The 239,376-nt window shown below is 42.3% G+C and overlaps 1 protein-coding gene and 2 long non-coding RNA genes across 12 annotated transcripts; 1 reads left to right on the top strand and 2 right to left on the bottom strand.

Moving 5' to 3' along the window:
- Positions 1 to 22,691: 22,691 nt before the first annotated feature.
- On the bottom strand, positions 22,692 to 79,289 carry LOC143924099 (uncharacterized). The gene is made up of 2 exons (XR_013261818.1): positions 79,174 to 79,289; positions 22,692 to 23,279 (listed from the first exon to the last, which is right to left on the bottom strand). It is a non-coding gene; the product is annotated as an uncharacterized LOC143924099 (long non-coding RNA).
- A 36,254-nt stretch (positions 79,290 to 115,543) lies between these two features.
- PCBP3 (poly(rC) binding protein 3) lies at positions 115,544 to 239,051 on the bottom strand. 10 transcript variants are annotated; one of them, XM_077448151.1, is made up of 15 exons: positions 238,951 to 239,051; positions 236,605 to 236,682; positions 203,498 to 203,601; positions 199,716 to 199,739; positions 177,838 to 177,870; positions 171,740 to 171,856; positions 167,924 to 168,055; positions 162,676 to 162,804; positions 157,163 to 157,306; positions 148,398 to 148,439; positions 145,699 to 145,777; positions 145,297 to 145,356; positions 135,375 to 135,427; positions 132,074 to 132,236; positions 115,544 to 115,761 (listed from the first exon to the last, which is right to left on the bottom strand). In XM_077448151.1, exons 3-14 carry the CDS (start codon positions 203,564 to 203,566, stop codon positions 132,081 to 132,083), a joined length of 1,038 nt encoding a protein of 345 aa, XP_077304277.1. In that variant the 5' UTR covers positions 203,567 to 203,601; positions 236,605 to 236,682; positions 238,951 to 239,051; the 3' UTR covers positions 115,544 to 115,761; positions 132,074 to 132,080. The 10 variants fall into 10 exon arrangements, with proteins under 10 accessions (XP_077304277.1, XP_077304274.1, XP_077304276.1 ...); XM_077448148.1 differs by having other exon boundaries at positions 132,074 to 132,243; positions 238,951 to 239,048; XM_077448150.1 differs by having other exon boundaries at positions 132,074 to 132,243; positions 145,699 to 145,774; positions 238,951 to 239,048.
- On the top strand, positions 188,027 to 199,803 carry LOC143924097 (uncharacterized). Its single transcript, XR_013261817.1, has 3 exons — positions 188,027 to 188,286; positions 198,784 to 199,265; positions 199,668 to 199,803. It is a non-coding gene; the product is annotated as an uncharacterized LOC143924097 (long non-coding RNA).
- Positions 239,052 to 239,376: the final 325 nt, after the last annotated feature.

Here is a 239,376-nt window from a genome sequence, read left to right as displayed (position 1 = left end):
CAATACAAATCAATACAGGAAGGATCAGATGTACATTCTTTACCCCCAAAGGTAAAACAACTGTTGCTGTAACTGCTTAACCACTTCAGCCCCGGAAGATTTTACCCCCTTCCTGACCAGAGCACTTTTTGCAACACGGCACCGTGACGATTTAACTGACAGTTGCACCAAAACAAAATTGACGTCCTTTTTTTTTTACAACAAATAGAGCTTTCTTTTGATGGTATTTGATTACCTCTACGATTATTATTTTTTGCGCTATAAACAAAAAAAGCGGCAATTTTGAAAAAAAATCATTTACTTTTTCTATAATAAATATCCTTCAAAAATATATATAACATTTTTTTTTCCTCAGTTTCGGCCGATACATATTCTTCTACATATTTTTGGTAAAAAAAAATTGCAATACGCATATATTGATTGGTTTGCGCAAAAGTTATAGCGTTTACAAAATAGGGGATAGTTTTATGCCATTTTCGTTATTTATTTTATTAGTAATGGCGGCGATCTGTGATTTTTATCGTGACTACAACATTATGGCAGACACATTGGATACTTTTCACACTATTTTAGGAACATTGTCATTTATACAGTGATCAGTGCTATAAAAATGCACTGATTACTGTGTAAATGGCACTGGCAGGGAAGGGGTTAAACACTAGGGGGCGATAAAGGGGTTAAGTGTGCCCTAGGGAGTGATTCTTAATGTGTGGGAGGGATCGGGCTACAACTCACATGACAGTGATCACTATTCCCGATGACAGGGAGCAGTGATCTCTGTCATGTCACAAGGCAGAACGGGGAAATGCCTTGTTTACATAGGCACGTCCCCGTTCTGAAGCTTTGTGACACGATTGCCAGGAGACATGGAGTTCACGCGTGCCAGATAACCCAACAATTAAAGGGGACATACAGGTATGCCCATATGCCCACCGCTGCCATTGTGCCGACGTATATCGGCGTGCAGCGGTCGGCAAGTGGTAAAAAGTGTTAATCGGAGTTTGGCTTTAATTTATTAGTCAAGTCCATCTAAATCTGCTAGTGTACCTAACACTGCCCTCTCCAGACACTGAGGCCGCGTACACACGCGGGGACTGTTCGGCCAACTTTGTCCGCTGAACAGTGTTTCGGCGGACAGTCCGCCCGTGTGTGGGCGTTCAGCGGACAGTTTCAGCGAACAGTCCGCTGAACAAGGTTTTTCGGAATTTCCGAAAAACTGTCCGCTGAAACCTTGTTTCAGCGAACAGTTCCCTCGTGTGTAGGCTTGTTCGACAAACTAAGTTCCGCGCATGCTCAGAAAGGATTTACACGCCGAAAGTTATAATGCAGTGTATAGGACGTCGTATTTTTCGTCCCGTCGTACGTGCCGTTCACGTCATCGCGCACGGTTTCAGCAAACTGTTCGTACGTCGTGTGTGGCCATGTCCGTCCATGCTAATTTTGAGCGGACTGTTTGCCGAAACTGTTTGACGGACAAAGTTGGCCGAACAGTCCCCGCGTGTGTACGCGGCCTGACAGCGCTGCTCTCCAAAGGTGTCTCATTGCTCCCCCATCCAGAGTGGAGACACCCTAAAACAGGAAATATGCTACTGGCAGGATCAACCAGGCGAAAATAAAGGAAAATAGCCTAAAAAGGGAAAACAAATGCAGCCACCACATTTAAGGATTGGCAAGCTGCAATATAATACATCTTTGTTTTTCGGGTTTGATACACCCTTTTATGTTTTGAAAACGAAAGGTAGAAGCTGATTGGTTGCCATGCACAAGTGCTCCAGACTCAAATTTGATAAACTTCCCTTTGAATGATTATCTGCTAATGTCTGAATTGAGCCTACCACAATTATTATAGCAACATTAAAATTAGATTGTAATACCCAGAACGAAACATAAGTGCTTATGCAGAGCTTGGGAGCAACAAGAAAAATATATATAATGTTCAAGATGAAAAAGTTAAAGAGAGAAAACCCTATTATAACAAATGTATTATGTATTATTTATTATATATATAATATTAATAATGTATTATTAATATTATCACAATGTAAAGGATTGTCAGCACTATACTGCAGTCTTTCCCTTAAGGGGCATTCCTGCGCTGGAGGAACGCCAGCTACACAAAGAAAATAATTGTTTTTTTTAATCTGTCCTATTCACACTGCGACGCACCCCAGAGCTGCGCTGTAGTGATCTGCGATGAAATGGCGTTCTGCATTTTATTGCAGCACACTGGACAAGATCGCACATCGCTGTACAACAGCGCAATGCATCACGTTGCTATACAGTGACATGAATGAAGTGTCACTTTTGTGCATGTCAAATAAAGTTAGCACAAAAAAAAGAAGCTATGTGATGTGCTAAAACACACATCATGCCAACCCCTACCACGGGCTCACTGCAGCCTGAACGAACAGCTGCCACACGCTAAACTGCTGTGGAGTTTGGTAGATATTTGTTTAAAAAGCACAAATTAAAAAGAATTTAAATATTTTTTAACTGAATATGTCTTTATACCAGCCACAGTAAATGAATTAGTAGCACAGTACTGCTCTCAGCCAATCAGGGCTTTGCTTCATTGCACAGCTTAAAGCGGAGTTCCACCCATTTAAACATCAGCAGCTACAAAAAGCGATACGGGCAAACGAAGTCCCACTCCTCTGCCCCTCCTCTCCGTGGTTCTAACTGTGGGCGCTCGGCTGTGGCTTCACAGCCGCACTGCTCGCTGTGAATGGCCGGGCAATCTTCTGGGACCTGTGACGTGTCCCAGAGGATTGCAGGGGGGGAGGGGGAGAGACAATCTTCCTTCAGGCGCCAGGAGAGGAAGTGGGAGCTGGGTACCCGCTCCCGCCCCCCAAAAAAGAGATGTCAAATGTGGCATGTCAGGGGGCCACCAGCACTTAAAGAGGAAGTTCCATTTATGGGTGGAACTCCACTTTAACATTGAACCGCTTACAGTGGAAGAGAACACAAGGGTGGCTTCATTAAAGCTAAATTTCAGGTAATTCATTTTTTTGCAAGCGGAAGTTCCATTTTTGGGTGGAACTCCGCTTTAACTGCACAGTACATTTTTTTTTTGTTTTAGCATACATTATAGGATTGTAACAAACCTGGGATACCTTTGGGCACTCCAAAGACAACACTAATGCCATGCACATAGCGTCTCCTCACCCTCCCATCAGGCTCTGTTCCAAGCCACATTCCTAGCTGAATAATGTGTCCGGGTTTCAGGTGGATTGAAACCAGAACACATGATTCAAAACCCGGACTGTCTGGGTGAATCCCGGAAGGGTGGCAACCCTATCTAAGACACACATATTTGAGATACAGACACTGTATTTTTTATTGATGCCTAGAGTGACACTTTAATGTTTGTGTGTAACTGATTTAAAAAATGTCAGATCTCTTCTATAAATGATTTAAATTACAGATCTAGACACAACCTCTGCACTTTTCTACAGATTTGTTATCACGTGTGGCAGCTGATATGAGCATCCGGGTTTACCAGCAATAAAAAACAGGTGAGTGACAAAATACATTCTTGCATTAATAAAATACCCAGCAGAAACGTGTTCTGCTACTCCTAAGTTGGCAGGTGAAGATTTTGAACATCATGATGGCAAATCAGATATGACTGATTTTTGTTCCACAGCTACTAGAAACCAAATGTGGCCAAAGATTAGCAGATCACTCCCCAAACTCCAAAGGTGGTAATAAATCTACATATGCTCCGCTAAATCACAGAAACATCAAGACCAGCCACAACTGACAACATGGCGCACCTGTAGCAGAAGGATATCCACATATTGCATAGTTACATAGTAGGTGAGGTTGAAAAAAGACACAAGTCCATCAAGTCCAACCTCTGTATGTGATTATATGTCAGTATTACATTGTGTATCCCTATATGTTGTGGTCGTTCAGGTGCTTATCTAATAGTTTCTTGAAACTATCAATGCTCCCCACTGAGACCACCATCTGTGGAAGGGAATTCCACATCCTTGCCTCTCTTACAGTACAGAACCCTCTACGTAGTTTAAGTTTCTTTTCTTCTTTTTTTAATGAGTGGCCACATGCCTTGTTAAATTCTCTTCCGCAAAAAAGTTTTATCCCTATTGTGGGGTCACCAGTACTGTATTTGTATATTGAAACCCTCTCCCCTTTCAAGCGTCTCTTCTCCAGAGAGAATACGTTCAGTGCTCACAACCTTTCCTCATAACTAATATCCTCCAGACCCTTTATTAGCTTTGTTGCCCTTCTTTGTACTCGCTCCATTTCCAGTACATCCTTCCTGAGGAATGGTGCCCAGAATTGGACAGCATACTCCAAGTGCGGCCGGACCAGAGTCTTGTAGAGCGGGAAAATATAATTTTATCTCTGGAGTTGATCCCCTTTTTACTGCATGCCAATATTCTGTTTGCTTTATTAGCAGCAGCTTACAGAATATTCTATGGAGAAAAGAGAATGTTTGCTGATCTGATATCGATAAAGTCCAAAAAAGGTGCTGCACTCTGTTAAAGTGTTACTAAATCCACAACAATAAAATCAGTCAGTCTGTATATGCAGTAAAGAATGCTTGTTATACACGCCGTGGAACCTAAGGGGTTAATCCTCCACATTGTATAAAAAGGCATTGTGTCTTCTCTGATCCTCCCCTTCTTACACTCTCCCCAAACCATCTTCTGATAAGACAGCACCTTTTGAGTCACTCTGCACATGCTCAGTTTGATGTGTATTGCTAGAGAAGTTTTTTTTTTTTCTTGGGTGGGTGCATGTAATTGGCACAGAGCGAATCAGCACTGTCCAGACAGAGGGTCAGAGGTCCTGAGGCCTCATAGGACAGACAGAGTAGAATGAAAACTCCTCCTACAAGCTTTCACCAGACACTGATAGCCGTCATAAGACTGCTATATACTGCTGAAAAGAAAAAAGTATTTAGCAGTTTATATTTACTAAAACCTTTGCATTTCCATGCTGTGTGTAGTGTGGGAGACCAGATATAGTGACTGCAGGGTCCTGGATTCAGTAACACTTTAAATGATGAATAGAAGTTTATTTCCAAAGGCAACGGTACATAAGTTTGTACAGTAACAATGGTTTTGAGTCTCCATGCCCTTCCTCAAGTTCAAGGTGAAAAAGAATGGGGATGCCCAAAACCATTGTTCCTGCACATGCTCATGTACCATTGCCTTTGGGAATAATCTTCTATTCAGCATTTAATGTAGTGCAGTACTTTCTTTGACTTTGTAAGATTAATGGAACCTCCTAGTGGATTGCACCCCATTGTCTACAACGTTAAAATCCCAACCACAAGCATTCAAATACACTGATCATATTGTAAATGTGGTACATGCCATATGGCGTATGTTAACATGTTGTACATAGTAAAGCACCTCATAACAACTGGATGTCAGCTTTCAGTTTGTAGGTCACAATGATGAAATAGAGGTTTTTATTGGTTGGTATGGACTGCTGAACCTTTCTCTAATTCTGCGTACAAACGATTGGAATTTCGGCCAGCAAAAGACCGATGAGAGCTTTTCATCGGAAAATGTGACCGTGTGTATGCTCCATTGGAATTTAGCTGGCTGAATTCCCGCAAGCAAAAATTTGAGAGCATGTTCTCAATTTTTCAGACAGAAAAGTTTCGGAAATTCCGATCGTGTGTATGCAATTCCAATGCGCAAAAACTCACGCATACTCAGATTCAACTACAAGATGGAAGCCATTGGCTACTGGGTATTGAACTTCCTTTTTTCAGTCCTGTCGCACGTGTTGTACATCACCACATTCGTGACGGTCGGAAATTGTGTGTGACCATGTGTATGCAAGACAGCTTGAGCGAAATCCCGTCGCAATTCCTTCGGGAAAATCATCAGAGCTTTTTCAGACCAAAATTCCAATCGTGTGTACACAGCATAAGGGTTTGACACATTATTTTATTAAATGCTCATCTTCACACTGTCTCAATTAAAATGTATCAACTAACAACACAACTATTTTCTTCCAGGGTAATACTCTTCATGCTCTGCCATCCTATGAAAATATAAGGGAATCTACAGTAGTGTCATATATGTGTTTTGATGTTAAAGTAACATTAAAGGTTCATTAAAAAAAATAGAAAAAAATAACAAACATGGCATACTTACCTGCTTTGTGCAATGGTTTCTCCTCTTCAGCCAGTGCCCCCAATAGCAAGCCGCTTGCTGTGGGGGGCATTGGCGCATGCTCACTTGCGAGCCTCACTCTATGCGTCAATAAGACATACAGAGCTGCTACTCAACTCCACCCCCCGCTCTCTCCTCATTGGCCCACTGGCTGCGATTGACAGTAGCTGGAGCCAATGGCTCCTGCTGCTGTATCAGCCAATGAGGAATTAGAGACTCAGGAGAAGCTCAACTCTCGTGCACATTAGTAGATAGAGAAGGAGGTCAGGTGAGTATTAGGGGAGAGCTGGGGGGCCCTCTGCACACAGAAGGTTTTTTTACCTTTATGCATAGAATGCATGTAGATAAAAAACCTTGAGCCTTAAAAACCACGTAAAGTGGCTCAAATAATTAATACCACTTAAAGCTATATATTGCTTCTCATTGGCTTTTCCCTCCAGAAAGATGGCACCATCCTTGTTCAGGTATTATCTAAGGTCAGCATCTACTTCCTGCATTAAAATGCTGTCTCAGAAATGACCCAATCATATTAAAGTGAAATTAAACCCTACTAATTTTTTTTTAAACAAATAGGCCCCAGGAGCTTTTTGCCATATTGTGCAAGTGTGCACCACATGATAGCACATCATGGCAGACTTACCTCTCAAGAAAAAATGGGAGTTATTTACGAACGGCAAATCCACTTTGCACTGCAAGTGCAAATATTTTTTGCTGTGTGCCACTAAAGTGTAGGGGTTTGGCTTGAAGAAAAAGTGGCAACCCTAAGTACACAGGACCTGCACAAGTGTAAACCTAGACTAATTCTGGTGCTTATGTAGTTCTTGACTGTGTTCACAAACATCTGACACAGATTAGCCCTAGCTACAGCCCCCTCCTTGTGACTTGGTATAAAGTTACAAAGTTGCAATCTGATCAATGGGGTAACGAAGACTGAGAAAAAGCTTCATTTTGCTTGCAGCAGACTCATGATATCATCCTGGGCTACAGAAACCAAGTGATTAAAGCTCAAGGAAGACTATAATGATAAGATAAAATATTTTTTAAAGCATGCATAATTATTCTGTATATTGGTATGCTTTATTTATAATATTGCATAACTACTGCTTTCTGCACTGGACACATGTATTCAGATATATTTGTATGGTCATCACAATACATCTATAACATGTTCTATGTATATAAATAATGAATCTATCATATTGGATTTCAGTTATATGTGTTCCAAGGTAATGTTTATGATGTGGTTCCTAGGGTCACTGATATGTGTGGTTGAGCAGTTTCCTGCATTTATATAGGAGATTAAGTTTTATTAAGATATTTCATGTAAAAATAACCAAGTTAATGGATTCTGGGTGTCACTTGATTCTTTATCTGTAAATATCCAATAACACACAACACATAAATGCCCAAAGATGCTGAAAACTGGTACAACATCTCAGATTGTAGCATAGTGGCTGGAAAAGTGTTTTTCATGCAAATAAATTGATTTACTAAAGGCAAATAAGCAGTTTCCTTCAGCAGAGCTTCATGTCATTCATTGATCTAAGGGAAAATTCCCTTGCAAAGAGAACAGCCTATTTGCCTTTAGTAAATCAACCACATTGCCTGTCTTGGCACACATTAAGCTTCTATTTCCTTAACTCCTCTTTGCTATTGTATCTTCATAGTTAAAGTGGTTGTAAACCACTTACAACCACTTTAACCTACAGGTAAGCCTAGATTAAGGCTTACCTGTAGGTGCAAGAAATATCTCCCACACCTAAAAGGTTTAGGAGATATTTGCAAGAGTAGCTTCACTGATGTCCACGGCACATGCGCCGTAGACATCGGGCACAGGCACACGAAGCGTGCCATTTCTAACGGCGATCCTGCCGTTAGTGGCGGCACCAGCGTGCATGTGCAGGAGTGACATCATCACGGCTCCCGCCAGTCACAGCGCCGGAGCCGCGATACCCGGAAGTCACTCCGGGTATCATGGCGGCGACGGAGGTAATGACCGAGGACCTCTGCTGGGGCTTCGATCTTAGGTAAGTCATTCATAATGAGCTAGTATGCTATGCATACTAGCTCGTTATGCCTTTGCCTTGCAGGGTGTCTTTTTTTTTTCTTAAAAGGCTTTACTTCCTTTATAAGCATTTTAATCTAATATTGTTTTTACATCTTCTGCTGCGAAACACTTTCCATAAATTAAATAAATGACTGGCTTATGTTGGTATGTTTTGAAAGCCATGCATGATCTATCCTTTTATCCCCAGAAATGTTGTTCTTACACATTTTTTCTTTCTCTCATTTCCAGTGATTATTTGTAGACAAACAGAACAATCTGTCCTGGAAAGTACAGTGGCGTTAAAATGTTTTCTCACATTATATTAATATTGTAGCTTTACAGCTATATATACTGTAAAGTATATGATTAATTTACCTGTTCAGTGACTAAGCCACTGGTGCTGTCCAATCATGAGTGACAAATATCCATGCATCTCTGCAAACTATAAACCGTGGAGGAAGAATTCACTAAGGTGCTGGTAGGCCCTATGCAAAGAGCCAATATTACTTATCAATAATACCAATCCAAGGGATATTGCTATCCACAGGGGTGTAAGTATTGCCAGAAAAGACTATGCAACCAATATAAGGTGTAAAGCGTACAGAAGAAGAATACACAGGGATTTTATGCATTTCGCAATAGTGATTGTCAAACATTTGTGAAAGCAATGGGGTTGATTTAGTAAAGGGGTAAAGCATATTCACTTTGCAAAGGAATTTTCACTTAGCTTAGTGAATGTGGTACAGAACTTAAAAAAAAAATGGTTTCATGCTTACACATGATTGGATATAACTAAGGAAAATTCCCTTGCAAAGTAAAAATTCACTTTGCCAAGTGAGCAGCCCATGAGTCTTCTGGCTTCATTCACACCAGTCTGCAGCATTTTCTTTTACAATTTTATGTACCAGCAGTGAGTGGTGGTGTTTCGCAGTTTTAGCATATCACACTGTTTGCATTCCTTATTTTTTAGTTCACCTTTATTGAAGTGTCACAGAATGACACTTCATTAAAGTTTATGTGCTGCAGCAGAGCTGTGGTGTGTTAACAAGCTGTAAGACACAATGGTGCCAGGTGGGGATCACTGCATTGGGACGGGAGGACAATTACAAAATGATGCACTGTGGCTGTGTATCCTTCGTCCAGCAGCTGAAAGCCGTTTTCTCCCCCTCTACCTCCCACCGGTATTCAGCTGCTGGAGGGAGAGACACAGACACAGTACATCATTCTATATTTGTTCTCTCATCCCACTGCACCAATCACCCTACTGTCCGGGCCTCCCCGGTGTGCTCGGGCTCCCTACAGGAGGCCCTGTGGTATCCCCCTTTCAGCGGTCCTGTCCATAGCGCATAGTTATTGCCCTGGATATTCATAGGTTGATCACCTGAACAGCAGCCTAATCAACAAAACCTACCATCAAAATTAAATTAACAGGGTGTCTGTCAGCATTTTGGCAGAAGAACAATACATGAACTATCATAGGCAAATCTTGCCACGGGTGTCTCTAAGAAGTGAAAGAAACTGGAAGAAGATGTCAGCTAACTGTGGAGGAGTTAGCCTTTAAATTTCCTACATTTGCATTACAATGCATTATTTATCTGGCTAGGGACAACCATTAAAGTTAATTAATCTATAAGAATGAATCAGAACTGATCTTTTATTGTTCTAATTGCGCTTAGGCTGCCTCTAACTGGTTATCATTGAGTTACTGCACATCACTGCTATTTTTTTTTTTACAAATCTCTGCCATGGTTTGTAAAAGTCATTAAACTAAGTACAAACTGTATATATTCAGTGCAGTGAATACTTCTACACTTAGAATGCTAATGACATAACCATTGCTCACACCTTTATGATTAGGGTGACCACATCATCCCTTTAATACAGGACACATATGAATTACATGGGTTCTGAGGCTGATTTAATGCAGATAAGGCACCAAGTGGGTTAAATTACCACCTTAATCAGCCACAGAACCTGTGTAATTTATATGTGTCCTGGATTAAAGGGATGATGTGGCAACCCTATTTATGATACGTGGCCATGCCCCTAATCTACTCCTTCTGCAGATGGTCATAAAACTAAGAGGGCATGCACGCTCTCTACACAGGATGTGTTTTTCTTTTGCTTGTGCCTCTGATCAGGAGTTTGCACACACATGCAGATACCTAGCCTACATTCATCAAATGACATATTGTCCCAGGGGAGACCTTGTCCTTGGTACAGATGGAATACATGAACAGCAATCTTCTGCACCTCACATTTTTACTTTGAAGAATCAACTGCTGCAATAACTCCAGGAAAGAGCATCTGACACTGGTAGTGTCTGCAGTCAATCCCTCTCCATATATGGCTGTTCTGCCACATCTGGGAATGATCAGAGACACATGCCTTAAACAGCCAAGCACATCTGTGCCAAATATTAGCACATTTAACTAACAGGCAACTGAGACAGAAGAACCACACTGCCACCTGGAGTACTCTTTTAGTGCTGCAGCCAGAAAGGTTAAGTCAAAGCATTGCACACATTTCTATAGGACAAGAAAAAAAAAATCAAGTATATAATCTCAGAATTGACTTCCTCCACGCACACTGTACAATGTGCTCCCCTTCTCTAACTGTAAGGCCCCATCTCCCACTTCTCTGTTGTTTCATTTTGGCTCTGCATTTCCTACACACCCATTCCCCACGTATAGTTCTACAGCTGCCCCCATTCCCATTCACTGTTACAGTGCAGAAGCTAACAGTAAATTGCAAATTTGTAAACACACATAGGGCACACATATGTTAGATTATGATATATCATATTCATAAGTCACATTCAAACACATCGAGCGATCACCTTTAGGAATTTTAGTGCTGGAATGCGTACTGTACAGTAACAGTACTTAATACACACTAACACTCGGTGGTTTGTTGGTGGTGCTGAAAGGGTGTATGTTCCATTCTTGCTGCAACTGTACACATCTGCTTACAATATTTCTTTAATAACTGAGGCCTTGGGACACATTTGGCCAGTATTCACAAAAAAAGAGGGGGGCAAATATGGGCTTATGAATACAAATGGGGAGTAGGATGGGAGAGGAGGATGAACAAGAGGAAGAGTGCTAGTACTGAAAATTCAGGGAAAGGATTTGTTTGTGAAGTCATGGTCGGGAGGGGATGCTGGGGTTTAGCATCTGTTTCCCAGCAGACTGGACCATTTCACATCTGTCTGGATAAAAAAAAAAAAAAACATGAGATCTATGTCACTGGTGGTCTGGAACTAAAATGATTGGCTAGCCTGCAAACAAAGCATGAATGAGCATTGAAGGCTAGGCAGTGAAGTCCGCTTAAGTTTAATTATAGTGAAGATACAATGCATTATGTTTGTGTTTGATTAGAGAGAATCATATCCCGAGGATGGGGGACTAGGGAACTGTCTTTGGCTGTTCCAGAAAGTACAATGTTTTTACATGAATTAATCACAGTCTACTCAGTCACTGACATTACCACTAAGCACATGATTCCAGATACGCAGTTAATGATTTTGGAATAATGATCTGTATAATATCAACATCTGGTTATTGCATTAAATTCCAGCAGGCAAGATGATATTTTTTAAATTTTGGCTTCAGTTCCATTGTGTTGGCGTGTGTAAGACAGAACCTTAGGTACACACATTATCCTCTAGTCAGCTCACAGACAAAAGATGATCAGTGTGTTCTTTTCTTCATTTAACTAGCTTTGGCCCTATGTCGGAATTTCCAAGCTGTCACTAGAGCCAGATTTAGCATGCATCATGTATCATTAAGGCAACTGGCTTTTAGATTTGAAACTAAGGTAATCTACGTCTGCTTGTCACAGGTTGATCTTGTGACCATGACAGGTCTCTTTTAAGGCTTTTAGTTCCACTTCCACCATATGGTGTACCATCTTATTATCCTAGAGAGACTTCTTTTGTGCTTCCCTTCTTGAGTCCAGTGAAAAACAATATTGGTGATTGAGTTGGTGTTTCATCTTAACATGTGTGCAATTCTTCTCCATTAGGGTAGTATTAGGCCCAATAAAACTCTTTCCTAAGGGCTAAAATAGTTATAGGCTGAACATAACATTAAGGTGACCTTGTCATGAAAATTAAATTGCCCATAAAGCATAAATGTACCTATTCTGCCATCTGTACCATCAAATGCTGCTATATTGAAGAGAAATCCCAGGTGAAGTTTCTTCAGGAACCAAACTTTTTTGGGAGTGTTGATCTCTGGTCCCCCACTTCGCTGATTGGTTCTTCCTGCCATCCTCCACATCATTACTGTTTCATGTTGTGGCACAGGGGTCATCAGGAGGAACTACTGAGAATGTTTTACAATGACAGTTGAAACATTCAGTTTATATGGTAATTTCAAGGTCTTGAGATCCATATAGCTAAATTTCAAGGAGAAGTGTGGGGGAAAAAAAACATCTATACTTACCCATATGGCTGCAGCCTTGGTCTAATGTCCCTCACTGACTCTTATACCTCATACACACGATCAGACATTCAGACAACAAAATCATGGATTTTGGCTCAAACTTGTCTTGCATACACACGGTCACGCAAATGTTGTCAGAAATTCTGATCGGCAAGAACGCGGTGACGTACAACACGTATGACGACCCGAGAAAAATGAAGTTCAATAGCCAGTGCGGCTCTTCTGCTTGATTCCGAGCATGCGTGGATTTTTGTGCGTCGGAATTGTGTACATACGATTGGAATTTCCAACAACAAATTTTGTTGTCGGAAAATTTAAGAGCCTGCTCTCAAACATTTGTTGGCGGAAATTCCAACAACAAATGTTCTATGGAGCACACACACGGTCGGGCTTTTCAACAACAGCTCACAACGAACATTTCCCGTCGGAAAATCTGACCGTGTGTACGAGGCATTAGACTGAGAGATCACATAACCACTGATTGTTCAGTAGTCAGACCGCTCTCAGTAAAGAACATTGATTGTCAGTCACCACTCTCTGCTCTGCCCCTCCAGTGCTCGCTAGACTGTGGAGGGGGTGGAAGTGGCTGGCTCAGACTCTCAGCGGCACGATGAGAAGCTGAGCCAGCTTCCGGACAGGCATTTGGGTGGATCCTGATGTCAAAGTTGGAATCCTTCAAAAGCCTGGAATGGCTTTGTGATATCAGCAGGCTTCAGCCGTTGTGGGCAGCTGAATTTGGGTCAGAGGAGTGCCTAAATATCTGCACTCCTCTGAACCAGAAGAGATGTATTTAGTGCAATTTGGATAACTCAACTCCCTGTGTGGCATTGTGTGGCTCAGATAACACAGCACTAAGAGGTACCATGGCACAACGAGTACCGTGTTTCACAATTACCTGGCTTGTGTGACACCATGTCAAAGTGTTATTACTTGTATAAAACAAAATCTGATTCTGCCAGGTGACATGGAACTGAATTTGCATCTGCAAGATTTAAATAAATTGCTAGACAGCAAACAGACAGCACTTCTATACACAGATGATGAACAATGTTTTGTACATTTGTACCAGATATTATTTGCCACTAACAACCAAATCAGATCTTAAATATTTGCTGGTGGAGCCATTGTCTTTGACCGCTCCATGAAAATGTCCCCTTTTTCAACTGACTGCAGATGTCTCTGAGTTTTCACCAAATTCAACAAACATGTCACATTTCAGCTCTTCATTATGCAAGACATAAGCAAAGTGGAATTTCATTCTGCGCTGACCTGGGCCAGATTTCCATATTTTTCATAAGCCAGGAGTCAGGACACATCTTCACTCAACTCTCCTCTAATGTAATACATGACTATCCTAAAAACCAAATAGATTAGCATAACATGTGTGCACTCAAATATTGTTGCTAGGAGAATTGGAAAGCGATGCACTGCTTAGAAAAGGTAAATCAAATAATATTGTAATATTAAAGTATTTATTGGAATTTTCACGATGCAAAATTACGTCACACCTGTGGAAACTGTGAAAATCTCAATCAATTGTTCCCATGGTGTATAGAGTGATGGAATTGGAAATGGAAGTAGTTATGGGAAATCCATTGTACAGGACTGTACCAAATTGTAGATTCTTATTGCAACTTTTCAGGAAGGAGCATCGTTAGAATATGTTTTTAATCAACTGAATTCCAGCATGCTCCTTGAATAACAAATAAGCAGCACTATCAGAAGTCCTAGAAGAAGGAATGAATGAACCAAGCAAGTTTTAGCTTGCCTGAGGCGCGGTGAACTAAGCAGGATGCCCACTATTCCCGAACATTGTGGCGAATCCTATTGAAGTCTATGGTAGGCAAAACTTTGGGCTTTTTTCAAGCCTATTTTCCAAGCTGTTGTAGCTATTGTCTTTTTAAAGAGGAAATCCAGGTATGGATTTTTTTTTATATAGTTAGATTGGTCCAGCTTGGGCCAATCTAACTATGCATATACCATACTTGGCCCATTCCCATGGAAGCTGAAAACCACTGAAGTAGACACCGCTACTCCAATGATCTCCACTTGCTTCCTTGTCCCACGCCCAGTGGTTACCCTGCTGCATTCTGAACACCAGAGATCAGCCAGACATGTTCTCTGATTGAACGAGGTAGAAAACGTGATGTCACCTCCCTGCCTCTCCACCATGTTCAATCAGAGAACACTTTGTATTCATTCAGAAAATGCATTCTCCGAATGGCACCCATGCCATGCAACCAACCTGCTATATTCAGAAAGCAGCAGGGCAAATGTTCAGCACCTGGGGGACCTTGTTTCCAGGGACCTGGAAACAAGTGGAGATCACTGGAGTAGCAGTGTCTACTTCAGTTATTTCCAGCTTCCAAGGGTGTCTGGTGTCTGCCAGAAATGTTGTATGCATAGTTACAGTGGTCCAAGCTGAAGCAATGATGCTGTAAAAAAATCCAGAGATGCTGGGTGACATAACTGACCAAACATGGTCATGGCCATATTTGGTTAATGATTTCACCCTGTATTCTTGGCTGGTTTGTTTACAACAGTTGGGATCCCTGCAGGCAAACTGGCCAAATATGTCCAGTTGTTTGGCATATAGGTTAAGGCTGGGTCGAACATAAAGCTCAGCTCTACGTAACAATGGATGACAGATTGTAGACAGCCCCTTTAAAAACAAAACAGTGACCCCAGTGTAGCCACCACCATGTCCTAAAAAAAAGCTACTAATTAAATGGTGTTTTTGGCTGGGTGGTAGTTCGCCCAGTTTGGTTGTATAGATTTTTTCACATAGTTTGTGTGGGGTCTAACATGTGTTGAATGTGGACTTATGCCTAAAGTGGTCCTGGGGCTGTCCTGCCTGGTGATGGAGAAATCTGTGCCAAGGAGGAGACCCAGGGTAGGACCCTTTCTGGAGAAAGCCAGGAGCAAGGCTGGTTTCTCAGAAGGGCCTAGAGACTCGCTTGGGGCCACAGCCTAGGAAATGGAGAAAGCATAGACTGTGGACCAGTTACTGCCTACAGTGTTGTCAGGTCAGCTTAGAGGTTCTGACACTGTGAAACTGGATATAGATCTGGATCTGGAGAGTCTGTAAGTGATCTGCTTGGTACCTTGAACCCCCTAACCTTCACTGCTTTGATTTTTCTGCAATAAATCCATAAGAAGACAAAAGTGACTGGCTCCCAATGTAATTTTCTGTCCCCCATATTAGCCATGGACTCAGCCCTTGGGACAAATGCTGGCCTGCCCCTGCCTCTAAGGGGGTGCTGCTCCATAAATACTGTTATTGTTGCACAAAGTGTGTACATATCCGCTTACCATGGTGTCACCTGGACAGAGTCTGACAACTTGAAGGACTCCAGCTGATTAGTGTGTTTTCATTTGTACTGGTCATGATCAATACTACATCCTACTATCTAATGTCCCATTTGCCCAAGCTGCATTTTTTTTAGTCATCACCAGCAACAACGGAATGCCTTTCTGCAATATTATTACCACGAGTAACACTATTACTGTAGTATCAATGGACTTACTACAGACCACAAAACAGCAAACATTATCTATGTTGTGGGTATAGAGCCCAGCCTCCCCATCTCTACAGTAGCACTGATTTCCTTTTAGGTTTAATGATGTTGCAAGCTTTCAGAAAAGCCTATGTCTGTAATTAGAACAGAGGTCTTTGGTAGTACATGCTAAAAGTTGGAAGAAGTGAAATATCCAATTGCTATGCTAACCTGACATCTCAAGACAAGCATGTGCTCTTAAAAGTTTATGTGCACTAATTTTGTATTGTAGTGTAGTTATATTCCCTCCTTTGTTTGCCTCACCTTGTAATGAGGGGTTTGCTATAAGTGCAGTTTGTAGTGCCATGGCTGATTAATGCCCCTATGTATATGTATTCATTCACCTACAGTAGCTTGTCCCTTCTTGTTCCAGGTCAAATAGAATCCAAATAATGATTCATAATTTCCCCTGTGTTACATCAAAAATGTTGGAATGCAGATGACACTACACTACACTACATGCTGAGCTCTCTGTTAATTGCTTGTTTTGTCTGTTTTAGATATAATTACTGTTTAGCTTTTACCTGCAGAGCACTAGACTGAGAGACCCAGGGATTGTGGGGTATGTAGCCACATTACCGGAAATGTTAGTTCTCAGACTACAGACAAAGGACAAGCTTAACCTGTAAATTTCCATGCCACATACCTCATGTTTGAATAAAAACAGAAACTTCTGACACCAGAAAGCTATAGACTGTACACATGGGGCAACAATTGACACCATGAAACTACATGACCAATGCACATTGTATGCAGATGGAAAACACAAGTTGCGGGTAGGAAAGTTTACAATGCCTTTAAGAAAGCATGTGTACTTAATTTCTTAGGCTTTACAAAGCAGACAGCATACTAGAAGCAGTTAGAAAACTCCTCTCCTGCTGCCGTGTGTTTAGCATGAGAACACAGGGTTAAGTTTTTTAAAGTTTTGGATAGAGTATGGATGAATTATAACCTCTGTCACCTTTTATTGTTGACTGTATCCTTTACCTTCTCTAATTATATTGGGAGCCTTTTGCCTGAGTCAGAAGATCCAAATTTTACAGAAAAAAACAGAGGGCGCCTCTATCTGAGTGTAGAGTGTTGGAAACAGCTATTAGGTAACGAATAAATATTGTACTCACATGTAATGGATGAAATGTCAGCTTGCTATCTGTGGATTTCTTTACCTCCCTAGAAGAGATCGGCAGGCAAGCGGCTGGGTGGTGAGAGAGAAGCGCTGGAGAGTGGAGAAGCCGGCGGTGTAGTGTGCATCAGCGACTGGATGTTCTTGTCTTGTTTGGTACTCTTCTGATATGCAGAGTTCGACCAGGAAGCTGCTGGACAGATGCAAACAGGAGTGCTGTGGCTGGGGAAGCTGAACCGCATGCAACATGGTAAAGCTGTGGCTTCTCAGTGTCCTCGGCTGGCTTGGGAATCTAAGCTGGGATGAGGTGATGATAAAAAAGGAAGAGAAGAGCGCCTCTAAGTGCAATATTTATTTGATGTAGTATATAGATGGGCTAGGGGTCACTCACATACTTGAGAAGGGGTACAGGCTCATCTCGGAAAGACATCAGCTACTCGATGTGTACAGCTGCAACTCCACTGCTGAGAAGGACGGTGTCACGTACCAGGCTGGAGGCTGAGGTGACGAGAGGGCTCCCCTTGCGGCTGAGTGCAGAGTACCCCTGGAGTTGGAGACAGAGGGTCTTATGGTTCCAAAAGCGAACACCCAGGAGAAGATAAAGTGGTCACAGCCAATGATTCCCTGGAGCTACTGGCAGATCTTAACAGGTGGAAAAGCAGAGACATCATCTGAAGCAAGGCCAGGGGTCAAACACAGGAAGGCAGTCAGAAGCAGAGGCAGGAGGTGTAGTTGTAATCAAGCACAGGAAGTCAATCTGGAACAGACAAGAGCAGGTCCTTGAAACAAGCCAGGTTCAGAGCCAGGAGAGAAGCCAGAGTAGGTCAGGGTAAGCCGGGTCGGTAACAGGTAATCAAACAGGAGCAAGAAACACAGGAACACAGGATACAGAGCTGACAATAATCCAGTGATTTATGAGAGCAATTGGAGTCCTTATATAGATCAACAGAACACTGGTAAATATCACGTTTTGCGTACACACATTACACGCTGATTGCTAATGCGCTTGCGTGGATTCGCACGACCATAATAGATATTGGCATATCTGCCAGTTCTTCTCCGGTTTCTTCCCTGACAAATGGTCCGCACTGGGGAAGCCGCGAGGTATCAGTCTGGGCAGTCTTCTGGATGGAACGCAGCGTGGATCATGGCGTCGGTGTCAGCGGGTAATGTCAGCAGGAAGGGAAACGAACAACACATTTCAGAGCATGTGCAAAGTGACAAGTCATGCGTGCTAATTTCTCAAGGTGCCTTGAGAAAGGTGATGATGTCACTCCATAAAGGGGCGTGGTTACACATTTCAGGTATCTGTTCCTTTGTAAGACCATAAGGAAAAGGGGAGTGCTCTAGTCCCTGATTTTATAGGGAAGATGGGCGAGTGTGGGGCGGTGGCTGCTCCCTCATAGTCAAATTAGCTGATATCTCTTGGAACCAAGCTAAATGAGAACTGTGAGAAGCAGCTTCCCGGCTGATCTTTTCACAATACCAGTCACTTGCCTGCCAATCTCTGCTAGGGATGTACAGACCTCCACAGATGACAAGCTGACATTTCCTCTATTACATGCGAGTGCAATACCTAATTCATTACCTAATAGCAGTTTCCAACACTCTACACTCAGATAGAGGCGTCCTCTGTTTTTTTTATTTTTTTTCAGTTTTCATATATTAGGTTAACTCTGGACCTACATAGGGGAGCTGCCTCTTCCCTCTAAATGTTGATCATTTGAACTGTTTATTCCCCTTTCATCCCTCACATCCACCCCACTGTATTTCTGGTCTGCCTACAGCAGCGCCATCGTTTTTTTCCTACTAGATACACATTTTACAGTTCTTCCCAGAAAAAGAGGCGAGGGGTAATCTAATCAGGACAAATGCTCTGGGGACAACTACAACTGTCTAAGGGAATTTCCCTTACTTTGCAGAGATTTTCTCCCGCTGTCTCTAGGACAAAAAGAGAACTCTGTCCAGTGGGACATAGACAGCAAAAAATAAACAGATTGCATTTTAACCCTCATATTCTATCCAAAATGAAAAAATTGTTGCATATATACTGTAGTTTTGTCTACTTTCACACTTGCAAATGTGCCTAACAGCCCAATCATTCTCTTCCCACAGTCTGAGGCAAAACTACTACTGCACTGGGGCTTGTTTTTGTTTAGGAAGTCTTAAAAAGCAGTGTTGCTAACCTTATCATTTGCTACCCCAACATCCAGCACTTTCTACTTTATTTGAATGCCTTAGATTGTGGGTAGGCTTTTGGAGTTCTGACTTACAATGCAGGACTGTTGGTCCTACATGATATATGACATTAGTAGAGTGTGACCAATAGACTGAGCGATGAAGAGAAGCAGCTCCAGGGGACCAGCCACATAGAGGGGAGAATCCTGTGGGAGCGAGGGATAAGGTAAGTAAAACTTCTTTTTTTTAGGTGCTCCAGAAAAACATGAGCATCTAGCCCTTGTAGTGTAGGGCAAGGGTAGTTGGTTAATTTCCCTGGGGTTTGGCCTCAAGAATTAAGGGCTAGGAATAAAGCTAGAGTAAATGTTTATGGGCTCACTGTGATCTGTAATTGGACTTGGAGCACCGCTCAAAGCTTAGAGAAAAGCTGATTCCCTCTGGTCCTCAGAGATAGGGGTGCTAGCATGTATATTCACTCATCCTCCAGTGACAGATACATTGCATACTAAAAAATCTGAACTTCCAGCCTGACTGCACAACAGAAGTTAACATGAGACAGCCTCAGACAGCTCTCTTTTCACAGGCCATGCTCCCTGATTCATTTTGGCCTGCCTAAAGGGGGGCCTAGTGATTGAGGTGTATGACTGAGCTCTGGTGGGCAGGGTGAAACGCGTTAGAGTGTGGCCTGCAAAGGAGACCTGACTGAGGCCGTCTCATATTAACAACTACACTCGGGCTGGGAGTGTGGCATTTTCAGTACTAAATGTTTATGGGATTACGTTTTAGATTTTGTTTAAGGATTATAATTAAAAGTTAATAATCGAAAAAAAAAAAATAGGAGTGGGATTTTAATGGCACTACCAAAACACAATTGTATCATACAAAGAAAAATTGATTTATTGTACATAGTAGAAAAATACATAAAAAATACATTATATACAAAAAATGCGGATGCATGGTGATACAAACACAAAGAATGGACCTAGACAAAGTGCATCAGCCTGAACCCAACAACATTTCGGAGATACAACAGATTCTCCTTCATCAGGGGTTAGTTGCAGGGAAGAACTATCTATAAAATGCAAATACAGAGTCATTAACCAAAGAGAAGACTATTGTGTTGTATGTACATAAACCATAATTTGGTGATCATTAAAGTATTACATCATAATTTGTACCTACATCCCAGTCACTTAGCAAAATGTATCAAATGTATCTGCTAAGTGACTGGGATGTAAGTACAAATTATGATGTAATACTTTAATGACCACCAATCCAAACTGGCGATAAACGTCCTAGTGGTTGGTCAATGAGACATACATATGCAGGGCCGGCCCTACCATGGGCTCCAGTAGGTCCATTGGTCCCAGGCACCACTGTGAGAGGGGCAGCAAATTAAACCTCGGCCACCTCTCCTTCTCTTCTATTTACCCAGCAAATTGACGTCCAAAGTTTTTTTCCCAGCAGTTTTGCATGTCATGATGACAACTGCCTGCCGGGCCACTCAGTCTGCCACTTTTCTACTCTAGCCAGCCCTTATACTACCCTAGCCTGTCTAAATTCTACCCAAGCCTGCCCCTATACTGCTCTAGCATGTCCATACCCATATACTACCCGAGCCTGTCCCAATATTACTCTAGCCTGCCTATATACTACACTAGTCTGTCTATATATGGCCCTAGCCCATCCCATTACTGCCCTAACCTGCCCTTATACTGCCCTAGCCAGTCCCTTGGAATTTAACATAATGGTATTTCATATAATTGTGCATATAGACAAGGTGCTGTTGCATTTAAATCTGACTTCCTGATCAATTTCATTTTAGTTTTAATTGTTATATAATATAATCAATGTGGGGGCCTTTTGGTGGGCATAATTTTTTTTGGTGGTTTGAGGGCAGCATTTTATTCTTGGACCCAGGCAGCACAATGTCTTGGGCCAGCTCTGTACATATGCATTACCCAGGTTATTGTACCTTTTTACACTGTTGCCACAGACATTTTTCAACAGCCAGCAGAAGCAAACAATAACACTGAATTTAGGGAAAACTTGAATAAAGCAGAAATATCAATCCATGCTCAGGCTGATTACATTCTAGGAACACCAAATTTAGGCTAGGGACACTAATGCATTGAACAGGGTCTTTATGCAAAATTTTTGGGGGTTAGGGTTGAGCAGAGGGGTGGATTAAGTGACAGTATTAAGCATCCCATAGGTTATGCAATTTTCTTTCCTTCCACCATGGGTGGAAAATTGCTTGATTCCCCCATCAACACATTCGGTGTTGATGGGGAAAATCTCTCGCAGCGCTATTTTGTTCTGCCGACGGAGAGCCTTCCCTGCTATAGCTGCCGGCAGTGAATGCATTAAAAAAAATCTGACAGGCTGGTTGTGCTGAAGTTAGTTGATGGGTCGACTTCAGTACAATCAGCCTGCCCATAAGTAGATCGAATCTCAGCCTGTACCTGCTGAACCAGCCAACATTCGATCCATCTATAGCCAGCTTTAGGTTAATGATTAGCGTAAGGTTGCAGGTCAGGACATTTGTGTCAACACTTTTTTATACTTGGCTTTGAAAGACACAAAGAGAAGTATTGCTGAGTTCTAGGCGCTTAAAACAAAGCTTTTGCATTTTTAGATGGCTTCTTAGTGGCTTAAAGTTAGAGTGTAATGCTAAATTCCTATATAAACCAACCATTTTCAATCATAATCCAGATCCAAACACAGAACAGTGTTGAAATCCCCCAACTCCGCTATGGAGTTAGAGATTGAAATTAAATGCTGCTAAACCCCACTCGAAATATTTATACCGCTGATTACTTGCCAATAGTATCATGACTTAAAAAAATAAATAAATGCAAGCAATGTTTTCATTATGTCAGTCTGCTCTATAACACTGGCTTTACATGGGATGGATGTGCGTGAACACACCACTCCGTGATCTGAAATCTGTCGTATACTTATTAGAAACACTTCCAGCCAGTTATGCATTTCTTCTAGTCCTTCAAAGTAAGGCTGTTTTAAAAAAAGGAAAAAAGCAATGTTCCAAGCGTAGTACACTTTAGCAACCAATCAATAATCATGCCTTGCTGTCACTCCAAAAGTTTATTTCATACTCATCTTCCCTTCTTCCTCTATCTTAATGGCAGTTTTTTTTGTTTTGTTTTTTTGGGGGGGGGGGGGGGGGGTTAAACTTTTTGTTGGTATCCACTTTCCACAACTTTCTGATTCCTGTTCTCAAAGATGACATCCCGTTGGCCACCCCCACGAGCCCGCACCCAAAGCCACATAGGATAATGTCATAGGAGCTATGACTGTCTAATTGTGCTGCCCAATCTTGCACATATGCAGTAGAGGAGCTGGCTCTGACTTCTTGATAAATCACAGTCAGCTCCCAAATCCAAGATGGCAGTTCAGTTGATCCGCAGCAGTGAGAAGAATCATCTGTGAGTAAGCTAGTAGTGACCTCCATTGGCTGGTGTGTTTCTTAAAAGTCAGTAGCTACACTATTTGTCGCTGCTTATTTTAAATTTTTTCATAGCCGAGTGGTTTATCTTTAGGTATTTATTACTCTAAATTGGTAAAAGATGAACTTGAGTTGATTGTGCTCCACATTGGTTGTCCAAAGTACTTCAATCTATTTTTCTGTGCACTGTGCATAAGGATTCCAGAATGTATCTGTGATAATGTACTGACATTTTCCATTCTACATACTTGCTTTATGAGTTGAATTTCCTGAAAGCACATAATCTTTGGAGCATTCCCCTAGAAAAAAAAAAACATAAATTAAACTGCCTATAAAGATAAGCCTCATTAAATGCTGTGCACATCTTCTTGCATAAATGTTGCTGGAAGCATGTGTGGGTTTTTCTGTTTTTCCATTTTAATCGCAAGCTCTAAACAACGTCCGGGACACTTACCATTAACAAAGCAGAACTTTGGACTGATCCCAAACATATCTTATTTCTCAGGAAAAGGATGTAAAGGAGGTTACTCCAGTAGTTATAGAGAACAGTTTGCATTTCCAGAGATACTTACAGAACCTTTAGTAGAGGTCTGAAACATTTTTTAGCTTGTAATCAAGGTATTCACTGGGTAGGGCAGCAGGGTCAACTCCACACAGGTTGCAGAGAAGACCTGAGACTCGTTCTCAATAGAAAATGTTTGTTGTGGTGTATTGTAACATTTTCTGTGCTTGAAATCTGAAGGCAGTCAGGAGACATGCTCTTGAGCCAAAATGTAGATTCAATATTTAACAGGCATAAGACGCCTTAAAAGTGTAACTGTACTCTAAACAGATAGGAAGGTATATTATATTTATTTGTTTTAAACCCCTTTTCTTAGTTGCTTCCTGGTTTCTGGCCTAGGCCAAAATGATCACATATACAGTATATTGGCAAAATAATTGGGACCCCTACCTTTACACGCACATGAACTTTAATGGTATCCCAGTCTTAGTGCATAGGGTCCAGTATTGAGTTGGCCCATCCTTTGCAGCTATAACAGCTTCAACTCTTTTGGGAAGACTGTCCCCAAGGTTTAGGAGCAAGTCTATGGGAATGTTTGACCATTCTTCCAGAAGCGCATTTGTGAGATCAGGCACTGATGTTGGAAGAGTAGGCCTGGCTCACAGTCTCCACTCAAATTCATCCCAAAGGTGTTCTATCAGGCTGAGGTCAGAATTCTGTGCAGGCCAGTTGAGTTCCTCCACCCCCAACCCGCTCATTCACACTATATTAAAAAAAAGTATTGGGCCACCCCTCCAAATCATTTGGTGGAGGGGGGATTATGGTGTGGGGTTGTTTTTTGGGGGTTGGGCTTGGCATAAGGAGTCAGCATACCAAGACATTTTGGACAATTCCATGCGCCCAACTCTGTGGGAGCATGTTCCAACATGACTGCACACCAATGCACAAAGCAAGATCCATAAAGATTGAGTGAGTTTGGAGTAGAGTAACTTGACTGGTCTGTACAAAGTAGAGAATAAAATAACATTTTCAGGTTCTGGTGCTTAGATACAGTTGAGTCCTGCTTTAAGCCCCACCTGGAACATAATATAACACTTTAAAGAGTGCAGTGCCACCTAGTGTTTATATAGTATGTGACACCTGTGATACCTTTATGTGACCCAGCTGCTATATAGGAACACTCAAACTTTGTAAACTAGGTCATAAATATAGAAGCTACCGCTGCAGACACTTTTTTTTTTTTGAGGGTAAGATTTATGCTGTTGTCCTTATCCTTCCTTCATTATGCGAATAACCAGGAACAGGTGCCCCAAAATTCTTTGGTATGCTTGTTTTGAGTTAGTGACGCACCCATTCACTTGAATAGGTTACACATGGATGCTTTTTCCCCTTATCTCTATGCAGTTACACAGAATAATTGCACAATAATCACAAGCAATCAATACACACACAAAATTACTGAGATTACCATCATGTAAAGGACACATAGTCAATTCTAAGAACTTCATACATTAATGTGTCATTGTTAGGAACTGTCGCTATTCCTCAAACAGCACAAACCAGAGCCAGCCCTCCACAAAAAAATCTTTTAATCTGATTTGTGGTTCTAGGCCTAGGGCAATAAATGCAGTTCTCAGAAAAGCTCTTTTCTAAAATATTCTGTTGCAAATGATAAACCGCTTTCCCATGGTATAGTAAACCCCCAGAAAAGTGTGCATATTCAATGATGTCATGCAAATTATTATTTTTTATGATATCAAAAAAGCAAACAATGATTTCTGATTCTCTGTTATAGGCACTGCACTTTTCATATTGCTGTTTCTTTATGCACTGTCCTGCTAAAGGTTTTACTGTTACCAACTGAAGCTAAAATATCTCTTTAATATATAACCATCTACCATGGACATGAGTGTTACCACCTGTAAGCTGCCATGTCAGATTTTGCTTTACAATTACCAAGAGGATCAAACACATGACCATGTTTACTGGTGCCTGCCTATGGGTTAAAAAAAATAATGACTTCTCGCAATTTCCTAGAAGCAATTTTCTTGGGCAGGGGTAGGATTTTAAAGCTCTCCTAACAAGAGAAAGGGCTATCACTGCCTAAGGGGTCTACAAACACCATATGTATGTATACTGTTTTAAAGGTATACAAACTTTTATATACATATGATCAGTACAAGATGCTCATGCAGACAGTTTTAACTGCTGTCTCTGTGATAATAATATATTAGAACCATACGAACCATAGATAAGTGCTATACTGCAATACGTCACACATCAAAGTCTCATCAAGAGAATTTATGTTAACAATCTGGACGTTTTTTTTTTTCTTTGCCAAACATTAAATGACTTCATCTCTTTCCTCTACACATCTGTTGGCCAGGTTTTCTCAATTTAAGAACAGTGTCACTGTCACAGGCTGGGCTTCTTAGATCACAAAGAAAAAATAACTCAGCACAGAAGTCCATTTTTAATGATTCTTACAGTTTGGGTGGGAGGTGTAAATGGAAAATAAATGTGGAATTGTATATTTTGGCCTAGCGTTACTAACAGTCAGGAGTCTTCTCTGCCGTTACTCTTTGTGTTTCCAAAACTTTCCATCCTTAAAAGCTATGAGACTCCTTAGCAGCGGCACAAGACCGTTGAGATCGGTTTAAAAATAGAATGCAGTATAATAAGCATCTTGCATTAAGCAAAAACACAATGGTAGCCATAGGCATGATCTTGCTATCCGAAAAAAGCTTAGTCTGCTAGACTGAGCTATGTTACAGTTTAAAAACATATGTGTGCAATTAAAGGCAATGGTAAATCTTCTAGTTAGAATATGTAACAAGCGTATTTTTCCCTAAAGCTGACCACACACATTACAATATGACTGTACAATATTCTATAAATATGTTGCTATATATAGTGCTACAACCTATATGTAGCACCCATAGGCTGCTAGGGAGATTTCAGTTTGGCTCCTTCTGTAATCAGGGTAGCAGTAATTGTTTGGTCAGGACTGTTCAGGGCTTCACAGACTGGGAGTTTGATTGCTATCCCCTCGCTCTAGAAGAAGTTTCTGGAACTTAGAGAGGGGGATTTAAAATGACCAGCCTGAATATGAAGCAAGGCCTTGCCAATCCCTGGGAAGGTTTGCCCAGATGGTGGCTGGGATTAAATAGTATTGAGCCCTTATGGGATGGATCTGTGACCTGTGAGGAAGGAGGGGCACCTAGGGACTGAATGTGTGCAAGGATCCAAGGTGCCTTCTTACTTATACTCAACTTATACTCAAGCTAATGCATGGTCCTCAGCCGTGAACGTAGGTTGTTCCAGTCTGCCTTTAACTGTGCTCAAATTATTCCATGGTCCCCAGCCGTGAACCGTGGACTGCTCTAGTATAACAACACTAGTGTTATTGCTACTGTAAGGAAAGTGTTCTCTGGCAAAAATACCTGGTGTTTTGGAGTATCCCACATCACCCCAAATCCCCTTTCAAATTCGACTAGCAAATAAATGTTAAAAAGACAAACTTTAGGCTGATCAATGAGCTAGAGTGAATGGACAGTTGTTGCTGTGTGCCTGGTTGCCTTTGCACTGTTTTGAGGAAGAAGCTGTCTGATCTACAGTGGCCCTTCTGGGGGCTCGTCTGCAATTTCCATCAAGTGCATGCGGCCGTTGCCATTAACAACTAATAACAGGATTAAGATTTGGGGTGTTCTGTGGACTGTCCAGTGTATGTATGCACAGAAGAAGTTTTCCAAAATAATTTGCTACAGTTAAAATACCTGTCTGCCTGAGAAAGTGACTACCAGTGAGGGTGCATTTTTTAGTGGGAGGCAAAGAGTTAACTACCTGTACAGGAGGAGTCTCCTCAGCAGGAAGAGAAGTTGGCACCAGTGAGTTCCAGGGTGGAGTTGGGTGCTGCATGAGGGCAGAAGAGTAAAGGTCAGAGAGAGAGAGAGACATGCAAACAGCTGAGGCTGAGCATGCATAGCTGAGAAAGCCCCTACTCCCCTCTTCCAGATGAAACAAAAAAAAAATGCCAAAGAAGACTCCTGGGATATACGACATCATTTTGGCCCAGGCCAGAAACCAGGAAGCAACTGAAGAAATGTAAAGAAAAAAAGCTGAAAACAAGTAAATATAATATACATCCCTATCTATTTACTATGCTAGCAGCATAAAGATTAAAAATAATGTTGGTTTAGAGAGTTTAGTTCTGCTTAGAGTTAAGTTTATACTATATAAGAATGAATAAAACTAAAGCCTTGTTTATCAAAAATGCACAAAAGTATCTAAAACTATAATCAACACCTTATTAATAGAGGCTAATAACAAAGTGTTTCTGAGGTAGACATGGGCGCCGTCCAAAAAATTATTTTGTTTTGTTCCCTTTCGTTCCGTACGAGAAAAAAAAATCGTACAAAATTCAAATCGTAATATGTCTACGAAATGCGAATTTTCGTGATTCGTAAACTTTTCGCTAAATAACGAAAGTTTGTTATGATGAATTTATCATTATGAGGGGCTCCCACCATCCCTGTGCTGTACTGACTTCCTTGGTTTTTAACCTTTAGTATCGTTACATTTTCGTAATAAAAATGAAAGTTCATTATGATGTATTTATCTTTATGAGGGGTTCCCACCATCCCTGTGCTGTGCTGACTTCCTGGGTTTTTAACCTTTAGTATCGTTAACTTTTCGTAAAAATAACGAAAGTTCATTATGATGAATTTATCATTATGAGGGGTTCCCACCATCCCTGTGCTGTGCTGACTCCCTGGGTTTTTAACTTTTAGGTTTGTTAACTTTTGTTAACAATTCAGAATGTTCGCTATGATGAATTTATCATTATGAGGAGTTCCCACCATCCCTATGCTGCGCTGACTTCCTCTGATTGGTGAACAAAACACCAGTCATGTTTCTGTTAATTTGGATCCGAAATTCCAAAATTAATTTAGTATTTGGTATGAAATTCGTAAGCATAGAAATTTCCATAGGGTTCCCACCATCCCTGTGCTGACTTCCTGGGGTTTTAACTTTTAAGTTCAATAACTTTTCGTAGCAATTATGAATTTTCGTTATGATGAATTTATCATTATGAGGGGTTCCCACCATGCTTGTGGTGACTTCCTGGGTTTTTAACTTTTAGGTTCGTTAACTTTTCGTTAATTACCAATTTACTTTATGAATTTGGATCCGAAATCCGTAAACGAAATTTCGTAAGTCGTTCGAAATTCGTATGCATAAAAATTCGTATTTCGGATTCGTACTATTGTACGAATTTTCGGAAATTGGTACGAATTTTCATTTTGTATGAAACTAATCGCGCATGTCTATTCTGAGGTGGTTATATAGTTCTAGCTAGGATAGCTTTGTGGGTCCCAGGAGCCTCCCCCCACTGTTTTAGAGGTCGTGGTTGGGAGGATTTAGCTTTTCACATATTCTCCAAAAGTCAAAAGATTTTGGATTCACACCTATAATCTAATGTACACTCTCACAGGAGTCAACCTCATTAAATTCCCACAACAGGCATTACTCAGTTGTCCATTGGGGGGTGCCCAAAACCACAAAAAAATTGATAACATTTCTTTTTATAGCTGCAAGAATCACTATAGCAAGATTGTAGAAATCCCCCATGGTCCAGCTTGAATTAGATAAAAGCCAGGATAACTTGGATCATGATCAATGAATGTCTTTCGGTGCTATTACATGATAAGATGCCTTTGTAGTACCCTCTAGTGCTAGAAGTGTAGATAGTTTATTTTGTTTGTGATAGTGCCGGTAAATTTTCACAGGCTTGACTGGCAGCCAAGCCCGTCTGTGTTTTTGTCCTTGGTTGGGCAAAAATCCAGGGAGAGCTGGATGACTCACAGGGCGCATCACTGAGACCTCTACCCTACTTCTCGAATATTCTGAGGACCCCATCCAATCCCCAACTTTGATTGGCAGGGGGTAGGCCCCCTAAAATACTCTGGGTCAGGTGGTTGTTCAGATGAAAGCTGGGGATGGAGTGTTAGGCTGTTGTGGCCTTTGAGGGAGCTCCCCAGTCTGGAGGGGGGTGACCTTGGTCCTTGGCTCTATGTGGACAGGACACTCTCAAGATACACATAGCTGTCCTGGACAGGAGGCACTGGGAGGGAGGGAGCAAGGAGACGACAGCTGGAGAACACTGCGGGATGTCCTGCCCCCTGCCACCTTTCTCCCCACCCCTCAATATATACACGCCAACTGTTTTGTCTATGCATGGGACGAAGGGGCGGAGCCTCGCATATTGGCCCATATTTGACAGCTCTCACTCATTGCAGTCGAATGCTCCCGGCTTGCCGACTAATGACTGGCTGGCTGGATAGATGTTTACACTGAACTACATCTGAACTACATGTGAACAACAACAGCCCAATTCCCAGCTCAACTGGCCAACCAATCTGCTACCAACCAAATTATCCTGTCTAACAGTTCGCTTTAAAAACAGGGGTTTAGTTAGCACACATTTGCAAATACATGCGTAATCTGCAGTCCTAACTCTTGTAAATTTATGAGATCCTCCACAGTAGAAGCTCCTGGCTGTGAAGGCCAGTTAAAGACACCCGGTAAGGTGCTAAATGTGGCAGCAGAGGGGGGGGGGGGGCAGGAATTAAATAGGCAGAGCTTTCCCTTTTGGGTGGAGCTTTGCTTCAAGTCCTTGAAGTTGTTCTCAATATGTTTTATCCCCAAAACCTTTGGGGATAACTGCAGTCTCCAATGCTTTGACCAATCTTCCAGCAATGCCAAATCACGTTCCATGTTAGACACCTCCAGGAATGTCAACCCTTGCCCAACAAACCTTTAGTTATATTACTTACAAATAGATTAAGTAGAACAGGACCCAGTACAGAGCCTTGTGGTACCCCACTAGTGATGGTCTCTATTCTAAGTGAACCCCATTTACAACCACACTCTGGGATCTATCCTTTAGCCAACTGCATATCCACTGAACCACCCAAGAATTAAGTCCTAGCTTGTACAACATTTGTATTAGATCATTATGTGGAATTGTATCAAATGCCTTGCTGAAATCAAGATATCCTAAATCCATAGCACCTCCCTGGTCCAAAACAATTGTAATATAGTCAATAAATTCAGATTAGTCTGACATGATCTGCCCTCAGTAAAGCCATGCTGCTTTGGGTCCAGTAAGCTATGTATTTTTAGGTGATCAATGATCCTTCTTTTTAGGAATGATTCCATTAACTTGACTACAATTGATGTTAAACTCACTGGTCTGTAATTGCCATATTCTACCTTGCTGCCCTTCTTGTGGATAGATACAATATATTAGCTGTCTGCCAGTCATGTGTGCCCTCTAGAGTGGACAGGGGTGTGCCCTGTAATATTTGTCTCCTTAAAGAGGAAGTAAACCCTGATGAGTTTACTTCCTCTTTAATTCCCTGCAAAGGCAAAGCATAATGGACTACTATGCATTGCATAGTAGCCCATTATGTGTCACTTACCTGACACAGGAGCCAGCGATGTCACCGCTGTCCCCTGTAGTCCGGCGCATCCATCTTTTCGGTGGGCTCTCGCAGCTCCGCCGCTGTAATTCGGCGAAGCCGCGATGACGTCACTCCCGCGCATTCGCACGGGAGCCAACACGCGCGGCAGCTCCGTTGTTGGAAATGCCACGCTCAGTGCACCTGCGCGCCGCTGTCTACGGCGCATGCGTCGTAGACAGCGGTGCCTGTCTTCGGGCAAATATCTCCTAAACCGTATAGGTTTAGGAGATATTTCTTGGACCTACAGGTAAGCCTTAATCTAGGCTTACCTGTAGGTCAAAGTGGTTTGTAAGGGTTTACAACCACTTTAAGACACAGCAGGCCACAGATCAGGGTACAGGGCCTTGCCACACCAGTCCCAGTATCTCTAGACGAGTGTAAGCCAGCAACAGTGTTCTTGATCACAGCCACACCAGTGCCAGTAGTGCCAGTAATGCAAATTAGTGCAGTCAGCAATGGTGTACCGGATCATCCCCACATCAGTACAGTGTCACTGCAGCCGGCAACAGTGCAGCCGGAAACAGTGTTTCTGATTACTGCCACACCAGTGCAGTGTTGTCTATACTGACTCTGGCCTGTTTGCTGACCATGTCTCTGCCTGCTGCCTGAACTTTCCCATCTGTACATCCCACTTACTATGTTCCTGTGAGACACCAGTCTCAGCCATTGCTTGTAGACACCTGCACTCCTGGAACCACTTGAACTTTTTGGTTTTCCCTTTGTTTAGCTTTCTTTACTTCTTGGCCAATGAACATAGCAATTCCTGGGGGCAACCACATACCAGTAGGCTAGGATTGCTTAGCTTATAGAAATGTGGATTGCTATAGGTGACACCACACTAAGCTATATTCCCTGACCACTCGTACAAAGGTGAGTATTAAAGTACACTGCTTTTAATACAATGTTGTTTGGTTTTTGTGATACACAGCATACAAGGTCTGCTAGATAATCAGTCTAAACACTGAAAAAGTATTACACATACTCAGGAAGAGTAGCAGAATGTGTTTTGGGGTGTAATTCTAAATCCTCGGTACAGTAACTTACAGAAGTGAGTACACCCCTCCCATTTTTGTAAATATTTTATTATATCTTTTCATGTGACAACACAAGAAATTACACTTTGCTACAATGTAAAGTAGTGAGTGTACAGCTTGTCTAACAAGGTAAATTTGCTGTCCTCTTAAAATAACTCAACACACAGCCATTAATGTCTAAACCCCAGGCAACAAAAGTGAGTGTACCCCTAAGTGAAAATGTCCAAATTGGGCCCAATTAGCCATTTTCCCACCCCTTGTCATGTGGCTCATTAGTGTTACAAGGTCTCAGGTGTGAATGGGGATATAAATCAACAAAACAGTCCTTCAGCGCTAAAAATGGCAATCATAAAAAGTCCTATTGTGTCATAATCAATATGTGAAAATTCTCTGGGACCCAGTGCAGCTGCTAACTTCTGGAAAAAGTTCATAGCAAAAATATACAAAAAACAGCGCTCAATAGGACCAGAAGTTAATAAGCTGATCGTAATAATGTAAATGTAAGTTCATTTAATTGGGTGCACAAAGGATTAAAATTCACAAAAGTCAGATGAAAAGATTCAAAATCAAAATCAAACTCAGTCAGATAAAATCATATTCATCGTTGGAATATTACGAAATTAGTAATTACAATACCGCCATGGATCCTGATGATAAGGGGTTAACCTCAGCCAAAAATGTTGCAAATCTTGGTCCGGAAGTAGAAAAAAACTCAATGACTCGATATGCAGGAACAGATGACAATGGAGAGACACCGCTCTCACACCTGCAGCCGCTGGCCTGATGGTAGGAATCACTCACGCTCTGTCCCAGGAGTTGTACTGTAGCCAAAGCTGCCCTAGAACCTCAGCGGCCGACAGGCAGATCAAACAACCAGATGACTGACGTCCTAGGGAGCACTCTGTAGGGCGAAAGGAGAATCCAATAACTGAAAGACTGGGTCAAAGCCGGAAACCAAGGAATAGCTAGGCGGTATGCAAGCTCGATTGTTGCCGTGACGACTGTGACTTACATGTTTCGCACGCCTGCGCTTTGTCAAAGGAGGAGCAGGTGTGTTAAATTTGGTGTTATCGCTGTCACTCTCTCATACTGGTTACTGGAAGCTCAACATGGCACCTTATGGCAAAGACCTCTCTGTTGAGCTGAAAAAAAGAATTGTTGCTCTACATAAAGATGGCCTAGGCTATAAGAAGATTGGCAAGACTCTGAATCTGAGCTGCAGCACGGTGGCCATGACCATACAGCGGTTTAACAGAGCAGGTTCCACTCAGAACAGGCCTCGCCATGTCAACCAAAGAAGTCGAGTGCATGTGCTCAGCGTCATATCCAGAGGTTGTCTTTGGGAAATAGACGTATGAGTGCTGCCAGCATTGTTGCAGAGGTTGAAGGGGTGGGGGTCAGCCTGTCAGTGCTCAGACCATACGCCACACACTGCATCAAATTGGTCTGCATGGCTGTCGTCCCAGAAGGAAGCCTCTTCTAAATATGATGCACAATAAAAACAGGAAACAGTTTGCTGAAGACAAGCAGACTAAGGACATGGATTACTGGAACCATGTCCTGTGGTCTGATGAGACCAAGATAAGCTTATTTGGTTCAGATGGTGTCGAGCATGTGTGGCGGTAATCAGAGGAACAGTACAAAGACAAATGTGTCTTGCCTATAGTCAAGCATGGTTGTAGGAGGGTCTGGGGCTGCATTAGTGCTGCCGGCACTGGGATACTGAGATACAGTTCATTGAGGGAAACATGAATGCCAACATGTACTGTGACATACTGAAGCAGAGCATGACCCCCTCCCTTCATATACTGGGTGGCAGAGCAGTATTCCAACATGATAACAACCCCAAACACACCTTCAAGATGACCACTGCCTTGCTAAATAAGCTGAGGGCAAAGATGATTGACTGACCAAGCATGTCTTCAGACCTAAATCCTATTGAGCATCTGTGGGGAATCCTCAAACGGAAGGTGGAGGAGTACAAGGTCTCTAACATCCACCAGCTCCATGATGTCATCCAGTGGAAACCTGTGAAGCTCTGGTGAACTCCATGCCCAAGAGGGTTAAGGCAGCACTGGAAAATAATGGTGGCCACACAAAATATTGACACTGTGAGCCCAATTTGGACATTTTCACTTAGGGGTGTACTCACTTTCGTTGTCATCAGTTTAAGCATGAATGGCTGTGTGTTGAGCTATTTTGAGGGGACAGAAAATTTACACTGTTATACAAGCTGTACACTCACTACTACATTGTAGCAAACTGCCATTTCTTAAGTGTTTTCACATGAAAAGATATAATAAAATATATACAAAAATGTGAGGGGTGTACTCATTTTTGTGAGATACTGTATGTCCATGCTGTGTGTGAGAAATATCTTTATATATAAAAATAAGTTTTCATTTTCTTTCCGCATTTTCCAAAACTATGTGATAGAAAATGTAATCTTTAAAAGACTCAACATCCCTCCTTAAAAATACCTTGGGGTGTTTTCCATCACAGGCCCCTCCCCCTTAGGTAATACAAAGTGTATATACTGCGTTATTGATAATATTGAGTGAAAAAAACCTGTGATGGTAAAAAAATCAGCGACACAAACATGCGATACAATCATGTGCAAAACTTTGAAAAGTAAAAATAGTCACGCTAATAAATGGCGCAAACAAATTATGAATCAAACAAGCAAAAAAACTCAATACATGAAATAATATATAACTCCTGTGTGATAAAAATGCAATAGTGACACATATAACTCAAGAGTCTCTTGTAAAGGAAAAAGTGAATAAAACTGACTTATAGAATATAGTCTCTATAAGGATGGTAGATATATCAAATTCTGCAATGATACAACTGTGAAGGAGAGGAAGAATTCTCAAAGTTTCCAGCCGCCACCAAGATAGAAGGTAGAATCCCTCCATGGTGCAAGGGGCAGAAAAAATTAATACTCTTACTGGAAGATGTGGACCTCCTATTATAGCGAGGTCATATATGCCAGCAGATATAGCCCTCTGCAGGGACTGAGGATGGTCCTGGACCAAGATGTATGGATCAGCCACGGACATCCTCCTCACTCACTGGCCACCATCTGCCCACTTACTTCCAAAAATGTCGATCTCCAAGAATGAGCGTGGAGCAAGTAAAGGAAATAAAAGCTCCAATGGTGTTCAAACTAACGCCCCTGGTTTCCGGGGTCATGTGAGGCGTGATGACGTCATCATGCCTCACGTGACCCCAGGACCACAGGCATTCGTTTGAAATTTATATTGCCAGCAAATGCTTTTAAAGCTGTTATTGTAAAATTTTATGGACAATTTTTTATAAATAATTGAGCAGTGTTTTTAAACGACAGCGCACCATTGGAGCTTTTATTTCCTTTTCTTGCTCCATGCTCATTTTGGGAGGTCGACATTTTTGGCAAGTAAGCGGGCGTTTGGTGGCCAGTGAGTGAGGAGGATGTCCGTGGCTGATCCATACATCTTGGTCCAAGACCCACCTCAGACCCTGCAGAGGGCTATATCTGCCAGCGTATATGACCTCGCTATAATAGGAGGTCCACATCTTCCGGTAAAAGTATTCCTTTTTTCTGCCCCTCGCACCATAGAGGGATTCTAACTTTTCTCTTGCTGGCGGCTGGAAACTTTGAGAATTATTTATCTCCCTCCCCCATAGGGCCTGTGTGACCAGCGCACATTGAGCACATTGGCAATATTTAACTAATTACCATATATGTTATGGTCAGAAAGCACTAAAGGAATCAAAAAGCTCTCTAACCGAACCAGTGGCAATATGTAAAAATTCACTATGCTCTACTCTACTCCTTTAGAAAAACAAAAAACTCTAACATGAGAGACATGGAAGACTGCGCCACTGGTGTGGACAGACACCTAATAAGCAATATCATTGAATTGGGACTTGGCAAAGCTGTGACCAGCAGCTACATTGTATTGAGAGAAATACACTGGAGGCTCCAGTTTGCTGACTGCTTAGAGTTTCTGTATTCATTCTGCTCCTTTGAACACTGCAAGAGGACAGTTCAAGTAAAGATCACCTTCACCTTTTTTTAGCCCTTGTACACACGGTCGGAGAATCCGTCGGAATGTGTCCTATCGGACCGTGTTGTCGGATAATCCGACTGTGTGTGGTATGCATTGGACTGATTCCGTCGGAATATGCGTCGGACCCAATTTTCCAACATGTTGGAAATATTTTCCGACCAACTGGTTCGATCGGACATACTCCGATCATGTGTAGCAAATTTTGATCGGACCAAGTGCCACGCATGCTCAGATCAAATTCCTACATCAAAGCTATTGGCTACTAGCCTGAACGTAGTCCCATCGTAACGAAATTACGTCATCACGTTCTGAATGATCGGATTTTTCGACAACTTAGTCCGACCGTGTGTATGCAACAGTTTCGGACAAGATCCGACGGACAAAATCCGACGGGCAAAATCCGACGGATTTGGTTGTGGAAATCTCCGACCGTGTGTACAGGGGCTAACAGTTTACCCATGTTTCTTCCTCCTCTGTGCTCCTGTTACATAATTGGACATTGACATTTTTTCCCAACTAAATATCTTTTTAGTGGGGCCTGGCCCCACACTTCCGACTTCCTCTCCTAGCTCCTGTGCTAGAACGACAACCCCACCACCTGAAGCTCTTGGGATAATGCCTTCACGCATCTCCAGCAAACTGTGCACGTGCCACCACACATCACCAGGAGCTGGCTGCAGAAGCTGCCAGCCTCCTGATGATGTCAATAGAGAAAATATGGTGTGAGATCCTTCATGTGTCAGCAGGACGCCAGGTTACACCAAACAACGTTGGATTCACTGGGCATGTGAGTATGTTTTTTGAGGACAACCCATCAGTTAAGGTGAGAAGGGAAGGGCAGAGTAAAGCACCTCATTACCTGTCCTGTTATTAAATTAAATTAAAGTTCCCCCCCCCCCTTTTTTTTCCTCTTCCCCTTCTTTCTCCCTTTTGCCTTGTTTCCTTCCCTATACCTTTTGACCATCATCAGCTAAATTATAAGTCTGTTTAACTGATTATACACTGAACACTCTGTTATGTTGAGATGTGCGATGCGCTGTTGTATCGCACCATTGTTTGTTTCATGTATTTAATGGTGATAAATAAAAACTTACCTGTTAAAAAAAAAAATTAAATTAAAGTTAAAATTGCTACAATATTTGTTATTGCCATAGCATTTTTCAGTTTATGTTTTAGTCAACATTTTGGAATCTTGTGTTGCAAACATATCTGGAACAGGTCGCATTTATACAGAAATTAAATTTGTTTTGTTTTTTTAAGTAAACACATATGAACTGGGGCGAAACCACACTGTCGTTTTCTTTACAAAAAAATCTGATTCTTATTATAACTTATTTTGCATCAATAGCCAATAGACACGTACCAGGAATTTTACAGCTGTATTGCCAGATCTTAGAAAAAGGCACAAGAAAGATTGTGAAACTGGTGTGACACCACTGACACTGAGACTGGTCTGAATGGGGCAAAGTGATGAGTAGCAGAACCAGTGATGAGTACAAGAGAGGTGCCTATTTCAGTAGAGCCTTCCCCGAGACTGCTCTGCGCCATGGCATTTGTGCCAGATAAACTGCCCTATTATTAAAACCAGTTTCAGTTTCAAACTGCTTTTGCTTCAGTTTGTGTTTTTTTTTTTTTTTGATTTTCTAAATTTTGGCATGTTGGTAAATTCTTATCTGGAATTTCTGGCAAAGTTGACTCTTTGGTACAAACATTTCCAAAGAAATTCAATTTCCTTTTTTGCTTTCTGTTTTGAAAGGAACATCTGGAAACAAATTTGTATTATTCTGGGACAGTAAGTCTTCTTTGCAAACATCTGATTACTTGAAACTTGGCATTGATCACAAATTTAAATTGGAACTCAAGCCCTATCTTCAGTCTTCCACAATGGTAAAGGTTCCTCACCTGTACTGAAAATTGCTTACTCTAATTTCACAGCACATTGTGAGCTTTTCTAATAGAAATTTCAGCAAGTCAGACAGAGCCCGTCTTATTTCCTGGGTGGTGGACTTTCAACATTATCTAGCGCTTTCCTCCCCAGTCCTACTGTCCCTGAACCACCCCTTTGTATGATTGGATTTCAGATCTTTTAACCATGGAGGCTCAGCCTTACATGCCGGTGTTGCCACAGTTACCTGTTTTCATATACAACTCCAGCTGGATCTGTCCACCAGCAATGAATTTCATAGACAAGCACAATGTCTACTGATGACATCACTGAGTCTAATATAAAGTGTTAATAAAAGCTAGATTTGCCCTGTCTGTACAATGTAATCACTGTGCCCAATCACAGCTAACAACACAATTGTACACAATGGATGGCATGAAAGGAAGCCATCCATTGTTTACAATTGTCATGTGAACTGCTGTGATTGGTCACAGCGATCACATGGTACCGGCATCGGGCTGGTACACTGATCAGTCATCAGCTGTTTCTGGTGGACACAGCCGGTGACAGATCCCCTGGGCCACGCATTAGGCTTGTTCTGGGAGGACATCATATGACATCAACCCGGAACAATGAAAGTTCGGTCCTGTCGTCATTTCGGTATAGGCCAGGATAGAAGTGGTTCAGCCCAGTAGGAATAGCTGACGTGCAATAAAATGCCTTACACGAGGCTTATTGATATTGTAAGAACCATTTAGGCCTGATCTATAGCATTAGCTATCCTTTTTGACCTGAAAAAGACCTCTGCTTCACACGGGACACAGTCTCAAAATTAGACACGATAAAGCTACATTACTACTGATTATATTTTTGAATGTAAAAAACATTATTGAACGGATCAAAGTCACGCATGACAAGGTTCATATACAGGAGGCGGAAAGGCCATTTTCTTGCGTGATCTGTGTGACTATCTGAGGCATATTATTTTTAGTATCACTGGAATAGCTATTGCATGCTGCACAATAATATGTGGGTTACCAGATCACGACATGTGGCACACTTGAAATATTATTGCATTGAGAAAACTAAATCTAAGGGAGGGGCAGCTGCACAATCATAAAGACTGTGACATCCGATCAGTCACTCCTCATGTCTTCTTATTTGTCAGATAATTTTGTCAACACCCTCCCCAGGGACCTGAAAAGAGAAATTGCATCAGCAGTTCCGGAGCTCTCCTTTACCCTTCAAACAAGGAACACCAGGCAATATGAGAGCACACTGATCTATTTTGCTCAGAACCTTGTTAAATATTTTCACTCTTACCCTTCACACCAGTGTGGCTTTGAAGTCATTCTACTTCAGTGTGACTTCAAAGCTGGCTATCAGTGTGATTTTATGTGCAGTTTGCTGACATCTGTGCAACTTCACTTAACAGATGTCAATGCAAGTCACATGATTTAAATGATTTCATTGCTGCAAATGAGGTGCAACTTGTCATGTGACTTTAAACTGTCAAATCACACAGTTCTTTTTCTGCATTATTGTCTCTTTTTCCTCTGTATTACCCCTTTTCTGTAAATATTTTGCTAGCATAATTTTACCTGTTTTACCCGGTATTTTAAAAGCTTTAATATTGTCTCTAATGCACTAAGCCAGAACTTAAAGGAGAAGTGAGGGTATAGAAATAAATAAACATACATACTAAACTAGGTGGAGGCAGCATTGGTCCGAAGCTGCATCTATCTCCTGCCACCTCTAGGACCAAGAACTGAGCAATTCAAAAAAGCTGATTGTTTGCATCTCAGTCTTCAGAGAGGAGACTGTCAGTCACCAGATCTCTGCTTTGCCCCTGCAGCACTCACTGGAGCACTGGGTGGGGAAGGGAGCAGGAACAGCTGACTTTAAGCGGCACACTGAAAGGCTGAGCCAGCTGTCCCTCAGGCATTTGGATGGATTCCAACATTAAAGTAGGGATCCCTCCAGAGATTGGACCGGCTGAGTGATGGGAGGGCTTTAACCTGCTGTTTTGCAGAATTGTGTGCACTCCTGTGACCTACAGGAGAAATAGGGCCAAAAAGAGCTTTGGCCACACATCCCCTTTAAAGTGGTTGTAAACCCTTATAACTCACTTTGACCTACAGGTAAGCATAGATTAAGGCTTACCTGTAGGTCCAAGAAATATCTCCTAAACCTATACGGTTTAGGAGATATTTGCCCGAAGACAGGCACCGCTGTCTACGGCGCATGCGCTGTAGACAGCAGCGCGCAGGTGCACTGAGAGCGGCATTTTCAACTATGGAGCTGCCGCGCGTGTCGGCTCCCATGCGCATGCGCGGGAGTGACGTCATCGCGGCTTCGCCGAATGACAGCAGCGGAGCTGCGAGACCCCACCAAGAAGATGGATGCGCCGGACTACAGGGGACAGCGGTGACTTTGCTGGCTCCTGTGTCAGGTAAGTGACACATAATGGACTACTATGCGATGCATAGTAGTCTATTATGCTTTGCCTTTGCAGGGAATGAAAGAGGAAGTAAACTCATCAGGGTTTACTTCCTCTTTTTTTTTTTATCTTTATTTAAATTTTTCATTTAAGTTGCGTACAAAACATAATCAAGTATTAAAAGAAAAACCATAGGACCAAAATACATTCATGCCCTTCAATTTTTCACATTATCCTGGTTTTCTTTCTTTACTTCTCGAGTTCTTCTAAAATATCTCCCTCCCACCCCTCTCCCCACCCCTACCGACCCATTACCTCGTTAAAAATCATAGATTGTCTAAAGATTTTCCAGTATTTCCATTTCACATGGAATCTCTTTCTTTCTCTTTCTTCCTCCATTCCCAGCCCTTCAATACTATACATTTCCTCAACTTTTCCTAACCATTCCTTTACTTTGGGTGCTTTTATTTCTTTCCATTTTTTCGGAATCAGACTTTTTGCCACGTTTATTAATGAGCTTGTTAGGGAATTCCTATACTCCTTAATTGGGGTATCTACTGCATGGAATAGGCATACCCATGGGTTCTCAGGTAACTGTATTTTAGCTATTACTTCTATATATCTTATTATTTCTCTCCAATATTCTTTAATCTTGGGACAGTCCCACCATATATGGGCCAAACTTCCCGTTTGTCCACAATTCCTCCAACATTTCCCAGATTGTCCCTCCTGGTACTTTGCCATTATATCTGGGGTCCTATACCATCTTACTAAAATTGTATAATTTGTTTCTATCATCTTACTATTTTCCGTGGATCTGTGCACCATCTTCAATATTTTTTCTATCTTTTGGTTTTCACCCCGTGCTCCTATCTCTTCTTCCCATTTTTTAATGAAAGTTGGTACCCCCGCTTCACATTCCCGTCTCAAGACCTTATAAAACTGGGCAATACCTGCCCTTGGGGTTTTCCCCTCACATATCCGCTCCAAGGCAGTCAAATTTTCTCCATCTCTAAGCGGTTGTGGTAGTCTTGAGACGAAATGTCTAAGCTGCAGGTATCGCCACTCATTCAAATCCATCCAATCATTTTCTTTCTGTAATATTGCTAGTGTTTTCAATTTCCCCTCTTTAATTATGTGTTGTAATTGCATATTATCTTGTTTTATCCATTTCCCTCCTATTGTACTTTTACCAGGTGCAAAAAAATCATTATCTTTTAAATAAATTAAAGGGGAATTATATTTCCACTTGTTATGTTTGTGTATTCCCTTACATACTCTAAACACATTTTTTGTGACCAAAGGTGTTGTCTTCCCTAGATTTGTTCCTGATAAACTGTGTTCTATTTTTCCCCATCTTTTTTTACTTTCTAATTTTGCCCATTCCACCACCCGTGTTAACACCGCTGCTTCGTAATATTTTCTAAAGTCTGGGACATTCAGACCCCCCTCATCTTTTCCCTTTTGCAAAGTCTTCAGTGGGGTTCTAGGTTTCTTGTTGTTCCAGATAAATTTAGAAATTAAAGAATTTATCATTTTAAAATATAGAGGGGGGATATATATTGGTAATAGCTGAAATTTATAAAGGATTTTAGGTTGAATAATCATTTTTAAGGCATTAATCCTTCCTAACCATGACAGGGGCTTTGTTCTCATTCTCCTTATTTCTTCTCTCAATTCTTCTAGAAGGGGGATATAGTTTATTTGATATATTTTTTCTATTGATGCAGTCAGTTTAATCCCTAAATATTTAATTTCTTTTTGCCATAGAAATGGGAATTCTCTCTTAAAGCGGAGGTCCACCCTAAAGTGGACCTCCGCTCATCGGAACCCTCCCCCCCTCCGGCGCCACAATTGGCACCTTTCAGGGGGGAGGGGGGTGCAGATACCTGTACAGTACAGGTATTCTGCACCCACTTCCGGGATTGCTCTCTGCGGAAAGGGGCGTAGATTACGCCCCTTTCCGCAAGTGCCCGTCCCTTTCCGCAAGTGCCCCGCTGCCTGCTGGGAAACACACAGATCCCAGAGGCAGCGGGGACCGTCCTTATTGCGCAGCGCGATTCGCGCATTCGCGCAGTAGGGAACCGGGAAATGAAGCCGAAAGGCTCCATTTCCTGATTCCCATACCCAAGATGGTGGCGGCAGCACCCGACAGACGATCTAGAGATCGGCTTCGGGTGCCGACATCGCGGGCGCGCTGGACAGGTAAGTGTCACTATTTTAAAAGTCAGCAGCTGCAGTATTTGTAGCTGCTGGCTTTTAAAAAAAAAAAATGCGGAGTCCCGGCGGACTCCCGCTTTAATGTCAAGTTCTTCTCTCGAATTTATATTTACGTTTAAGATTTCTGACTTGCTTGGGTTAATTTTAAAGTTAGATAATTCCCCGTACTCCTGTAAAGCCTTTAACAAGTTTGGCATGGAGATTCGTGGGCTAGATACATAAAACAGAATATCATCCGCGAATGCGGCTGTCTTATGTATTTCCCCCTCTATCTCAACCCCCTTTATATCAGGGTTTCTCCTTATCGTCTCCAGGAGTGGCTCCAATGCCAGAACGAACAATAGGGGGGACAGCGGACACCCCTGTCTAGTCCCATTGTTCATTCTGAAGGCTGTTGATAGTACCCCATTAACTCTTACCACTGCCTTGGGGCTGTTATATAGTGCCTTTATCCACTTCAAAATTTTGGGTCCAAACCCCATTCCCCTTAGTGTACCCATCATGAATCCCCAGTCTACTCGATCAAAAGCTTTCTCAGCATCTATTGATAGGAGTAGACTGGGGATTCTACTCTCCTTCATCCTCTGAAGCAGTAATATTGACCTTACTCCATTATCTTTTCCTTCTCGCCCCTCAATGAATCCCACCTGATCTGCATGGACTAAGCTAGGCATTAACTTCTTTATTCTAGCGGCCAATATTTTTGCGAACAATTTAACGTCCGTATTGAGTAGTGAGATCGGTCTATAGTTTGAGCATATTGTATTCTCTTTTCCCTCTTTCAATATCGTGGAGATTGTCGCAGTGGAGGCCTCCTCGCTCAGTCCATATTTTGTACCTAGTCCATTATAATATGCACATAAAATTGGGGCTAGTATGTCTCCAAACTTTTTTAGATATTCTATTATATAGCCATCAGGCCCTGGACTCTTTCCTCCTTTGGTCTCTTTTATTGCCTGTATTACTTCTTGGACTGAGATTGGATTCTCCAATTCCTGCGCCAATTCCCCCGGTATTTTAGGGATATTTGCTTGAAATATATAGTCTTTGATTTTTCCCCTTCTCTTCATCTCTTGTTTTTCTGTCTCTTTTTTTCTCACGGAATATAACTGCTCATAATATTCTCTAAAAACTTCTGCTATTTCCTTAGTTTTATAGACCGACTCTCCCTCTTTATTTAATATTTTCTCTATATAATTCTTCGATCTTTTTTTCCTCAATATCTTTGCTAAGATCTTACTATTTTTAATGCCGCTATAATATCTCTCTTTAGTAATCCTATTATATATCGTCCTCATTTCCTGTTCCATTAATTCCCCAAGTTCCTCTCTTTTCATAGCCAGTTTATGTAATAGGTCCACTACCTGTCCACTTTCCCTGCCATTTGCCTTTTTATGTTCTTGCTCTAATCCATGGATTTCCTCCCTCAACTCCCTACTCTTTTTAATACCTTCTCTCTTCCTATTTGTACCTAGTGAAATATATATCCCTCTTATATAAGCTTTATGTGTCTCCCAAATAATATTTTCCATATTCTCTTCATTTAAATTAGTGGTAAAAAAAAACTCCAATTCCTTTCTAATTATTTCCTCTCCCTTCTCATCCAACAATTCCCTATTCAATTTCCAGGAAAAAGGAGATTTCTGAAATCCTGGGATTTTGATCTTCAGGCATATTGGAGAATGATCAGACAATGTTCTAATTCCTATATCTGTGGATATCACCTCGTCCAGAACCCTATGTTCCACTAACCAGTAGTCGATCCTTGTGTACGCCCCGTGTACAGGGGAATAGAACGAGTAGTCTCGTATCCTTGGGTGCATAGTTCTCCACGCATCCATAAGCTGATACTGATATAGCCTGTGTTTTATTATTCTCCTCTGTTCCTTCCCAATCCCCTGCACACGGGACGAACTATCCATTTGCGGATTCATACAAAAGTTCATATCTCCAGCTATAATTACTCTTCCTCTTTTAAAATCCCATAATTTCTCCAATATTCCTTTCAGAAAAACCGTTGGACTTCTATTTGGGCAGTATATGTTAGCGAGGGTATAGTCTACTCCCCATAGTTTCCCCTCCAGAAAGAGGAATCTACCCTCCGGGTCGACTAATCTTTCTTCTATTTTATAGTATACATCCCGTCCTATAACGATAGCTACCCCTTTTGAGTTCCTTGAGTAAGAATCTCCATAAAACCACACCGGGAACCTAGGGGAATATATTCTAATCTTGCTTTCGTATGATAGATGGGTTTCCTGTAAGAACACTATACCCGCTTCATATTGTTCTATTTCTTTCAAAATTTTAAACCGCTTTGCTGATTCATTTAGCCCCCTAACGTTATATGACAAACAATTAACTATAGACATAGATTTTAGTCAGGCTGGTTTTTTCTCTTTTCTCACTTAGCGAGGTTCTTTGCTGTCGGGTCTTCTTTCTCCCCCCACCCCTCCCACCCCCCCTCCCAACCTCCTCCCAACCCTCCCAGACCCCTCTTTGGTCCTTGTACCTATATCCAGAATATATCCCCATCCTGGAATATGTACCTCACCCCTTGGGGTGAAGCTCCAGGCCCGGCATTCCGTGTCCCTCCACTCCCCCCCGGCCATGAAGGCCCGGTAGACATAGGGGGGGGAGAGGAGGGAGCAGATAGTTCAGGGAGGCTCTTCCCGTTTCCACCCATACCCACATTAACTTTTATTTACTTTACCTCTCCCATCTCGTTTCTTTTGTAATAAATTACACCAGCCCCCCCTCCCCCCTCTCCCCCTACCCCCCCCCCTACATTAAGCTCTCTGCCCTATTCCCTCTTCAATTAGTCTTTCTTCTCTTTCCGATCGCTTAGGTATACTAATGGTTGGAATCTGTAACTCTGTACAAAAGTCCTGTACTTCTTCTAGAAATTTCAATCTAACCGTCTTTCCGTCCCTATGTACTATCAATGCTGCAGGGAACCCCCAACTATATTTAATATTAGCTTGTCTTAAATGTTCTAGTAATGGTTTTAATTGTCTTCTTCTGGATAATGTTTCACTTGACAAGTCCACAAATACTTGCAAAGTTGTTTGCTCGTATTGCAACGGGTGTCTCTCTCTGAGGTTCCTCCATATTTTCTCCTTGTCTGTATACCGATGGAATTTAACAATGACATCTCGTGGGGTTTCCTCCTTCATTCCTAGAGGCTTTCTGATTCTATGTACTCTATCGATCTTTAACTCCTCGTCCTCTTCTCGTCCTAGTAGGGGGTTAAATATTTTCCTTATTTTTTCTTCCAGTTTCTCTCCGTTTTGCTCTGGGAGGGCTCTTATCCTTAGATTTTGGCGTCTATTTTGACTTTCCTGTGCTTCCATTTTATAAAAGGTATTTCTTTGGTTTATTTGCAGTGCTTTCACTTGCGATTTTAATTCTGCGATTTCTTGTGTTTGTTTCTCAGTTCTCTCCTCAGCCTCTTCTACTCTCCGCAGCAAATGGCCCAGATCCATCCGGACATTTGTAATCTCACTCTTAATTAAACTTTCCATCCTTTCAAACATTGCCATCATCTCGATCTTTGTGGGCATTTGAGCTATACTTCGCTGTTCTTCCCCTTCCCCCTCGTTAGTTTCCATCTCTCTCTCTGTTTGTGTATCTTCTCTTGTTTTATCTCCTTGGGCTCCTTTTAACTTAGCCATTTCCTTTTTTGCGTTTTTGGTTGGCAAGGATGTTTTTTTTTCTACATCTGGGCTTTTTTGGTTACCCTCTTTAGTTGTCAAATATTTTTGTATTGAACTAGCAGTTACACTAGTATTTAAACTCTCCCTCGGGGTTTTAGGTTCTGTTTTATGTGATCTTCCCCTCATCATGTATCTTGTTCATTTATCTTGTTTGACAAATTACTTGTCCTGTATAGAGGGGAGTACCTCTCGGTTCCAATCTTTGCTTTTATTGATTTGAGAGGAGGGGTAAGGGGAGAGAAGAATATCCTGCCGTTTCACCTCTCAGGCTCCCTAGTTTAGATGGAATACTTCTCTTCACTTTTGCTTTAAGAATTGAAAATTCTGCGACTTGGTGGATTTTTTTTTATTTATTTTTTTACTTATTTTACTAGGGCACCTGTAAAGATCCTGTAAAGGACCTATAAAAAACGTGCCATTCGTCCCTTTTTTCCGGTCTCTATATAGCGTAAGAGGGGCGGGAGGACACGCAGAGAGAGAGGAAAAAAAAAAGCATGGGAAAAAAAAAAAAAAAAAAGGGGAATGTCCTTATACTTTTGCAGCTCTATTTCAGCTTGACCCAATTGTCTAATCAGCTGCTATCCACCACAGAATGGAAAGTTACTCTCCAGTAGATATCGCTTCGAGCTTATCGCATAGTTAAATCGCAGAGTTCATCACTTAATTCACAGCTTAGTTCGTAACATAGTTCATAACCTTTCAAATCAGTACTAAGCTGTATCAATACATAGTCCTTAAGTAAACTAAAAACTCAATACTAGTTTCAGCTGTCAGTTTAGTAATTCCAGCATTTAATCAGTTGAGCCACTCCTAGGGTTATTAGGCAGTCATTGACATTTAAATAGGTCCTCTCGTTAGTACAGTTCATGCAAACCGTTAAATTCCATAGATCTCATGGGTTCATAGTTTTCAAACAAAATCATTGCTCCATCAAGACCTCTCTTATGTCTCCAGTCACTTAACCCTCTCAGGCCCCCTAGTTTAGATGGAATTGAAAATTCTGCGACTTGGTGGATTTTTTTTTTTGTATTTTATTTTTGGGGCACCTATGAAAATCCTATAAAGAACCTATGAAAAACGTACCATTCGTCCCTCTTTCCCAGTCTCTGTATAGCGTAAGAGAGGCGGGAGGATACGAGAGAAAAAAAAAAGAAAACCGCAGAGGGGGGGAAGAAAAAAAAGGAATGTCCTTATACTTTTGCAGCTCTATATTAGCTTAACCCAATTATCTAATCAGCTGCTATCCACCATAGGAAGGAAAGTTACTCTCCAGTAGATATCGCTCCGAGCTTATCGCATAGTTAAATCGCAGAGTTCATAACTTAATTTGCAGCTTAGTTCGTAACATAGTTCATAACCTTTTCAGTCAGTACTAAGCTGTATCAATACTTAGTCCTTAAGTGAACTTAAAACTCAGTACTAGTTTCAACTATCAGTTTAGTAGTTCCAGTACTTCCAGCATTTAATCAATTGAGCCACTCCTAGGGTTATTAGGCAGTCATCGACATTTAAACAGGTCCTCTCATTAGTACAGTTCATACAGTTCATACAAACATTTGAATTCCGTAGCTCTCATAGATCCATAGGTTTCAAAAAGAATCATTGCTCCATCAAGACCTCTCTTATGTCTCCAGTCATTTAATTTTTAGCCAGCCCCAGCTGCTGCATCTCTCCCTCAGTTAGTCATCAAATCTCTTTAGCTTCCACAGCAAACACAGTTCAAACACAGTTCACAATGCAACAGCGCTGGATAACCTAGGGGCTCTGGAGGGTAGTATACAAAGCATAGTATACAGAGCACACAAAGGCAGAGATAAGAGGGGGGGCGTATGGAGGAGACAGAGGGGAGGTCAGCACCAACAGTCACTCATGGGGTTTCAGGATCAGGTGTTTTCTCTTGCAGCCATTTTTTTTGATTGAACCAGGGATATCTCTCACTTACCCCTGTTCAGTTTCCTGCATCCTTTACTGCTGTCCACCCCGATCTATCAGTCGCTCCTCCTTGGTCTCCTGATCCAATATCGCGGGGAATAGGCATCTGCGGGGGTCACCATGTGTGGTCCTCTAACACGGTGCTCTATCCCACTTCACCAGCATCTGCATCGGACTTGCCGCCATGGATCTCCTGCCTCCCCTTCCGTCCTCACAGACACCGCCTCGGGCTCCTCCCCCAGCCTTCCCACATCACATCCTGCTGAGCCTCCCCCGCCTCACTAGCCCCCAAGGGTTTACTTCCTCTTTAACCACTTGCCTACGGGGCACTTAAACACCCCTCCTGCCCAGACCAATTTTCAGCTTTCGGTGCTCTCGCACTTTTTTTTTCCACAAATAGAGCTTTCTTTTGGTGGTATTTGATCACCTCTGGGGTTTTTTCTTTTTTGCGCTATAAATGAAAAAAGACCGAAAATTTTGAAAAAAAAAGAATTTTTCTTTGTTTCTGTGATAAAATTATGCAAATTATAAATTTTTCTTCATAAATTTTGGCCACAATTTATACTGCTACATATCTTTGGTAAAAATAACCCAAATTAGTGGATATTATTTGGTCTTTGTGAAAGTTAGAGAGTCTAAAAGCTATGGTGCGAATTATACAAAATTGATCACATCTGATGTACTGGTGACCTATCCCTTCTTGTGACCCGAACAAGCCAGGAAAGTACAAATACCCCCAAAATGACCCTTTTTTTGAAAGTAGACATTCCAAGGTATTTAGTAAGAGGCATGGTGAGGTTTTGATGTGGTCATTTTTTCCCACAATTCTTTGCAAAATGAAGATTTTTTTTTTCCACAAAATTGTCATTGTAATAGGTTATTTCTCTCACATGGCATGTGTATACCATAAATGACACCCCAAAATAAATTCTGCTACTCCTCCTGAGTATTACGATACCACATGTGTGGAACTTTTTCTAAATTGTTGACTACCTATTACACTTTTGAAGGCCCTAGAGCACCAGGACAATGACACGTGGCACTGATGTGCACTGATGACAGATGGCATTGATACGTGGCACTGATGACACGTGACACTGATGTGCCACTGATGACAAATGCCACTAATATGGGGCACTGATGACACGTGACACTGATGACAGATGGCACTAATATGTGGCACTGATGACAGATGGCACTTATGCGTGGCACTGATGACACGTGGCACTAATACGTGGCAATGATGACAGATGGCACTAATACGTGGCACCGATGACACGTGACACTGATGACAGATGGCACTGATACGTGGCATTGATGACACGTGACACTGCTAACAGATGGCACGTGACACTGAAAGATGGCACTGATGACAAATGGCACTGATACGTGGCACTGACGACAGATGTCACTAATATGTGGCACTGATGACACGTGACACTGATATGGCACTGATGACAGATGGCACTATGTGGCACTGGTGACACATAGCACTGATGTGGCACTGATGACAGATGTCACTTATACGTGGCACTGATGACAGATGGCACTTATACGTGGCACTGGGGACAAATGGCACTGACAACAGGTGGCACTGGGGACAGATGGCACTGGGGACAGATGGCACTGACAGGTGGCGCTGGGGACAGGTGCCACTGGGGACAGATGGCACTAACAGGTGGCACTGGGGGCTGATGACACTGGGGGCAGATGGCATTTTATTTAACTTTTTTTTTTTTACTTACGGCCGCTGCAGCCGTTCATCGCTCCCTCCTCACACGCTGTCTGAGGAGGAAGAGCGGCGCTGAGAGATGATCTCATATGTTTACATATGAGATCATCTTTCATTGGACACGCCGATCGCGCTGTAAACGGCCGCTTTGATTGGCCATTTATAGCGATCTGTGACTGTCTGTGTCCGAGGGACACGGCCAGCACAGAACTTCCCCGATGCGCGCTCTCAGGAGTGCACAGAGGGGAAGTAAATAGGAGGACGTCCAGGGACGCCTTCCCAGCAGGAATCGTTCGCGCTGTAGCCATCTTTTGGCTATAGCGTGGGCGGGAAGTGGTTAAAGTATCCCTGCCCCTTTATTCAATATATTATGTTTTTACAAAAATAAAGGAAATTACAGCATCAGACAATACATTATTTATTGCACAGATGCATACTAACAAAAGTACAATAGTACTTGCATACATGATGAAAGGGAGTGCAGGAACATAAGGCAAACAAAATATATGGGGGAGGGGGTAGAGTATCCCTGTCTCTTTGAAGAGCGCTACTATACCATAAACCTCTGGATTCCTGTTTGTGGTGACAGTGTGTATTACAAACAAACAAAGACTTGGGGGGCACACCCTAACTATGCCTCGCATTAAAGACGGTGCTGCCATAAGACCATACAAACAGAACAAAAGATTATAGCTCGCACATACAAAAATGTAATTTAAATCCTACGATGCTATTTAAAGCACCTGAATATAATAAGCAAATAAGCAAATATGGGTATTTGGTCCCACCATATGGCCATACAGTGCATAAGCCCCATTACTACTTCAAATACCCCATTTTCAGTGAGTCCTACACTATTCATAGAATGAAAGATCCCACTTCTCAACCATGGGAGAAATACACTCCTCTTTATGGGAGAACTAAAAGGACTCCTACTATAACTGGATACTGATTAGAAGTACTGGTGGGGGATGATGGGGTGCTCCATAAGGACCCATATACCCGATGCAAATAAGCAAATATGGGGATTTGGTCACACCATATGGCCATACAGTGCTTAATCCCCTGGGATGGAGCACCCCATCAACCCCCACCAGTTATTAATGTGGAGGGCCACCCTGAAAAACAAAGGTACATTAAAAATTAGCAAAAAATTAGAAAAAAAAAATGAAAAACATTATTTTTTTTAACTTACCAGAAATGCCTGTTGCTAGGCATATCGTTCTAATCTGCCTCTTCCTCCTCTGCAGTGATCTTCGGTCTTCTCTCCTCCATGCAGCGTCTTCTGGGTAATGGGTCGCGATGTGTCCTGGGAACTGTGTGTCCCAGAACACAGCGTGCCCCATTCACAAAGCGCTGCGCGACTCGCGCATGCACAGTAGGAAGCGGGCAGTGAAGCCGCAAGGCTCCACTGCCTGTTTCCCTTAGTTGAAATGGTGGCGCCGGGACCCGAGAGCCGAGGGACGGGTCGGCCTCAGACGGCCGACATCGCGGGCGCCCTGGACAGGTAAGTCTGCTTATTAAAAGTCAGCAGCTACAGTGTTTGCAGCTGGCCCTCTTCTTTAAGGAAAACTCCTTTATAACTGGCTTTATAATGTTTTATAACTGGCTCTCTGAGTAATACATTACAACTGGCTTTGTTAGTACTGCAGTGCCAGTTATAAAGCATTACTCACAGAGCCAGTTATAAAGGAGTATTGCTTTATAACTGGCTTTTTGAGTATTACTTTTAGTAGTTGTGCTGCCCCAACGGGCATTGAATTTATATAGATTGTTCCTTAACCATTTTATATGGATTTTTATATTTAGTTCACATGCTGCCATCTAGTGACATTTTGTGGCAATGCACTTGTTTCTTATGCTCTTTTTCCCTGATGTTATGACACACTTCCTTTGTATGTAATGTTCCACCCTTCTTCCTGAGTTTGTTCTTCCTGTGTCATGGATGCAGCGACAAGCCCCTTAATCCGTGGATTTACCTATTCTTATCTTGCACCCTGAGAATTCTGCACTCCTGCCGCCATGGAACCTGACATGACATCAAGGGCAGCACACTGTGGACAGTGCCTATTTAAAATTTGCTGCCCCCCCCCCCCACAATATGCCACTGCCCAGACAGTGGCACACTGATTAAAAATCCTGGCCATGAGCTCGCTGATTAGAAGACTGCAATCACCTAAGAGGAAAAAAAGAGCATAATTACCATTATCAAAGGAGCACTCTCTGGCCCTGGAGCATCAGATCCAAATCCCTCGACCAGCAGGAAGAGAGGTGGGTGTACACCAGCCGCACTGCTTTCCCTATAAGCCGTGGCAGCACCTAGCCAGCTTCCATGTGCAGGAGGCGGGTCTGAGATCCTGCAGCTGCATATACAAAAGGTGGTGGTGTGGAAGGCCTCAGTCTCTCCATCCCTCCTTATCTCCTGGCGTCCTATTTGCCAGGTGACAGGCGGCTGTGAGGCACATGCGTGAACTGGGACCTTCACTTCAGCAGTGGCCTAGGTTGCTATGGAACGGCTTGATGGGCGGGGTATTTGTGAGACTCCTTCCGATCCTCCCGCATATGCAGCACATCACCCACGGCCGGCTCTGCATCCACACATCCACCCGTGGCCGGCCCTGCAATCCACCCATACACCTGCGGCCAGCCTTGCATGTCACAGTCTTCCTAAGCCCTTGTACACACGGTCGGACATTCCGACGGAAAATGTCCGATGGTACCGTGTTGACGGATAATCCGACCATGTGTGGGCTTCATCGGACTGTTTCCGTTGGAATATCCGACCGACAAAGTTTTAGAGCTGGGCTATAAAACTTTCCGACAACATGATCCGATCGGACTTTGTCCGATTGTGTGTAGAGAATTTCGATCGGACAAAGTGCCATGCATGCAGATCAAATTCCTAGACCAAAGCTATTGGCTACTAACCTGAACATAGTCCCGTCGTAACTAAATAACGTCATCACGTTACGTACGCTCGGATTTTCCAACAACTTTGTCCGACCATGTGTATGCAACACCAGTTTCGGACAAAATCCGTCAGACAAAATCCGAGGGATTTTGTTGTCGGAATGTCCAACCATGTGTATAAGGGCTAAGACATGTGGCCCAGTGGCCCCAGCCCACCAGGAAAATGCCCAGTGTGCCCCATGGCCTGTTTGCATTTGAAAAATTACTAAGGCAGGCCATGGATGATAAAATTTTCTTTCCTACAACCTCATGGAGCCCCGCCAGGAGAACACAGTGATTATTGCTACTGGCTATAGGCTATAGGTGCTGTTAATAATCGTATCCTAAAAATCCAACACGCTGGTTGTACCCAACTCGATTGACTTGGGCATAATCAGACTGCCCATACATGGTTCCTGGAATCTCGTTCCTGCTAAACTGGCCAAAACTCGAACCATCTATGGATGACTTCGAGCTGGCCATAGATGATTTTATTTTATTCATTCAACAAGCAGGTTGAACAAAAAAACTGACCTGATTCCTCCCTCTCATGTCTTTGTATTCCTACAGTGAGGAGACTTCCCTGCCATCAGAATAGACTGATCAGTGCTGCAGGCTTTAGTACTGATTAAGAGAAAAGTTCTGTGTAACGTCCTAAAGTTTCTCTTTTTCATAAAAGTGGATCTTCAACAATATTTTAGTGTTCATCACCATTTAATTTAATTGATACACATGTAAACATTTACAGAAATGTCAGAATATGAAATAATTAAAGGACAATGACACTTTTAATGAAGTTTGCATGTATTTTTTATTTTTTTTGCTACATCAGCGAATTTATCCGCGAGGCTCTAATCAACTTAACGTTCATTTAGTTTTCCTCGTCTTCACATCATTGTAGCACATATTTTTATTGTTTACATTAGTATTACAAACAATGGTCTTTATTCAAAATCAAAAAAGGGCCCAACTATTTCATACTATCCATACTAGTTGGACCAAACAACTATCTCTCTTCTTCTTTACATTATTTCCCCCCCCCCCCTCCCCACCCCCCACACCCCTCTTTTATTTCCTATGCGGAGAAAGAACAAAAATTAAACTGCCTCCCATTATCATTTTATATTCTGACCTGCTCTGCGTAGCTCCAAGTTTTTTTAAAATTTTTCCACTTCTGCCAGTTATCTGTCGACAGGTCCTTATCGTCGTATCTGTCCCTACGCCTAACCATTTGGTAAGTTTCTTCTACTGCGTCGATCCATTCCCAGATTGGTGGGCTTTCCTCTTTTTGCCAGTTCTTAGGTATCAGTCTTTTTGCTGCATTTAAAAGATGCGGGACTAATGACTCTTGATACTTTTTTATTTCTCCTTTGGTTCCATGGAATAAAACTATCCACGGGTCCTCAGGAATTATGATGTTAGTAATTTCTTTTACATAATATAAGATCTTTTTCCAATAGATATTAATTTTTGGACAACTCCACCACAAATGAGTCATCGTCCCTGCCACTTTACACCCTCGCCAACAGTCCCCTGACCTACTCGGTTGGAATTTATGGATTTTATCTGGTGTAGCGTACCATCTTGAAATACATTTATAATTCATTTCTGCTGTAAAGCTATCCGCTGCCGATCTATGAGTAAGTTTAAAATTTTTTCCCTGTGTGCATTCATCACAATGTGTACCTAGTTCCCTTTCCCATTTTTGTATAAAAGGCGGAATCTCCAGCCCCTCCCCCTCGATCAGGAGCCCATATAACCTAGAGACAATCCCCTTTGGGTTGTCAGTTAAGCACAACTTCTCCAGAGGAGAAAGCTCGCTTTCCGTTCTCAATGGCTGCAATAGGCTCTCGACAAAGTGGGCCAACTGGAGGTGTCTCCACTCATCTATTTTTCCTATTTCTCCTTTGTGTTTTAACTCGTGCAATGACAACATCCTCCCATTTTTTGTAATATCTTTTACCTGTACCTTCCCCTTTTTTAACCAACTCCCACTATTAATTTTTAACCCAGGAGGGAAATATTCATTCGCTGTTAACTCAATAAGTGGCGAGTTATACTGAGCATTCAATTTCTTATATACCCCATTCCAAACCTTGAGTGCATTTAGTGTCAAAACATTTGTATTCAAGTCTAGTGTCCTATACTTTGGTGGTTTTCACACTATCTTATTCAACTGTGCCTTACTAAAAGTGTTCTCTACATCTACCCATCTCTTCTCTTATTTTTGAATATCCGGTACCGCTAATCCGCCTTTTTCCTTGCTTCGTTTTAATATAGTAAAGGGTACTCTCGGTTTCTTATTATTCCAGATGAACCCCATTAGTAAGGATTTCATCTTAGTAAAATAATACTTTGGTACCGCTAAGGGGATCATCTGAAATTTATATAACATTTTTGGCACAATAAACATCTTCAATGCGCTAATACGTCCCATCCAGGTTAATGATCTATTAACTAATCTATTGCTTTCTTTCTTGACTTCGTCTAATAAGGGAATATAGTTTAGTTTATACATTTTCTCTATAGAGGTCGCTAATTTTATTCCAAGATAATTCAGTTCCTTCCGCCAAGGAAACTCAAACTTTTTTTGAAGCTCCTCTTTTTCCAATTTATCAATATTTAAATTCAAAATTTCAGATTTTGCTTGATTAATTTTAAAATTCGAGAGTTGGCCGTATTGTACTACTACTTCCATTAATTTGGACATGGAGACACCGGGGTTGCTAATATAAAATAAAACATCATCTGCGAAAGCAGCCAATTTATGTTCTTCCTTTCCTATTTTAATTCCCTTAATCTGTGGATCATTACGAATCGTGGCAAGCAGTGGTTCCAGGGACAGTACAAACAAAATGGGTGATAGAGGGCATCCCTGCCTCGTTCCGTTTTCCAACTCGAAAGGTGAAGACAACATACCATTGACCTTAACCCTAGCGGTCGGGTGGCTATATAGTGTCCTGATCCTCTTAACCATTTTGGGGCCTACCCCCATCACTGCCAATGTCTGAAACATAAAGCCCCAGCCCACTCTGTCGAAGGCCTTCTGGGCATCAATCGACAAGAGTAGGCTGGGGCTTCTCCTCTCGTCCACCTGGGACAGAAGGAGCGCCGTTCTCACCCCATTATCCTTTCCTTCCCGCCCTGGTATAAAGCCCACCTGGTCTGGATGTATCAGTATGCCCATCAAGGCCTTCATTCTCCCTGCCAGTACCTTAGCAAAGAGCTTTGTATCGGCATTGAGCAATGATATAGGCCTATAATTAGAGCACATCGTCTCATCCTTCCCCTCCTTCCGGATTATGGTTATAGAGGCTCTTTGCTCATCTCATATTCCATACCCAATCCATTCATATAACTACATAAATACGGAATTAATATTTTCTTATATTTCTTATAATAATATACAGTAAACCCATCCGGGCCTGGGCTTTTCCCCGTAGCTGACTCCATAAGTGCCTTATTTAATTCCTCCTCTGTTATGGGTCTTTCCAGACTTTCCTTATCTAACTCCGTAATTTTTGTTAACTGGGCCTTTTCCAGGAACTCTACTCTTTGTGCTTCCTTATCCTCCCTCGCCAGTCCCTCCGGCTGCTCTACTGAGTATACTTTCTCATAATAGTTTTTAAATATTTCCGCTATCTCAGTTGATCTGAAAACCATTTCACCCTTTCCTGATTGAATCTTTTCTATAAAATTCCTAGATTTTTCCCTTTGTAGCCCTCTTGCTAAATATTTGGTAGGTTTATTCCCCCCGTAATACCTTTCCCTGGTTCTCTGACTGAGGGTTTTTTGGGTTTCTTGTTCCATTAAAGTTTTCAATTCGTCCCGTTTAGATATTAATTTTTGGAGGGTCGTTTTGTCTTGATTCCCACATTGTTTATGTTGTTTCTCGGCTATATGGATTTCCTCCAATATAGTACCTATTTTTACTGATCTCTCTTTTTTCTTCCTGGCTCCCAGAGATATCAGGATCCCCCTGATATAAACTTTGTGGGCCTCCCATAAATTTTGCCTCGATATATCCCCCGTATTATTTATCACAAAATATTGTTCTAATTCTTTCCCAATCTCTTTTCCTTCCTCCGCATCTTGAAGTAAACCCTCATTCAGACGCCATGTAAAAGGTATCCTTTCCTCTCCCCTTATTAACATCTTCATTCCCACTGGGAAATGGTCAGATAATGTAGTTATCTCAATCCTAGTCTCCACTACCCTTTCTAAAATTCTATGGTCAACATATATATAATCAATCCGGGAGTACGTCCCGTGTACAGGGGAGTAAAACGTATAATCTTTCTCATTTTGGTGTTGTACACGCCATGCATCCACTAATTGGGATGCATGTAATTTTTGTTTAGTTCTTTTAAGTTGTATCCTACTAGTCCCCTGTACACAGGACGTACCATCCAATCCCGGTTCCATGCTGAAATTTAGATCTCCCATCAGAATTACCGGACCTTTCTTAAAATCCATCAGCTTGCTAAGAAAATTAACCAAATATTTTGCAGAATCACGATTGGGTGCATATAAATTAGCTAAGGTACACTCCATTTCTCCCAGTTTCCCCTTTAAAACTAAGTACCTTCCCTCAGGATCAACCAGTCTATCTTCCAATTTAAACTGTATCTTCCTTGCGAACCCTATTGCCACTCCCCTACTCCTATTTGTTATAGCATCTCCATAATACCATACTGGGAAGTCTTTTGAGTATAATTTAGTATTCGCTTCGTGGGAAAAATGGGTTTCCTGTAAGCAAATCACTTCTGCTTTATAATATTTGAGCTCCTTTAAAATCTTATGCCTCTTACTCGGGGTGTTCAGCCCTTTGACGTTATACGTCATAAAATTTATAACAGACATCTAATATCTCTTTTTTGGTCCTGTCGCTTCACCTTTCCCCTTCTAAACCTCAATTTATTTTCTTCCCCCGCATAGGTTTCTCCCCTCTCCCTCCCCGGCCCATACTCAGCCTTTAACTCGCTGATGGTTCTATACAACTTCACCATCATTGAGTCTCCTTTCCAGGGGGAACTCGTACATGTGTCTCGTCCCCCCTCCCGGCCCCCAACATAGGGGGGGCTGGGAGGGGGGATAGAAGCCCCCCGACTTTCCCCCTCTCCGGCCCGTCCTCCCCCCCTAATACCCCATCCCCCCCATCTCTCCATCCCGGAAGGTCCGGCACCCACAAATCCATTTTTTTACAAAAATCCTCTAGTTCTTCCGGGAATCTCAGTCTCGCTGACACACCATCCCCAGTACCAATTAGACATGCTGGGAACCCCCAGTTATATCTAATATTTTTCTTCTTCATTTCTTCCAACAATGGTTTTAATAATCTTCTCCTGGCCAGCGTCTCGGGGCCAGATCCGTAAATATTTGTAGTTCTGTGTCCTCATATAGGGGGACCACTCCTCTCCTCAACTTCACCCCTATATCCTCTTTATCCTTGTAGAACCTAAATCTCACGATTATATCCCGGGGCCTACCCAAACCATTATTTCTCAATTGACCGATCCGATGTACTCTCTCAATTGCTGGAAATTCCTCCTTTTCTTTCTCAATAAATGGACTAAATATTATTCTATAAGTCTTCCCCTCTGGATTCTGGTACTGATCGAATTCTCATGTTTTGTCGTCTGTTACGATTTTTTTGGTCTTCTAATCTATATGATAATCCCCTCTGATTTTGCTGGGAAAGTTTAACCATTTCCTTCAACTTTATGACCTCCTGGGCCTGGTTCTCTAATCTTTCCTCCGTCTCCTCAACTCTTGTTAACAGATGACCCAAATCGACCTGTAGAAGGTTGATATCTTCTTTAATAGAATTTTCCATTCGTGTGAGCATTTCCATCAAATCGCCTTTTGTTGGTAATTGATCCTCCGTTCTTCCTTCCTCTGATTTACTTATTTCTGTATCACTGCCATTTACTGATTCTTCTAAGGACTGATCTGGGGTCTCCCCGGGTTTATCTTCCCGTCCCTTTCTCCTCACTGTCTTGGGGTGTTGGTGTCTGGTTCCTTCCTGGTTTCTAGGACTCAAGCCTTGTGTCATAAACTGTCTATTTGAACTATCGTTCCCTCTATCCTTTGGGGTTTTCGGGGGGCCCCCCTTTATTTTACTTGTAGATTTACTCATTGTAACTTCCTTCACCTTTCTTATTCGCTTCCCCAGTTTCCCCCACTAATAGGCGTCTTTCCCCTTCTTAAACCAAGGGGGCCTTTTCCTTACTTCTACTTTTCCCCCTGAATACAATCTTTCTCAACTTATGTATTGTTAAGCTCAATGTCTCTCACACAGGGGCCTCCTTTATATTAATAATTTTCCAACGGATTTTTTTTTTTTTTTTTTTGTTGATGGAGCGCTATCCGGGTACTTCCAATATCCCCTTCTTGTCTCCTGTTGCTGGACCACAAGGATTTATTAAATTGCAAAACAGTCCTCTCATAGATTCACCTCCTAAAATCCTTGAACTTTTGGATGTTTAGACTTTTATTTCCTGATTCTTTTATTGATGGACGTGTTTTACTCGTCCAGACAAGGTTATTTTATGTTTTTACTTGTGGAGGGTTATTGGACATCCAATTCTTTAGAGAGCCCTTAAAATTGTAGGCAACTCTTTAAGAATACTAATTCCTTTCCTCTGTCCTTTATTCCGTACCCTCTGCAGGAGAATCTAGGGCAGTGGGTTTAACTACAGTCCTTTAATATTCTGTCGGAATACTAGCAAAGACCTTCAGCTAGACATCTTTTGATTCTCCTGTTTTTCTGAGCAGTTCTCACCAGGTCCTCTATTCCTCCTACTCCTCAGACATGGTGCCATTAAATAGGGTTTTATGTGTATGATGTATACTCTCAATCCTCCTGGGGGGGTAAAAATGCCACTAAGAAATTCAACAATTTGTTCTATTAACTTGTAGATGTCGCATTCATATATTCAGATATTATTCGTATTTTCCGGGCATTTATACACAAAAAAAAAAAAAACCCATACAACTCGCACTTCTCCTTTAAGGGACCGCTCAGCATGGTTTCCTTTACAGGTTTAAAAATATCAAAAGATCTTACCAGTCCATCCAGTTTTAGGAATAGTCCCCCACTTTCACCTAGCGAGTTTCTCAGGTCTCATTTGTTTTGCTCATACCTTTTTATTCTGCTCTTCAATCCAGGAGAGGATCTTATAATATCCAGGACTTGCTTCTCTCTATTATCCCTTGATCTACTAGCCAGGCTCTGACAAGGCATCAATTGCATGCAGCGAGAGAGAAAGAGAAGGGGGAGGGGGAGGGAGGGGGGCAGACGAGCCATCAACCGCCTCACCGCTCCGGAGAACTGCCGATATTATTTCTCTCCTCGGACCGCTGAGTCAGCCCCGGCATCGCATCCAGTGGTGCCGGTAGTGGTTTCGCCGCTCGGTTCGGGGACCGTCTGCGTCCCGCCCGGAGCCTCTCACGCTCCGATGCCGCCTGACCCTCGTGGTCCCTCACTCACGGGCTTCCGCAGACACATGCCGGCTCCTCCCCCCTGGTAAGAGGTCACGTCGTCAGCTCGTCATGACGCGTGCAGCTTCAGTTCAAGTTTGCATGTATTTAAGTGTGTTGGCAGCCCATTCACAATGCATGAGCTTCCAAAATAAGCAATGCAAAAATTGTATGTGTACACAATTTAAAATACATTGGGGGCTATTTACTAAAGGAAAATCGACTTTGCACTGCAAGTAAAGTCGCTGTAGATCTGAGGGGGACATGCAAGGAAAATAAAAAACAGCATTTTATCTTGCACATGATTGGATGATAAAATCAGCAGAGCTTCCACTCATCTCAGATCTACCCCTTAGATTTAGAGCGACTGCACTTCCAAGTGCACTTGCAGTGCAAAGCGGATTTGCCTTTTGTAAATAACGCCCATTGTGTGTGCATTCTTTAATGAACATCAGGTTTAACAGACTCCTGATGTCTGTCTTTTATGCGGAAGAAAGGTGGTGGTGGGGGGACATAGAAATCTTTATGAATGGATGTGTTTTTTATGTTTCTCCATGCTGTTGTAGCTGCTCATGGCTGCTGCAGTTTGCTTTTACATTTCTGGTGAGCATCTGCATCAGCGTGGGCAGCGGTGTAAATTTTATTAATGGATGTGATCAGAGAGTCCCGAATAGGAGAGCAGGGACGAATGGAGGGCCGGGCATGACACATGGGGACAGTGAGTGAGAAGGGGTTAAGTGTATGAAAAGCAAGAGAAGGAGGAGAGCAGACAGGGGCGGTGTTGGGATGGTGGGAGGGGCGGTATAAAAAGGAGGCGTGGCTACAGACGGGAGGCAGAGAGGGGGAGAATGTGTGGAGAAGAGAAAGTTTCCCACCCTCCCATTATTTAGGGTTTGGTGTTGTTTTCTGTGTTATGTTGTGTTTTTCTCTTTGCAGGTTTCGGGAGATCGGGTCGTCATAGCAGTGATAGCAGCGGGTTCTTTTGGTCTTTGATGGTGGCAAGTGAACTGATGTGATGGAATGGTGGGGGGGGGCTCATAGGTGGTATATGTCCCCCTTTTTGGTGTATCCCAGCGGAAGGGTAGGCTGGAATATGGATATGGTTGCACTACGGGAAAGGGGGTTGTCTCCGGGCTGTTAAACGGCCGGAGGCCTGTTATGGTAAACTTGGTCCTGCAGTGTACTGGTGAAAAAGTGTTCAAGTGGAAAGGTAAAAAGTCGGGTGCCGTCAAAGACCAATCAACTGGGAGAAAATTACTGTCGGAGAAAAAAGATTGTACATATGTTAATGAGGTTAATTTTATATTGGTTTTAAGATATTGGTTAATAAAAGACTGCTATGGCCAGGTACACTCCAAAACTCCTGTGTCGCCTATTTATTTAAGGTAAAGGTTATTAGAATGGTAATATAAGGGGGTAAAAAGTAGTAGGGGAGGGGGAGGCTATTAAAGGTTGGAAGGAATGATATCTAGAATATATTAGTCAAGTAACTTGTTAGCCACTGATCACATCTGTTCATGGTTGTAGGTAGCCCCTGGGCACCAGATGGCTATTTTTGGTCACTGAAGTGGCTATAAACGTATAGCCTCTGAAACTGCAGTGGATGTAAGGGTTACGGAGTGGGCCTGCTACAAGCCATTCTATTCTGATGTAACTCTTATGTCCATGGCAGTAAAAGGGCTAAAGATGGATTGAAAGTTAATTTGGGCTTTAAAGGTGTATTTTCTTTAATAATTCTTTGAACATTTTTAAGTACATGTAGTGGGGAGCGGACTATGGTTATCTGAATTTGCAGACAACTGTTGCTATGCTAGCCCTGCTTCTATGTCCCCCTAGTGCTGGATTTCCCTCACAGACATCATCTCCTGAAGCACAAAGAAAGGCATTGTGGGAGATGTGGTTCCCTTAGTAGGCATTGCTGATATCACAGAATAGACTGTGAACCACATCTCCCAAGAGACTGTCTGCTCACAGAGAAATTATGGGAGAGACTATATAGGGATCTGCGGACCAGGCCCACGCTGTCTTGCTTCCTGGATTATGCTGTGTGAGCACCACTCCGCCGCTCCGTGAGAGGATTGCGGCCTAGCACGCGATCCCCAGTCTACTGCTCCAGTCCCAGCGACTCCAACCGTCAGCTGCTGGTCAAAGGATGCCCTGCAGCAGCGCTGAATACTGCGGAACCAGATCGCGGAGTCCACAGACTGATCCCTGTCCCGGGCCACCTGAAAGAGGAAGAATTGTTTGTTGGTTCCATCGGTTGACTCGGAGGTCTATCAGGATTGGTGAGAGGGCTTCAAGCCCACAAATTGTATTGTTTGCCAAGTACTGCAGTTTCAACACAGAACACCTGCAAAATGATTTTGGATTACAAAAAGTATTGCTATCAATTGGGAGTTATTATCTTGCATTGTTCATCATCCCTTTGCTGCAGCCAGGAATCCCTGTTCTATGAGCTCCAATGTTGCCGGTGAAGACAGTGCAAGGCCTTGCTGTTAGGACAGTGTTGTTAGTACTCTTAAAGGGGACATTTAACTGGTCAATACAAGTATACTATCTCGCATTAGGATAAAGGTATTATAGGCCAGTTCAGGGTTTTCCTTTAAATTGGCCACTTTTCCTACATTCATACATATTATTTCAACCTAGTCTTGGTCCATCTAGGATTTGGCTGAATAATTCTAGTCTTCACCTCTCATCTTAAAGAAGTAAAGTTTGAGAGAGTTGAAACTATTTTATATGTGTCTGTGTATCATTTAAAGGTATACATAACATGTCTGAACCTAGAGTGTCAGAGGGTCTGGAGAGTTCACAGGGTCAAGGTGGCATAAGACCCCTTTCACACTGGGGCGATTTTCAGGCGCTACAGCGCTAATAATAGCGCCTGAAAAAAACGGCCCCTTTCACTCCATGCGAAAGCCCGAGGGGCTTTCGCACTGGAGCGGTGCGCTGGCAGGACGGTGAAAAGAGTCCTGCTAGCCGCATCTTTGGAGCGGTGAAAGGAGCGGTGTATTCACCGCTCCTAAACCGCTCCTACCCATTGAAATCAATGGGACAGCGTGGCTGTTCCACTGGAAAAGCGGCGCTTTGTGGGTGGTTTAACCCTTTTTCGGCCGCTAAAACGACGGTAAAGCACCGCTAAAATAACGGCGCTTTACCGCCGACGCCCGCACCGCCCCAGTGTGAAAGGGGCCTAAGAGAACCTGCATTATCAAGCAACCCCCAAGGGGGCAGTGCTACATACAGTTTTGTATTTTTACATTGCCAATAGACATATAGAAGTTGAACATGAGGTCTACATGAAAGTGTATAAATCATGTAGAAACAGTAAGGCTGAGTTAGTTTTAGTTTGGAAATATTCTTCTAATGGCCCCCATGCTCTGGTAAGGGTCTCATGGCATCTCTCCTTCTTCCCTCAAGTGTACTCATGGAGAATATAATTGGGTCATAAAAATTGTGGGGTGCAAGTCAGCTTCAACTCCATAAATCATCAACTCAATAAAAAAAAAAGGTTAGGGAGAGTAGGATAAGATAGAATGTTTCTTCCTCTATTGAACAATGCCACCAGTGCCATAAGACTATTGGGTACATTTTGTGTACGAAAGAGGGAGTTCATCCCGTGTGGAGTTTTTTAAATGTTTTCTTGTACATTGACTTTCAAAGAGCATTAATGCACTATGGAGTAAATAAACTCACAATCATCTTCAGAAAGGTTGATTCCTAAATCTTTTTCCCAAACCTTGCAGATCACACCTATGTTAGTGGGGATTTTGGAAGTGATTTTCATATACTGTGGGGATAAGGCGCAGTTGTGGGGCATCTGAGAGGCAAAGCCTTTTCAACAAGGTCAGTTCTCTCCCAGATTTAAGAAATGGTTGGTTTAAAAGATTATTTGTCTGCAAGTCTACTTTTACAAAAAAAAAACAAAAAAAAAAATATATTACATAATGTGTTTTTTTTTCTCTTTCTTTTTATTTAGTTTCAAAGATTTTACTTGTGAGAGACAGAATAATATAAATTGAATATGTATGAGAGTTTATCACCTAGAAAAGTGATTTTATATATTATATACACACAGTGCTTTGCAAAAGTATTCACCCCTTGGCATTTTTCGTGTTTTATTGTCTCACAACCTGGAATTAACATGGATTGTTTGAGGATTTGCATAATTTAATTTACAGAACATGCCAACAACAAGGAAAAACAAAGATGTTTTTTTTATATTTTCAAGCAAACAACAAATAGGACAAAAAAACAGAAAAAGTCAATGTGCATAAATATTCACCCCCTAAAGTCAATACTTTGTAGAGCCACCTATTGCGGCTATCACAGCTCCAAGTCGCTTTGGATAAGTCTCTATGAGCTTGTCACATCTTACCACTGGGATTTTTGCCCATTCCTCCTTGCAAAACTGCTCCAGCTCCTTCAAGTTGAATGGTTTGCACTTTTGTACAGCAATATTTAAGTCTGACTACAGATTTTCTATTGGATTGAGGTCTGGGCTTTGACTAGGCCATTCCAACACATTTACATGCTTCCCCTTAAACCACTCAAGTGTTGCTTTAGCAGTGTGTTTGGGGTCATTGTTCTGCTGGAAGGTGAACCTTCATCCTAGCCTCAATTCACACACAGATCGGTACAGGTTTTGCTCAAGAATATCCCTGTATTTAACACCATTCATCTTTCCCTCAACTCTGACCAGTTTCCCAGTTCCAACTGCTGAAAAACATCCCCACAGCATGATGCTGCCACCACCATGTTTCACTGTGGGGATGGTGTTCTTTGGGTGATGTGATGTGTTGGGTTTGCACCAGATATAGGTTTCTTTGATGGCCAAAAAGGTCAATTTTAGTCTCATCAGACCAGAGCACCTTCCTCTATACATTTTGGGACTCTCCCACATGCCTTTTCGCAAACTCAAAACGTGCCATTTTGTTTTTTGCTAAAAGTAATGGCTTTCTTCTGGCCACTCTGCCATAAAGCCCAACTCTATTGAGCGTATGGCTTATTGTCACCCTATGTACAGATACTCCAGCTGTGCAACTCTGCAGCTCCTCCAGGGTTACCTTAGATCTCTGTGCTGCCTTTCTGATTAATTCCCTCCTTGCTGTCTGTGAGTTTTGGTGTGCAGCTGTCTCTTGGCAGGTTTGATAGATGATAAATCTGATACCGTTCCTGGGGATCATCAAAGATTTGGATATTTTTTATAACCTAACCTCGACTTGTACTTCTCAACAACATTGTCCCTTACTTGTTTGGACAGTTCCTTGGTCTTCATGGCAGTGTTTGGTTAATGGTGCCTCTTGCTTAAGACCCCTTTTATACTGGGTCACTTTGCAGGTGCTACAGTGCTAAAAATAGCGCCTGCAAAGTGCCCTGAAAGAGCCGCTGCTATCTCTCCAATGTGAAAGCCCCATTGTGAGTAGAGAGAGCAGTGGAGGAGGTGTTGTCAGCCTGTCACTTATTGTCACACCAGCCAGGATAGTTACAGATTTTGTATCTTTTGATGAAGATTCTTCTAATGTAGGGATATGCAATTAGCGGTCCTCCAGCTGTTGCTAAACTACAAGTCCCATCATACCTCTGTCTCTGGCTGTCATGCTTGTGGCTCTAAGAGTCTTGCTATGCCTCATGGGAATTGTAGTTCTGCAACAGCTGGAGGTCCGCTAATTGCATATCCCTGTTCTAATGGATAATTCTAAAAGTAGTTCCGAAATTATTGGTGTTATTGAGTTGAAATATCTCCAGTAAAAGGCTATTATAGCATACAAAGACATTTTAGACAGTTGTGAACTTTCTTTTTTTTTTTCATTTAAGTTGCGTACAAAACATAATCAAGTATTAAAAGAAAACCATAGGACCAAAATACATTCATGCCCTTCAATTTTTCACATTATCCTGGTTTTCTTTCTTTACTTCTCGAGTTCTTCTAAAATATCTCCCTCCCACCCCTCTCCCCACCCCTACCGACCCATTACCTCGTTAAAAATCATAGATTGTCTAAAGATTTTCCAGTATTTCCATTTCACATGGAATCTCTTTCTTTCTCTTTCTTCCTCCATTCCCAGCCCTTCAAAACTATACATTTCCTCAACTTTTCCTAACCATTCCTTTACTTTGGGTGCTTCTATTTCTTTCCATTTTTTCGGAATCAGACTTTTTGCCACGTTTATTAATGAGCTTGTTAGGGAATTCCTATACTCCTTAATTGGGGTATCTACTGCATGGAATAGGCATACCCATGGGTTCTCAGGTAACTGTATTTTAGCTATTACTTCTATATATCTTATTATTTCTCTCCAATATTCTTTAATCTTGGGGCAGTCCCACCATATATGGGCCAAACTTCCCGTTTGTCCACAATTCCTCCAACATTTCCCAGATTGTCCCTCCTGGTACTTTGCCATTATATCTGGGGTCCTATACCATCTTACTAAAATTTTATAATTTATTTCTATCATCTTACTATTTTCCGTGGATCTGTGCACCATCTTCAATATTTTTTCTATATTTTGGTTTTCACCCCGTGCTCCTATCTCTTCTTCCCATTTTTTAATGAAAGTTGGTACCTCCGCTTCACATTCCCGTCTCAAGACCTTATAAATCTGGGCAATACCTGCCCTTGGGGTTTTCCCCTCACATATCCGCTCCAAGGAAGTCAAATTTTCTCCATCTCTAAGCGGTTGTGGTAGTCTTGAGACGAAATGTCTAAGCTGCAGGTATCGCCACTCATTCAAATCCATCCAATCATTTTCTTTCTGTAATATTGCTAGTGTTTTCAATTTCCCCTCTTTAATTATGTGTCGTAATTGCATATTATCTTGTTTTATCCATTTCCCTCCTATTGTACTTTTACCAGGTGCAAAAAAATCATTATCTTTTAAATAAATTAAAGGGGAATTATATTTCCACTTGTTATGTTTGTGTATTCCCTCCCATACTCTAAACACATTTTTTGTGACCAAAGGTGTTGTCTTCCCTAGTGATCTATATTTTAAAGGAGTCCAGATTTCTCTACCTAGATTTGTGCCTGATAAACTGTGTTCTATTTTTCCCCATCTTTTTTTACTTTCTAATTTTGCCCATTCCACCACCCCTGTTAACACTGCTGCTTCGTAATATTTTCTAAAGTCTGGGACATTCAGACCCCCCTCATCTTTTCCCTTTTGCAAAGTCTTCAGTGGGGTTCTAGGTTTCTTGTTGTTCCAGATAAATTTAGAAATTAAAGAATTTATAATTTTAAAATATAGAGGGGGGATATATATTGGTAATAGCTGAAATTTATAAAGGATTTTAGGTTGAATAATCATTTTTAAGGCATTAATTCTTCCTAACCATGACAGGGGCTTTGTTCTCATTCTCCTTATTTCTTCTCTCAATTCTTCTAGAAGGGGGATATAGTTTATTTGGTATATTTTTTCTATTGATGCAGTCAGTTTAATCCCTAAATATTTGATTTCTTTTTGCCATAGAAATGGGAATTCTCTCTTAATGTCAAGTTCTTCTCTCGAATTTATATTTACGTTTAAGATTTCTGACTTGCTTGGGTTAATTTTAAAGTTAGATAATTCCCCGTATTCCTGTAAAGCCTTTAACAAGTTTGGCATGGAGATTCGTGGGCTAGATACATAAAACAGAATATCATCCGCGAATGCGGCTGTCTTATGTATTTCCCCCTCTATCTCAACCCCCTTTATATCTGGGTTTCTCCTTATCGTCTCCAGGAGTGGCTCCAATGCCAGAACGAACAATAGGGGGGACAGCGGGCACCCCTGTCTAATCCCATTGTTCATTCTGAAGGCTGTTGATAGTACCCCATTAACTCTTACCACTGCCTTGGGGCTATTATATAGTGCCTTTATCCACTTCAAAATTTTGGGTCCAAACCCCATTCCCCTTAGGGTACCCATCATGAATCCCCAGTCTACTCGATCAAAAGCTTTCTCAGCATCTATTGATAGGAGTAGACTGGGGATTCTACTCTTCTTCATCCTCTGAAGCAGTAATATTGACCTTACTCCATTATCTTTTCCTTCTCGCCCCTCAATAAATCCCACCATATCTGCATGGACTAGGCTAGGCATTAACTTCGTTATTCTAGCGGCCAATATTTTTGCGAACAATTTAACCTCCGTATTGAGTAGTGAGATCGGTCTATAGTTTGAGCATATTGTATTCTCTTTTCCCTCCATTATAATATGCACATAAAATTGGGGCTAGTATGTCTCCAAACTTTTTTAGATATTCTATTATATAGCCATCAGGCCCTGGACTCTTTCCTCCTTTGGTCTCTTTTATTGCCTGTATTACTTCTTGGACTGAGATTGGATTCTCCAATTCTTGCGCCAATTCCCCCGGTATTTTAGGTATATTTGCTTGCAATATATAGTCTTTGATTTTTCCCCTTCTCTTCATCTCTTGTTTTTCTGTCTCTTTTTTTCTCACGGAATATAACTGCCCATAATATTCTCTAAAAACTTCTGCTATTTCCTTAGTTTTATAGACCGACTCTCCCTCTTTATTTAATATTTTCTCTATATAATTATTCGATCTTTTTTTCCTCAATATCTTTGCTAAGATCTTACTATTTTTAATGCCGCTATAATATCTCTCTTTATTAATCCTATTATATATCGTCCTCATTTCCTGTTCCATTATTTCCCCGAGTTCCTCTCTTTTCATAGCCAGTTTATGTAATAGGTCCACTACCTGTCCACTTTCCCTGCCATTTGCCTTTTTATGTTCTTGCTCTAATCCATGGATTTCCTCCCTCAACTCCCTACTCTTTTTAATACCTTCTCTCTTCCTATTTGTACCTAGTGAAATATATATCCCTCTTATATAAGCTTTATGTGTCTCCCAAATAATATTTTCCATATTCTCTTCATTTAAATTAGTGGTAAAAAAAAACTCCAATTCCTTTCTAATTATTTCCTCTCCCTTCTCGTCCAACAGTTCCCTATTCAATTTCCAGGAAAAAGGAGATTTCTGAAATCCTGGGATTTTGATCTTCAGGCATATTGGAGAATGATCAGACAATGTTCTAATTCCTATATCTGTGGATATCACCTCGTCCAGAACCCTATGTTCCACTAACCAGTAGTCGATCCTTGTGTACGTCCCGTGTACAGGGGAATAGAACGAGTAGTCTCGTATCCTTGGGTGCCGACAGTTGTGAACTTTCAACCTTGGAGTAACAGTTTGGAGAATGCCCTTTTCAGTTGTACCATGACTGGTCTGTGCCTCTGTGTACAATTTCAGGTCCATAAGAAAAGTTTGATGAGTTTGATACAGAGTAGCTCGAATGGCTTGCACAAAGGCCTGAACAATGATTGTGAGCCCAAGCCCACCCATTCAATATCAGTACTTTATTTTACAAAAGGCCTTTTGGCTGAATGGGCACATGTTCCTGTAGCTAAACTCCAAATCATGTGTCCCTGGTTTTGGAGTAGAAATTCAGTAAGGTCATATGGGTGTGATGGTCAGGTGTGCACATACTTATGGCCGTATAATGTATATTCACACTAACTTCCAGATCAGCACAAGGAACAGTTGTGTAAAGCTGCACTCCTCTACCGTAAGGCATTATTATCTTGACTTTAGACACTTATCTGTTCTTTCCACATTGTTTAGTTCTCTTCAATAAAAGTTTCAGGTTCAGAATGTTGAAGTAAATGAGATACTGAGCCAGTTAAATCCCATATTAGTGACTGTACTTTTATCAGCATTGCTTCTTTGGGACAAAAAAAAAGAAGATCAGCATTAAGGGCCCAAAAGCTGAAAGGCTAATGACCCTTTTTTTCTACCACAGCGAACCACAAAGAATGGCCATGTACTGGTCGACATTACGGCAGCACTATAGTCTGAATGGGACCTAAAAGTTATTAAGGTCACTATAGTTGTTTAACAATCTGTTATACCTTTGAGTATATCACATACCTGGTAACAGAGCCTGAAATGATGAGGAAAGCCTCTCTTACACCTCTGACTTGGGGGCCCCATGTAATGTGAACAGAAGGTGCAGGAGCGCAGAGTGGTATGAGTGCCTGTAAGTCTTGCCAGTAGCAGAGCAGGTATGCACACCATGCAGGAGAGGTTGTCAGTGGTTTTCAGTGAAGCAGGCAGGCTGGTAGACAGCTGGTGGATGGCAGACTGAAGCAGGCAGTCAGTGGGCAGGTGAGGCATGCACTGGTAGCAGACTGTAAGAAAAGCAAGCACAGCAGGATATAAAGCTGGAAACCTCAGAAATGTTAGCAAGGTCAGGCAGGCTGGGTCATACACTGGCAGGATGGATCAGGTACAGAGGAGCAGGCAAAAGCATGGTCTGGGTACAAGCTGTGTCAGGAGCCAATCAGCGCAAGAGAAGCAAATGGAGCAGACAGAAGCTGATGTCAAGGACACTGGCACACATCGGCACTGCATAACAGACAATTGCGTATATAGATTAGTTTGTGCAAAAGTTATTGCCTCTACAAAATAGGAGATAGATTTATGGCATTTTTGTTATTATTATTTTTTTACTAGTAATGGTGGCGATCTGATTTTTATTGGGATTGCAACATTATGGTGGACACAACGGACACTTTTGACAAATTTTTGAAACCATTGACAATTATACAGCAATCAGTGCTATAAAAATGCACTGATTACTGTGTAAATGTGCAGTTAATTGTGTAGTTACCACGAGGGGGCGATCAAGGGGTTAACTGTGTTCCCTGACTGTGTGTTCTAACTGTGGGGGGGAGGGGACTGACTCTCCTCACAGAACATGGATTTGTGTGTTTACACAAACACGTCCCTGTACTGCCTTTCGTGCCCTCGATCACGCACGGCCATCAGCAGCCTCAGCAATACAGCGGGCACGTGCACACATGCTATCCCGCATAAAGGAGCAGACCTACAGCTACAACAGTTCTCGGGATCATGTCAACCTGCCGCAGTATAATGATGGCAGCTGGTCAGCGGTGGTGGTTAAATAGCCTATTTGGCACCAAAATCTGTCACAAGTGCACGTGAGCATGCTGCTTTGCACGTGAGCATGCTGCTGCGCATGCACATGTATGCATACCTATATGTGTGCACATATGCATGTGCACAAGTGTAGCCATGGTGTTGAAGCTAATAACAAACAATCCGCCAAATCACCTTACTGCCAGACTTCATACATCACTTCCAGAGACAATGAACAGTCTTTAGCAAGCTTTGTTTTTGTTGTTTTATTGGGGGGGTACAACTTGGATAGGGATAGGAATATGGGATGCCGATAGGATGAGTTATGGATTTAGTACATTCTGAATAAAGTTAGAGCCAGAAGATTGAATGTGCAAATTGAGGTAGATACGAATTTCCTCATGCATCTCCATGCAGACTGTTGCTCCTCCTGCTGTTCAAACTCCACAGACTATTCCATCTAATACCGCATACACACAGTTTTTTCTGTCAGAGTAAACTCTGACGGTTTTTCCGACGGAGTTCCGCTGAAACAGACTTGCCTACACACAATTACACCAAAGTCTGATCGTTTAGAACGCAGTGATGTACAACACGTAGAAGGGGACTGGAAAAAGGAAGTTAAATAGCCAGTAGCCAATAGCTGCTCTTGCGTCATTTTTGGTCCGTCGGAACAGCATACAGACGAGCGGTTTTCCCGATAGGAATTGATTCTGTCTAAAAGATTTAAAACATGTTCTATTTCTAGGTTCGTCAGAATTTAAAAAAAAAAAGTCAGTTGAAGCCCATACACGATCGGAATATCCGATGAAATGATTACGTCTGGCTTTTTCTGCCGGAAAGTCCGACCGTGTGTACATGGCATAAGGCCCCTTTCACACGGGCATCTGTTCTGCAGCAGTTTAGCATGTTTATTTTTTTCTGTGAAATTCAAGACTCCAGGCACAGCGATCAGCTGCATTTGTACAGTGCAATTACATGCGTTTATGTGCGTTTCTGTGCAGTTGCGTTCAGCGGCAGTTATCTAATATAGTCGTTCCCATAGCAACCCTTTATTTAAATTTTTTTTTTGGTCCCTTGAATCCCTTCTCACGCTGCTATCCGCAGTTGACACAAAAGACTGCGATCACCTGCGGTTATGTGCATATAGCTGTGCTACATCGCACCTGGACGCATTCAATTCTATTTTTTCTATTCGCACCGAACCGCATGTAACAAAATCACAGCTAAACGCTGTGTGTGAATGGGGCCATAGGAAAGCATTGTGTGCTTTTTGCTGTAGTATAAAACTAAAAAATCCTCAGCTAAAAGCACCGCTCTATCCCTCCGTGTGAAAGGGGCCTAAGAGTTCTCTTACCAGCCGACTGTGTGGTGGCAGAGACATCACTAATGACCATGTAAAAGCAATGTTTTTAGATCTCTTTCACCTCCTGCCCATAACTTGTTTCCTCCTGTACTCTTGGTTCCTCCTGCACAAACTTGTAGTTACTGTACAGACATACCCCATTATTAAGTACACAATGGGGTTTATTTACTAAAGCCAGAAAGTGCAAAATCAGGCTCACTTCTGCATAGAAACCAAAGAGCTTCTAACTCCAGCTTGTTCAACTAAGCTTTGGTAATAAAACCTGGAAGCTCATTGGTTTCTATGTAGAATTGAGCCTGATTTTGCACTTTCCAGCTTTAGTAAATAAACCCCATTGTGTACTTAAAAGTGGGGTATGCCTGCATTGAAATATGACACATCCTTTTCTATTGAATAGTAAGGGCCCACTCTGAATAAGCCTTCCTACTATGGCTCTGGTTGCTCGCTGCCACTAGGCTTGAGGCCTGCAGAACCTTTCCCCGGAGGCCCAATGGGTTAAAAGCATATCTTCTAGGAAATATGGACTCCTTTTCCCAGCCAACCCAACTTGCAAATCATGAGCCCGCAGGCTACATTGACTTGTCACAGATCCCCACAGTCTCTTTTCTGATTCAGGACTCCCCACCATCCACTGTGTGTTTGATAAAGACTCAGCTAGTGACCGTGTACTAGCGGAGTTCCCTCACAGATTCCTTGGCACTTCCAGCACTTGGCACCTCCAGCCCCACTGTGGTAACACTCACTGACCTTCCAACAGGCCTGAGTCCTTGATGAGGGACTTTAACTGGACCATGTGTACCGACAGTTTCTGCTGCCCCTCTGCTCCAGGAGTTTCCTGCTATCTGACCCTGTGGTGGCAGAGACATTGCCAATGACCATGTAGAGGCAATGTTCCCTCACAGCTCTCCCCGGGCCTTCTCCTGCAATTGGCGAACCCCCCCCCCCCCCAGATGGGGATGGCCTCCTGCGACTGTCTAACATGCCTTTCCTCACTTCACCCAGCCGACTCCTCACTCCGGTGGCATATCACCTCAGCTTATATATGAGGCCCGCACCCTGCCAATACTGATTGGGGATTGGTCAGGGCTCACACACAAGCTGCCTGCCACTTCAGTTCCAGGCCCAGCCCCTCTTTTAGAACATTCTCCTCGGAAGCAGGGGAGGTGCTTCAGAACTGAAGTACAGGTGGTCACACCCACTGCTAATCTGACCCCTCCCAGCCCCCAGATCAAAACAGACAGGCCTAGTATGCAGCATAAGCCTGCCTAAATTTACCCGTGCTGGAATAACCTAGTAAAAATAGCTTACTAGCACCTACCTACTGGTAAAGGGTGCTACATAAGCATTAGCCAAATTCCTACGTCTATGAGACTGAAGTACAGGTGGTCACACCCACTGCTAATCTGACCACTCCCAGCCCCCAGATCAAGACAGACAGGCCTAGTATGCAGCATAAGCCTGCCTAAATTTACCCGTGCTGGAATAACCTAGTAAAAATAGCTTACTAGCACCTACCTACTGGTAGAGGAACATTCTCCTCGGAAGCAGGGGAGGTGCCTCAGAACTGAAGTACAGGTGGTCACACCCACTGCTACTCTGACCACTCCCAGCCCCCAGATCAAAATAGACAGGCCTAGTATGCAGCATAAGCCTGCCTAAATTTACCCGTGCTGGAATAACCTAGTAAAAATAGCTTACTAGCACCTACCTACTGGTAAAGGGTGCTACATAAGCATTAGCCAAATTCCTACGTCTATGAGAGGAAGCATGAATTAGCCTGTGAAGAGGCACAGAAGTCTGTCTAGAGGAATCATGTTATCTACTGGCATGCCCTTCCTAACACCCCTTTCACACTGCGCCGCCGAGGGCGTCAGCGGTAAAGTGGCACTATTTTTACCGTCGTTTTAGCAGCGCTATTCAGCTGCTAGCGGGGCAGTTTTAATCCCCCGCTATCGGCCAAAAAGTGGTTAAATACGCCATTAATTTCAATGGGGAGCAGCAGTGGAGGAGATGTGAGTTCACCGCTCCAAAGAAGCTGCTGGCAGGACTTTTTCTGATGCCCTGCCAGCGCACCGCTCCAGTGTGAAAGCCCTGTGCGACTGGTGCAATAGGTGCAGCTGACTGTACTTGAGGCTGCAGGTTCGGGGTTCCCAAGGAAGCCTGTAGCTGCTCGAAGTCTGATTAGATTCCTGGGTCTCGAGTCTCCGAACTATGCCCTGCAAAGGATCGACTGCACGTCAGCCGGGTCCATGGCTGATCAAACTGTCAGGTCACCTGAGACCAGGTGACAGATGCACTCCGTTGGAGTCAGAAGTGCACCGCTAGGTAGTAGACCTTAGGACTGACTGCTGCGGATTGTACCCAGAGAGATTCAGGACACAGGTCTACAGGATCACAAACACAGATCCCAATGGGAGCTGGAGCATAGATTCCCCAGGGCGCAGAGTCTAAGAGCCAGCGGGTGTTTGCCAGAGCCTCCAGTGGTGAGGATGGACTTCGCTGCAGTCTGGCTCCAGGTCGCAGCCCCTAGGTTCTCACAGCTCACACTCACAGTAAACTACAGGAGAAGGAAGTAGCAGGCTGGAATGACAAGGATAGTAAGGGGATACGGCAGAGGTCAGGGCAACTAGCAGACAGGAACAACAGAGTACACGCCAAAGGTTCAGGGTCACAGGCAGTGGCGGCTGGTGAAGTTTTTGGATGGGGGGGCGCCAGACCCCGCCCATCATGACCCCGCCCACCATTTTGGCCCCTCCCACTTCTCATAAAACACGCCCCTTATGTAATCGGAAAAAAAATTTGATGTGGGTTCCCCCTCCGAGAGCATACCAGGCCCTTAGGTCTGGTATGGATTCCAAGGGGAACCCCCCTACGCCGAAAAAACGGCGTGGGGTTCCCCCCCAGATCCACACCAGACCCTTATCCGAGCACGCTACCCGGCCGGCCAGGAAAGGGGGTGGGGACGAGCAGGCGGCCCCCCCCCTCCTGAGCCGTACCAGGCCGCGTGCCCTCAACATGGGGGGGGTGCCTTGGGGGAGGGGGGCGTGCGGCCCCCCCACCCCAAAGCACCTTGTCCCCATGTTGATGAGGACAAGGGCCTCTTCCCGACAACCCTGGCCGTTGGTTGTCGGGGTCTGCGGGCGGGGGGCTTATCGGAATCCGGGAGCCCCCTTTAATAAGGGGGCCCCCGGATACCGGCCCCCCACCCTATGTGAATGAGTATGGGGTACAATGTACCCCTACCCATTCACCTGTGAAAAAAAGTACAGAAAAAAACACAACACAGGGTTAAAATATTTTATTGCACAGCTCCGGGGGTCTTCCGTCTTCGGGGGTCTTCTCGCCGGACTCCTCCGCTATCTTCTTGTAGCTCTTTTACTAGCGGAGGAGCCCGGCTTTCTTCCTCGCCGCCGGCCTCTTCTCCCGACTTCGGGGGTCTTGTCCCCCTCTTCGGTTCTTCTGCCGCACGCCCCCCCTCCCCCAAGGCACCCCCCCATGTTGAGGGCACACGGCCTGGTACGGCTCAGGAGGGGGGGGGCCGCCCGCTCGTCCCCACCCCCTTTCCTGGCCGGCCAGGTAGCGTGCTCGGATAAGGGTCTGGTGTGGATCTGGGGGGAACCCCACGCCGTTTTTTCGGCGTAGGGGGTTCCCCTTGGAATCCATACCAGACCTAAGGGCCTGGTATGCTCTCGGAGGGGGAACCCACGTCAAATTTTTTTTCAGAAATTTGGCGTGGAGTTCCCCCTTCAGAGCTCATTCTCTGATTGGCCACGGCAAAAGTCGCCTGGCCTGGGGAAACCTTTCTGGCTGTGAAAGCTTTTTGCATTCATTCAGCTAAATGCACGAACATTCTCCACAAAGTAGAGGCTAGAAAGCCTTTATGCGGTGACTCACCTCTCACTGTCTGGCAGCTCCGCTCGGGCTAAGGAACGGAGCTGCCTACGTCACTTCCGGGTTTCGTGAAGCAGCCGAAAGCCGGAAGTGACTGCCTGTCTAAGAGTGACAATGCTCCCGCCCGTAGAATCACAGTGATTTTACGGGCGGAAGCTAGTCGGCGTTCTGCTGTGCGCCGCAAGGCGGGTTTTTAACCCGCAAATGAAGCGCCATGAATGCAATCTTGTGATTGCATGGACGTGGCGCTTCTCATAGTGCACTGTGACCGGCGCCACAGTACACTATGTTAAATTGTTAAATGACATTTTTTTTTTTTTTTTTAAATGTCTTAAAGGGCCCGTTTTTTTTTTTTACTTTTTTTTTAACTTTTTTTTTTTTTTTTTTTTACTTTTTTTTTTTTTTTACACCTAGGGAGAGGGGGGGCGGCGCCCGGGCGCCCCCTATGGGCGGGCCGCCACTGGTCACAGGCAGACAGGGATGATCGGAGACATGCAAAAGGTCAAGGTCACAAGCAGACAGGAATCGTTGAGAACACGCCAAGGTCGGTAACAGAGTCAAACGTAGAGCACACGGCAAGCAAGAAACAGGAAGCCAAACACACAGTGGATACACAATGGTTGATCAGCACCGCTGGCTTGCAGTGCACAGGTTAATATAGGGTTCCTTGATAGGGCCTAGGGTGGAGCCATGCTTAGAGCAGAGGTTATAAAAACCACCAGGTGGAAGTGGCTGGCCTCTGAGACCCCATTCACACCTGAGCATTTTGTAGCTTGAAGCCTGAAGTTACAAAACGCTAGAGGGGGAAAAAATCTATTATTCTCAATGGAGATGGTTCACATCTCCACTCCATGTCGCCTGAAGCTGAACGCCTGAAGCTCAAACAAGTTCCGGACCCTTTTTTGTCACTGGAATTGAGTAGATTTGGGCATTTTTCTTCTTTTAAAGCGGGATTCCGCAGTTTTTTTTTTTTCTTACCTGTGTCACAGGTGGGCGATTGCTACCGTCGGTTAGCATCCACGTGTTTTTGACCCCCGGCGCGACTATTCTTTTCCTTCGGATAAGTTTTAAAAAAGTACTCAGGCGTTTTCCATTTTAAGTGTGGGCGTCTGAAGTCCACAGGCATTTACTTCCTCTATTTGATGACGCTCGGCTCCCAGCATGCTCCGCTCCATCTCGCGCATGCTCACTGATAGTGTCCTTTGTGTGTGTTGTTTGACTTCCTCGTGTGCAATGGTGGTAATGGCAGATACAGCTGCCTGCCCACTTTAAAAATGGCAAATTCGGACACGCCCTCATCACGTGACCGGCATCCTCCCGAAATCTCACGAGATTTCGCAATTTCTTTATCCCCCATGGATTCTTGGGAAATAGCTTAGAAATTTCCCAGGGACCATTGCGAGGAGGATAACCACGCCTACTCCCACGGGAGGACAGCCCGGAAGTCAGCAGAAACATCTGAAATATAAGGTAAGTAATGAATATTTTTTTTTTTCAGGGTTCATTTAGGTAAGTATGCTATCTTGTGCTTTTAATAATATGAAGTTAAATTTTTAGGTACAAAACCGCTTTAACATTGGTGACCTTTTGCCCTGCACAAAATCACGGCAAATCACGGTAAAAAACGTTGCGAATCGTGGTAAAAAATGCCACAAAAAACGCTGCAAAATCGCTGTAAATTCACGTGATTTTCTGCTTGAAAACGCTAGGCTCAGGTATGAATGCAGCCTTAGGCTAGGTTCACACTGCTGCGATGCGGGAACGCTGCAAATCCACTGCGGGTTCCCGCATCGCATGTCTCCCGGTGGCAGTTCACACTGCCCTATGCGAACTGCTGGGAGTGTCAGTTAAAAGTAAATGACACCTCCAAATCAGTTCGCATATCGCAGTACGATCTGCAAACTCGGACAGGAATCGGATCGCATGGTGTGAACACCCATGCGATCCGATTCTGCTGCGGACCAAAAAAAGGGTCCTGTACGAATTTGGGCCAGATGCGAATTCAGCCATACTATCTGTATGGCTGAAATCGCATCGCACAGAGATCGGATGTGATTTGCACTGCAGTGCGGTGCGAATCACATCCGATCATGGACATCGCAGCAGTGTGAACCCAGCCTTAGTTAGAACACATGAGGGGAGGTAAGCAAACAGAGGAAGATCACTGCATAACCATGACAGAAATCGTATCACTAAAGTCTGTGGGGAAATAAAAGATGGCAGATAAAGCCCATCATCAACAATCACAAATGAAAGTTTGAGTGAGTTACAAAGGTACAAATACAGCACAGTGCTGGCCTCCATCTCAGTACATACCGTACTTGTCATACATGGAAAAATTGAGGTCTGTACCACCTAGGAACATGTGACTGTCTATAGAACAAGGTAACTAGTGAGAGCTTTGGTTTTAGTTTGTTAATATTGTTTTTAAAAAAACATATTTCTTTTTATATTTGAACTCCTTAGAAACTGCTGGCATGGGCAGACCCCACCCTTAATCACTCATGACTCACCTGTTTCTTGCCACTCTGAGTGAAATCATTTCCGTCATTCCGTTAGGAATGTTTCAGGATATTTATATATTATAGGTTAGCTTTATTTTCCTTTATATTTTACAGGTTTCCATTCTTGCTCCTTGGATGGCCTGACTTACTTTTTCCAGCTCAGGAAAGTACATTGGTCTTAGGAGGTTTCTGAACTACACAACGTATCATCCCCAGGGAGCTCACACAAGGGAGGGTTGCCATGTAGAACATTAATGAACTAGACTAATGACAAAATAACTTCAAGGTTTTTTACCTTGGTAAGGAAACTCTAAAATTATTATGGTGACAGACAGGATTCGGAGCAGGTTTAAAATACTTGGCACTTTTTGTTTTCTACAAATTTTATAATTTGATTAAAATTATAGAAGCGCTCTTTGCAGTTGTTTTTACTTGAACAACATATTGGACTCTGCTACTGTAACAATGAGCTCTCCTCTTTCCTATCCAGCTGGATCTGGACAATGCTCAACAAAGAAGGAAGTTGACAGATAACGCACATCTATCCAATGTGCAAACTATTCAATATGAGCTGCTTGGGATGCTATAATCATTCTTCTAAATGGATCCAAAATTTTTATGACAGTATTTTTAGTGCCAGAAACAAAATCACATGATAGCTCTGAGCACCATCCCTTGGTTCCACCCCTACCAACATCTCGGTACCACCCCAGAGCCAAGTATTATTTTGTGCTGATAAGTAATTTGTATGGAATTTATTAATGATCCCCTGCAACCAGTAGCAAGAGACGTCTCCATCCCAGCAAAAAAGATTCCACCAGCAACAATAGACCCCCTCAGCAACATTGGACCCCCACAACAAAATATCACCCCAGCAACAATAGACCCCTCCCTTAACAGTAGATCCCTCCCAGCAACAATAGACCTTGCCAGCAATAGACCAACTCATAAAAATAGATCCCTTCTACCAACAATAGATCCCCAGCAGCATCAATAGACCCATCAGCACACCTCAGCACCCCTTGCCATTACATACATTCAGTGCTGGAGGTGCTGGAACTGAGTTCCCCCTGTTCCTGCTGAAAAAAGCCCTGGTTGAGTGTATCCATTGCCTATATTTCCATATATCTTCATGTAGCGCTACCTCGTAGGAGCTGCTTGAGAATAGGGATCCCCCACCCTGCACAACCAGACACACCGAATTTCCATAGCACACCCCTTGAGTCAGGAAACAGTCCAGCAACGTTTGGTTGGAGGAAGTAAACTCTCCCACTCTGATGCTTATTTTCATTTAGTCCATTATAATAAGTAATTATCAAACTATAGCCACTATAATCCAGCCCAAATCGCATATTACTCACTGTTAAAGAAACTTTTAAAAATCTTGTTTCCAGGGGTTAGGCAGCGCCATCTTAAGTATTGTTTTCTGAGTCCACAGTGGAGTGTATTTCCGCCCTTACATTGAGCACTTCCTGTACTGCTAACCAAGCCTCCTTCTCAATCCAACATTTCTATGGCAACCCTGCTTCCCTGTTCATAGCTGACTTGTTTTATTTCAAAGTATTTACTTGTGCTGATTACCTAGTGTTTGCCTGTATGAGTCCTTTCAGCTTCAGCTGATAAGACTGCAGTAATGCTGTTCGGTGACCTGCTTTACACTGTATGTGAGGTCACATGGTCACATGGTGTGTAGAAGGAAGCTCTGAGTGATTAGCAGCCTCCTGGGAGTTCAGTGCTGTGTGCTGTAGGAAGTCCTGATAACAGATAGATAAGACATAGAGAGTGTGCCGTAAATCAGGGGAGATCTGTGTGCATGCTCAGTGACATCATTCTAAAGAACAAAAAGGATTATAACAATACTAAGCAAGTAAGGAGATATCTACAAGCAGTGTTTTTATGCTGATTTACATGGGACAAAGTTGTGGAGGAGGGTTTACAACCACTTTAAGGGTATTGAACTTGGATGGGGAAAGGGGTATTATGTGGACATGGGGGACAGGACTACTCTGTGTGTTAGAAAAGAATCCTTTCAGCACCCGTGCTCCCAGGCCTGAGGTCAACCCCTCCCAGATTAGGGGGCTACCCTAAAGGGCTTCTGACAGCCTCCTCAGCACTCTATCTTCAGGTTCCACCTGAACTCCACACTGTCCACTGCTGGCCTTAAAGTGGTTGTACACCCTGTGACTGACGGCTCCCGCTCGCATGATGGCAGTGACGTCGCAGGCTTTGGTTTCAGGTACATGACACATAATGAGCTACTACACTGTATTGGTGTCACTGGTCACCAAAAAGTATCACTTAGGGTCAGCTTTATCTGCTGCAATGTTGCATTCCCTCTCAAAATTGCTGATCCCCGCTATTATAGTATAACCAGTAAAAAAAATGAAAAGTCCCTAAATCTTTCCCCTATTTTGTAGGCGCTCTAACTTTTGTGCAAACCAATTAATATAAGCTTATTACTATTTTTTGCCAAAAATATGTAGCAGAATACATATTGGCCTAAACTGATGAATAAATTAGTTTTTTGTTTTTTAAATTGGGATATTTCATTATAACAGAAAGTAAAAAAAATTGTTTTGTATTTTTTTTTCAAATACCACCAAAAGAAAGCTCTATATGTGGGGGGGGGGGGGGGACATAAATTGTTTGGGTACAACGTCGCCCAACCATGGCCTGGTCATTAAGGAGGTAAATCCTTCCGTGGCTGAAATGGTTACAACAAGTAAATATAATACACCTTTCTATTTATTTACCAATGTTAGTAACATAAATATTAAAAATAGTAAAGTTAAAGTGGTTGTAAAGGCACAAGGATGCATTCTATGCATGAAGGTAAAAAACCTGTGTGCAGCAGCCCCCCCAATGCCGCGTACACACAGTTGGATTTGAGCTTGTTGTCGGAAAGTCCGACCGTGTTTATGCTCCATCGAACGTTTTCTGTCGGAAATTCCGCACACAAATGTCTGAGAGCAGGTTCTCAAATTTTCCTCCAACAAAACTTGTTGGAAAGTCCTATTGTTTGTACACAAGTCCGTCACACAAAAGTTCACGCATGCTCTGAATCAAGCAGAAGGAGCTGCACTGGCTATTGAACTTCCATTTTTTTGGCTTGTCGTACGTGTTGTATGTCACTGTGTGCCCATGTTCGAAATTTTGCGCTAACATTTGTGTGACCGTGTGTATGCAAGACAAGTTTGAGCCAACACCCTTCCTAAAAAAATCCACCGTTTTATTTTCGGAAAATCCGATCATGTGTATGGGGCATAACACTTACCTGAGCCCCTTCTCGAGCCAGTGATGTCCATGAGAGCCTTGTCTCTCTCTCTCTCTTTTGGCAGCAGTAGCGGCAACCAATCAGGAGACAGAGGGAGTAGGGCCTCCTCTCCCTTCCATGTGCGAATGGACACACAGTGCCACGGCTCGGGAGCGCGCCTGCTTGGGTGCCCCTCACAGCAAGCTGCTTGATGTGGGGGCACCCGGCAGGAGGGAGGCGCCAGGAACGCCGGCGTGGGACCAGAATAGAGGAGGATCCGGGCTGCTCTGTGCAAAACCATTACACAGAGGCGGTAAGTATAATATGTTTGTTATTTTAGAAAAAAATGCAAAGCTTTAGAATTACTTTAAAATTGCCAGTTTTGATTGAGAGAGTTTAGTTCCATTTAAAAGCGATTAAAAATGACAGGGTACAGGCATGGATTAGTGTAATTTACTTCGCTTTGGGGACACTCATAATCTTGTGATTTGTTATCTATACCATGTTAGTATTAAGACATACACAGAACACAACATCTGGCAATCCTAAAGATTTTCACCCCCCAGTTCCTCTGTTATACAGTAAATTGTCCCATGGAGCATAATCCCTGCCGTTTTATTTAGTAAATTTAGTGTGGGGAGTCCTTTTCTAAACAGCGGACAGCAGGCACACATTAGCAACAATTTACACAAGCTAAGGGTGTGTTTATATTCCCTCTGGTCTCAGCGGCTGGTCTGCGATTTCCTCCTCTCCCAAGCACGCAGACCCCCGTATTTTCCACTGTGGGATATCAGAATGATTTTTATGTGCTCACCCATATTACACTGGATCAGAGTTCCCATAATCCCACACAGCTAAATTAATAGTTGCCACAAACTTTCCAAACATACAGCACACTGAAAAGCACATTTGGTTAAAGCCCCCCCCCCACACTTCAGAGGTGACATTACATTTTCCATGGGAATATGTTGCTGATCCTGTTGATGACAAACTTATGAATATTCTTTTCTTTATTTTTTGCACAACCTTTTCTGAGTCTTGTGCTTACACTTGGGGATGTGGAAGGTTTTCGTTTGCTAAACACAGTCAATAATGAATCTGCATTCATAGACATGGACTTATTTACTATGTAAAGCTACATTCCAGACAGATTAAAAAAACAAATATCATTCAATACAGTTATTTTTTCGGAAAATTTGGCTGTTAAATGACGGGGGCCATTTTCTGCGATTCGGCCCTGCGTCGCTTTAACTGACAATTGCACAGTCCTGCAATGTTGCGCCCAAACAAAATTGACATTTTATTTTCCCCATAAATAGAATTTTCTTTTGGTGGTATTTGATCATCTCTGCGGTTTTTATTTTTTGCGCTATAAACAAAAAAAGAGCGACAATTTTGAAAAAAACACAATGGGGGTTATTTACTAGAGGCAAATCCACTATGCACTGCAAGTGCACTGAAAGTGCCCTTGGAAGTAAAGTCGCTGTAGATCCGAGGGGGACATGCAAGGAATATATAAAACAGCATTTTAACTTGCACATGATTGGATGATAAAATCAGCAGAGCTTCCCCTCATTTCAGATCTACCCCTCAGATTTACAGCGAATGCACTTTCAAGTGCACTTGCAGTGTACTTGTAGTGCAAAGTGGATTTGCCTTTCATAAATAAACCCCAATATTTTGTACTTTTTGCTATAATAAATATCCCCCCCCCCTTTTTTTTTTTAAAAAAAGCAAATTTTTTCTCAGTTTAGGCTGATATGTATTCTTCTACATATTTTTGGTAAAAAAAAATGTAATAAGCGTATATTGATTGATTTGCACAAAATTCATAGCGTCTACAAAATAGGGTATAGATTTATAGCAATTTTATTATTATTATTGTTTTTTACTAGTAATGGTGGCAATCTACGATTTTTATTGGGGATGCGACATTATGGCGGACACATCGGACACTTTTGACGCATTTTTGGGACCATTGGCATTTATACAATGATCAGTGCTGTAAAAAATTTACTGATTACTGTCAAAATGTCACTGGCAGGGATGGGGTTAACACTAGGGGGCAATCAAGGGGTTAACTGTGCTCCCTATGTGTGTTTCTAACTGTAGGGGGAGGGGACTGACCTAGAGGAAATGACAGATCGTGATTCCTAGCTAATAGGAACTCACGATCTGTCACGCCTCACAGAACAGAACAGGGATTTGTGTGTTTATACACAAATCCCTGTTCTGCCTCTTATGCCCACGATCGCTCGTGGCCGGCGGTCTTAGCGGCCATCGGCCACGAACATCGGCACCCCCGCTGTGCCTGCTATCCCGGTTAAGACGGTTCACGGGATCATACCGACCTGCCGCCGTAAAATGACAGCGGGTCGTCAGCAAGCGGTTAAAGTGGATGTAAACCCCATTCATGAAATCTGACCTATGCACATATACAATGCTGTGAAAAAGTATTTGCCCCCTTTCAGGTTTTTAATTGTTTTGCATATTTGTCACACTTAAATTACTCAGATCATTAAACAAATTTTATTATTACACAAAGATAGCCCGAGTAAATACAAAATGCAGTTTTTAAATGACGGTTTCATTTATTAAGGCAAAAAAGCTGTCCACACCTGTGAAAAAGTAACTGCCCCCTAAACCGAATAACTGGTTGTGCCACCCTTGGTGGCAACAACTGCAATCAAGCATTTGCAACTGGTAATGACTCTTTCACATTGCTGTGGAGCAATTTTGTCCCTCTCTTCTTTGCAGAATTGTTTTAATTCAGCCACATTGGAGGGTTTTGCAGCATGAACAGCCTGTGTAAGGTCATGATACAGCATCTCAATTGGATTTAAGTCCAGGCTTTGACTAGGCCACTCCAAAACTGAAATTTTGCTTTGTTTGAACCACTTGGAGGTGGACTTGCTGTTGTGTTTCGGATCATTGTCCTGCTGCATAACCCAAGTGCACTGGATCTTGAGGTCACGAACTGATGGCTGGACATTGTCCTTTAGAATTTTCCAGTAGAGCTCAAAATTCATGGTTCCATCAATTATGGTAAGTCGTCTAGGTCCTGAAGCTGCAAAGCAGCCCCAGACCATCATGCTACCACCACCATGTCTGACTGTTGGTATGATGTTCTTGTTATGAAATGCTCTATTATTTATGCCAGATGTAACGGGACACACACCTTCCAAAAAGTTACACATTTGTCTCATCAGTCCACAGAATATTTGCCTAAAAGTCTTGGGGATAATCAAGATGTTTTTTGGTAAATGTGAGCGCAGCCTACGTGTCCTTTTTGTCCAGCAGGTGCTTTGGCCGTGTAACTCTCCCATGGATGCCATTTCTGCCCAGTCTGTTTCTTACTGTTGAATCATGAACACTGATCTTACCTGAGGCAAGTGAGGCCTGCAGTTCTTTAGATGTTGTTCTGGGTTCTTTTATGACCTCCTGGATGAGTCGTAGTTGTGCTCTTGGAATAATTTTTGTAGGCCAGTCACTCCTGAGAAGGTTCACCACCGTTCCAAGTTATATCCACTTGTGGATAATGGCTCTACCCATAGTTCACTGGAGTTCCAAAGCCTTAGAAATGGCTTTGAAACCCTTCATAGACCGATACATGTACATTACTTTGTTTTTAATCTGTTCTTGAATTTATTAGATTGTGACATGATGTGTGGCTTTTTGTGATCTGTTATCATGCTTCATTTTGTCAGACAGCTTCTATTTATGTGATTTCTTGATTCGACAGGTCTAGCAGTAATCAGGTCTGGGTGTGGCAAGTGAAATGTAACTCAGCTTTCCAAACAATTGTGGTTAATTACTGTTCATTTATAATTCAGCATGGGAGGGGACAATTCCTTTTTCACATAGGGCCAGACAGGTTTGAACAGCTTTCTTTTATACAATGCGCAGGATTAACCCCTTCTAAAATCTGAAGCACAGTAAACTGGCCCTTTGTTTAGAGGGTTTGGAGACCCCTGGCTTAGAGGCAGAGAGTAAAGGAAGTTATCGCTTACAAGATTTCTGACTGGATGAACAGCTACATTTTTTCACTTGTCTAGCAGATAATATAAATAATATAATAACATGCTTTTAATGCTATATTTAACTGACCCAAAGGGAGCAAATGAGAAAAACAAATTGTTCGAGTTTGCATACACTTGAACCAAGCCATACTGCTGTGAAGTTTGAGGATCATGCTGTGCTATCTGGCAAAGCTGCTGCTGGGATCACAATACTGACTGAAGATACTGCAGTAGATAAAATAAGTTGTGCTATGCAGAGATGTGAACAGAGCTTGACAGCTGAGTGTTTCTGTCCACTCCCTCCTATGTACTTGTATAAAGATGGCCATACACTATGCAATCTGATTGCATATTGTGTATTTAGTGAGAAGGGTGATCACTGATTGATTGCATTTCATTAAAAAAACGTGCAGCTGGGAATGGAAGGGTGATGATGGAGGGTGTGTGCTAATGAGATCAGCTGGTCAACTCCTTCCTGTGTCATGACCTACAGTCTGTAAGGAAGTAAGACAGAAACAATAGATACGTTTGGAATCATGGATGAAGGACAGTAAGGTACGTGTCTGTAGATTTTATGGAAAGCTTTGATATTTTTGCAAAAAAAGTACATAAATGCTATATTGGTACATAGAGGAGATGTCATTTAGAAGAAAAAAAAGGTGAACTTAGCCTTTAAAAAAACATTTTTTTTTTTTTTTTTGCTAGAGCAAGGAGGAGTTATACCCCTGTCAGATTTTTTTTTGGCTATCTGTGTCTGAGATTTACCTTCACTTCCTGTCCAATATCCAGACAGAAAATGAGAGGAAAGCCCTGTAAACGAAGGGAATTCCTTGGGGAACCCCAGGTCACCAGAACTAGCGTCTTATTGGAAGATTTCCCCTCTATTACTTTTCTGAGGACAACCCAAAATTTGGTATTTTCTTTTACTTTCACTTTCAGTAATAATGGGGAACAGAACAAACAGAGAGGGTGAATCTCCCTAACCGGGGGCACAGACATTAATAAAAACTGACAGGTGTTTTAATCCCTCTCCACTCTATCCAAAACGAAAAAAAACTTTCACCTTCTTCCTGCCCAGGTCAATTTTCAGCTTTCAGCGCTGTGAAACTTTGAATGATAATTGCGCAGTGATGCAACACTGTACCCATATGACATTTTTATCATTTTTAAAACAGATAGAGCTTTCTTTTGGTGGTATTTATCTACCATTGGGTTTTTTATTTTTTGCTAAACAAACAAAAAAAAGATCAACCATTTTGAAACAAAAAATGTTTTTGTTTCTGTTATAAAATTTTGCAAATAGGTCATTTTATCTTCATCACTGAAGTGCGCTGATGGGACTGCACTGATGGGCACTGATGAGGCTGCACTAATGATGCGGCACTGATGGGCAATGGTGAGGCAGCACTGATGGGCACTGATGGGTACTGATGAGGAGGCACTGACAAGGCTGCACTGATGGTGCACAGATAGGTGGCACCGATGGGCTCTGATAAGCTGCACTGTTGGGGCTGCACTGATAATCAAAAAAACAAATGCAGCCATCCCATCTAAGAATCTGCAAAATAATAAATGTTTGATTTTAGGTGTAATACCACTTTCAACTGTGACTAATTGACCTCCCATCTGATGTTGCCACCATAGTTCCTGTATGGCACCATAGTTCAGTAGTATGGCACCAATGGTCTGTTTAGCTGTCTGTAAAGGGGGAGAAATCTGCCCTCTAACCATCAGTTTAAGTGTCATTTCCCCAATGATCCCCAATAAATTTAAAGTTTAGCAGGGGTTCCCTGAGACATGAAAATTATTTTAAGGGTTACTCTGGGATAAAACAGTTGAGAAAAGCTGACACAGACAGAGCATTGACGTTCTCTGGAGCTACTCTTACTGGTAAAGTGGTTTACATATTGGAGCCCATTTCATTCTGTACTAGATCATAGCAGCTGGCTTTTATGGATAGTGTGATGACTCAAAGAACACATGAAAGCCTCAGAAAAATTAATGCTTAAAAAAAACTGTGCTGCCTTGGGGATGATGGGAAACAGACTTGCGATTTGTGCATGTAAAATACAAGACATATGCTTAAATTTCAAGGGAAGGTTTTTAGTGAAGGGGGCTAGTGATTAAAGGTGATTATGCCATTGTAGGCACCATTTCATGGTTATATTATATATGTGGAAAGATTCTATACCTGGCAGGAAATAATATTAAACTTGAAGTGATAAGATATTGATTGTCCAGAAGAGTACATTGAATGTATCTGTCACTATGTATGTAAATGATACAACTACTTTACTTACTGCTTGTGCAATCAGATCTGAATATTATGGGTCCTTTCACACGGGGCGGATCAGTTCTGATCCGCCCCGTGGATATCCGTTTGCTCAGCGGGGATCACTCCGCCGATCCCCGCTGAGCAGGGAGATGACAGGTCAGTCTCTGCATACTGCGCAGGGACGGACCTGTCACAGCGCCGCTCTCCCCTATGGGAGATCGGATGACGACGGACCGCAGTGCCCGTCGTCACCCGATCCGATCCGCAGACGGATGGAAAAATAGCTTTTTCCTCCGTTACACTTTTTCGGATCGGAGCGGGTCGGATGTCAGCGGACATGTCACTGCTGACATCCGACGCTCCATAGAGCTCTATGGAGCACCCGTTCAGGTCCGCCTGAAAAACTGACAGGCGGGCCTGAACGGGACGTCAGTGTGAAAGGGGCCTTAGGAATGGGCCATAGCCATAAAAATTTTGGAATTTCTTGGTTGGCTTTTTTTTTCCTCAGTGCAAACAAACATATTTCTTATTTGTTATTTTCTATTCCTGAGGATTACTAGCTTGCCTGTTGGTGGGACCTAAGCCCAGGGTACCCAATCAGGGACAGACCACACACAGTTCAGTTGTAAATTATCTTGTATTCAATTACCGGTACTAATAAATAAAGACAGTTTTGTTGTAGGCACTGTTATAAGGCAATATAGCAGTTGGTACTCATATTGTGTCACCAGGCTTGGGCCTGAATTACCGTAGGACAGCTTCCACTGGAGGGGTGGTGATTTAACGGGACAGCACTATAATGCTGCCGAGAAGACCTTCACATTACTGGTCTGGATACCTGGATTTTTCTTCAAGACAGACATGGTCCTTGAGCTGACTTTTCTCACCAGGAACCCCTTTCTGTGCTATTCCCTTTCCCTAGCCAATGGAGTCTCTATTGCTGACCTACCACTTGCTCCAGGTGCAAATGATGCAGGAGACCATAAATTTGAGATTTGCAAGGTCTGCAGAGGCTGCAGTGTCAAATTGGACAGCTGGCTTCTCTGGGACCCTGAAGGAGTCCACATGGGGACAAAGACATCTCTCCATCTGTAATAGTTATACAGTGCCACCTACAGGTCAGATGGGAAACCTACACCTGCATCAACGCCATCTAGCCCTGTTTTACAATGCTGGTGAAGTTTGTTCTGGGCCCAATACTAGGGATGAGCTTGGTGTTCAAGTCGAACGCATGTCCAACCCCACTAGACCTTCAGTCTTCTCTGAAACCTGCACTGAGAGGAATGAAGGTGTAGAATTAGGTGTTACAGCCAAGTACTTGCAGGCCCTCTGCTAGCAGTACACCCACGTCCGATTGTAGCAGGCAAATTTCCCTGCCCCAGCTGCTGGACCATCGAAAGAAGTTCACTCCCAGCTATCCACATGCCCAGAGGTTGAATGCTAGCTTGGCTAAATTGCTAGCACTTCAACTGCTACCTTTTCAGTTGGTAGCCTCGGCCCCCTTCCGTGAGTTTGTGCAATGTGCGGTTCCTCAGTGGCAGGTCCCCAAACGCCACTTTTTCTCATGGAAGGCTCTCTACCGGCATGTGGAAGGGAATATCCATGCCTCGCTGGACAGGGCAGTCAGCAGTAAGGTGCATATTACCACTGACTCATAATCCAGCAGGCATGGACAGGGATGTTACCTATCCTTCATTGGGTCACTCTTCTGGCAGTTGGGAAGGATGCAGGACAAGTTGCAGTAGTGTTGGAGGTTATTCTGCCACCACGCCTCCAAAATGCTACTACTGGTTGTGACACACCTCTCTCCTCCACCCCCTCCTCTTCTTCTTCCTCCATAGCCTCTTCCAGTGCTTTGTCCTCGGAACCAGCGGTGCTCCGTAGGCATTCAAGGGGCTATGCAAGTATGCAGGCAAAAAGATGCCATGCAGTGCTTGCGCTGGTTTGGTTGGGGGACAGGAGCCACACTGGGGCAGATATTTTGTCAGCTCTGCAGGGGCAGGCTGAGAGGTGGTTGACGCCATGCCAGCTTAAGCCAGGAATGGTGGTTTGCGACAATGGCACCAACCTCCTCTCCACCCTCCGACAGGAACAACTGACCCATGTGCCCTGTCCTTAACCAGGTGGTGCAGCGGTTCTTGGGCAGGTACCCGGCCTTACAGGATGTCCTGAGGCAGGCCAGGAATGTCTGTATGCATTTCCGCCGATCATTTAATGCCAGTGCTCGGCTGGCTGAGCTCCAAAAGGAGTTGAACCTGCCCAAGAACTGCCTTATATGTGACATGCCCACCAGGTGGTACTCAACGTTGGCCATGCTGCAGCGGCTGCACATGCAGCAGAGGGCCATCAATGAGTACCTGTGTGACTACGGCACCAGGACAGGGTCAGGGGAGCTCGGTTTTTTTCACCACGCCAGTGGAGCATGATCAGGGATGCATGCACTGTCCTGTCACCATTTGAGGAGGCCACAAGGATGGTGAGCAGTGACAGTGCATGCATCAGTGACACTGTACCTCTTGTCCACCTGTTGGAGCACACGCTGCATGGAATAATGGACAGGGCACTTGAACCAGAACAGAGGCAGGAAGAGGAGGACTTCCTTGCTTCTCAAGGCCCCCTTTATCCAGACAGTGTTCCTGCTGTCCCACCCATCACACAGGAAGAGGGCGAGGAGGAGGAGGAGGCTTGTGTCAGCATGGAGGTGGGGCCTGGCACTCAGCATCAGCAGCAGCAGTCTTGTAGGGATGATTTACAGTCCCAAGAAACCCGTGGACTTGTACGTGGCTGGGAGGAGGTGGTTGCGGATCATGTTGTCCTTAGTGACCCAGAGAACCAGACAGAATGCCTCAGCTAGGTACGCTGCATGGCCTCCCTGATCCTGCAAAGCCTGCAGAAGCATCCTCGTATTCTTCGGATCAAGGAGAGGGACCATTGCTGGCTGGCCACTCTCCTTGATCCACGGTACAAGGGAAAGGTTACGGACCTTATCTTGCCGTCACAGAGGGAGCAGAGGATGAGACATCTCCGGGAGGCCTTGCAAAAAGGTCTGTGCAACGCGTTCCCAGAGACTGGGAGGTTACAAATTCCTGGTCCTGGACAACGTGTTTCTGAGGCTTTGGTCAGTCACAGAAGGAGCGGTGGAGAAGGTGGCCGTCTGATCGATGCGTTCAGACAATTTTTTAGTCCGCAGTTTGATCCTGCAAAGCCTGCAGAAGCCTGCAGGCTCCCTGATCCTGCAAAGCCTGCAGAAGCATCCTCGTATTCTTCGGATCAAGGAGAGGGACCATTGCTGGCTGGCCACTCTCCTTGATCCACGGTACAAGGGAAAGGTTACGGACCTTATCTTGCCGTCACAGAGGGAGCAGAGGATGAGACATCTCCGGGAGGCCTTGCAAAAAGGTCTGTGCAACGCGTTCCCAGAGACTGGGAGGTTACAAATTCCTGGTCCTGGACAACGTGTTTCTGAGGCTTTGGTCAGTCACAGAAGGAGCGGTGGAGAAGGTGGCCGTCTGATCGATGCGTTCAGATAATTTTTTAGTCCGCAGTTTGAAGGGTTCCAGCAACCATCGCCAGCGTCTGATTTACATGGTGCACGAATACCTAGGGGCAAGATCAGACTTGGACACCTTTCCCACCGAAAATCCTCTGGCTTACTGAGTCTTGAGGATGGATCACTGGCCAGAGCTTGCACAGTATGCAATTGAGCTACTGGCCTGTCCTGCATCCAGCGTTCTTTAGGAACGCACCTTCAGTGCTGCTGGTGGCTTTGTAACCGATCACAGGGTGCGCCTGTCCACCGACTCGGTTGATCGACTGACCTTCATAAAGATGAATCAATCTTGGATCACCACCAGCTACCAAGCACCTGAAGCTGATGTAACCGAATAATTTTTTTTTAAATGTCACATCCCTTCAAGACTCCCTATGCTGATGCCGAGTGATTGTACTCTTATGTTGACTGACTATCCTCTTCCTCCTCAATGATCCTGCTGATAGCTTGGAAGAACATTTTTGGTTCTGGGTGATGCCACCAGCCCAACTTTTCAGCCCCTGTTTAACAGGGCATGTAATTACAATTTTGGATGCAATGCTTTGCGGCAGGGCTCATTCCTGCACTCCAACTAGAGTATATGGGAGAGGTTTCAGGGTCGTGACACCAGCACCAGTGCCTAAGGCCCAATTTTTCGGCCCCTGTTTAACAGGGGCATGTAATTACAATTTTTGATGCAATGCTTCACAGCAGGGCTCATTCCTGCACTCCAACTAGAGTATCTGGGAGAGGTTGCAGTGTCATGGCACCAGCACCAGTGCCTAAGGCCCAATTTTTTAGCCCCTGTTTAACAGGGGCATGTAATTACAATTTTTGATGCAATGCTTTGCAGCAGGGCTCATTCCTGCACTCCAACTAGAGTATCTGGGAGAGGTTGCAGTGTCGTGGCACCAGCAAGCAGTGCATAAGGCCCAATTTTTCAGCCCCTGTTAAACAGGGGCATGTAATTATAATTATTGATATAATATTTCATAGCAGGGCCTGTTTCAGTGTCCACCGAACTGTGAGGACTTATAGTGTTGTGGCACCAGCACCACCACCACCACAACCACCAAAGGCCCAATTTTTCTACCACTGTTCAACAATGGCATGTAATTACAATTCTTGATATAATCGTTCACAACAGGGCACTCCAGCGCCCACCAAGAGTCACTTTGAGGGCTTACAGCGTTGTGGCAACACCAACACCTTAGGCCCCCCATTTCTGCAGAGCATATAGGGCAGGCCCCTACTTTCAAACATCCAACTTACAAACGTCTCCTACTTGCAAACAGAAGGAGACAACAAGAAGTGAGATGAAAAAAGACAGACAACCAAAAAAATTATACAGGGGTGATAACCCTTCCCTATGTTTTCCAAAAAGCTTAAAATAGATTTTTTGACTGGAGTAACACTGTACCAGTTCAAAATTACAAACAGATTCTACTTAACAGAACAAACCTACATAGTCCCTGTCTTATTTGTACCGCCTGTATACTGCTGTTCTGAGTATATAGGGTCTTTCCTTTTTTTAATTTAGGTACAGGGTTCCCCTTAATATCCGTAAAAGACCCAAAGGGGCTGGTAATGGGCAGGGGGGCTACCCATGCCATTTTTGTCTCAATGATTTTCATCCGTATTGCCGGAACCAGACATGACATTAAAAACGCAAGCAGTTTTAAATGACTTTTTTTCTGTTAAATGTCATTTTGTACAGGGACTGTTCTAAACACAGGGAAACACGTGCCACTTCACAGGCATACTATACGATATTTAAAGGAATATTTCACTTTTTTTCACTTTAATCGTCATTAAAATCAGTGCTCCTGAAAAAACGGAAGTTTTGAAAAAAAATTGGCATTGACCCATGTCCCCTGGGGCAGGAGCTGGGTCCCCAAACCCTTTTTAGAACAATATCTTGCTTATTAGCCATTAAAATTAGCCCTTTTTATTTCGAACATTAGAGTCCCATAGACTTCAATGGGGTTCTAAAATTCTCACGATTTTTCGGTCCGTTCAAAAGGTCTGGTGCGAACCGAACCGGGGGGAGTTCGACTCATCCCTACCCAATACACAAGCAATCCAATACAAAAAAATAATGGTAACAGTTTCACCTGCTGAAGCATTTGTAATTCTGTTGGACCAGCTTTGTGATTCTAGTGGACTGGCCAGACAGCATTGCCAGGTCCTTCAATTAATGTGGCAGCACAGTTAAGCCATGAGCACAATCTCAATTTGCTGGCTGGATAATAAATAAGTCAAGTTAAACATTCTCAACAGCTGCAATGCTTCCTAAATGCCTGTCACCTCCATAATGTAATAATAATAATAATTGTAATAATGTAATAATAATGTTTTATGTAACTATGTATATTAAAAATTTGATTTTATATAAAGTAAAGGAAAGCCCTTTTTTGTTTATTAAAAATACATATAAAAAACTAGAATGACTAAATTGCAGTAATATGATAAAGTGTAATATACAGCATGGGGTTAGATCAGAAGAGTAGCCTTTATTTCAGTGGTTTTGCAACAGTATGAGATGTATGATTAAGGTTGTTAGTGGAGATGTAATGTAGACAGTGTACCAGTTATGGTCAGGATGAGGTTATGAATCATACGGTACGGATTTACTAGTGTAACGGTCAGTGGGCACAGAGTGGAAATATTCCATAAAGTGGTAATAAAGAACAGGGCGTAGCAGTGAAAGCCGTTTGTACATATAAAAAAGTCTGTTACAGAAGTCAGCTAGCAGTTGGCACTACAGCACAGCGGAAAAACTGTATTATCCAGCTATGAGAACTTGGGGCGAATCAGCAGGGTCAGAAATAGCAGCATTGAACCAATTTAATTCTAGGAATTTACTGGGCAGATATCATGGAAACATATACTTTCTATCCAGAAGCAGAAGAAGCAGGCTGTAAACCTTGGACTAAATAATGAATACACAGAGCCCTCTTGTGGACGAATGGCATCACTGCAAAACTTCTTAAAGCATACCTAAACTCAAAAAAAAAATAAAAAAATTAATATATTGAAACTTACCAATTCTTAAATGTGGAAGCTGCATTAGTTTACATTTTTGGGGGGGGGGTTTTTTCCTTTATTTTTGCCCGGTGTTTCAGCTAGTAGAAAACTCACTGTCCTCCTCTATGGAGGAGCAATGGATCCATTCTTGGAAAGCAGCATTGTCAATCTGGGGAGATTGTAGTGTTATGCCACGTACACACGTAGCGGACTATCCGGCGGACTTAGTGTGACGGACTTCCCGACGGACTGTCCGCCGGACTTTCCGAACGGGCTACTTGCCCACACACAGCACTTTTTCAGCGGACTAATACGGCGTACTAAGTCCGCCGTACTATCTGCCGTACTTTTGAAATGAACGGACTCGCCCACACACACGAAGGAAAGTCCGCTCATTTTGAGCACGTCTCCAGGTAGGCGTGGCCCGCGAAGGAGACGTCGCTGGCCCCGCCACCTGGTATGGACTTAAAGGGGAACCTCAACGCCGAAAAAAATCAGCGTGGGGGTCCCCCCAGGTCCACGTCAGACCCTTGTCCGAGCACGCTACCCGGCCGGCCAGGAAAGGGGGGGGACGAGCGAGCGCCCCCCCCCTCCTGAGCCATACCAGGCCACGTGCCCTCAACATGGGGGGGTGCCTTGGGAAAGGGGGGGTGCGTGGCCCCCCCACCCCAAAGCACCTTGTCCCCATGTTGATGAGGACAAGGGCCTCTTCCCGACAACCCTGGCCGTTGGTTGTCGGGTTCTGCGGGCTGGGGGCTTATCGGAATCCGGGAGCCCCCACCCTATGTGAATGAGTATGGGGTACAATGTACCCCTACTCATTCACCTGTAAAATAAAGTACAAAAAACACAACACACAAGGGTTAAAATAGTTTGTTGCACAGCTCCGGGGGTCTTCCGTCTTCGGGGGTCTTCTCGCCGGACTCCTCCGCTATCTTCTTCTAGCTCTTTTACTAGCGGAGGAGCCTGGCTTTCTTCCTCGCCGCCGCCCTCTTCTTCCGACCTCAGGGGGGGGGGGGGGGCGCTCGCTCTTCCCCCCTTTCCTGGCCGGCCGGGTAGCGTGCTCGGACAAGGGTCTGATGTGGACCTGGGGGGGACCCTCACGCCGATTTTTTTCGGCGTTGGGGTTCCCTTTTAAGTCCATACCAGGTGGCGGGCCAGCGACGCATCCTTCGCGGGCCCCGCCTACCTGGAGACGTGTTTAAAATGAGCGGACTTTTCTCCGGGTGGGAAAAGTCCGTTCATTTGAAAAGTACGGCGGACTGGCATACGCACGACCGGATTGTCCGCCGAAATGCAAGTCCGGTGGGAAGATTGGAGTGCAAAACTACTTTCTAAGTCCGCCGTACTTTCGGGTCAAAAAAGTACGCCGGAGGCTACACACGGGGGGATTGTCCGGCGGACTTGAGTTTGTCGGACTTTTCCACCCGATTGTTTGATCGTGTGTACGCGGCATTAGATGCACTAGCAAATTTGGATGAACTTGACTAACAAATTAAATCTGAACTCTAGTCAACACTTTTTAGGCAGTTACAGCAACAACTTTTCTTTTCCTTTTGGGAAAAAGGTTTTATGCAAACAAATCTAAGCAGAACATTAACCACCCCTATCAGTGTAAATAGGTTTGTCTCAACCTTCTAACTGTCACTATTGCTGAGAGTGCTCAGCCTGTTAAAGGTAATTGAAAAGTAGCAGACTTACTGGCTGGACCACTGAGTGACTATAAAAGAAAAAAGCCTTAAAAAAGTATTTAGCCATCACATTTAAAGTGTATGCTACCCCAACTCTACTTTCTCCTCTCCTCTTCGTTTCTCTGCTGGGGTCCCCCCCAGGTTCTGTTGTTGGACCGCTCCTATTTTCAATCTACACCTCCTCCCTGGGTCAGCTGATAGCCTCCCATGGTTTCCAATACCACCTCTACACTGACGACACCCAAATATATTTCACTACCCCTCAGGTCACTCCCTCTGTCTAATTCACGTATATAATTTACTATCACATATATCAGTCTGGATGTCATACCACTTCCTCAAACTCAATCTATCTAAAACCAAATTTATAATTTTTCCTCCCCCAATGTGCCCCTTTCCCTTCTCCTGACCTCTCTGTCAAAATCTATGGCACAACTATAAGCCCATCCCTGCATGCCAAGGTTCTAGGTGTTGTCCTGGACTCTGAACTCTCCTTTAAGCACCGCGTCCAATCACTTTCCAAATCCTGCCACCTCAGCCTCCGCAACATCTCCAAAATACACACTTTCTAACCAATGACAACAAAGCTCTTAATTCACTGGTCATCTCTCGCTTCGACTACTGCAACTCCCTTCTCATTGGCTTACCTCTACATAGTTTATCACCTCTTCAATCTATCATGAATGCTGCTGCCAGACTCATCCACCTTACCAATTGCTCTGTGTCTGCTACTCCTCTCTGTCAATCCCTCCACTGGCTTCCAATCACCCAACCAATTCAATTAAAAATTCTAACAACTTCTTACAAATCCATCCACATTTTAGCCCCTAGCTACATCACTAGTTAAGTCTCTAAATACAAACCTACTTGTTCTCTTCGTTCCTCTCAAGACCTCCTGCTCTCTTGCTTCCTTGTCACCTCCTCCCATGCTCGCCTCTGGGACTTTTCTAAAGCCTCTCCAATCATGCTAAAGGACCGAATGCTGATTGGGCAAGTGGGTTCAGCCACCTTAGGGACTGAGGAAGGAGATGAAGAGAAACTGGGAGAGAAGTTTCTTTCCTGACGTTACCTCCTGAGTGGCAGGAAAGGGTACAAGATCAGTTGTCTGGGTGGGAGGAGATGTTCTCCAGGAATGACTTTGATGTTGGTTGTGCCAAGAGTGCTCAGTACCGGTTTCGGTTGTAGGAAGATAAACCATTAAAAAAACCAAGGCGGGTACCACTCAGTAACCTGGAAGATCTCAGGGAGCATCTGGCTAAGCTGAAGAAGTCGTAAATCATTCAGGAGTCCAGAAGCCCTTATACTTCTCCTGTCGTGGTGGTAAGGAAGAAGAATGGGATGCTGAGGATGTGTATTACTTACCAGATCTTGAACAGGAGGACCATTCCTGACCAATATACCACTCCTCGGTTTAGTGTGTTGGACTTGAACAGCAGATACTATCAGATACCTATGCACTCGGATGATAGGGAAAAGACAGCATTTGTTTGACCACTGGTGTTCTATGAGTTCAACAGGATGCTCCAGGGACTGCCAGGGGCTCTGGCCATATTCCAGCTGCTGATGGAGCGTACGGTTAGTGAAATGAACCTGATCGAGGTCCTGGTGTACTTGGACAACATTATTATCTTTGGAAGGACCTTAGAGGAGCAAGGCAAGGCTCGAGAAAGTCTTTGAGAGGCTTCATGAAGAGGGGCTGAAGTTGTCATTACAGAAATGCAAGTTCGATAAAATGTCTGTCAACTACCTAGGGCATGTCATTTCTGCAAAAGGCATTACTACAGACCCAGAGAAACTGGAAGCAGTCACTACCTGGCCCTGACCAAGAACCATGATGGAACTTAGATCTTTCCTCTGGTTCTGTTCCTATTATCTGAGATTTGTGATGAACTATATTCAATATAGTCAGTATTGCCTAGCCACTTAACAAATTGCTTAAAGTGGTTGTACACTGTACAACCACTTTTACCTACAGGTAACCCTATATTAAGGCTTACTTGTAGGTGCTTGAAATATCTCTTAAACATCCACGGTTTAGGAGATATTTACTAAAAAGACGAGCGCCGATGCCAACAGCGCATGTGCACAGTAGGAAGGGCACATGCGCAGGAGTGACGTCACACGACTCTGGCCAGTCACAAAGCCAGAATTCACGGTCTCGGAAGGAAGAGGAGCGAAGATGGACCCTCCCTGCTCGTGGGGACAACAGCGCAGGCTTTGGTGTCAGGTAAGTGACAAATAATGAGCTACTATGCATTGCATAGTATCCCATTATGCTTTACCTTTGCAGGGAAATAAAGAGGAAGTAAAACTCATCAGGGTTTACTTCCTCTTTAAGAATGAGGTGGAGAGTGAAGGCTACAAGTTGAGCCAAGTAACACATGGAGCACGGAACTTGAAAGAGTCTATACAGGAGCAATGCACCCCTCAATGTGAGAAAGTTTTCCAACACCTCAAGAGAAGCCTCACAGAAGCCCTAGTACTGGCCTATGCAGACCCAGCTAAGCCATATGAGCTTTATGTGGATGCCAGTTGAGAAGGACTGGATGAATTTCTGTACCAGGAACAGGATGGTGGGCTTAGGCCCATAGCATATGTGAGTCAAAGTTTGACCTAGGCTGAAAATTACTATCCCGTGCACAAGCTGGAGTTTCTGGCCTTAAAGTGGGCTGTGGTAGATGAATTGAAAGACTATCTGTACAATGCCCCTTTCGTGGTGAAGACCAATAATAATCCTCTAACTTACTTGCTGCCCTCAACTAAGCTGGATGCTACTGGGCATCGATGGCTGGTGGCCCTCTCTGGATTTCAGTTCAGTCTGAAGTATTGACCTGGAACAGGGAATAGAGATGCTGATGCTTTGTCTCGGAGGCCGCACAAGTCAGCCAGAGAGTTAAAGGACTGAACTTATGTGGCATCCGAAAAAGTGCAAGCTCTGTGTCAGGGTATTGTCCAGAGGCTCAAGGAACCTATCAGAGCTGAAGCAATAGAAGCTACCCCCTCTGGAATACCGAAGTGCTATTGTGACCTGACCCAAATGAGAAGTGAGGTACTTCCTTTGCTGAGTCGCCTGACAACAGAACCATTGATCAAACAGTTCTGTCATGGATTCAAAAATAGTGTGTCTAGATTGGAACAGGTTACAGATGAAGAATGAACTTTGTACAGGATGGGCCCCTCTTAGGACCCCAAAGAAAAATGGCAGCTGTTTCTCCCGGAAAAAAACAGACAGACTGTGCTGGCTGCTGTCCATGGACACTTAAGCCCAGATAGGACCTTAAGGTTAGTCAGGGATAGATTCTATTGGCCTAATATGAGAGCCAAAGTAGAGAGCTATTGTTATTACTGTCTACCATGCATCCAAAGGAAGACCTTGCCAGTCAAAGTTGCACCCATGGAACATTTACAAAGTCAAGGGCCTATGGAGCTAGTTTGGATAGACTTTCTGTGCCTGGAACCCAATACCAGTGGGAGAAGCAATGTTTTGGTGGTGACCAGCCATTTTACCTGGTACACTCAAGTTTATTCCACCAGGGACCAAGAAGCCACCACAGTGGCAAAAGTCTTAGTGGAGAAGTTCTTTGTGCACTGCGGCCTGCCTATGCAAATACACTCTGATCCATGCAGAGACTTTGAGAACAAACTTGTGCCCCAGTTATGCCAGCTGCTGGACATACAAAAAAAATCCAGAACATCGTCATATCACCCACAGGGTGACCCACAACCTAAGAGGTTCAACCGTACTCTACTGGACATGCTAGGAACTCTACCTTCTGAAAAGAAACAGCATTGAGGCAACAACATTGCTGCCATAATCCATGCATACAACAGCATGACAAATTATGCCACTGGCTACTCTCCCTACAGACTGATGTTTGGAAGAGAAGCTTGGTTACCAGTTGATCTGACTTGTGGAACATCCAAAGATCATACATCCTTAGCTTTCTATAAGGAATATGTCAATAGACTACGGAAGAACCTGAAAGGCCCATAAGAAAGCAGTGGAAAATGCTCCTGCCCGAGAGCAGAAGGACAAAATAAATTTTGATCTGAAAGTAAAAATGCAAGACCTTCAGGCAGCATATCGTGTGTTGCTGAGGAACCTAGGGGTGCCTATTGAAGTTGGCAGACTTCTGGTAACCCCAAGCTTACATCATCTGCAAGCAACTCCTTGGCTGCCAGTGTATCAAATCCACCCTGAGGGAAAAACAGGCCGATCTGAGTACCCTAGTCCACGACCCCCCCAGGCAATGAATCACCACCTCTCAGAACCCGGCTGCACTGGCGGGATCAGAACAAACAACCAACAGTGGAAGATGATGACAACAAAGAGGAGATAGTGCCTCTTATTTGCTATGGTCACTAACCCAAGAAACGAACTTTGGCCCTCATTCAATGAAGGAAGAAAGAAAGAGATATTTAGGCTCAGAAGTGGAAATTCTACCTCCAACCGAAAGGATTGGCAAGGTTAAGATCGAGTCAGCCAGCCCATCTAATGAAAAGGGCATTGAAGATCTGATCAGTCTCCACGATGGGAATCTAATGCAACCTAGATTGTACAGTCCCCCTGACATTTAAATCTGGTTGGCAGATGTGGAATCAGATGAAAGAATGCAATCTCATGGAGGCCAAACTTTTGCATATCCTGTGAATGAAACTACAGAACTTTCCTTCCCTAAATTGGATTCAGTTCATTCCTCTTTGAAACCCTTCAGTTTTACCAGTACCCAAAATCTGAACATAGACTCTACATCTGGGTTTGACGACTTCTTGCCTATCCAACTGAGGTGAAACATAAACCCTTCCAGGAGACTAATGCATGATGTCTTAGAAGAGAACTCAGATGAACTAATACCTATAATTCAAAGGCAGAATCCAGTGCTAGACCCCACTGCTGTCCATTGGGTAGGGGGTGACCTTGACCCATCCTCTGACACTACTGGATGGGCCATGGCAATAGCCCTGGCCTGTCATCAGACTGACTAGGAGTTAACTGAAGGTGTATATAAATAGTTTCAGCAAAATCCTGAAGTATGCAAACTGTTGTTGAAGTTAAGCTATGGTACATGCTGTTATAATTTGTGTTAACTTTAACACTAGATGTTAGTCAAAAAAATACCTTGTGAAGTTCCTACCTCTTTGGAGGATCAAAGATTTCAAGTGGGGGGAGGATGTAACAAGGTGCTGGCTTACTTGCCTGTGTCATCATGGGACATTCTGAAACAACGGCTGCAGCTAACTTGTTTCCCTATAGTGTTGAGCCTGGACATTGTGTCAGCATTACCTGAATGAAGTGAAAGAGAGACCACTACTGAAAGCAGGGGTTCGTGGGATATGTGGTCCAGAGAGCCAAGATTTCCATTGAAGCCAGCATTACTGCAGACTACAAGTTATACAGGGAATGTGAATGTGCGCTGCAGCCTGGACAGCATGGGGAGACTCCAGCAAGTGAGTGTTACACCTGCAGGCAGATCAACCATTACCAGTCCCCTGTCAGCCGAGTGACTGTCGGGGGTCACTCTCATCGTTGCCAGTACAGACCCATCTGAATCCCAGTATCAAATGATTCACTGGTTGCAGATTCTTCAAGATCCTGTACCGGGACATCCCATTCCCATGGGCCTTGGTATCATCAGATTTGGTGAGTGGGCGGAAGCCCACCCTGTGTACACACTACAAAGACACTGCATGCAGACACCTTTATTCAATATCTTTACATGATAGCTTCCAAAAGAAAGACTTTTCATATGTTATTTTTTATTGCTGATCGCCATTGCTGATGGGAACTAATAGGCAGCACCGAAGGGCACTGATAGGTTGTAGTAATAGGCCACACTGATGTGCACTGATAGGCGGCACTGATAGGTGTCCAATAGCCTTTTGAAAAGCTACTATATCTGCCTTTGTGTTATTGTCTTTTTGAGCTCCTAAGGCAAACAGAGCAGAATTAGGTCCCATGATTAATCGAGAATGCTTACTGGGTCATGAGTACAGTGTAGTGACTAGTGATGAAGAAAAAGCAGATGGATGAAGAAGAGGCACTGTGCAGTAAAACCCCAGAATAGTATCATTGTTTATTCAAGATGCTATCTCTGCAAGGAAACATTAGATTAAAAGTTCATTGCAACTCCATTATACTTCAAAGGGAGAATGTTTGTGCTACAACAAATGATAGACAAGCAATTTGTTAAAAAATGAAGAAGAGATAATGGGAATAAAAGCAGGGTCGATTATTGTGAATAATCACGTTTCTTGTTTATTTTCTGTGTGAATGCAATAAGAAACCTGAATGATCACTGGGAGCAATACCACCACTTTTGTTCTTCTTTCCTCTTCTGCGGGTTTTTATAAAGAGTTCAGGAATCAGCAGCAGACACAGGGTACATTGCCAGCACAATATATTACATGTTGCGACCACAGTAATTCCTGACATATTTGTGGTCCGTATAATTGTTTTGAAATTAGAAAAAAAATACCCTTATATGTCTATAAAAGGGACACACTTCATTAGAAAATTAAAAACAAACATATGGACTGCTGGCAAAAGTTTTAGGGTAACTCTTCTAAGATATTTTAAAGAGACCAGGAGATCAGTTTCAACTACACACACATCTTCGCAAACTTTTAGAAAACATGTCTTCTAAAAATATATTATTATTATTATTATTATTATTATTATTATTATTATTATTATTATTAATAATAATAAATTAGGCTGCCTTGTAATGGAGCTGGGAGATGCCCTCCTTTTTTCTATTTGGCTTGTAATGTGTTCTGGTCACACAATTGAAGGAAAAATTATATATTCTTTCATCCTCCCCAGCTGTCCTCCTATAATCCCCTCTGTGGTTTTGTCACAACTCCCAAGCAATGCAAAGAGACTCCATGATCATTTAAAACTCATTTTGATATGTCTATGTCTATGGTAATGCAGCCTTGTTAAAGTAAACCACTTCTTTATTTGTACCAAAAAACTGATTTGTACCGATGATAACTGGATTCAGGGGATGGGCTCTTTGGAATACTCTGGTAGGCATTTTTCTCTAGGGCTCCATTAAGCAATGTCAAGGGGATGGACCGGCACAACTGTATTTGGTGGTTTATACATAGAAAGCTGGACCCTGTTTGACCAAACAGATAAGCTACACCCAGCATGTTTCTGTCCTTAGTCCAGGTTCCTGACCTTAGTTAAAGTTTTTTTTACCTTAATGCATTCTATTCCCAGCCCCCCTTATACTTACCTGAGCCCCATCTCGCTCCAGTGATGTGCATGAGAGCAGTGGCTCTCTCTCTCCTCATTGGCTCACACAGTAGCAGGAGCCATTGGCACACAGAGCACGGCTTGGAAGCAAGCCTGCTCAAGTGCCCAAATAGCAAGCCTCGTGGGGGGGTAGAACCAGGAGCGCCCGTGGGGGACCCAAAAAGAAGAGGATCATGGCTACTCTGTGCAAAACTATTGCACAGAGCAGGTAAATAGTTACATAGTTACATAGTTAGTCAGGTCGAAAAAAGACACAAGTCCATCCAGTTCAACCTTAAAAACAATAAATAAATAAAATAAAAAATATCTTACAATCCAATATACCCAATTTTATATCCACAGTTGGTCCAAAGGAAGGCAAAAAACCCCAGCAGAGCACGCTCCAATTTGCTACAGCAGGGGGAAAAAAATCCTTCCTGATCCCCTAAGAGACAATCAGATTTTCCCTGGATCAACTTTACCTATAAATGTTAGTACCCAGTTATATTATGTACATTTATGTATCCAGGCCGTTCTTAACCACTTCCCGACCAGCGCACGACGATGTACGTCGACAGAATGGCACGGGCAGGCATATTGGCGTACAGGTACGTCCAATATTCAATGCCGCCCTGCCATCGGGAGCGCGCCGCCGGCGGCGCGCTCCCGCGCTGGTCGGGACCCCCGTGAGTCCGATCGCGGGACCCGCGGACTCGATTGCCGCGGGCATCCCTGAGATCGTCTCACGGAGCCACCGAAGGGAGGAAATGCCGAGTAAACAGCATTTCTCCATTCTGCCTAGCAACTAGTGACGCTGATCTCTGCTCCATGTGATTGGAGCAGAGATCAGTGTTCACTAAATGAAAGCCCAACTCCCCCACAGTTAGTAACACACCCCTAGGAACACTTAACCCCTACACTGCCACCCACTGGTTAACCCCTTCACTGCCAGTGTCATTTACACAGGAATCACTGCATTTATATAGCAGTGATTACTGTATAAATGACAATGGTCCCAAAAATGTGTCAAAAATGTCCGATGTGTCCGCCATAATGTCTCAGTCACAATAAAAATCGCTGATCGCCGCCATTACTAGTAAAAAAAATAATAATAAAAAATTATTAATAAAAATGCTATAAAACTATCCCTATTTTGTAAATGCTATAACTTTTGCGCAAACCAATCAATAATCGCTTATTGCGATTTTTTTTACCAAAAATATGTAGAAGAATACGCATCGGCCTAAACTGAGGGGAAAAAAATGTTTTTTTATATATTTTTGGGGGATATTTATTATAACAAAAAGTAAAAAATAATGCGTTTTTTTCAAAATTGTCGCTTTATTTTTGTTTATAGCGCAAAAAATAAAAACCGCAGGGGTGATCAAATACCACCAAAAGAAAGCTCTATTTGTGGGAAAAAAAGGACGTCAATTTTGTTTGGGAGCCAGTCGCACGACTGCGCAATTGTCAGTTAAAGCGACGCAGTGCCGAATCGCAAAAAGTGGTCTGGTCTTTGACCAGCAAATTGGTCCGGTCTGCAAGTGGTTAAAGCAATCTACTGATCTGACCAAAACCACCTCTGGTGTGAGTCTATTCCACATTTTCACAGCTCTTACTGTGAAGAAACGTTTCTGTATTTGGAGATAAAATCTCTTTTCCTCTAGGCGTAAAGAGTGCCCCCGTGTCCTCTGGGTTGACCGTAAAGAGAATAACTCAACACCAAGTTCACTATATGGCCCCCTTATATATTTGAATATGTTGATCATATCCCCCCTGATTCTCCTCTTTTCAAGAGAGAATATATTCAGTTCCTCTAATCTTTTCTCATAGCTGAGCTCCTCCGTGGCTCTTATCCGTTTGGTTGCCCTTCTCTTCACTTTCTCCAGTTCCCCGATATCCTCTTTGAGAACTGGTGCCCAAAACTGAACTGCATATTCCAGGTGAGGTCTTACTAATGATTTGAACAGGGGCAAAATTATCTCTCTCTCTCTCTCTGGAGTCCATACCTCCCTTAATACAAGAAAGGACTTTGCTCGCTTTGGAAACTGCAGCTTGGCATTGCATGCTATTATTGAGCTTATAATCAACCAAAACCCCCAGATCCTTCTCCACCATGGATTCCCCCAGTTGTACTCCCCCTAGCATGTATGATGCATGCATATTCTTAGCCCCCAAGTGCATAGTTTTATATTTCTCAACATTAAACCTCATCTGCCACATAGTCACCCAATTAGTGCATTGAGGTTGGCTTGTAAAATGGAGACATCCTGTAAGGACGTTATTCCACTGCATAGCTTGGTGTCATCTGCATCTGTTACTTTTGATCCCAGACCCAATATAATTTATAAAGATATTAAAAAGTAAGGGTCCCAGCACTGAACCTTGGGGTACACCACTGATAACCTTAGACCATTCAGAGTAAGAATCATTAACCACTACTCTCTGAATTCTGTCTTTTAGACAGTTTTCTATCCATTTACAAACTGATATTTCCAGGTCTGTAGACTTTACCTTATACATGAGCCGCGTGTGGGGAACTGTGTCGAAACACTTTTGCTAAATCCAAGTATACCATGTCTACATTCACCCCTCTGTCCAAGGTTTTACTTACCTCTTCATAAAAATAAATCAGGTTTGTCTGACAACTTCTGTGTTTCATGAATTCATGCTGTCTGTTGCTTAAAATGTTTTTTTTCCAGCAAGAACTCGTCTATGTGGTCTTTTATTAAACGCTCCAGTATCTTCCTGACTATAGAAGTTAAACTAACAGGTCTATAGTTACTTGGTAAAGACTTTGATCCCTTTTTAAATATAGGCAACACTTTCGGCCTGCACCAATCCAGTGGTACTATTCCCGTCATTAATGAGTCCCTAAAAATCAGATACAATGGCTCTGAAATTACATACCTCATCTATTTTAGGATCCGTGGGTGAATGCCATCAGGTCCAGGTGCTTTATCCAACTTTATTCTGTCTAAATATTTCTGGACCATATCACTTTTGAACCACTGTGGATTATTCGGGGCTGTGTCAATACCACCCTCATTATGGACATGAGCTCCCCCATACTTCTTTGTATACACAGAGCTGAAGAAAGTATTTAATAAATTAGCCTTCTCTTTGTCCCCAATCACCCACTCTAGATTATTTTGTAAAGGGCCTACATGCTCAGACCTGACCTTTTTACTATTACAATATTTGAAGAATTTTTTGGGGTTTGTCCTACTATCTTTTGCAATCTGTCGTTCATTTTGAATTTTTACATCCCTAATTTCCTTTTTACATATTCTGTTAAATTCTTTGTAACATTTAAACGACACTAGTGTTCCTTAAATTTTATCTTATTGTTTATAGCCTTTAACTTTTAAACTTAAACCCATGAGAATATACTTTGCAGTGAGGTCCCAAACACTGACATAGAACATGTTTATTATTTTTTTTTTTTTGTTTTAATTATTTCTTTTAGAATCACTTTAACATCCACTTCCTTTTTGAGCTGTGATGTTATATATATTTGAAAAATCTAAAAAAAAACAAAAACACTATAAAACAAAAAAACTGTTTTAGAGAAAGGATCATAAACATATTTGCCTTCTTTGTGTTCCACCCCTACAGGATCCATTGTCAGAATGCCCCACATTTCAACTTTCTGAGCATATTCCCCTACATACTGGTGTGACCATAACCAGGTTTGGTGATTGGCTGTTCAGGCACAGATAAATGTATTGTGTGATGGCAGCAGAGGGTCACACATTCCACCATATTCATAAGTATTAGTATTCATCTTACATGTTTACAGTGGATTTTGGTACTTTTGAGCTAAGTTTTCTTTCCCTAATATCAAGTGGTGATCATTTTTTTTAAACATTGTTCCCGTGTTCATATTGTTTAAGCAAAAGCAGGGTCCCATATATGGCATGGTGGGTTTTGTATGAGTGTGTGAAGAATAAGTACTAGCTGATCTGATAAAGGCTCTTACTGTAAAGCAAACCTCTTTGTCTAGTATGAACAGGTTTGCTTTATTACCATACTTTCCATGGACATTTTGTTATTGAATCAGTTGTTCTAGGTACCACTGATACTATTTAGGAAGACTTTAGGCCAGACCAGTTCTTCTAGTATCATCAAAATTCTTCTTTTAACATAAAATGTAAAAAAATCAAAAGGCAAATTTCAAAAAGTCAGAGCATGTATTGAATGTAACTTTCCAAATATCTGAAATTTTCAAAAATACATGAATGCGTAAAGCCAGCGACTAATCTGCAAATCAGGATCAAACATTTCCAGTAACAAATAATCAATACCAAGGACTGTCCCTGCAAAACACCTACTGTGTATTCACCTCTGCTGTGCTTTCATTGTTCATTACATACATCTAATTCCAAAAACGGTGATAAGCATTCGCGTTCAGAAATAAACAAGCAGATACTGAAATGAGCATAGAATAATATATATTCTTAGAATTTTTCAATAAATAATCAATTGCATACACATCAACAATTTCAAAGAAGCAAGAAGACAAAATGATCATACTTAAATAAACTAAGTTGTATTCCACAGAATAGACACCGGAAGCTAAGGGAGCCGTAATAATGAAGAATCAAAAAAAATCTGATGTATCTGGAGCAGAAAAAAAGTAATCCTAATAAAGCTGTCAGAATGTGAGATAAGTATGTGTATGCCCTAAGAACATGGGATGCAGTTCTGCATGTCTAAGCACAGATTTCGTTATGCACTGTGAAAGCAGCCACTTGGTGTGCTGGCCATATTTCCAGAAGGAAACAGTAACATCACAATGGTTTAGTAAATACTGTGCAAGTCATAAGCTGCTGGCTTATCCATTTTAGGCTACATTCCAAGCAGGGTCTGTTTTATTTAAGTTTATGTTTGGGGGAAATTTGTAGAATAGGTATCCATAAGTAAAATAATTCATCTGGTCTGGAGAAGGAAGCAGATGATGCTTTGCTACTGTGGCTCTTGCTCCCTTCTCTGAGGTCCATCTCTTCCCACATTACTATTAGTTGCTCAACAACAAGACAGGATGTGAAACCACTGAACCTGTATCTGGAGCTGTCAGAGGAGAAGGGAGCGTTAGACATGCCATGGTTACACACAGCAAGCCCCTCCCTTTCCCACTGTCACTGCCCAACCTTAGCTGCCAGTCACCTGTTTGGCTGCAAAGACCAAAGGGACATTATAAACTTGCATCTAACTACTTTGATACAACTAGGAAAAGGAAATAATGTCAGCAGGGTGCATATTGGTATGATGAAAAGGCCAATGCTAATAAACCAGGCAGAAATCCCACTGGTGCCCTCTATGTTGGAATAATTTTCTTATTCCAATAAATTTATAATTTTACAAAATTGTTTTCTCCTTCCTGTGAGCAGCTGAGTGAAGATTGTATACACAGATGAAATCTGCTTATTGTTTAACATCTGGAGGAAGAAGATCATTTATACAAAGGAATCAGACAAATATATGATGCCTGGAACATATCTTCAGTAAAGAGGAGAGGACAGATTTTAAAGACCATGATTGATAGTCTTTGAGGGGTCATAGAATTAAAGGGTGTTTTCCCGCTTTCAATTAAATTTTACATCGAATGCAGCTACCACCCCCCCCCCCCCCCCCCCCATAACCTACATCTGTGATAAGTAGAGAACATTTTTAGACATGATAAATATATTTGAACTGCAGAATTATTAAAAGTGTTTCTCCTGGTTTAAAGCTGTATTAATCTCAAAAACAGAAAATGTATTATATTGCAGCTTAACAATTCATAGACGAAGTGGTTGCCTTCCATTAATAGACTGAGCTGTCTAAACAAAATGGCAGTTGGAGTGTTGGGACAAATCATTTAACATTGATGGATGCTTACAATGGTCACATTTTATTTTTATTTTTTTTATGTATTAATTTAAGTAAAACATTTCTCCCAAAAACAACTGTTCCTGCTATAAACTGCTTAAAAGGTGTGTAGGCAGGTGAGGTCTGTACTCCCCACTGTAGGTGGTGCTCGACATAAGCGAAAATGCAGAAGAGGAAGGAAGTCATGATGAACTTGGTTCCTCTATTACTTCCTGTGGTCACCAGGCAGATATCTGTCCAATCGGACATTGGCACACCATGTGACCTCGGATCTTAGGGCAGGGCAGAATCTATTGAAGACCCTAGCTCCTGGGTTTTGCACTCTTTGTGTAAGTGGCTAATAAATAAATTGCGGCGCTCACCATAAAAGAATAACTAATCAATAGTACACTAAAAAATATAAATAGAAAGTGCAATAAGTGTGAATCACCTCACAAAGTGCAAATAGTGCAATTAAATAAATGCAATTCAAGTAATTGCTGCGATAATATATGTGCTCATATAATATATATATGTCCAAAATGCAAAATCCGAGAACATAAAAAAAAAAATGTGCAAAAAACAATTTTAAAAGACACAGTAAATATATAAATCATAAATGTTCATAAATTCCCGTTCATGCAGATGCTTTGTGAGCTATAAACAAAGTCCATGCATAAAAGTGCCTTCCACGGTGTGTACTGATCCAGTGAATCAATTCAGTGCCAAGCCAGTGCACCACCTGTTTCCCCCAGCCTGGGGGAAACAGGTGGTGCACTGGCTTGGCACTGAATTGATTCACTGGATCAGTACACACCGTGGAAGGCACTTTTATGCATGGACTTTGTTTATAGCTCACAAAGCATCTGCATGAACGGGAATTTATGAACATTTATGATTTATATATTTACTGTGTCTTTTAAAATTGTTTTTTGCACATTTTTTTTTTTTATGTTCTCGGATTTTGCATTTTGGACATATATATATTATATGAGCACATATATTATCGCAGCAATTACTTGAATTGCATTTATTTAATTGCACTATTTGCACTTTGTGAGGTGATTCACACTTATTGCACTTTCTATTTATATTTTTTAGTGTACTATTGATTAGTTATTCTTTTATGGTGAGCGCCGCAATTTATTTATTATTTATTGTATCACTAGTAGTGTGGAGATCACTATTTTTGCAGGCTGCTTCCACACTTTAATATGATTTAAAATTTTTTTTGGTTTGTTATACATAGATTAGTAAGGTGAAGCGCACTAGTACCCTCTAATTATATATTGTGTAAGTGGCTAGTGTCTGGCAGGGAGAGGTTTCAGAGGAGCAGGAAAAGTGCAGGAACTACACTATATCCATTTAGGAGCCCTAAATGTGTGTGTACCAGTCAGGCCACATTCCTGCTCCTTGTTGCAGAAGCTGTTGGCATCATCTCAGATCTCTATGCTTCTCTGTTACAGTGACGCAAATGGCTCTGGTCAGCTGTGCCAACCCACCGAGCCTAGTTTTGTTGGAACTATTTTAATACATTGCTCTATTTCATCTGACCTCTGTGATCCTTGCTCGTGAACCACCATGCTGCACTCTACCCACAGGTAGAGTTCAGATTTAATTTGTTCATCGACTCCATCTAAATCTGCTAGTACATCTAACACTACCCTCTCCCTAGATTGACAATGGTGCTGTCCAAAGGTGTCTCAGTTGGAATGGAGACACCCAAAGACAGGAAGCGAGTTACTTGCCACATTACCAGGTGAAATTAAGTTTAAAAAAAGAGAGAAGGAGCTGCATTAAAGGATTGGTAAGCTGCAAAATATATATTTTTTGTTTTAAGGTTTTAATACCACTTTAAGAAACAATAACTCCTTCCTTAATAGAGTCACATGGAGAATATGGAATTTACCACATCCCTTCAGTCTAATATTCAACTGACAGTATGCTTTTGGTAAAGTATATTTTAACTGGAAAAGAAACACTGTATCATGAACGTACATGTAGTTTTAAAATACATAACTTGTGTCAGGAATGTCAGCAGAAGGTTGGTCCTCGGGTACATTTATATAAATACAGGAGAACAGACTATATGAAACATTCTGTGTCCTAAATTGCTCAGACACTTTTTGTTCTCTTCTTTAAATAATTATCACCAAGTTACTAACAAGTTAATCTGGTCTAGCATAAAACATTCACATAGTAATACATTTGCGGAAGTGCAGTAACCTTGTGGTGCTTGCAAGTACCTGTATTAGTCTCCAAGTCGAGTCTTGTGAAGCATCTTTGGAGGTTCTGTATGTGGCAACTTTATTTCTTTCTAATCTAAATCAAGCCTTACTTCTCCAAATGCTGAACTCATCTACTGCCATTCAGCTGTCAAATACCAGAATTTCAATTACTCACTGATGTTCTGGAATCTGATAGTAGTATCAAAAAATTAATGAAGGGCCTATAGCAAGGCTTATTCTAGAGACCCTACATATAACTTTGGCCTAGGATTCAAGGTTCTTTACAATGATCAATTTGAAGACTAACATAATTTGAAAGAACCACAAGTTGTTTTTATCTTAGGAATTTTCCCTTAGAAAAGTTTTAGACCAGATTAGGTTCATTTAATAATTAATAAAGAATTTAATGAGTCTTCCAAAAAAAATTAAATAATAAACCTCCAAAAGATTTTAATCCCTCTGCTGCTCACAGCTCTCTCAATCTGTAGATCCATGGAGACACAATGTCAAAATTTACCCGCAGTGTACCCGCTGCCAAATTTGAGTTTGCACTTCATCCTTTTGAATATAACCAATATTACATTTAAAATGGTTTTAAGATAACTTTAGATGTCTTCCAAGAAATATAGATAAGAGTAGGAACTTTGTTCTGTAGCTGCTTACATGAGGGTTGCAGGAGTTAGGGAAATCCCTACATATACAACTATGGAAATTATATTGGAGGTTTTAATCTTCTTTGGAAAGACCCTCTAAATTCTAAGCGCAATGATCCTATATACTCTATAACATCCAATCAGATTTTTTGAGTAGGTTAGTTAGGGAACTGTAGCTGTTATCTGATTGGCTTTTTAGCACATGACATCAGCTAGTAACACTTTAACAATCAAGCCAAAGTACGAATATACATATAAATGTTATGTGAACATGCTAATTACCAACATAATTATCACAAACACAAATCTAATTATATGAAGTATCACATAACCATTTCATTAAAAATAACACAATACATTAAACAGCAGCAGAATAATTAAAGAGAGACATGGATTTTCCAACATATTAATATGTGTCATTTTTTTCTAGGTAGCTAAGATGCATAGTCCTTTATTACAATATTCTGCATGCATGAGCTGCTGTGTGATTACCAAACATAGGAGATTATTTACTAAAGCTGAAGAGTGCAAAATCAGACTCACTTCTGCATAGAAACCAATCAGCTTCCAAATTTTATTGTCAAAGCTTAATTGAACAAGCTGAGGTTAGACGCTGATTGGTTTTTATGCAGAAGTGAGACAGATTCTTCAACTTTAGTAAATAAACTGCATAATGTACATGAGTGCAATTTCTAAGACCAGCTAGATCTTGTATGTACCTATAAGCATACAATGGCTCACAGTGGACTGTGCGTGAGTATACTGCAATATATATCTATATATCTATCTAGATATAGATATATTTATATCTATAGCTATATCTATCTATCTCTATATCTACAGATATAGATAGATATATATACACACATCTATATATATATATATATCGATATATATTTATATCGATATATATATATATATATATATATATATATATATATATATATATATATATATATATATATATATATATACAGTGGTGTGAAAAAGTGTTTGCCCCCTTCCTCATTTCCTGTTCCTTTGCATGTTTGTCACACTTAAGTGTTTCGGAACATCAAACCAATTTAAACAATAGTCAAGGACAACACAAGTAAACACAAAATGCAATTTGTAAATTAAGGTGTTTATTATTAAAGGTGAAAAAAAATCCAAACCATCATGGCCCTGTGTGAAAAAGTGATTGCCCCCTAAACCTAATAACTGGTTGGGCCACCCTTAGCAGCAACAACTGCAACCAAGCGTTTGCGATAACGTGCAATGAGGCTTTTACAGCGTCCTGGAGGAATTTTGGCCCACTCATCTTTGCAGAATTGTCCTAATTCAGTTACATTAGAGGGTTTTCGAGCATGAACGGCCTTTTTAAGGTCATACCACAACATCTCAATAGGATTCAGGTCAGGGCTTTGGCTAGGCCACTCCAAAGTCTTCATTTTGTTTTTCTTCAGCCATTCGGTGGTGGACTTGCTGGTGTGTTTAGGATCATTGTCCTGCTGCAGAACCCAAGTTCGTTTCAGCTTGAGTACACGAACAGATGGTCGGACATTCTCCTTCAGGATCTCTTGGTAGACAGCAGAATTCATAGTTCCTTTTATCACGGCAAGTCTTCCAGGTCCTGAAGCAGCAAAACAGCCCCAGACCATCACACTACCACCACCATATTTTACTGTTGGTATAATGTTCTTTTTATGAAATGCAGTGTTCCTTCTACGCCAGATATACTTGGACACACACCTTCCAAAGAGTTCCACTTTTGTCTCATCGGTCCACAGAATGTTGTCCCAAAAGTCTTGGGGATCATCAAGATGTGTTGTGGAGAAATTGAGACGAGCTTTGATGCTCTTTTTGCTCAGCAGTGGTTTTCTCCTTGGAACTCTGCCATGCAGGCCATTTTTGCCCAGTCTTTTCCTGATGGTGGAGGCATGAACGCTGACCTTAACTGAGGCAAGTGAGGCCTGCAGTTCCTTGGACGTTGTTGTGGGGTCTTTTGTGACCTCTTGGATGAGTCGTCGCTGCGCTCTTGGGGTAATTTTGGGCGGCCGGCCACTCCTGGGAAGGTTCACCACTGTTCCATGTCTTCGCCATTTGTGGATAATGGCTCTCACTGTGGTTCGCTGGATTCCCAAAGCTTTGGAAATGGCTTTATAACCCTTTCCAGACTGATAGATCTCAATTACTTTCTTTCTCAATTGTTCCTGAATTTCTTTGGGTCTCGGCATGATGTGTAGCTTTTAAGGATCTTCTGGTGGACCTTACTGTGTCAAGCAGCTCCTATTTAAGTGATGCCTTGATTGTGAACAGGTGTGGCAATAATCAGGCCTGGGTGTGGCTAGAGAAATTGAACTCAGGTGTGGACAACCACAGTTATAGTATGTTTTAACAAGGGGGCAATCACTTTTTCACACAGGGCCATGATGGTTTGGATTTTTTTTCACCTTTAATAATAAACACCTTCATTTACAAATTGCATTTTGTGTTTACTTGTGTTGTCCTTGACTATTGTTTAAATTGGTTTGATGTTCCGAAACACTTAAGTGTGACAAACATGCAAAGGAACAGGAAATGAGGAAGGGGGCAAACACTTTTTCACACCACTGTATATATATATATTGGTTTGTATATGAACTGTTGAATATGATGGCTGTGTTTCTATGTATCTACTGAGTTATCTGCTGGAAATACATGCATTCACTCATGTCCCATGAGCAGCTTTGGCAAGTCCTGGTCTGCAGTCAGAGTCAAAATTCTTGAGGACATTTGTTGGCGGTAACCAGAAGGGTCAGAATGTGAGGAAATTACAGAGTGCCCATCCCAGTAACCTCAGACGTTAGCCTGGAAAGAAACAGTAGAGGAAAGAGAAAAAAGGAAGAAGAGTTTGTGATGTAAATGCCAATGCATTCATGTAAAAGATGATACAGCAAAAGAAAAAGAAAGATATAACCGCAACAATGTGCCATATAATATAAATAAACAGAATATAGTTATATATGTAAAGTAAAAGCAAGCTATTGACACCTTTTAAAGACATACTTGTACCTATTAGGCCTGTCAACAATAATGATTTGAACAAAGAGGGTATGGGAACATATTGGGCATATACATATACAGATCTTGTGATCTGTATTGGTAAAAAGAACCTCCACTTTAAATGGACGCCAATAAGTTATTAACGTTTGATACAGGCCTAATTACACAATATAATGAAAGGAAATTTTTAAATATTTGGAAATATTATAGATTCAGCAAGTAGCAAAACTTGTTTTTCCAGAATCATTCTCCAACATAACAATTGAGAAACAATAAGGCTGCATTCACATATGATTCACATATGATCGCAGGTAGAATCGTCAAAATTCTGCCACACGATTTCAAATGGCTGCGTGTTTGCGATGCCATTATTTCTAATGGCACTCCAATCATGTCACCTGAGTAGTAACTAATAAAAGATACAAGTATGCATATTAGAGTCCCAAACAATTGCTCGGATACAAGGTAATAAGAGATCCAGCAGGACAACTGGCAATCTCCCATATAGAAAAGTGAGGGTGCGTATTCATGCAGAGGATTGAGCAGATGATACCAACATTTTTTAGCCTTGAGATCTGCCGCTTGAGTGAGTAGACTGTGACTGTCTCCTAGGTAATTCTGAAGCAGATAAAGAGTAGGGCTTTTGTGCTAAATGTACAGACTTTCTGAGCTAATGTAGGTGTATACTTCTGCCATGAGAGGTATTGGGAATGACAATGCCAAGGACCAAACCAACTGTATCCTTAAAGTGGAAGTAAACTCCCCTATCGTTTTCAGCCAAGGAAGCTGCCATCTTTGCCTCTGTTTAATCTTCAACTGCTATGGTGCTGCACATGTGATTAATTAAGACACCAGCCATTGGATGGTTTGATAGTTTGGCTGAGAGCACAGCCAATGTGCAGTTAGCATTCCCGGCATGCCTTTTTTTTTTAACTGTTTAAATCCATGGGTTTTCTTCCACTTTAAAGGGTGAGCAAAGTAAATGTTCTTTCAGGTAATCTTCATTGTTTCAGGCACAAAGCCAAAGCACCCTACACATGTGGACAGACATTATGCCCATGCAAGATACAAGCGTAGATGCTTACACGAGACCATGGTAGCTATAATGAAGTACTTTACATTTGTTCCTAAAGCTCCAAAGTATGAGGGTTTCATTCTGAGATGGAGCAAACTCTTAAAAGGGTGTTAATCCACTCTGACATGGATGCAAAAATCTGAGTCTCGCAATAAGGGTAAGAAAGTAACAATATAACTCAAACTGAATCCAACCTGTAATCATTGAAATCCTTAAAGGTAAGAACACCATTAACCTGTCAGGTGGTTTATTCATTAAGGCAGATAACTGGAGCATCCCCAGTTGGCAGAGACCACTTACCAATAAATCCTCTTTCAAAGAGAATAAGTTCTTTTAAATAGTCAAAAAGAAGCCACAAATCCTCTAGTTGTCTCCATTTCCCGCAAAAGAAGGTTTTAAAAACAATGTAATGAGAGGGTCTTTGTAGCCAAAGCTCTAAAAGACCCAAAGCCAGGAACAACAGACCGATCGCCTAATTTCAAGTAAGAAAGCCCAGCATCAATCAGAAGATCCAAAACTCCTTATAAAGCTGAGTCATATGGGACTTACTGAAATACAGGCTCTACAGAAAAAAAAAGTGAAGAATCTGTATCTGAATGAGAGTTGGTAATAGGGTTCTCACACATACACACACACACACACACCTAAAAGTGGAGGATTCTGTTGTCAATTGCACTGGAATTCAGACTGATGTATTCATTCAAAACAGATTAATTCAGAAAGAAAAAATCTGAAGTGGATCTTAAAGGCCTATGGAAGTATGTGAGTTTTCAGCCTCAAGCTGTGGAGCTGTACAAGACTCCAAGTAGTATGGAGTAATAGGAGTCCCAGAATCTATGTTGCAGCAGATATTGGTCCCTATGAACAATATCAACAGTAGAGTAGTATGGGCTGAGGTCATCTGTAGCAGTGAGACTGTCCTCTGTGCATCTCTAAACAGACATGTTGTTCTACGTAGTGGAGAACAACTATTTTCAGAGTGAGGTAAGGCCGCACCTACTCACAAACTTAAGCAGGTGGTGCAGATGAGGGTCACAGGCAGCCAGAGGTGACCAAGTTACTGAATGAGATTGGAGAGGGATAATCCACAAGATATCAGAAAAGCAGGAGTCACAACAAGAAGGTGCTTTCCCTAGGCTGAAAAATGGGAGAAAAAATGTTAAATGCAGACACAAAACTCTCTATCTAGAGGATGATGCCAGTGCTTAGTTCCCTCAGCTTTAACCATCACAGATCCAAGACAGTGATAGCAGGAAAATATAAAAAGTGAGCAACTCTACAAACTGTGGGCAACTCCTAGTACTTCAGTCCCACCTGCCTTACTCACCACATGAATTCTTAGAGATGTGGTCACAGATAAGACCATGCCATGGCTCTGAAACTAGGAAGCGCTTTGTAGCTAACACATGACAAAAAACATTTGGGATGTGTCATAAACAAACCCAGTGGCTGAATTGTATATGCTGATAGTGCAAAAGGATTAAGATATGGTGAAATAGTTTATGCCAGGTTGCCTTACCAAGTGAGTTTACAGGCTGCACCATGGCCCTGGACCTGCAGAACTGCAGCTAACACAGTACACAGAGTTATGGAAAGTGCCACAATGTAGAGCACACAACTTATCAGGCAAGAAGGATGCTGGTAAAGCTTCCACAACTTGGACTAAGGAAATATCTATATCAGTGATGGTGAACCTTGGCACTCCAGATGTTTTAGAACTACATTTCCCATGATGGCCATGCATTCTGCAGTGTGGCTGAGCATCATGAGAAATGTAGTTCCAAAACATCTGGGGTGCCAAGGTTTGCCATCACTGACCTATATGCTTAAACAAAAAGGTTTTACTCGCAAGGGAAGTCTTCGTAGACTGGGTCACAACAGAGGCTGTGCCATGGCTTTGGACCTGAAAAGCACTGCGTAGCTAATTGTAGCAGTACACAAAAGTCTGCAATGTACGAGAAGCAGAGCCCAGTTCCCAAAGTTCACATTCCAAGCTAGCACCCCAATGTGAGTATATGCAGATAGAACAGATGTTCTGAAGAGATTAGCTCAAGCAGAGTGCTTGAAGTCTTGATTAATGTTACCAAGGAAAAAATATCCATAGTGCTTTAAGTAACTTAACTGGAGCGAAAATTCCCTGTAATAATAGAGTTTTCCAAAACAAAGCTAAAGAAGAGGCAACCAGCCTACTAGGACAGTAGAAAAAACTGAAGAATGACATTTGGGGCTGGGTTATATGGAGGCTGGCTATTTCTTTCTATTGTCTAAACCTCCTGTAGATGGCAATTTAACCCATACATCAGAGAATTTCTTTTAGCATCTGTACCTCGATGTGGTGTCCTGAGAAATAAAGAAAAATGTTTTAGCTTTCTTTCTAACTTTTCTTGATTAAAAAAATAAAGGATCCTTTTTATTGTATTGTTTACCTAAATGGCATATCAGCATTTTTTTTCGGCCACAGAGCTTTGGTGAAAACAATCAGCAGATCCAGAGATACAGGCAGTTAAACTTGCAAAGCACGGTATGATGGATTTTAAAAGACTGCAAATGGTAATCAGTAGTCTAAAAAATATAGTACACGGGTTAAAGTCACTTTGGTTTTATTCTCATGTGACCTGATTTTCATGTCTCCTGATTCTCTTCTCATGTCTCTAGTGCAGTTTTGGATAAGTAAGGAGTTTTTATCATATTTGTGTTGGGTAACCAGCGCAACAATTCTGCAGACAAAAAAGTGTGATCATGAGGCTCAAGATTATAGGACTGTTTCAGCAGAATAATGGGGTAAACCAGGGGTGTCCAAACTTTTTTCAAAGAGGGCCGGATTTGATGAAGTGAACATGCGCGAGGGCCGACCATTTTGCCTGATATTCTTTGAACCGTTAAAATTCAGTCTAAGTGTGTTCGTTCGAGCGCTAATACACGGCCCAACAAGAATTCTCTTGCCTTTGTGGCTGTGTGTGGGAAGAGATGAGCTTGGGCGTATTTGTACATACTCTATTAATTGGCGTATAACATAAATAAAGAACTGTGAAGCAAAATAATGGTCAGTGCCCACCAATGCAGCCTAATCAGTGCACATCTGCAGACCCACCATTGCCATGAATGTAGCCTCACCATTGCCAGGAGCGCCGCACCATTGCCAGGAACGCAGCACCATTGCCAGGAACGCACTGACGAGCGCCAAAGGAGAATCTCCTGTTTACACGGCGGCCTCTTTAATAGAAAGTCCTGCCTCCTTTGATGGACAGAACAGTCGTCCAATGGCAGTGCCGGAGACGGTCTTCCTATTACAGAGGCCGCCCGTAAACAGGAAATTCTCCTGTGTACGGCGCTTGGTCCTGTCCTCCCTGTACCTTCCGAAGCATATATATCTTTTGTGGCCCTGGCGCTGGGAGATCGTCAGAGGCCACAAAAGATATGTATGTCCAAATAACCAGGCGGGCCGTTCAAAACCGGGCCACGGGCCGCAATTGGCCCGCGGGCCGGACTTTGGACATGCCTGGGGTAAACAAAGCTACTGTTTCCATCACAGGACAAGTAGCAGTAATGCAAGCTCAGGCTCTAGTCCAAGGCTGCACTCACAGCTCTGTATTTAGGTGTAGCAGTGCAATTTTCTACTTTTACCACCCATCCCAATGGAAGATAAGCTTTGCTAGAAACTACGCTAAAGATGTTCAAATCTCTCCCAACTTTACAGCCTCATTCACCCATCTGCATTCTTCAACCCTGAACACACAGGGCCCTGAACGCAAGTACCACTCAGTACAGCTTTCATCCCCGCCCAGCCACAGTCTGCCCTAGACATCAACAGGCTGCCTGTAGCCGGGCTGGACGCTTCAACTGTTGCTCCCAGACGCACTACAATCACAGGAGGGAGTCACTGCTCCTAGATGGCCTTGTGAGCAAGGTGCCTAAGTGTGTTCAATTTAGCTTTGTTTGTACATAGAAAATATAATTCTGTGCATCCAGGATCCAATGACAAACTCTAAAAATGGCTAAGACTGGGTTCACACTATTGCGAATTTGCATAGCAGGAGATTGTGGCTGGCTCTCTATTGAGCCGTTTCACACATCTCCACAGCGGCTCAGGTGCGAATTGCACAGGAGTCCTGTGCGTCCTTTAGTCCATTTCAGGTTCGAATTCAGCTTAAAATTTGGGCTGAAATTTGCCCTGAAACGGTGAATGGAGATGCACCGGACTCCCGCTGTGAGCTGCTGCGTTCTTCAGTGTGAACACAGCCTCAATGAGTGTAAACGGGGCTAAACCCACTTTATAGCAGGAACATGTGATCTTGGATGCATAGTTTATACTTCCCAGATAACTTGCGTTGCCTTTTTAAAAAATTCTTCTTATGCCCTGTACACATGGTCGGACTTTCTGACGGAAAATGAATGATCATGTTTTTGGAAAATCCAATCATGTGTGGAATTTCCGACACACAAAGTTTGAGAGCTGGATCTAAAATTTTCCAACAACAAAATTCGATCATTTAAATTCCGATCGTGTGTAGACAATTCCAACGGACAAAGTGCCACGCAGGGTCAGAATAAATTATGAGATGAAAGCTATTGGCTACTGGCCCATTTATAGTCCCGTCGTACGTGTTCTACGTCACCGCGTTCAGAACGATCGGATTTTCCGACAACTTTGTGCGACCGTGTGTATGCTAGACAAGTTTGGGGCAAAATCCGTCTGAAAAAATTTGACGGATTTTGTCGTCGGAAAGTCCGACCGTGTGTACAGGGCATTATTGGAAATTTTCACTGTGAAGGTACCAAACAGGGCCATTGGGGCATTGAGGCATACCCCGGCCAATTGGTGCACATAGCCATGTGCATAACAGCGTACAACTTACCGAACCAAAACAACCACAAATTCTGTAAATTCAGTACCCAGGTTTCGCATGGTAGGATGATGGTAGGGGATATGTTTTCCTGTGGAACTACTCTTCCCTCCCATCCGTCTGAGCTGGACGTTATGGGAATGGTTAGTATTAAGTGCGATCACTGGACTAACCCCACCACTCACTTGTTTGGGGCATGGACCTCAGCACTCAACAGGGCTAGGTAATTATGGCATGTATTTAGCCAGGGTGATCCCCTATGGGCTGATCATCCGTCGTAGATTTTTCATATTTTTTGGGGGGTCCTCTGGACAAATATGTTGCTTTGTAGAGGGGTATCATCATTGTATTGATTAATATTTTCCATGATGACAGGGTAGGGGGGATTGGCTGACTTCCATTTTAGTACTATGACTTTCCTCGCATTAAAATAATAGGATAATTATTAGAGTATGGGTTGCTTTAGCTAATGCCAGATGTTCCACAAGGCAGATTAGGCAGACGCTGATTGCCAGAGGGATAGGTATGGTAGTTAACCCATGAATACATTGAGTTATTTCCCTCCAAAACTCTTGAACCGGTAGACAATAACAGAATATATGTAGGATGCCTGCAGGGGTGCCAGAGCATCTCCAGCAAGAAGCTGATGAGGTTGGCAAAATGCAGTGAAGGCGTTGGGGCGTATAGTATATTCTGTACAGGATTTTGAATTGGATTAGCTTGCCCCTAGTTGCAACTAGTTGCTCAAGCAGGTAATACCACATGTTTTCCCAGTCTTCATTGTCCAGTTCCTGCACCTCCGCCCGCCACAGACCACGCAACCCATCCAATCCAACCTGAATGGATGGCAGCAGTACTCAGTATATTTGAGATAGTGGCTTTGAGAGCTCAGCATCATTTAGTAGAGTTTTTAGATCATCTCCAGATGAAGCCGCACTAATTTAAATTGTGAATCAAAGGCGTGACGGAGCTGCAGGGACCTGAAGAAGAAAGACTTTTGGAAATTAGAATTTGTTTTTCAGTCTGTCAAAAGTGATTTAACAGTATTTGATGCCCCTGTTGGCATTTGATGCACCTGTTGCCTTTAGGTATACTTTAAATATTGGGGTTCTTTAGCCTGACCCTTTTTAAGCTTAGTGACAGACAGAAAACAATTAGGTGATTATTTTCCACACAAAAAAACACAGACCTGGGTTCTCAGCCCTAAAGCCTGCTACATGATGGGAATATTGGATGAATGATCGTTTGTTTGTTTTTTTGCATGCTCATAGTCTCATATTGAAAATGAAGACGTTACTGAATTTACAAAAATTCTCGTACGACAATATACAATGTTGGAAGTAATGTAATGTGTTGTATTGTATCGTAATGTAGTTTTGTTTCTGAGCACCAACGATCAGACTATCTTACGAGTGCTTCAAAAGTGGTATTTTTCATCCAATTTTATGATCGTGTGTACTAGGCAGAAAACCTAATACACCTGATTAAATATTGCTTGGTTCTGAAGTTTGTACAGCTGCATATAGCGTAACCAAAAACATGAGGGGCGCAAGTGGAAAGTACAAGGAAAGCTGTTCTGCATTTGTCACTTTAAGTTAAATAATATTTTACAAAATTGAAATAAGGTTCTTCTTACATATGTCACAGAAACACATAACATAGGCACGGGACTGGAAGTGTTGGCTTTCGCTAAAACAAACAAACTTTTTCCTACGTATGTTCTAATGCAAAGGATCTGGAACAAAGTTAGACAGCTACAGAATGTCACTGGGTTCACTGACTATAGCCCTATATGGGACAATAAATACTATGAGGAACTGCAATCCCTTATATGTGCAGCAAGATAGAAATCCTATGGTGTCACACACTTGGTACATATCTTTACTAGCAGTAAACTGTGCTCCTTTCCAGAATTACAGACTAAATTTGGGTTGCCCCAATCCATGTATTTTTCTTATTTGCAGCTACACCATGCGGTAAAGTCGCAAGCAGGTGGAGCCTTATGGATACAATCTCCAGCTCCTGTTTTTTGTTACATGACAGAAGTATCCCACTTTAAGGGTTTTATCTCCAGATCTTATTTTATGCTAATGTCTATATTTCAAAATAACTTCCCAACCAGAGTAATCACCAGCTGGGATGAGTGATGTGGGCATGTTTGAGGAGGACCAATGGGAAGAAGTGCTACGTACCATACAATTGTGCTCTCTCAATACAGCACAACGTTTATCCCAGCTTTTTATAGTATTGAAGGTACATTTTACACTGGTCAGAATGTATAGGATGGGCATGCGAGAAAATCCTGATTGTACTAGGTGCTCTAGAGACCATGGGGACCTTATCCACTTACTATGGCATTGCCAAAATCTACATGTCTATTGGACAGAAGTTATTGCAACCATTAATCGGGTATTTCAGGTCAGTGTCCCACTAGACCCAATCAGTGCATTTTAGGTATCCTAGATGACCTCCCATTTTAGGACAATCCTAAGCACTCAATTACATGGGCTCTTTTGCAAGCCTGTAAACTAATCCTCAGAGGTTGGAAAGCAATTGATTCTCCTACTCTTAAAGAGTGGGTAGTCCAAATGGGAGTTACCTTGAGATTAGAAAAATACATTTTCCAGCACCATAGCCGCCCCTGTAAATGTAACTTGATATGGTCCCCATGGTTGAACACACCTGGCCTCACCCCAGTTGACCTAATTCTGGACATAATACTTCTTTAAATTCTACTACCGTGATAAATAGAGGGGAGTAGCTATGTTTAAAGGCGGATGCATATGCTAATATTTTGTGGTTTGGGAGACAGAGGAGGAAGGGTATTTACTGAGTGTTGTAACGTGTGGAAACTGTGATTTTGTATATACACACGATACACATGGAACCTGTATTGTTTGTATATTTCCTATGTGTATTTTTTTTTCAATAAAATCCTTTTTGAGTTAAAAAAAAAAGAAAAATTGAAATAAAGAATAAAAACTTTCATCACAATTTCTGACCTTTTCCTATCAGTCTCTCTGTTTTGCCTTCTGGTGATAGTAAAAACTGTGACAGTCACAAAATTCTAACATTTGGTTCAGTTACATTAACATTTGAATTTATGCCAAGCTGACAATGATATGCCTGGATGCAGAAACTATGTGGTTAGCCGTAGCCAAGCAGAGATTGTTTGGAAAATGATATTACGCAGAAAGAACTGCCGAAGAGTTTATTAATCTTACTTTAAAAATATTTGGATTTAATTAGACAGGTTAAATATGAGGGCATGCCTGCCAAAAGGCTGTTGCTTTGTCCTGCAGTATCTCATCTACTCTCACCCATCCATGGACTGAACCGATTCAAAGAAAGGCATTTTAAATGTGCTAAAACAACTCTGCATCTTTGTTTAGATTATAGTAAATATCTGAAAATATTCATTTTAGTTCTTATTCTAACATAGAAAACAAACCATTAAAACAATTCCTTCATAGCTTGTGTGTCAGAGGAGTCTGGTGTCACCCAGCATTCCCTCACCCATGCAGCTTAAAGTGCTTGTAAAGTAAAGAAACATGTATTAATGACATTGATTCTCTCTGTTTTAGGTCCCTACTTGGTACAGTGTGTGTGATTTCCTAATATTATAATACTAAATACCTTCTTTGCAGAGCTCTGCTGTGTTGTCATGTGACCTCCCTCTGCTTTCCTTCCCAAGTAAATGAGTATAGTGGGAGGGGCTGATATTCCCCTCTGATGATGAATGCAAGCTGGCAGAGGGAGGTCACATGAAAGCACAGTAGAGCTCTGCAAAGAAGGTATTTAGTATTATAATTTTTTACGAAATCATACACTCACTGTACTGAACAGGGACCTAAAAAAGAGAGGATCAAAGTAATGAATACATGTTTCTTTACTTAACAAGCACTTAAAGCTGCAGGGAATAGAATTACACAGGCAGGAGAAAAGAGGAGAGGGGCAGGGAGGAGATCAGCTAACAACCAAGGCTACAGAACTGACAGGGAGAGAGGGAGGGGGAGAAAGGATATGCAGAGATGCTGAGGAGAGAGTAGGTTGATGGAGGCATCAGCAGCCATGATAAACATGATCAGTTAAACCAGGGGAATACAGGAAAAGGCGGGATCAACCAGGTATTGTACAGCATAGAAAGGGACAAATGACACTGCAGAAACACTATGCTATATATTATGCCTTAAGGGTACGGGAGCTTTTTTTTTTAGTTACAACCGCTTTAAGGGGCTTCAGAATGCTTGTATCATTACGAGAAAACTGGCCTTTGAATTTTTTCCAGGAGTAGAAAATCCTGATATGGATCCCGGAGGCTTTGTAAAATATGTGTGAGATGAAAACGCCAACCTTGGGTCCACATCTTGATGGTGACCAGCAACTGTTAATATGCAGGTGTGAACGGGCCTTATGATTATGTGAGATGATTAGAGTTTAGGGCTCTACTCTCCTGAGGAGACATTTGTCCTGCCAGGAGCAGCAGGTGCACAGACACAAGAGGGAAGAGGATGTCTGTCTGCATTGACCATGCTAATACCTGGAGATACAGTTGCTCCAGAAGCAGGGGTGGACTGACCATTGGGCCACTCGGGCACTGTCCGAGGTCCCCGTGCCACTAGGGGGCCCCATTTTACATCTGTCTCTGAAATGTCCCTTACCGACATCCTTTTGGTCTAAAAATCCAGAGAATATAGCTGCCCCACCTCTCCAGTACCTTCTCAGCCAATAGAAACATGTCTGTGTATACTGTGTGATTGTATACTGTGTGTGTGTGTATACTGTGTGGCCCCATAATGTCTGATTGCCCGGGGGGCCCCATAATCTCCTATTGCCCGGGGCCCCATGAGTTGTCAGTCCACCCCTGTCCAGGAGCAGTGTGGACAATGTCGTGTTCTGGTCTGAGAGGCTTCCAATAGGCTGAGAGCCAGTGTAGCCCTAGTTTGGGCTGATTTTTAGGATGATGGGTGTAGTTTTGAGATGGATACTGTGTGATGTTGAAATTCCTGCATTAGAAATTCAAGTGTAAGAAACTTTATTTTTTAATAAAAGTGGGTGAAGAAAGCCCTTAAACAAATGTTGGCGAGTTAACTGTATCCCAAATCTCCACATGTGTATTATTGAGATTTAAAGAGTAACTCCACTTTTGTTAAAAAAAATAACTATCTGATCTATGTACATTGCAAGGATTTTAACAAACTTTGTTGCAGAGTCCTACTTCTACATTTTGGTATACTAGAGAAATGGCTGTTTTTTATTTTTGTCAGTGTCAATGGGATGAGTGAATCTGTATGGGAATGGATTTGTAATTATCAATCAGATGCTGCACATGCAGGGTTTTAATGAGGAAAATCGCAGGGTCTGCTTCCCTTTAGATGTGATTTCTCTTTGGGAGTATCTCACAAAAAATAAATTATTTGTTATAGGGAATGCTCAAAATATGGTTTGTATCTTAGTGCGGACTTCTGGGAAAATCAGTATTCTAAACACACAAGCAGGAAATTTCATACCTGGGTGGCGTTCTGTACACCATCTGTGTACAGAACACCTCTAGGTAGCCATATTGCATTGAATTTTACAGAAAATTTCAGAGCTGTAGATTGAAAAGGAAAGGTCATTTTTAATAACATTCACATTCATACAATATGACTTGTGTGCAATTGTATACGCTATATTTTTGTATTTTTTATTAGCTACTTTATTTTCCCACGAAAGTGGAGTTAACTTTTAAAGTAGAACTATAGACAAAACCTTTTAATTTGGGATAGAGTAAGGGAAGTATATAACCCATGTCAGATTTTGTTTGGCCATCTCTGTCCCATTGCAGAGATTTCCCTTCACTTTCTGCCCCATAGCCAAACAGGACGTGGGTCGAAATCCAAATCGGGGGAATTCCTTGGAGTCTCCCAGGTCACCAGAACTTTTGTTCCCATTGGAAGATTTCCCCTCTATTACTTTTCTGGGGAAAACCCCAAATTTATGATTTTCTTTTACTTTCACTTTCAATGATAATGGTAAACAGGACAAATAGAGAGGGTAAATCTCTTTAACGGGGCACAGACAGCAATAAAAACTAGTAAGTGGTCTAATTCCTCTCCACTTTTTACAAAACTAAAAAAAGTTTTGCCTTCAGTTATACCGTATTTATCAACGTAAAATCAGGGGAAAATCACGGGTGCGTGTTATATGCAGATCCTCCGTGATTTCTGAGCAATTTTGAGCCTGTGGGCGGCTTTCAGCCGCCTTCGGCTCTTCTCGTGGCTTTCGGCCGCCTTCAGCTCTTCTCGCAGCTTTCTGCTGCGTTCAGCCATTCTCGGCGGCTTTCGGCCGCCTTCGGCCATTCTCGGAAAACCGCAGAGAATGGCCGAGAGCGCCGAAAGCCCGCTGAGAACAGCCGAACGCGCCAGAAAGCCGCGAGAAGAGCCGAAGAACTACCGAGCGCCGCCGAGATACACAGGACATCTCAGCGGCGCCATTTTTGCTGCAGGACAAGGCTGCAATGATGAACAGGCTGCATAACAAGGCTGCAATGATGGACATGCTGCAGGACAAGGCTGCAAATGACACTGACAAGGCTTCAGATGGGCATTGATAAGGCTGCATTGATGGGCATTTAAATGTAAGTTTTTTTTCCTTAAATTTTCCTCCTAAAAGTTTTTTTCCTTAAAATTCCCTCCTAAACTTGGGGTGTGTGTTATACGCCAGTGCGTGTTATACGCCGATAAATACAGTACTTTAATAGTAGATACTCTAGTATAAGTATATACTAAAAGCTCCATAAACAGAGAGTTTTTATTTCCTTGGGTATGAAAACATAATAAATATTACTGCCCGCCTCCTCTCTTAAAACCTCCTCTCTTAAAACTATGATGAAAGTATAGATACATATGGGGAATTAAAGCACCTGTGAGGAAGAGGACAGAGGAAATAATATAGACAAGTTGGTGAGGAGGCCCCAATGCTAGTTTAAAATGTCAAAGAGAAAATGTAATGAAGAATTGATTTCTCTCTGCGTAGGGTAAGCAGGGTTATAACCCCTGTTGGATTATTTTTTTTACGCCATATGTATCCCATTGCGGAGATTTGCCATGACTTCCTGTTCTATAGCCAAAACAGGACGTGAGAAGTAATCCCTTAAATAAAGGGATTCCTTAACCACTTGCCGACCGCCGCACGGCGATATACGTCGGCAGAATGGCACGGGCAGGCATATGGGCGTATATATAAGTCCCTGCCTTCCCGTGGGTGGGGGGCCCGATCGGGCCCCCCCCCGGTGCCTGCGGCGGTCGGCATTCGTTCGGGAGCGATCCGGGATGAGGGGGCGGCCATTCATTCATGGCCACCCCCTCGCGATCGCTCCCGACGAATAGAAATGCTCCGTGACATCACTTCCTCTCCTCACAGGAGAGGAAGTGATGTAATCTCTCCTCCGTGTCGGTATTTTTCGTTCCGGCACCGAGGAGAGAGGATCGGTGAGTTGCACCAACACACCACACATACAGTAGAACATGCCAGGCACACTCACACCCCCCCTTTACCCCCCGATCACCCCCCCAATCACCCCTGCCCCCCCCCAGTCACAGTGACACCAATTGCATTTTTTATTTTTTTTGCATTGGTGTCATTTGTGACTGTAATAACTGTTAGGGCAGTTAGGGTTAGCCCCCTTTAGTTCTAATGTGCCCCCCTAACCCCCCAATAAAGGTTTAACCCCGTGATCACCCCCCGTCGCCAGTGTCACTAAGGCTGGGTTCACATTGCAGCGGTTTATGAGAACGAATGTGATTCGCACCGCACTGCAGTGCAAATCACATCCGATCTCTGTGCGATTCGAGTTCAGCCATACAGATAGTATGGCTGAATTCGCGCCGCACCCGCCGCAAATTCGCACGGGACCCTTTTTTTGGTCCGCAGCAGAATCGGATCACATGGGTGTTCACACCATGCGATCCGAGTTTGCAGATCGCACTGCGATATGCGAACTGATCTGGGGGTGTCATTAACATTTCACTGACACTCCCAGCAGTTCGCATAGGGCAGTGTGAACTGCCGCCGGGAGGCATGCGATGCGGGAACCCGCCGCGGATTTGTGGCGTTCCTGCATCGCTCCAGTGTGAACCCAGCCTAATAAGCGATCGTTTTTCTGATCGATGTATTAGTGTCACAGGTGACGCTAGTTAGGCAGGTAGGTATTTAGGTTCGCCGCAGCTTTTTATAGCGCCAGGGACCCCCATATACTACCGCATAAAGCCCCCTGATTGCCTCCTAGTTAACCCTTTCACCAGTGATCACCATATAACGGTTACAGGTGACGCTGGTTGGTTAGTTATTTTTTTATAGTTTCAGGGCACCCGCCATTTATTACCTAGTCTCACTAGTGTACCCCTAAATTTAGGGGTGTCTACTTTCCAAAATGGGGTCATTTGGGGGGCGTTTGTGCCATCTTGGCATTTTATGGCCTTCAAAACTGTAACGCCCTTAGAAAGCCTGAAGGCGGTGCTTGGTTTTCGGGGCCCCGTACGCGGCTAGGCTCCCAAAAAGTCCCACATATGTGGTATCCCCGTACTCAGGAGAAGCAGCAGAATTTATTTTGGGGTGTCATTTCACATATGCCCATGGCATGCGTGAGCAATATATCATTTAGTGACAACTTTGTGAAAATAAAAAATAAAATAAAAAAGTTTGTAATTTTCCCGCAACTTGTGGCAAAATATAAAATATTCCATGGACTCATGATGCCTCTCAGCAAATAGCTTGGGGTGTCTACTTTCTAAAATGGGGTCATTTGTGGGGGTTTTGTGCCATCTTGGCATTTTATGGCCTTCAAAACTGTAATAGGTAGTGAGGAGTGAAGTCAAATATTTACGCCCTTAGAAAACCTGAAGGCGGTTCTTGGCTTTCGGGGCCCCGTACGCGGCTAGGCTCCCAAAAAATCCCACACATGTGGTATCCCCATACTCAGGAGAAGCAGCAGAATTTATTTTGGGGTGTCATTTCACATATGCCCATGGCATGTGTGAGCAATATATCATTTAGTGACAACTTTGTGAAAAAAAAATTTAAAAAAATTAAAGTTTGTAATTTTCCAGCAACTTGTGGCAAAATATAAAATATTCCATGGACTCAACATGCCTCTCAGCAAATAGCTTGGGGTGTCTACTTTCTAAAATGGGGTCATTTGTGGGGGTTTTGTGCCATCTTGGCATTTTATGGCCTTCAAAACTGTAATAGGTAGTGAGGAGTGAAGTCAAATATTTACGCCCTTAGAAAACCTGAAGGCGGTTCTTGGCTTTCGGGGCCCCGTACGCGACTAGGCTCCCAAAAAATCCCACACATGTGGTATCCCCGTACTCAGGAGAAGCAGCAGAATTTATTTTGGGGTGTCATTTCACATATGCCCATAGCATGTGTGAGCAATATATCATTTAGTGACAACTTTGTGTAAAAAAATAAATAAATTTTTTTTTTGTCATTATTCAATCGCTTGAGGCAAAAAAATAAAATATTCAATGGGCTCAACATGCCACTTATCAATTTCCTTAGGGGGTCTACTTTCCAAAATGGGGTCATTTGGAGGGGTTTTGTACTGCCCTGCCATTTTAGCACCTCAAGAAATGAGATAGGCAGTCGTAAACTAAAAGCTGCGTAAATTCCAGAAAACGTACCTTAGTTTGTAGATGTGACAACTTTTGCGCAAACCAATAAATATACAGTTATTGACTTTTTTTTTACCAAAGACATGTGGCTGAATACATTTTGGCCTAAATGTATCACTAAAATTGAGTTTATTGGATTTTTCTAATAACAAAAAGTAGAAAATATCATTTTGTTGGTCCGGTCTGAAAGTGGTTAAGGACCCCCAGGTCACTAGAACTAGTATCCCCACTGGAAGACGTCCTCTCTATTACGTTTCTGAGGACAACTTAAAATTTAGGATTTTCTTTTACTTTAATTTTCAATGATAATGGTAAACAGGACAAATAGAGAAGACTCTGGCAGCAATGAAAACTAGCAAGCATTCTAATCCCTCTCCACTTAAAAACAGTTTTGCCTTTAGTTATACTTTAATAAATATGTGGTGATTTATTGAAGGATTTTATAAAAAAAAGTCAAATTGGTTCTATCACCATTGATAAGACACTGAACAATCAAACATTGTTCCACAAACATGGAGTTGAATGATATGCTATGCACTGACCTGGCGTTTATGAGGTACTGAGCGAGGCTGATGTTAGCTGGGCTCCCAGTGATGGTGATCTGGCGCTCTGCTGACCCCTCCATGGCACTGGCAATTTTGATTTGTGCTCCAGACATCTGTCGAATTTCATTGATTTTGGTCCCTTGGCGTCCGATGATGCAACCTATTAGCTGGAAAATGAGAGCAGTTGAAACATGTCCAGGGGTGAAAAGTGGATGCAGAAAGATTTGGGCAAAACAATCTTCAGACAGAAATGTTTTTATAATTTGTGAAACAAATATGTTTGAAAATGTTAATTTAGTTTAGTATGAAGATAAATGATTACATTTTGTTTTCAGTTGAATTTGGGATTTCCTGTTTGTCAGTTAAACCAAAAAACCTACTTCTCCATCTACACACAGTCACTTTATTTCACAATTATTTGTATATCTATGGGGATATAAATTCAACTTTAATCACTCAATAAAACACACTGTAATCAAACAACCAATTATATAAAAACAAACATATAATACATCAATTATTACATAAGTTTACTATATTCTCCTACATACAAAAAATCAGGCTGCAAATAAAAAAGAGCCAACACTGTGCATTTTCCATTGCTGTCAGCCTAACATGTTGCAGGAAATAGAGACTGGATTACACAGTATCTCACAAAAGTGAGTACACCCCTCACATTTTTGTAAATATTTTATTTATCTTTTCATGTGACAACACGGAAGAAATTACACTTTGCTACAACGTAAAGTAGTGAGTGTACAGCTTGTATAAAAGTGTAAATTTTGCTGTCCCCTCAAAAATAACTCAACACACAGCCATTAATGTCTAAACCACTGGCAACAAAAGTGAGTACACCCCTAAGTGAAAATGACCAAATTGGGCCCAATCAGCCATTTTCCCTCTCCGGTGTCATGTGACTCGTTAATGTTACATGGTCTCAGGTGTGAATGGGGAGCAGGTGTGTTAAATTTGGTGTTATCACTCTCACTCTCGCATACTGGTCACTGGAAGTACAACATGGCACCTCAAGGCAAAGAACACTCTGAGAATATGGAAAAAAGAATTGTTGCTCTACTTAAAGATAGCTCAGGCTATAAGAAGATTGCCAGGACCCTGAATCTGAGCTGCAGCATGGTGGCAAAGACCATAGAGCAGTTTAACAGGACAGGTTCCACTCAGAACAGGCCTCGCCATGGTCGACCAAATAAGTTGAGTGCATGCACTCAGCGTCATATCCAGAGGTTGTCTTTGGGAAATAGAGTGTCACGCATGTGTGGCCTCAACCAGGTGAGGAGCACAAAGACAAGTGTGTCTTGCCTACAGTCAAGCATGGTGGTGGGAGTGTCATGGTCTGGGGCTGAATGAGTGCTGCCGGCACTAGGGAGCTACAATTCATTGAGAGAACCATGAATACCAACATGTACTGTGACATAGTGAAGCAGAACATGATTCCCCTCCCTTCAGAGACTGAGTCGCAGGGCAGTATTCCAACATGATAATGAACCCAAACACACCTCGCACAAGACCACTGCCTTGCTAAAGAAACTGAGGGAAAAGGTGATGGACTGGCCAAGCATGTCTCCAGACCTAAACCCTATTTGTGGGGCATCCTCAAATGGAAGGTGGAGGAACGCAAGGCCTCTAACATCCGCCAGCTCTGTGAGGTGGTCATGGAGGAGTGGAAGAGGACTCCAGTGGCAACCTGTGAAGCTCTGGTGAACTCCATGCCCAAGAGGGTTAAGGCAGTGCTGGAAAATAATGGTGGCCACACAAAATATTGACACTTTGGGCCCAATTTGGATATTTTCACTTAGCGGTTTAGACATTAATGGCTGTGTTGAGTTATTTTGAGGTGACAGCAAATTTAGACTGTTATACAAGCTGTACACTCACTTCTTAACATTGCAGAAAAGTGTAATTTCTTCAGTGTTGTCACATGAAAAGATGTAATAAAATATTTACAAAAATATGAGGGGTGTACTCACTTTTGTGAGATACTGTACATGTATAGACAGGCTTATAGGAAGGGTGAGCATAGGGAGGTCCTGCGGTTGAGCAGTTTGCCTTTGTAAAATTATTATAAGCTTCCTGAATCTCCAAACTCGACCATAGTGGCAAACTTACTACAGAGACTAGCAACAATCTGAAACAGTCAGTAACACTGCAGCTGGATAGTTGTGTCCAGATGTTTATAATTAGATTTCTAAACTTTTTGTATAATGATATTTACTAGATGTTTTTGTTACCTATATAAATCATTATTTAGACATACTACTTGAGCTGTTGGATCCTATAGCAGTCTTATGGTTTGCTATAGCAACATTTCTAGAAGCAAATAGAAGTTATATAGTTATAGAAGTCTTTAGCTTCCATGTTCTCACCAGCTTTCTACAGTCTTACTTAAAAATGCTTATATACAAGGTCACATAGAACTTTATTTAATAATTGACTGAAGGCATATCTGTTCTTGCTGCTCACTGAACTTATATCATCCAATTTCTCCAGGGCTGCATGCATACTTCAAAGAGAAAATTAAAGCGATACTCTAGTTGACTGTAACAAAAATGGCTCTTTCGGGGACATAGAAAGTAGCATGTTTTGCAACACCTACTGCCTTCCAATGACATGCATGCCATGTATGGATCAGTGTTGATGGACTTTGGGTTTGTGTCAATAACACTGATTTGACATCAGTTTGAAACACTTCTGAGATCTTTTATGCCCTGTACACACAATCGGTTTTCCCGTCGAAATAAACTCTGAAGGTTTTTCCGACGGAATTCCGCTGAAGCTGTCTTGCGTACCCACAATCACACCAAATTCCGACTGTCAAGAATGCGGTGATGTATACAAGGTACGATGTTACAAGAAAAAGAAAGTTCAATAGCCAGTAGCCAATAGCTTCCGTCTCATACTTGCTTCAGAGCATGCGTAGTTTTTGGTACGTCGGAACAGCATACAGACGGTTTTCCCAATAGGAATTTGTTCCGTCTAAAAAATATAGAACATGTTCTCTTTCTAGGTCCATCAGAATTTTCGACGTAAAAAGTGCGATTGGGCATACACATGATTGAAATATGCGATGAAAAGCTCCCGTCAGACTTTTTCTGTTGGCAATTCCGACCGTGTGTGTACGAGGCATTAGAATTCATCCAGTCAAAACAAGCTCTAAAAATGTACATATTTAATTGTACTGTATGTATTCATTTACTATGTAGGTAACCAGTGGCTAAAAGTTTGAAGCATGTTGAAAAGTAGACATATAGTTAAGTAAGCAAGCAATAAAAATCACACTCACATCATTTGGTATGGTGAGTTCATGAGTACTTGCCTGGGGACTGGCATCCATACCTATTATATGAAAAACACAAGTTATATGCATTAAAGGAATCCTAAGTACCCCATGACTGATACCCCTCTGCTTCTCACCTGGTCTTATTCCCCACTGTCCATCACTTCAGTCTATTGTTGTAGAAGCTCAAATTGGAAAGGTGCCTTAACTCTGACAAAACTTACAGAATGCCAGATGGCTTTCAGCATAGGAAAATTACTCTGATATGTTTTATGGCAGCCAGGAAATTTTTTAAATGCTACTTACCAGCCTGTGAGCTACGTTTTTCATTGTTATGAGAGTTCAGACACTCAGATCACTTATGTTACAAATTACAATTCTGACCAGTCATAACTAATAATCACCTACTTATAGTAGCAGCATCAAAATGCTAAAATACATTCAGCCTCATTTATTATTTGTCTTAAAGGAGAAGTACAGTCAAAGCTTGTTTAGCTGTACTCCCCCTGTGGATCACTGGAGTGCAGTTCGTTCTGCCCACGGTCGGCTAACGTCACAGAGCCAGTTCTGGCTCAGGCAAGATTGTAACAATGGCCAAACAAAGGGAGTGGCCGTAGGACGAACCGGAAGTAGAGTAAGACTGGTGGAAGACGCCAGACAACCATTTTCCTTACTGTGATATTTACTCTGTTTTAAATGTGAGAGTCTTTGATACTATTTTAATAAATCGATCTGCTTATCTCAAATACTACACCATTGGAGTCCTCTCTCTCTCTCTCCTTCCCCTCTCCCTCTTGTTTTTGAGCCATACACTACGGAATAGATTGGAGAATCTACAGTGCAAAGCCTATATGTTGGGATTGGCCCTCTAGTGGCGGAAGTTTATTATTACACCCCTCATCTGCATTTCCTTGATGGCTTAATATAGTGAATTAAATGAGAGATTCCTGGGGTTATCTTTGATCTGCTTGTTTATTCCATCTTAAGGTGAGAGTTCTGAGAGCCCGGACAAGTGGACTTTGCATCATTGGTCCCTTTTCCATATTTTATCTTCACCCGTTTTTGTGCTTTTTTATGGACATTTTTTTATTTTATTATATATGTTGATTTTTTCACGATTTATCATTTCGAGTTCCTTGATTACATTATATGAGTGGCACGATTTGCGCAGGACCCCTTTTCAATTATTATTCATTTGATAGTTTGTGTTCACTATTTTTGTCTTGCTGCATTTTTTTGCACTATTGATTAGCACATGCACTTTATATCACTCAGTGGTTCACATTTCATTTATTTACTGATTTTATCTTTTTATATATTTCTTTCCATTTATTTATTATTACTAGTTTAGACATAGATTCACTTTAGTCACTTTTATCACCGAGTGGCATGAGGGCTTATTTTCTTTACATTTTTTGCTCTGTAACAATGGCATCGGGATCCGCCTACATGCTTGAACCAGCACCCAGCTCAGCCTTTCAGCAAACCCCTGAGAGCTCCCACTCCCTCCACAGTCCAACGCTCCAGTGAGCATGGGGGGCAGAGCAGAGAGCTGCTGACTGACAATCAGCAACTCTCTGCTCAGGTAGCTGTGAGAACCAAGCGATTGGCGGTGGTTGATCACTCGGTTCCCAGTCTTAGAGCCAGCCGGGGACAGATGCAGCATAGGACCAATGCTGCATCCAGCTATGTAAGTAGGAATCTGAAAAAACAACAACCCATACATATTTTTTAAAGCATAGCTTTAATCATTTTAAACCTAAAGTTTAATTTTCTTATATTTGCCTTCTGTAAATCCTACCTCCCCTCATCAAAATGCTAATGAAATGTTTAAATAAAAGCTTTCTATTTTCGTTAAATACCTTATTTTAGACTCTACGCTTCTCTGTGCAATACAGATAGGCATAACTGGTGGGCAAGGGGGTAGGGGACAGCAAAGTGCTGCACATATCTTCCAAAAAGTATCATAGCACCTTGCCTCAGAACTCCTCTCTAGAGCCCTCAGCCCACTGAACAGTGGGCCTTCTCTTGAAGAAGTTATGCAAATATCAAAGTGCATTGATTGGTGGATTTCAGTCTGGAAGAGTGACCATTCCTAAGCAGGCAGCATTTGTATGCAGATTGCTTTAAATAACAGCCACAAGTAATGTTGGGCCTCCATAAGTGAAAGATCTAAGATCCAGTGAATGAAAGGGTTGGGCCAAGGGAATTAAGGCTGGGGAGGAAAAGGTTAGATCGGGGGTGTCCAACTTGCAGCCCATGGGCTGTATGCGGAAGACGACTATGAATGTGGCCCATCACAATATTTTTTTTATTTTTTTTTTGTAATAATGGATTTACACCTAACAAACACATGAGGCTGAAGAAAAATTAGACATTGAATCTTTACTGGACTTTTTATCTTCCCAAAGAAAAATATCCTACATCACAATCATGCATTATTCATGTCATGAGTTTTTGACAGCACCTATGTATGTGAGCAACTATTTTCAAGGATAAAGCACATGAAGGGCAAAAGTGTAACCAAAATATCTGATGAGCACCAGTGGCGGCCGCTCATGCAGGGCGCAGAGGCGCTGCCCCCCTAATCCATGCGCTGCCCTAATCTGCATGCAGGGTGCCAGACACATGGATTCCATTGTTTTTTTTTTTTCGAAGCACATGATTAGAGCTGGAGGCTCTAATTGGCTTCAAAAAGGGTGGGTTTGGGGTGCAGAGCACTCAACCCGGAGCCCACCCAGTTGTGTGATATTAGCAAACTAATATTCGCTAATGTCTTCCTGTTTCTCCTCAGGAAACAAGTCCTGAGACCCAATTGGCCGGGAGTCCTAAAACCCGATTGGCCGGGAGGGGAAGCGACCCAGGACTCAGGAGGCAACGCAGAGGTGGGAAGCCGCAACCTGGATGGGGTAAATGCAGGGCTGGCGGGGGGCCTGGTTAGTGATCAATCTACGAGGAAGCGGCAATCGAGCGAGCACCAAGGGGGTTATGTGGCTGGTTGGCTGGCTGGTGGGGGTGGCTGACTGGCTGCCCCCGCCCCCCAAGAAAATTGAGCACCAGCCTCCACTGATGAGCATTTTGAGAATTGCTAATTTATCTAAAAGGATATTGATGAGTTATAGTATCAAAAACAATGTCAAATATCACACTCGTTTTATGTTGCTTTCTTTTACTTTTATAATAAAATATAATAAAATATTAATTACGTTTTATTACTCTGATAGGTACATTATTTATATCAGTGATCGTTTACTTGTGATCTGCCCAACTATTTCTGCTCATCAGCTATCTATATTGTTATTGTATTTTATGTGTGGCCAAGGAAGGTTAAAAGGTTGGACACCCCTGGGCTAGTGGATGCAGAATGCCCTCCAGCTAGAAAATGAGGCAAGCTCTCTCTGGCTGGCTGCAGCTTCTAATGCATAATATGACAAGCTCACGGTGTGCAGTGAAACCAGATAAAGCAATTTTAGTATAGGAGGAAAGTCTGTACAACTATGTAAACCTGACATAAATCCTGGAGTTCAGCTTTAAAGAGGTGAAATAATAACATGTAAAGAAGGCAACAAACACTTTTGGTATCTGCTGGATTCCCAAATCAGGCTGAAACTGAATGAAAGAAATTTCAACACGAGCACCTGAGATCAAGCTTGGGCCACCCTATCCCCTGCTCCACTATTATTCTATAACTACATTATGAATTATGGATGGCATCAAAGACTAATAGGGAGCTGGTCTGAACCCCCCTAGCATGACTGATATTTGCATACTAGAACAAAGGGGTGTATTCCTTTTTCCCCGGTCCAAAAAGTACTCTTAAAAACCTGAAGATATTTTCAGGTATGTCTATGGCCTGTTAAATAGTCATATTTACTATTGACTAGCATTAAAACCATAAAAAAATACTTCAGACAAGAAATATTCTATGATCGTTGAACAGTTATCAACCAAATTCATTTTTTTCTCTTAAAATGTTGTTCTCCAGTTGTTCTTCATCCGGGCGGTGGATTTCATACAAAATGTTCAACTTGAAGTGTGTTCATTTTGAACTTACTAGCGTGTCTGTAATCCTAAAAACTAGGCACCTAATATCTTATATGTGCTTTTAGATACTGTGAAGAGCACTTAAGCCCCTCCAAAACATAGCGAACACTTCAATTCTCAACTTTAGCTTTTTGAAATTAAACTCAGGTCCTCCTTCTTCTACCTTACTCACCTCACTCTTGTTCAATAAACCTGACTTCCAGGAATCAGCTCCTATGTAAAATATGCAGGCACAATTAGGCCGCGTACACACGGGCGGACTGTTCGCCCAACCTTGTCCGCTGAACAGTGTTTGGGCGGACAGTCCGCTCGTGTGTGGGCTTTCAGCGGACAGTTTCAGCGGACAGTTGGACGGACAAAGTCTTTCGGAAATTCCGAAAAACTGTCCGCTGAAACTGTGTTTGAGCGAACAGTCCGCCCGTGTGTGGGCTTGTCCGCTGTACTTTCGAAATGAGCGGACTGTTCCCGCTCGGAAAGTCCGCCCATTTCGAGCGCGTGTACAGGTAGGCGGGGCCCGCGAAGGAGACGTCGCGGGCTCCGCCGCCTGGAATGGGCTTAAAGGGGAACCCCAACGCCGAAAAAAAATCGGCGTGGGGGTTCCCCCAAAGTCCACACCAGACCCTTGTCCGAGCACGCTACCCGGCCGGCCAGGAAAGGGGGGCGAGCGAGCGCGCCCCCCCTCCTGAGCCGTACCAGGCCGCGTGCCCTCAACATGGGGGGGTGCCTTGGGGAAGGGGGGGCCGCGCGGCCCCCCCACCCCAAAGCACCTTGTCCCCATGTTGATGAGGACAAGGGCCTCTTCCCGACAACCCTGGCCGTTGGTTGTCGGGGTCTGCGGGCGGGGGGCTTATCGGAATCCGGGAGCCCCCTTTAAGAAGGGGGCCCCCGGATACCGGCCCCCCACCCTATGTGAATGAGTATGGGGTACAATGTACCCCTACCCATTCACCTGTGAAATAAAGTACAAAAAAAAACACAACACAGGGGAAAAAATATTTTATTGCACAGCTCCGGGGGTCTTCCGTCTTCGGGGGTCTTCTCGCCGGACTCCTCCGCTATGTGTGTGTAGCTCTTTTACTAGTGGAGGAGTCCGGCTTTCTTCCTCCCCGCCGCCGGCCTCTTCTCCCGACTTCGGGGGTCTTGTCCCCCTCTTCGGTTCTTCTGCCGGGCCACCGCGCCTTCTTGTAGCTCTTTTACAGGCGGTGGCCCGGTCTTCTGTCGCCGCTGTCGCCGCTGTCGTCGCCGTCGCCGCCGCTTTCCGTTCTTGTTCTTCTTCTTGTTCTTCTTCTTCTTCTCCTGGAGATGTTGACTCGACGAGCTCTCCGGCCGGAATGCCAGAGCCGCGCTGTGCGGTCACTTATATAGTGACAATGGGGCGGTGTCACATGCTATATGTCACATGGGTTGGTCACATGGTGACCCCGCCCCCTTACGATGTCATAGTCCCCATGTGACATCAACCCATGTGACCAACCCATGTGACATATACCATGTGACACCGCCCCATTGTCACTATATAAGTGACCGCACAGCGCGGCTCTGGCATTCCGGCCGGAGAGCTCGTCGAGTCAACATCTCCAGGAGAAGAAGAAGAAGAACAAGAAGAAGAACAAGAACGGAAGGCGGCGGCGACGGCGACGACAGCGGCGACAGCGGCGACAGAAGACCGGGCCACCGCCTGTAAAAGAGCTACAAGAAGGCGCGGTGGCCCGGCAGAAGAACCGAAGAGGGGGACAAGACCCCCGAAGTCGGGAGAAGAGGCCGGCGGCGGGGAGGAAGAAAGCCGGACTCCTCCGCTAGTAAAAGAGCTACACACACATAGCGGAGGAGTCCGGCGAGAAGACCCCTGAAGACGGAAGACCCCCGGAGCTGTGCAATAAAATATTTTTTCCCCTGTGTTGTGTTTTTTTTTGTACTTTATTTCACAGGTGAATGGGTAGGGGTACATTGTACCCCATACTCATTCACATAGGGTGGGGGGCCGGTATCCGGGGGCCCCCTTCTTAAAGGGGGCTCCCGGATTCCGATAAGCCCCCCGCCCGCAGACCCCGACAACCAACGGCCAGGGTTGTCGGGAAGAGGCCCTTGTCCTCATCAACATGGGGACAAGGTGCTTTGGGGTGGGGGGGCCGCGCGGCCCCCCCTTCCCCAAGGCACCCCCCCATGTTGAGGGCACGCGGCCTGGTACGGCTCAGGAGGGGGGGCGCGCTCGCTCGCCCCCCTTTCCTGGCCGGCCGGGTAGCGTGCTCGGACAAGGGTCTGGTGTGGACTTTGGGGGAACCCCCACGCCGATTTTTTTTCGGCGTTGGGGTTCCCCTTTAAGCCCATTCCAGGCGGCGGAGCCCGCGACGTCTCCTTCGCGGGCCCCACCTACCTGTACACGCGCTCGAAATGGGCGGATTTGCCTCCGCCTTACGTGGGCGAGTCCGTTCATTTCAAAAGTTGAGCGGACTGTTTGGCAAACAGTTCGTTGAAACAGTCCGCTCGTGTGTGGGCAAGTCCGCTCATGCAAATTTTGAGCGGACTGTTTGCCAAAACTGTTTGACGAACAAGGTTGGGCAAACAGTCCGCGCGTGTGTACGCGGCCTTAGTGTTAATTTTAACAAGGTGAGTGCCACCTCCTGTGCTTATCTCCATTATTTACATCTGACAAGTTCATGGCTCTGCTGAAGATACACACCAGTCTGTGAGATGAGAGAAGTACACCAAGCAGCTATGTCCTCCTTCTGCTAGCCATTCACAGAAGCCTTTGTATTTTTTAAGTGTGTTCACATAATACAAATGCTTCTGTAATTTGGCAGGAGAAGGGGGGGGGGCATAGTTTTGTAAAACTGTCAGTTAAGAGATATAAGCCCAGGAGGTACATAACATTGGAGGGGCTCATAGTGTGCCTTCACTTTTTTACAAAGAAGCTGAATTCCTGGAGTTCAGCTTTAAGGCTACCCATCGAAATTAAAGCAGAACTTATCCTAAAAAAGGGAAGTTCCACTTCATCTTCTTCCTCCCCACCTTCTCTCCCTCTTTTGGAGTTTTTTTTTTAAAGGGAGCGGGTACCCATTCCCACTTCCACTGGAATTGCTTAGGTGATTCCAGCAGAAGTTCTTCCCCCCCCCCCCACTTGCAACCTCTTGGGACATGTCACAGGTCCCAGGAGACTATGGGTCTATTCACCTCGCTCAGTGCGATTCATGCATGTGTAGTGAGGAGCCGGCTGTGAAGCTACAAGAAGTCACAGCCGGCTTTCCACAGTAAGCATGGTGGCATCGGGGACCCAAAGACCAACAAAGAATCAGTTTGGGTGAGGACAGCACTGGATCCCTGGTCAGGTAATTGTCTCTTTATTAAAAGTCAGCAGCTACAGTATATGTAGCTCCAGGCTTTTTTTTTTTTTATACAGACTAAAGAACCTATTTAGGATAAAAGAGATAGGGTTGATAGGCCAAACTTGATTTCAGGAGCTAAACTTGAAAATTGAGTATTTCAGATTCTGGGGTTTGTTAGAGGATCTGAAACTTAGAATATTCACAGAGATATATAGGTGCCAGAGTTTCAGGTCTGCATCTAGACAAATGATGCTAAGTCAACTTAATTGTTTTTAACTAGATTTTGACATGTATTGCAGAAAATGTAGAACAAAAGCCATGGTTTGTCAAACTCAGATGACACAAAGGGCCAACATGGGTATGTGAAAGTCAACACAGGGGGCAGATATATTTCTCATAAGATTAAAATATTGCTTTAGTTAGTTAATTGCAATTTTTAATATTCTGATTACAGTTTTGCATTAGACAGAAAGGGATCATTCTGAACTACATCAAGCTTCAAACTAGTGAAACAAATCATACATGTATGATATTAAGAAGCAATTTCTAATTATTGTAACTAATACATGGCTTAATTGCTATGCTTAGCCAAGATACTTAACTACCAGGGTAACATGTGTCCCCAAATCCACAAACTAGATTGCCATGTCTGCTCTAAAATCTAAAATCAAAAGGTTCAATTATAGATATGATCAAATACTAAGGTGCAGTTTAAGTGATTTCAATGAGCTGAGACTACTGAACACAGTGGATTTAAACTGGGCTGTCCAATTTCAAACCTGACCACATATAAGTTATTTAAAAAGAATAATTGAATATATAGCTAAACAGGACATTTTACTTTATAGTACTTTTAAGGAAGGCACTCATTCCAGAAACAAGTGTATCCTTAAGATTATTACAAATATGTTTACCCAAGTGTCTGAAATAAGAACTGTATTTTACAAACTAACAATCATGCTCATCGTTTGTTTTTTCAGTCTTGCGCCACAAAAATGGCAGTTGATTGGTTACAAAAGGCAATGCAAAAGGCAATACAAAATTAAGTCAATGTGACTGTAGCTGTGTAAAGTGAACCTGTAATATCCTCCTGCAAAGTAAATTAATGGCACCAGTGGTTACAAGGCACTACTGGAGTTATATTATACCTACAGAGTATGCTCCCCTCCTCTCCAAAGCTCTCTTTCAGCCTCCCAAAAAGCCTACACAAATACTGTCTTTCCCCATTTTGGTATTTACAAAGGGTTAGGCACCCTTTCCCATATGTGACAGTGCCCGGGTCTGGAGATAGGAACCTGGTAAGGTGCATTGCTTCAGCCTCATATACCTGGTATTGAAAAATCCTGGGGCATGTGACCTGGATGCCATTGTCTAGCAACACTCTTGCAGTGAGCCCTGTATTGTGAGATAAGGATAAAATATGTGCCTTCTCCCTATGCAAGAAAGTTTAGGGTTTTTCAGGAGCACCAGAATTAGTCTAGCGATGTGGCCGGGCACTTTGAAAATATGTGTGTATACGTACTAAACATCTACACCATTACATCACTTTGTAGGACTTTGTTACAAGTTTAGTTTTATGTTAGATCCTAGTTTTTTTTTTTAACAATAAATACACCAACATGTGATTCTGTGTATCTCCTTCATAAAGAACGATGTAAATGATAGCATACAATAAACAGAGAATTAAAACTGATAAATATATAGATACAAATATTAAGATTTACATAAATTGCCAACAAATACCGACAGCTCTTATTTCAGAGAATTTGATGAATGAGACGCATTATGTTACAGCCAGCGAAAATTAGTTGCAGTGTGAAGGTTGAGCATTTGGTTCAGTATTGAAAACACATATATTTCAAAACAAGCTTTTGTTTAACATTAGAAATTTAGAAATGCTTTTGGGAGCAAAGCAGCAGGTTCCTAAAGCTATCAAATGTAATCTTGAATTAATTAATTTTCCTGTTATTCAGTTATGCAAGGTACAGTTGTGTATCTATATAAAAATGGCAATTATAAGCACACAATTATGGCTGTAGAATAACTTTTATGATCCTTAGGTAGATAACATCTCCAGTACTGAAGTTGCGTATTCCTAGTAAATAGTGTATGGACCATGAATATGGCTATGCATGTGGACAGGAAACTAAATACATAAAAGTACAATGAAGTTTTGAAGCAAAATGTGAAGATGTATGAATTACAAATTGGAGTAAAATGAAGCAGAAATATCTAAGACAGAACCCTCCACAACATGATTAGCTCGCTTCCTGTCTGTCCACTGCCATCAGACAAAAGCACTAGTGAGGCTTGGGATATTCTTAACAATTTAGTATAATTGCTTTTCTGGCAATATTAAAAGGGGCTTATGGGCCATATGCTAATATTTACCTCCTAACTCTCAACTACCATGTTTTCTTGCGTCCTACATTTCTCTTTGATACCTCTCTATTAGACCTGGGCCTTAGGCTACTAGCCCTCCTGACCTAACCATCAGATCAAATATTCAGTTGGCCAATGAAGCTCTGGACTTACAAGCCTCCTAATTTGGCATGGGTTACCTGTGGACTGTCCCATCAAGTTTTGAGCTTCTTCAGAGGAATGTAAGGGCAGCTTTTCTCCTAAGGAGAAAGAAAACATATATTTAACTTCCTTGCCCTTTAGAAGATCAACATGTTTTACATTGTCTAAATAAGCCCAAAATCTGATGAGACAATGTATTCTGTTTATCACTACTTAGTAATATTAACTATGTTTATCTAAGAAGCAACAGTACAAATATTTTAGAGTCTAACCACGTGATATGATGTGCCAGCAGATGAAGCTATGAGAGCAATAATAACTGTATTTTTTAAAACAGAAAATTAATGCATAAGAAGTATAAATTAACAAAACGTGAAATGCCTGAGACGTGAGAAGAGAAAAAGAAGGAAGACTCTAGAACGGGAAAGTTGGGTACGTACCAGGGAAAGCAGGGGTGGTCTGTCCGAGGGGAGTAAAGGGGGTTTGCTGCATGGCCAACTGGTGGAGCTTGGTCAACTGCTGAGGGGTAGGAGGGACATTAGAACTAAGAAGGTTATTGTTAGAGAGTACAAGAAGTCACAGGCACAAGAAAACAGTCAAATAATAAAATAAAACAAAACAAAGCACCAGGGAGCCATGGGATACATACACAATCCAGGTGAGTGAGAGCTTGGCTTAAAATCTTCAGAATATGTAATGCAGATTTCTCATGCTAATCCATAATCACACCTCCTTCTAATAAGTGCTGGTTGTCTTCTTTACATCTAAGTATCCTTGTGAATCCATGTATGCATATTTTGTACTGCTTTTTGAGCTCATAGTAGTCACCAGTGTAATCAAAGCACATAGGGTGCCATTAAATAAAAATAAGACATATCTTATCTATCCTAAACATCCACTGAAGCATATTGCAGCATTTATCTTCCTTAACTTATATCAACTACCAACCAGAAGAATCTGCAAATCATCATCTACTTAGTGTATAGGAGGTGACATGCTTACAGATTTTTTTCCTTCGTTTTTCAAGTTTTAGGGACAGCTGTTTTACAAAGATAAGAACCAGATGGTGAAAGCCACTTGTTGTGTCCTGTCACTTAGATTATTGAATGTAATAAGAAATATAAGCTTTAAAGACCATAATGGTGGCAGCAACGATGATGGAGCTACCTAAAGCTATGGATCTCAGCAGTAGGATTGCATGTTCATCTCCTGAGTTTTAGGGACAGGTGTTTTACAAAGATAAGAACCAGACAGTAAAGACAACATGTTGCTTTCCCACCTATATTATTGAATGTATAAAAAGTATATGCTTTAAAGACTATAAAAAGTAATGATGGCAGCAAAAATGATGGAAACATGACACCTAAAGTTGTGAATCTCAGCAGTAGGATGGTATGTTCATCTGGTGCTTTGTGAATTTCAGAATGTTAACAGGTGTGTTCTATTTAATTCAATGAAAATTGTGGTGTAAAAATTGAAACATCTGAAGATCTTTATTGCAAAATTTTAAAATCTGTTGACCCCAAACTCTTCTAGTAAACTTTTATAGTCTGTTATTTGAAAAAGCTTTTTTTTGTTTCTGTTATAAAACTTTGTAAATAAGTATGTTTTCTCCTTCACTGATGGGCACTGATGAGGCTGCACTGACGGGCACTGATAAGGCGACACTGATGGGCAATGATGATGTGGCACCAATGAGGTGGCACTAATGGGTACTAATGATGGGCATGGATAGGCAGTACTGATAGGCGGCACTGATAGGTGACATTGGTATACAGCACTGATGGGCACTGATAGGTGGCACTGATGGGCACTGGGAGGCTGCACTGATGGTTACTTATGGGTGTCACTGATAGGTGGCATGGATGGGCACTGATAGGTGGCACTAATGGACACTGATGGGTGGCACTGATGGACACTGATAGATGACACGGATAGGCATCACTGATAGGGAGACATCTGGCAGGCATTGGTAATGGGCACTGACTGGCACCATTTGTAGGTAATGATTGGCATATTTTGGGCACTGACTGTCTTCCCTGGTGGCCATGGGTGGCATACCTGGTCATCCATCCATTGTATGCCATCCCTGGTGGTCCTGGAGGCATCCCTGGTGGTCCAGTGTGGGCATCCATAGGGGGGCTGCACTGATAATCAATCTGCGCACACTCCCTCTGTCAAGAGAGCAGCCAATCGTCTCTCCTCTACTCGCATCTGTCAGACACGAGTCAGGAAAAGCCGATATATGGATTTCCTGTATATACTGTGATCAGCTGTGATTGGACATGGCTGATCGCATTTTAAAGAGCTTCTGTTAGAGGCTCTTTACCGAGAGCGTTGTAGCGGTGTGTCAAACTGACACTCCGCACCACCGATCAACCCCCACGGGTGCGCGCCGGCAGTTATCCTGAAAGACATCATATGATGTCCATTTAGGATAACTGAATCACCGACCCGGGTGTCATTTTGCTATAGGCCAGGTGGGAAGTGGCTAGGGTTAACATAAATGTACAATGGGCAGTCCATAGCCAACAAGAAATCATCTCTCATAAGTCAAAAGCTGATGAAAGATGAAGTCAAATCAGTGGATTTGTATTAATGCAGTTTGTTCATCATTTCTTTTTAACCATCCTTAATAACCATTCTTTCAGTATGTCAACATGTCTTGCATTTCCTGACTGAATTCTCTGAATTGTATATTTTGTCATGTTTAAAGTGAAAGAAACATATTTCAAACTCTATAAAGGTCTTTGTTTTAGTTAAAATGTTGGGCCAATATTGCCTTCAAGATCTGACACTGCTAAAGCTTTCCCTGAAGAACTCAACATTCATCCTACATTCAATAGAATTTAGCCAAACTTAAACAGAACATTAGTACAAGTTTGGCATTTGTGTATACGATCCCAAGCATGTTTCTAGACACTACAAAGTATAAAGCTAGACAAACAGAACTGAGAAAGCCAAGTCCTCCTTCCATTGCTACACAGATCCCATGGCTGCCCGTGGTGTAAAGATACAGAGCTCCCATCTCAGACACATTAATATTATGGTCTAATATTAATTATCAGTAACACCAGCATGCTGGGGAAGAAAGTGTCAGGAAGAAGGAGGGGGTAGAAAATGAGAGATGAGAACTCACATCAGGGTGAGGGATTGCGTACTGTCCTTGGATGGAGTAGGCCTGAAACAGAAGGGCAAATAAGTGCATGTCAGCATGGCATGTCACATTTGAAAAAAAAAAAAGCTGCAGGCACAAATGGCAGAAGACTGGATATCTTAGTATATTCCACTCAATACGAATTCCTAAACCCTATCCACAATGCTGTAAACAAGCATGTTTCCCATATTTCCAAAAGAATAGAACATTTTAACCATTACTGCTACCTCCACTGGAACAGATGTTACAAGTCAAGATTTTTCTTGCAGCTCCACCTGCAGGTAAGATCTAGTAACAGATCTTGATTTTTCAGACATAAAGGTTCTCTGAGCTCTTTAATATCTTTGTTGGACAAAATTCGGACAAGTAAATATAAAGAAAAGTAGTAGAAGGACTGGATCTTGCTTCTACCAGATACCACAGGGAGGACTCACAAGATTAAAATGTTTTATTATATTGGAAAAATACTTAAATACATGCAAGGCTAAAAGTTATATACTAAATGTCTACATGTTCAGAACTTAAAGTTTATAAATGATGAGTGGGACCAACAAAAGAGTTTATTAATAAATTTATACAGGCAACTCCACTTAAAAAAAGTATTATGGTTGTATATCCAACATTGACATCACCAGTACTAGCCAAACAAATCATTCTTATGAAGGCACTTTAAAAAATGCTCCCTACATATCCCTCTATAAAGGTATATTACGTATGATCTTAACAAAAGGTGTTTTCTGCCATTGAAAGACATATGTACTTGTGTTTTTTATACAGTATATTCATAATTCATAGTAACACAAATGAAAAGCTACACAATAGATGTATTTATTAAAATACATCAAACTAGAATCTGAACTAAAGTAACACTTTATTAGCCCCCAAAAAATATCAGTATATTTACCATACTTGAACTCAGTGTTCTGTTTGGGCAAAGCTTCAGCACTTTCTGGGCACGCCAAGGCTTGCCCACCTCTTCCTACCTTTGGCATATTACTGTTGCCCAGTAAGGCAACCCATCATAATTATAGGCCAGTAGAAAGGTATGGAGGTGGAAGGGGGTGGAAGCACCAGAGCTTTACCAGATCATAACCACCTGGCACAAGACAGAGAGGGGGCGCAGAAAGCTGCTGCTGAAAGCTGCTTTAGGTTTCTGCTTTTTGTATATCCATCAGCGGCTTCTGTTTGTTAAAATAGCAGAACCACTTAAGTCAAAAACCTTACCCTGTCTTTCTATTTTGACAATCATTTGGTTTTCTACAATTAAAAAGACAATTTCAAATTGTAAACCCTTTAAAACCCTCACAGACTGAATTAATTTACAAAATTAGTATAACAAACTGGAGTGAAAGAGCAAGAAGAAGAAAGAGAGATACCTATGCCAAGGAATTTTTAATTGTCTACAGCCAGCCAGGTCTAGAACCTCCACTGCTGCTATAGCACAATTCCAGGACCGAGACAAATCCTCAGCTTGCTGTCTGAATAGCTCTTCTCTCGAGCACTCACACTTACTAAATTAACTTACAGAATCAATATCTGATCACAATCTCCAAAAGGGTTAGTCTTTACCTTATAATCATATTTGCTACACATTAAATTAGACAAATCTCCTCTTTCAGTTAAAAATGAATGGCAACTTCTTATGCCTAATATGATCACTGAGTAATAAGATGATTTGTTCCTACCATATGCTAGTGTCACCAGTAATTATTATTATATTAATACAATTGTATATTATACAGCAAACCTATCTCTCCCAATTAGGCTGCATATGATTGTGATATATACCCACCTCTAATTGTTTATGATAAGTCAAACCCAAGGCACAGTTTGTTCATTCTGTTTGGTGTTTCCCAATTAGATCTTATTTTTGGACACAGATGAATAATTTTTTAGCTATCATTTTATAGCTCCTCATCTGTTGCACATCTGAAATATGTGCAACGGATGGGAGGTACGGCGTGCTGACGCCACCGTGTTCTACACCAGACCCGGAAGTGCGGGTGGCAAACGAGAGCCGGCCGGCTCGTTTTTATTATACGTCTTGTTTCTTCTATATACATGTGAGTGCATTGATATTTATTTTACTATTCATTAAAATAAGGGGTTTTTACGATATGCGAGTGCCTCTCTGCTTTTTTATATGATCCACGATACCATCGCTTTATGTTTGGGGGCTTGCATTATGGACCAGTACGGTGTGGTTCCTGTGAAGGTTCATCCAGAACTCCTGCACACCTGCTTTGTTGATCTCACTGACACTGAGATCTCAAACTCTGGTAAGTGGCCTTTTTTCACTGGTGGAGGTGGCTTCTCTGACCTTTTTAGACACGAAGTATTGTGGGTGCCAGCTTTATATCCTCACTTTGGACGAATTATCACCATCTGCTGACTGTTCTCTTTGGGACTCCAATTGATTTTATTTTTATTAATTTCTTTTCCTATTTTTATTGTATATTTATTAGAGTTGTTTTTTGTTTTGCATTTTTTAATTCTTTATGTGTTTTTTTAAACATGAGGGATATATACACTTTGTGATATAAATTTTTTTTCCTGTTTGTAATTATTTGTTTTGGTGAACTCTGGTTAAGGTCCCCATATGTGATTTTATACTGTGATAATTTTTTCACTTATTTATTTAAGACACCATTCACTTATATTTTTTTATAATTTTTTCATAATATTATTAATTCTCTTATATTTGATTTCACGTCATTTAGTATTTTTTTAACTATCCCCCTTCTTTTTGGGGTTGTAGACCCTTCAATATATGTGGCACTTGAGCCTTTTTATTAGAGTCGAGGTTATTGGTTTTAGTTTTTGTTTTTTTGTTTTTTTAGCGCAGCCCACCTTTTTATTTAGTTTGCTATATCGGAGTATTACGATTGGAGTTGCTGCTTGTAGGGAATATATTTTCTTTGAATAGCGCGGTTTATTTCTTGTACCTATTTTGCAAAGAAGAATGAGCAGAAATTTCCCTCTATAGATGCGCAAAGCTGGTAGAGACATCCCCAAAAAGACTTGCAACTGTAATTGCAGCGAAAGTTAGTTTTACAAAGTATTGACTCAGGGGGGCTGAATACAAAGGCACGCCACACTATTCATATATTTTATTGGAAAAAAAATTTGAAAACCATTTATCATTTTCCTTCCACTTCACAATTATGTGCCACTTTGTGTTGGTCTATCACTTAAAATCCCAATGAACTACACTTACGTTTTTGGAGGTAACATGACAAAATGTGGGAAATTTCAAGGGGTGTGAATACTTTTTCAAGGCACTGTACATAAAATCTGGAATACTTGGTGTAAAGCTGCTCTCACACTGACTTCGCAATGAACTGCTATAAACCATACCCTAAGCCTAAGACAATCTTTCTCAACCTTTTTAACATGGAAGAACCCTAGAAATACCTGCTAGTAACTATTATATCTACAGCTCATGGTACATTAGTGTAACAGTTAAAAGGAAGAAACATTCTTACATTTAGGCTGGGTTCCCACTGCTGCAATGTCTGCTGTGCAAATCACATGCAAAGTCCGTGCAATGCAAATTCAGCCAAACAGATTGTATAGCTGAATTTGCATCACATTTAGACAAAAGCAGAATTTATAGTAGGAAGAAGACATTTTGAAAAAGAAAATGTCTTCTTCCTACTATAAAGTATATTATGGCTACGGCATAAATAACGGTAACATCTCTTGTTGATGAACTCATGATTGCTTATGAATTTTTAAGATGTTTATAAATGTATTGTTATTTTTGTAAATACAACTATACCTTTTTAATAACAGTTTTTGTAATTGTGCCTAGAAAGTCCATAGCCCTCCCTTCTTTCTTTTGACTTTAATTTAGGACGTGGCACGCTCATTTACTATTTGTGTATCCACCACACCACATGGTGTATTGATACATTTATTCTCCTTTTTTCATAACAGGCAGCCTGTAGTTGTTGGAGCCTGATGCTCCCTCTGCCCTCTTTCCTCCAGGTCCACTCTCTCCACAGGTTAAGAACAGCATAATGATGATGTAACTGATACTTTTACAAGCTAATATTGGAGTTTTAAAAGGCTTTTGGTGCAGAAAAAGTTAATATATCTTTTTTGGCTACGGTTCTCGCTATTTATTTAAATGACAGTTTTTGTGACCGGAGTCCAGCTTTAAAACGATTACAATGCACTTAATGACTCCAATGAAACATATGTTTATATTCCTTTTTTTAATACTGCTACTCATTCTTGTATATTTTTTTATTTACACTGTAGCACAAGTTAAACATATGTATAAGTGTATTTATGATTTTGAGAGAGAATAACACAGAGAGAAATGCCAAGGAATTCTTAATCGTCTACTGCTAGCCAGGCCTAGAACCTTCATTGCTTCTACAACACATTGACAAGACCTCATCCAGTCCCTAGCTTGCTGATTGGGTAATGTAGATGAAGAAGTACTTTGATGAAGTCATCCATCTGTTTAAATGGCTCCTAACACTAGCAACTCGTCTCTGAGTACTGGTTAAAAGTGGATTACAGAAGGTTGCTTTTAGTACAGTTCAATTACATTATATATAATAAGGTTAGGGTTTTCCAATTAGTATATGGATGCATTATCAGTGTCCATCTGGAATTCAAGTTTTACTTTTGACCACCACTGATATTAAAAGTATAGGCTAAAAAAATATATAGTTAACAGCCCTGCTCAATCCATCTGGAGAAAATAACATGGGCTAGTTAGAAGTAAAAAGTTTTCGATTTTGACCTAGTGTCATTGGTTCCCAAGCCGCAGTAGCAGTTCACAGAATGATTGCATTTGGTGCCTGAGTTTGTTCATTTGTTCATTTGTATATTGTGCAGTATTATATACTGGCATTTATTTTGTTGGTCACCACAAAAACCACAGTCACGACCACAAATACCATTGGACTAAGTCCTCAAACTTTTTTTATGGAATACATGTCACTGTCATCACACTTCTAAGCATCTATGGCTAGCTGCATGCTAGACATCAATTATAATGAAAAAAAAGTAATTAAGACTCCTATCCGTCTCTCAAAAACATTTTTAATAAAGATGTTCCACTTCGTTACCCCCCCCCCCCCCCCCCCCCTTCATGCATACGATGAGGGACCATTAGCTCTGAATAACACTGCTGGCCTGTGGTTTTCAGCAAACTCAATTGGTCATGGAGCTTTTATGAGTTGTATCTGAATAACAGGAAGTAATATGGTGACTATCACTAATGATCTATTTTTGAAATACTAGCTGCCTAGCTGTCTCCGTCTTCGGTCCTAAACTGATCTGGAACAAACATGCACATCGGAAAAAAGGAAGGACTCCTAATCTGCATACTGATTTTAGGCCAGTCACAGAGAGATTGCTGATACCATCATTTTGACAGCCAAGGAACTCATATTTTAAGGAGAAGTCAACAATAACAGAATTACCATTTATACTTTAAAAAAAACATCCTTTTTTGAAGAAACTCTCAAAGATGGTCATGGATGCAAGATAATATACAGATCTACAGAATCATCTGAATATCAATACATATTTTGATCCTCAGAACCACAGTGATGCCAGCCAATGAATATGGCCAAAACCCGGCACACAGGAGAAGATGCCACGGCCGGCAAGGGAGCTCTGGGAAGGTGAGTACTCTCCTTTTAGTTCCACTTCAAAGTGGTGCAGCAAAAGCTATGACCACAAAAACAGTAGATTAGCCTCAAGCATATAGTATTTAAAAAGACTCCATCATAAGAGAAGCATGGGGCTATCATTGCAGGCCTCTATTTAAAAATGCTAAATGCCAAGCAGTGTCTGACTTCTGCACACTTTCGTCACAGTCCTGGAACAAGCATGCTGTAAATCAGTGTCAGAACTCCTTATTTCTGTAACTAACTGCCAGGCAATTGACATTTTCAAAGCAATGTTCAGTAATGTCAGCCTTCATTATTTTCTCATGATAGTGTCCTTGTATTGCAGCAGGTTTAAGGGTAAGGGCAGAGAGCTCAGTCACCACATCCCAATTTAACATATGAAAAAGGGAAGGAGGAACAAGCCACTGGATTTTAAAGGTGCCAAAAGAATAATTGATTACAATTAATAAAATTCAATACGTTTTATCACAGCAATAAAAAGTTGATAAAAGATTCCTCATTATATTATTAGTTCAATTCATAAGCAAATACAGACATTACCACTCTACATGTTTCCCTTCAAAAGAGCTTCTTCAAGAGACTGTTTATGTTGACCCGAGAACCGGTGATCATTCTGGTTCCTGCATCAGTTTTTGGTGTTTTTTTGCCATGCCTCAATAATGCTATATCTTTAATTTTAGCTTTAATGTAGGCTTTTTTTTAAAAAAATGTTTTTACTGTAACCTTGTTGATGGAGGTGTAACTGAAGTGCTTTTGTCTCCTTCTCAAATTCTGCATTTTCACTGCAATTTCTCCTCCTCTTAAGTATTGCCCAAAAGGCACACTAGCCACCAAAGATGCAGGATGAGAGCTGCTGGCATGTAATAATGAGTTTCCTGCAGATGGCTTACGGAACAATGTAGACCCAAGATTGTCATCCTGATTAATCAGTATCTGAACATCCAAAAAATTTAATTTTTGCTGGTGGTATTCCATGGTGAACTTTAGATTGTATTGATTATCTTTTTCTACCAATATGGCCTCGCTATATTGATGATATTTTCTTTATTTGGACGGGAACCCAAGACAAGCTGCTTATCCTTTTTGAAAGTTTCAAATATAATCAATACAATGTGAATGGATATCCTGGTGGGTCTTGGTTTCCTTTTCAAGGATACTCAGCAGCATTTTTTCATCTCTGCCATATCTCCATCATCAAAATTGGGTTACCCTTCTCTTGAAAGAAGAGGGGAAAAATAAATTGATCCTATTGTACAAATGCAAGTGAGGTAAATATTACCCATACATCTTTGACAGTTAATTAGACAAAAATATGGAAAATCTTCTTTCTCATATACATGTATATCTTTCCTATAGGAAATAGGAGTTATATCTGTCTCTCCCCTGTGGTCACACACCATCCATTGATAGGGCATCTATTGAAATCAATCAGGATTTCTCTGCTTTTTTGACTAACCCAGTTCCAATGGTATCCTATAGGTCCATCTTTATCTCAATTCACATATTATTTAAAATTGTCTTTTGCTAATAATAATATCTATAAATAAAACCAAATATGTGTACTTATGTATACCAATATATTGATAGATGTAAAACTCTTTCCAAAACTTTATGTAATTATTCCTATGTTTCTCTGTCATTTATAGCAGTGGTCATCAACCCTGTCCTCAGGGCCCACTAACAGGCCAGGTTTGCAAGATAACTGAAATACATCCCAGGTGATATCATTTGCTGCTCAGTGATTGCAGTATTCTAGTCTGCATCTCCCCAAGGTAATAAATAAAACCTGGCCTGTTAGTGGGCCCTGAGGGCAGGATTGATGACCACTGATTTATAGCATTTAATTCACACAGCACTCTTGATGCATGGCAAAAAAAATACCAAAAACTGATGCAGGAATCAGAATGATCACCTGCTTCTCGGGTCAACATAAACAGTTTCTTGAAGAAACTCTTTTGAAGTGAAACATGTAGAGTGGTAGTGTCTGTATTTGCTTATGAATTGAACAAATGATATAACAAGGAATCTTTTATCCACTTTTTATTGCTGTAATAAAACGTATTGAATTTTATTAATTGTAATCAATTTATTCTTTTGGCACCTTTAAAGTCCCATGGCTTGTTCCCCCTTTCCTTTTTTCATCTTTTATTGCAGCACTTTAAACATTCCCTCCAATAGGAAATACTAATGCAACAATTGTGGGCTTAAATCATGTAGATACATATCTCTTTAGACCTGCAACAGTGATCGCTCAAGCAATATTATTACATATTATAATATTGCTTTAGGTGCCACTTTAAAATGCCTTAAGCTCTATGGCAGATTGATTAAGCAGGCCCTGCTTTTCATTATCTGGTACTAATGGATGGACATTTATTGTTTTACTTGTTAGATAAAATCTCTTTGTAGATTGAAAGAAAAACAAAAGCTACTTGGTCATAAAGTGGTGTACACACGATCCGAAAATCATACGATTCTTCCACGGACAATATTGTTCGTACGATATTTGGATCGTGTGTACAGGCCATTACATAAACCCACTGAAGTGAATAGCCTCAGGTGATACACAGAGATTAAGCAAATCCTCCTACATAGGTTGTACCTCTTTACCTCCCTTCCCTACAGCCTTCTGAAATACACAGATCAAAGGCCATTTCTCAGCTGCAGCAGGCAGGGGACAGGGATCTGAGGTTGCACACTGCACACCACAGAGAGGAGAGATAAGTGTAATTTGCGACCTAAGTTTAGGTAAAAGACACCCCCCCCCCCTTCTCTACACAGGACAATAAGGAAAAATATGCAGCTGAGGTTGTCAATCACCTTTTGTTTGCTGGGGTGGGAGGGCAAGTTATCGCCCAATATTCTGTAGTATCAGGATAACCTGATACTACAGACACTATAGAGGAGACACTATAGAGGAGTATGCTCTGTTAATTTTTCAGAGGTTTACACCCACTTTAAAGCTTTTCATTGTGTACATAAGTATAGTAGGAGCACCAGGCCAGCAGTGTTTCATGGCTTATGTTCCAATCTGATGAGTGATCACTTGTAGGATGAGAGAACATGCAAGAAAATCTTTGTAAAACTAACGGGCAGAGGCTGGTGCTGCAGCAATAGGCTGAGGTTGGCAGTGGAGGCACCCAGCGGGTCCGCTCTTACCTGACCACCTGCAAAAATGACAGGGGCGGAGGCGGGTTTTGGACGGTAAGGGATTGTGGCACCTTTTGGTGGGGACTAGGAGAAGGGATAGGAGAGGGAGAAATAATATTAGAGCACCCGCCCAAAATCAGACAACAATCACCACATATTAACAAAGCTCTAATTGAAGAAAGCAAGACACTTAGAATAAATGTGTGCTATGGAGATAATGTCAGTGCTATGGTTAACTGATGAGTAATGGCTACCAGAATAAAAGCCATTAGCTGGAATAAAAAGACACAGCTTATGCATGTTTATGAACATCTGATTCTTTCTTAGCAAACCTACCACAGTTATCTTTTAAACGTTTTTGCTTTTCTTATGGTTGAGCCTATTAACTTTCAGTTACAAAGGATAAATGCATTGTCGGCTATTATTGTTTAGCCTATGTTACAGCTAATGTAATCTCAAAAGATGTTTCTATTGATTTAAGTTCATGAGTAGGACTAAGTGGAGTTGATTTACTATAGGAGTAAAACATTTTAACATTGCAAAGTCAATGTTTACAACACTCATTGGATAAGATGAAGCTGTATTTAATTCAATCATCAAATCACAAGCAAGAAAATATGGACAGACACTTTGCAAAGTCAACATGTTCTTCTCCTTTAGTAAATGAACTCCACCGGGTCTAGAAATAAACATTACATTGTGTATATTTTATTGGTCAAAGGTGATTTACAAACACAGTGTTTTCATTGGGGCTGATTACTAAATAGAGAATGGTGACTTTACAAAATTAATATTTATTTATCCACATGAATAAGTTAAGATGAGTTCACTGAATTAATGCAAATATATGTAAGAAAAAAAGAAAAAAAAGGGATTTGTGTTGCACATGATTGGGTGAGTAAAGTAAATACAACTTCACTAAATGAACGTTGAATTTGTAAAGTCAACATTATCTACTCCCTTCCTAAGTCAATTGAAATAAACTACCCTTACTAACGATGGGGATCTCATGGCTTCTTAGAGCACCAAAAGACCTGATACATAGAGATTGATTTACTAAAGGTAAATAAGCTGTTCACTTTGCTAGGTAATTTATCCCTAGTCTAGTGAATGAGGCAAAGTACTGCTGACTTCCAACATCTTATCATATGCAAGATATTTGTTTTTCCTTTTATGTGATTATGTATTCTTTGCAAAGTGAATTTTCACCATATTGACTAAGCTTAGAATAAAATTCAGCAGCCTTTCTATGCAGACTTTAGTAAATAAACCCCATGGAATCCTACAGTTTCACAATCTAAACTCTATTATTTCCAAGTCTCTTGGTGGCATTACTGTACTAGTAGTCAAAAAAAATAAAAAATTGTACTCATATAATAAACTGCCCAATATCACAATTATTAAATAATGCAGAGATATAAATAAGCACAGGCCAAGTATGGTTTTCTGCATATTTCAACTAATCAGTGTATATTCTGTAGTTGAACCATTTTTAATGTCCTTCAGTTATTATAGCATGTGCGTATTTTTGACCACAATGTAAAGATTTGCTTACATCAAATCAAAGTGTAACTAAAACTTAGAATGCAATTTATTTAGTAGCATCATCTTTAACTTGTTTCAATGTCCTTAACTTTATATTGGTAATGCAAAACTTTACATTCATTGTAATATTTTTGGGGGGAAATATTGTTTTAATTCACAATATAGAGACTTCCTCTTTTAGTTGCACTCTAAAATTGTATTCCTTAGGAACCCCACTCTCTTTTTCTGGCTCAATGTTGGTGAATTCTATTTATGAGTACAGTGTTAATTAAATGGCATCTTAGGAGTCCCTGGTGAAGCTTTGTTTTAAATATTCATGAAAGGAGGTGGGTTTCCAGATTTTTATTAAATGGTTTTTCCACATGGATACACATTTCCCAGATTTATTAATAATGGCATACATATGTGTCGTGTTTTCCTTGCTAATGAATCACATTAAAATTAAGTTAACAGTTATTAATCGTTAGCAACGCATATTATTATTCCATGTGCTGATGTCTCTTATGCAATTGTGGAGAGTGCTTACAGTTAACCTGTTAGGCGGTTTTCATTGGTTTTAATCTAATCGTTTTGCTTAAATAAAACCTGCCTTAAAGAAAACATTTCTAAAGTTGTTACAATAATGTGCCAGATCATCCCTGCAGATTTTCAATAATATTCCTTAGCACTGTGCCCAAATCACTCAAAGTTCCTACTAACTTGGTGAAAGTTTGGATATGTATAAGCCTAGGGACCAGAGGTGTAACTAGAACCTTCTGGGCCCTGGTGCAAGAAACCATAAACGGCTCCTGCCCACTTTCCTACTGATTCCAGGCCCTTTACTCCCATTGTGGGACCCTTTATTTCAGTCCCGCAGTGGGCCATCTTCCTGGTGTCTTGGGGTCCCCCCACAGCGGAGGAACACCAAAGCCCAGTTGACCAAAGTACAACATTTGCGACCCTGGTCGTTTTTTCACTGGTGTCAGTGGTTTTTATTTTTGTTGTTTTCATTTTTTTTTTTTTTTTTTTTACCATTTTATTTTATTAATTTTTTTACAATTACATTTTTTTATTATTTTTTACATATTTTTTAGGACCCCCGTTCGGGGGGATTTGGTGAAATATCAGGGGTCTAAACAGACCCATGATGTCTCAATTTTGAGGCACAGAAAGGGAATGAGGACAGATTCATGCCTTTCTCTGAAGCATGAGCTGTACATAATGAATAGACAGGAATAGCTCTGTACAGAGCGTCCTGTTCATTCATAAACTGAGGCCGCAGCTATGAATAAATAAATAAAAAAAACTATTACCGACTCTATTCAAAAGAAAAGAAGAAAAGGAAGGGGCAGATAAAAGACACATTTACTGGCCCTTTCCTGGCTCTCTATACTGACACAGGGGGCCAGGGGGGACCAGGGAAGCACACAGGGGCCTGGGGCAGCAGGACAAGGATAGGGAGGCGGCGGGAGCGGCATGTGGAGTAACCGATGCACTCCATTTCCCTCCTGCAGCTGCCGAATATCTGTGGGAGGGAGAGAAAGGGAAGCGAGCATTCAGCAGCTACATGGCAGGATTGGTTCCTTTACATGCCGCCGTCCTCCTACCCAGGCATACAGGGGGCCGCACGGGCCCCTTGGAGCATGGGGCTTGGTCACAATGGCAACCCCTGTACATATGCCCCTGCTAGGGACACTGTTTCTCAATATCAACGCCTGGGCATTGCATTAAGATACTCATGAAACCAAGAACCTCATTGTGAGATAGAGAAGGAGCATTCCTCCTTCCTACATACCCTGGAAGTCAGGATTTTTTGGGATGCTCCTTAACTAAATCACATTTTAGCCAAAGCGGGTACATTCTGGCACTTTGGTACTACCTGTATAGCAGAAAATGTTGTTTAGTACATTATTTGGCCCTACATGTTTACTCAATATATGTTATAGTACACATTTGTACTTTCTACCAAGGGCGTGCACTAAACAGAGGCTGCATCCCCTCCAACTTGGACTGCTCTGCCTCTCCTTTCCTAACACCTACAAAGCAATGAGAGGATCATTGTATGACACTGAGGTGTTGTTATTGGCACAGTATGCAATGGGAAAAGATAGAGTGCTCCAGCCAGAAAAGTTGAGTTATATTAAACCTGCATTTTGAATCTGGGGTTCCACAGTTGCTCAGGAAAAGAACTGTACTATAAGACAGGCACTTGTCATCATGCAGTTGCTCCATTCAAGCTGTATAGTTAGACTGGAAATGTCAATTTAATCTGCTCAGGTGAAAAAGTGTTGAACTTTCAGTAAGAGTAATAGTACTTTTCTAAGGCTGGCCATATATTTTTCAATTGTCTTGTACAATTTCCTTTAGATTTACCAGAACCATATAATATGAGGTCAAACCTAAAGACATAAAATATGTATGCAATCAGGCAGGCCCTTGCACTACATAGTTCAAGGTAAATCTAAAGGAAATTGAAGAAAAAAATGTATAAGTTATGGCCAGCTTAAAGTGATACTAAACCCACAACAGTAAAATCAGTCTGTATATGTATATGTAGCATGCTTGTTATACTCAGTGAGAAACCTAAGGGGTTAATCCTCCACAATGTGTAAAAAGGCTGTTTGATCCTGTCCTCTCTGATCCTCCCCCCTTCCACTGTCCCCAATCAGTTTGCTGATAGTACAGAGAATTGGAGTCATTCTGCGCATGCTCAATTTGATGTGTATTGTTATAAAGTTCTTATTTTCTTGGGAAGGTGCATGTAGTCAGCACAGGGCCAATTAGCACTGTCCAGACAGAGGGTCAGAGGTCCTGTAGCCTCATAGGACAGTCAGTAGAATGATAGCTCCTCCTAAAATCTTTAATCAGAAACTGATAGGAATCAGAAGACCTCTATATACTGCAGATGAAAAAAGGTATTTAGCAGTTTATGTTTACTAAAATAATTGCATTTTCATGTACTGTGTACTGTGGGAGACCAGATACAGTGAATGCGGGGTCCTGGGTTTAGTAACACTTTAATTATTGTAAGAGCAGCTAGGTTTCTGACAAGTGAAAGAAAAAATGTGATTGGTTTCTTTGTATTTCTACACTATACACATTCAATGTTACTTTACTGAATAGGCCTGTCTGTATGTATGCACATCATTTGGCTTGTAATATGTCCTGAGTGTTCAAGTAGCACCTGTAGCCAAGATTGATTTGCACTAAAGTTATCAATTTGCTCCTACCTTTCTAACAAAGATTGCTTTGACTTAAAGTGGAATTCCAGCTATGGCTTTTTTGCATAGTTACATTTGCCCAGGTTGAACCAATGTTAATATGCATATGCCATACTTTTGAGTTCCCTTTGGAAACGGGGAATCAATGTAGTAGATCACTGCTATCCTCCCGGTCCTATATGAGAATCTGCCCTGCTGCATAGTGAACACAGGGGGCTGCTTGCTTGGCATTCACAGAACACCTTGCACTTTTCTCAGTGAATACAAGGTGTTCCCTGATTGGACAAAGTGTGCTAGTGTTGTCAGAATATATACCTTGTCCACTCAAAGAATGCCTTGCATTCATTGACAAAAATACAGGACATTTTGTAAATGGCGCCTCTGCAGAATGAGCAGCCCCCTGTGTTCACTATGGAGCAGACAGCCATTCAGCACAGGACATGGAAGATAGCAACAATCACTGTAGTAATGGTGACCACAGTGATTCTCTGCTTCCACAGGGATCACACAGGTATGGCATATGCATACATACACTGGTCCAATCTGGACCAATGTAACTATGCAAATAAAGCCATACTTGGAATTCAGCTTTAATATATATGCGTTACTACCTACATTATAAAGTCGTCCTTGTCTTCTTACTGTAATGTGTCTCTGAATGAAGTGTGGTGTGCTTGTTTACATTACCGCTACTCCGATACACTGTACCTCCAGCATCACCACACAAATCTGCTTGACACACTGGATAATGGCATCTGGGGTGCCCGAAATGGTTACTGCCCTCTCTGTGGAGTTAGGCAGCATATCTCCTGCTACCTGCACTTGAGCGCCTGTAGACTGAAAAACGAGAAAGAATAACAATGTACCATAGATTGTGACATGTCATATGTTTATACTGTTAGCATTTAAATTAGCCTTCATACTATGCACTTATGTTTTTGCTTTTTAGCATACTTTATGCACATATAACATTAATACTATAAATCAAGCAAGATAAAAAAGTGACACTATAGTCACTTTAACAGTGCTAAGCAAAAAGAAGAGAAGAAAAGCACCGCTAAGTAGAGTATGTTAGATACGATTTAATATGGCCCCTATAATGGGTTACTCACAAGAGATAGGCAGTAAATAGTCTAATCAGTAGGGGTACACTATGAAGGGTCTGTCCGTCTATTTTCCCACCACTGCCCAGCACTTTGAAAATAGATGGACAGACCCTTCATAGTGTAGCCCCACCGATGAGCCTATTTACTGCCTATCTCTTGGGATGGCAATATGGGGGACATATTAAATCGTATCTAACATACTACACTTTGTGGGGCTTTTCTTCTCTTCTTTTTGTCTATTTACCACAGAGTGAGCTGCGCTCTGGATCTAAAGCTGATACAAGTGTATGGACATTTAGTTAAAAACTTATATTGAGAACATTCTTGGACATAAAATTGTGTATTTGCCTTTCTGCCTAGCACCCATTTTATTGTTAACGATGCTAGGCAGGTATTATACACTGATCAGCAATAACATTATGACCACTGACAAGTAAAATGAAATGCCATCTGAAAGTTGTTGGTATACAGTGGCGGAATTATCAGGGTCGCACCAGTCGCATTTGCGACTGGGCCCTTGAGCTCCGCCACTGTAAGGGGGCCCGCCGCCGCCCGGGAGATAGTCATTTACGCGGAGTCCCGGTAAGCTCCGCCCATCCTTTCCGACTGCTCCGCCCATCCTCCCCGCCCATCCTCTGCTCCCGCACTCATCGGGGACAGTCCCCGCCCGCTTCGCCCATCCTCTCCGCCCATTCCCTCTGCCCGCACAGTCTCCGCCCAAATTCTCTGTCCCTGCTTGCTCCGCCCATCGTCTCCGTCCACACCTTCAATCACAGGCCCCAGCCCAGCCTCCCTGCTCACCCAAGCAAGACCGAGCAAGGAGGGGGAACCAAGTGATCTACAAGTGAGTGGCACACATCTCTTGATCCCCCCTCCACACCACTGATACCCCCCACACCACCACAACTGTCACTGATACCCCCACACACCACCACAACTGCTGCTGATACCCCGCACACTGCCACTGATACCCCCCACACCAGCACTACTGTCACTAATACCCCCACACCACCACAACTGCCACTGATACCCCCGCACACCACCACAACTGCCACTGATACCCCCGCACACCACCACAACTGCCACTGATACCCCCGCACACCACCACAACTGCCACTGATACCCCGCACACCACCACAACTGCCACTGATACCCCCGCACACCACCACAACTGCCACTGATATCCCCGCACACCACCACAACTGCCACTGATACCCCCGCACACCACCACAACTGCCACTGATACCCCCACACCACCACAACTGCCACTGATACCCCCGCACACCACCACAACTGCCACTGATACCCCCGCACACCACCATAACTGCCACTGATACCCCCGCACACCACCACAACTGCCACTGATACCCCCCACACCACCACAACTGCCACTGATACCACCCACACACCACAACTGCCACTGATGCCACCCACACACCATCACAACTGCCACTGATACCACCCACGCACCACCATTACTGCCACTGATACCCCCACACACCCCCATTACTGCCACTGATACCCCCCACACCACCACTACTGCCACTGATACCCACCATACAACCACTACTGCCTCTGATACCCCCCACACCACCACTACTGCCACTGATTTCCCCCTACCCCACACCACCACCATTTATACCCCCCACACCACCACAACCACTGCTGCCACTGATCCACCCCACCATGACCATCCAGCAACGACCATCCTTGCCACTGATACCATTCCCCTCCCCACCACTCATCCCATCCCACCCCCCCAACCATCACCCTCACCACGGATCCCATCTTCCCACCACCACTGCCACTCCTCCCATCCCATCCCCCTCCAACCATCACCCTTGCCACTGATCCCATTCCCACCACCACATCTGCCACTCATCCCATTCAACCCCCCCATCACTGATCCCACCCCCTAACCACAACCCTTGCCACTGATCCCATCACCTTCACCACTGCCACTCATGCTGCCACTCATCCCATTCCCCACCACCGCTACTACTGATCCCATCCCCACCCAACCAACACTGCTGCCACTGATCCCATCCTCCCCACCGCTGCCACTCTTCCCATCCTCCCCACCGCTGCCACTCATCCCATCTCTCCCTCACCACTGCCACTCATCCCATCCCCCACCACCGATGCCACTGATCCTATCCCTCCTCAAACACCACTGCTGCCACTAATCCCATCCCCCACCACCACCACTGGCACTCATCCCAGGGGCGTAACTACAGGGTTCACAATTGTGATAGCGCACATGTTGCCCCTGAACACCTAGATGGGGGAGGGGGGCATTTAGAGGAACACACCCCCTCCATTTTTCTCCTGTAGCCACTAAAAGTCTGCTTCTCCTCCTCTCCCTCTGATAGGAATTAAGTAACTGCAGGAGGAAAATGGAGAGGATTTGTTCCCCCTCCTATCCAGGTCCTGCTGCCCCCGGAATCAGTCAGAAGATCCCTGGCTGGAGGTCAGGGGGCCCTCCATGGTTTCTTGCATCGGGGCCCTGAAGGTTCTAGTTACGCCACTGTTGGTATATATTTGGAGCAAGTGAATGTGTTGTCCCTGAAGTTGATTTGTTGAAAGCAGAAAAAATGTGCAAGTGTAAGGATTTGAACTACTTTGACAAGGGTCAAATTGTAATGGCTAGACCTGTGCTAACCCATGTTCACAGCCAAAAGCACCTACAATGGGCATGTGAGCATCATAAATAGACCATGGTGAAGAAGCTGGCCTGGTCTGAAGAATGCCGTTTTCTTTATATCATGTATATGGCCGGGTGTGAGTGCGTCTCTTACCTGGTGAACACCCCAGCAGCTGCATAAATGGGGATGTAGAGATAGCCCATTATGGCCGAAATGTCAAAGGGAATATGGGGAATTACTACATATGCTATGGACATGCCCCAACCTTTTTCATTATTGGACAGAGGTTCTATCTACAATATCCCAGGTTTATAACTACCAGTTGAAGAGAGATCCCGTTGTCTGTCTGTTGGGCGCACTGGGAGAGGATACCAAATGAACAAATAGCTATATTGCGTTTACTGTACATCGTGCGAAAATTGATTGCAAGGTATTGGATTTCCCCCAGGGTGCCTACCAGGGGACAATGGATAGAACAGGTTAATCCTACGATAATTAGAGAAAAATTTACCTATCTACCTGGGGAAGAGATGGCACTCTGCTGCAGTATGTGAAGATGCAAGCCAGCGGACATCGAGTGATGCTTTTGGCTATGTTCTGCTGGGAAACCTTGGGTCCTGCCATTCATGTGGATGTTATTTTGACACTTACCACCTACCTAAACCTTGTTGCCGACCAAGTACATCCCTTCATGGGAACAGTATTCCTTGATGGCAGTGGCCTATATCCGCATAAATATTGCACCCTGTCACACTGCAAAAATTTTTAAATAATGGTTTGAGTTGTTGATTTGGCCTTCAGATTTTCCAGATATCAATCCAATTGAGCGTCTGTGGGATGTGCTAGAAAAACAAGTCTGATCCATGGAGACCCAACCTCACAACTTTGAGGAAAGGATCTGCTACTGCTGTTTTGGTGCTACATAGCACAGCATACCTTCAGAGGTCTAGTGGAGTCCATGCCTAAATGGGATAGGGCAGTTTTGTGGGCAAAAGGGGGGCCTACTCAATTCTAGGTGATTGGTCATAATGTTATGGCTGATTAGTGTATATAGAAAGCATATAATTAGGGGGTGTCTGTACATGTAAACTTTGCAGAACACCCCAAAAGCTAAAGAAAAAATCCAGGGTATTCATACAGGTTTCAAGTTTAAATTCAGAAAAGTTTCTTTTGGGGTTTGTGGGATACCCAGAAGTGTATGAACCAGCCGGTATACACCAATTCAGTATCATCTAATTTTGGAAAATTCCCACCAAATATTTAGATGAGTATCATGGGTAAAGTTTTTGCCAGGTGTTATTGTGTCTGTGTCCCCACTGAGTTGGATTTCTCTAACTTTCTGCCCTGCTAATCACCATGAAATTGTTGTTTCCACATTCAATGTAACACCCCATGTAGAATTTACTAAGGTGCCAGCAACGCTTACTATCTTGCTATAATCAAGATAATGGGAAAGATAAACCTACCCACCGATATGATCATGTTGAGCATTCTCAATGCTGGAGGCAGACTCTTATAGGCCTCTTCTAGCCTTAAAGTGGAACTTCACCTTCCCCATGTTTTTCTCTTTTCTTTCCCCCTGATTAAAAGGTTGCAGTCTCTGCACAGTTCAGATATTCACCCTCCCAGTGGATTTAGCACTGTCCTGCTGAGATCCTCTTCTCTTCTTCCACTGATCTGGTGTCCTGCGCTGCCATGTTCTTTGTGACATCACTAAGAGGTTGCTGGCTCTTCCGAGCTCAGCATTCTGATGGCAAGGTGCAAGGCTCACCCCCCACCCCCCTTTGTCAATGGAAGGCAAAGCCTCTTGGGATAAGTGGCATGCGTACCCCAGGAGGCATAGGGAGCACAGTGCGTGTCATTCACTTAGGTAAATAACGCGCAGGGAGCGGGATCACATTTTTTAATTGAAAAAAGGTGAATTAAAAAAATAAAAAGAGTGTGATCTTTGTTTATTGAGGTGGAGGAGGGGTGGAGAGGAATGACTTTTCTTTTGAAGGTGGAAATCAGCTTTAAATGATAGATAATTCCGAAATGTAGGATGCATTAGCTTTAAAGCAAATGTGAATAAAGTATAAAATGTCTTACATTTTTACATTTTTTTTTCTTCCTGGAATCTTTTGCAAATGATTTTATTAATTATTTTGTTTTTTTAATATAAGGGACCTGGTATTTCATCCCTGCTGGCCTTTAAATTGCACTAACCTCTCTGATCTCCTTGATCTTGGAGCCCCCTTTTCCAATCAAGGAGCCACACTGGCTTGCCGGTACCACAAGCCTTAAAGTGACAGGGGGTTTGCTGGTTGCAGTGCTGTTACTCATTGAGTTTATGATATCCTAGGAAGAAAGAATATAAGGATTTTGTGTTCTGTAGTAAGATTTATAAGATAACGTTCTGTGATGGTGTCACACTGCCCTCTTCAGGACAATAAAAATATGACTTGTTCCATTACATTCTGTTCTTGTCTTTAGGTTACATTGTATTAATGTAAGTAAACTGCTCTCAGAATTCATATGCATGCATCCAGAGGTTCCTGCACATACATTTCGTAATCTTTCACAGTGATTCAGGAACCCTGACATTTAGGGTGCTATAATATTAAAATACTGACATTAACTAGCATGTCTGTGAAAATTCTCATTTATACAGGTCATGGTAAATCTACTAGTGGTTAGTCAACTGGTTCTGTAATGTTGAAAAAAGTTTGCAGCTTCTCCAAGCCACTTCTTTCACTTCTTTAGTTTTAATGAGTGCCAGAAAAAATCCCAGTATTTGTATTCACATATTTATCTAAGTATTTAGTGCTTGATTCCCACTCCCTTAAGTCTCCCAAACTTTACTATGGGTTCTTTAATGTGATGGGTGGCTTCACCAACCAAGAGCTAGTTCAGAGACAGACCAAAGTGCCAACCTTCATCATGAAGTCAGTATTACCAGAAAAGGGATGCCAGGGCACTGTATTAGATTGCTAAAGATATGTTCAGGAACCTCTGGGTGCCTGTACATGAATTAAAAAGGCAATTTTCCTACCTATATGTCATATAGGTTTTATAATATTTTCTACAATATTAAAAGTAACATATTCAAATCATATAATAAAAAAAAACGATAAATATTTACAAATACATATGTCATTATTACCAAAACTATATCAATGAATTAGCATAACATAATCTGCATGCAAAACAGAGATTGGGCTGGTAGAGCAAATGCCAGCACTGTGAGCCTACTGTATTGTTAAATTTACCATAAAAACACTACTTGCTTCCAATTGTCATGGGGTTTTTGGACCCACTCTGTAATCCTCTCCTTAAAAAAAACCTCAGTGAAAGAAATACATCTTGATTCATGATTACCCCCTCTGCTGCTCTGGAGTAGCACTGTGCCAATAAAAAAACATGCCCCTAACCACTTGCACTTGTGTTCCTTCTCAGTATCAAAGCCACTGTATAAGCATGACAGCCAAGCAATTTGTTTTTCAGAAGGATAGGTGAGGAATGGCAGCCTACATACTTTTCTGAGTACAGGTTGACTTTATTTCATACCAAAGTTTAAACGCAAACTTATGTCCCTTTAATGGTGGATCCACCCCCCCCCCCCCCCCCAGCTGGCATCTTTGAAGGTCTGGTGCATGCACAGATTTGCCAAGGAAGCGACCTGGCAGAGATCTGAGACACACCTGTACATTTACCAAATTTCACACACGCAGACAAACAGAGGGCTGGGATCTCCAGAACTGCTCCTTCTTCTCACACACATGCACCTAAGCTGATGCACCAAAGGTTTCTGCTAGGTTTTGAAGGACGGGCAGTGCCCTTCAACACATCTGCACACCCAGGGAACTGTGAACGGAAGAAGTGCTGCCCTGCTGCACAAAAAAGTAACAATACCTAATAGTGTGAGAGGGACTGGAGCCAGGTGTAAATAATTGTTTTTTCTGGGTGAAGGTCTGCCTTAAAGTTCCCACTGTCTGCGTACTGTTTCACTGCCCAACAATGGATACTTCCATACACCCCAACCCTGGCTACCTGGATCAACCAAGTTAACCAAGTACTGATTAGGGGAAAATTGATATATCGATGTAGAGGCTGTCCTCAAAAGTTCTGTAGTCCCTTTAATGGTGCCCCCCCCCCCCCCGGGCTGGCATTTTTGAAGACCTGGTGCATGCACAGATGTGCCAAGAAAGGGACCTGGCAGAGACCTGAGGCACATCTGTACATTTACCAAAGTTCACACACAGGGCAGACAAAGAGAGGCCTGGAATCTTCTTAACTGCTCTGTCTTCGCACACATGCAGGAAACCTGCACCTAGGCTGATGCACCAAAGGTTTCTGCTAGGTCCTGAAGGCCAGGCAGGCCTTCAGCACATCTACTCACCCAGCAAATTGAGAGCGGAAGAAGTGCTGCCCTGCTGCACAAAAAAAAGTAAAAATACCTAATAGTGCGAGAGGGACTGGAGCCAGGTGTAAATAATTTGTTTTTCTGGGTGAAGGTCTGCCTTAAAGTGGTCACTGTCTGAGTACTGTTTCACTGCCCAACAATGGATATTTCCATACATCCAAACCTTGGCCACCAGGATCTACCAAGTTAACCAAGTACTGATTAAGGGAAAATTGGTATATCAATTTGGAGGCTGTCCTCAAGTTCTGTAGAGTTTGGCAGGGTTAAGTCCCATCTTCATTGTTACTCAATTGGCTCCAGTTGATAACTCCTGATAAATGATTACAGGTGCAATCTACAGTGTGATATGTAGGGTAGAGCTTTTACCATTATGTAATCAATAGGCTACAGGTTCCTATATAAGGCATATATGTTTGTTGTAACTTTATTGTAAATTTCCTTGTAAAGGGCCTAAGGATGGGAAGGGGTGAGGCCGTTGGGGAAAATGTAACATTTTAATACAAACTCCTCAAAACAATGACTTGATTACATAAAAAAGTTGAAATTGCCAAGCTGGCTCTCTGCACCCATAAGACACTCAGCCACGGCCAAACCATGCCCGCCCCCCGCTTCTGCCTCACTGGCTGTGATTGACAGCAGGGAAAGCTAAAAAGGACGGAGAGCCTCGGGTCTCGTGCACATCGCTGGATAGAGACTGGGCTTAGGTACGTATGGGGGGGGGGGGTAAAAAGGGTAAAAAAAACTTCAGCGTGAATCACTTTAAGCCCAAACATAGTTTAGAGCTTGTCAAGCTGGCCAATTTGAAATGACAAGAGGAAGGGCAAACCAAACCAAAGGGAAATTCAGGACTAGTTGACCAGACAAAACAAGCTGATGGTGGAAGATGAAAATCCAAAGAATCAGGTAGTAATCCAAATCAGGTTACAAAGAAAACTGTTCTAGCAGCCTCTTATAGGGACTGCAGGGAGCCTGCTGGTGATCAAAGACAGGCAAACAAGGGCAGGGCCAGCAGCAAGTTCAGTGGAGAGCACATCCTGGGCCTGACCATATAGTAACCATAATTATGCATACATTATTTAGACCATAAAGAAAAGCAGAATGTGTTTTTCTTTATAAATATGGAAACTCATACTAAACCCTAGCCCAATATCTTATGCCGCGTACACACGGTCTGACTTTCCGATGGAAAATGTTCGATCGGAGCTTGTTGTCGGAAATTCCGACCGTATATAGGCTCCATCGGACATTTTCCATCAGAATTTCCATTGCACAAGATTTGAGATCTGGTTCTCAAATTTTCCGACAAAAAAATCCGTTGGCGTAAATTCTGATCGTGTGTACACAATTCCGACGCACAAAGTGCCACGCATGCTCGGAATCAAGCAGAATAGCCACACTGGCTATTGAACTTCATTTTTCTCGGCTTGTCGTGCACGTTGTATGTCACAGCGTTCTTGATATTCAGAAATTCTGACAACTTTGTGTGACCGTGTGTATGCAAGACAAGTTTAAGCCAACATCCGTTGGAAAAAATCCCATGGATTTTGTTGTCGGAATGTCCGATCGTGTGTAGGCGGCATAAGACTTGCATGTAATTAACAGTGATTGGAAAGAGCTACCTCTTCAAATTTATAAGCAATCATAGCAAAGGCCTTGAATATAGCATCTGTTGGTCCAGTTATTGTAACAATTCTTTCTGGACAGTTCCCTTCTGAAATGTTAATTCGAGCTCCGCTCTAAAAAAAAAAAGAAAAAAAAAGAAAAACATCAGTATAACATTATTACCATATTTACATTAACAGCAAGTTAAACCTACTGTTACACTCTCTAATACTTTTGATCCAGATTACCGCAAGCAAGGCTCCAACAGGGGACTTAATCATTTATCCTAGGCTTAAAGCGGAGGTCCTGCTGAATTTTTTTTTTTTTTAAGTCAGCAGCTTCAAATCCTGCAGCTGCTGACTTTTAAGATATGGACACTTACCTGTCCAGGGTGGCCGTGATGTTGGCACCCGAAGCCGATCTGTCCCTCGGCTCTCGGGTGTAGGTGCAGCCATCTTCGGTAAGGGAATCAGGAAGTGAAGCCTTGCTGCTTCACAGCCTGGTTCTCTACTGCGCATGCGCGAGCCATGCTGCACAATCGCACAGGTCCCTGCTGTCTTCTGGGACCTGTGTGTCTCCCAGAAGACAGCAGGGGGGACGGAGGAGGCGCCGGATATGGCATAGATATCCGCAGGTACCCGCGGATATCTATGCCTGGAAGTGGGAGCAAATACCTGGATTATACAGGTATCTGCCCTCCCCTCCCCCTGAAAGGTGCCAAATGTGACACCTGAGGGGGGGGGGGGGGATGAAAAAAAAGCAGAAATTAAATTTTTGGGTGGAATTCCGCTTTAAAGCGGTATTAAATCCAAAAGCAAGTATTTATTATATTGCAGCTTACCAATTCTTAGTTGTGATGGCTGCATTCGTTTTATTTTTTGTGCTTTCTTTCTTTTATTTTAACCTGGTGATCTGGCCAGGAAGTCTGTTATTTTTCAACAGAGCAAGCTCTCCTGCAAACGTGTCAGTTGAAGAGTAACGCCACTTTCTTTGAGAAAAAACATTCCTCCCTGGGTGATCTGTGTACATTTCAAGGGTTTTTTCAAACTTTGTTGCAGATTTCTACCTTATGTTATTATGAAGAAATAGCCGTTTGTTTTGTCTGTGTCCCAGTGCACAGTGAACCTGTATTAGAGTGGTTTTAAATTTATCAATCAGCTTCAGCACCTGCAGGGCTCTAATTAGGAAAGCTGTAGGGTCTGCATCCCTTTAGACATGGCTTCCCTTTGAGAGTATCTCACCAAACATTTATGTTACAGGGGATGCTTAAAATCTTATTGTATCTTAGTGCGGACTGGGAAAATCAGTTAGCCAATCACACTAGCAGGAAATTACATTTCTGGGGGGCGTTCTGTATACCATCTGTGTACAGACTGCCTCCAGGTAGCCATATTGCATTGCATTTTACAGAAAATTACAGCACCGCAGATGGAAAAGGAAATTTTTAATAACATTCAATTAAAATATGACCTGTGTTGCAATTTTATACACCAATTTTATACAGAAACTACTTTTTGGAAAATGGCGTCGCACCTATTCAGACGGTACCATTGCTGGAAATTGCTGTCGGTTTGGCATACAATTTGACATGTCAAATTGCATGCCAAATCGCTCCAATGTTAACCAGGGCAGAAGGTTATAATGGTGAATAATGTAAACCTGTGACTTAGTGTAATAAAAGGCAGGTTTCATCCAATCACCGGCTTGTATACAATTTTGAGGCAATTTTTAGGCACTTTGCCAAGGCACCCCATGGTGCTTGTACACCCTGGTTAAAAAAGGCCTATATTATTTTTCTTTATTTGCTTTTTTTTTGATCCCTGTGAAAATGGAGGTACCCTTTAAGCACTTGTACACACCGTCGGACAGGGAAGGGCTGGCAGCCTTAGGCCAGGGGGGCAAGTCCAGTCAATTGGCCCGTTGAACCACCGAATCAGCTCACTGAGGGCTCCATTCAAAGCAGAAGAACCAAAATGCAATGCAGGCCCATTAGGGGCACCAGGGCGCCGCCCCCTCTCTCCTCTCCACCCCCTATATGCATCTTGCTGCAATTCACCTGCTGCCTGACCCACCACTAAGATGGGGTAAGTGGCAGGCATGCAGCGGGTGGGTGTCCTCCCAGATCAGTCCACTCTACTGGCCGGGGGGATCTAGGGGGTGGCTGTGGGCATCTGTGCTGCTGGCCGTGCGTGCGGGGGGGTTTGGTTGGGCTAGTCCGCTGGTGGGGGGTGTTAGATAAGCCTGCTGGTGGGGGGGTGTTAGATAAGTCCGCTGGTGGGGGGAGGGTGTTAGATAAGTCTGCTGGTGGGAGGGAGGGTGTTAGATAAGTCCACTGGTGGGGGAGTGTTAGATAAGTCCGCTGGTGGGGGGGAGGGTGTTAGATAAGTCTGCTGGTGGGGGGAGGGTGTTAGATAAGTCCACTGGTGGGGGGGAGGATGTTAGATAAGTCCGCTGGTGGGGGGGAGGGTGTTAGATAAGTCCGCTTTTGGGGAGGGGAGGGTGTTAGATAAGTCCGCTGGTGGGGGGGAGGGTATTAGATAAGTCCGCTGGTGGGGGGGAGGGTGTTAAATAAGTCCACTGGTGGGGGGTGTTAGATAAGTCCGCTGGTGGGGGGGAGGGTGTTAGATAAGTCCGCTGGTGGGGGGGAGGGTGTTAGATAAGTCCACTGGTGGGGGGGTGTTAGATAAGTCCGCTGGTGGGGGGGAGGGTGTTAGATAAGTCCGCTGGTGGGGGTGTTAGATAAGTCCGCTGGTGGGGGGGGGTGTTAGATTAGTCCGCTGGTGGGGGTTGTTAGATAAGTCCGCTGGTGGGAGGGAAGGGTGTTAGATAAGTCTGCTGGTGGGGGTGAGGGTGTTAGATAAGTCCGCTGGTGGGGGGGAGGGTTTTAAATAAGTCCACTGGTGGGGGTGTTAGATAAGTCCGCTGGTGGGGGGGAGGGTGTTAGATAAGTCCGCTGGTGGGGGGAGGGTGTTAGATAAGTCCGCTGGTGGGGGGGAGGGTGTTAAATAAGTCCGCTGGTGGGGGGGAGGGTGTTAGATAAGTCCGCTGGTGGGGGGGAGGGTGTTGAATAAGTCCACTGGTGGGGGGGTGTTAGATAAGTCCGCTGGTGAGGGGGTGTTAGATAAGTCCGCTGGTGGGGGGAGGGTGTTAGATAAGTCCGCTGGTGGGGGGTGTTAGATAAGTCTGCTGGTGGGGGGGTGTTAGATAAGTCTGCTGGTGGGTGGGAGGGTGTTAGATAAGTCCGCTGGTGGGGGGGAGGGTGTTAGATAAGTCCCCTGGTGGGGGGGGTGTTAGATAAGTCCGCTGGTGGGAGGGAGGGTGTTAGATAAGTCCACTGGTGGGGGGTGTTAGATAAGTCCGCTGGTGGGGGGGAGGGTGTTAGATAAGTCCGCTGGTGGGGGGGTGTTTGATAAGTCCACTGGTGGTGGGGAGGAGGGTGTTAGATAAGTCCGCTGGTGGGGGGTGTTAGATAAGTCCGCTGGTGGGGGTGTTAGATAAGTCCGCTGGTGGGGGGGTGTTAGATAAGTCCGCTGGTGGGGAGAGGGTGCTAGAAAAAAAACAAAAGCAGCCACTGCCAAAATTTAAAATTGTCATGATGACTATGCTATGCATTATTAATTATATTCCTATTCTATTCCATGAAGGTGCTCACAGATGCCTTACTTCAGGCTGGGGAGCGTTGTTTCAGTGAGGACTGGAGACACTGAGCCAGGTCCTTGCCACTCTTTGGGGGTGGAGGTGATGATCCTGAAGCAGGTCTTGCCATTTCTTATTTGCTCTGCAGAGTGCAGACTGCAGCTAGCCTCTCCTCGAGTCAGCGCCCAGCAGGTCACGTGCAATGTGATGTTCTTGACACCGGGCATCCCCTCCCCTGACGTACCACACACCTGGCCGGCCTCTGAGACTCCTGGGAGGTGGGAGTTGTAGTTTGCTGCGCTCACACCTCCAGGAGCTTTAGCGCAGCTGGACTGTAACTCCCACAATGCAGCGCAGGCTGGGCAGCAGCATCGAGCCAGCCAATCAGCAGCCACCACGGCCGACGTTATTAACACTGTGTGACCCAGGCTGCCCGTCACAGACTGAAAAAAACAAAAACTAACAACCAGCCAGCGCAGCAGCCTTTTAAAGATAATGTAGGCGCCGGCCTGGGGGGAAATTTCCACCCTGCCCCCCGGCCCAGCCCGCCCCTGCCGTCGGATATTACGACGGAAAATGTCCGATCGGACCATGTTGTCTGATAACCCGACCATGTGTGGGCTCCATCGGATTTTTTCCGTCGGAAAGTCCGACCAACAAAGTTTGAGAGCTAGATATAAAATTTTCCCACAACATGATCCGATCGGACTTTGTCCGATCGTTTGTAGAGAATTCCGATCGGACAAAGTGCCACACATGCTCAGAACAAATTACGAGACCAAAGCTATTGGCTACTAGCCTGAACATAGTCCCGTCGTAGCGAACGGACGTCATCACATTCCGAACGATCTGATTTTCCAAATTTTGTTGTCGGAATGTCCGGCCGTGTGTACAGGGGCTTAGAGTGATTACAAAAATCATTTACCACTGACAGGCGTGCTTGCAATGATCAGTTTTTACTGTAAAACATTTGTCTCAAAAGATAAGAAAACTGTTGTAACTGCAGTTTGAACTGTAGTTTGTCTTTAATGTGTTATGCCACGTACACACCATCGAACATTGATCGGACATTCCGACAACAAAATCCATGTATTTTTTCTGACAGATGGTGGCTCAAACTTGTCTTGCATACACACGGTCACACAAAGTTGGTCGGAAATTGCGAACATCAAGAATGCGGTGATGTACAACATGTACGACAAGCCGACAAAAATTAAGTTCAATAGCAAGTGCTGCTCTTCTGCTTGATTCCGAGCATGCGTGGAACTTTGTGCGGAATTGTGTACATACGATGGGAATTTCCCACAATGGATTTTGTTGTTGGAAAATTTGAGATCCATATCTCAATTTTTGTGTGATGGAAATTCCGATGGAAACTGTCCGATGAAGTCTACACACGGTCGGAATTTCCGACAAAAAGCTCCCATCGAACATTTTCTGTCGGAAAATCCGTCCGTGTGTACGGGGCATAAGTGTATTAACAATGCTGCTGTCTGCTGTGCTCCTGTGCTCATCCAGAGTTGGTGGACACTAAGGGCTCAGGCACACTGCAGTTCAAAGGAGCTCAAAGAAGCCGCTCCTACAGGCTTTTGAGCTGGTTTGAGCTCTTATTTTTCTCTGCTTAGAAACTCCCCTCTATGTTAGCCAATGTGTCCATGCACACTATGACTTTTCAGGCACTTTCAGGCATATGCTCCTATAGGCAGAAAAAAAAACATCAAATTCAAGTTTTTGAGAGGAGCTAGTGCCCCAAGGAGCTCAATAGAGCTCAAAAAATATAAGTGCAAGAAAACATGGAGAAACTTTTGTTCCAGATTTTTTATTTATTTATAAAATGGTTAAGAAAATACTGTCTAGGAGAGTTTGTAGGGAAAAAATGCTTATGCTCAAAAAAGCTTGAAAGAGCTCTTAGATTGTAAGCTCTAACGAGCAAGGCCCTCTGATTCCTACTACTAAAGTGTACTGTATTTGTACTGTCTACTCTTTATTATTATTATTATACAGGATTTATATAGCGCCGACAATTTACGCAGCGCTTTACAACATTGGGGTAGACATTACGCTTCAGTTGTAAAGCACTGCGTAAACTGCCGGCGCTATATAAATCCTGTATAATAATTAAAAAAGCTCAATAAAAAAAAAGAGAAAGAGCACAAAAAAAGAACAAGCTTCTTCAAGCTTTTATAAGCAGAAATAAAAGTTCAAAAACCTGTAAAAAGCTACTTTTTTTTGAGCTGCAGTGTACATTTGCCCTTTAAAAGGAGGTGTGCTACTGGCCAGATCATCAGTTGAAAACATAGGGGAAAAGCCTAAAAAAAATAAAACGAATGCAGCTATCACATCTAATGATTGGTAAGCTGCAATATATTACATTTTTGGTTTGGGGTTTAATACTACTTTAAAGAAAACCCATGCTAATAAATGATGCAGGCATGTGATAAGTTTAAAAAAAAAAAAAATCAGTTACGGTGTTACTTACCTCTTCCCTCATTTTCTTCACAGTTTCTCCTTTCTAAAAAAACAAAATAGGATAGTTAATTCTATAATGTTATTCAGGTTAAACATCCTTCTTTGCAGAATTTTTATTTTTTACCACTAGGTGGCGATATGATGTATAAGAATCCACAACGTCTGTGTTTAAGTGGGAAGAGGAATACCCTACCATCGGTGTCAGTGATAGAAACAGTGCACTATCATTGGTGTGAGTGGATGGAGTAATGCCTAATCAGTATCAGTATAAGGAGGATAGTTTTCTACCATTGCCTTCACTCAGAGGAATAATGCCCCATTGTTGTTGTTAGTGGGAGAAAGTGTGTTCCATCATTTGTATGGATGGAAGAACTAGCAGCTCAGCATTGTTGTCCATGGGAGGAATAGTGCCCCATCATTGGTGTAAGTTGGAGGAAAGGTGCTTCATCAGTGGCGACAGTGGAAGCAATTGTGGCCAATGTTTTAGGGAATTGTGCTCCATTGTCATTGTCAGTGGGTGGAATTGAGCTCCATTGAGTCAGTGGAAAAAAATAGGAAGAAATAATGTCTCATCTTTGGTGTCAGTGAAAGGAATAGCACCCCAGAGGCCATATACAGGCCATCAAAGGGAAGTTTGGGGACCACTGGTATCAGGGCTGTCTTTAAGGCAGGTCAAAAAGGGAAGCTGCCCCAGGCCCAGTCATTGTTGTGGGGTCAAAGCAGCTGCCCCTTGAGCCTTAACTGCCTGAAAATAGTTGACAAGTGGATTTGGGAGGGCCCAAAAAAATGCTTGTCCAAATGGGTCTAATGAATATTAACAACGGCCCTGGCTGGTAAACAATGTGTTCTCTCACTGCTCTCAACAACAGCAAGCAAATACATTGCCAATATTTTTCAGTAAGTGTGGCAAAGATTTTCAAAGTACTTCTGTACTTTTTTTCTAGCTGAATAATCTGTGTGGTCAGGTGACCTCTCGCTGCTCTCCTTCCCCGATCTAAGGACTACAGCAGGAGGGGCTGAGATTCCCCTCTGGTCAGTTGGTCGGCCCCGCACTTACCCTGGGTAAGCGCTTCCCTCCGGGGGACAAGTGGCGGCTTCTCATGCATCTCCATAATGCGGCCATGTGTCTCCTCCTCCCTCCACCTAGGTGGCCAGTAGGATTGCCTGTCCTTTCAGCCAATCGGGTAACAGGTCTCAGGACCCGCTTCATGATTGGCTGGAAGGAGAATCAGTGTGACAATAGCGAATATTCATTCGCTATTATCACACAACTGGGTGGGCTCAGGGCGCAGTGCTCTGCGCCGAAAAGCCCACCCTTTTTTGAAGCCTATTAGAGCCTCTCTCTCTAATCACGTGCTTCAAAAAAAAAATCCCCCATTGGAATCAATGCGTCCACCGTTCTGCATGTAGTTTAGTGGGCTGGACACGTGGATAGGGGGGCAGCGCCCGGGCGCCCCTAATGGATGGGCTGCTACTGCCCAGAAGTCTTAATGAGCATGAGGTGAGGAAGGGCTTTCTCAGCTAAGCATACCCTCCTTCATGTACGCCTGAGTTAAGAGCAGATGGATTCCAGGAATTAAATGCTAATTGAATCATTTCCTCATATTCAAGATGGCCACGGCTAGAAAGTCTACAGGGATTTCTCCACAAAATAAAGCATGAAGACATGGATGGGTGGGTTTGTTTTGAATAATAAAAATGAATTCAATAGTGTTTTAGGTTTGTGGTGTTGAGATATAGTGAACAGTAGTTCTAAACACAAAAGTTTTTTTTAACCTTAATGCATCACCCCCTTCCTTCCCAGACCAATTTTCAGCTTTCAGCGCTGTCACACTTTGAATGATAATTGTGTTGTCATGTAACACTGTACCCAAATGAAATTTTGATAGTTTTTTTCACACAAGTAGAGCTTTTTTTTTGGTGGTGTGTAATCACCACTGGGGTTTTTATTTTTTACGTTACAAAAAAACCCCCAAAAAAACGAAGATTTAAAAAAAATGCTTTTTTCTTAGTTTCTGTTATAAAATGTTGCATATAAGTAATTACTCTTGATAAATTTTGACCAAAAATTAAGCTGCTACATTTCTTTAGTAAAAAAAAATCCAAATCAGTGTTTATTTGGTGTTGGCAGTTAGGGATGAGCCGAACACCCCCCGATTCGGTTCGCACCAGAACTTTCGAACGGACCCCAAATTCGTACGAACGTTAGAACCCCATTGAAGTCTATGGGACTCGAACGTTCAAAATTAAAAGTGCTAATTTTAACGGCTAATATGCAAGATACTGTCCTAAAAAGGGTTTGGGGACCTGGCTCCTACCCCAGGGGACATGGGTCAATGCAAAGAAAAGTTTTAAAAACGTCCGTTTTGGCGGGAGCACTGATTTTAATGACGATTAAAGTGAAAAAAAAGTAAATATTCCTTTAAATATCGTGCCTGGGGGGTGTCTATAGTATGCCTGTGAAGTGCCACGTGTTTCCCCTGTTTAGAACAGTCCCTGAAATGACATTTAACGGAAATAACGTCATTTCAAACTTGTGGTTTTAATGTTATATCTGGTTCCTGCAATATGGTTGAAAACCATTGAGAAAAATGGCATGGGTAGCCCTCCCTGCCCATTACCAGCCCCTTTGGGTCTTGTATGGATATTTAGGGGAACCCCGTACCCATATTAAAAAAAATGAAATACGTGTGGCCCCCAGGCCCTATATACTCAGAACAGCAGTATACAGGCAATGCAAACAAGACAGGGACTGTGTAGATTTGTTGTGTTAAGTTGAATCTATTTGTAATTTTCAACCGGTAAATTTTTAAAGTGTAGCTCCAGTCAAAAAAACTATTTTTAAGCTTTTTGGAAAACATAGGGAAGGGTTATCACCCCTGTATAATTTGTTTTGCCGTCCGTTTTTTTAGGAGATGTTTGTAAGTTGGATGTTTGAAAGTAGGGGCCTGCCCTATATGCTCTGCAGAAATGGCGGAACAAGGTGTTGGTTTTGTCACAACATTGTAAGCCCTCAAAGTGACTCTTGGTGGGCGCTGGAGTGCCCTGCTGTGAACGATTATATCAAGAATTGTAATTACATGCCATTGTTGAACAGTGGTAGAAAAATTGACCTTTGGTGGTTGTGGTGCTGGTGCCACAACACTATAAGTCCTCACAGTTACTCTGGGTGGCCACAGGAACGGGCCCTCCTGTGAAATATTATATCAAGAATTGTAATTACATGTCCCTGTTAAACAGGGGCAGAAAAATTGGGCCTTAGGCACTGGTGCTGGTGCCACGACACTGCAACCTCTCCCATATACTCTAGTTTTAGTGCAGGAATTAGCCCTGCTGCAAAGCATTGCATCAAAAATTGTAATTAAATGCCCCTGTTAAACAGGGGCAGAAAAATTGGGCCTTAGGAACTGCTGCTGGTGCCACGACACTGCAACCTCTCCCATATACTCTAGTTTTAGTGCAGGAATTAGCCCTGCCGCAAAGCATTGCATCAAAAATTGTAATTAAACGCCTCTGTTAAACAGGGGCAGAAAAACTGGGCCTTAGGCACTGGTGCTGGTGCCACGACACTGCAACCTCTCCCATATACTCTAGTTTTAGTGCAGGAATTAGCCCTGCTGCAAAGCATTGCATCAAAAATTGTAATTAAACGCCCCTGTTAAACAGGGGCAGAAAAATTGGGCCTTAGGCACTGGTGCTGGTGCCACGACACTGCAACCTCTACCATATACTCTAGTTTTAGTGCAGGAATTAGCCCTGCTGCAAAGCATTGCATCCAAAATTGTAATTAAACGCCCCTGTTAAACAGGGGCAGAAAAATTGGGCTGATGGCATCACCCAGAACGAAAAATGTTCTTCTAACATATCAGCGGAGGAGGAAGAGGATAGACAATCAACATAACAGGACAGTCACTCAGCATCAGCATAGGCAGTCTTGAAGGGATGTGATATTTCAAAAAAAATGATTCGGTTACATCAGCTTCAGGTGCTTGGTAGCTGTGGGTGATCCAAGACTGATTCATCTTGATGAAGGTCCGTCGATTAACTGATTCGGTGGACAGGCGCACCCTGTGATCGGTAACAAAGCCACCAGCAGCACTGAAGGTGCGTTCCGAAAGAACGCTGGATGCAGGACAGGCCAGTAGCTCAATTGCATACTGTGCAAGCTCTGGCCAGTGATCCATCCTCAAGACCCAGTAAGCCAGAGGATTTTCGGTGGGAAAGGTGTCCAAGTCTGACCTTGCCCCTAGGTATTCCTGCACCATGTAAATCAGACGCTGGAGATGGTAGCTGGAACTGATCATACCTTGGGGCTGCGGACTAAAAAATTGTCTGAAAGCATCGGTCAGACGGCCACCTTCTCCACCGCTCCTTCTGACCGATGCCTCAGCAACACGTTGTCCAGGACCAGGAGTTTGTAACCTCCCAGTCTCTGGGAACGCGTTGCACAGACCTTTCTGCAAGGCCTCCCGGAGATGTCTCATCCTCTGCTCCCTCTGCGACGGCAAGATAAGGTCGGCAACCTTACCCTTGTACCATGGATCAAGGAGAGTGGCCAGCCAGTAATGGTCCCTCTCCTTGATTTGAAGAATACAAGGATCCTTCCGCAGGCTTTGCAGGATCAGGGAGGCCATGCAGCGTAGGTTAGCTGAGGCATTCGGTCCGGAGTCCTCTGGGTCACTAAGGACAACATGATCCGCAGCTATCTCCTCCCAGCCACGTACAAGTCCACGGGTTTCTTGGGACTGTAAATCCTCCCTACAAGACTGCTGCTGATGCTGAGTGCCAGCCTCCACCACCATGCTGACACAATCATCCTCCTCCTCCTCCTCATCCTCTTCCTGTGTGATAGGTGGCACAGCAGGAACACTGTCTGGATAAAGGGGGCCTTGAGAGGAAAGGAAGTCCTCCTCTTCCTGCCTCTGTTCTGCCTCAAGTGCCCTGTCCATTATTCCACACAGCGTATACTCCAAGAGGTGGACAAGAGGTACAGTGTCACTGATGCATGCACTGTCACTGCTCACCATCCTTGTGGCCTCCTCAAATGGTGACAGGACAGTGCATGCATCCCTGATCATGCCCCACTGGCGTGGTGAGAAAAAACTGAGCTCCCCTGACCCTGTCCTGGTGCCGTAGTCGCACAGGTACTCATTGATGGCCCTTTGCTGCGTGCGCAGCCGCTGCAGCATGGCCAATGTTGAGTTCCACCTGGTGGGCATGTCACATATAAGGCGGTTCTTGGGCAGGTTCAACTCCTTTTGGAGCTCAGCCAGCCGAGCACAGGCATTAAATGATCGGCAGAAATGCACACAGACTTTCCTGGCCTGCTTCAGGACATCCTGTAAGCCCGGGTACCTGCCCAAGAACTGCTGCACCACCAGGTTAAGGACGTGAGCCACACAGGGCACATGGGTCAGTTGTCCCTGTCGGAGGGCGGAGAGGAGTTTGGTGCCATTGTCGCAAACCACCATTCCTGGCTTAAGCTGGCGTGGCGTCAACCACCTCTCGGCCTGCCCCTGCAGAGCTGATGAAACATCCGCCCCAGTGTGGCTCCTGTCCCCCCAAACAAACCAGCGCAAGCACGGCATGGCATCGTTTTGCCTGCGTACTTGCGTAGCTCCTGGAACGCCTACGGAGCACCGCTGGTTCTGAGGACAGAGCACTGGAAGAGGCCATGGAGGAAGAAGAAGAGGAGGGGGTGGAGGAGAGAGGTGTGTCACAACCAATAGTAGCATTTTGGAGGCGTGGTGGCGGAACAACCTCCAACACTACTGCACCTTGTCCTGCATCCTTCCCAGCTGCCAGAAGAGTGACCCAATGGGCCGTGAAAGACAGGTAACGTCCCTGTCCATGCCTGCTGGACCAGGAGTCAGTGGTAATATGCACCTTACCGCTGACCGCCCTGTCCAGCGAGGCAGGGACATTGCCTTCCACATGCCGGTAGAGAGCCGGAATCGCCTTCCGTGAGAAAAAGTGGCGTTTGGGGACCTGCCACTGAGGAACCGCACATTGTACAAACTCACGGAAGAGGGCCGAGTCTACCAACTGAAAAGGCAGCAGTTGAAGTGCTAGCAATTTAGCCAAGCTAGCATTCAACCGCTGGGCATGTGGATGGCTGGGAGTGAACTTATTTTGCCGGTCCAGTAGCTGGGGCAGGGACATTTGCCTGCTATAATCAGACGTGGGTGTACTGCTAGCAGAGTGCCCGGAAGCACTTGGCTGTGACACACCTAATTGTACACCTTCATTCCTCTCAGAGCAGGTTTCAGAGAGGACTGAAGGTCTAGTGGGGTTGGAGATCCCAGCTGATGAGGAGCAAGGAGAGGTCCGCTTTGTTCTTTGGTGTGGGTCTTTGAGGCACGCTTGCCAATGAGCTGCATGGCAGGTCAACATATGTCTGGTCAAGCATGTGGTGCCCAAGCGGCTGATGTTTTGGCCACCCGAGATACGCTTGAGACATATGTTGCAAATAGCAGAGGTGCGATCTGATGCACTCGTCTCAAAAAAGGCCCACACCAAAGAACTTTTAGAGTAACGCGCAGAGGCAGCGCCCTGCACAGGCGGAGCTCTGCGTTGTGATTCAGTCGGTGTGCTGCCCCTAAGCTGGCCACCAGAGGGCATCCTGTCTCGTTGGACATGTGCCTCCACCTCCTCCTCCTCTCTCCTACCAGGCACCCACGTGGAGTCAGTGCCCTCATCATCTCCTCCCTCTTCATCACTGGAGCAAACCTGGCAGTATGCTGCAGCTTGTGGAACATGACTGCCAGATTGCTGTCCTTCTTGAGCATCCCCTCTCTCTGCATTCACGCTACTGCCTTCCTCTAGCTGAGTATCATCATCAGAGCCTACAAAACACTGGGCATCCTCCTGGAGCATGTACCCAACACTGTGCTCAAAGAGTTCAGGAGACTCCTCAGGAGGACGTGGTGGGTCTAGGGAAGGAGTCACTGATGATGACTTTGAGAGGAGGGAAGACGATGCGTTGGCAGCTGCTTTGCTAGTACCCTGAGCCTGGGTGAGAGAGGATGAGGAGGATGAAGAGGGCTTGGTCATCCACTCTACCAAGTTGTTGGCATGTTGCGGCTCAACATGTCCAGCTGCCGAAAAGAAGGACAAGCGTGTCCCATGGCCACGTGCTGATGATGCCGATGCACCGCGTCCACGACCAGCACTGTTGTCTCTAGACACAGAGCCTGCTTGCCCTCTTTTATCGGCTCCCGCCTGTCTGCTTCTCCTTGCTGGCCTTCCAGACATGGTAATGGCCTGAAGGGAGTTGGGAAAACCAGCAATTGGGTTGCCTGCAGATGGCAGATGGCTCAAATAGAGAAGAGCTATGTAGGTGGATATAGCGGTGTATACTGGGTTCAGAGCACGCAGACAGCACGCACAATCTCCTACCACTGACTGCAAGCTCTATTTAAAACGAGCAAGATAGCTAGCTATATAGGTGGATATAGCAGTGTATACTGGGTTCAGAGCACGCAGACAGCACGCACAATCTCCTACCACTGACTGCAAGCTCTATTTAAAACGAGCAAGAAAGCTAGCTATATAGATGGATATAGCGGTGTATACTGGGTTCAGAGCACGCAGACAGCACGCACAATCTCCTACCACTGACTGCAAGCTCTATTTAAAACGAGCAAGATAGCTAGCTATATAGATGGATATAGCGGTGTATACTGGGTTCAGAGCACGCAGACAGCACGCACAATCTCCTACCACTGACTGCAAGCTCTATTTAAAACGAGCAAGATAGCTAGCTATATAGATGGATATAGCAGTGTATACTGGGTTCAGAGCACGCAGACAGCACGCACAATCTCCTACCACTGACTGCAAGCTCTATTTAAAACGAGCAAGATAGCTAGCTATATAGATGGATATAGCGGTGTATACTGGGTTCAGAGCACGCAGACAGCACGCACAATCTCCTACCACTGACTGCAAGCTCTATTTAAAATGAGCAAGATAGTTAGCTATATAGGTGGATATAGCAGTGTATACTGGGTTCAGAGCACGCAGACAGCACGCACAATCTCCTACCACTGACTGCAAGCTCTATTTAAAATGAGCAAGATAGCTAGCTATATAGGTGGATATAGCGGTGTATACTGGGTTCAGAGCACGCAGACAGCACGCACAATCTCCTACCACTGACTGCAAGCTCTATTTAAAACGAGCAAGATAGCTAGCTATATAGATGGATATAGCGGTGTATACTGGGTTCAGAGCTCGCAGACAGCACGCACAATCTCCTACCACTGACTGCAAGCTCTATTTAAAATGAGCAAGATAGCTAGCTATATAGGTGGATATAGCGGTGCATACTGGGTTCAGAGCACGCAGACAGCACGCACAATCTCCTACCACTGACTGCAAGCTCTATTAAAAAAGAGAAATATAGCTAACTATATAGGTGAATATAGCGGTGGATATTGCTGTCAGGGCACACAACCACTACAGAAGAGCAAGAATGAAAAATCGGCCGATAACGATCGGTGTATACTGTGTTGAAGGTACACAGAACACCCACTAACTCCTACAGATGCCAACACACTACACAAGGCCGCCGCGCTGGCGGCCTTATATAGTGTGGGGCGTATACTACACAGCCTGAACTATGATTGGCCACAGGTATCCTGCCTGTGGCCAATCATGGGTCTCCTCGCTGCCGGCGCTGTGATTGGCCAAGCACGCGGGGTCACAGTGCATGCTTGGCCAATCATGAGCCAGCAATGCACTGCGATGGCGCAGTGCATTGTGGGCCCTAAGCGCCACACGAATTTGGCGCGAACGGCCCATAACGTTCGGAATTCGCCGAACGGGCGAACAGCCGATGTTCGAGTCGAACGTATGTTCAACTCGAACACGAAGCTCATCCCTATTGGCAGTGATGGGGGACAGACAGATTTTTTATTGTGACACTGAAATGTGTATAGGGTCAGGGGTATATCAGTGGTGCTTGGTGTACTTTGTGGGGTGATCTGGAACAGCTCTCTGTGTAAAATCATCCTCACACAGAGAGCTGTCACAGATCTGTAGATCCCCCCCCCCCGGCACTAAGCACTCGCTGAGCTCGGCGGGGAAACCTGTCACAGAGACACATGTCTCTGTTTACATTGTAGCAGCTGTGATTGGACACAGCCATCCGGTGATCGGAAGGGCTAATCACAACGCCCATATCCCGATCTCTGCACAGCTGGATCTCCTGTGATCATTCTGATCACAGGATCATGCCCGCGCTGCGAGCACTCGTTCTGAGGGATGTTCCTGAATGTCCACTCAGAAAGAGGAAAGGACCATGACCATGTGCAGTGGCCGGTGGGAAGTAGTTAAAGTGTTACTAAACCCAGGACCCTGCATTCACTATATCTGGTCTCCTACAGTACACAGAACATGGAAATGCAATTATTTTAGTAAATATAAACTGCTAACTACCTTTTCTCATCAGCAGTTAGAGCAGTCTTGTGACTTCTATCAGTGGCTGGTAAAGATTCTAGGAGGAGTTTTCATTCTCCCCTGATTGTCCTATGAGGCTGCAGGACCCCTGACCCTCTGTCTGAAAAGTGCTGATTGGCCCTGTGCTGATCACATGCACCCTCTTAAGAAAAAAAGCGCTCTTTAAGAATTTTACACCAAACTGAGCATGTGCAGAGTGGAAAAAGGGGAAGATCAGAGAAAACAGGATCAAACAGACTTTTTACGTAATATAACCCCTTTGGTTCCACAGTGAGTATAACAAGCATGCTTTACTGCATATACAGACTGATTTTACTGTTGTAGGTTTAGTAATCCTTTAAGGGAAAAAAAAAATGCCACAAGCTAGTTACTGTTACAGTTAGTCAGGTCAATAAATTTGATTGCAAGATCACATTTCAGAGTGCAATGTGCTTTCTTTATTTGCACTTATTTGGAGGTGAAACCCTTTGTACTTTATAACTTATTTTTGGCGTGGTAGCATTTTTCTGCTTGTAGAGGTTGTAATCTTGCTTGTAAAGCTATTGCATAAACCTGAAGTATAAGCTTGTTGTAAATCAAACTCCCCAAAGAGCAATAATCCAGCATTATTACATAAGGTTAATCCAATGTAAATTCATTGTGTAGATAAAATATACCATAATACGAACATGACATTCTTGCTGTAAGCATGACCACAGACATGATACATATACAGCAAAAGCTCCCTGCACTGCCCCTCTGGACAAATCTGGATACAACAGAACCTTTGGAGTCAAGCTGCACATGCTCAAATTAGTGTGTATTGCTAGAGAGTTTTTTTTCTTTTTCTTGTACTAGTACATGTGATCAGCACAGGGCCAATCAGCACTGTCCAGACATGTCCAGACAGAGGGGCAGAAGCCCTGCAACCTCATAGGCAGTACGAAAACACCTCCTGCAAGCTTCACCAGGAACTGATAGGAATCACAAGACTGCTATATACTGTTGATGAGAAAAGGTATTTTTTTTTATTTACTAAAATAATTGCATTTCCATGTTATGTGCACTGTGGGAGACCAGATATAGTGAATGCAGGGTCCTGGGTTTAGTAACACTTTAATTATGCACAAGAGTTGTATGTCTTGCACAAATAGTGTCTACAAAGATCTTCCAAGAAAATCTTCATTTGCTGTGTTAAGTAGGAAACAGGTAATATAGTAATAAAGCTTGTGCAAATATTATTTATTAACATTGCATATAGGTTGAAAATGCACCAAACTGTAATAGCTAATCTTCGTTACATAACCTCTACCAGACAGATAAGAGCAAGCTATTAACACGAAAGCACATTTGTCAATAAATTACCTAGGAAATGTGAGCTGAATCTAGTGGGCCTGATTTATTAAAGTTTAGATATGATATATTAGGGCCACGGAAAGCATAAGGACGTGGCCCATGGGATTGTTGCCCCTATCCCATACTTTTTTCTTTCATTTATTAGTCATTCATTGATTGTATCCCATCAGCTAGATCACATGATAAGTTTTGATGAAAGCCCTGTGATACTACTGTACCAAGCAGTTTGGAGTTACAGAGCAAAAGTGCTGTCACCAGGCAGATTGTGGTCTATCACCAAGCGGAGTTGATATTTAGCTGACCGGTGAATTAGTGATTTATGTTTTGGAGGGAAAGCATCTGTCCAATCTCTGTGACCTTTATCCTTTATATGTTTTCCCCCTTAGGCAGCTAACAGCATTTAGACATGTGCAGAACAAAAAAAATTGTTTTGTTTTGAGTCGTATTTACATAAATTTGTGTAACTAAATTTGTTAAATTTATTTAATTCAATTTCAAAATTTGTTTTGTGTATCCAAATTTGATTCAAATTTTCTGAATTCGGTAGAACTGAACTCAATTCGACCAAATTCAGAAATTTTGAATTTCAATTCAAATTTCATTTGAATTCCAATTTCTTCTATTCGAAATTTTAATTTTGGAAGATGGTTATTTTCTTTCTATTTTATGTTTTTTTTCTATTCAGTTCTTTTCTATTCTTTTATTTTCCATTCTATTCTTTTCTATTATATTCTATGCTTTTCTATTCTATTATAATTTATTCTATTCAAAAGTCAAACTTCGGAAGATGGTTATATTCTTTCTATTCAGTTTTTTTTTTTTTGTATTCTAGTCCTATATTTTTTATTATATTATGTTCTATTCTTTTCTATTCTATTTGAATTCAAATTTATTCTAGTCAAATGGATTCTATTTGAAATTCAAATTTTGGAAAATGATTATATTCTTTCTATTTTATTATTAGTTTTTATTTCTATTCAATTCAATTCAATTCTATTCTTTTCTATTCTAATCTATTATTTTTCTTTTCTTTTCTATAGTATATATACTTTATGGGAAAATATCATCCACTTTGTGGATAGAGACTGTCTGTACCAGTATGGTTGGTATGGTTACATTTGGCCAGCTTGAGTCTTAAAAACTAAGCAGCTTGGTATTATTGGTAGACCTTGTCATTTGGTTGTATGTAAGTCTTTAAAACTACAGCGTTGCTACTACTAGTAGCAGCAGTGCTGTAGTTTTAAAGTTGGCATAATAGGGTTTCTCTAAATTTACATTACAGGAGCAGCCCCAGTATTTACCACCTGGGTTTGACTCACATAGAGAGATCATTATAGTGTCCATAGCGTGGGTATATTGCAATATCATAGGTTGTTTGAAAGTTTTAAATTAAAATTAAGTGAAGTTATTACTATAATTTCTAAACCCAGTAAAGGGGTTGTGATTTTTTTCTCCCCTCAATTTGGTTCATGTGTTTATGTATGTATTTATTATATTAATTTGTGTTTGGGTAGTTGGGAGGACGTATGGGTTGTACAATCCCATGCTGGTGCGTTGATCAATCAGACAACCAAATTGTATTCCTGCTGTATTTATTATACACCCATAATTTGAGCGGACACGAGAATATTCTATATTTAATAAGAAATGTGTTATGCTATCAACTATAAGCCCCAGCATTAAATGTACACTAGTTAAAGAGGAACTTCCCCCTTATCTTAAAAATGACATCAATGATACCTTTGGAAACATTTATTAATGGAGATCTACAGATACTTATTGATAGCTGCATGCTTCTTATTCTTTGCATACCTCATTTTTCATGTCCTCCCCATTCTTCTCACAGTGGCCATTATCACTAAGGGCAGATGAATCCATCTCCCTTTACTTCCTGGATCTCTGGGTTTACTGTACCTTCTGGATCATGTAGCAGTGCACATCATCTAAATGGGAAGGCACTGGTGATGTAGCTTTGCTAGGATGCATCTGTAGGGCCCTGTTTACATCACCAGTGCCTCTCTCGACCAGAAAGTGGAGAAACAGTAATTATAAATAAAAAATGTTTGTTTACCACTCCAGCCCCAGAAGGTTTTACCCCCTTAACCAATAGCTGCCCGCCGGCTGTCTTATGACGGCCAAGGGGCGCGGCTCTCATTCTGGGAGGGCATCATATGATGTCCCTCTATTTAAACAGGGGATGTGCGCAATCGTGTGCGTGCATCCCTGTTCCTTCGGTGGTGGCGTGTCACAGAGACACCGTGCGCCACCGAGGGGGGGTGGACAGCCATTGGGTATGGCTGTTTACTACGTGATCGGCCGTGATGAAGTCAAGGCCGATCAGAGGGTGTACCGCCCCACTTTGCACAGCGCATGCTTGCGATCTCGAGCACCCTGCACGTGCACGTCAGTGGCGGCGTGTTCCCGGGAACACTGCTCGTCGCCAATGCTGATAAACAGCCATTGGCTGGCGGCTGTTTACCACGTGATCGGCTGTGATCATTTTCACAGCCGATCACTAAATGTCAACAAACTGCGGTAACGAGATGCTACCGGGTTCTCCTCCTCACATACCGATCATGTGTGAGTAGGAGATTGCCGTAACATCTCGTTAATGCTTACAGTGTACACCAACACGCACTGATTGCCCCCCGAATAAAGAGGACCTGTCACCACCCATCAAAATACGTGCCACAGTTCATCTCAATACCTGTCAGTCCATATGAATACCTGTCACAGTCCATCAGAGTACCCGAGTACCTGTCACAGTCCATCAGAGTACCCAAGTACCTGTCACAGTCCATCAGAGTACTCGAGTACCTGTCACAGTCCATAAGAGTACCCGAGTACCTGTCACAGTCCATCTGAGTACCTGAGTACCTGTCACAGTTCATGTGAGTACCTGAGTACCTGTCACAGTCCATATGAGTACCTGAGTACCTCTAACAGTCCATCCGAGTAGCTGAGTACCTGCCACAGTCCATATGAGTACTCAGTACCTGTCACCACCCTTCAGAGTAGCCCAATACCAGTCACCAACCCATCAGAGTACCTATCTGTAGCCCATCAGAGTACTCAAGTACCTGTCACCAGCTCATCAGAGTACACGAGTACCTGTCACCAGGCCATCAGAGTAACCGAGTACCTGTCACCAGCCCATCAGAGTACCCGAGTACCTGTCACCAGGCCATCAGAGTAACCGAGTACCTGTCACCAGCCCATCACCGTACCCGAGTACCTGTCACCAGGCCATCAGAGTACCCGAGTACCTGTCATCAGTCCATCAGAGTACCCAAGTACCTGTCACCAGCCCATCAGAGTACCCGAGTACCTGTCACCAGCCCATCAGAGTAACCAAGTACCTGTCAACAGCCCATAAGAGTAACCGAGTACCAGTCACCAGCCCATCAGAGTACCCGAGGACCTGTCTGCAGCTCATCAAGTTACCCGAGTACCTGTCTCCAGCCCATCAGAGTACCCGAGTACCTATTTGCAGCCCATGCCTCATAGAATATACGTTGGGGTGTTTGCTTTCAAAAATGGGGTCTGTCATGGTTATGCAATAGTTTGTCTGCTTACCTGTTCCCATGTGTTCATCTAGAGACCAGCCGACCCTCACCTGTCTGCTTTTGTATCCATCCTCTGGCATGGCTCCACCCTAGCTCCTATCAGAGAGCTCTATATTAACCTGTGCACTGCAGGCCAGCCTTGCTGATCAACCTTTGTGTGTTAGCTTCCTGTTTCCTGCCGTGTGCTCTTCTACTGTTTTCCGTTACCGACTTTGGCGTGTCCTTGACTATCCCTGTTTGCCTGTGATCCTGACCTTTTGGCGTGTCCTGACTATTCTTGTCTGCTTGTGGCCCCGACCTTAACTTTGTCCCTCACCATCCCTATCCTCCTCTTGCCTACTGTGGGTGTGAGCTGGGGGACCCTGGGGGTCGCGACCTGGAGCCAGTTGCAGCCAAGTCCATCCTCACCACTAGAGGCGCTGGTGAACACCTGCTGGCTTTTAGACTCCGCGCCCCAGGGAATCTTACGCTCTAACTCCAGTGGGATCTGTCCCCCGTCTGCAGCAGTCAGCCGTAGGGTCCACAACCTTGCGGTGCACTCCTGATCCCTACGGTGTGCATCTGTCACCTCGCCTCAAGGTGACCTGACAGGGTCATTTTATGGGTATTTCCACTGGGCTGGTGCTCAAGGACCTTCAAAAGTGTGATAGGTAGGAATGAAATGAGATGTGTAATTTATGCTCCTAGAACGCCTGAAGGTACAACTTCAATGTTGGGCCTCTGTGTGTGGCCAGGCTGTGTAAAAGTCTCACACATGTGGTATCGCCATACTTGGGAAGAGTAGCAGAATATATTTTGGGGTGTAATTTTTGCTATATACATGTTATGGTTTAGAAATATCTTATAACAACTTTGTGTAAAAGAAATGCGTTTTAATTTTTTTTCCACATTTTCCAAAAACTTCTGGAAAAAAATGAACCATTCAAAAGCCTCATTCTGCCTCATAGATTATACTTTGTGGTGTTTGCTTTCCAAAATGGGGTCATTGTGTGGGCAATTCCATTGTCCTGGTGCTCCAGACTGAGTAATTGTCCTTCAAACTGTGAGAGCGCTGAAAGCTGAAAATTGGTCTGGGCAGGAAGTAAGTGCACTGTATTAAGGTAGTTAATGACCATGCAATTTTTTGCGATACGGCACTACGTTAATTTAACTGCCAATTGCGCGGTCGCGTGGCGCTGTACCCTTTACATCTCATGTAGGAACAGTCTTCGCTGCATAAAGCGAAGACTGGTATTAACAAAGGCAACTGTAACAAAACAGTAAAAGTTTTAAAAAGCCATAGTGCATGCTGTGCTGCTGAGTGCACATGTGCAGATTTGCCCACTGTAGCTGCAGAAAGCGTACGTGCACAATTTCATATACTCAGGATGGAGGTTTTAATGATAATACACATACATGTCTTGCTTTCTATGTTCTTTATGAAGTACAGTTTTTTTTTATCTGCTGCTTTAAAAGGTTCACGGAACGCATTCTCTATGTTAGCTCATATGACATTATCATTGTAACTGACTAACAGCAATGTGAACATTACAGATTTTGATGTTTGCCTATAAAAAAAACAGTTCAGAATAATACTGTACAATTTTCCTACAAATGCCATTATTTTTTTTACAATTTACCCTCCTGGGGCAGGCCATACAACAACACATCCTGTTGCATATATATACCACTCAAACCTAGGGCCATTTATTACCAGGGGCCAATACATAGTTGAAAGAACTAGCTTCAAGGTGACTGTGTACATGACCACTGTACAATTGATATTGACCAATTGCTTACTGGGCACTTAAGCCCCCCCCCCCCCCCCCCCCCCCCCCTCCTGACCAGACCAATTTTCAGCTTTCAGTGCTGTCACACTTTGAATTACAATTGCGTGGTCATGCTACACTGTACTCAAACTAAATTTTTATAATTTTTTTCACACAAATGGAGCTTTCTTTTGGTTGTATTTTATTACCACTGGGGTTTTTATTTTTTGCTAAGCAAACAAAAAAAGACAAACTTTTTTTTGGAAAAAAAAACATGTTTAATAGTTTGTTATAAAATTTTGCAAACGGGTAATTTTTCTCCTTCATTGATATTCGCTGATGAGGCTGCACTGATGGGCACAGATGGGCTGCACTGATGGGCACAGTTAAGGCGACACTGATAGGTACAGATAAGACGACACTGATGGGCATTGATAAGACGGCACTGATGGGCATTGATAAGACGGCACTGATAGGCATTGATAAGATGACACTGATGGCCACTGATAAGACGGCACTGCTAGGCACAGATAAGATGACACTGATGGCCACTGATAAGAAGGCACTGGGTGGCACTGGTGGGTGGCACTGATGGGCGCTTGTATGTGGCACTGATGGGCACTGGTAGGTGATATTGATAGGCAGCACTGGTGATGACACATTGTGGGCACTGATGGGTGGCACTGTGGGCACTGATAGGTGGCACTGTGGGCACTGGTAGGTGGCGCTGGTGGGCACTGGTAGGTGAGACTAGTGGGCACAGAAGCCTCTCCACGATCGGGACGATGTCCCTCTCTCAGCCATTGGCTTTTTTTTTCCTCCACACGCTATCAGCATGAGGGGAAAAAATAGCCGATTACCGGCTTTGTTTAGGTCCCATGATCAGCTGTCATTGGCTGACAGCTGATCACGTGGTAAGGGGTCGGGAATGACCCCTTACTCAGATCTGTGATCAGGCGAGTCTCATAGACTCTCTGATCACAGAGCGTGACACACATGCCCTGCAGAGGGCACTCAGGCCGCTCAAGCACGGGAGGACACCCATGGACGCACTCCGGGCAAATTAAGTCCACGCTGTAGCCGTCTTTTAGCTAAAGCACGGATGGCAAGTGGTTAATCAGCATACCTGGGAACTTTTAAAATTCAGAATTGATGAGAATGGGGACAGAGCAGGGGGTTGCAGCAGGACTATAAGGAGGGTGTGGCAAAAATGTGCTATCAGTGGGAGGAGTTTAAAATGTGTGCCTGCATACAGAGTGCAGAAGTCTGAAGTATGTAATGTGCATAGTGCAGGGATCTGGCGTGGAGTCACATGTGTAATGTACAGAATGTAGAGATCAGGTGTGAGTAATGCACAAAATGCAGAAGTTAGTTGTATGTAGCATACATGCAACATACAGTACATAGTACTGTACACACATACATGCAACACGCATACACACTGCATACACATACATACAACATACACTACTGTGCAAACATTTTAGCCAGGTATGAAAAAATACTGTAAATAAAGAATGCTTTCAGAAATAGAAGTATTAATAGTTTATTCTTGATCAATTAACAAAATGGAAAGTAAATTAACAGAAGACAAATTCAAATCTAATCAATATTTGCTGTGAACACCTTTTGCCTTTAAAACAGCACAAATTCTTCTAGGTACACTTGCACACATTTTTTGAATGAACTTGACAGGTAGGTTGTTCCAAACATCTTGGAAAACGAATCACGGATCTTCTGCGGATGTAGGCTGCCTCAAATCCTTTTGTCTCTTCATGTAATCCCAGACAGACTCAATAATGTGGAGATCAGGGCTCTATGGGCGCCAAACTATCACTTCCAGGACTCCCTATTCTTCTTTATGCTGAAGATAGTTCAGCATAATATGATAACTGTAAAATTTGGGGTTGTTGCCCTGCTGCAGAATAGATTTGAGGCCAATCACCTGCCTCCCCGATGGTATGACATAATGGATAAGTATCTACCTGTATTTCTCAGCAATGAGGACACCATTGATCCTCACCAAATCTCCAATAGCATTTGCAGAAATGCAGCCTTAAACTTGTAAGGAACCTCCACCATGCAGACACTCATTATTTTACCGCTCTCCAGCCCTTTGGTGAACAAACTGCCTCCTACTATAGCCAAATATTTAAAATTTTTACATAATCAGTCTAGAGCACCTGCTGCCATTTTATGCACCCCAGTTTCTGTTTCCATGCATAGTCAGAGTCACTTAGCCCTTTCTCCACATCAGAGGTATGTTTTTTTTGGCCGCAATTCTTCTCTAAAGATAACATTTGGCCAGACTTCTCCAGACAGTAGATGGGTGTACAAGGGTCCCACTGGTTTCCTCCAGATCTGTACTGATGGCACTTCCAATGTCGAAAAGGAAGAAAGCACAATGTGTCTTTCATCTGCTCAATTAAGTTTCCTTGACTGACCGCTGATTCTACGGTCATCAGCATTGACCATTTATTTGTGCTTCTCCAAAAGAGCTTGAACAGCACATCTTGAAACCCCAGTCTGCTTTGAAATCTTTGCCTGGCAGGGACCTTGGTGATGCGGTATAATGACCTTGTGTTTTGTTGTAGTACTCAGTCTTGCCATGGTGTATGACCTGTGACATGAAACTGTCTTCCGCATCCTCACCTTGGAAACAGAGTTTGGTAGTTCCTCACCCAGTTTTAAGCATCCTAAATAGTAGCAGGCACAGTTCCTTTTCCTCCTCCCCCTCCTCTCCCTCCCTCCTTTGTCTTATAAGAGGCAGAGATCCTCCTTCTCTCCCTCCCTCCTTTGTCTTGTAGAAGGCACAGCATGTCCTCCTCTCCCTCGCTGTTCTTCTTGTAACAGGCGCAGCTCCTCTATCTCCTCGCCTTTCCTCCTCCTTTTGTAGCAGGTACAGTTCCTCTATGTCCTCGCCCTCCCTCCTCCTACTGTAACAGGCACAGGTCCTCTACCTCATCGCCCTCCCTCCTCCTCTTGTAGCAGACAAAGCTCCTCTTCTTGTAGCATGTGCAGCGCCATCTCCTCTCTGTCCCTCCTCCTCTTGTAGCAGAGACAGTGCCTCCTACCAGTCCTCGCCTCCCTCTTTCTAGTCTTCATCTGACAGATGGTAATTGCAGGGTGCATATATGCTGCATTTTGGTTACATCTCTGGAATGTTAATTCTAGAGATGTGAGCAATCTAGTAAGGATCTAGCAACCAGAGTTGAAATCCGGCATTGCCAGGTCATTTCCAGCACTGTGATATGTATTCACCACATACATGGGACATTTAACCACTTGCTGCCCGCCCTATAGTGGTTAAAATCCTGACCGGGTGTCATATGACGTCCTCAGGATTTTGAGCCACTGCGTGCATCGCGACGATCATTGTTGCGGGGTGTCAGTCTGACACCCCACAACTAGGATCTTGGTAAAGAGTCTCTGACGGAGACTCTATACAATGTGATCAGCCGTGTCCAATCATGGCTAATCACAGTGTAAATAGGAAGAGCTGGTGATCGGCTTTTCCCCACTCGTGTCTGTCAGATGCGAGTAGAGGAGAGCCGATCGGCTGCTCCTCTAACAGGGGGGTCTGTGCTGATCGATTATCAGCGCAGCCCCCCCCCCCGCAGGATGCCCACACTAGACCACCAGGGATGCCACCAGACCACCAGGGATGCCCAGCACCAGGTATGCCACCCTAGACCACCGGGGATGCCAGTCAGTGCCCACAATGGATGCCAATCAGTACCCACAATGGATGCCAAGCAGTGCCCACAATGGGCATCACTGATTGGCATGCATTATTGTTTGGCACTGATTGCATCCATCAGTACAATATAATACAATACAATGCCACCTATCAGTGCCCATCCAGGCCGCCTATCAGTGTCCATCCATGCCACCTATCAGTGCCCATTTGTGCCACCTATCAGTGCCCATCCATGCTCATCCGTGCCGCCTATCTATGCCAATCCGTGCCAGCTATCAGTGCCAATTTGGGCCACTTATCAGTGCCCATCTGTGTCACCCATCAGTGCCACCTATCAGTGCCCATCAGTGCCGCCTATCAGTGCCACATATCAGTGCCCATCAATGCCACCTCATCAGTGCCACTTTATTGGTGCCCCCTCATCGGTGGCCATCAGTGCCGCCTTATCAGTGCCCGTCAGTGCAGCCCCATCAGTGCCCATTAGTGAAGGAGAAAAACGTACTTATTTACAAAGTTTTGAAACTGAAACAAAAAAAAACTCTATTTGTGGGAAAAAAATGTAAAAATGTAATTTGGGTACAGTGTAGCATGACCGTGCAATTGTCATTCAAAGTGTGACAGCGCTGAAAGCTCACAATTGGTCTGGGCAGGAAGGTGTTTAAGTGCCCAGTATTGAAGTGGTTAATATGAATTTGTCCAAAACATGCAAAGTGAGTTTATATGTAAAATTCATATTTGAAAGTGCTTCTAGGCCCTTTAGACCATTTCTATTGTGTTTACTGAGACCTGAGACCTACTGTACCCACTGTCACATGGGTTGATTTACTAAAGGCAAATAACCTATTCCCTTTGCAAAGAGATTACCCCTTAGCTTATTTAATGTGGTATAAATTCACTTAGCAATCACTAAAAATAAATGTATTTTGCTTTAACATGACTGATATATTGCTGATTTTTGGCTGCCAAGACCAAACCATACTTCCTGCCTTATCCACCTTACATAAATAAGACACAACCACCTTAGAATGGATTTTAAACGGGCATAGCAGCCTTTTTATTAACAAACCACAAATATATATTTTATTACATTCTGTGATAGATAACCTTTACCCACTAATGTATAATACTGACTCTCTTAAATCCAGGTATTTAAAGGCAAGCATGGTCTACCGAATCAACTGTATCAAGCACCAAGTTCCTTACCACGGCCCCCAGCCGCAATTACATTGACTCTGGAATAATTAGTTACCACTTTACCACCCAATAAAGCCCCAATACCGATATCGCCGACGTCACATCTATGGGAAGGTACCCATACCAAAGATGGGCCCAACCCATCATTCTCCAAAGACAATTTTGACCATGCCCACCTTCAAAAGCCTGAAATCCCTGCTATGACTCTGCTATACCCACACGCCAATAGCGTGTCCAATGGCCCACCAAAACGGCAACAGGAAAAGAATCAACAGAAAAGGAACATCATTCAACAGTAACAAGTGTGGAGGGGGGGGTTCTCCTCGGCTGTCCAAACTCTGACTGACCCTCGGTCAACACCCCCTTCTTACTAGACCACTAATGACCCCATCCTAAAAACAAACCCAACCACACCCTGCTACCGTCTAATCAGGTAGGCCTCTTAACCTGCCTAGCTACAGCCTAGAGTGCAAACCCAATCATGTAGGCCCTCCTCTTAAATGCTGGGCATCCCGTTCCAGGCCTTCTTTGGATTAGACAAAAGAAGTCAGCAGAGCTTCACCTCATTCACTAAGCAAAGATAAATCTTCCTTGTAACGTGAACAGCCTCTTTTCCTTTAGAAAATCAAATCCAAAGTCTATACCAAAATCCAGTATAAGTAGCTATGCTCCAAGTTACATTTACATAGTGTGTACTCATACCTAGAATGATTATGGAGTATATAAGAACTTCTTAGCTACTTTACCAGACGCCTAACAAGTTTTTTTTTTTTTTTTTCGGTATAGGTGTACCTCAAGGCATTATTTGTATTCAGTGTTACACTTTTTCTTACAGGTTATCACCTTCTATGAATATATGAAAACAAAGGACATCAGATCTTACCTTTCCAATTATGCTTCCAACTTCCTGTGAAAAAAATATCAATTTATTATCAGGTTTTCTAATGGTTACATTTCAAATAGTTGAAAATGAATTGCAATACAATAATAAAGATATCTCAAAATATAAAAATATGGCATGAAAATAATTGGTTCTTAGACGGCTTTCATACCAAGCCGCCCATAGTGTAGGTGGTAAAACACCACTATTTTTAGCGGCGTTTTACTGTTGGTTTTGCAGCGCATTCTGGCTGCTAGCGGCCGAGAAAGAGTTAAAACCGGCCGCAATACGTCGCAATAGTGCTGGGGAGCAGCGGTGGAGGAGCGGTAAACACATCGCTCCTTCACGGCTCCAAAGAAGCTGCTGGCAGGACTTTTTCTGATGTCCTGCCAGCGCACCGCTCCAGTGTGAAAGCCCTGGCAGTGAAAGAGCAGCCACAGACTGATGAGGTCATCTCTCTGCCCACTCTGCTCCCTCCTCCTATCAGTATGTTACTTGTCAACATGTTTGCATGTAGTATGCCTGTTCCAGAGTTCTTCCCTTCATTTCTAAGTCTATATGCTGCTGTATAGGGGCTTGTAATAGGTTGATATCAAGTCAAACTCAGGGACTTAAGCTCCTTAAAACTTTACACGATATTCAAACAATTCCATCTGAAATGGGAAATGGTCATCCAGTGGCAACTTGGAGTGAAACATGACATGGCCTAAATAAAGGGACTTGGTAGATAAGATAGAGAGCTGGGACAGTGTGGCAGACACAACTCTTGCACAGTGAGGGAATGAGAAGGTATCCATTTTATACACAGCCCTTTACTAGACAAATAAGTGTTAGTAAACTCCCCTTGTTGTTTTTTACCTACAGGTAAGCCTATAATAAGGCTTACCTGTATGTACATTAAAGGGTAACTCCACTTTCATGGGGGGGGATAGCAGATATAGAAAAAATAATATAGCGCATAAAATTGAGTGTGTACTGACCACTCCCCAGAAACATAATTTCCTGCTTGTGTGATTGGCTCACCAATTTTCTCAGAAATCTGAACTAAGATACGAATCAGATTTCAGGCATCCCCTGCAACAAGAAGCTCCGACTTAGAAAAAGGTTCCTGTAGGACTTTTGGGGCGACTTGCATTGACTTCTATACAGAAGTCATTTTGCAAGCCGCCGCTAAAGTCGCATCCCGGTCGCCTGAGGCAGTCACTCTGCAGGTCATGCTGCCTCAGTGTGAACCGGGTCTAAAGGGATGCAGGCCCAGTGGCTTCCTCATTAGTGCCCATGCTGCTGCCACACTTGTTAATTATGAGGCACAGACAAACACACAGGGATTTCTTCAGAATAACAAAAGGTAGGAATCTGCAACAAAGTTTGTTATACTCCTTGCAATGTACACAGATTACCCAAAGGGGAATGATTTTTTCTTAACAAAAGTAGAAAATATCTCCTAAACATGCACCCTTTAATAGATATTTACCTGTGCTGCAGCCGGTGACGTCACCAGCGCATGCACACTGCACCCTCAATGGACGGCATGCATGAATGACTGACATTTTAGCAGTTCGGCCATTCAAATGGTTGGAGCCTGCAAACCCGCAAGGAAAGACCAGGTAAAGATGGATTCCCTGTCAGCGATGACAGCACTCAACTGGAGGGATATAGCTTTTAGGTAAGTTTGTCATAATCTGATAGTATGCGGTGGATACTAGCACATTATGGCATGAATGCAAAAAATAAAGTGCAGGGCTAGGTTTAAGCACAAGTTGACCCAGTGCATAAAAACATATATGAAAGTAAATATAACACTATATTATTAAAGTGCAATATGACCATAAACATTAAATAGCATAAATTAAACTATACAGTGCACTTATGATGAATTGTATTATACGCAACCAAAATATTTTGTTTTAGTGCGATCCCATGTGACAAATGCAAGATAAACAAAAGTGCAAACAATATGCAAATTGTAAGACCCCTTTCACACTGCTGCCATTTTTCAGGCGATACCACGCTAAAAATAGTGCCTGCATAGCGCCTGAAAAAAGCGGCTCCATTCACTCCAGTGTGAAAGCCCGAGAGCTTTCACACTGGAGCGGTGCGCTGGCAGGATGTCATAAAAAGTCCTGCCAGCAGCTTCTTTAGAGCGGTGAAGGAGCAGTGAGTTCAATGGGGCAGCTCTGCGATACTGCTGCTCCGGCTGCATTTTGCCAGCGGATTTAACCCCTTTTCGGCAGCTAGCAGGCAGTTAAAATCGGCTAAAACTACAGTAAAGCGGCACTAAAATAGTGCAGTTTTACCGCTGATGCCCTAGGTGGCTCGGTGTGAAAGGGGTCTTAAGTGTGACATGAAGTTTGGGCACAAAAAGACTCTGTACATGAGAACATATGTGAAGAAAATATAACACAATAATAAATGTGTAATGTGACCATAACCTTAAGTAGCATAATTTCAAATAAAGTGCAACCATAGAGTGCAAATGTGATTGATTGTGTTATATACAACAAAAATATTTAATTTAGTGCAGTCCCATATGACAATGCAGAAGGAAACCAAAGTCGCATAAAGCAGGAGGAGCAAGAGTCTTTTTGTGCCAAAACTTAGTGTTGCACTTTACAATTTGCATATTGTTTGCACATTTTGTGCATTTTTTTTATGTGACTTTGTTTTCATCTTGCATTTGTCGCATGGGATCGCACTAAAACAAAATATTTTGGTTGCGTATAATACAATTCATCATATGTGCACGGTATAGTTGTACTTTATTTGAATTTATGCTATTTAATGTTTATGGTCATATTGCACCTTAATAATATAGTGTTATATTTACATTCATATATGTTTTTTATGTACAGGATCATCTTGTGCTTAAACCTAGCGCTGCACTTTATTTTTTGCATTTTTATTTTTGCGCCCTGTATCTGGGTTATAGTGCTTAGCTGCAGGTCATTAATTGACAAATTTTTCACATCGTTTAATTCATCTATCACTTAGCGCAGATATATCATTTTTATTTCTATTTACATTATGGTATGAGCCTGCTGAGGGACCATTTTTTTTTGTTTTTATTGTTTTTAACGTGGTTTACTACCGCTTGAAGCAAGAAAAATTTGCTATTGGGTGTAATAAAAAGCTGCTCAAAGCAAATCATGGTATAAAATGATTCATCATCACATCAATGTTTGACTGGGAACCCTCTGTTTCAAATGAAAATAACAGCAGTGTTAATTTTGTCAACTAAAATGACTAAAACATTTTAGTCAACTAAATTAATACTATTTTAGTAGACTAAAATACGACTAAAACGAAAACAATTGAGATGACTAAAATATGACTAAAACTAAAATGGGACTAAAATTTAAATGGCATTTTAGTCAAAAGGCTAATACTAAATTGAAATTTGACTTCAAAATTAACACTGGCCTTTAGTGCATGTTCATACCTCAATACCTTAAATAATAACATACAAGATTTTTCACTCAGTATATAATGAGTTTGGAAATTGTAGAGAAATGTTACAATTTAATTACACCCATTCAATTTTAGATGACTAAAATTTGTTTTAGTTGACTAAAATGTACTGGAGATTTAGTCGACTAAATACGACTAAAACTAAAACAATTGCAGGAGGCTAAAATGGGACTAAAACTAAAATGCCATTTTAGTCCCAAGACTAAGACTAAAACTAAATTGAAATTTGCTGCCAAAATTAACACTGAATAAAAGGAAAGGGACTCATTTATTAGTAATATGTTTACTTTCCATATAATGAACAAATAGTCTCATACCTTTCCGTGCATTAGAAGACGAATTGTCAAAGTCACATTTAAACCCCCTTCTGACACTTTGGATTCCATGTTCTAAAAATTGGAGGGACAGTTCTCAGGGTCACCTGTAAAATAAACCCATAACACAATAAACATATCGTTGTGGATAGAAACACATTGGCACATTCACATTTTTCCAAAATATATGTAAAAATAAAAACAACAGTATTAATATTAATTATTATTATTATTATAGCCCAATCAGGAAGAGTGACTCTTAAAAAGACACTGTCACTTTGCCTATTCGGGTATACTAGCCATGCTCCCTTGCTGTCTCCTCATTGCAGAATCCTGGCATATCTAAGCTCCAATGTCAACTGGTGTCAGAGCTTAGACAGAGGGCCACCATCATGGCTCTCTAACCCTCTTTCCCAAGTGATAGTGTTTGGGCCTGTTGATTGGAGATGCCACATTAGAGAGAACTTCAGTGGTCCTTGAAGGCAGTTAGGGAGTGGGGTAAATATACATGTTGGAGGGGTGGGCTACGTGACAGTGTCACATGGTACAGTGACAGTGGTATTGGGCAAAATGACAGTAGATGGCTTAAAATGTCTGATATACATCCTGGAATTGGTTGCTCATTGAAGAAGAAGATATATCCAGCAGCATCAGTATGTGGAGATTAACTTGGCAATAACTCTAGGCCTCTACGTCAAGTAAGTGGCACACTTTGCGCATTCAGTTTTTTTCCACTCGTGCCATCCAAGAAGTCCCTAATTAATTCCAAATGTTGACAACTATGGAACAGTGAGCAGCCAAATCACCAAATCTCACTTCAAATCTGCTTAGACTATTAGAGGCAGAAGTACCTTAGATAATCCCACGCTGTAGATATACAGCTATGAGGATGTAGGCACAGGAATCCACTGCTACTTTTCAGTAGTAATTAACCACTTAGCAGCTGCCCTGCGTACATTTACTGCGGTAGGGCAGACCTAGTACACAATCTGACCTAGTGACCCACTCCCGCTGTGATTGGACACAACAGGAGCCAATCAGTGGGTCCAATGGACACGATGTCCACCAAGAACCGCCAATCATTCAAGAGAAAGGCAGACCACTGTTCTGCGAGAGGGGAATGTGCTGATCCTGTGTTCCTGCTAAGCGGGAACACAGATCTTTACATTCCCCCAGTCTAAGCACATCCGCCACAGTTAGTAAGCACACCCAGGGAACACATTTAGCCCCCTCCCTGCCTATTGCATATTTTTTAGCACTGATCACTGTATTTGTGCCACTGGTCCCCAAAAAGTATCAAAAGTGTCAGTTAGGTCTCCGATTTTCTGCTGCAATATTGTAATCCCGCTATATGTTACTAGTAAATTAAAAAAAAATAAAAACTGAATAAAAATAAAAAATGATTTTTTATTGGGAATGTTTTATAGCAGAAAGTAAAAGATATTGTTTTATTTTTCAAAATTGTCGGTCTTTTTTTGTTTATCGCACAAAAAATAAAAAACACAGAGGTGATCAAAATACCACCACAAGAAAGCTCTATTTGTGGAGAAAAAAGGACATACTCCTTTGTTTGGGTACAGCATCGAAGGCCACACAATTGTCAGTGCCATATTGCAAAAAATGGCCTGGTCATTAGGGGGTAAACCATTCCGGTGCTGAAGTGGTTAAAGACAATAGATGCATTTTCAGGTAATTGCTTTGGCAAAATTACCATTTATACATGTCTTCTAGTAAATACCATTTTTAAAAAAAATAATTTAATCCCGGGCTACTTAAAATTTTTACATACAGTTTAATTATAGCTGCCAGTTTGGTAGCTTTTTACTTCACTGTTTGCAACATAGCATGTAATATACCAAAGAGTCTGCCATACACCATGTCAGCATCTCATTAAGCATATAGATAGACAAGCAATGCTAGCAGTGTCATTTTAATTAGATCAAAATTTGTGAAGTCCTGTAGTGGTGATCATTGCTGTCCAATACTGTCATATGATTGGCACTTGAAGAGTTAGTTTTTCTTTTTCTTTTTTTAAACAAAATTACTTACGCATTCAATTGTGCATCTTGGGCTGTCCCCATAAAAATAATAAAAGGGGAAATCTTCAAATGGGAACACCTCCAGGGATTCTCTCGCTTGGGAGGGATTTCCTCTCACTTCCTGTTCTGGGGCAGGAAGTGAAGGTAAAGTTCCCAAATGGGGCACATACGGCAAGAAAAAAAAACTGTCAGGGGGTTTAAACCATCCCTTACTCTATCCAATTTTTCTTTTTCTTTTATAAGTTTGCCTTTATTTGTATTTTAACATATACTAATGCTTTTGTCCCTACTATGTGAAAAAAAAGAGAATAATTCTATTTCAATTTCAGATAAATCATATAATATATTGCGTAAGCACAGGCACTTTTCTTTCTAAGGGTGGCAGTACAGATGAGCTGGCGCATTCTGGTGTAGTCACTACAGTAAAACTTTAGTATTCAGCTGCTGCTAGAACATGCACACATGCAAACTAAATTTAAACAAAGGATCTATAATGTGTGCACATCACACTTTTTACAAAAAAAAAAAAGTCTGAGTGCATGACCATCATGGGAAATGTAAGAAATAAAAGGGGGGGGGAATACCGCGCTCTAACACAAAAAATTAACTTAACCAAAATGAAGCAGCAACTAATAATGTGAGATACACACATATAACAAAAGAAAATAGCTGCGCTAAGACTCCATTCACACAGGGGCAACTTTGGATTAGACTTCAAGTCGCCCCAAGTCGCCCCTAGTCGCCTCAAGTTGCGCTACATGTAAAAAACAATATAAGTGAATGAGAGCCATCTTAATGCACACTACTGAAGTCGCTCCAACTTCAGAAAAGGTTCCTGTATTACTTCTATCTGACTTCTAGGTGACTGGTACCCATTGATTTCAATGGAAGTCACTTCCAAGTCAGATCTCCTTCTATATTGAGGCGACAATGTCGCCTCTCACAGAATAATCAGCTCTCGAGGGGGAACTCCACGCCAAATTTTAAATAAAAAACTGGCATGGGTTCCCCCTCCTGGAGCATACCAGGCCCTTAGGTCTGGTATGGATTTTAAAAGGAACTCCCCTACACCGAAAAAATGGCGTGGGGGTCCCCCCAAAATCCATAGCAGAGCCTTATCCGAGCATGCAGCTTGGCTGGTCAGGAAAGGGGGTGGGGATGAGTGAGTGCCCCGCCCCCTCCTGAACCGTACCAGGCCGCATGCCCTCAACATGGGGGGCTGGGTGCTTTGGGGAAGGTGTGTGCCCTGCAGCCCCCCCACCCCAAAGCACCTTGTCCCCATGTTGATGAGGACAAGGGCCTCTTCCTGGCCGTTGGTTGTCGGGGTCTGCGGGCTGGGGGCTTATCGGAATCCAGTAGCCCCCTTTTATAAAGGGGCCCCTAGATCCCGGCCCCCCACCCTATGTGAATGAGTAAGGGGCTACCCATTCACCTGGGGAAAAAAAGTGTCAATAAAAAAAAAACACAACACAGGTTTTTAAAGTAATTTATTAATCAGCTCCGGGGGTCTTCTTCCGACGCCGGGGGTCTTCTTCCGACTTCTCCGCTCTGTTCGGCCTCTTCTCCCGGTGTCCGGCCTCTTCTCCCGCTCTCCGGTGTTGTCTCCCGCTCTCCGGCGTCATCTCCCTCCGCTATCTTCTTGCAGCTCTTTTACTAGCGGAGGAGCTCGGTCTCCTCTGTCCTTCTTCTCTCTTCTTTCTTCTTCCGATGTTGACACGACGCTCTCTCCCACTCAGAGACTCAAACACAATGACATCAGCATGTTTGAGTCTCTGAGCAAACGGGCGCTCGCAAGCCAGCCGGTTACTCTTGCTGTCTTTTATTGAGTTTTTTGTAAGTGTGTTTTTTATTTATTTTTATTAAATGATAATATCAGAATTACACTATGGAGAGTTCTCTTTTTCTAATTTTTGGGTGATACTTGATATCCATTCATGAGTCCCCTCTGGATCTTAATATTGGTTCTTTGGCTGCATATCGCTCTGATGCCATTTGAGCTGCTGTCTTGGACTCCTGTGGACAAAGGCCCCAACTGGGTGTTTAGCCGCAAGCTCTTGTTGTCTGCCTTTTGGTAAGCACACAATTTATTTGGTGTTCGGCACATTTTGGTGGTGAAGATTGCACATTCTTATTTTCTTCAATTGATGTAATTTGTGTGATCAGCATTATGCAATTTATGGACACTATTTGATATATTCTATTTTACGCTCATTATTGGGACTTTGTATTTCTCTTTTTGGGATTTTCTTTAACACTTTTTGCACTCTTTTGTTACACATGGTTTATATGTGTTTATTTGTGCATTTATTTTAGCACTGGTTCATCACTTATTTATGTTTTACTGTTAGCGCAGCTATCATGGGAAATGTAAAACACCCGGGGTGCCAAGGTTTACCATCACTGCCATAATGGCTTTGTCCTATCCACCACTAGATTCTATATTGCTTCAACTTCTTCCTCTGAGATCTATAAAATGGAACCTATATTTCCCTTTAAAATGTTTCTGGCTCAAGAGAAAGGAATTCCACTCAGAAGACAGTTTAAAAGATGCAGTGAATTCTTATAGGGTGGCTCTTGGGGTTCCTGCTTAAGTCATTGACAATTTCAGGTAGAAGACCTTATGTGGTGAATGATAAAAGATTTAAATCTTTAGCCATATTAAGTCTAATTTATCATAATACATCCATCGGGGAGGAGAGTCGTCCCCCCATTAGGGTTGCAGATAGGTTGTACATAACTCATTATCTCATTCTAAAACCCTCTCCTTGGCAGCAGCAGTGCATAAGAGCCTAGCAGCCCTGCCAAGCTTTGAGTGCCACTAGTCTAGATTTAGTGGGCAGCTTGGCTGCAGCCAGCCTGCGCTCTGAGTAATATTGTTTTCTGCATTTGTTGGGTTTCCCCTAAGCCTAGGGCATTGTTTGCATTTTGAGTAAGGAGATGTTGTGGATTATGAATATATATTTCACCATGGCCAATCCATATGATGTTTATTGTTTACAGTGATATGGGTATAGAAAGGCGATAAATGTTCAGGGAGGACTTCTGGAAGGGTCTTTACCTCCCAGGTTTGTCCTGGAGAGGATGTGAGCCCATGGACTTTTGTCTCACAGGCTTTGCCTGGTGATAAGGTCCACTGTGAGGAGCCTTTTTGCCTCTCAGGTCTTCTGCCTGGGGAGGCTTCATCAGCTTTAGAATCCAGTCCCAGGGAAATGGGCCTGTATTATGGCCCAAAAGACAAAAGGGTGACTAAAAAAGGGGAGCAACTTCATAAAGCTTGATCAGTCAATGGCTGGTCTTGGTTTTAAGGGACACAAACAAACGTGCTACTCTCAACCTAAAGGCACATATTGAAGAAATGCCAAGCTCAGCTTAAAGACATACCCTTGGGTATCTAATAAACCTTACTGGACAGGGGGATAATTACTGTTCTGATTTGCTTTTACTTGTGTGTGTAAATTTAATTTTGAGCTATTGAACTCCATAAACAATGGTCAATTTCGACAAAGCAGAATAGTCTGCATACATTTCTAAAAAAAAAAAGCCCAAACCTTTATGTGGTGCTTGTGAAAATTAAAATAAAATAAAACATTCATATGCAGTACTGTATTTTTTATAATTTTTTATTATTTTTTTATAACAACATTTCATTATCAATTCTAACATAATAAATAAAGAAAATGTACAAATAATACTATAAATTAACTTTATATCCTCCCTTAATAAGTAATCTGAGGGCTTGATTGTTTTTATTGAGCTGGTAATTGGCAGCCTTTGTCGAATATATTGTGAATTAATTAATTAAACAATACCAACTGCTTATTGGATTTTTTGGGTTGAGCTATAATATACAATATGGCAGCTTTCTGGTAAAAAAATCTCTATCCCCAGCCCAGACTAAGGCCTCTTACCCACTACTATTTTTTTTTTTCAACCTACATATAGTTATTGATAGGTCAGATTGTATAGTGTATGATCAGCTTAAGATGTATTACGTTACAGAGATCTAGAGGAAGTAAATCAATAAAGCAGATAACATAAAGCCCAAGCAAAACTCAGATTACATCCAGCAGACCACATGCTGACAAACACACAATTAATTCCCATGTCTGCATCTTCTGTGTAAATGTTTCCAATTGACTGAAAAAGTGGGTCATGTGCTGGAGCGGTGAGATCTTTCAGCGTTATTAGATTATTCACGCTTCAGATTCCCCTGCACTTGCAGGAACACTAGTCTTTTCTTACCCAGTGGAGAATGGGTCAAGATGTGCACACTAACTGGCACCCAATTCACACTTATACCCATTGCCAATGTCACACACAGATCCAAAGTTAGCTATGTCCTTTGTAATAATCCCATGTAAGGTTTTCCCACATGCCACAATCTGTTTGTACATTGAATTAACTTTACAAGGTTTAGACAAAAAGTAATCTCTTTAAAAAAAAAAAACAATGGACAATGGGAGGATTGTTTATTCCTCAAAACCCTGTTCTAATAATACAAGCAAGCAGTGCTTGAGTCAGTTACATGGCAAATATCAGACTGTGTATGGCAGGCCTGATGATTGTACAGATGCACACTGGCATCGGATAAGCATGCATGTTTGTGCCTATGGAGAGGGAGGGGGAGCATTCTTTTTTTATTTTTATTTTTTTATTCTATTTATTAAAGTATTTCATAATACATATAAAACAAACACATTTATCGCCTACCAAAGGTGAACTTTCACATTAGCCTCAATACTAAAAATCTTCTAAAACATATACAGGAAGAATCAATAAGAGCTTATACCCATTAAAGTGGTTGTAAACCCTTACAATCCACTTTTTGCTACAGGTAAGCGGCTACCCCAGATATCTCCTAAACCTGCATGGTTTAGGAGATACCCCCTGTATCTGCATGTGCCGACATCATCGGCACATGCGCACTGAAGCAATGGCACTTACGTACCATTTGCTTCAGTGAGTATGCCGTTACCAGGAGTGACGTCGGCCAATCACAGTGCTGGAGCCGCGATACCCGGAAGTCTACTAACTCTGGGGAGAATTGTCGCCGGCCGGTGCTGTATACGGGCACCACAGCGGGGGCTTTGATCTCAGGTTAGTATTACATAATGAGCTAGTATGCTATGCATACTAGCTCATTATGCCTTTGTCTTCCAGGTCTTTTTTTTTCATGTGGGTTTACAACAACTTTAAAACCAGTACTATGGTGCAGCTTGTATACCCATCAGCTCCATTTATCAAGAATCGCTCCGTAAATTATACTATATACTTTACTATTAAATAGAGTAAGGCTCGTAGACTGTTCTAAGGCAGTTGCAGGCTCTGCTAACCAACTAAACCAGGGATCACCAAACTATGGCCTTCTAGCTGTTGTTGAACTACACGTCCCATGAGGCATTGTAAAACTCTGACATTCACAGACATGAGTAGGCATGATGGGAATTGTAGATTCTGAACAACTGGAGGGCCTTAGTTTGGAGACCCCTGAACTAGACCATACCTTTTCATATTTCTTTGGACAGCCTCTATTAAAATATGTTTCATCAAACTACTAGTTACTAGATACTTCCAAAAGGCCAAAGAAGGAGCAGCTGGCTTTTTCCAACTTAATGTAATTGCCTTTCTAGCATAAAAGAGGAGTAAACATATTTGTGTTGTTTTTGCAGCTGAGTAGACAATATTTCCCACCAGCCCCAACAGATCTCCATATTTCGTCTCAGATCGATCCTCTGCTCCTGCTTCTCTCATGGTAAAACAACTGCAATCAGACAAGAAAGGTCCACCCAAAATAACAAACTTTCGTCTAAAGCTGGACATAAACTAGTAAAATTTGGTTTGAAAATTTTCGTTTTAAGACTGTTTGATTTTCAAATTGTTAGTGGGGTCAAATCAAACATTCAAACAAATTTCCAACAGTGAATGTGGTTTTCATTTGGAAAAGTCTATTTACTCAGTGGCGGAAATATAGGGGTCATGGCAACCAGGCCCCATGCTGCAGGGGGCCCTAGAGGGCCCCCTGTATGCCTCAATAGGAGGAGCGACAAGGGTGGCTGAGACCGAGCTCCATGATCCTCAGCCAAACTGTAATCGCCACTGTGCAGGGAGCTCGTCACATTGATTACATCTAAAGTGAAAGCACAGTGTGTGCTGTGCTCTTTGTCTCCCCCTACAGTGCAGTACCCGGCAGGAAGAGGTAAGGTAAAGCACTGCTGTTTTTTAAAAGGCTATCTGTATGTATGTGTGTTTATATGTGTGTGTGTGTATCTGCATATATGTGTGTGTGTGTACATGTACATAGCTCCCAGATTTGGAGCAATGTACCTCTTTCCTTCACATTTGTCCCTCATTTTGGTCTGATCTATATAGCTGTATATAAAATGTACTTTTTATCTTTCAAAAAGTGTTTCCCAGTGCTAAACCTTTCATTTAAATTCTAAATTGCTGCATTTGTACTTTTTAGGACTTTTAACTTTTAGGACAAATTAAAGGACTATTAGTGGTGAAAAAAAGCACTTGTGGATTAATTTAACCTTTTTTTTGGTTATGTCTCCTTTAAGGGGTGTGGCAGGGGTGTGCCCTATGCCTTCATACATTTTTCTAGTAGGTGTCCCTCATTCCAAACTGTTGGGAGGTATGCATGTATGTATGTAGGTGTGTGTGCATGTGTTTATATGTGTGTGTATATGTGAATTTATATAGATTGTGTTTTTGGATATGTGTGTGCATTTTACATGTACGTATGCACATTTTATGTATGTGTGTTTAAGCCTAACCCCTATATGTGTACAATCAGAACTTTTTTTTCTTCTTGCTTGTACATAGTACCAGCAAAAATATGTAGCAAAAATATGTAGTTCCTCTGAAAACCGATCCATGCTCAGATCACTTTTCAGAGGCATTTGACAGCCGCTAAAGAGGCAATATGTTGCCTCCTGACTGCCTGTTTTAGCCCCTTAAATGCATCATCGCTGTGCTGCAACTGCATGCAATGCACACAGTTGCAGGGGGGTTGCAGTGCAGCCCCATTCACCTAGGGGTATACTTCAAGGGTGCACTGACTGGAAAAAGATTGAGAAACACTGGCATAAAGGAACCGATCTCTCCATTTTCCTCCTGCAGCCGCTGAATGCACGCAGGAGGGAGAAGGGAGAAGCGCGGGGGAAATGGAGAAATCAGTTCCTTTATATGCGACCTTGCGACCGTGCCATTTTGTTTCGCCACTGGGCTCAAAGGAAAGGGCCCTGTCCGGGGGTCAGCAGGGCCCTTCATGGTTTCTGCGTTGAGGTCATGAAGGTTCTAGGTACGCCACTGCATTTACTCCAAAATGTATCTTAAAAGCAAACACATTTCAAAATGTGGTTTTAAACTTTCAAACCTTAAAGTGTGTACTGATGAGAATTTTTATATGAATGTTTGTACGAATGTTCAAAATTTTTCTGGTTTAATCTGCTTTTATTGAATATTTCAACAAGCAATGTAATCATACATACCTCATATGAGAACATATAAGATAGCAAAACGGTTGCATCCCCCAGAAATATACATTATGTTTTATGTTATTGTGACATAAAAGAAAGGAGAACGGCAGGAGAGAGAAAAAAAAAGAGACCCCACAAAGGATCGGGTGCATATCTATGAGTTAGTTCCTATGTAGCTTTTGCATTACAGAGGTTTTTTTCTTTCCCTATCTTTGCTTATGAACTCCATAGCATAAAAGTTTATAATAAGTTTATAATAAGTTTATAATAAGGCCCTTATACACCTAAGACAATTTTACTATATGAGGCAGTAGTTTTAAAATCTTATTTTGGAATATTTTACAGCAGTATCTCTAGCCTTTCATGTTAGCTCTTCTAAAAAGATATAAATCATCTACTTTTTTGTAGCTATTGGGCTACGGTGGGTACAGTGCAGTGTCTCCAATGCAAAGGAATCAGAGATTTTGCGGAATTCAGTAAATATGGAGTAATTGAGAGTAATTGAGCTCCTGTATCTGCCTATTAATACTGCTGAGCAATGAAAAAAAATAAACCAAGGTTCAAACTTTATTTAATCGTTCTGTATGATGGATATTACGTCAGTGACCGCCTTCTAGTACCCCTGAATAAATAAACAAGTCCACGAAATGTGTCCATACTTTGCGGTGCCACCACAATCCCTCCAACACAAAGGTGATGCCAAAGAGGACATTGCATGTAGCTTATTTGGAGCGTAATGCCAGCGAATAAGGAGTTTATAATTGACTTCCTCCATTTTAGATGAAATAAAAGACACATGAGCTTTTTCATCATCAGTAATACTTGATTCCAAATCTTTTTCCCAACTAGCTTTATAACCGTGATACCAGGGGGGGGGGGGGGGGGGAGGGGGGTTTGGGCATGGAGGCATAATAAGGCTTTATAGAATAATAATATGCAGCATGGATTTTAGACCGCAAAACAGCTTCAACCCGGTTCAATTTGGATAATGAGCAAAGCAGCTGCAGAAAATTATACACAAAATGAGAAAGTTGTGCATATCGCCATTGATCCATGATGGTGGGCATAATATTTCCACAGAGAGATTGTAACGATCTTAACTTATTATTCTCAAGGATTTGATGTAACTAAGGCTGACCTTCTCTAAACTGGCGCCTAAACCCTTTTATCTATAGATCCTGGAGAAAATAAATGTGACCAAGAAGAGCCATTAATGGAGAGTTGTACTTTCAGGAAAAATCTTCTATTGTATGGCAGGCTTAAGAAGGCTCAAGGAGGAGACATGTGCCATGACTGAGTAGGGCCTAATGCCAAATTGTAGCCCTTTGGTGTGCGGTGCTGCCCTTGAATGTCGAGAGGGAGTATTTTTTTGTAAAATGGCTCCCAGATAGCAAGCCTTTGTGCTGTAAATTTGAAAACCCCTTGATAGGCACTGGTGAGGCTGCATTGATGGGCACTGGTGAGGCTGCATTGCTGGACACTGGTGAGGCTGCATTGATGGCCAATGATGGGCACTGGTGAGGCTGCATTGATGGGCACTGGTGAGGCTGCATTGCTGGGCACTGGTGAGGCTGCATTGATGGGCACTGGTGAGGCTGCATTGATGGCCAATGATGGACACTGGTCAGGCTGCATTGATGGCCAATGATGGGCACTGGTGAGGCTGCATTGATGGGCACTGGTGAGGCTGCATTGCTGGGCACTGGTGAGGCTGAATTGATGGGCACTGGTGAGGCTGCATTGATGGCCAATGATGGACACTGGTGAGGCTGCATTGATGGCCAATGATGGGCACTGGTGAGGCTGCATTGATGGGCACTGGTGAGGCTGCATTGCTGGGCACTGGTGAGGCTGCATTGATGGGCACTGGTGAGGCTGCATTGATGGGCACTGGTGAGGCTGTATTAATGCATTATTGTTGTTAAACCTCCTTTGTTGCTATTACCATTAAATTATGTTACCACATTGTATCATATTTGTCTTGCTTCATAACATCAATATCAGTTATAAAACCAGGTAGGCATTGATTAGGTGATTCAATGAGCCACATGACTGGACTTGCCCCTCGAAAAGTTGAGTAATGCCTTTTTGAAACAACTGCAAATAAAGTTGTCCATGTAATGGCATTACACAGACTAGTCTATTACAATATAACAATGTTGCAAAATAGCATCAGGCACAGACACAGAGGCTGGATAGAGCCAGGGAGGCCTAAGCTATACTCGTACAGCTGAAGAAAATTGGGATGTTTCCCCATGACAGATTTTTGCACACTTTGAATTTCTGTGTCCCCAGATAGTTCATAATGTATACTGCAATCACCAAAATGTAATTCTGGAGTCGTCAGCTATACAATTGCCTGTGTTTCATGTTCTAATATGAGCCCCCCAAAGACTAAGGGGAATTTCTGAAACGTGCAAAGTGCAATTTCTGTGCTTTATTAAAAATACAAACTGTTGCTAATTATTAATCTAAAATAGTAATAATGCTTATAAAAGCATGTAAAAGTAATGTACATAATACAGTATGTACAATAGTATGGTAAATACTAATATTAAGGTAAATTACCGTATATACCCTCTGATTACAGCAAACAAACAAAAAATGTTCCCTATACAAAGCTTTCATGTCCTTGCTCTTGATTACAAAACCAGAACTTTTTATATCTGGGCAAATGTAGTGGCATCCCAAAAATAAGTATTAGCCAGTATCACCCCCTGTAGGCTACCCAAATATCACTTTTTTCTAATAAAAATGTTTTATTGCTCTAACAGGGTTAGCAAATATTATGTATTACTAGTATGTCTCTAATATACATTACGGTATTTATTTTTTGTAGATAACGAATACATTAATTTAAAAATACTAATAAACAAAAAATTATGGAGCTGCTATATAATTGTACTGTAATTAATATATAACAATGAAACATATACTTACTGATCTACAGTGCAATGTAAACACTAACTCTCATGTTAGTTTAAACATGAGTAGAGATCTGAAATCTTCTACTCTACATCACTGTAGAATATGGTCTCTCTTTATAAATAAGTAATGGTGACAAATTGTTGTGTGTTTGCTGATAGAATGATCTCTTCCCCAGAGCATTCATATGGGTTGTAAAATGCAATGACAGTCATGTATGCTCTGCACAGTTCAGTGCTTCAATCACTGTGATTTCTCAGACACTGCAGTTAAGTTATTATATAATGTTTCATATATATTTTCTTTATTTCATGTAGTCGTGTAAAAATATAAAATATTACATATATAATAATATATTTTTTATAATTACTATTTTCAGTCAGCAGGTTTTCTTGGCTTACTTTAATTGCTTTGTTGAAAAGTTGTATACTGAGATGAATAGCTGAAGCTCAAATTACAAAACTTTTATCTTCATCCACCCTTTTCCTCACATCACAATGTAATTTTTTATTATTATTATTATTCACGATTTATATAGCGCCAACAGTTTATGAATCGCTTTACAATGTATAGGGGGGACAACACAATTACAGTACAATACAAAAGGTACAGGAGGGCCATGCTCGTAGACAGGCCCGGACTGGCCATAGGGCATACCGGGCATTTGCCCAGTGGGCCGGGGCCACCGGGCTCAACCTTGGGGCCGTGATCTGATGCCTGATGATGGCCGGGCTGCACAGCGGGAGGTAAGCGGTGACCGCGGCCTGGAGAGGGTTAACACAGGCCGCGGTCCCCGCTCACCTCCCGCTGTGCGGCTGTGTCTCCTCTCCAGGCTCTCCTCCCCTGCCGACAATGTCATCTATCAGCAGAACAGGGGCTGGAGGAGCCGGAGATCTGTACACTGAACGCGCATGCGTGCTGCGGCCGACGATTGCTAGGCAACGGGACGCTGCCAGGGCTTTGAATGGACGCGCATGCGTACTGCGGTCGACGATTGCTAGACAACGGGACGCTGCCAGGGCTTTGAATGGACGTAAACGTGAGAGAGACGTCAAGCCAATTCAGAGTGTATACAAGGAAGGGAGACACAAGGAAGGAAAACAGGTAAGTGAGAAGGCAATCCAGGGAGTAATAGAGGACACAGGAGGAAAGTGTAAATAGATAAAGATAAATGGTGGCAAAAAGGAGATAAGAAAGGGGGAAGAAGAGAGGAAGGTGGGAAGAAGAACGGATAGAAAAAAGGGGGAATATATAAAGAAAAAGAGAGAAAAAAAAAGAGACAAAGGAGAGGAAAATAAAAGAAAAATACGAGTGAAAAATAAAAAAATACGAGAAATGAGAATAGTAAAAAAGGAAAAAATGAGTGGGAAAAATAGACAAATTAAGAGGATAATGTGAAACTAAGAAAAATGTTGGAAAATGTACTTTAAAAAAAAAGTAAAGAAAATTACCTAAGTAAGAAAAAAATTAAAGTGTGAAAAAATAAAAATATTAATAAATATAAAAATAAAATAAAAATTATAAAAAATAAAAAAAATATATAAATAATAATAAAAAGAAAAGGGAAAAAAAAAGAAGAAATAAAAATAATAATAAATAAAGGATAAAAATGAAAGAACACGAAGAATAAAAACCCAGAAAGAGGGGAAAAAAGAAAAATGAGAGCCTAAAATATTATAGATGAAAAAAGATGATCACAGCATTTAAAGCCAACCCCATCATTATTTGAGAGAGTGTTCTACTGACATAGATCTGATATACAGAGTGCTTGAGAGAGGGGCATACTATGTGGTTATGCCTGTGTGTCCTCTACTGGCTCTCCCACCCTTCCAACAATATCATCCTATCAGCAGAGTAGGGGGCGGGAGGAGCTGGAGATCTGCAGAGAGAGCGGGATTATTTTCACATCAACAAGTAGGTAATCATCCGTTTGTTAATAGGATCCAGATCTACAGCTCCTCCCGCGCCCTACTTTGCTGATAGGATGACATCAATGGAGGGGTGGGAGAGCTGGTAGAGGACACACAGGCTGAATCCTGCCTCTGCCCTGCCAAAGGTAGGACTGCGCAGGGGAGGCAGAGAGGGGGGCATGACTGCAAGGGACACTGTGACGGGGGTCTGTGATTTGTAGGGGCACTGTGATGGAGGGCTGTGATTGGTAGGGGCACTGTGATGGGGCGCTGTGATTGGTAGGGGCACTGTGATGGAGGGCTGTGATTGGTAGGGGCACTGTGATGGGGCGCTGTGATTGGTAGGGGCACTGTGATGAAAAGGGAACTGCACTGAAAAGGGGGACTGTAATCATTACAGTTTCCTTTACAGTGCTGTCCCCTTTATAGCACAATGCCACATTAGAGTGCGGAGCACCGACTCCGTGATTATCCCGTCACCAACCGCCCTCGCGAACGGGCTGTTGCTGGAAAATTGGCTGCTCAGTCTAAATTGCCCGAGCCTGTTTTTTGTCCCAGTCCGGGCCTGCTCGTAGAGCTTACATTCTAAAGGGAGGGGGTGGTGGTACAAAAGGTAATAGCTGCAGAGAATGATTTGATGGGGGTGATTAAGCTCTTAATGCGGAATGTCACCCCTAGAACAAACTTCCCTCCAATTCACCCCTCCTACCTTCCTCTACTTGAGTAGTTGCTGTTTATTTTCTTTTTGGTTACTTTTTTTAAATGAAATATGTCCCCACTCCCCTGTGTACATCATCACTCGCCTACACAAATGACGTGCATGGTGCTTGCTGTGCCTCCTGGGATATGCAAGGCACATATCCCCAGAGGCTTATCCCTTCATTCACAAAGAAGAAGAGCATGCCTACTGCAGAGTCATCTGGAGGCTCGCTGCCTAAACCTGGAAGTGCCAGTAGGCCTCTCAAGGATGTCAAAAGCAACATGGAAGCATGGGACCAATGGTAGCAAAAGACAAAGAATCTCAACAGGACCATGCTGGATCCACTGAATGGGTGAGTATCTGAAATGTGTATGACACACCACCTGGTAAGCGATGATAAAAAATAAAAATAGGCGGTCTGCTTTAACATTCAAAAAAACAAGGAGAGAGGCGCCTCTCTGCTTGTTTTTCTTCTCGGCTCTTTCTGGACCTTACTTCTGGTCCTGTTGGTGGCAGCCCTGACTGACCCTTGCATGTGTACCAATTACACGGATATTCATCCCTAAACCCATTGGACAATTAGGAACTGTATATATTGAGGTATTGTTGCATTGCGCCTTTTTTACTTGTTGTATGCTTTAACATTCAAATGGTTTGGATTTCTAATACCGACAATGGAAGGGTTAACCTGTGCTCAGGTATCTGCTAATTGGGCTTTCTAAGCAGGTAAAGGATGAGCTTGCCAGAGTAGAGACTCCTAATGATCTCAAGGCCTTCATCCAATTATGCATCTAAATTGATCGGAGACTTAATGAAAGCTGACCATTATGAGACCATCAGCTTTCAGCTGATCACATCACCCAAATGTCCCATCATTTTGACCATATTTTGGTTCTCCACTGACAATCCTCCATCAGCTGGGGAACACAGACTATAGATTTCACATCCTCCATTGTAAGGAATACTGTAAGGAACTTGGTCAAACAAGTTCTCTGCTGATCAAGGAATCACAGGTAGATGTGTTTACTATGCAGTCATATGACAACTTGACTCCACAATACCATGAGTTTTAGGATGTCTGTGATAAGAAGAATGCCGATCATTTACCTCCTCATAGTCCATATGATTGCCCCATTGAGCTGAAATACCTTTCGGCCTCCTTTTCAATCTGTCAGAACCTGAATTAAAGGTGCTCAGGGAGTGGTTCAGTGAGAATTTTAAAGAAGGGCTTTATTAGACACTCAACATCTCCTGCAGGAGCAGCCCTGTTCTTTGTTGAGAACATGGACTCAACCTTGCCTCCATGCATTGATTACAGGCACATGAATAAAATCACTTTTAAAAAAAGATTATCCACTTCCTTTGATCTCTGAAATGTTGGAAAGATTCCGTTCCGGCAAGAATTTTACAAAACATGACTTATGGGGGGCTTATAACATTGTCCATATTAGTCAAGGAGACAAATGGAAAACCGCCTTTAGAACCAGATATGGACATTGTGAGTCCTTTTGCCTTTTGGTCTTTGCAACACTCCTGCAACTTTTCAACCCTTAATTAACAAAGTTTTCTAGATCTGTTGGACCAATTTGTGCTTATTTGGCTGATATTCAAATTTTTTGTAATAACCTGGAGGATCACCCCAAGCATGTTTGTATTATCTTTGAAAGATTAAGGCAGAATTGAATTGACATCAAATTGGAGAAATGGGAGTTTGAACTAACCCAGATCCAGTTTTTGGGGAAAATAATTTCTCTAAACTGAGTGAGCATGGATCCTGAGAAGATTAACCACTTCAGCCCCAGAAGAATTTACCCCTTTAATGACCAAAGCATTTTTTGCGATATGGCACTGCGTTGCTTTAACTGACAATTGCGTGATCGTGTGACGTTGCACCCAAACAAAATTGACATTCTTTTTTTCCCACAAATAGAGCTTTCTTTTGGTGGTATTTGATCACCACTGCAGTTTTTTTTTTGCTCCATAAACAAAAAAAACCAACAATTTTAGAAAAAAAAACTATATTTTTTACTTTTTGCTATAATAAACATCCCCAAAAAATAATAATAAAAAAAAACAAATTTCTTCCTCAGTTTAGGTCAATATGTATTCTTCTACATATTTTTATTTAAAAAAAAAATAAACGCAATAAGCGTATATTGATTAGTTTGCGTAAAAGTTATAGCGTCTACAATATAGGGGATAGATTTATGGCATTTTTATTATTATTATTATTTTTTATTAGTAATTGCGGTGATCTAAAAATAGCCACTGATTACTGTGTAAATGTCACTGGCGGGGAAGGGGTTAAACACTAGGGTGCGATCAAGTGTGTTCCCTCAGTGTGGGCTCGCTAGAACATGGGAGCAGTAGATCCCTGTCATGTCACTAGGCAGAAGAGGAAAATGCCTTGTTTACATAGGCATCTCCCCGTTCTGCCTCTCCGTGTCAGGATCGTGGGCCACCGGTGGACATCGAGTCTGCGGGAACCCCCGAGCGCGTGGGCCCAATTGCCTACCATGATGGAGGGATGTATGGGCACACCCATTTGTGCAGCTGTGCCATTCTGCCAACCTAAATCGCTGTGCAGCGGTCAGCAAGTGGTTAAAGAAGTGGTAGATTGACCTGCCCTTGGAAAAGTTAAGGAAATTCAATGATTTGTCGGGTTTGTCAACTTCTACAGAAAAATCATAGAAAGCTTCTCTAAGGTGATGGCTCTAATTACACCGTTAACAAAGAAAGGGGTGCCCTACATGTGGTAACCTGAGGCCCAGGCTGCTTTTTGAAAGTTAAAAACTCTTTTCACTTCCGCACCATTATTGGTACATCCTGATCCTAAACTGCCTTTTGTAGAGGAAATGGATGTTTCTGACTCTGCTGTGGAAGCTATACTTTCTCAACAAAGTGGGGAAAAGATGTAGCTTCATCCTTGTGCTTACTTCTCTCGCTTTAATGTCTTCAGCCGTACGGAATTGCGACATTGGGAAAAAAGAGGTTTTGGCAATTAACCACTTCCCGACCAGCGCACGACGATGTACGTCGACAGAATGGCACGGGCAGGCATATTGGCGTACATGTACGTCCAATCTTCAATGCCGCCCTGCCATCGGGAGCGCGCCGCCGGTGGTGCACTCCTGTGCTGGTCGGGACCCCCGTGAGTCCGGTCGCAGGACCCGCGGACTCGATCACCGTGGGCATACCCGCGATCATCTCACAGGACGGCTGACGGCTGAGTGGAGGAATTGCCGTGTAAACAGCATTTCTCCATTCTGCCTAGCAACTAGTGATGCTGATCTCTGCTCCATGTGATTGGAGCAGAGATCAGTGTTCACTAAATGAAAGCCCATCCCCCCCACAGTTAGTAACACACCCCTAGGAACACTTAACCCCTACACTGCCACCCACTGGTTAACCCTTTCACTGCTAGTGTCATTTACACAGGAATCACTGCATTTATATAGCAGTGATTATTGTATAAATGACAATGGTCCCAAAAATGTGTCAAAAATGTCCGATAGGTCCCCCACAATGTCGCAGTCACAATAAAAATCGCTGATCGCCGCCATTACTAGTAAAAAAAAAATAATAAAAAATTATTAATAAAAATGCTATAAAACTATCCCTATTTTGTAAACGCTATAACTTTTGCGCAAACCAATCAATAATCGCTTATTGCGGTTTTTTTTACCAAAAATATGTAGAAGAATATGTATCGGCCTAAACTGAGGGAAAAAAATGTTTTTTTATATATTTTTGGGGGATATTTATTATAACAAAAAGTAAAAAATAATGCGTTTTTTTCAAAATTGTCGCTCTATTTTTGTTTATAGCGCAAAAAATAAAAACCGCAGGAGTGATCAAATACCACCAAAAGAAAGCTCTATTTGTGGGAAAAAAAGGACGTCAATTTTGTTTGGGAGCCACGTCGCACGACCGCGCAATTGTCAGTTAAAGCGACGCAGTGCCTAATCGCAAAAAGTGGTCTGGTCTTTGACCAGCAAAATGGTCCGGTCTTAAAGTGGTTAAGGAAGCCTTTTCTGAATGGAGGCATCTACTGGAAGGTATTAAGCATACTGTGACTGTTCTCACTGATCATAAAAATTTGGAATTAATTTGTTCTGCCAAGAAAATGTCTTCTAGGTTCTCCCATGTGTATGAGGTGAAGATGGGAAATTATGAAACTTCTTTTTACTTTTTTCCAATGAAACAGAAAGAATTTATAAGTGTGTGTGTAGCAAATACACTTACTCTGATGGAGTTTTGTAAATTTCACAGGGTAATGTTATAATGTTTTCACACAAGATTCAAGCAACTTAAACCCAGAATTCACACATTATTCCTATTTAAATCCAATTTATAAAAATGTGTGAATATTGTGTAAGAGTTGTGTGCTTCTTGTGCCCCCAAGTAGACCCCAATGCTTTTGTGTCTATTTTAATTCATAGACCAAGAAAGAGTTTATGTACTATAACATGATTTGACAACTGCCTAAGAATGTGAATAAGGAAGGATGAGTGGCCATACATAGGACTAAAGATGTAGAAGCTTTATCCTGTTCATAGCACGAGGAGCAGACTGAATGAACTTCAATATTACTGTACTTGTTTCTGGGGGACCTACCATGATGGCCCTGGTGTGACTTCTATTCAAATTGATGGGCTCTCATAGGGAACCATTTTATCTAGAGGCAGAGAAATGCTGGTTAAAGCTAACGCAGCTAAACGTGCAGTAACACCAATTCAAAAAGCTACTAAAAGCACAATATTATAGCCGCTTTTTCCTGGTGTTGGTAGTGCCTTTGCAACTCAATTTGTCTAATGCCCTGTGTGCACGAGGCCTTATAAATAAATCTGTATTTTTACTAAACCATAAGGAAATATTATGTTACTATAACAGAGATATACATTTGACATAACATGTACAATTCAATATCACCTGGGTTTTATTGCCCCTAGTAGCTCAAATAGAAAATATGCAGTATTAGCATGTTTTCCTGTCATTGCTAAGCAAGCCACTTTTAACTTTTAGAAGTTATCTATCTTCAATGTTTCTCAGTCTGACAGACTGCATTAATGATTTTCAGTTACCCAAATGGAACATGTAGGGAAATGGCCCCCCAGGGTCTATAGCATTCAGTACAATTGACAATTATGTAATTGCTCACAGGGCAGGAAGATTCTTTGCCAAATGGGACTAGGACATAGAATGTCTTACATCTAGTGCTGAGTGGGGAATTTCTAAAGGGATAATAACGACTATACAGATACAATTCTGTTTCCCTGGTTTGAAAGTGCAACAATAGAATATTCTTGAAACTTTAAACATTTTAAGGCAATAAAAGCATTATTGCTATTAAAAATCCCTGTCTGAGTTGGCTCCAAGCCAAAAAAATTAATTTATTTACAAAGATGTGTAGAAAATTGTGATACAGTTACAATGGACTACACCTACAATAGAAGAGCAACAACAGTCCTGCACCAATTTTCTGTAGAATTTGGTTTTATTGTACAATCAGGTATCCATAAAACCAAGAAAGGCACGTCACTATGTCATACACTATACATTTTTTTTTGTATATATGTTTATTGAGATTTATGAGTATAACATACATATTCCACAACAAGTAATACAACTTTTCTCAAGACATGCAAATATCTTGCACTCTAACAGAAGTATGGCAATTCATCTCAGGTGGATTTACTCTATGACGGAACAAAGGGGAGAAGAGTCATATAGAAAAATAGAAGGGGGAGAAGGAGAAAAGGTGGAGCAGGAAAGAAAGGTAAACAAAGGAAAGCTTCGTGCCACATACTAGGATTCCATACCAAGGTACAGGAATACTAACCATGCAGAAAAAATTGTAAAAGGCTATCAATAGCAATAAATCTCACCCATCTGTAGAAGTAATATACTGAAGTACAAGACAAATGTAGTTCTACACGGTAGTCATTATTTCTGCATAATAAGGAGTGGACTAGACAGCATGTCCAAATCTTGGTGAAAGTGAATTATGCATTGCAGCCTTTCCAGGTAAGGTCCTCCATTGCACAGATGTGATCTACAGTCTGGCACCACATTTTCAGTAGAGAAATGTTTCTTCATGTCATACACTATATGTCTGAACTGTCAAGGAAATGACTTCATGCACAAAGTGATTTGCCTTCTCTGATTTTATTGCTGGGTGCATAATAAAAATATTTTACATAAAACATTTTTTAATCTTTTTTTGAGGTATATAATTTGGACTTTGATGCAGGCACTGTAGACAGACTATGAAGTCAATACATGTGAACAGGACCAGGCCATATTTAGACTCTACGCTGTCCTGATGCATGGCACTGCCCCTCTAACCATGCTGCCCTAGGCACTGGGCTATAAGGGCAATTATACAGTCCTGCATGAGAGTTGCCAAAGTTACAGCAATCCTGATAATGATATGCATAACATTTAAGCCTGATACACACCACTGTTTTATTTTCCTTTTAACCCAGAGGGTTGAAGAAAAAAAAGGCAGCTCCGGTCGGAGCCGCTGTACTAACAAGCCAACGTTAGTACAGTGATCTCCCCCGCTGTTTTTTTTGTGTTCTGACAGGGGACAGCCTATCAGAACCAGAACACTCCATTCAGCGCTAATCGAAAGGTAGTCAGCTGCTGATTTTCCAGTCGGACCAGCTGCCTTTTCTGTCAGACCAGTTGCCTTACACATGGGCCGAATGTTGGCCAGTTTTTTTTGAACCGCCCAATGTCGCCTGACTATCCCATATGTATGGGGATTTAGGTGGGTGCAGATTATTTAACTTTCTTCTTTGAATTACTTTGAAATTAACATAAAAGAGTTGAAGCAACTTTAGTAGATGACATTTAGCAAAGGTACATCCCTCCCAAAAGCACAGCAAGACCCAGAAATGTGTGAACAAAAACACCAAAACTGAGATGGTATGCAGTACAGACAGAAGATGTACAGGTTGTAATGTAGAAGATCACCAACCAAGTTGTCAGTTACTACTAAGGCCGCGTACACACGCGGGGACTGTTTGGCCAACTTTGTCCGTCAAACAGTTTCGGCAAACAGTCCGCTCAAAATTAGCATGGACGGACATGGCCACACACGACGGACGAACAGTTTGCTGAAACCGTGCGCGATGACGTGAACGGCACGTACGACGGGACGAAAAATACGACGTCCTATACACTGCATTATAACTTTCGGCGTGTAAATCCTTTCTGAGCATGCGCGGAACTTAGTTTGCCGAACAAGCCTACACACGAGGGGACTGTTCGCTGAAACAAAGTTTCAGCGGACAGTTTTTCGGAATTTCCGAAAAACCTTGTTCAGCGGACTGTTCGCTGAAACTGTCCGCTGAAAGCCCACACACGGGCGGACTGTCCGCCGAAACACTGTTCAGCGGACAAAGTTGGCCGAACAGTCCCCGCGTGTGTACGCGGCCTAAGGCTATTTATTGGGGCTGCACAGAGGGAGACCCCTTTCAACTGGCCCTTCATCCACCATATGTGATGTTATAATGATAGTCCCCGTGATGTTGCTCATGGGAGAAATGCAGAAGAATTTTTTTTTTTTTAAACAAGTACCAATAACTTGTTTTTGGTTACTAGTTGGCAGTTAGTAATGGTAGACAACAAATGAAACAAAGCTTAACATTTTGTATATCATAAATACATATTAAGTTATAGGAGATCGTATGCTTCTAAACGAAGGTGCTGCTCTATACTTATGACTAAATGTACCGATTTTGCTATATTGTTAAGAATGCATACTACATAATGTGTAAATATTCACAAACCGTAACATGTAAGAGAAAATTCAGGCAGAGACATACAATATATGGCTAAAGAGCTGAGGAAAATATCCATACTTGTACAGCCACTAATCATAATGTTCAGCCCCAAACTACATAAGAAAATGATAATTTAAACATAGGACAGCTATGGCTGAAGTGACAGTAAATAAGTATATATACATGCAAAAAGATTGCCCAAAATATAATGATAAAAAACAGAATGGCATACAATATAGACTGCAGAAACCATTATTTTAAAGGAAGACCATTTTTTCAAAGCAAGCTTGACTCATAATCATGGCAAGTTCTTCTTTGGCTGGCCTCATGATGTGACTTTTAATACCGGGGCAGCACTGTAATAACATCATGATCCCAAAGGGCACTAACCAGAATAAACGCTGCTCACAGGCACCCACAAGATGGCAGTGGGTTCAACTTCACAATGGCACAACATACAACAGCAAAGTAAAAATGTACATGGAGCGCAGATATAATATTATAATGAATGTATATAATGAACTGTGTTTTGAACAGGTATTACACACCTGAATTGTTCCTCTTAAATGGGGTCTATCCAACTCTGGAAGGGAAAGTTTTTGTTTGAAAATTGCTAACATAAAGCCCCATACACACTATCAGATTGTCTGCTGATTTTTGTCATCAGATTTACCAAAACCATGTAGTAGAAGGGCCTGCCTGATTGCATACAAATTGAAACTGCTAATGTTTGACCTCATATTACATGGTTTTGGTAATTCTGAAGGACAAACTCAGCAGAAAATCTGATAGTGTGTATTGGGCTTAAGATAGCGTTCAATAACTGCAAATTCTACAATGTCAAATCCTGACCTCTGTTCTTACCCACATAGCCTAAGCCAAGTAGATGTGTGATCAAATAGATGGCATTATAAAAACAGTTTGCACAAATAAAGATTGGAAATCTTTTCACAGTGGAAGCATAAGTAAGGAAAGGAATGTAGGCACAGTGGCCACATGAGTACATGTGTGGATGAAATGGAGTGTCCAAAGCAATCTCTAATCTGGACCTAACGATAAACTGTATACAAAACATTATTCTTACATTGGTAATATAGTAGAAGTTACCTAAAAATTAATGAGAATAATCAATCTTCAATGCCATTATTGATTGAAATATGTTCTGCACTGATTTGAGCTATAAATATATTTGGTTTTTATTGGTTATCTAGAATTCTTTGCCACGTGCATTGATAAAACTTGCATGTACTTCATGATCCCTCTTTAGAATAGCAGCATGCATCATTTTATAATATTATAAAATATATAAAATATTTAATAGTTTTAATAAAGGTGTCAACAATTTACCAATATTAATATTTATTATAGATGATGAACAAAATATGCTCCTTTTTATTTAATTGTATGTATGTTATATAATATTTCTTTAATTTCTCTGTACAATGTCTCTGGTAAGAATATTCATCTTCACTATTTGCCATGGTGACCATTGCCAGTGGAAAAAAAATGAAAGAAAATACAAGTGTCACTGGAACAGGAGGTGAGGGTTAACCTCTTGCGATAACTTTATTTAATACACGATTTATTCCATTGTTGGATAGCATATATTGCTATGAAAGTGCTGAACAGTCACAAAAAAATTAATGTCCTTGAACTATATGGTGCCTGCTCTGTAGGAAAAGCATTAGTTTACATCCCGGGTTTACTCTGAAGAGATCCTACAACAAACATTAAACATTAATTAAAAGTATAATTCTTTGGATTTAATTAACTGTACAGTTTATGTAACCCATCAGTATATATTTAGATCACCAGCCTACATATTTTTTACCTATACTGAATGCAACCAAATCAGTGGCTCTGGTGTGTTCTACTCATAGCTGTCACTCAGTTGTTGCAGTGACAACAAAAGGGCAAACTGGCAGAGAATAAAAAAAAAAAATTCAAGAAAAATCATCATCCTTTCAAATATTGCATATATTATGAGACGGTGTGGCATTCAGATTCTGATGTCAGGTAGGGAAAGAATAATGCCTCTACCTGATTGGTGTAGTATTAAAACTCAGCAATGTACTGCATTCTTGCAGTCGTTAGAGCCATGCATGGGGGCCAACTGGAAAATAACTGAAGGTAACCATTAGTAGAGTTTAGGGCCATGGTAAACGTATTACAATATATAAGGATCAAAATAACGACTAGTTCTGCTTAGGCATAACAGTAAGTTAAGGAAGGAATTGTATGTGTAACATAAAAGGAAATTGAATTACATTAAATTAGAATCAAAGTAGCAACTAGTTCTGTTTAATCATAAAAATAAGTCAAGGAAGGAATTGCATATGTAAACTATTATGATCAAATTATAGCAGAACCGAAGAGAAAAATGGAGTGGCTGTGGGCCAAGATGCATCATATCATAAGAGTTAAATGCTCAATGGGCATATCTATTTTTGCTAGATAATAAATATGAGTTTCCTAACACTGCCAGAGGACTTGTGAATATGCCATGTCCTGAAATGACATCTTGTCCCATTAAGAGCAGTTACAACTACATGTCAAGGCTACGGTATATGATCCACAGAAATAAGTTGGTAACTGTTTCCCTTTACTGATTTGATGCATTCATGCACAGAATGTGTGCAGTTCGGTTCCTAATCACTAACATTGACAGAAGGTTTAAATCATACTTGCGCTACCTACAGGGAATTAAATAAATACATATTTGGCATACATTCTACAGAGCCTAGTGGGTAGGTTTCTGAACTTGGCATTAAAAGCTGTGCTACTCATTTTATGATTGTGTACAAATATAAACGAATCAAAGCTCCCTAATAATGCCAGAAGGAATCCCTGTTCTTTTACTAAGGTTTTATGTATGACACAACAAAATGGCTGTAACTCTCACAACACATGTGAAAAAAGAAGGTGGACCTATGTGGTCGGCACTAAGTTTCTCATGTTACTGATTTAAAACATGACATGAAATTTCAGCTAAGGACTATAACTGTAATATGATAGTTCATGCCTGACGTAGAACTGTGCACTGGTATACTTGAATGGATTGTTAGGTGTCCTAATGACTGCTTGTTGGCAAGAGCTATGTGTATTGAAAATGTTTGAGCTCCAGAAAACCTTCCATACAAAGCAGACAAGGACACAGGATGTATTTTTCAGTTAAGAACTACAGAATTTAAAATTAAAATAATTTTTCATGGTATTGTGTTGAACATATTAACTACAATCCTACCATTTCAAAGAGTCTTCCCAAGATTAGGGCTACTACCATGAGACCACATCATTTATCTGACATCACATTACATTACTCTCACATGTAAGTTAAAGAAGAAATCCCCATTGGGGAGATTTAATATCACTTTCTATCCTACAGACAAAACAGGAAGGGAGAGGAAATTCCTGTAAATTAAGGGAATTCATTGGGGCCCCTCGGGTCATCACAACTAGTGTCCCCATTGGAAGATTCCCCACTTGTTCTAGGGACAACCCATAATTTGAGATTGAATTTTACATTCATTTTTGATGATAATGGCAAACAGGACAAATAGAGAGGGTGAGTCTCCCAAAAAATAAATACATTTAAAAAAATAGAAAGTACAAAATAAAATAAAGACATTTTGAGCGACAGTACCCAAATAACAACCAAATACAGAAATGAAAACACAAATTAAATAGACTAAGGTACTCTAAATACAACTCCTCCCCGCAAAAACTCTTTAAATAAGGAGAAACAAGTATATCTTTTTTTTCCAAGAATATTATGCTTAAGCAGCTCAATGAGCAAAGGAAGCAGAAGAATAATTTGCCAGCCTCCGACCCAAGTTAGTGATTTCCCTTCAGAGTCTGCTCATTCCTACTGACAGGAGACAGTTTTTTTTTTTATAGTATATGTACTTCAAGAAAAACATATAGTCATTTTTCAGTTTATTTTACATAGTGAAATTAAATAAGACACTAATTCATCTAGTTCAACCAACAATTTTACAAATATGATCAACTGCAATCTATTATTTTAGACCGGGTTCACATTTGTGCGGCTGCAGTTTCCAGCATGGGGTACGGTGCGTTCCTGTTCAGCGGGTTCAGGTGTGATTCAGTCTGAATTTTTGCCTGAATTCGCACTTGGCCTGGATCCAAAGACCCTTTTGGAATGCGCACCACGACTGCCCTGGACATTTGCGAACTGGCTCCATTGAAAGCCAGTCACACTCGCATGTCGTGCAAATTGGATGCAATAAAAATGCATCCAATTTCGCATGTACGCATGCCTGGCCTTAAGGATCCAAAATAGGCCATTTAATAATAGGCAACTTGAGCATTTGCTTGGGTCCACTAGTACACAAAAAACAATAAGCATGATATCCCCTTTGTGTTCACATTTATGGTTGCTAGGGGTCTTCACAAGGGGCTCAGCTTTCAGTGGAAAAGGCACAGCCCAAATCTCCCAAAGTAAAGCTTACTTTTCAGTATGCAAAGGGTCATCAAATCATCAACTGAATTTGTATAGTTTTTAAATCTGATTATTTAATTTATGCTTTGGAGATGCACTCAAAGGGTAGACACTACATATCACTTTAATCTAATTTCTTATGTCCATTGTACTACTCAGCTTCAACACCTTAAGGTCCCAAAATTCTTACATATGACATGAATGTAATTTGTCTTTGTTAAAAGCTACAAATTTTTGGCTTTCCATACAAATGGCAAGTAGATATACGCTAAACAAAAAAATATGGTCATGGAGGAAGGAGGCATCTGGGCTCAAGCAGGTACTGTCTCTCCTAAAGGCCTAAAGAGACCCATTTTAATGGTATGACATGTTTGCCCCAATGCAGCAAGCAATATCTATTTAATAATCTATATACATATATTCAATTATTTAATTACGTTGTATTTTCTGACAAAAAATTGACTATGAAACCACAATATAACTTCTATGTAGCAAATAATTAACAGGTTTGATTTATGAGATAAAAGAATTCTGATCAAAATAACTGAGCTGTTTTAGCCTGTTAATGTTTATTTCCTTTTCTTGTACCAAGAGGACAAGTAAGATCAGAATCCCTTTAAAAACTCTTTGTTTATGGAGAAAGCTCCCTGTTACAAGCTGCTGACTCAGGACACAGGTTATATCAGGTGTCAAACTAAGCTCTGTTTTGGTTCAGATGGATCATTTTATTTAAATTATTCTTCTTGTGACTGACTATTCTATGAAACCTCCCAGGAAGCTAACTGTAGTCTCTAGAAAACACTCTAATGTGCTAAAATCAGAAAGCGTAATGCACACAATTGGATTTTCCGCCAACAAATGTTGGATGTGAGCTTGTTGGCGGAAAGTCCGACTATGTGTATGCTCCATCGAACATTTTTTGTCGGACTTTCCGCCAACAAATGTTGGCTAGAAGGTTCTCAAATTTTCCGCCAACAAATGTTTGTTGTCGGACTTTCCGATCGTGTGTAAACAAGTCCGTAGGACAAAAGTCCATGCATGCTCGGAATCAAGTCGGAGCCGGCAATATAACTAGCGTTCCTAATGGAGATATCACGTACGTCTTGTACATCACTACGTTCGTAATTGTTGGCCAACATTTGTGTGACCGTGTGCATGCAAGTCAATTTGGAGCCAACATCCTTCGAATAAAAATACACGGTTTTGTTGTTGGAAAGTCCGATCGTGTGTACGGGGCATTATTGTATCCTAATCTGAGCATTATGTAATTCACTGTAGCTAGTCTTTACACAGCAGCACAAAGAGTCATTGGGAGTGTGCTTCCTGGGCCTATGCTCTGTAACTTCCTCTTTCACTGTTACCCATATTAACAATTACTTTTAAACTACCAAGGCAGATTTGCTACTCATTAGTGGCTGTAAGAAAATTCTCAGTAGAGACATTTTTATCTCTCCTGCATCTTCAAAACAATTTCCAGATTACCAACAAATTAGACTAGGATGTATGGATAAATAGCTAGAGTAATGAGAAGTTAGGCTGAGCTCTCTGTACTTTTCAGCTGGACTATAGCTATAACAGACATGAGGAACCCTAAAACAGAGTGTTTTTCTCATAGAGTAGGTTATTGGTTTTATAAAACTGCATTCAGGAAATAATCCTATAAATCCTACTTTAACTCAAATGCTAACAGAGTGCTTTTTTACAGTTGACACATGCTCAAATTATTCTAGGATATTGTAACAGTCCAATCCCATTAGACAAATAAACAGTAACTCAAATAGAATTCTTAAATTATACTAACTAATCTTAAAACTGCTCCTACCCTTCTGACACCTATTCTAACTACCCTGTAGTTATCCTGCATATACCTACCTATTCTCAGGCTGCCTTGTGTCAGCCAGCATTGGCTACAGGGAAAAGGAGAGAGTGCTCTGGCAACAGCTGGAATTCCTAAGTAGTGATGTCAATCATACACTTTCCATAGGCCATCCGTTGTTGGTGCTCCTTCCTCTCCCCTTAAGCTGCTGCTAGCTGAAACAGGATAGTGGATCATGTGACCAGACCAGGCCTGAGCATAGGTATGCATATGCATCTTTCTTCTTCTGGGTACCGTATATACTCGAGTATAAGCCGAGATTTTCAGCCTCTTTTTTGAGGCTGAAAGTGCCCCCCTCGGCTTATACTCGAGTCATCGCTGTCTGCCCGCTCGATCAGCGTGTCGAGCAGACAGACAGCGGCCATTCTATTCAAAAGCCGCGCCTCCGGCTCCGCCTTCGCCTGTGATAGGCGGAACACTGAATTTCCCAGCAGCCTGTGTTCCGCCTATCACGGACATCGTATCATCCTCGTACTACGGACGAGGATGATACGACGTCTGTGATAGGCGGAACACAGGCTGCTGGGAAATTCAGTGTTCCGCCTATCACAGGCGAAGGCGGCGGCGCAGCTTTTGAATTTTACAATGGCCGCCGACGAAGAGGGCACGGGACGGAGGCAAGGCAAGGCACGGCACGGGACGGGACGGGACGGGACGGGGGCAAGGCAAGGCACGACACGGGACGGATGCAAGGAGGCAAGGCACGGCACGGGACGGAGGCAAGGAGGCAAGGCACGGGACGGAGGCTCGGGACAAAGGTAGGCTGGACACACACACACACACACACACACACACACACACACACACATGGATGGAGACACACACAGGGATGGATGGATGGATGGATGGAGACACACACACACAGGGATGGATGGATGGATGGATGGAGACACACACACACAGGGATGGATGGATGGATGGATGGAGACACACACACACAGGGATGGATGGATGGATGGACACACACACACAGGGATGGATGGACGGACACACAGGGATGGACGGACACACAGGGATGGACGGACACACAGGGATGGACGGACACACAGGGATGGACGGACACACACACAGGGATGGACAGGCATGTCTCACCCTCGGCTTATACACGAGTCAATAAGTTTGCCAGTTTTTTTGGGGGTAAATTGGGGGCCTCGGCTTATATTCGGGTCGGCCTATACTCGAGTATATACGGTAATTAGTATAGATGTTAGAAGGGGGTGGGAGCCGATTTAAGATTATTTATATTGATACTTTAAGAAAGTATTTTTCTTAACCTTTTTTCAGTCAAGGCACCCTTTAAAATTATGGACAATCTCAAGGCATCCCATTCTAAAATGTAAAAAACTATTCTAATAGTATTCCATAATGCAGCAACATCCACATATGTAGGACACCCAATGTTAGCGGTGATTTAGTCTTCCAAATCTAATACACTTTTGCACACTAGTACTGACTTGTATTCCAATGTTTCTCTTCTCCCTCAGTTTTTTCTAATCACTCAGCTAATGTGACCCTAACGCTGACAGAGAGGGGCAGAGAACTGCCAAACCTCCTTATCAACTTGATGACATCATTGGTTGTTAGGACGCCAGCAGCTAGAGGGTCACAATGCTGCACAATGAAAACCTGTGGCTTTATATTACTGAAAGGCAGGCTTCATCCAACTGCTGGCTTGTATACAATATTGAAGCAATTTTTAGGCATTTTTCCAAGGCACCCCAGGGTGCCTGGGCACCCTGGTTGAAAAAGGTTGCTTTAAGATGTACATTAGTTGAAAAAAAAAGAAGCCTTTCTTTCTCCCTCCTTGATTTGGTCATCTGAACAACTGCCATTGATCAGGTGGTCTCTGCTAAAGGTATTTAGAGGATTGACATTTAGGCAGTACTGAGTCATCAGTGGCTTTCCCTGAAAAACGAACTCACTGACAGGGACCACATAACCAATGCCTCGGTAATTATCACTTAACTATTTGCTGTAGTGAGCCCATTATCCTGTTTTTATTGTATTTATCCAACAGAGCAGAAATTTTAAAAGCTCAAATCAATTGTTTAAGCATAGGTTTGTTTTAATGATATTACAAAAAGACTTCCCATAATTGGCCAAATCCAGCACTGGGTCTTAATGAACCCCATTGTTTTTACTGCAAATGCCCAGTGACAAGATGTACTGGCAGACGGCAGATGTTTCAATAGTATCTATCATATCTAATCACTTGCTCTCAGAGATATGTGCCCAGCTTTCATTTAAAATGGCCAGACAGACCATTTGAAACAGCATGCATATGAGTAAGTAAACTATATTTTAGAAACATTAAACTTGCATAATACACACCTGACATTCCTTTGTTACATCTGCATGTTATATAATGTTGTATTGTGCAAAAATAATTTTAACATTTAAATGCACACACACCAGTGATGTCCTTGTCAACTTGTAATGCTAGTAAACATATGATGCTTGCCTTTTTCTACGCATGATCTACCATGTCAGAGAACATTAAATTAACATTCTTTCGGAATCGCATACATGAAATCTGTAGTGTCTTTACATGTATGATATATACATATAACGCAATGATACAGAGAAACCATCTCTACAAATGTACATGTCTATGAATAACATATATTTTCAAGAAATTGAACAGATCATTATTAAAATACAAAATGCATAACAACAGAATTACAGATGCGGTAAATACATAATCTATAGCTTCTGAACAGACATACATTCTATATCTCCAAATCCCGATTACATGGAATTTAATGATAATGAAAACCTCAATCATCTGACTTCTTTTACAAGATCTAATACATGCTTTCATGATAACAAGAATGTTACTGTAATTTAAAACATCCTCAGAATTACTGAAATCTAAGAGCTTATATAAAAATATGGCTTCCAAATGTCTAATATATTCACTATTGTCCTATAAAACATTCTTCTGGAATGAACACATTGCCCACAAGGAACAGGGGAAGGCCACTTAATGTTTTCTAAGTCATGGTCTATGGACAGAGGTCATTTTATGGTCCTTACTGTGACCACAGCCTGAGCTATAGCACCATTGTACAGTTTGAACATATCATGGCTGTTTTCAACGACAGTGGCAAAAAATGGCAGAAATAGCCAGTAGCCATTTCAGGGAATAAGACACAATAAGAGATTGCATTTTATGACATAAGCTTTTGTTTATAGGACCTAAAATGGAAAACGCAAAAGGAATCTCCACAATTAAACATGACATGTTTTCATATTGATATGAAGTAGAAATGTACAAGCACAATTATCACAAAGGGGTTTTCCGATTGGAAACATGGATGTAAAGACAGAGCGCATTCTAGAGGTGAAAAAATTAGACTCACGTAAGGTCTTCTCTTATGAGGAGAAAATGGTGTAAAATGTGTAAAGAGGTTTCTCTCACAAAATGGACGCCTGGGGGCTGACAGATATTATATTACTGTGGGTTTCTATTGGAAAGGGGCCATAGTTAAAGATTTTACACACAATGAGAAACCATTTGCAGTCAGAAATATGCCATAAAAAGAAATGGATTTACTCAAATATTTTACAGTATATATAACAGCTATATAAGGCTGCACAGATTATTAGGATACAAATAAAAAAATATATATATATATATCTTTTTTTTTTTTTATCAGTTGACAAAACAACTCAAAAGCCATTTTTAAGTAATAAGATAAGACGTAATTCAGAACTGAACCATTGCCAATATTATATTTACATGACCAAAGCAATGAGAAAACTACATTATTATACACATACTTTTAAGCAACAGATAAATGCCATATATTTTATCAAATCTACCTTCTGCAAGGCACTTTAAAACATTTTATTAAAATATTGCTGCTTTACTTCAATGCTGCCATTTTCAAGGACTATGTAGCCAAACCAATGCAGTCTTACCGTATAGTACACTGACGGTGGAAAATTTTGAGGGATCCTTTGGTAAGGGTATTCAGTAGTGGTATCTTCCTTTCACTGCTGGGAGAAGATCAGAAATGCTGATGGAAAAAAAAATTTGTAAATTCCAGTGAAGGTTTTGTTCTGAGCTCATAATACGGAAAAACCCTATTGGTCCCACGAAAAAGCCACATGATTTGCAGCGTTGCGCATGTGACCTATTTTCTTCATAAAAAAAATCCCTTATTTGCTGTAAATGGGATTCACTGCTGTAGGTGCTCATGGAACATCTCCTACAGCTGTCTATGATTTCTGTGACTGGGCTCCATTGAGGCATATATGGGGCAAGTGCCCCTGGCAGCGAGACCCATATTAACAAGTCTCCGTTTCTGGAGAGCGGAATTATTTAAGGCAATTGGCAAATTCCCAATCGGTGACCAGCCTCAACAAATTATTGTATCATGAGAATAACACTACAAGGGACAGTCTCTAAAGGACACATTTAACAACAAGTTCAGGCTAAGCTTGGTAAATTTGTTGGTGCTTTGGTGAACTAAAATTGCCTCCACAGTGTTAGAAGAAGGGAATGAAAAATCAAAGTGTCACAGTGCTACTAATGTTCAGAAAACCTACTGACAGATGTTCCTGGGCACAAGACCGAAGAGGAGAGGGACGGGGGGGAGTAATGCCCTTTAATCATCTGATTCATATCTGCGATGATTCACCATGATTAGACTGTATGTATCTCTGTACAATATAGACTGCAAATGGGGCTCAAATATTTGCTACTGAGTAACAAGCCAAGAGATGCCAGGAGCTGCACAAGCTATTGTTGCGTTGACCGCAACATGTACCTATCCACTAGAAGTCCTTAATAGAGCTTGTCGGTTCCAATGTGACTGAACAAAGCCTGACAGATCCTAAGCCAGTGGAAATTGTAACACAATAAAATACGGCTATCTCCAGTATAGAAACTTAGCAGGCAAAGAGTTAACTGCCAGCCTGGCTTTTATATCAAATGTGTTCAGTTTTAGTGATAGAGAGGAATCAGGATTAAAGCCTCCAGATTAAATCCACTCTGCTTTTACTAAAACCAACCTCCACACCCACATCATCAGATCCTCCTGGAAACATTTATGAACAAGAACTGAATATACAGTAGTATACATCAATGCACTTCGTATAATATTTTGAAATGCCAATAAGGCATGCTGTACTGATGTATGAGCAAGGATGCACTTGGGAGTATTTGCGTGTATTTGTGAGTATGCAAACACAAGCAGGAAGCGTGGAATTTGCGTGTATTTGTGCGTATACATGGAAAAATACTGATTGGCAACTCAGATTTCTATATTTGTTTTTGCTTTTTTCTACTGATCAATACACATGTTTACGGCCTGTGTAAACAGGCATATTGAAAACAATGGGTTGCATTTAGATCAGTAAAAAGACTTTATGCCTGAAAACTGAAAGTTTTCAGGCACCAAATGTGCAAGAGGCCTTAATGTTTATTGCACTTCAGTTTTAATTCATAGTACTTTCCTTTTACATGCTTAAAATGGATCCAACTCACAGCCCGGTTCCAAAAGAGGGCATGTCTGTCTTGGCCCTCTTGACTTGACACAAATCTTTATTTAAAAGATACTTAATGTGACATTCACCGTATACCCAAAGACAATTTTTTTTTTTTTGTATTTTTTAACTGATTTTTACAACACAAGGTAAAGTAAAAGTTTTAAAATTTACACCAAGACAAGGCATGGCAATTTTTAAGTGGCCATCGCTTGAGGTTCCTCGCGTACTATAGTGTCAATTCAATAAGCCATAAAGCATGATATATTTTCATTACTATGCGTTATTTGCTCATTAACTTTTGAAAAGCATGTTTTAAATACAGTAAATTATCATGCAAATCGGATGATTTTAGAGCTCCTTTTTGCTTTAAACTGAAACTCATTTAATTTTAGCCTGGCTAGTGATTGGTTTAGTGATTTGTCAGCTGCTATTTCAGTACAAAAGCTGACAACCTTTTCTACTAAAACAGATGCCTTTTGACAGATGTCAGTAGATTTTAACAATATAACAATCATTTTGGTAAGTAAATATGCCAGCTTTCTGTAATTTCACATTATTCCTGAATTTTTTTAAAGAAAAAAAAAAAAAGTTCAACTAAATTTGTATAAAAATATTGTTTAACAAAATTTGAAATAGATGTCTGTGCTAACATTTGGTAAAGGAAATTTGGAATTTCAAACTTGACTGAAATGACTCGTCTTAATGTAGCAAAGTTCAGAGAACAGACCTCGTTTACCCCTTACGCCAAAACAATACAGCGACAGAGTGACTCACCATGTGCAGTAGGGTCTGTGATTTGGGTGGGTGGCATCCAGTTTTGGAAATCACGCACATTGTCAGTCTATAAGTAACCTCTGCCATGGCCCTCAGCAAGGTCAGGTCTACACGAGGGGGGTGGCCTTGTTGCTTTTGCACTAATCTCTTCAGAAGGGCGTGAAGGGGAGCTGAGAGTGGGAATCCGAGCACATGTTGTAGGAAGTACATCCTCAGGCCAGGAAACAATGCTGTCTCCATCCCAGATCAATGCTGCACCTTCCAATTAACCTTCAGTTGCTAATGAAACACAGCCAAGAGTTGACTAACAATGTGTTAATTACAGAACTACACTGAACTGATAACAATGATTAAAATGTTCTTTATATAATGCACCAACATACTCTTATATGTGAGCGAAAAGACACAAGACAATTAAAAATATTT

This window comes from Lithobates pipiens, unplaced genomic scaffold (genome assembly GCF_037356315.1).
Source record: "Lithobates pipiens isolate NorthernLeopardFrog02 unplaced genomic scaffold, aLitPip1_a1.2 Scaffold_22, whole genome shotgun sequence".
Classification (NCBI taxonomy): domain Eukaryota; kingdom Metazoa; phylum Chordata; class Amphibia; order Anura; family Ranidae; genus Lithobates; species Lithobates pipiens.
Note: the sequence above shows the minus strand (reverse complement) of the source record. Positions and strands in the feature narration are given on the sequence as shown.

What these genes read in the sequence shown, in the direction of transcription:
- PCBP3 (XM_077448148.1), bottom strand. Translation starts at nt 203,566, where the DNA reads ATGGAATCCAAAGTGTCAGAAGGGGGTTTAAATGTGACTTTGACAATT. An exon ending in AGATCAAGGAGATCAGAGAG is followed by an intron (nt 162,805 to 167,923) that starts GTTAGTGCAATT and finishes CTCGTTTTTCAG; the next exon opens with TCTACAGGCGCTCAAGTGCA. An exon ending in TTTGTGTGGTGATGCTGGAG is followed by an intron (nt 157,307 to 162,675) that starts GTACAGTGTATC and finishes CCCTTCTCCTAG; the next exon opens with TCCCCACCAAAAGGTGCCAC.